At 44.3% G+C, this 270,100-nt stretch overlaps 38 protein-coding genes, 2 long non-coding RNA genes and 1 pseudogene across 59 annotated transcripts in view; 17 read left to right on the forward strand and 24 right to left on the reverse strand.

The window, feature by feature from the left end:
- The window catches only part of LOC129596850 (baculoviral IAP repeat-containing protein 8-like), a 1,743-nt gene extending 1,120 nt beyond the window's left edge, over positions 1-623 (reverse strand). The window contains exon 1 of the mRNA XM_055494229.1: positions 18-623. Within this exon, the coding sequence (XP_055350204.1) occupies positions 18-453 (436 nt within the window). The 5' untranslated portion in view covers positions 454-623. The remainder of the gene's footprint in view (positions 1-17) is intronic.
- Positions 624-1,903: 1,280 nt separating this feature from the next.
- On the forward strand, positions 1,904-3,710 carry LOC129595657 (mucin-22-like). Its single transcript, XM_055492729.1, has 4 exons — positions 1,904-2,059; positions 2,159-2,378; positions 2,446-2,504; positions 2,574-3,710. Exons 1-4 carry the CDS (start codon positions 2,006-2,008, stop codon positions 3,465-3,467), a joined length of 1,227 nt encoding a protein of 408 aa, XP_055348704.1. The 5' UTR covers positions 1,904-2,005; the 3' UTR covers positions 3,468-3,710.
- A 45,292-nt stretch (positions 3,711-49,002) lies between these two features.
- Positions 49,003-52,192, forward strand: LOC129598674 (uncharacterized). The gene is made up of 7 exons (XM_055496700.1): positions 49,003-49,474; positions 49,779-49,840; positions 49,914-50,281; positions 50,627-51,072; positions 51,246-51,281; positions 51,637-51,759; positions 51,832-52,192. The coding sequence occupies exons 1-7, from the start codon at positions 49,436-49,438 to the stop codon at positions 51,889-51,891; spliced, it is 1,134 nt and encodes a 377-aa protein (XP_055352675.1). The 5' UTR covers positions 49,003-49,435; the 3' UTR covers positions 51,892-52,192.
- A 940-nt stretch (positions 52,193-53,132) lies between these two features.
- LOC129598684 (uncharacterized) lies at positions 53,133-55,086 on the forward strand. 4 transcript variants are annotated; one of them, XM_055496727.1, is made up of 6 exons: positions 53,133-53,269; positions 53,579-53,897; positions 53,977-54,137; positions 54,336-54,365; positions 54,447-54,545; positions 54,730-55,086. In XM_055496727.1, the coding sequence occupies exons 1-6, from the start codon at positions 53,267-53,269 to the stop codon at positions 54,808-54,810; spliced, it is 693 nt and encodes a 230-aa protein (XP_055352702.1). In that variant the 5' UTR covers positions 53,133-53,266; the 3' UTR covers positions 54,811-55,086. The 4 variants fall into 4 exon arrangements, with proteins under 4 accessions (XP_055352702.1, XP_055352686.1, XP_055352693.1 ...); XM_055496711.1 differs by having other exon boundaries at positions 53,256-53,374; XM_055496718.1 differs by having other exon boundaries at positions 53,256-53,374; positions 53,980-54,137.
- A 972-nt stretch (positions 55,087-56,058) lies between these two features.
- Positions 56,059-61,310, forward strand: LOC129598655 (uncharacterized). Of its 4 annotated transcripts, XM_055496666.1 has the most exons (8): positions 56,059-56,411; positions 56,595-56,914; positions 58,669-58,730; positions 58,831-59,198; positions 59,510-59,904; positions 60,087-60,125; positions 60,594-60,716; positions 60,810-61,309. In XM_055496666.1, the coding sequence occupies exons 2-8, from the start codon at positions 56,771-56,773 to the stop codon at positions 60,834-60,836; spliced, it is 1,158 nt and encodes a 385-aa protein (XP_055352641.1). In that variant the 5' UTR covers positions 56,059-56,411; positions 56,595-56,770; the 3' UTR covers positions 60,837-61,309. The 4 variants fall into 4 exon arrangements, with proteins under 4 accessions (XP_055352641.1, XP_055352633.1, XP_055352651.1 ...); XM_055496658.1 differs by lacking the exon at positions 56,059-56,411 and having other exon boundaries at positions 56,431-56,914; XM_055496676.1 differs by lacking the exons at positions 56,059-56,411; positions 56,595-56,914 and adding an exon at positions 57,591-58,310 and having other exon boundaries at positions 60,810-61,310.
- A 1,333-nt stretch (positions 61,311-62,643) lies between these two features.
- On the reverse strand, positions 62,644-63,929 carry LOC129593441 (uncharacterized). The gene is made up of 2 exons (XM_055489761.1): positions 63,903-63,929; positions 62,644-63,474 (listed from the first exon to the last, which is right to left on the reverse strand). Exons 1-2 carry the CDS (start codon positions 63,927-63,929, stop codon positions 62,644-62,646), a joined length of 858 nt encoding a protein of 285 aa, XP_055345736.1.
- Positions 63,463-68,646, forward strand: LOC129598710 (uncharacterized). 2 transcript variants are annotated; one of them, XM_055496750.1, is made up of 7 exons: positions 63,463-63,560; positions 65,317-65,394; positions 65,567-65,870; positions 67,257-67,348; positions 67,722-67,751; positions 67,984-68,088; positions 68,223-68,646. In XM_055496750.1, the coding sequence occupies exons 2-7, from the start codon at positions 65,347-65,349 to the stop codon at positions 68,301-68,303; spliced, it is 660 nt and encodes a 219-aa protein (XP_055352725.1). In that variant the 5' UTR covers positions 63,463-63,560; positions 65,317-65,346; the 3' UTR covers positions 68,304-68,646. The 2 variants fall into 2 exon arrangements, with proteins under 2 accessions (XP_055352725.1, XP_055352717.1); XM_055496742.1 differs by lacking the exon at positions 63,463-63,560 and adding an exon at positions 65,040-65,108.
- Positions 68,647-68,654: 8 nt separating this feature from the next.
- Positions 68,655-74,225, reverse strand: LOC129598647 (pre-mRNA splicing regulator USH1G-like). Its single transcript, XM_055496647.1, has 3 exons — positions 73,778-74,225; positions 69,922-70,663; positions 68,655-69,256 (listed from the first exon to the last, which is right to left on the reverse strand). The coding sequence occupies exons 1-3, from the start codon at positions 73,957-73,959 to the stop codon at positions 68,921-68,923; spliced, it is 1,260 nt and encodes a 419-aa protein (XP_055352622.1). The 5' UTR covers positions 73,960-74,225; the 3' UTR covers positions 68,655-68,920.
- A 1,055-nt stretch (positions 74,226-75,280) lies between these two features.
- On the reverse strand, positions 75,281-80,068 carry LOC129596916 (kelch-like protein 7). Of its 2 annotated transcripts, none has more exons than XM_055494325.1 (7): positions 79,693-80,068; positions 78,805-79,000; positions 78,180-78,336; positions 77,632-77,881; positions 76,721-76,999; positions 76,175-76,368; positions 75,281-75,616 (listed from the first exon to the last, which is right to left on the reverse strand). In XM_055494325.1, the coding sequence occupies exons 1-7, from the start codon at positions 79,963-79,965 to the stop codon at positions 75,496-75,498; spliced, it is 1,470 nt and encodes a 489-aa protein (XP_055350300.1). In that variant the 5' UTR covers positions 79,966-80,068; the 3' UTR covers positions 75,281-75,495. The 2 variants fall into 2 exon arrangements, with proteins under 2 accessions (XP_055350300.1, XP_055350306.1); XM_055494331.1 differs by having other exon boundaries at positions 78,805-79,022; positions 79,693-79,830.
- A 536-nt stretch (positions 80,069-80,604) lies between these two features.
- On the reverse strand, positions 80,605-81,357 carry LOC129593448 (uncharacterized). The gene is made up of 2 exons (XM_055489773.1): positions 81,273-81,357; positions 80,605-81,070 (listed from the first exon to the last, which is right to left on the reverse strand). The coding sequence occupies exons 1-2, from the start codon at positions 81,305-81,307 to the stop codon at positions 80,605-80,607; spliced, it is 501 nt and encodes a 166-aa protein (XP_055345748.1). The 5' UTR covers positions 81,308-81,357.
- Positions 81,358-84,498: 3,141 nt separating this feature from the next.
- Positions 84,499-87,697, reverse strand: LOC129596461 (uncharacterized). Its single transcript, XM_055493744.1, has 2 exons — positions 87,243-87,697; positions 84,499-85,375 (listed from the first exon to the last, which is right to left on the reverse strand). The coding sequence occupies exons 1-2, from the start codon at positions 87,463-87,465 to the stop codon at positions 84,972-84,974; spliced, it is 627 nt and encodes a 208-aa protein (XP_055349719.1). The 5' UTR covers positions 87,466-87,697; the 3' UTR covers positions 84,499-84,971.
- Positions 87,698-88,685: 988 nt separating this feature from the next.
- On the reverse strand, positions 88,686-92,337 carry LOC129593455 (peroxidase-like). The gene is made up of 15 exons (XM_055489785.1): positions 92,216-92,337; positions 91,881-92,004; positions 91,686-91,805; positions 91,460-91,623; positions 91,213-91,392; positions 90,953-91,132; positions 90,328-90,895; positions 90,045-90,160; positions 89,831-89,989; positions 89,648-89,765; positions 89,520-89,535; positions 89,303-89,450; positions 89,095-89,197; positions 88,947-89,025; positions 88,686-88,874 (listed from the first exon to the last, which is right to left on the reverse strand). Exons 1-15 carry the CDS (start codon positions 92,274-92,276, stop codon positions 88,686-88,688), a joined length of 2,325 nt encoding a protein of 774 aa, XP_055345760.1. The 5' UTR covers positions 92,277-92,337.
- Positions 92,338-93,081: 744 nt separating this feature from the next.
- On the reverse strand, positions 93,082-93,934 carry LOC129593466 (cysteine-rich venom protein latisemin-like). Its single transcript, XM_055489796.1, has 4 exons — positions 93,838-93,934; positions 93,634-93,782; positions 93,461-93,546; positions 93,082-93,305 (listed from the first exon to the last, which is right to left on the reverse strand). The coding sequence occupies exons 1-4, from the start codon at positions 93,932-93,934 to the stop codon at positions 93,218-93,220; spliced, it is 420 nt and encodes a 139-aa protein (XP_055345771.1). The 3' UTR covers positions 93,082-93,217.
- A 747-nt stretch (positions 93,935-94,681) lies between these two features.
- On the reverse strand, positions 94,682-95,957 carry LOC129597101 (uncharacterized). The gene is made up of 3 exons (XM_055494548.1): positions 95,632-95,957; positions 95,267-95,557; positions 94,682-95,190 (listed from the first exon to the last, which is right to left on the reverse strand). The coding sequence occupies exons 1-3, from the start codon at positions 95,835-95,837 to the stop codon at positions 94,938-94,940; spliced, it is 750 nt and encodes a 249-aa protein (XP_055350523.1). The 5' UTR covers positions 95,838-95,957; the 3' UTR covers positions 94,682-94,937.
- A 3,551-nt stretch (positions 95,958-99,508) lies between these two features.
- LOC129597242 (uncharacterized) lies at positions 99,509-100,823 on the reverse strand. Its single transcript, XM_055494719.1, has 3 exons — positions 100,394-100,823; positions 100,017-100,307; positions 99,509-99,932 (listed from the first exon to the last, which is right to left on the reverse strand). The coding sequence occupies exons 1-3, from the start codon at positions 100,594-100,596 to the stop codon at positions 99,713-99,715; spliced, it is 714 nt and encodes a 237-aa protein (XP_055350694.1). The 5' UTR covers positions 100,597-100,823; the 3' UTR covers positions 99,509-99,712.
- Positions 100,824-102,110: 1,287 nt separating this feature from the next.
- On the forward strand, positions 102,111-103,112 carry LOC129596630 (uncharacterized). The gene is made up of 2 exons (XM_055493967.1): positions 102,111-102,267; positions 102,344-103,112. The coding sequence occupies exon 2, from the start codon at positions 102,349-102,351 to the stop codon at positions 102,829-102,831; it is 483 nt and encodes a 160-aa protein (XP_055349942.1). The 5' UTR covers positions 102,111-102,267; positions 102,344-102,348; the 3' UTR covers positions 102,832-103,112.
- A 437-nt stretch (positions 103,113-103,549) lies between these two features.
- On the forward strand, positions 103,550-105,743 carry LOC129594034 (uncharacterized). Of its 2 annotated transcripts, none has more exons than XM_055490589.1 (3): positions 103,550-104,156; positions 104,441-105,161; positions 105,225-105,429. In XM_055490589.1, the coding sequence occupies exons 1-3, from the start codon at positions 103,808-103,810 to the stop codon at positions 105,280-105,282; spliced, it is 1,128 nt and encodes a 375-aa protein (XP_055346564.1). In that variant the 5' UTR covers positions 103,550-103,807; the 3' UTR covers positions 105,283-105,429. The 2 variants fall into 2 exon arrangements, with proteins under 2 accessions (XP_055346564.1, XP_055346556.1); XM_055490581.1 differs by having other exon boundaries at positions 103,553-104,156; positions 104,441-105,165; positions 105,225-105,743.
- Positions 105,646-107,033, reverse strand: LOC129594050 (uncharacterized). Its single transcript, XM_055490600.1, has 3 exons — positions 106,710-107,033; positions 106,344-106,631; positions 105,646-106,198 (listed from the first exon to the last, which is right to left on the reverse strand). The coding sequence occupies exons 1-3, from the start codon at positions 106,901-106,903 to the stop codon at positions 105,943-105,945; spliced, it is 738 nt and encodes a 245-aa protein (XP_055346575.1). The 5' UTR covers positions 106,904-107,033; the 3' UTR covers positions 105,646-105,942.
- Positions 107,034-107,408: 375 nt separating this feature from the next.
- Positions 107,409-108,636, reverse strand: LOC129596944 (uncharacterized). The gene is made up of 3 exons (XM_055494353.1): positions 108,262-108,636; positions 107,925-108,200; positions 107,409-107,857 (listed from the first exon to the last, which is right to left on the reverse strand). The coding sequence occupies exons 1-3, from the start codon at positions 108,468-108,470 to the stop codon at positions 107,614-107,616; spliced, it is 729 nt and encodes a 242-aa protein (XP_055350328.1). The 5' UTR covers positions 108,471-108,636; the 3' UTR covers positions 107,409-107,613.
- A 1,241-nt stretch (positions 108,637-109,877) lies between these two features.
- LOC129595102 (uncharacterized) lies at positions 109,878-133,230 on the reverse strand. 2 transcript variants are annotated; one of them, XM_055492026.1, is made up of 4 exons: positions 132,533-133,230; positions 112,629-115,411; positions 110,296-112,540; positions 109,878-110,227 (listed from the first exon to the last, which is right to left on the reverse strand). In XM_055492026.1, exon 2 carries the CDS (start codon positions 114,247-114,249, stop codon positions 112,918-112,920), a length of 1,332 nt encoding a protein of 443 aa, XP_055348001.1. In that variant the 5' UTR covers positions 114,250-115,411; positions 132,533-133,230; the 3' UTR covers positions 109,878-110,227; positions 110,296-112,540; positions 112,629-112,917. The 2 variants fall into 2 exon arrangements, with proteins under 2 accessions (XP_055348001.1, XP_055347994.1); XM_055492019.1 differs by having other exon boundaries at positions 110,296-115,411.
- LOC129593475 (uncharacterized) lies at positions 122,673-129,908 on the reverse strand. Its single transcript, XM_055489808.1, has 4 exons — positions 129,641-129,908; positions 128,847-129,544; positions 122,841-123,240; positions 122,673-122,676 (listed from the first exon to the last, which is right to left on the reverse strand). Exons 1-4 carry the CDS (start codon positions 129,838-129,840, stop codon positions 122,673-122,675), a joined length of 1,302 nt encoding a protein of 433 aa, XP_055345783.1. The 5' UTR covers positions 129,841-129,908.
- A 1,842-nt stretch (positions 133,231-135,072) lies between the features above and the next one.
- Positions 135,073-138,921, reverse strand: LOC129597035 (rhodopsin-like). Of its 2 annotated transcripts, XM_055494458.1 has the most exons (5): positions 138,504-138,921; positions 137,821-137,975; positions 136,347-137,063; positions 135,723-136,063; positions 135,073-135,482 (listed from the first exon to the last, which is right to left on the reverse strand). In XM_055494458.1, the coding sequence occupies exons 3-5, from the start codon at positions 136,918-136,920 to the stop codon at positions 135,357-135,359; spliced, it is 1,041 nt and encodes a 346-aa protein (XP_055350433.1). In that variant the 5' UTR covers positions 136,921-137,063; positions 137,821-137,975; positions 138,504-138,921; the 3' UTR covers positions 135,073-135,356. The 2 variants fall into 2 exon arrangements, with proteins under 2 accessions (XP_055350433.1, XP_055350441.1); XM_055494466.1 differs by lacking the exon at positions 138,504-138,921 and having other exon boundaries at positions 137,821-138,014.
- A 1,691-nt stretch (positions 138,922-140,612) lies between these two features.
- LOC129598255 (uncharacterized) lies at positions 140,613-141,727 on the forward strand. Its single transcript, XR_008691677.1, has 3 exons — positions 140,613-140,651; positions 140,877-141,149; positions 141,209-141,727. It is a non-coding gene; the product is annotated as an uncharacterized LOC129598255 (long non-coding RNA).
- A 187-nt stretch (positions 141,728-141,914) lies between these two features.
- On the forward strand, positions 141,915-143,265 carry LOC129597419 (uncharacterized). The gene is made up of 3 exons (XR_008691561.1): positions 141,915-142,448; positions 142,699-142,849; positions 142,992-143,265. It is a non-coding gene; the product is annotated as an uncharacterized LOC129597419 (long non-coding RNA).
- Positions 143,266-149,256: 5,991 nt separating this feature from the next.
- On the reverse strand, positions 149,257-150,382 carry LOC129597457 (cysteine-rich venom protein latisemin-like). The gene is made up of 4 exons (XM_055495014.1): positions 150,068-150,382; positions 149,862-150,004; positions 149,696-149,796; positions 149,257-149,611 (listed from the first exon to the last, which is right to left on the reverse strand). Exons 1-4 carry the CDS (start codon positions 150,330-150,332, stop codon positions 149,554-149,556), a joined length of 567 nt encoding a protein of 188 aa, XP_055350989.1. The 5' UTR covers positions 150,333-150,382; the 3' UTR covers positions 149,257-149,553.
- Positions 150,383-152,488: 2,106 nt separating this feature from the next.
- LOC129593484 (thyrotropin-releasing hormone receptor-like) lies at positions 152,489-160,261 on the reverse strand (annotated as a pseudogene).
- A 1,438-nt stretch (positions 160,262-161,699) lies between these two features.
- LOC129595924 (uncharacterized) lies at positions 161,700-163,390 on the forward strand. Its single transcript, XM_055493060.1, has 4 exons — positions 161,700-162,428; positions 162,515-162,657; positions 162,823-162,923; positions 163,012-163,390. Exons 1-4 carry the CDS (start codon positions 161,825-161,827, stop codon positions 163,058-163,060), a joined length of 897 nt encoding a protein of 298 aa, XP_055349035.1. The 5' UTR covers positions 161,700-161,824; the 3' UTR covers positions 163,061-163,390.
- Positions 163,391-164,539: 1,149 nt separating this feature from the next.
- LOC129594349 (cysteine-rich secretory protein 3-like) lies at positions 164,540-166,062 on the reverse strand. Its single transcript, XM_055491004.1, has 4 exons — positions 165,728-166,062; positions 165,316-165,458; positions 165,105-165,205; positions 164,540-164,803 (listed from the first exon to the last, which is right to left on the reverse strand). Exons 1-4 carry the CDS (start codon positions 165,969-165,971, stop codon positions 164,746-164,748), a joined length of 546 nt encoding a protein of 181 aa, XP_055346979.1. The 5' UTR covers positions 165,972-166,062; the 3' UTR covers positions 164,540-164,745.
- On the forward strand, positions 165,371-175,847 carry LOC129594320 (alanine--tRNA ligase, cytoplasmic-like). Of its 3 annotated transcripts, XM_055490974.1 has the most exons (6): positions 165,371-166,199; positions 166,308-166,524; positions 167,320-171,452; positions 171,519-172,001; positions 172,566-173,047; positions 174,974-175,847. In XM_055490974.1, exons 4-6 carry the CDS (start codon positions 171,626-171,628, stop codon positions 175,553-175,555), a joined length of 1,440 nt encoding a protein of 479 aa, XP_055346949.1. In that variant the 5' UTR covers positions 165,371-166,199; positions 166,308-166,524; positions 167,320-171,452; positions 171,519-171,625; the 3' UTR covers positions 175,556-175,847. The 3 variants fall into 3 exon arrangements, with proteins under 3 accessions (XP_055346949.1, XP_055346940.1, XP_055346957.1); XM_055490965.1 differs by lacking the exons at positions 165,371-166,199; positions 166,308-166,524 and adding an exon at positions 166,534-166,966; XM_055490982.1 differs by lacking the exons at positions 165,371-166,199; positions 166,308-166,524 and adding an exon at positions 166,534-166,966 and having other exon boundaries at positions 171,581-172,001.
- Positions 168,324-169,739, reverse strand: LOC129594339 (cysteine-rich secretory protein 2-like). The gene is made up of 4 exons (XM_055490993.1): positions 169,215-169,739; positions 168,918-169,063; positions 168,752-168,852; positions 168,324-168,668 (listed from the first exon to the last, which is right to left on the reverse strand). Exons 1-4 carry the CDS (start codon positions 169,582-169,584, stop codon positions 168,611-168,613), a joined length of 675 nt encoding a protein of 224 aa, XP_055346968.1. The 5' UTR covers positions 169,585-169,739; the 3' UTR covers positions 168,324-168,610.
- A 1,397-nt stretch (positions 175,848-177,244) lies between the features above and the next one.
- On the reverse strand, positions 177,245-188,337 carry LOC129594847 (inactive tyrosine-protein kinase 7-like). 2 transcript variants are annotated; one of them, XM_055491708.1, is made up of 9 exons: positions 187,724-188,337; positions 185,250-185,830; positions 183,716-183,980; positions 182,959-183,240; positions 182,005-182,424; positions 180,903-181,318; positions 179,872-180,209; positions 178,854-179,269; positions 177,245-177,958 (listed from the first exon to the last, which is right to left on the reverse strand). In XM_055491708.1, exons 1-9 carry the CDS (start codon positions 187,779-187,781, stop codon positions 177,441-177,443), a joined length of 3,294 nt encoding a protein of 1,097 aa, XP_055347683.1. In that variant the 5' UTR covers positions 187,782-188,337; the 3' UTR covers positions 177,245-177,440. The 2 variants fall into 2 exon arrangements, with proteins under 2 accessions (XP_055347683.1, XP_055347676.1); XM_055491701.1 differs by lacking the exon at positions 187,724-188,337 and adding an exon at positions 186,459-186,844.
- A 1,476-nt stretch (positions 188,338-189,813) lies between these two features.
- On the forward strand, positions 189,814-202,375 carry LOC129594362 (macrophage mannose receptor 1-like). 2 transcript variants are annotated; one of them, XM_055491030.1, is made up of 26 exons: positions 189,814-190,448; positions 192,556-192,761; positions 193,205-193,329; positions 193,415-193,563; positions 193,625-193,733; positions 193,937-194,161; positions 194,231-194,385; positions 194,474-194,609; positions 194,673-194,773; positions 194,877-195,020; positions 195,088-195,192; positions 195,275-195,433; positions 195,567-195,670; positions 195,739-195,943; positions 196,367-196,564; positions 196,629-196,772; positions 196,832-197,002; positions 197,074-197,414; positions 197,681-198,334; positions 198,731-199,142; positions 199,227-199,709; positions 199,808-200,106; positions 200,173-200,272; positions 200,352-200,795; positions 201,060-201,419; positions 201,535-202,375. In XM_055491030.1, the coding sequence occupies exons 1-26, from the start codon at positions 190,364-190,366 to the stop codon at positions 202,176-202,178; spliced, it is 6,258 nt and encodes a 2,085-aa protein (XP_055347005.1). In that variant the 5' UTR covers positions 189,814-190,363; the 3' UTR covers positions 202,179-202,375. The 2 variants fall into 2 exon arrangements, with proteins under 2 accessions (XP_055347005.1, XP_055347013.1); XM_055491038.1 differs by lacking the exon at positions 189,814-190,448 and adding an exon at positions 192,175-192,440.
- Positions 202,376-209,677: 7,302 nt separating this feature from the next.
- LOC129596376 (uncharacterized) lies at positions 209,678-211,190 on the forward strand. Its single transcript, XM_055493641.1, has 3 exons — positions 209,678-209,828; positions 209,893-210,070; positions 210,382-211,190. Exons 1-3 carry the CDS (start codon positions 209,790-209,792, stop codon positions 210,957-210,959), a joined length of 795 nt encoding a protein of 264 aa, XP_055349616.1. The 5' UTR covers positions 209,678-209,789; the 3' UTR covers positions 210,960-211,190.
- Positions 211,191-219,966: 8,776 nt separating this feature from the next.
- LOC129597601 (ovalbumin-related protein X-like) lies at positions 219,967-221,642 on the forward strand. The gene is made up of 2 exons (XM_055495228.1): positions 219,967-221,075; positions 221,135-221,642. Exons 1-2 carry the CDS (start codon positions 220,073-220,075, stop codon positions 221,308-221,310), a joined length of 1,179 nt encoding a protein of 392 aa, XP_055351203.1. The 5' UTR covers positions 219,967-220,072; the 3' UTR covers positions 221,311-221,642.
- Positions 221,643-222,363: 721 nt separating this feature from the next.
- LOC129597592 (leukocyte elastase inhibitor-like) lies at positions 222,364-224,038 on the forward strand. The gene is made up of 2 exons (XM_055495216.1): positions 222,364-223,463; positions 223,698-224,038. Exons 1-2 carry the CDS (start codon positions 222,416-222,418, stop codon positions 223,880-223,882), a joined length of 1,233 nt encoding a protein of 410 aa, XP_055351191.1. The 5' UTR covers positions 222,364-222,415; the 3' UTR covers positions 223,883-224,038.
- Positions 224,039-230,536: 6,498 nt separating this feature from the next.
- On the reverse strand, positions 230,537-232,093 carry LOC129597610 (leukocyte elastase inhibitor-like). The gene is made up of 2 exons (XM_055495239.1): positions 230,991-232,093; positions 230,537-230,930 (listed from the first exon to the last, which is right to left on the reverse strand). Exons 1-2 carry the CDS (start codon positions 231,973-231,975, stop codon positions 230,758-230,760), a joined length of 1,158 nt encoding a protein of 385 aa, XP_055351214.1. The 5' UTR covers positions 231,976-232,093; the 3' UTR covers positions 230,537-230,757.
- A 2,773-nt stretch (positions 232,094-234,866) lies between these two features.
- Positions 234,867-236,517, reverse strand: LOC129597621 (heterochromatin-associated protein MENT-like). Its single transcript, XM_055495251.1, has 2 exons — positions 235,390-236,517; positions 234,867-235,302 (listed from the first exon to the last, which is right to left on the reverse strand). The coding sequence occupies exons 1-2, from the start codon at positions 236,372-236,374 to the stop codon at positions 235,130-235,132; spliced, it is 1,158 nt and encodes a 385-aa protein (XP_055351226.1). The 5' UTR covers positions 236,375-236,517; the 3' UTR covers positions 234,867-235,129.
- An 11,646-nt stretch (positions 236,518-248,163) lies between these two features.
- Positions 248,164-251,287, reverse strand: LOC129597663 (charged multivesicular body protein 5-like). The gene is made up of 6 exons (XM_055495307.1): positions 251,058-251,287; positions 250,757-250,987; positions 250,564-250,668; positions 249,812-250,024; positions 249,328-249,436; positions 248,164-248,674 (listed from the first exon to the last, which is right to left on the reverse strand). The coding sequence occupies exons 2-6, from the start codon at positions 250,823-250,825 to the stop codon at positions 248,502-248,504; spliced, it is 669 nt and encodes a 222-aa protein (XP_055351282.1). The 5' UTR covers positions 250,826-250,987; positions 251,058-251,287; the 3' UTR covers positions 248,164-248,501.
- A 1,486-nt stretch (positions 251,288-252,773) lies between these two features.
- On the forward strand, positions 252,774-254,821 carry LOC129597638 (sequestosome-1-like). The gene is made up of 3 exons (XM_055495275.1): positions 252,774-253,033; positions 253,348-253,640; positions 253,873-254,821. The coding sequence occupies exons 1-3, from the start codon at positions 252,895-252,897 to the stop codon at positions 254,539-254,541; spliced, it is 1,101 nt and encodes a 366-aa protein (XP_055351250.1). The 5' UTR covers positions 252,774-252,894; the 3' UTR covers positions 254,542-254,821.
- Positions 254,822-255,150: 329 nt separating this feature from the next.
- Positions 255,151-267,408, forward strand: LOC129597522 (intraflagellar transport protein 172 homolog). 4 transcript variants are annotated; one of them, XM_055495112.1, is made up of 25 exons: positions 255,151-255,497; positions 255,802-255,964; positions 256,022-256,165; positions 256,295-256,407; positions 256,518-256,626; positions 257,045-257,121; positions 257,211-257,634; positions 257,710-257,967; positions 258,721-259,248; positions 259,501-259,868; positions 260,219-260,697; positions 261,120-261,236; positions 262,637-262,788; positions 262,947-263,134; positions 263,703-263,838; positions 263,921-264,177; positions 264,285-264,443; positions 264,497-264,677; positions 264,938-265,136; positions 265,197-265,528; positions 265,613-265,933; positions 266,005-266,382; positions 266,486-266,627; positions 266,835-266,926; positions 266,991-267,408. In XM_055495112.1, the coding sequence occupies exons 2-25, from the start codon at positions 255,914-255,916 to the stop codon at positions 267,078-267,080; spliced, it is 5,295 nt and encodes a 1,764-aa protein (XP_055351087.1). In that variant the 5' UTR covers positions 255,151-255,497; positions 255,802-255,913; the 3' UTR covers positions 267,081-267,408. The 4 variants fall into 4 exon arrangements, with proteins under 4 accessions (XP_055351087.1, XP_055351104.1, XP_055351096.1 ...); XM_055495129.1 differs by having other exon boundaries at positions 255,805-255,964; positions 256,015-256,165; XM_055495121.1 differs by having other exon boundaries at positions 255,805-255,964.
- The window catches only part of LOC129597540 (polyamine-transporting ATPase 13A3-like), a 7,045-nt gene continuing 3,213 nt past the window's right edge, over positions 266,269-270,100 (reverse strand). Inside the window, exons 16-26 of one of the 2 annotated variants that reach the window (XM_055495156.1) lie at positions 269,891-270,044; positions 269,206-269,481; positions 268,909-269,141; positions 268,720-268,842; positions 268,520-268,663; positions 268,395-268,457; positions 267,922-268,306; positions 267,733-267,821; positions 267,580-267,663; positions 267,344-267,491; positions 266,269-266,374 (exon numbers count right to left, since the gene is read on the reverse strand). In XM_055495156.1, the coding sequence (XP_055351131.1) occupies positions 266,370-266,374; positions 267,344-267,491; positions 267,580-267,663; positions 267,733-267,821; positions 267,922-268,306; positions 268,395-268,457; positions 268,520-268,663; positions 268,720-268,842; positions 268,909-269,141; positions 269,206-269,481; positions 269,891-270,044 (1,704 nt within the window). In that variant the 3' untranslated portion in view covers positions 266,269-266,369. Of the gene's footprint in view, positions 266,375-267,185; positions 267,492-267,579; positions 267,664-267,732; positions 267,822-267,921; positions 268,307-268,394; positions 268,458-268,519; positions 268,664-268,719; positions 268,843-268,908; positions 269,142-269,205; positions 269,482-269,890; positions 270,045-270,100 lie in introns of those variants that run through there. The other variant, XM_055495150.1, reaches the window with a different exon arrangement.

The following is a 270,100-nucleotide window of genomic DNA, read 5'->3' on the forward strand; positions in this document are numbered from 1 at the left end:
TTTACTGCCAATCTAACCTTCTTTAGATGCATTTCTATATTTGTTCTGTTTCTTCTGCTGAATCGTATTTATAAAACTTTCCCCCTTCTGCTCCATCAAATACGGACACTGCGGTCTTAAGGCAGCATGAATCTCCCAAGGGTCTTCATTTTCTCTCCAGCAATCTCTTCCCATGCCACAGTAAAAACAGCGTGTCAGTATACAATAGTTTATAAAGTAAAAACCCGCTGCAGCCATTTCTTGTGGATGTTGATGTGGACTGCTTGGCCAACGAGCAAAAGTAGCGAAGCGGCTTTCATAGGATTGCATTTTTGGGCAGTAAACCTTGGTAATGATGTCCTTGCTGTACACCTCGAATCCAGCAAATTCCTCCTCACTAGCCTCTCCATCATAAACGTCTGCGTCCGCTTCGGTGTCACTACAGCTGGTAACTTCACTTTCTGATCTCGACATTTTACAATCCGGAAAATAAATTTTATGTGTTGCAACCGGTGTACCCTTTATGTTCCGTGCACTAATAGTTCCAAGACAATAACTACACGTAATTAAGTCCTCATAACCAGTACATTCAAAGCCAGCCTTAGCCAGTTCCAAAGGGGTCCAAGATGAATACCCCCATTCAAGGAACGATAATATACGATTGTACAAGTCCATCAGCTAGTAATTAACTTTCCGTCAGTTCCTATTTTGGCTATAAATACCACAGTTGCATTCAAGCTTTCATGTTCAAACACGTTTCTCTATTTAACACATATTTACCCTATTTTTACGAATTTTTCTAGGTCATTAGGAATTTTTTCAGAATTTTCTAAATTATTTTTGAAAAACGGGACGTCATCCCGGGACGCTCTTATCAGCGTCCCACATCTAAAAGCCGGTCGAGACAGGCATATTACTACTCATTTGACCTACTTGACAGTTCATTTTCATCATACTTAACAGTTCATTTCCGTTCATTTTATCAGTAGGATACATACTTAACAGTTCATTTTTCATTTTTTCAGTTCATTTCAGGCATATGTACTGTAATTAAGGTCCGCTTCGCGCTTGCAAACTGACGTTAACTACGCTAGTCTATTATTTTATGAGAGTATTGTACATCTCATGATTTCGCACTCAAGTGTCCATTACCAAAAAATTTTGCTGCGGTATTCAGGGCAGATATCACAACAAAAAGTTCTGCGCTGGAAAAATCAATCTATGCGACTCCGCAATGGCGGCCATGACTGCGTCCATTGCACACGATTTTTTTGCACTTTTTATTCTATTAATTTTCATTTTTAGCGGCCATGTTACTTTTTCTAACCGAAATGTTTACACTATAATTTTGTGCATCAATCCGGTTACGATGTCTGCGCCGATGGCGGCGACCTCGCTGCTGAAACGCTTATCATTACAATACTGTTATACACATCCAAAGATCTTCAAATCAGAGAGCGTGTATCCCGTATTGGCTAGTCCAGGTGCAGAGTGCCATAATGCGCGGCGGCGCGCACATCGGCCGTAATAGCAGGATATCGTAATAAACATGCAAACTCATCGCTTGATCACAGCGGCAGCAACTGCACAATAAAAGAAAAAAGCGTCTGGAAGGTATAACTTTCTTCATTGTTGTGCTGGTTTGAAAAGTACGTAACAAAGTTTGTTAACAAAATCTAATTATCAATCATCATTAAATTACTGCATTTTGAATAACATGCAACGAATGATTTTTTCGGTATGTTTCTTGCATGCACACGTCAAGAGTATGTCAGTCACGACAGCCATCTGCCATATAACACATGGGTTAACGAGCGATTATTGCATGTACATATGAGTATTTCCGACCTTGAGGCGGACTCAAACGATTATAAATTCACACCTGATTTTTTTTCAGTATTACAGTACTTCCGTTTGTGTCCATTCATAAAGCTGTTTGTGCACGTGTGTGCAAACTGCAACCGCAGATTTTAGTATCACTCAATTTTAATATCTGTTGACGGTGATTTTACTGCACATAAGCAGAATGATGGTCGTCGTGATACTCCTTATTTGTGTCGGCTCTTCGTTTGCTCTTCCTGTAAGAGATCACTTCTGCTAACATGATTTATATTAACCGTTATTAAGAACATTGTTCAGGTTGCCTTTCTGTTAACGTACGGAATTTGCTCTACTCTAGGTGAAACGCGCTGCAGGAGATCAAACACCGAAAATCTGGGATGCGCTTACGCAGATTCGAGGCCGAGACAGGCTTTCCGTGGATGATATAAGGCAACTATATCTCAATGCTAAAGCTGGCGAAGACTATCCAATCCTGAGTGAAATCCCACCGGGAAATTTTGATTGTGGCGCCCGCAAGCAGCCTGGATTTTATGCCGATGTCGACTCGAAATGTCAAGGTAATGTTATATTGTGCCAAGCCGACTACCGATAGAAGGTCATGTTCCAATAAAATTTATCTTGCAGTTATTCGTCGATGTGACATGAACGGAAACCAAACTGCCTACCTCTGCCCCAACATGACAGTATGTAACACGGGCACGCTGAGAAGGTCACCGTAAGAAGTTCGACAACACTTTTTTGGCTTTTTGTAGATCTTCAACCAGATCACTCTGGTTTGCGATTGGTTTTACAATGTTGACTGCAGCCAAGCAGAGAAGTGGTATGACTACAGCAATAGCCGTTTGTACCAAGGCGCCGATGTTCCGTTGCTTGATAATCAAAACGTAACCGCTGAGGATTTGGGTGCCGTCAGTAATGCTTCGCAACCAAGCAGCAAACCAGTGCCATCCAAGCCCGGCAAAGTGACTACAGCGAAACCAGGCAAAGCGTCCACAGCGAAGCCATCTATCGGCGGACGCGTATTGATTCCCAGTGAGCCGTCGACTACAGCGAAACCGGCTGCCGTTAATGCAGCATCTCAGCCAGCTGCCGGCAAAGGAGCAACCAAGGCAGCCAAAGGCACTACCACTGCACCGACAACTGCCGCTGCTGTGACTGGTGAAGAGACAACCCCGGGTGAGCCCCAAGAAACAACCTCCGGCGCGGTTGCTGAAGAGAGTACATCCGCCGCTCCAGGTGAAGGTCAAGATACCTCCACAGCACCAGCTGACGACACAACGGCCGCTGAGGTGTCCGAAGAAAGCACAGCAGCAGGTGCCACTGGTAACGACACGACTGCTGCCGTTTCCGGGGAAGAAACTACATCTGCTTCTGTTGGTGGAGAAGAAACCACCGCTGCAGCGGCTATCAATGAAACCTCCGCGGCCGCTGTTGGCGGAGAAGAAACAACTACCTCTGCCGAGGAAACTACGGCGGCTGCTAGTGAGGAAACGTCCACTGCCGCGGCTCCCGGTGAAGGAACAACCGCTTCTGACGAAGAAACTACAGCGGCTGCTGCGGGTGAACAGGAAACATCTTCGGCTGCCAAAGAAACGACAGCTGCTGCTGCTGGTAGCAGCGAAGAGACCACAACCGCTGCTGAGTAATCGATAAATGAGCCGGCCGACATGGCGTTTATAAATGCCGATATTTTGAATTTCAAGCTCATTTTTTGCGTCATGAGGCGCTTTCGATGCTCCGCACACTGATCCGTTTGGTAATTTATTCTGTGTTTAAGATTATCTTTTGTACGTTTTTTATTTTGTAGTACGTCAAAAAAAACCAGAGAAGATTCGAGCAGAATTCCAGGCTATAGGAATACTGAGCATAATTTATGGTGCGAAGATTAAAACAGATCAGTGAAACTACTAGGAAAGTGCACCGCTGTTGGCTTGCACTGAAAGACCGAAGCGAAGCCGGAAACCAAGTTTAATTAAAAAGTTTGCTGAGATTGTTTTAAACTGTTTTAAAAACATATGTTTAATATCTAAATTTTTTTTTATTTTTTATTTAATATTTTTTGGTGTGTTCTTCCTTGTTTTATTTGAGATTGTTAATGCGTGACCGACATGATCGACGTGACCGACAAAATTCCTGTTTTCTTGAACATAGAGGACCTTCGCTTCGCTTCGGTCGATTACTGGTAATTTACTGTAATTTTACATGCCTGCCCTAACGCTGACCAGTGAGTATATACTAACGATAAGTGCAAACAACGGTGGATAAAGTTGTTGTGTGCTCAGCACCCATCGTAAAATTAAGTATGTTTCTGCGACTGTAAAAACAGATGCCAGTATGATACAGTATGTACAGTCGTGCTCTTGCGATACTACTACAGTATAATCACATAATGTTATGAATGCTGTCTGTAAACGAGCATTCGCATCAGCCGGAATTGAAACAGCTTGAACCAGTGGGCTTATGTAGAACGAATGGCCAACGTCCGGATGGCGTTACGTAGCACCATGGGAAAGAGGAAGAATGCTGACGTGGGATATCACCTGCGTCTGTACGGTGGCATTATCGCATATCGTGGCAACTTCCGTGCGAGCTGGAGCAGCGGCGGCAAAGGCTGAACAGGATAAGGTAACCAAGTACCATAACGTCACCCCGGACTACCTGTTCAGCGCTTTGGGCTTTGAAACGCTTGGACCAAACGGACCGGAAGCTTCCCGTCTGCTGACGGAAGTGGGTAGAAGGGTACGGCAAGAAACTGGCGAGGCACGAGCACCGGAATACCTGCGCCAGCGTATCAGCATAGAAATCCAGCGCGGGAATGCGGCCTCCGTTCAGGGAACAGCTCCACCGGGAGCAAATTTAGATCAGTTCTTCTCTGTTTTTAAACCTCCCAAGGCTGTTTTCTGCTGATTGAGTGTACTGTGTTGTGATGTTAATTGTTTTCTATAAGCTAAATGTACAAGGATCAAAATGTTTTGCAAACGAACACAAAAGGTCGCAACTGCAAGCTGCAGTGACTTGCGGATGTTATGAAACAATGCAAAGGTGATTTCGGATGATGCAGGAACATAAACCATTAGGTTACATATTGGTTTGCCCGAGCTTTTCTGCTCGTATGATTATAACACGGCGTTCCGTCGGCTTCATTTTGGCCAGTTTGCCAAATGCAACAACATGTGTGGGGGTTGTACCACTCACAGTCTGGCAAACAAGGTTTTCCCTATGCCCAATAACACAGAATAATTTTGGCACATAGTTGTACATGTATGGGTATATCGTATTATCGCATACAATGGACTTCAAAATTTTGTTACATTCGGTCCGGGACCGAATGACCAATAAAAAGGAAACGTGCAAGACTTTACACTTACACCTTGCGCATTTCCCAACGAATGGCTCGATTTTCGAGCCATTTTTAGTTTGTCATAGACAAAGCATACGATTTCCGTGTGAAAATTGAAACCAAACCGTGGATTCAAATCCTATGCTATGTCTACGAGGAACTTTAGATTCGTCGATTTTTTCTTAGATCTCATAAAATACAACTTGTTTGGTATCAAAATTCTTGAAATTTTTTTCTCATTCGTTTGAGATATCGTTCAATGGTTTCCGTTGGGAAATGCGCAAGGTGTCAGTGTTAATGCCAGCAGGCCGATGGCCAGTCCAAAATTTAACTGCTCAAGTACAGAAAAGTGTCTGGTTGCGCGCGTTTTGTGCATGATGACATAAGTGTAAGAAAATTTTGAAGTCCGCTGTACCTATCAGTTTACTGTTTACCGCACTCCTTTGTTGTCGCGGTCGATGTTTTTCTCGTTCGTTTGTACTTCTACTTACAACAGCCGCATTCCTAATGGTGTTCCTTAAGAGTGGATGAGAACACCAAAGACATTTAAGTGGAATGAAAACTATCCAGCTGTACTTTCGGATTAGGCTGCTTCCCTTCAGAATTCCGTCGGTCTGCACACAGATGCAGACTTAACACTATGAAAAGAAGAAGACTAGTCTTCGCATAGGAACAGTGTTAACGGCTTGTTTTTGGTTTGTCTATGGAGATTCGTAACCAAAATGTTACACGTCTTTGATTCGCCCATTTTAGGGGAGAGGTTTAGTATTTTCCGGAGGGCAAAACCCTGCAGAGTGCAGAGTTATACATAGTTACATACATAAAGACACTGTATGCGTTATACATACAAAGACTGTAAGTATTGTATATACGGCTTGTTTTTGAACGGTTAATACCTTTTAAGAGGATAGTTTAGCATTTCTGGCAGTGTTACTGTGCAACCATCCACAGTTACCGGTTCCCGAGCACCAGAGAAACTTAAGGCGGCGACTATGGAGTAAAACGTACGAAATCGATTTTGCATTCTTATCACCTACTCAAATTGTCAAATTCTTATCACCTACTCAATTCTCACTTACCGGTTCCCGAGCACCAGAGAAACTTAAGGCGGCGACTATGGAGTAAAACGTACAAAATCGATTTTGCATTCTTATCACCTACTCAAATTGTCAAATTCTTATCACCTACTCAATTCTCACTTACCGGTTCCCGAGCACCAGAGAAACTTAAGGCGGCGACTATGGAGTAAAACGTACAAAATCGATTTTGCATTCTTATCACCTACTCAAATTGTCAAATTCTTATCACCTACTCAATTCTCACTTACCGGTTCCCGAGCACCAGAGAAACTTAAGGCGGCGACTATGGAGTAAAACGTACAAAATCGATTTTGCATTCTTATCACCTACTCAAAATGAACTTATAACGTTTCATAAGCATGATTTCGGTTGTATTGAAATTTCTTGACAGCGACAAAAGTTGTCACAAAACGTAGCTTGTTCTCCTAAATTTTTGAAGTTGGTTTAGTTTAAACAATAACTGATCGAGACGCAAGAGTTGAAGTTATCTTGCAAGTTCGAGGGAAACAACCAGCCGTCCGAAACTGCATTAAACCGTTGCCTGTTTGCGGTTGCATAAGTTACAGTGCACCTGTTAACGGGCTTTTCCAAAATATCAAAATTTTCAATTTTGGTTCACTCCACACCTAAGGGGCTAATTTTAGGGAGTTAATGGGTGCTAGAAAGCACATTCTCATTCCAGCAGCACGCTGCTGGAATGAAAACCTTTAAAAATTCGTAACTTTGTTATTTTCCGTGCAAAATTTTTCTGTATGCGCTTAGAAAATTTAAAATAATGCATACTATTAGGAAGAATAACTGATTTTCTGGTTTCGTTTCAAGGTTTGGCACTGAGAGCATACGTGCTTTGCATAGCCGCCTATGAGAAATCTCGAATGAGTCTTGCATAGATAGGTATGTTAACAGCGAAGGCTCACAGTGAATAACCCGAAAATTAAAACAAAGAATCAGTTGTTTTGCCTAACGTTATGCGTTATTTTGTATTTTTAAGCTTATACAAAAGAATTTAACACGGAAATTAACAAATTTACGAAGTTTTTGAAGATTTTCATTCCAGCAGCGTGCTGCATGGGCCACCGCACTCGCACTTCAGCTACGTTGCTGCTAGACAGCTGACAAACCTTTGCCAGCGGCCCAGCAGTAAGGCAAACAAAATCGATAATAAATTCAAGAAATAAGAATGGACTGCTCTGTAAATAGTATGCTCTCGTCGTACATTGTATAGTATAACCACCTCGCGAGGTGGAGTTGCTGTATCGCAACGAGATTCGCTTCGAATTCGGGACATGGCCTTAGTTGTACACCTTTAACCACCTCGCGAGGTGGAGTTGCTGTATCGCAACGAGATTCGCTTCGAATTCGGGACAAGGCCTTAGTTGTACATTGGTGCGTTCCAATCTAGCGATGTTGGTAGTTTTCGGTTATACCAACGAAGTTGTTCACATTGACAAAGTTTTCCAGAAGGTTGACATCATTTAATTTGCAGTCGGCAGACATGTGAACAGGATTAGAATCGTTTACCTGACACAGGTAGGCTAGTACCTATTTTACTTTCAAAATGAAAGTATTTCAGTTACTTCAGGCATAACGAAACTAGTTGCCACGCATAAAAAAGTGAAAGTGATGGTAAGCCAAAAAGATCAATGTCTCAGTTTTATAAAGCTAGAAATACAATTTTCGGTATATTCTGGCTTTTTCACGTAGCAGTAAGTCAGAGCTATGTACCGTACATTGTATCTCGTATCTAAAAATAAATACACCATCCAAATAAATACACCATCTAAATTAGAATCCAGGAATTAAATGTTCAAAAACAACTGAAAATCAGTGCATTAGAAGCTCTGCAGTCGCGCATAAATAATTATTGTTGCATTTATGGTTACACGGTCCGTGGGTGTGCCTCCTTGAGCGATTTCAGGTTTTGACGATCAGAACATGGTCGCAACAGCAAATTAAGATACCAATAATCCTTCTCCGCCTTCCGGTTTGCTATGCTAAGGAAGAACAGCACAGGATCTAAAACCGTTTAAAGATTATCCAAAATTCAACCGATATATAATCACGAAAACAGTCGATCAGGATGAAATAGGACTTAACAGGCACACAGCAAACGATAGTGCGGAATGAATATAAAGGCACACATGTGGCACGGTTTGTTTTGCCACGAAAATCGGTAAATTTCCAGGCCACTTAATCTATGCAATCCAAGGTAAGCCAACCCAACGGTCCCAACCCAACGCAACTGCAAGCAACCCAACGCAGCCACAAGGTCACAAGCTCCGGTGCAGTGCAGGTTCCGGATGAAAGAAATACAGCAACGCAGTCCGGCAAGTATCCCTTGGATACAACATGATCATTTTCGGCTCGCGAGAACAGATTTTGAACAGGTTAATACGTCTTCCAGTGTGAGAATTTTCAGGTTGATTAGATTGGTGAAGGTATATACATGTTTCCATTTGGCAATGGTCGTGGAAGTGATGAAATGGATTCGACGGACTTGAGGCGTCCTCGAAAAATTGGCTTTCTTAATAATTAATCCTTGACTATACCAGCCTAATTCAAAGCTCAGCAGGTTCGGCACTCGACAGCATTGCCGTTGCGTATACTATGCTGGTGACGGTAGCACTCTTGCACCACTAAGCACACACTTCAATGGTTTGACTGCGGACGGGTCCAATGACGTCGTGGTTTATATGTCCCATACATCCCATATAGAAAATCAGGAAGGGAAGGCAAATATATATGCGCACGTTGAAACTGGTATTTGTGGTTCAAGATTTGCACCGTTCGGTAAACTGCAGCTGCTAGACAGATCATATAAAGCAATACTACTATATCTGTACTATTCCCGTCTCTGTGCAAGTGCGCAGACACCTAGTTTTGTCATAAAGCCGGCACCTCAATGTCCATGGGCAACGTTAAATCAAAATATAAATCTTCAAATACAAGTCGGATGCCTTCTGGAAGCTAACTATCAAAACTTGCTCGAGGGTTTACGTTGATTAATATGCGGCGGCTTGTAGAATTTTAAATCTTAACTAATGTGATTAAATAATGCAATTTTGTAAAACATCACAACCAAATCTATCGTAATGCAAATGCATTACGTGCTTTGGTTCCCAAAGTTAGCGGTACTGCATAAGCATATGAAGACAGGAAGTCTAGATAAGCAGTTAGGTATGTGGTTTTTTTACTGCATGTTGGGGCTCTACAATATATTCCTAGCATTAAAACAACTAAACCATTCAGCTCGGAGCACAACACGCACAACAAATGCTTGGTATGGTTGGTGAATTTTAACCAGTTGCAGTCATTTTCCTATTGAAAACATACACTTTCAAATGAAACAACAGAAACCCGCCAACTGCTTTTCAGAAAACGCGGGATTAAAAAAATGCTGCTGCTCAGTTGTTTTCGATAAAGCTCCGAATCCATGTGCTTTCCGCTAATGTGTTGCAGTTGGAAGATTTCTTGATGACCCATCATCGCTTGCTCTCTTTCTTTTGAAGCATACGATCTGCAGGACCGCTTTTCGCAGGTCTGTCACGCTGATGAAAATAGCTATTGCATCTAATGCGGCTTGGATCTCCTGTAACCAGATTCCCACTTTGAAAAATCCATCAAAAAAGCTGACAGAATCCAGGTATCGATCGCGTCGATCGATTGATCGATTGATCGATTGATCGATCGCGTCAAGCACTGGGCGATATTGCGCCTAGAGTTTCTCCTGTTGATCCAGAAACTGAACGCCGAGCAAAGAATAATTTATGACATGGTCAAAACCCACTATGAGTCCTGTAACGAGAACCCGTTGCGACTGATTGTTCAGGTAAACAAGTGGCGGCAGTCACTGCAAATAAGTAGTAATGTTGATCTCCATTGATTCTTAAAATAGGGTACAGCTGGAACTGGAAAGTCGTTCCTTATAAGGACACTTATGGGACTGCTTAATTCCGCGCAGCAGAACGAAGCATCGTTACCAGCAGTTCTTCTGGCCCCCACTGGAGCAGCTGCTTTCTTGGTGGACGGTAGTACCATTCAGTCCCGTTTACGGATCCCGCCTGATACCAAATCGATGAAACCTCTTACTGGAGAAACATTGCGCAGTCTGCAGAAGAAATGGAAAAATTCTCGGTACCTGATTTTAGAAGAGCGTAGCATGATTGGCTGCCGAGTCTTCTGTGCCATCGACAAGCGACTTAGAGAAATTTTTGTTCATCGGTCGTCTGAACCATTTGGTGGGATGTCTGTCATCATGATTGGAGATCTGTTCCAGTTGCCTCCGGTAAATGATCGATCTCCTTACTGCCCATCTAACGTGTCGTCAACAAATCAGGACCACCAGACTGCTTTTATGTTGCATAGCCTGTTCAATCGAGCTGCGGTTTTGAAAATTCAACAACGTCAAAACGGTGAAGACCACACTTCGGTCGTATTCCGAGATATTTTATGGAGACTGGGCCATGGCACTTCAACGATTGCAGATTTCGAAGTTTTACAAAGCCGCCGGTTAGCAATTCTTCTGTCTGAAGAGCAACAACAGTTTTGCAATGCTGTAAGACTGTTCTCTACGCGACCGGAAGTTGAACAGTATAACTGCGAAGCTTTAGAAAAGATGGGTCAACCGGTAGCGCTCATCGAAGCCATCCATAACTGTAACTATGGGAAAAAAGCGGACGCCGACGACGCTAAAGGCCTGCCAGCTGTACTACGAGTTAGTGTGGGCTGCCGTGTCATGCTGAAGTTGAACCTGTGGGTTAGCGTTGGCTTAGTTAACGGAGCCACCGGAACAGTCGATAAAGTTGTTTATGAACTAGACAGCAGACCTCCAGCACTGCCGATTGCCATTTTTGTGCGATTTGACAAATACTATGGGCCATGCTTTCCTGAACTGGAACACTGCGTTCCGATAGAACCAGTAACGAAATCGTGGTCGAATGTTGATTGTCCGGAGTTCAAGTCAAATAAGCAGCACCGCTGCAGTCGGACCGCCATTCCGTTGGTTCAGGCCGACGCTGTGACCATTCATTCTAGCCAAGGTCGTACTTTGGAGAAGACGGTGGTTGATCTGGGCAAAAAGGAGTTCGCTCCCGGCCTTAGTTTTACCGGTTCATCACGCACTCGCAGATTATCGGATTTGGCTTACGGGAAGACGTTTGATTTTAAAAGAATTCAATTTTCTGCCTCGAGAGTAATAGCTGACCGCCTCAAGGAGGAAGCCAGACTGGAATCTTTGGCAAAATCAACATTTTCCAGTGGTACGTGATAACTTACTGTTGTTCACTTCTTATGGCAAAAAACCGCTGGTTTACTGGCTGATATACCTAGGTGAAACATTATGCAACGCCGAACAGGAGATGGAAGGAAGTTATCCGCAAGAAGGATCTGAACGTCAGGAGGAAGAAAACGAGAGAAGACTGGCAATCTGGAGCGAGTTCTTGAATAAAACGCTGGCCGAAAAAAGTTTGACACTTGCCAACGTCGCGGGCGATGGCAATTGCTTTTATCGTGCCTTGTCGTTTGCACTATATGGAACCGAAGATCGACACCTGGAAGTTCGCACAAGCATTTTTGAGTTCATGTCTCGTACTGAAAACTTCCCCTTTTTAAAGGACCGGTGTCCCGATTTAACCAGGGAAAGATTGTTATTTCTCTTAACCGAAATGCTCGAAGCAAATACGTGGGCTGGTGCCGAGCAGTTGGTATCCGCCTCTGAAGCTCTGAACTGCAGTATTACTTTTATTTTTCCGCATAATGTTTGGGATTTTGGTGAAAATCAGTCTCAGAAATCTGTGTGTTTAGTTTATGATGGAATTTCACATTATATGACAGCGGTATCTGAAAACGAATAAAAAGTTCGAATAACACATGTTCTGAAACCCAACATTGAATGTGAACATTTACCGGTGAACAGCGCTCGCGCTCGGTGCAAGAATGTGGTTAACAACCACCACTAGTAACCAGTTGCAGTCATTTTCCTATTGAAAACATACACTTTCAAATGAAACAACAGAAACCCGCCAACTGCTTTTCAGAAAACGCGGGATTAAAAAATGCTGCTGCTCAGTTGTTTTCGATAAAGCTCCGAATCCATGTGCTTTCCGCTAATGTGTTGCAGTTGGAAGATTTCTTGATGACCCATCATCGCTTGCTCTCTTTCTTTTGAAGCATACGATCTGCAGGACCGCTTTTCGCAGGTCTGTCACGCTGATGAAAATAGCTATTGCATCTAATGCGGCTTGGATCTCCTGTAACCAGATTCCCACTTTGAAAAATCCATCAAAAAAGCTGACAGAATCCAGGTAGCCTCCTTCTAAAAGCAGCAATCCCACTGTTAACGGCGTTAAGCAGAATACCACGCTGATGGTTAGCAATGTTAAAATAACAAATGCTGTCCTGTTTTCCTTGACGAACTGGAGACTAGTGTTATTATTCAGTCTGGAAACGTCCACATGAATCGTTCTTCTTGATAAAACTATTCGACTCCGTCTCCATCGAATCGTTTTCCACAACAAATACGGATACGCCACAATGATAAATATTACGGGGAAGTCCACCAGAGCAACTTCCATAACGCGAGCATAGACCACCTGCGCATCGAAATTTGGTTGACATCCGTACAAATGCGCCGGTAAGCGAAAGGATAGCGAATCAATAACCAAAAAGGGCACACATAAAGCATGTATAAGAATCCATTTCGTGATGCATATATAAACTGCTAAACGAACGGAATGATGGTGACGATAGGAATGAGGAAAGGTCACTGCCCAAACTCTGTTGATAGTGATTAAGGTTTCGGTCCAAATCATGCATGACAGTGGAATATTTATGCCGTATTTGTACATGTGACAGAGTACCTCTCCAGACCACCAGTTCGGTTTAATCCACTTGATGACTTCGTAGAAAGACGTTAGCAATAAATATAAAACGTTCGATATGAGCAGGTTGATCAAGTCGATGTTGAATGGCGTTTGCAGGTTTTTCTTTGCGAGAAACACCAACAGGAGACCAAGGCTTACAGTCACAGTTATAGCTGGTGTACATAATCTGAGATCGGCGACAAAGGTCCACTGGATATTGGTTAGGTTACCATCAAACGCGACAGGCGCTGTTTCGTTTGTATGGTTACGCTCGAAGTTGGTCATGGATACAGTGTTTTCTTTTGTATCATAATCAGTTTACGGTAACTGGCAGAATCCACTGCTGATGCGGCGTAATGCCATACGTATACAACTGTACATAACTCAAGACGCTGTAGTCCTAATGTAAAAACAAGGTTTGCTAATTTGATGATTCCAGGTTCTGGAGAATGAAAACTTCTCAAGGTTTTATTACGCGACTTTCCTTGACGGTTAATTAACGACTAAAAACACTAGGGTACTCTAAATTATAATCAATGCCCGTGAACTGAGACCAGAAGTTTGTTTTGTACCGGAGTGATACAACATGAAGGAGGATCGATGTGAGACCAGACATGGTGTCTATTATAAAACAGCCTTTGGATAGAGTAATTAATAATGACTGTCGCAAATGAATGTATAGAATTTGAGCCCGCACTTCCTGGGTCGGTCTAAAGCAGAACCGCTACATCTCTCATAGAAATTTACCGCGTTTACTGTATTGTGACAAATTCTCCCATGTCGTAGATGACTGTTGACGGTACTTATTTCCTAGTTCCTGCTGTCAGACTTCCGGAGCATACGGAATTCCTGTAATCTAAGCACGAATGTCTCTCAAGCGCAATTTTTCCGCAGGTTATTTTGTGCCGCGGCCTTCTCAAGTCGAAGCCGCATTTTCCTTAATATTCAAACTTTATTACGATAATCAACAGTCACGCTTTCCTGAGATTTGCACAGTTAGTGCAAAATAAAAATTAATGCTTGCAGCTTATATGCATGTTTGATATTGAAGTTTTACGGGTGCAACGGAGATGAACCATCTACAGAGTAAATACATCTTTCTACATAATGGGCGTATCAAAAACTGGAACATTCATTCCAATGCGAACACACTTGACCCAGAACAAATACCGGTAGTTTACAATTATCTGTGCTTCTTTAGAAATTATTATCATCTTGTCAAAGGATAATTTAAGCGTGTCGATTGATATCAGCCGAAGACAGTTTTAACGGTTTTTCTATCGTCATTTACTAAAACGTTTTAAAAATTTTGAAGCTGTGAGTCGCACTGACAAATTTTTCCCCAGGTAATTCGCCCTTGGCGTTTATTGTTGGAATCCATCATTCAATATTATCCAAATCGAAACCACCACAGTACAGTGTGCTCAGTTTACGCTCAATTATACTGCATCGCTGACTTGAACATTGGCTGGGATTTGCATTTTACGTAGGCGCTGCACGGTTGAAACGGGCAAGCCTAATATAACATATGGCAGACGTAGTCTGTCTATATATTATATTAGTATAGGATCCAGCGTGTAACTGAAAGGTCAGAACCATCTAAGTGAAAGGTCAGAATGATTCTGTCTGTTCTGAGCTTTTGCGTCTGTCTATCCTCTAACGGGGAAAAGATGGAAAGTAAAGGACACTAAAGGTTAGCCTCAATCCTGTCTGTTCAGCTGCCGATTCTCTGTCGGATTCCCATTTGAGTAGTGAAGATGCTGTACATCAGTACATGTATCGCTGTACATAGAGATGCTGTACATCAGTACATGTATCGCACTCAGTACATGTATCGCAAAGCTAGACGGTCGGTATTCCAACAACAATCATACAGGTAGGGCAGCAGGCTTGCATTCTTATTGTCCTGCGACAGTATTAGCGGATGACTCACCTCACTCTCCAGTCTATCTGCGCTCAGAAAAAAATTATTGAACTGGAACACTTAATTGCTTGTTTCCCAGGACAAGAATGCTGTGTCCAGGATGAATAATGCATGTCAAAATAACGTATTGCTATACACCAGAATAGTTCAGGCATTCCGAAATTCTACCCTAGAAAATCCACGTTGGAACTAGACAACTCATACGCAGATGAACGCATGGTTCCGATTTAACTGGCATCAGTGAAATGTGTATTTTCCTCTTCAGTATCCAGTATCCACACCGACTTTCTTTTGCACGACTGCAGTGTTTTACAAAGGAAGCCCAAATAGATCGAAAAACTACACCCATGTCACCGGTGTAGCCATAATGAAAGGGAACACTGGAAGCGATGGTCCGGTGGTATGGGTGCACTTTTTCGATCTATTTAGGATTCCTTTGTAAAATACTGCAGTCGTGCAAAAGAAATTCGGTGAGACGGTAAAATTTAGCTTTTTTTTCAAATTTTTCACTGCATATTTTTATTATGTAATAATGATATAACCACCGCCTACGTATTCAATTCCTCTACGGAGGAATTGTCACGAATGTGTTTTTAAAAGGTGACCACGCTGTTCACAACCTTTTACAACCTTTCACTCCGTTCACAGCTTTTTTTGGCATTGCCTGGAAATCTGTTTTCTGTACTTACGGGCAAGTGGGAAACTGATTATTAATACATATCATTGAATTTCCGCGACAGCCGTTAATTATAAAATTATTTTTTCTGCAAATATTTCGTTAGATAATGCTGTTGTTTCCAGTACATGTGGCACATAATGTCATTTCTTTGCTTCTGCAATCAATTCATGGACATAAAATCCAGAAATTTAGGTACTTCGTTTTGTCTCGTCTTTCGGTAACTTTAAGTACGAGTACTCGTATATGGCTCCACATTTTGGTCACCGGTCGCTTACACCACCCCACATGTGACGCGCTACATGAATAGCTGCTAATGGCACAACTTTCTTTATGATTTATTTTTCACCTGTCTGTAATCATAAAACAAAACTGAAAACAATGGAATTTAGAATTTCTTAAATTTGCAAACGTGGAAAAGCGGTTCTTTTACGCTGTACCCGGTCCTGTTCCTCTTCTTCGTTTGGTTTTTTTGAATAAATTTCTGGTATTTATGCTTCGAAATTCATGAACAAAGTTTTTACTACATAAACCATTCATCGCTGGCACTTTGTTTGCCCGTAAATATAAACACCAGGTGACCAATTATGAAAACGTATAAGTACTTAAAGTGACCGAAATATGAGACAAAAGGAAGTATGTCATAAAATCCGGTAACGGCTTCCGGTTTTATAAACAGTTGGTGTTAACTTATTAAATAACATTATAACAATATTGTAACAGACTATGGCGAGGAGATCACGAGTGTGCTTTATTGACAAATAAAGGGGGAACAATGCTGCGTATAGCAGGGAAGCAAGAACAAAGGCACGTCTGGCCAAATCTAGCGTAAGTGGTTGCTAAAAGGTTCTTGAGCGTCTTTCCAGGCGTTGAAGAAAGAACTGCTGGCGGCAGCCACGTGCTTGGTGCAGGCCAGATATCAGCTGTGTGATGCGCAGACTGGACTCGATCCAACGCGAGCGTATGAACGCTGATTGGTGCTGCGAGAGAGGGACGAGAGAGCAATCCACTCAGTGTATGCGCTGCGTATATCCGCTTCAGCGGATGAGTCAGTGCAGCAGCACACATACGTAAAAGTGAGAGAGGCGGTATACGGCATGCAAGTGGGTGCAAGTACGTCTTGTGTGGACCGTACTCACCACGCGCAGGCTGTTGCCTCTGACATGCCTCTGGGGGCGGGAATCCGAGCTCCCGCGAAGGATGCTCAGACTCGGTACCGCACCAGTACCGCACAACTATCCGGTTGGACCCATGTGGGGTCGCCGGTACGCGTCCTCTGGCAGCGGGAGTCCGGTGTCTGGTCGACCGTCCCATCTTCACTTCCGAACCCGTGAGAGGAAGCCACTCACGGCCGAGGAATCCGGAAGTCGCTCGGGCGTTTCGTTGGACCGGTGATGCATCTGTTGGCTGGCTTCTTGCTTCTGTTGGCATCGGAGAACAATGTAAAAAAGAAATGTAGTGAAAGTTTATGCAGCGCGAAGAAAGTATGAAATAAAGTTTTAATCACAATTCCAGTGAGCAAAAGAGGTTACAAAACAGATATGTCGAAGAGATCGAACTAGAAAAATACAATTCCGTTTGTTAGGAAGAATGCTAAAAAAAATGCAAAATCTGTCCTGGGGTCCTATTCCGACTAGGATGACGTCCACGGGGCGTTTAAGTCTCCACGGGGTCTCCTGTCCACCTTAATCCGGTAAGGCTGGGTCCGGGGCGCCGGTTCCCAAGTTACCCGTCATAACCGGTTACATTCACCGAGGTCGGATAAGCACAGTTAACACTTACTTCCGACTCGTATCCGTCCGTTAGGATAGAGAGGCACTGTTGCTGTTGCAAATGCCGAGGCATCCTCTCTTGAATGGGGAATAGGACCAAGGTCGGTTTGACCAAGGTCGGCCTACCGGTAAGTCGACCGGCGGCTGGGGAAGTTCGGCTATGTTCCGAATTCCTAAAGTCCAGGTCGGAAAAACTATGCTTAAGTCATGCGACCTGTGTGGTCGTCAAGCACAGCGGTTCCGTTCAAATGTGGTCGGTTAAACCATTAAATCTGCTACCACGAGCCTGGTTTGGAGTTATCCGAGTCGAACTGGCTCGAAGGTCCGGTTGGAATTCTTTGGTTTCTTCGATGGAAGTGTCCAGTCGACTTCCATCCGACGTGTTCCGTTGTTGTCCGACCTGTAGTCAAGGTCGGTTATCCTATCCCTCGATGGTCGACCAGGGTTACCCTGCAATAACATGCCCATGTGGGGCTAAAAAAGTTCCTTCAGGTCTAATTCATCCAACGCGAGATAGTTTTCCGTCTTCTTCCGTCATGTTGACTGAGTTAACCGACCCTTTGTTGGTCGGTTAACATATCCGACTTCCGACTTGTAGTCGGTTATCGTATCCGGTTTGAGGTCGGTTGCCGTATCCGACCTGAAACTGAGGTCGGACATCCATGTCGGAGTTCCAAGGTCGACTATATCCGACTTCCCGAGGTCGGATAAACTATGTTTTCATCCGTCCCAAAAGCTGAATTTTTCCGTTAGGAGGTCGGTATCCGACTCCTAAATACTTTACCGACTTGTCGCATTTTTCCGACCTCCGTTTGGTCACTTCCGACCTCCGACTTGAGGTCGGTCAGGCTTGTTCCCCGATGGTCGAACTAGACGACTTACACCGTTACGCCCATGTGGGGCTAGTCGGCACTCGTCAAGTCGACTTGATCCTGAATGGTCGATGCATCCGGCTACAGTTGACTGGGTCCTTTGTGTTCGGATATCCTTCGGTCAGTTCAGGCTGGCAGAAGGATATTCAGCAGCACGACTCCGTTTCTTCTGTGGCTGCGTTACTGACGTGAACTCTGGGTCGGATCCGAGCTTCTGTTGGCCGGTTAATCCGTTGTCCGAGTAACGTACCTCTGGGCGGCCGAGTCCTCCGAAGTTGGAGTTTCCTTGGCTTCTGTTGGCCTAGTGACTGGCTCTTCATCATGCAATTGTGCTAGCTTGCAACGATAAGGGCCTTTGTGGTCCCGGTTGATAACACAAGCTCCTTGGTTCAAAAACTTCATGCACATGCAAATCCCTGAGGTCGTCAGATCCAATTCTTCATTTCTTCGTCGCGAACCTGAGACGCCTAGCCGCTTCTGTTGGGGGTAGACAACTCACGTCCACGGGGAAATTTTCTTTGCCGCGAACGAAGGACTCGTGGCCGTTTCTGTTGCGGGCACGAGTTCTTCATCCCCGGGGGTTCATCGAAGGGGGTGCAGTCCGTGGCTAGTAGCACGGCTCTGCCTAGGATGTTCCATGGGAGACATGGGGAAGCAGGTCGGCGGCGGAGTCGTTGGTACGCCGGTAGACAGCTAAACCGTCGCTGTTCCTCTTCAGGGAAAGGCAGCACGTTCGAGACGTGCGTAGTCGTGGTCGCCGGTGAATCGGCTGGTTTACCCGATATCCTCCGGGGGAGACTTCGGTTGGACTCTGGGTACAGGTTCCTAGTTGAGTTCCTGTAGGTCTGGGTTCAAACGGAGAATCCGGTGTGACTACAGTGCAACGCTCGTGTTTCTAGTACCGCTGTGTGCGGCACACTCCGTGTGCTTCCGTCCATCTTCATAGTCGACTTCTGTTAATCGTTATGGTCAACCTGTGTGGTCGGCCATAATGTCGACTTCGCTGGTCGGCTATCATGTACCTGGTCGGCTAGGGTAGCTAGTCGTGGTTCTGCGATCTGTGTCGTTGCAGTCCAAGCTTCATTCTTTCGTACGATCCGTTCCGGATTTCCAAAACCGGCCTTTGTGGTCGGTTTGCACAACCGACCTTTGTGATCGACTTGTGCCGCCATGTTCGCAATGTCTCCAGTTTATGGGCAAAGTACTAGGTCAACCTTTGTGGTCGACTCCAGTACATGTGGTCCAATCCGAGTCTTTCTGCGCTGTTGGCAGCTCGGCCGAGGGACTCCCGCTATTTACACTGGTGAAGGCTGCTCGGCTTACCCGTTACCAAAGTGGGCCACGGGTGCTAAGCGAGCATGGTGTGAGTCGTAGCGAATCGTAGCTGTGGTTGACAGGCTCGTCTGCACCATGTAACCTCCGGTCGGCTCCATGTAACGCGGATTGGGGCTTCTGTTGGCTCCAATAGTGGCGGTCTGCTACGTTAGTAGGTGTGGTTCGCAATGTACTATCTCAGGCCGGGGCGTCTGTTGGCTTCCGGTCAGCGAGACTGTTGCTCAGTGAGGTCGGTTCTCGACCATGCCGTTTCTCGGCGTAAAGTCCCCTTAGATGTTCCGAGTGGGGGATCGAGTTCTGATGTGGGAACTCGATCTTAACCCAATGGGACTTCAACCGGGGGCTCGCCGCCGAAGTAATCTTATTCGTCTTCATCGTCCGGGTGAGGTCGGCGATGTGGCCGTAAGGTCGGTTCCTTCGGTTTACAAGTCGCCGGGCCACTTCGTTGAGACGTATCGTCTGTCTCATCCGGTTCCTGACCGGGACGTTCCGCTCTAGCCTTGTTTTCCCTGGCTGCCTGTCTCCGCAGTCGAAGCGCAAACGGGTGTGCGCCGGGTGCTATGGCGTCCGACATCCAAGTTTCGTAAGGAGTCGAGTTGAATCCGCTGGGTAAAGTCTTATTCTGCCGGTACCAGCTGATGAATCCAGTTGCGTCATCGGAGGGATCTATGTGATCCTCACGAAAGACATACTTGGTTGCATACCGTTCGTGGGTATACAACAAGTCACGCATCCAGACGGCAAGGATAACGCTGCGCATCGGTGTGCCGAGTTGGGCCACGACGGTTTCCAAAGCCGCTGGTATCAGCTCGTTTTGATAAAATCCGTACAACGTGTAATGGCAAAAGTAATTGCCGAGCCTTGCTGCGAAAACGAATCGGAGGAATGCCGTTATTCCGTCCGGGGCGAGGTCGATCTCTCCTTCTGGGAGGTGCTGGGTTAAGTCCAGGGTTGCCCGAGCCGCGGTAATAACGAAGGCCGGGTGAGCGTCCGTTATGAAGAACTGGGCAACGCTCTCCAACTCGCCATGGGGGTATTCCCGTGCTCCTAGTTGGCTCGCACGGGTTCCGTCTGGGCTGTACAGTGGTACGTTCAGCAAAACCGGGTCGGTCATCGACGGTAACGCATTCGATCTGGTGTATGGATGTTCAACATTCTGCACTGTGTGCGCATTCATGTTGAAGTCCAGTTGCCACTGATGTTGTTCCAGCAGCGTCTGATATCCCGATCGGACGAGGAATTGCCGAAGGTTTTCTGCCATCCGACATACTTGTGGGCGGTTTCGTTCCTCGTAATTCATAGTATCATAATGAAGTCCGTCCGCTCAGTCGGATGTGGCATAACGACCTCAATTCCCTGTTGTCGGGCGTGGTCGTAACGAGGATCTTCTCGGACCGGCACTTCCACTTGTGGTAGTTGTGCCATCTGGTCGGCCACATCGACTTCCATTTGCTACGGTTGAGCTGCCAGTTCGGGTTGAACTTCTGCCGCTGGTTCCGCCTGATGGGCTTCCAGCTGCTGCTCGGGTGGGACAAAATTACGTTTCGATTTATTTGTTAAGTCGACCGTAAGTCCAATTCCCGTTTCTCCAGATCCAGGTCGTTTTCCTGGTGGAGGTCTAGTCGGTTCTTTTCCGACTTCGCGGATGACGGCTCGTTGTTCTTCGATTTTGTTTCGAAGATCAACGTGACTAATCCTATGTCGGAGGCCGTGTCCCGCGAGATTCTTGGTCGGTCGGCGGTACTGCTGTTGAGTCGTCGACGAGACTGCTGGTTGAGTCCGAGTTCCGTGTTGAGGAATCTGCTGGGAAACAGTTGGACGAGCCTGTGTGACTACTGGCATAGCCCTTTGTGGGACTGCCACCAACTGTTCCTCCGTCGCCGGTGTGAGGGTAACCAACCGTTGGGTTCCGTCCGGCATATCCATCATCATTGTCATCGATGTATCCTTCAATGGTCGGTTTGGGTCTCCGACGAAAACATCACGTATATTATGGATCAGCTGTGCGGTATTCGAGCGACCCTGTGTGGCTGCCGGTAACCGAATCTTTATTTCCGGTTCGTAATCGGTCGGCGGTGGGTTGACTTTCATCGAAGCGATTCGTTCGTCGACTTCCTTACTTTCTTCTGATCCACCAATTGTCGTTTGACGTCTTGCGTTTGACGATACTCCCACAGTCTATCTGTTAAGACTGGTGGTCGAGTTCCTTCCCATCTCGGTTCGCGACTTCGTTGTCGCTGGATGACGGCTAGATTGTCCTGTTCATGTGCCTCCAACTGGTCGACAAGATATTCTCTGACAGCCAGGTACCGATATGCGCTCAAGTTACCAGCGACAACATTAATGTAAAGTGCCGCTGCCTGAGCTCGGTGTTGCGGTCCAGTGCCGTCAATCCGTTCGTTAGTGAGGGTAACGATGCATTGTGCGCAGGGCAATCTGTTGTTGTCCCGTGTCGCATTACACCTGCACTGTTGGCAGTCCACCGTATAAGCTTCTGTTCGACTCTGTTAAGATAAAAGTTAAGCGAACCGTTTGTCGGTTGCATCCTATAAGTTTACACCCTATGATTACTACGGTCGGGCCAGGTCGGTTCTCGACTGGTCCGAGACGCCTTTGTGGTCGTCTACTGAGGTAAGTCGGCTTCTGTTGGTCGATGACACCTGTGTGGTGTCAATGGAGGAAAGTCGGTTCTGCAACTCCTCCGACGCGTTCTGCGTCTCCTCATTCCCGTGCAGGTGCTTCGGTTGGTTCCGGCCGGCTAACTTGGAGCGAGTCGGTCGACTCGGCTGGTTGCTCCAAGGTCGGTCGTTCCGTCGGCAAATGTCCATGTCGGTGAGTTGATGGATTACAGGCCGTAAACCGTTGACCGCCCTGGACTCTGTCAGTGTTCGTAGCGAATGGTTGCTGGGAAAGTCCTTTCGTTAGGACAAATTCCAAGTCGTCCTCCAGGTGGTATCTCTTCCGTCGTTCGGTCGAATCCGGTTTGGCCTTATATTTGGGGTGAGTTAGCTGGAGTTCTGCCATCCTCCATTCAAACTCAAACCGTGCTACGAGTTGGTGGAGTATTTCTCCACGGGTCAGTCCTTCAGGGTGCCAAGACATTTCCATGCATGCTTCAATGGCATGCACCCATCCCTCGTATGTTGAAGGAGCCGGATCTCTCTTGGCTGGTGGAAATTTGTAGTACATCCGCTTTGTGCTGGTGTACGTACGTATAATTCTTCCTGCGTGGTATCCAAAGTCGCAGTATTCGCGTACTAGGCCTTGGCTTAGTTGCCTCCATTCTCCGCTTTCATTCACCTTCCAATGTTGGAGAAGTTTGAAGGCTATCTTCGGTGTGGCAAACTTTGGTCCACACGTCGCAAGAGCCTTCAGAGCGGCGAAGGTGTACATCCATCCTGCGTCGTATTCCGAGACGCTCGGTTTCGGTCGATGGGCTGTTTTAATGCCCGTATGTTTGACTCTTACGTTGGCCAACCGCGGAATCTCGTTCGGTAAGACTTCCATGGTGTCTTCATTCCATTCCGAAAGAAGTGGCCGGTGGTCGGAGTCGGGTGTTACCGATATCCGTTGACCGTACTAGCGAGGGACGTATACTCCGCCATCGTCTTCTTCTCCCTTAGGCTCGTCGGCTTTGTCGCCTCCGTCCTTTTCTGGAGAGTTATCGGGTATTTCCGGGTCGCCCTGCTGTTGAGGTGCCTGTGCCGATGGTGGGGGTTTATCGTTGTCGTCGTTATCGTCATCTTCCGACTCGCTTTGTGCGGTGTCGAATGTATCGCCCTCATCATCTTCTTCAGTTGACGGTTCGTCTTCCTTCTTGGTCGACTTCTTCTTTGTCTTAGTCGACTTCGACTGGCCCTTATGTTGGGTCAAATCTTCAGATCTCCATGGGCGAGGTCGGTGGAAGTGACTGTACGTCCTTCGGTATAACCCGTCGTTTCGCGCTCCGAGTCGTTTTCGCCGTGCGTGCTCGAGCTGTTGGAGCTGATGCGGTGCCGACGTACGTTGTCGGTTCGAAGGGCGCTCGAGGTCGAGGTCGGACTTGGATTCGTCTTTGTGACGACTGTCCAGCCGCTCGAGCTACATGCAGCATGTCGGCTGCTTCACCTGACGGTTGTTCGTTCGTATCACTGTACGCTTCGACGACTTCCGTGCCCGCTGGAGGTTTCTCCTTGTTAACGTAAGACATCCGCAAGTTGAATTCACGCCGTTGTTGTTCCGGTATCCTGGGACGGTGTATCGTAACGGCACGCCGCGTTCCGCGTTAGTCGTCTGAAGAGCGTTTTCTTCGACCATAGAGGCAACGGGATCGGTTATTATGTTGTTGATGATGTCATCAATATTCCCTTTTTATCCATGTACATCACGTTATATGCACGGGCAATTTGGACCAATGTCGATCCGCGGGGATTCCGAATGTATCCGATGCATCGTGCAATTCTGGTCGGAATGTCGTCGGAGTTCTTTCCGGTGCTACTTTTAAGTGCTTTTATGACATCCGGTGGGAGCAGCTCGGCCATCTGTCCCCATTGTCGGTGGACAGCGACTGCTAATCCGAAATCCAAAGTCCAGGCGACAATTTGCATCATGAGTTGATGCGTCAACCATGTTCCGGTTTGGCCTCCGGCTTGGATGTTAATCGACAAGTCTTTCACCAAGGATTGGTAAATGTCCGTGCCATTTGTCTTGGCATTGTTGATGCTTCTACACGTACATGTACTTCTACTTCTACATGTACTCGGACGGTACGAATTATTGTTTCGACCGGGTCGTCCTCCTGTTCGTCTGGGAGGCGCTGGCGTACATCGTCTTGAGCCGGCCACTGCGATTCGTCGGTGTCCGCTCCGTGCTGGAAGATTTCCTTCAAGTCGCCCTTGTATCCCTCATAAGGATCGTCTTCCCCATTATCGGAGATCGAGTAATTCGCTTCGATATCCGAAATCTGGTCGGATTCTACATCGGATTGTTGTTTCGATGTCGAGGGCTGGGGATCTTCAGTCGACGTCGGCGGCTTGGACGACTTCTGTGTTCGTCCGGCTGGAGTCTTAGTCGGCTGTGTGCCGGCTCGTTTCGTGGCTTCTTGGAATTGCCGCTCCGTCGCTTCCTTGTGGTATGGTTCTCGAATTTTTTCTTTCTGCTCGGTCCTTTGTGGGCCGGCATCTGAGATGTCAAGGTCGTCGGATGACTTGTGCCGTTTAGCTGGGTTGGGCTTCGGCGTCTGCACCGTAGAGTCCGACTTCGGTTTAGTCGACTCTTTAGTTTCCGACTTCACTTATTTCTTCCAGGTTTCCGTCTGTTGCGGTTTAGCGGGCGTTTTTGCCGCTTCCTTCTTGGCCTTCCGCTTATCCTTATGGGACTTGGTTGCGTTGGCCGAGTGGATGACTCGTGAGTCGAGATCATCGTCGATCTGGACAGAAGGTTGTGTAGTCGGAGGAGGCACTTTCATCTTGATGACGGGTTTCTGTACCGTCTTCCCAGTCGGCTTGGGCTCCGGAGCGGTGACTTTGTGTCGAGCCGCCGTAACCTCTTGTAGTGCTTTTGGTCGACTCTTCTCCGCCCGGCAGTGTTCTCCCATTCGTTTCATAACTTCAGCCATTTTCTCGGTTAGTCGGTCGTGGTCCCGACGGGCTTCGGTAGTATTTCCGACTATGCTGGCACGTTGGATTCTCAACGAGTGCCACAGTTCCATATCCTCCGGGTATGCCATGTCGATGCAGGCATCCTGTTCCGACCTCGTCAAATCCTTTACATATTGTAAGGCGGGGTCGTCATGGAATTCACGCGACGAGCCCTGAGGTGGCTTCGGCTTAGTTATACTCCGCTTGGTCGGTATGTTTACCGACTCCTTTACCGGCTCGCTTGTTCGAGTCTCGTCTATTGTTAGACGAGGACCGGAGTGTACCGAAGTCGGCTCGTCCCTTTGTGGTGACGGTTCGACCATGGTTCCGGCTCGCGCTTTCGAAGAGGAGGTTGTGTCCATCTCCTGTTGAGTTTTCTTCGGTTTGGTCGGAGTATTCCGAGGTGAAAACCTAAGTGGTTTTTCCATCATTGGTTGACTCGGCAGCTTAGTTGGCTGGGATGCTGATCGGTTCGGCAAAATTTGTTTTGCTGGCGATCTGCCGCGTTTTGGCGTGGATCCCTTCGGTGGCAATGCTGCTTCTTGTTGAATAGAGTCATCGGAGCCAAAGTCGTCTCCGTTCTCTTCATCTTCGCTACTATCCGACATTGTTATCGGAATGGAGAAGAGGTACCTCGACTTGGAGAAGAGGTAACGGAATCTTTCCGTTACCTCTTCTCCAAGTCGAGGTGGAACCTCCAGTGTATAGGCGGCTGGGTGGATGCTAGGGTTGCGGAGACGTTGGATCGTCAGTATCATGTTGGAATCCAGCGGGAGTTGTCGTAACTCCTGCTTTCCGCACCTTAAAGCCATCAACCGTCTCAAGGCTTTATCCCTATCCTGGATCGTAGCGAGAATCTTCTGGGCGAGCTTGGTCTGCTCGTCTTCGGACATGTTCCGATCTCGGATACCTCCTTGAAGTTGTTCCTCGTAGAGAACCCGTTGAAGATCCATTGTTTTGGCTTGGCTGACCAACTTCTTATGGACGCCGGGAGTGAATAAAGCTTTTGCTCCAGTCACTTTCCGTGACGGGCTCGGTTTGTCTTGTGCAGGGGTCGAAGAAGGGATCGCTTTCATCAGTTCCAAGAGTTGTTCCTTGGTTCTGACCAGTGGTGGCGACTTCGATTTCGACGGGAAGAGACGCCTGCGTGGTCTATGCTCTTCAATCTTGTCGGTCGTCTCCGACTTCCTCGAAAGCCCAGGTAAAGTCGTTGGTCGTTCCAGAGGCTTAGGTCGGGTAGCTTCTGTTGCTCCGACTTCCTCTGGCGTATCCATCGGCTCGTCTTTGTGTTCGAGCGGTGGTACTGGTAACTCGTCCATCGGCTCGTCTTGGTGACTCGCCGGTGGGGCTACCTCCATCGGTTTGACAAACTGTACCTTAGGCTTCTTGGCCGAGGGTGGCTTCTTCAGCTTACGTTGCTGTTCTGCTTCCTTCCGTTTATAGAAGTCGTCCACAAAGGACTGAATCATGGCCGTTAAGGTTTGTAGACGTTCCTGGTTCTTTGCCGACCACACTGTTGTTGGTCGTAGAATAAATCGGGCTTCCTTGGTGTTATTCTCCAAGTGTCCGAGGTTGATGTCGATCTGGCAATACTGCGGACTCTGTTGGTCGGTTGCTCTTATCATGACTCGGAGTTCGGAAATGACAGCATCCGCTCGCAGTAATTGGGTATGGACTTCTTCTATCCATTGAAGGTCTCCTGTTGGGGGAGCTGGATGTGGGAGCCGAACCGATTTGAAGGTTGGTTTTCGAGCCGACTGGACCTTTGTGATCCTAGACGCCCGACCTTCGTTCATGACTTTTGTCGCCGAATTGGTCGATTCCTTCTGGTCATCCCGCTCCTTTTCCTCCTCGTAATCGTTTACTCTCGTTTCCAGCCATGAGGTCGTTTGAATCAGGTGTTGTCGAGTCCTGGTCGTTTGTGGAGCGTCCGGATGACATAGTCGTCGTATAAACCGAGCGTTGTTTCCCCACGCCAAGATGTCTCGATCAAGGTCGTGTGCCAGTTGACTATTATCTTCACAAAAATTTCGGCGGGCTCTCTTCTCTGTGATGAGTTCCGCAACTCTAACCAATAGTCTAACTATATGTGGCGCGACCGTGCTCGGCAGCTCATCCGTGTCTGGTATGGCTTCCATGACCCGTGCCTCTGTGGTCGGAGACATGGGCCGGTCGACTACTTCCGTTAACTTCGGTTGAGTCCGACCTGCTATTGAGGTCGGCTGAGATTGAGTCGGAGCCAAAGTCGAGGTCGGGTTGCTCGAACTGATCGACTGTTGCGACCTTGATGCGCGTTGTTCCGCCGGTCTCCGACTTTCCGCAATTTCCTTTCGTCTTAGGATATCGATTTCAGCTTCCAAGTCCTGGACGTGCATCTGAGAGATCCTAAGTTGATCTTCAATTGCAGTCCGAATGTTACGGATGGTCGGATCTATTCCGTCCATGTTATCGACTTGGCGTTTCAGGTCGGCAGCAATCTGTTTTGCACGAGCCAACTTCTGATTAAGGACTCTCATTTGTTCCGCTAGTGTGGGTCTACTAAATTGTTCGACGTAGGAGGTCGGCTGCGACTGGGTGGAGGTCGGCTGAACCCTTTGTGGGTTCGCCTCCAAAATTTTCCACAAGTCTTCAACTCGCCTGGAACAGATACTGTATTGCTGGTCCAAGGCGTCACGCATTTGCTTTTCCGTGGGATTGTTGGGGTCGAATTCCCGAAGCTGCTTTCCGAACTTCTCCATGACGTCGACCGCTTCACGGTACTGATCTTCGACTTTTCCGATTTCGACTGTCCGTTGGTCGACTACGTCCTCCACGTACGGGAGTTCGACGTCAAGTCCAGGTGACGGAACTAAGGACGGCTCTGCTTGTCTTGGCGCTCCCGCTTTGTTCGGGTTAGCCAAGTACTGTTTAACATAGTCGATTACCGACTGCAGTGCCTCATTAAGTCGGTCTCGGTTCGGACCAGGTGGTGGAGTTCCCCATGAGCCTAGTACATCGGCCCAATCCAGCTCGATTCGCAGAGCTCGGTCGATTCGGGCGAGGTCGGTTGCCTCCTGGTCGGTCAGGATTCCACTAAGTCGGTGGAAGAAAATGTCGGCCAAGTCTTGTCCAGCCTGATAGATTACGTCCAAATTGCCAAGTAAATTCTCCATCGGCGTCGTACCGACCAAGGTCATCACCGCTGTCGTAGTCGGTGCTGGTCGACGAGGTGGTGACGGCGTCTTAATCCGAGTGTACTCGGGTTCCGCATTGAGGATCTCTGTGATCCGTTCAATTGCCGCCCTGAGTTGTCGTTCGGCGACATCGGTCGGTTCCTCTTTTTCGATGAGGTCGTCTGCCCTCTTCAGGTAGGCCGTCAAGTCGTTCATTTTCTGCCGTGCCACTTTAATAGTTTCAGCATCTGATAGTGTTTCGTTTACAAAGGATCGCTGAAGGTCTTCCAGTAGATCCCGTCCATCACTGATTGTGGCTGACATTCGGTGCCGACGTTCCTTTCGCATCGCCGAATGCATCTCCGCTGCGGATGAAGTCGACGGTAATGTTACCGGCGACGTCCTATTGGATTGCGGTGGGGGGAGGCTTCGGTTGAGTTCCTCCAATAGGAGAGTTCGGTGTTCTCCATTGAGTTTCGTCAGCAGTTCGACTCCAGGTCGTATTAACCGGTGATGAGCCTCCGATTTGGGCGGTCCATGTTGGATCAGACCCTCTACCAACTGCATGTGAGTTGTAAAGTCGTCTATCTTCTTTAAAGCGAAACGTACAAGGCCTTGTGCTGAGCGTTCACGTATTTTCTTCAAGATTTCCTTCGCCTCCCGTAATGCGATGTTCGCATCGGCGATTGTCTTCTCGCCTCCCACGGCTGGTGTCATTAAGGCCTGTGTGGTCTTTGCCGGTCGTGGAGACGCTGTTAACTGAATCATCTCCTTCTGGTCTGGATCGTTGTATCGAGTTCCGTGTGACGGTTGTACAATTGTTTGTACTGATCCAGCAAGGCTTGGAACTCCTGAGGATGGTCAGCTCCGCTTGTTGGGAGAGTGCGCATCCGTTCCCTGGTTGCGTTGGACTGATTGATTACTTTGTCCCGCTTCCGTTTGAGGGCTTCGAGTGTCCGGAGTCGTTCCGGGTCGAGTATCTGGGAGTTCAGTGGGTTTGCCCCAGTACCGACCTATGTGGTCGGTGGCGGTGGCGTTGATATCGGTAAAGTCCTAACGGTTCCTGGTAATAGCGTCGGCGGTTGGACGTTACCCATTTGTGAGGTGGGATCTTTCTCCGCCAGGATGGCCGTCTTCACTCGATCCATGGATGTTCAAAGTCGGTGATTGTCTACCTCTGTGGTGGGCAAACCGAACCTCGTAAGATCTTCCGCTAGCCCTATGTTGGCTATGAGATCATTAATTTTCTGAACTGGGTCCAGCTCGGTGAAATCGTCGAATCTAATGGCAAGTTTTTCGTAGATGCCTTGGAGAGTCTGTTTGCCGTCGAGGATGGTTTTCCAGACTTCTGTCGCCTGCCCATCCTGTCCGATCTGAAGTGCCATAGCATGGTATCTGGCCTGGGGAACCTGTTGTTTGGCTCCACTCGTCTGGCTCTGGATTATTTGTTGAATCCTTCGGACGTGCATGTTTAGTCGATTTGCCTCGTCGTCCGTGGCTATACCGCCGTCCTGTGTTGCTAGTCGGCGGGCCGTGCGTGTGCTCCGACCGAGGTCGTTCGCCACTTGCGCTGTGGTCGCAAGGGCTACTCGGTCCATGCCTGGCGTCATCTTCAGTCATTCGAGGACTCGTTCCCCGACTTCAATAATAGCTTGTACATCTACCAGTGTGGGTATCGGTACATTTGTTGGTGACCGTTGTTCGGCCGCGTCCAAGTTCAATGCGAGCTGGGGGTGGCGATCCACCCGGTTCCGAGCATTTCGCATCCTTGTCCGGATTACCTTTAGCAAGGTCGGATCAGTCGGCATACCGGTGTATAGGTATGACTGGAGTCCTCGTGTAAAGTCATTAATGGCTCTTCCATCACTTTCCAGGGCTTCCGACTCGGTGGTTCCCGTCGGTGTATCTTGTATGGTTGCCCTGATTCGGCCCGTGACTATGTTAGTCATCCTTAGAAGATCGCGTAGTTCCTGTAGTGTTGGGAGTGGTTCCACAGGCGATCCTTGTGGGACTTGCTGTGTCAGGTTCAGCTGTATGGCTGGAACTTGAATCAGGGGATTCGTATTAAGTGTTACTAACGGTGAGAGATGAGGCCGGGTCGGAACGACTGCGGGTTGAGTCGTAGTCGACTGTAGCGCTTGGATTTCGTTATTCCGTTCTGTTAATTTCTTGCTCCAATCCGCTATCTGGTTGGAGAGGCTCTCTACGAATACCGGATAGCTCCGATCAGTTGAGTTGAGTTCGGCCAATTGTTTCTTTAATCCGTTTATTTCGTTGAGCGCCTTGTTGCGCTTTTTCACTAAGCCGTCCAGTCGGGCAAGTCGGATTTCTTCGTCGATCACCGCCTGTGTGATCGGCGTCGACGTTTCAGGTGGACGCAAGGCTTGTTCCTGCGCTCGTATTTGTCTTTCCAGTTCGGCTGCCGAGTGGATATGGCGTCGCTCTTGTCGGCTTATCCTACCGAACTCGGCGGTGTAATTCTCTGTCGACTTCCCGAGTTGTGAGTAACTCGTTCTGAGTTTCACTGCCTGTTTTATGGCCTCTTCCTTCTGGATCCGCAGTTTTCCAATCTCCAGTGACGGTATTGGGCTAGTCGTCTGTTGGGCTGCCGAAGTCAACGAAGTTGGCTGGGACGTCGGGGTAACGACCTGTGTGGTCGGTGCCGGGAAGCCAGGATCTTCTCCCAATCTCTGAGCTATTTGCTGAACAACCGCCTGCTGGCAGATTTGGAGGCCTTCCTGTTCCCTAGCGTAAAGCAGGTTGTTAGCTTCGTTCAAGCGATTTTCATGGAAGGCAAGTTGGCCGAGCAACGTCTGTCGATATTGAGGATGGTTCGGATCCATCTGTGAGGTCGTCAGCAGTGCTTGGTTCAGCGTCTCTATGTGAGCGCGAGCCGTTGAGACCTGCTGGCGCAATTCCGCTTCGGATCTCCCGTTAGTGTTCCTTTGTGGAGCAACCGGGAGAGGTTGAGGCATCGACGTTACGACCTGTGTGGTCGTCGTCGAAACAGGCACTTGTTGCCTCTGTCCTCCGACCTGATTTCTCTGCTGGTTCAACCGGTCCATTAAATAAGTCGTCGCATTCGGATTCATCCAAAGATTCGGTTGTCCCGGGTGTCCGAAGTGAGTCGGCGAGATTGGTGGAGTGATCGGACCGGACACAAATACTGGCCTAGGTGGCGAGATTGTGTTGTTCAGGCCGATTATGCTCATCATTCCCACTGTCGTTGGGGAAGCCATTCCAGTCGTCGGTGGAATCGGTACAAAGTGAATCGGCGGTCCGTTATATACCAAACTACTCGGCGCCAATGTGGGCGTCGTGTAGATCGGACCTGCTGTGTTATCCGTCCCTGGCACCATTGTGGGTGCCGAATAAATCGCTCCAGTCATCATTGTTGATGCTGTGCTCGTCGGTCCGACTATTGTAGTCGGCACCGACCATTGGTAAGGCGACGTTTGACCATGTGGGTCTACTGCCGTTACCGGAGTCGTCTGACTCGTTCCCGTTCCGAGGTTCCACAGACAGCCTGTAGTATCGACTGCTGTGTTCGGAGTCAAAATCTGTGGCGGTATCGTTCCACGTTGGGGCCTGACCGTAAGACCTGCTAACACATTAGCTGTTACGTTAGCGTGAGGATTGTCTACCTGCAGTAATGGCGTCTGTGTGGCCGACCGCGAGTTATCCGATCGCGATGTCGAGCGATGGTGAGTCGGGTAAGGGTGCGATCGGTTCGATCCGCTACCGCTACGTCCGCTGTTCGATCCGCTGGAAGGTGGGTCGTGTCGGTGACGACCTGACATTGTCGTTTGCTGTAAAGGAGAGGAAATACGGCGCGTTAGAATTCTACCAACTCCCGTATATTCAACTGAAGATGTTCCAATGAACTGAAGAGATTCCATTTCGACATCACAGGTCCATCTATGGCTAGCTATTGTTAAGCTACCTAAAACTTATTCTAAGTTTTACGCCTATGGCCCTATGACTGAGTCTGTTCTGTCGTAACTGCTGTTTTGGGTGTCTTAGATTTTGCTGTTTTGACTGGTTTCTCCGAGTCTGCCCGTCCTTCGGAAATTCGTTCGAGGATTTCTTTATGGGCTTCGTCCTCAGCGACTTCAGTTTCCTCCAGCATCTGTTGTGCCGTCAGCTTCGGTTTCTTAGCTGTCCCATACTTCCTTTTAGGCTTAGTCGGTTCGACTGCCTGGTCGGCTCCTGCGACTTCTGTAGTCGGCGCCGACGTGTTAGGTAAGTCGACCTTCCGCTTGGTGTACTTGTGCTTTGGCTTAGTCGGTTGGACTACCGAGTCAGCTTTAACGACCTCTGTGGTCGGTACCGACGAGTTGGTTTTCTTTACCGTCTCCTTTTTCCGAGCTGGTTTAGTTACCGACTTCGGTTCCATAAATTGGTTGGCTAGCTGAACTGGCGTTTCCGGCTTGTCATCCGACTTCTTCGGTTGCTCGGTGGTCGGCTGAGCTTTGTTCTCAGCTTCCTCCGAGGTCGGTGCTGGTTCAGCAGCGATAACGTCTTGCTTCTGAAGTTCCTTCAGTCCTGGCGTTTCGAAGTCGGTCGGAGGTTTCTTCCGAGGTCGACTTCGTTTCTTCTTCACCGTCGGTTCGATTTTATCCGCATCGTTGGTCGGATCCGAAGGTTTCTCGACGGTTTCTTCCAGTTTCTTCTTCAGCTTCCGAGTAGCTTTCCCTTCTGTAGGGTCGGCTACTGGGCCAGATGACCGAGTTACCGGCCGACTTGTCTCGGCTCGGTAATGTTTTACTCGGTCGACGGCTACCGTGTCTTCACGTCCGTCCATGCATCGAAGTAGTAAGTTATTGGGGCCAACGTAGTTGATGACCGTCCACACTCCATCGTAGCGTTCCATCCGAGTTGGATCCTTAGTCGGAATTTCCACCGTTACCTTATCCCTCGGTTTGAAGGTCGGAGTCGACTTCTTCTTGTTGTAGTGCTCGGCGTTCCGTTCGAATGCCTCATCAATGTTGATGCGGGCAATTTCGTGCGAGCGCTGAAGTCGTTCCTTAATCCGTCGGATATAGTGTTCCTTATCCGTGAAGGTTTCCGGTGTGTTCGTTCCAGCCACTATGTCCTGTGGCATGGTCATTTCTCGACCATACAGCATATAGAACGGTGAGAACTTAGTCGCGGCATGGACGGCTCGGTTCATTCCGCAGACGACGTAATCCAAGGCCCTGTGCCATCGGTGTCCGTCTTTTACATCGCAGAACTTTCTTATTCCGTCCCATATTGTTTGCATTTGCCGTTCGACTTGTCCTTGTCCTTCTAGATGATGGGCAGTTCCAAGTGTGTGTTGGATGCCGAAGATCCGTGCGACCTTAGCCAATGTTTTCGCTGTGAAGTGTGTCCCTCTGTCCGAGTGGATAAAGGTCGGCATACCGTACTTCAGTAGGACGTCCTTGACGAAGAACCTTTCGAATTCCCTCGCGGTGTTCGTCTTTGTTGCCCTGGCTACGGTGAACTTCGTCAGCTGGTCTGTTACCACTGCGATGTACTGGTATCCCTTCGTCTCCGTCCGAGGAAGAGGACCTTTAAAGTCCGCGTATATGCGATACCAAGCTTCTCCGACCTCCGTCTTTTTGGAGCTTACCCGGTGGTGGGCATCGTTGCATGTTCGTCATGATGCACTGTCGGCATTTCTCGATGTAGGAAATGGCGTCGCTATTCATCCTTGTCCAGTAATAGCGTAGCTTCAGTGCTTCGATCGTCTTCTCCCTTCCGAAGTGGTTTCCGGTTTTTCCGTCGTGGAGTGATCGGATGATCTGATTGCGCATAAAGAGTGGTACGACGAAGCAACGTTCCAACTTTGTGTTGATCGTCTTCAGTCGGTACAGTACTCCTTGCGCCATCTGGAAGTGTTCCAGATGTTTCGACTTATGGTCGAGTTTCTCTGGGTTTTCCAGTTCGTCAATGATTTTGCGTAGTTGCGGGTCTCGCAACTGCGCTTTCCGAAGTTCCATATTCGGTTCGGGGGGAGGTGGGAGTGTTTCTTCAACTTCCAACTCGTCGTCTTCCGCCGTGTTGACGGTCCAAATGCTCGGTTCCGGTGTCTCCGGTGCTGGTATGTTGATGACTCGGACCTCTGTGGTACTCAAGTCGTGCCAGTCGGATATCACGTTACATCCGGGGAGAACCGGTGTAAGCGGGATTTTCGGTGGTTCCTTTATGTCCCGCTTCCTTTTCTTCGAAGCGTTCGCCTTCAGACGTCGAAGTGTCCATATTGTGCAGACCTTTACTTCGTCCTTGAAGTCCTCGAAGTTGGAGACTTGATCCAACTCTTCGTGTGGATCTTTGTCATCACTCCGTTCGAGTGGCCACCTCGACAGGGCATCCGCATTGTCGCAGAAAACTCCTGGCTTATACTCGATGGTTATGTCCCGTCCTTGTAAAGCCAGTGCCCATCTTGTTAGTCGAGGATTGATGCCGGGTCGGTTCGACTCGCATCGGAGCAGGTTCTGCAATGCTCGATGATCCGTTCGTACGGTGAATGGTCCGTGGTCGATGAAGTGCTTGAATTTTTGCACGGCCCATACCACGGCCAAGCATCCCCATTCGGTAACTCCATAGTTGAGTTCCGGTCCACGTAAGACTCTACTGGCGTAGGCGATTGGGTGGTCGTCTTGTGAGATCACCGCGCCGAGTCCGGCCCCGCTTGCGTTACATTCAATGACGGTCTTCTTAGTCGGGTCGAACTTCGCCAGTACAGGTGCTTCTGTTAGCGCCTTTTTTATGTCGTTGAACTCGGCCGTGTGGGCGTCCGTCCAATCGAGCTTAATGTTCTTATCCTTCCGTAGGAGCTCATACATTTTCGACATTTTCTGAGCGTATCCTCGGATGAACTTACGATAATAGTTGGCCAGTCCGAGGAACGACCTGAGTTGTCGTTCGGTTCTCAGGCAGCTTTGTTCTGCAATACAGGCCACCTTCTCATCGTCGGTCTGAACTCCGTCCTTACTGAGAACATGTCCAAGGAACAGCAGTCTGTCCGTTCCGACCTCGCATTTCGAGGGTTTGACCGTAAATCCAGCATCGCGGAGGCATTCGAGAGTCGCTCGGAAAGCCTCGATCCAGTAAGTCTTCGAACGTTTTGCCGAAGAAGATGATGTCGTCGATGTAGGCGAACACACCTTTCTTCCGAGCTGGTACTGTTATCTTATCCATATGCATCTGGTATGTTGCCGGTCCGTTGCAGACTCCGAATGGCATACGGTTAAATCGCCACATGCCTTCGGGTGTTACGAAGGTCGTGTAGTCTTTGGATTGTTCGTCCATTGGTATTTGCCAAAAGCCGGACTGACAGTCTACCTTGCCATAACGGCGCATCGGTCTAGTAGCTCGTGCGGGTTTGGTAGTGGATAGTTATTCTTCTTCGTGACGGCGTTCAACTTTATGTAGTTGATGCAGAAGCGTGTTCCTACCGTACCGTCTCCGTTCCGTTTCGCGGCTAAGACGACGGGGAAGCTCCATGCAGCCGATGACGGTTCGATGACTCCTTGGTCGAGCATCTCCTGTACGTGTTTTTGGATGAATTCCCGTCCTTTCCAGCTTGTCCTGGTGGGGTTCATCTTAATCGGCTGTGCACCTTGGACATCAATGGTATGTGTTACCCCTTTGACGTCTCCATAAGGTTTCTTCGAGGTCAGAAATACGGTCCGGTAATCCCATGCAACTGCCTTGAGTTTGGCTAGTTGTTCATCGGTTAAATTTTTACCGAAGTTCATGGAGCCGATGATTCTCCGTCGCTCCTCTCGGGATTCCGCGTCTTCTTCCTCTACTTCAGTCGTGTTGACTCGTGCTTCGATCGTCTTTTGATCGTCCGTCATCATACTGAACGGTTCAACTCGACCCATCGGTACACCTTTGCGTAAGGTGACCTCTCGGTGAGTGTGATTAGCCACCATGACGGTAAATCGTTTTCCGTCGTGTTTTGTGACGCCGTCCATCATTTCGACTCCGTCTCGTTTGGGGTCGGATCCACCCAGGTACATCAGTTTCTGTCCGGTGGATGCTGCTACGTCCATGACAACTTCTACCATGGTTATAGCTCGAGGTACGAATATGACCTTCCGTTGAGATCGAACTCCTGTTGCCTCAAAAATCTCAAACTTCGGCGACGGTCTCGGCTCGGGTTTGGGTGGCCACGTTTTGGCTACTCCGAGTGGGAGATCCCAGTTGACATGCTCATTGTTGATATCCGGTTCGTAGACTTCACTGTGTTGCATGTGGCCGAGTCGTACGCCTTTCTTCAGTATCTGCGGTTGGTGGGTCGTATTCTGGATGTTTATCCAAGCCGTGTCGATCTGAGGTCGGATCTCAATCTTGGCTTCGATTGGCCGAATAGGTCGGCCTTTCCGTTGTAGGGTAGAGAAGTAAATATATCTTCTTGGGTCCATTGGTTTGGCCGTCCGTACCTTGATCGAACACGTTGACCACGGTGGGAGATAGACTCGTTTGCTGTTAAAGACGACTTGTCGGTCTAGCGGCTTAGAGTCAATGGAGGGATCCAGCGCAAGGTGGTGAACTTCTGGGCATTTGTTGTCCAGGTTCAGCTCTTCAATCGTGTTGACTTTCGCGACCCGTGCCTTCCACGTGTTGAAATGCACTGACTTCTGTTGGTCGGTCAAGTTAACCGCGGTCGGTTGTTCCGTTGACAACTGCTGGACGACTATGGTCGGAGGTCGGAAATCGTCTTCTTCCGGTATACCTCCTCCAAATTCCCACAAAATCTTAAGTTGGTCGAGTTCTTCCTGTTGTTCAGGGTCGACCGGTTCTTCATTCTGGGTTTGTTCCGGTTGCTCGTCTATGAATTCTGTGTGAATTACAGACCGCAATGCTTTAGTTAGCCGAACATCGAAGGTCGGTTCTTCGTCCTCCGATGATGAATCGTCCGAGTCGTTTATGCTCGGTTTATCCGTCTTACAGTGTCGGACTGACGGGTCGAATTCTTCGTCGTCATCCTCCTCGGATTCTTCCGAAGGTCGATTATCGGAGTCCGTGTCCGCCGAGTCACTCGTACTCTGTATGTCCGAGTCGTCCGACGGGTAATCCTCGAGTTCTACGACCGATCCGTGTTCGAGGTCGACCTGTGGCATGTTACCATTTCCGACCTTTGTGGTCGGTTCAGGTTGGTCGGCCATGTCCGTCGGTTGGGTTGGTCGACTCGCTCCGTCCTGATTCTCGAGGTCGGTTGGCTGTGAGCCTATGCTGCTCAGCCATCGGATGACTGTCGGTTGAGTCTTCCGAAATCGGTCTACCTTCCGTTCTTGTTGCGGAGGCGACGGTGACGACGGTCTGTCGTCTGAACAAGTTACGTCGTGATGAGCTTTTATAGCTCGTACCACTCTGTCAATATTGTCTTGACAGATGGCACACCGGTATGGTTTATCAGTTTCCTCCAGGAGCACGTCGTCCTGGGGTTTTGGTGGGCTACTCGCAAATTGTACGTCCATCGGAGTATGCTCCATTAGTGGTGGCAACGGGTTGGGAATCCGCCGTGTTATCGCGGTATTCTCACCGTATCGTTGCCAAAATGCGGTAGTTGACGATTCTCCGTGCAACTGTAATCGCCGTATGTAGGCAAAAAGTTGAAAGCCTAGTTCGTGGCAGGGCATTTCCAAGGGAGGCGGTATGGAAAGTCCGTATTCCACGTACTGTCGGTGGATAGGGATTCGTCTATCTTCCCATTCCCATGCCTCATCATCGATGTCGTTCATCAGAGCGATTAACGGTTCACACCTTTGTTGTATGTCCCGTATCTGCTCGTACGTTACCGCTCCGTTCTGTTGCAGAGTGGTCACCATCTCCAACGTCCGTTGGTCGAGAAAGTGGCGCATTCCCGACAACCAAGTTCGGTACCTTTGTTGTACCTTTTGTAGGTTCAGAGCATCCGCGTCAGCGGATGCCTCTGGTATCGGGGTAGACTTTAGTATAGTCTTCGCCAGTCGTAGTGTGCCGGTGCTTTTCTGTCCTTCGCACGCTTCAATGGCGTTGTGCAGCTTAAGTTCCTCGAGCAGAGTCCGGTTAGTGTCCCGGCAGTCACGGCAAATGTTACGCAAAGGTTCCGTCAGCGGGCCCAGCTGATTTACCCTCACTTCACTTGGTAACTTGCCCGGTGCCTCTGGTATCGGGATAGACTGCACTACCGTCGTTCCTCCTGGTTGTTCCGGGGTTGGAATCGGTGTTAAGACGAAGGTGAATTTCGAATGCAGGTAGTCGCATCCGAGTAGCACTGGAATGTCCGCTTCAGTCGGCTGGACGTGAAATGTGTGGTGGCTCGTAAAGCCCTGCATTGTTACAGGTGCGGTACAGCAGTGAGACACCATGAAGGCGACTTGTCCGCCTACACCGAGTATTTTGGTGTAATGTCCGAGGGGTTGCATCGTTAAACCGTTCCTCTCGCAAAACCGTTGTTCGATGAGCGAAGTTTCCGTTCCAGTATCCAACAACGCCAGTGTGGGCGTGGATCCGACTTGGATTTCGTGTGTCCAAGCTCGAACTGTCTTCGGTTTCTTATGAGTTCCTTTCTCAAAAGTTACTTCCCGTACCGTCGGTTTAATGGGGATTAACGACACGGTTCCGTGGTCGGTTGGCTGTTGAGTTGAAACTTGTATAGGTTCGACTTCGACTTCTGTTCGTATCACTTCGGCTGTAACTACTTCTTGTGCTTTAGGTCGGTTAGCTACTCCGTCCTTCGGCGCGTTGGCAGTTCTAAGCCGTCGTGCTTGTTCCAGTACCCGTTCCTCCGTAGAGACGTCCGTCGGTCTCACGGTTGAAAATGCGTAATTGATGTTCTGGAACATTCGGGAGCCAGTCACTGTTCGTGGCTGCTCGTGTCGTCTTTGGAAGAGGTCTGCTTCCTCCGGCCGAGAGTAGACAGGTACCTGTGCTTCCAGTGGGACTGTTTCCCACTCCTCGAATCCTCCCGGTTCTTCGGTAAGGTCGATGGCTGCCATTGTTGCAGCGTATCTATCCGTTGCGCATCCGGATGTAACATTGGGAAAGTTTCTGTTGCCCCTGTGCGTGGATCAACGCCCCGGTCCTCCACGTCTTGGGCCTTGTCTAGGCTGCTCGGTTGAGTTTATTCTCACCGGCAATCCGGTCCAACTTCCGTGGCCGGGCCGTACTGCGTCACTTTGTGTGGCAGACGGCGCAGTCGCATTGTTTGCGCTGCGTAGGTCGGGCGGTTCTCGCATTCCGACCTCCGACGTTCCGATGCCAAGCTGATGCGCTGGGTCGGGTAAGTCGGGCATTTCTTGCGTTCCGGTCCGGATCTCGATTTCACCGTTGTTGATGAAAATGCCGAGTTTGGCTGCCATAGTTCGAGCAGCCATCGCCTCCTGTATGGGGGCCGACAGTGCCATGAGGAATTCTTCCTCCGAGCAACGGTTCCATTCTAGTCCTAATGCGTTTAGGACTGTTAAGATCCGTCTTTGTAACGGAGTAAAGTTCGGTTCGTTCCGGGGAGAAAGCGGTTGATTAGTCGGATTATCCTTGTCCGGCGGTTTGGTTGGATGTTGGAGGTCGAATGAGTCACCGGAGCTCATCGACCTTGGGCGTTTCCCGGTGAGTTATTCCGAGCTGGCCCGTTGTTGGGTGACGCCAAGCCGAAAGGCTGGTGTGGCGGTAACTGTTACCGCCGTTCCGGAGATCCCTGTTGACCTCCTCCGCTATTCCTGCGGTTTCCACCCGACCCATTTCCTGAGCCGGTCTGCCGGTTTCCGTTACCGGCGCCACCCGAGCCTCCACCTTGTTGGCGTTAGCGCGGGGGCGGCACAATTAGTGCACAGTTCGGATTGGCCGATCCCAACGGTCCACCCGTCAGGTATCGCGTATGCCAATCCTCGAACCAGCGGCGATTCGGGTTGTCTTATACCCGAGTGCCGATGAACGCACAGCGTGCTTGGTCGTGATTGCTAAACTTCCAGAAGTTGCAAGTAAAGCTATCCGCCAGCGTCCATTGGAGGAACAACTGTTCCATCCGATCCACATAGGTCGTATACTGCCGAGCACTTTGTTGTGCCTGGGGAGGTCGGTTCCCTTGTTGGTTGCCGCCTCCGCCGCGGTTGGAGAAGTTGCCGCGACCGCGATTTCCGCCGCCACGTCCTCTTCCGCGACCAAAGCCTCCGCCGCCAAATCCCTGTGTGGGAGGTGGGCCGTATGCGGAGTATCCCTTGTTGGAGTTCTGGTTATAGGCAAAACCTTTGTTGTTTTGGCTACCACCCGAGCTATAACCTGCGCCTCCGTCGTTGTTAACGGGGGCTCCTGTTCCAGGTGCCGGGGGATTCAGGTTCATCGCTACCGTTCCTGCCCAAGTCGGTTGTTGGACAGGTGCCTGTTGCATCGGTGGCGTTACTACCGGACTCGGTTGAACGTACTGTGCCGTTGGAGTTTGGTATCCCGGCATCATATGCGGCTGATACACGGTCTGTTGCGGTATCACCGGAGGTGGAGTCAGAGCAGGTGCAGGTGTTGCTGCTCGGACTCGGATGTAGTCACTGTCGCGTGACCTTCCCACCTCGTACATTGGTTTGCCGTTGACGAAGCTCCGTATGTAGTCGCGGAACTCGATTGGTGCCGTCGGCATCCTGATTTCCAGGGCCTCCCGTAGTTTGGGCTCATGGATGTTCTCCTTGAGGTGGTACAACACCATTTCGTCGGTGATTGTGTGGACTTGGGACTTATGAACATCATAGCGTCGTAGTACTGTTCCGGTGTTTCTTCGCCGAAACGGAATATGCGTTTGTTCATCCGTGCTATCGCGTTACTTCCCTGTTTTTATCCGCGAATCGTTCCTCAAACTTGGTCAGCCATAAGTTGACTGGCCATCCGCTGAGCGGTTCGTCGGCGGCTGTCTGAGTATGCCATTTTTCCGCCTGGCCCTTGACTTCGGCCACCAAGTCGGCCATGAAAGTCTGATCGGTTTCGCACCACTCTTGGGCTTGCCGATGCAGGCTTCTGATCTGTTTGAGCCATCCGTGAAGTTTGGTATGGTCTCCGTCGAACGGTGGCATAGGTTGCCTACGTCGGTGGGCCATTGCTCGTACCATGGCGACATGCGCGGCGTTCTGTTCCAGAGGAATCGGCTGTGCCGCCGGCGCAACTTGTTGTGCGGTCGGGCGGGTGGCGGGTTCACTTGTGGCATCCGACCTTGTTGGTCTTCGTACGCCGCTTGCTGATACGCCGGTTCGTATCGGCCATTATATCCGTCCTGTTGCGGATGCTGTGCCTGAGCCTGGTTTGTGTAACGAGGCTGTTCCGGCTGACCTCCAAACTGATTCGGTTGTGGAGGCGGCGCTCGATTTTGTCTCGGCGCCGGCGGATAGAATCCTCTCGGTTGTTCGTGAACTCTTCCGTTCAGGTTGGGATGTGTTTCCCGGGCCGGCATCCGACCTTGTGTAGGTCGGTGTAGAGGCATCCGACCTTGTTGGTCGGAGTTATCCTCCGGATACCGAGTCGACTGTTGCTCCCCGTTGTATCCGTCCTGCCGCTGGTCGGTCGCGCATTATATGACCGAGTCCGTGCTCGTTCAAAGTCGAACGGCGAAATCCGACGAAGTAAGGTCGGACTGGAATTCGTCCTTGGTGGGCGAATTGCATCTGTCGATTGTCTCGGTGGTTGGAAGCATGGGACTTCTGTTGTCCGATCTCCTCTCATTGGTACCGGCGCATGTATTGTGGTCTGCGTCGCGTACGAGGTGCTTGTATATGCACCGGCTGACGTTGTTGTCGCCACGTTCGACGTTTGCACATGTGGTGCCACAGTCGACGTATTGTGTTCCGGTTCCGGAGCACTCGGTATTGGGTTCGGCTGAGGGGGCATTCCGGTCATCGGGTCGGTTGTTACGACTCCAACGAAGTAGGTGTTGTTCTCCTTCTTTGCCATTTCCTGGGCCGGATTAATTTCCCACAGGATGTCGTGCATTGTTAGCGACGACTGTTGATCCTGTGCCATAGATGTTCGATACGAGGGAGGTTCAGCTCGGCTTTGTTCCAGGTGCTTCTTCTCTTCCCTCAGACACCGTGTTTCAGTGTCCATTTCATCCATCTGCCGCATCATCTCTGTGAGGTTGCGAGCAGCCTGTTTGTTCGCCGAAGTCGTATAGTTCGACTTCGCGAGCCTCCAAGTAAACGATGGGACTTCGTTGCGCCTCGTTCACTTTCTGGGCTTCAGCCAAGCTGTATTCTAGCTGGGCTCGGAGGTTCTGTTCCTCCCGAAGGACGTCGTTCAGTCCCTGGACCTGCTCGGCCAATTGGGCATTCGCCTGTTCGAGGTCGGCGTTGGCTGTCCTTTGGTTAGGAGAGCCTGCGTTGTGATAGTCGATGAACTGGCGTCCCATTCTGGCCAGGAGGATTTCCGTTTCCGACTGTAGTTGGTCGGTTAAGTGCGTTAGTCGGTCGATCTCGTTATCGGCCTTTTTGAGCTCCACTATATATCTATCGACTTCGTTTCGGTAGACTTCGGCTTCCTCGTTGGCCTGGTTCAGTTGCTGGTGGAACGCTCCAGCTGCCTTTTCCGAGGCGACCAGTGCCATTTGCACATCGGCCAAGTCCTTCTGTGCCTCTTCGAATGCTTTGTGCGACTCGTCGAGTTCCCGTTTTATTTCGAAGACGGCCGCTGTTGACCGCTCCAGTCTACCACTGAGTATGGTGACTTGGTCTATGTCGTATCGACACGGTTGGTCGGTACGCTTCAGTAAAGCGTTGAGTCGGTCGATCTCCCGTTGTTGGGTGGCGATGGCTTTATTAGCATCGACCATATCACGTTCCCACTTCCTCCGTTCGAGTTTATGGGTGTCTTCCGAGTTGATAAGCGATCCTTCCGCCGAGTTGACAATCTTGTCTGCCAAAACGATGTGTGTGATCAGCTTACGGCATCTCGCACGGAGTAGGTCGACATCTCCGATCTTTTCGGGCGGTGTAGCCGCGATCCACTTCTTTGCCGTATATGCGAGTGCACTGGCTTAGTATCCGTGACCGTCCATGTAGGACATCACCGGTGTTGTGAAGAATCCGTCCGCACTGTTAGGTCGTGACGCCTTCGTTGCGTCAAAGACTTCGTCTGTTGGTGACGGAGTGCTACCAAGTTCGCTAGGTTCGAACATAGGTGGTGACGATCTGATCTTCAGGTCGACTTAGTGTCGCCTTAGTCGACATCACCGTTTGTTGAGCTTCTGTCACTCCAGTCGACCCGCTTCCAGTTGGCGAAGGTCGGCTCAACGGTGAAATAACCCGTTCGTTGGGTACCGGAATGCTGGTTGGCGATCCAGCTGGATGAGGGCCACTTCGTGGTGGTACCTCGGAATCTTCCGTTCCAACCGTTGGTTCGGTCGGCTGGATGCCCGCATCCGACTTGTTGTCGGTTGGTTTCCGTTCCATGTTGGTCGGCTGTGAATTGCCGACTTCCTTTTGTCCGACCTCCGTGGTCGGCTTCTGTTGTCCGACCTTTGAGGTTGGTGAAATCTTTCCGACCTGTGTGGTCGGTTGGACTATGCCGACTTCTGTTGTCAGCTGTTCCTGTCCGGTCGTAGTCGGCAACTGTTATCCGACTTCCGTGGTCTGTGGTAGGTCGACCTTCTGTTGGTCGACTTCCATTACCGAGGGTTGGTCGACCATTTGTTGGTCGACTTCCCTTGCCGGTTGTTGTTGACCGATTTCCACAGAGGTCGGACGAAAATCGCCGACCTTTATGGTTGGCGACCTCCGACCGACTTCCTTGGTTGGCGTGTCTATGTGGGACGAGATCGACTTCGGCGTTCCTTCCGTCCTGTTGGGCGAATGCCCTCCGAGCTCGGTGGTTTTTGTAACCGTTACCGAGCTCTGAGCTCTGTGTGAGCTCGACTCCTGATCGGCATGGGACAATGTGGTCCCAGCCTGCAGCTGTTCCACATCCCCCCCCCCCGGTCGGGTGGGACGGGGCTGCTATGTCAGCTTGGGTATCCAGGAACGTTCTGTCCCTGGCGTCCTCGAAACTGTCATCCGAAGTTGGATTCGAGTCGGCAAGGAGGATCCGCTCGTTGCGTCTTTCCCTTGCCTCTGCCGACTTAGTCGAGTCGGTTGAGGACGGCTGACTTCGGTCTTGACCGGCGTATCTGAGTGAGTACGCAGTGGTCGATGTCGCACGCCGGGAGTAATCCTTGTTGTACTCCTTGGCGTACTCGTTCTTCTTGGAATTCGACATTGTTGTCAAATCGGGTCGGCTCTGATGGAGCCTTAAAGGTCTTATCGGTTAGAAACAGAAAGTCGAACAATCTCCTGTGTGCAGATGTTCGATATAATCGAGAACGTCTTTGGGTTCAGGAACTTCCGAGTGTCAGGTTCTTCCGACTTGTTGTTGTTGATGATGTTGTGTCTGTTGATGACTCAGTACACAGGGTTAATATACGGTACAATGGTACAGTACAGTACGTAATAGTAGTACGGTGTGGTACGTCCCATACTACTGTGCTGACCAGTGTGACGTCACAGGGTTAAGTGGTCTTGCACTTATCTGTCTACGTCACAGATAGCGAGCCGCGTGCAAAAGTTACAAAAAATGATGACAGCCTATGTTAAGCTATGGGAACTTTCCCCTGCACGCTGATTGGCTGCCCTCAAAGTACTGAAAGTCGGTCGTTCTGACGTGACAAGGAAATACGAGAATTTTGGCGCTATTTTCCACCAGAAAAACAAATTAATTTAGGTCGGCTAGAAAGTTTATCTAGTCGGATTTTTAATTTCTAAGTCGTTAGAAATTAGTTTTAGTAATTAAAGAATTTTTCTGGTGGTCGAAACACCGTTAAAAATCGAAAAGAAAGGAAATTTCCGACCTGTTGCCGGTTAGTCTTTGTCTGACTGTCTAGACAGGTTCGTTGACCTAGCAGGTCGGTTCTCGACCAAAAGCAAAATTCCGAGTCGGTTTCTCCGTCAGAAATTACTTTTTCACCGTTGAAAATTTTAGATTAACCGCTAGAAGTTGTTTTCTACGGTCAGAAAGTTAAAAGCCGACCTAGTTACGGCTAAAATCGACCTACAACCGTGACTTTACCAGTGTCGGTGTCGGTTCTGGTCGGTTTCCTCCGTCCGAGGTAGGAAATCCGTCGTTTCCGAGCTGAAATCCGCGAGTAAAGTTGCGGGTCGGTGTTCAAACCGATGGTCCCCGTATTATGGAGTAATCCTGCGCGCTGCAGACTCTCGTTCGAGTCCGTTCCGTCCGTTGGGAGAAGAAAATTCCGTGCTGTTGGGAAGTTGACCGTTCTTCCTGTGTCGAAGAAACGGTAACTGTGCTCACCAGCTGGGCAAGAATCACTTCAGTGATCCCTGTTTATCCTCAGCTGTAAGACGATGCGATCTGTGTGATCGACAGTCAAGGCAGCGACTGCTTCAGCAGTCGATCTGACAGTGACTGAAAAGGTTCCCGTCGAGTTCTCCGAAAGTGAAGCCTTCACCGTCTCCTCAAAGGTTCCGTCGAAGGAAAACCAGCAAAAATGCTGCTACCATGTAACAGACTATGGCGAGGAGATCACGAGTGTGCTTTATTGACAAATAAAGGGGGAACAATGCTGCGTATAGCAGGGAAGCAAGAACAAAGGCGCGTCTGGCCAAATCTAGCGTAAGTGGTTGCTAAAAAGTTCTTGAGCGTCTTTCCAGGCGTTGAAGAAAGAACTGCTGGCGGCAACCACGTGCTTGGTGCAGGCCAGATATCAGCTGTGTGATGCGCAGACTGGACTCGATCCAACGCGAGCGTATGAACGCTGATTGGTGCTGCGAGAGAGGGACGAGAGAGCAGTCCACTCAGTGTATGCGCTGCGTATATCCGCTTCAGCGGATGAGTCAGTGCAGCAGCACACATACGTACAAGTGAGAGAGGCGGTATACGGCATGCAAGTGGGTGCAAGTACGTCCTGTGTGGACCGTACTCACCACGCGCAGGCTGTTGCCTTTGACAATATTTAGTAATATAATATGTTCCCAAAAGTTTTTGCCAGACTTCATTGCGCTGTATGAGGAATCTAAGATCACAACGTAGTTTTCTAGAAAATCTACGGCAACTGATTCCGTACTAAACACTTACAAATTTACGTAGTAGTAACAGAGTACTGTACTATTCAATTTGGCTAAGATTATTTTGCCGCCCTTACTACGGTAATTAATAGCCAAAGGCTATTGTAACGCAGTGTGCGGCTAAATAGTGAATGGCTATTTTGCCGGCCATAGTGGGGTAAAATAGCTAAAGGCTATTTTGCCGCAAATACTGCGACAAAATAGCCACTTCGATTCAGGTTATATTCAATTTTCAGTTCGCGAAATAATTACTGTAAAATAAGTAAAATAATAAGTAAAGGAATAACGTACAAATTTACAGTTACGAGTAAAACGTTAACCGATGAGTGGCAGAGTGTGATTTTAACAGGATTTTATTATAATTATAAAGTAACAGGATTAAAGGATTTGGCCCGGTACATAGCACCAAATATCTGTACTTTAACAGCAAATAAACAGCCGTATAACATTCGTAGATGATTGTCTGTTGCTCGAAATCAATAAGTGAATGAACAGGTCTACAAAATCCCATCCTACCGGTATAGATCCTACCGGTATCATCCCATTTCGCCTACGGGACATTTCGCCTAAAAATTCGATTCGAATCATAAATAACGCCAATACCAAAACGTTTTCTTCTGGTTTCTTATTTTTACTTATTTTTCCATGCTTTCTTAGGTTGTCTCAGGTTTTTTTAGGTTTTCCTTTGTTGTCTGTTTTCTCATTTTTTCCTACGTTTTCTTCTGAAATTTTCATATGTTTTCTTAGCCGCATTTGTACACTCTCAATACGGAAATTAAATCCAGCACCGCCCGTTTACAGTGTTATTTATGAATTATGATTCAAATCAAACTGTTAGGCAAAACGTCCCGTAGGCGAAATGTCCCGTAGGCTAAATATCCCGTAGGCGAAATGGGTGGCAGCCCAAAAACCAGACTGTGAAGACTTTTGTAAGGGCGGGACGCCCCGCCCTCCTGAGTAGCTATTCGCTGTTTTTGGGGATTTCCACCCCGCACATTTCTGCGCTGTTTTGACGGATCTGCAGTACAGTTGCACTGGCTGCAGGATCCTTCCTCGTTAGTCTGGTGTTGCTGCGCCACGGTGCGCATTAGATTCGGCAATAAAGCCTCATCCGGGTTCACCGCTGTTCGCTGTCGAGGATACGCGTGGCGCCCATACGGCCCCGCGTTATATGGTAGCAGATCTGGCTATCGTTTCCAGCTGCGCGCGCTCGTCGCGCCCGCAGCACCTCTGAGTTATGAACCCCATTTAACCCCGGGGTGTGGAGCTACATTCCCACCCCACCACGCGGAACGTGATGGATCCTCTCCCAACTGACGGAGATGGACGCCTCCCCGCGACGGATGCCTCCCAAACTGGACGGAGATGCCGCGGAGCGAGAAACGCCTCCTGCGATGCCGTGGAGCGAGAATTGCCTCCTGCGATGCCGACGGCGAACGCGACCCGGACCAGCGGGAAACCAGAACGGATACACCGCCAACAGCAGCACCAACTCCGATCCCAACGGCACGGATCGACCACCAGCATCACGCCGAAGAATTCCCCCACCATAACACTGCCCGAACTTCCTGGGACGGCGACCTCCCCCGGACGGAGCAGTGGAATTCACCGCGGATTTGCGTGCTTTGTTTTTTTGCAGGGGTCACGGGCCACATAGACCCCAAACCCCTGCCCAAATTTCCCCAGAACGTGACCTTTCCCTTGCTGAAGAAACAACGGAATTTACCCGTTTCCGGGTTGGACCCTGGATCTGGCGCGACAGTGCGTTGACCCAGACGGTTGACTCGGACCGAACCGGAGACGACCTGACCCGGAACCCAACCTGAGCCGAACCGGATTTGAGCCGACCAAACTGGAACCGAGCCGACCGGATTAACCGCCCGAACCGGACCGGCGGGGGGGTGCGGATCCTCCGAATCCTGGGAGATTTCGCTCCGAGGACGTAGCGATGCCTGCAAAAGGGGTGTAAGGGCGGGACGCCCCGCCCTCCTGAGTAGCTATTCGCTGTTTTTGGGGATTTCCACCCCGCACATTTCTGCGCTGTTTTGACGGATCTGCAGTACAGTTGCACTGGCTGCAGGATCCTTCCTCGTTAGTCTGGTGTTGCTGCGCCACGGTGCGCATTAGATTCGGCAATAAAGCCTCATCCGGGTTCACCGCTGTTCGCTGTCGAGGATACGCGTGGCGCCCATACGGCCCCGCGTTATACTTTCGGTAGTGTTGGTTGATCTAATTTTATATAGTAATGCCCATCCATTTGAGTTCGTTACCACTTACAGTCAGTGGCAACAGACAGCAGGTATTTTTTGCATGTTTTTTTCTGTCCAAAGGTCACTGCCGATTCATAGCGGATGTTTCTGTTTTTTTTTTATTCGTATAAGTATCTTGTTTTTCGATAAGGTTTCGTTGATAGCAGGGCCGCTCGATGACCCAGCCACCAAATGGATGATCACACAACAATTTCATTTTTGGCTGTACATGTAATCAGCACAACGGCATCCCGTTTTGGGATAGCCACACGCAGTGTTCCGGCGCCTACCTGCTACAAACAGTGTTCTCGTCTTCCTAGAGTACAGATAGTTGTACAAAAACAGTTTAACTTTATTCGGTTAGAGCGCAATACCGTCCGCGAGTTGCTAACGAAAGCTCAAAAAAGCAGTTGGTAAAAGGAAATACATGTAGCATGTAAAATACTTTTTTATAATCTACCGGAAGTACGCTGATCACCTGTGCGACTAATTTTGTTGTGGACTAATTTTCTTCAACAACACTATTATGTACAGCCATCTATTTCTGGGTCGTGTTTAGATTTTACTATTATACTGCGAGATTATGATGGTTTGTGATGACTTTTCCTGAAGTATCATTAACAACATACTAACCGCATCACTATATGCACATAAAGCTAAAGTGCAACTGGCACGATGATCTTTGGTCTCAGTGCTTTGATATGGATCACTTCGGTAAGATTTTCTAAATTTTGTGCCAGTGACCTCCTACGCTAGACTCCGCTTGCATTTGTCAAAACTTTTATGCCAGCTCCTTTTGTAATAAACCTATGTTTTAAAACAATTTGCTATACAGCCGTGCGTTTAACTTGCTTTATTTTAAAAAAAAACTTCAGCTTGACCTGTCATACTGTGTTATCGTTTACTTAATCTTATTTCTTGGGGTAAATTGCGTGAAATTTTCGTCAGTTCCAAATTTAAAATTTTAATAAATTCGGCTTAGCGCAATATTCGAGGAGACTGTTTGTTTTTATCGCAGGTGTGGCAGGTGAACGGCCAATACCGATCCCGTTCATACAACTATAACAGTAATAACTACCGGTACGCTAATCTTCCGAAGCACACCGTCTGTTCTGCAATAATATTGCTTCGTAAAATTATTTCTGTTAACTAGAACACCTGAATACGAGGAAAGGGACACCTTCTCGCTTGATCCGCGGAGTTACCGCTATAGTAACCGTTCCAGTGGGAGTTATGGCGATCGCGACGGTCGAAGTTATTCCCCATACCGCAAATCCTCCACCTATTTAACCACCTACACCAGCAACAACTGCCCCATCAACCTGGAATGCCCGGAACTACCCTACATCCCACCCTGTCCAGAACAGCCCGCCACGCCCGCCTGCCCCGTTCCGCCGGCCTGTCCAGAGGTCACCTGCCCCAACTGTCCAGCCTGCCCCAAGTGCACCTGTCCAGCGTGCCCGGCATGTCCGAAATGCGATTGTGATGGGGATTACAAGGATGATGTCGGAGACATGTTATGTAAGCAACAGGTTTTATTATCAAGTGTTTATCGCGCTGTTGCAATGAAGGCGCCAAATTTACCATAGCGTGTACTGCTATGAAAAGTTAACTCTACGGGTAATTTTGGTGTTCACAAAGCGCCATCGTTATTAAAATAGATTATTAATTCAACTGGTAGTGCAAATAATTGTTTACTTACACTTTTATGTACACAGAGTGATGTTTTTATTGATACTGATGGTAAGTAAGTGATACTACTGTACTAACATTGTGCTACAGTAAATGTCGCGCACACGCGCGTCTGTTCGATAATAATAATTATTAGGATTTTCAGTCAAATTGGTGAGCGTACAACAATTGCAGGCGCCGTATGGAGTCCATTGATCCTGTCAAAATTTTGCTGGCATCACTGGGGAGGCGGAGGCAGTTGCGGTGGCTTTGCCACGGAGGTCGAAAGGTCGTCCTGTCTCAATGCGCTTGGTCAAACTGGACAGGTTACCTTAACCAGTCCAGCTGCAGCTGCACCTCCGCTGGCAGGATCGCAAGGCTCTTCCATTTTAGACCTATTGAACAGTTTCTTTTTGACCGGCGGGAGTGGTACTAATCCCGCTTTGCTGGATTTGGCGCAGAAAATATCTGCAGGGGGAACCGCAAGTGCAGACCTACAAAGTTTGACAAGTGCAAACTTGCAAAGTTTGCAAAGTTTACTAGGAACATCCCAGTCGGGAGCATCCCTGTTAAGCGCTCTACCAGGAAACCCTCGCTCGATTCTGCCATCAGCGCAGGGCACGACGTCTGGTCTTCTCACGGTAAGAAAGGCACAACAATACCATGTAATCATTAAATATATGAAATTAATAGGTGCGATTCATTTATTTAAAACTGGCTGTTGTTTAGGGCTTCGGTTATTTTTTATCGACGTATTCTTATACGCAGATGATTATTATGAGTCTCAAGTTCTTCGTTGTTTTGTTTATTACAGGGAGCTACAAGCCCGCGCAAGAAGTTTTTCAGACGGGTAATACAATTATAAATGTAATACAATTATAAATTTTCTAATGCAACTGGTTTAATTAAGACGTAAGCATTCGGGTTTTTAAGATACATTTATTGAATGTATTTATTGTCGACTATTTATTATCAATTTTAAGATATACTGTATTAATTTCCAGAACTTATATTAAATTTTATTTTTCTTTCAAAAACGTGAATTATAAAGCTGAAAAAAATACTAATCCACTATATCGTAATTTTTTGTAAGAGATACTTATCATGTTGAAATAAACTCGAAGCGCAAGTGGAAATTGTTCCAGCTTATTGCTTCAATATCTTTCTGGACATGTACACAATAGATTCATCGGCTAATTTTGCAGCCTAATCCTGGTCAAGTATGCCCTAAGGATATCGTGGTGCTAGGTGGTCAAACGTTCTGCCTGGGCGATACGGCGCAGGAGACTTCCGGAGCCACGGTCACCGCGCAAGCTACAAACTCCACGGTATATAAGATTACAAAATTTTCAGTCCCACGTTTCATGCATGTGGTTCATTTAAGCAATACATTTATTCAGGATTCTGGAAATCCGCCAGCAACGGGAGTCGCTTTAGTGGCCAACACCACTTCTGTTTAATTAACAGAAATATATTCTTGTGGCGACAGTAATTCTTCCTGCTCATAATACTGGAAATCTCCGCAAATCAGTATCCATACTACGGCCGGCATTCGAATGATACGCACCTAAACTCTTTTATAATGCCTGGCTCTACCATACTGCCGGTGGATTTTATTTCGAACTTTACTTTCTTGTACATATTGTGAAGAGTATTTATTTATCTTACGTGTGTTCGTTTTTATTATTACTCGTTGATATTGCCTTTTGGACGTGGCCGATCTGCCGCTACTTGTTAGTAAAGCCATAAAACCGCAACAATTTACAATCTTCGTACGGTCCGTGGTGTATTATACTAATATTCTCCAGACATATTTGAAGTTGATTTTCTAAGCATAATGATTTCCATCACGAAACATAATAATCTCCATCAAAACATAATAATCTCCATCACGATAAAGGCAAGATTTAACGTAGTAGCAGTTGTCCAGATTCAAATAAATATATGCAGTACGTAGAAAAAACCATAGATGCCAGCCGAATTCTTTTGGCACTTGCAAATTAATCATTTCCATTTGCTCAAAACCATTAATAATCATTATAATGATTATTTCTTCAAAATAATTTATTTTATTTATCTTCTACTCGGAGCGTGCATCTTGCTGCACAAGCAAATTAATATCTAGAATTAAATAAATAAATGCTTAACAGCAAAGAACAAAATCGGTATTGTGAAAATGTGGGAATGAGGGTCAGGCCCGCGCTGGGGTTTTTTGGTAGGGGGGGGCGGAATGCCGCCGGGGGGCGGCGTTTTGGCTAAAATCCGCCGGGGTGGCGGCCAGAAACTGGTGGGGGCGGAGGGGTGCGGAAGGGGGGCGCCATACTTTAAATTCGCCCCCCGGCGGTCAAAAACCGAAAAATCGCCGCCCCCACGGCGGCCAAAAATCGAGAAAGGGGGGGGCGGCCGCCCCCACCGCCCCCCCCTCCAACGCGGGCCTGATGAGGGTGAAATGTATATTCTTTTACATTGCGTATTCTGTGAACGAAAGAGTGAAGCAGCATAACTTTTTTTCCTGGTATAAGTAACTGCCATACTGCAAAATCGAAGCGCATTAGACGTATCCCCGGGATTGTTTCGCTTCCGGCACGCTAGTCCAGATATGCGCGGCCAATATGGAGCGCTCACTGTATTACTCGTATTATTGTCTGATGACACGAACGATCAAGGCTGTCAACATTGGTTTTTTTTTCTCAAAGAAACTTTCAACGTTCGATAGGGATACATTGATTGTACATTGCCGTATCTGTGAACTGCACATGTTTTTTTGTTGTGTTCGAGTTCTTCCAAACCCACGTACTGTACAGAAAGTTGTTATGGATCACTACGTCGACTTCCATGGTTGGTGCTTAGGAATGTCTACAACGTAACTGTACTTTGCACATAGAAACTGCGAAAATGAACATTAAGAAAGGAGCATATTGTGGTTTACTATTGCTGCTAACAGTAAGTGAGATCTAAATCATGACCTTTTCATTAGGTGATAGCTGAAAAGCGCCAATCATTAAGCCGGTATTTTATAAATTTACAACCATTTAAAATTATTAAGAAGACAAAATAAGTTATTCTCAACTGCCACTTTGAAACATAAAAGCAAAATTTGATTTTTTTATCATGATTATAAAAATTTCATAATTGCTTCATACACAGATCGAAGCCGTAATCGGTGGACATCCATCTGCCCCGGTTTCCCGGAATCGCTGGAAACGAAACTTGAACTACGGTGCTGCCAGGCCTTCCTCATGCAGTCCCATCAATCTGTCTTGTCCCCGTATGGCCGACGTCCCGGAATGCCCCACTCCGACCCCGCCCACCGCCTGCCTGGCTCCGCCCGCCTGTAAGGATGTCAGCTGCACAGCGTGTACACCGTGCAGAAACTGTACCTGTACGGCGTGCACGAAGTGTCCCGATTGTAAATGCGACATCGCCATCGACATTCTGGAGACCCTGCTCCTGCAGTACACGTACGGTTGGTGAAACATATAACGATCGTTTACGTGTATGGTTAGCCTCTGCCAGTGTCTTACTTTAAGCTTGGAACGTTACAGCAGAAGATTCGTGGATTTTTGAAGTTATTATTAAAATACTGCTGGGCGGGATAAAATTTCCTGGCCGGAAAAAGCGGAGCGCTGAGGATATTTTTTCAATCAGCAACTTTTCCAGCCCGATAACTCGTCACGATAGGAAACAGGCAGGAACATCACACAAAGTAATTCCTCATTGATAAACAAGTCCGTTTTAAGGTGAAATGGAGAAAAATATGAATAATTAATATTTGCGATTTGGTAATTCGAATCGTGATCGTGACTAAATGGTTGAATATCCGAGGCCTGACGATGCATATTGATTTGAGCACGAAGTTTGTTTATCGATTAAATTTGTTTAATTTCGCTCCACCGCTTTATAGGACAGAATCCAGCCATATTACATGGAGCCGGTATGAAATACTGCTTCGTCTTGAAATTGCCAGCGTTTTCAGTTTACGTATTACCGGCGCCGTTTATGCCCAATTATACAGGTCTCCAGTAGGAACTCCTGCGCTGGAGATTACTTGGTATCTGATGGAGTTACTTACTGCATTATCGCGGCTACTTCGGCTGCCGGAGCTAATACAGAGGTCAGAACCGTAATTAACATATATATAGTACTGTAATAACCGAATAACTAGTGAAAACGTAAACGCTACGTTCCGTAATCAAGCGTATACGAATACAGAATATATACATGAAATTACGGTAGAAATGGCGGGAAGTACTGATGGTATGTGAAAGAGCCAATAAATTAATACGTTTTATTTCCAGGCTGCCTTAAAAAACCCCGTTTTAATGATAAGCTCGCTTGACAAACCATTTGGACAACTAGTGTACGGACGGGCATATTGATATAAAACAGTTAACTCGCGAGGCCTTTTAAGTATTGGATAATATACAGTACTCTTACTAATTTTGTACTCGTGCGTATGCTTCATTTTTCCATGCCTTCTGGTGGCCACCATGGTGGAGTCGTGCGGCTGTTATTCATTTGCTTGGACATGAAATCAATGTCCATTGTGTAAAGCGTCTGTACCGTGCTTTATATTTATTGTTTTTCTGTTTTTATGGTCATTCAGAGCGCGGCGTTCTACGGTACATAACTGTAACAATAAATAACACCAGGCTTGTTAACAAGAATTCTATGGTCTCAAGTCTACTGAATCGCTTTCGTCACATTAACAAATGCAAATATAGTTCTAACTTCCGCCGTAGTCACAAATACAACTTTCTCATAAATCACAGTCACGCGCCATCCAGACGGGATCGAACAAGTACATGATCGAACGACGTTTTTTCTGAGTAAAATGCCGTATTGGCAAACATGTTAATGCACTGTTAATATTTAATGGTCGAATATCCAAAATTCAGCTACGTACAAGTACATGCTACGTACAAGTAAATGTATTACGTAAACCAATGCGCATCGTCTTCATTATTTGAGGCACATCAGATACACCGAAATGCAACGAACAAAAAGTGTGATATTAAGATGAACGATATGGTACGTAAGCGCCCGGGTAAACGAACTCAACAGTCTTTTGTACTATCCAGGAATGTTCACAAAATATTAGCGTACAACACTCCCACAACAAGTTGTGCAAAGCCTTTAGGGAGTGATGCGCACTGGTAGACTAATGAATAATTATATGAATACTGATTATCTGTGCCAGGACTTCGGCCCTGTCCTTTGAGGCAAAGGATCTCGGCTTCTACTTCACCAATTTTGTTGCTTTAAAGTACATCAAAACTCTCTAGGTGTAGCGGTGGATTGTTGACTTTTTGCCCAAATCATTTGTCTAGGTCCAGTGGTCAATCATAAGCTTGTTACCATGGACGCGATAAGAAATGCACACTGTTCTAACACAACTTGACCCAGAACAGTAGCAATATCTGAGCTGCTACTTAACAATAAGTACGAGTACAATACAAAGTAAAAAATTTATGTAAGTAACTTAACACGTCAGTCATCACTGCGTTAGTCATCATTGGAAGTTATGTACTGTATGTACAAGAAGGCAGTCCGTGTTTCGATTAACTTATGTAAAGTGTATCATAATATTACTAAACATACGTACGGGTTCATTAATATTATGACAGTCTGTAAGCGACTGCAAAGCAACACATCCTTAGAATTACTTATTTTTTAATAGTCATCGGCCAATATTCATCCGTGCTGGGCTTGTAATTAATACAGATTATTACGGACTTGCATAGTTTCCTTCAACTCCAGCAGCGTACGCATTTGTGGCACAACCCAAACTGTTTTGATTGCAATCACTATGGGAATACAATCGGATTACTTAATTATTATTATACTGGGCAATATCAATACTGGTATAGCAAAACTGTCTCGGAATATTCAGTTTAAACCCACACTACATGTGATCAGTTTCCTAGTAACTGAAATCCTTAAAAAAAATCGGATTTACGCTGCAATCATCACGCTATCAGTAAGTTCATGAAGGACATTGTCGTTTGATCGTATAATATTATCAGTAACAGTATTAACTGTATTATTATTACTAGTAATCTTAGTTTTCACCTTGTCCACCAGTTAAATAATCCGACAGCAAAACATCCTGTCAGATTAGTTTATTCAACCAGGCATGACCTTAAGGTTCTTTCGTACGTAGGCATCCGCATGTGCGTCTCCCTCGGTCAATTGAGTACGGCCATTCGCCAATTGCCCTCGAACCGCACGCCATGACAGCGCTTGCTCATCTTGAAATCCCGTCAATCCCTAGTGTATCCGGTTTTCCGACATCGTGGACCTGTCCTACTCCGACGCCGCTGCCGACACACCGCCGGCATGTTTTCAAAGATCTCAGCTGTTATCCGTTTACTGCACGTGTGCACCGCATGCAATAATTATACTTATACCCCGAATGCAAATGCGGCAACGCTACGGACATCTTGGAAACACGGCTCTGCTCGGCACTTTAATTTAACGCCGGTAAAAAGCAATAAATCTAATTAAGCCCGATTAGACTGTAAAGTGTAAAACTGTAAACCGCTAAACCTATAATCACCGCTTGATTCTATTTAAAACAATTATTTCAAGAAACAGCGTTTTTATGCTAGCCGTAACTTACCAAAATACTGTAAGTACGAAACTGCTTAAAACTGTTCAGAGCAAAAAAATACGCTTGCTAAGTAAGAAATACATATAATATTTACTACGTAATATTTGTTAAGGAAGATGCAGGTACTCATCAGCTGCGTGTGGAATCCCTGATATGTGGGTTGTAAAACACAAAGTAATTGCTAGCACTGATCGAATAAATTAAAAAGAACTCGTATGAAAAGGGCATACAGGGTTAAACCGATCGTTAACGAAAAAATTCAGTATTCTTTCAGTAAAGGTTGTAGCGTAGCGTAGGCGCTTTTCAGGACAGCTAATTAAGGAGAGAAAAATCCAAACTATATCATTTGAAGCTATCGTGGCGTACTTCATTTAACTTTCAGTTAGCGTGATTTAACATTTTGCAAGCGTAATTTCCTCTTTCTGTAAAGATAAGCCAAAATATGTTTATTCCATGGCTCATAAAATTATAAGCACTAGACTAACAACTTCAGAAGGTTGATTGGTTAGTGACTGCATGATTATGTGATTTTATTAGAAATGTAATTAATGCAATCAGTTATTACTGTAAAAGTTGATGAATAATAGATTCGGGCTTTTCGTCTAATCATGCTCCGTTTCAATTCGTTATTCGTTCCTTTACTCTTATTGGCAGTAGCACGCACGCCATTTTCGCCGATTTTTTCCTGTCTAAAGGTTTGTCGACCCAAAGCAAAAAGCTTTTTTTTTAAATATTGCGTTATCCGATACGCATTCCTTGATAGCCCGGCCGCTCGATGACCCATGTACAAAACTGATGATTGGCGAAATGCGAAACAGTTTTGTTTCCACTGTAATGAAAACAACGGCATCCCGCCCTTGGGTGGATGTATTCCATTTTACCGCGGTTGAACAGAATTTCCAGAACATCTAATGGCAGCAAGATATGCTTCGTAAATCGCTACCGGAAGTTCACGAAAGCAGTTGGTAAAGCCGGAATGGTGATTCATTGGTAGTGTAAAATGCTTCTTCATCATCTAAAAGTGCGCTAATTCGATGGCAACAGTGACTTTTTAACACAGTATATTCTTTAAGTCAGTGACTGTCCGGGTTCCAAGGCGTTCCTGAATTCATTACTACAGATATAATGTTCTGATAGTTTCTGTATTGGATTGATACTTTCCCCGTATTATCATCCCCCATAACCGCATACAGTATTGTATAATATAAACCAAAGGAAGGTGGTAAGATGATCTTTGGTCTCGGTGTTTTGATATGGATCACTTCGGTAAGATTTAAAACTTCGTGTTAATGACCTCTTGCACCGTGCTCGGTCTGCGTCTGTCAACGCCTGAATTTAACAACATAAAGTACGTTAGGAGGAAACATTTGAGTATACGAGCACTTGTACATATTTCTTAAAAAATGCCCACCGCATTTTCCCTTGATTAATTGATAGTTGATAGCAGTTGTAAGCTATTAAGCAAATGTTTGCCATACTGGTGCAGTCTTAATCGTATTACCAAAAACTTAAAACACAGATTTTATTCGTCCGTTTTATGTTTAGCGTTTATTGAATTCTGCATAGCTCGACTTTTAACACATTGGCGGCTATCCCGTCAGCGGGTGTTGTTATTTTATCGTAGGTGTGGCAGGTGAACTGTCAATACAGATCCCGTCAGAATAATTATAACAACAATTTATATCGGTAAGCTAATGTGGCTGTCGGTACTCGCTATGTACTCGTAGAAGCATCTCCCGGCTGCAACAATTTACTTTGTTGGATAGTGTGCAAAAATGTTGATTAGGTCACCTGAATACGATGAGCGGGACTCGTTCTCGCTTGACCCGCGGAGTTACCGCTACAGTAACCGCTCCAGTGGGGTTTATGGCGATCGCGACGGTCGAAGTTATTCGTCATACCGCAAATCATCCACCTATTTAACCACCTACACCAGCAACAACTGCCCCATCAACCTGGAATGCCCGGAACTACCCTACATCCCACCCTGTCCCGAACAGCCCGCCACGCCCGCCTGCCCCGTTCCGCCGGCCTGTCCAGAGGTCACCTGCCCCAACTGTCCAGCCTGTCCCAAGTGCATATGTCCAGCGTGCCCGGCATGTCCGAAATGCAATTGCGATGGAGATTATAAGGATGATGTTGGCGACATGTTGTGTAAGCCATACTATATTCTGTTCGTTTATTTAAAAAAATTGGTTTGTTTTATTTGTTTATGTATATATTATTTATTTATTTATTGTGGTTTACTTATTTACAAAATTACATATAATGTGTCACGCTCTTGCACAGATTAGGTCAAATTCACCATAGCGTGTCTATAGAAGCAATACTTACATATATACTGCCGTGAATTTAATGCAGTATGAGTCCATGGTCAGTTTAGTCACACAGTGCACACGTGAATTTGTCTGTAGTTAGTTGTATTCCAATTTTAAATCAAATCCGTGAGCGTAAAACAATTACAGGCGCTGTGTGGAGTCCATTGATTCTGTCAAAATTTTGCTGGCACCACTGGGGAGGCGGAGGCTGCACTATGGCCGAAGACGGCCTGACGCGTAGCTGTTCAACCACCTTTGGTAAAATCGGACAGGATACCTTGAGCAGTCAAGCTGCAGTCGCATCTCCGCTGGCAGGAGCTGCACAAGGATCCCCCATTTTAGCCTTAGCAAACAGCCTCTCTACAAACGGCGGGAGTGGTCCTAATCTATCTGGTTTACTGCAGAAATTAGGAGGAACCACAAGTGCAAACCTGCAAAGTTTGCTAGGATCATCCTCATCTGCAACATCCTTGTTAAACGCTCTGGGGGGTACTCGCTCGATTCTCCCCTCAGCGCAGGGCAGGACTGCCGGTTTTCTCACTGTAAGAAAAAAGCACAACAGCACCATACAATCACTGGGCGAAATTAACACCAGAAAACTACAATTTGTTTATGCACTACTGCTAAAATTACCCGTTTAGAATATTTATAACAAATTGACCGTCAACGTCAAAATATTCAAAACAACTGACTCTCTGTTTTCCGTTGTTTCGTTTTTTTACAGGGAGCTAAACCAAGTCCACGGAAAAAATTCTTCTGGCAGGTAATGCAATTATACAGGTAGATCTAGATCGTTACCGTAATTATTTTAATGTCTTTTGTGTGAGATGCATTAATCAGGCGGTTGACCGCAAGGTAACGTATCCTTTTGTCCTGCTACCAAGATAAATATTGTATTCATGTGCTTCCGATTTTTGCCTAAAGATTAATGGCAAGATTAACAATACTGTAGCATGTAACAGTTAGGCAGTTCTTTTTTAGCCACACCCTATTGAGTTTTGCAGATATAAATATTTTCAAGTATACTAGTGTAGCATTCTCACTTCCTACAAGAAATTAGATTTTTCTGATTTTGAAGCCTCCCTATTTGCCCTGGTAAGTCACAGAACGTGCCACTTAATACACAGTTTTTCGCAGCAAGAATGTGATAAGTAATTTAAACTGAAATGCCGAAACTTTTTACCCCTACTCGTGTACACAGCAAAACTTAACTCATCTTCTAATTTTGCAGGCCACTGCTGGTCAAGCATGCCCTAACGGGTTCGCGGTGTTTAGCGGTAAAACGTTCTGCCTGGGTGACTCCGCGCAAGAGGCTCCCGGAGCCACGTCCACCGCACAAGCTACAAATTCCACGGTAAGGTTGCGAAAAGGACAATAATGTTCCTTTGTTTTAAGGAGAGTATAGCCCTATGCACTATGTTATTCAGTAGTGCACTGTGTTATTCAGGATTCCGGCACGGGAATCGGCCAGTAACGGGAGTTGCTGGAGTGACCAATGGGGCTGCCGCAAAATGAATGTTGTCCTCTCGAGTCTCGACTACAGTAGACAATTGTTTATATTACATATTATATCGGATACCCCGCAAACTAGCTCTCATATTTTCGCTTTCGAATAATTTATGTTTACACTCTTTTATCATGTCCCTTTAGTTTCCGCCGTAATGCCGATGGGTTCTATCAAGAATCTTATTATTGTTGTACAGCATATCTGGAGTATTTATTTCTGTTGCGGGTGCCCTATTGCGCCATTAACTCAGTTATTTTGTATTTGGAAAAGTGCTGATTTGGATGCTGTTTGCTGACTGCTTAGGCAAAAACTGCGACCATTGCTCAATGCACATACTGAACTAAAGACGGTCTAAACTGTACTTTCTTTTCTGGAATTACTGATCAGTGGCTGCTGACAGACATTTAAGACTCATTTTTTCACATCATAATCAAAAAGGTCAAATCGTTCGAAATGCTTTTACATTATTGTTTGTACTCGGAAGTTGTGTGTATGTGAAAACGAATTTTGAATAAGCACTCTATGCAACTATTAACACGAAAAGAGAACGGAAATGCAGAAGCAACATAACTTTTTTTGAGTGTCTGCAAGTATACGTTATTGCCCTATTAATAGCGGTCTTTCTCCCAACATGGAGCGTGTACGTATTATTAATTGTCTGATGACACGAATGATCGAGCCCAGCCCATTCATTCTTCATGCCGCTACCGGTTTTTTCCCCGAAACCATAGGGATACTATGATAACTGCATTGCTACTACAAAGAAACCGTATCTCTGCACTGAATGCATTTTTTGTGTAGATTCAGTTTTCTCCCAGACCAACTGTACTTTGTACCAAAAGTGGAGTTACCAATGAATTTCTGTTAACATCCAAACTGACGAATGTGGGTTTTACTATGCAGAGTAGCTACTTACTTATGCCAGCGTTGTGTAACTGCTGAATGTGCTGTACTTAATTCACACATGGCAGATTAAAAATGTAATCAAGACAGGAGTTAGACTAACTCCTGTTTACGGTTTACTACTCTTTCTAACAGTACGTGAGATTCATAACATGACCTTTTTGCTAGCCGACAGGCTTAGAAACGGTGACGTCGGCATTTTTAAATTGTACACTTGTTGGGCAGAAATTCAATGATCACTTTTTATTGGCGTAAGCCTAACGCACAACAAAATAATTTTATTTTTTTATCAATGGAGCGTTAATTATTTGGGTGACACTACAGGCATCGCTTTTAACCCCGTACGCCCCCTTTTGCAACTCGCTTTATTACAGACAGACATTACAGGCTTTATTTAATTATTCAGACAGAAACCGTAATCCTTGGGCATCCTTCAGCCCTGTTTCCCTCACCCATCGGAGAGACGTCCCCCACCGAAACCATTAAGTGACTTGTACGGCGCTGCCAGACCTCAATCATGTAACCCTATTAATCTGTCCTGTCCCCGCCTGGCGGAGATCCCGAAATGCCCCTACCCGACCCCGCCCACTGCCTGCCTGGCTCCGCCCGCCTGTAAGGATGCTATCTGTCCGGCCTGCACACCATGCGGCAACTGCGTCTGCACGGCGTGTACCAAGTGTCCCGGTTGTAAATGCGGCATCGCCATCGACATTCTAGAGACCCTGCTCCTGAAATTTTCTATCGGTTTGCGAATACATGCCAATCTTGTTACATTCAAGAGCTGGTAGTCTGTAGCATGCGAACGTTTCAGCTGAAGATTCATGGCCGATTGAATTGATCCATCCGGCCAATGACCCACCACCACCACCGACTAGAGGAAGTGCACCAGTACCACCACCACCACCGACTGGAGGAGATAGTCCACCACCAGCGCCGACACCGACTGGAGGAGATAGTCCGCCACCGGCGCCGACACCGACTGGAGGAGGAGGTAGTCCACCACCGGCGCCGATACCAACAGGAGGAGATAGTCCACCACCGGCGCCGATACCAACGGGAGGAGATAGTCCACCACCGGCGCCGACACCGACTGGAGGAGGAGGTAGTCCGCCACCGGCGCCGACACCGACTGGAGGAGAAGGTACTCCGCCACCGGCGCCGATACCAACGGGAGGAGATAGTCCACCACCGGCGCCGACACCGACTGGAGGAGGAGGTAGTCCGCCACCGGCGCCGACACCGACTGGAGGAGAAGGTACTCCGCCACCGGCGCCGATACCAACGGGAGGAGATAGTCCACCACCGGCGCCGACACCGACTGGAGGAGGAGGTAGTCCGCCACCGGCGCCGACACCGACTGGAGGAGAAGGTACTCCGCCACCGGCGCCGATACCAACGGGAGGAGATAGTCCACCACCAGCGCCGACACCGACTGGAGGAGAAGGTACTCCGCCACCGGCGCCGATACCAACGGGAGGAGATAGTCCACCACCAGCGCCGACACCGACTGGAGGAGATAGTCCGCCACCGGCGCCGACACCGACTGGAGGAGAAGGTACTCCGCCACCGGCGCCGATACCAACGGGAGGAGATAGTCCACCACCGGCGCCGACACCGACAGGAGGAGATAGTCCACCACCGGCGCCGACACCGACTGAAGGAGATAGTCCGCCACCAGCACCCGGTCGGAAAAAGCGGGGTGCTGACAATATTTTGAGAACCGGAAACTTTGTCAACCCTGTAGCTGGTTACAGAAAGAAAACGAAAGGACAAAATTTGATACGCAAGGTGAGATTTACCTGACACCGTCTTTATAGAGGGAAAGCACTTTCGAAACGTTTCGGTACAGAACCCACGCGGTGACGTTCGAATTGATTAGAAAAGTAGGTAACTAGTATCTCAATTGCTGGGCGGGATTTGAGTTCAACCGGGGAGAATTCCGCGTAACTGCATTAGGTCCCAAATAATGTATAACGCCACGTGAAGATTTTGCCATCATATATAGAAGATTATTTAATAATACCATTATCGAAGAATATTACGAAAAAATATTGCTGTTCGGAAAAAATGGGCCATAAATCTACATAGGTCATAAATGGTTCGAAGACATGCAGGCGTTGAGCTTTGTACCGAGCACATAAGGCATTTCTGGCCCATTGTTCTGAATTCGTTTTTTCTTTGTTTAGGCCAAAATACGTCCATACTGTATGGAACCGGTATGAACAATGATTTTCTCGAATTATCAGCGTTTTCAGCGCTATTACAAAATACAATTATACAGGTATCCAGTAGGGACTTGTGTATCCAGTAGGGACTACATGGTAACAAATGGACTTATTTTTTGCGTTACCGTGGCAAATCCAGCTGTGGAAACTATTGCAACAAATGTCAGTAGTATACCGTAAACAGTTACGCACACTTCAACTGTCAAGGACACTGCGCAGCCAATCAACGGAAACAGGAAACGCGTTGTTCTATAATTAAGATGCAACTGTACAGAGTCTATACATGGAATGAAATTGTATGACTGTAAAGAAGTTCTGTATAATGATAGCATTTGGGTGACATTTAATGTATAACGTTTTCATGTGCAGACCGGGGTCCTGATGATAAGCTCCCTTGACGAACCACTTGGGCAATTAGTTTACGGTCTGCAGCCTTGACACAAAGCAGTGCGCTCATTTATTGGATAATGCGAATGTACTGCTATAGGCAAAATGTGGATTTTCTGCACCGAGACTGCCGGTAGCATTCAGTCTTTCTAATGGTATTCCTTCCCTTGTATGCACATGCTGACATGCGTGATACACTTACTATGAGTTTGTTTGTTTTTTAAGATTGAGGTTTTGTTTTTTATAGTCGACGACATACCAAATGTTGGTCAGCTCGAAGCAATACTTTGTTTTGTAATTAAAGCCTACGGGTAGAGACGGACGTTGACAGTACACCGTTACAGTGACGATAGCCATACACGAACTGTTTAATTACATACGTGTTGTCGAAGTCAATAATAAAAACTTAAGAAGCCATTTCCATCTGAAAATTTGTTGCAAAATTGCCAAAGACGGTCCATACTCGCCCTCTCGTACACTGTACTTATCGTTAATCAACACAATACGCGTGACCTTCGATATTAAATGTACGATACAACCGCACAACTGATATACCAAAGAGATTAAAAAAGGGGAGCGCGATAGAATTACTGATAATTGGTAAACGAACGGGGTTAACAAACTCGACAGTATGTATGTTTTTTTCTAATCTGAACAATTTGGAAATTAACATGTACCAGACGGTTCACAAGAAACTGTACAAAGCGTTAGCACGTGGAAATGGGTAACCGCTTATCAGATCTTTGAATAATTAGTATAGCAAAAATAGAATTTACAACTTTCGTGACACGACCCTAACCTTGTTGAATGCATGCTGCAGAAAGCGGAATGCGTACCTTAATTAATTCGGTTACGGATGATTTTGTCGTATGACGTATGTTACACCTATAATTATCGAATATCTAATTTAATCCCTGCTATCATTCTCTCAGGTTTTAACTGTTACCATTTCTTCTGAATAAATGGAGATACACTGGCACGGTGCGCTTGATTTATTGTTCCTGTTATCAGTAAGTTAATGAGGATTGAAAATTGTGTTGATCGTATCAGAATGCGTATTATTTGTCATTTTAATTTTATATCGTGGTTCAGTAATGCATACATATCGAATATCGCCGGCTAATTAATCAATCTGAGAAAGAAAGCAGAAATACAGGCGTGACCTTTAAGATGATTTCGTAGATAGCCGCGTGTGCGTGTGCCCGCGCAGCTGAAGAGTACGGCCGTTCGCCAACCGCCCGCTATGATAGCGCCTGTTCATCCTGCAACCCCCTCAATCTGGCCTGTCCCCGGCTATCCGACATCCCGGCCTGCCCCACTCCGACACCACCGACCGCCTGCTTGGCACCGCCGGCGTGTAAGGATCTTACCTGCAATCCGTGTACACCCTGTCTGAACTGCACATGTACCGCCTGCGTTAAATGCCCCGATTGTAAATGCGACATCGCTATGGACATACTGGAAACACTTCTCATCGGAAGTTATGGTACGTGCCAGTAGCAAACAATAAATCTAATCCCCGGTTAGAATATTGTATATACCGTATATACGTAGCTGGAATTAGCTTACATAAACAACAGTAGTACTTTTATACGTAAGTTTGTATTGTGTGATGACGGAATTAATATGAATCAAAATTTCTAGCTTTCGTTAAAATGGTGCAGGCATATATAGTAAACAGGCCATAAACCTATAATCACCGCTTCTCCAGCTTTTTCGATTAAGAACATAATGCACTAGCTGCAGCCCAAAACAAATACTGAAAATATGTAATAATTATTTACAGAAGTAATTTACAGTATGTATGTCTCGGCAAGTGGGCCGGTACATGGTACCAAATTCGTGTACATGCAAAAAAACTTTCACTTTCCCGCACTCCAAAAACATTTTGGTTTTATTTTATGACATTCTAGCCAGATGATTTGTATATACACGGGCGTGAAAACCGTTTGTGCGCGCAACATCCGGTTCGGGAGTTATGGCTGTTAGAAATTCCAAAAAGTTTAACTAAATGCATTTCGGTGTACCAAAAGTCTCATTATGCACCGATCTCCCTCAAATTTTGCACATAAATGCACACGGTCATGAAAATCGCTTCTACACCGATCCAGACTTTCATGATCTTTTTAAATTTTAAAATGAATTTTAAAAGTTTTGAAATTCATTTTGAAATTCGAAAAACATGCTAGAACAGTGGATCGGTGTTAAAACGATCTTCATGGCCAGGTGAATTTACGTGCAAAATTTGAAAGAGATCGGTCCATAATGAGACTTTTGCAACACCGGAATGCATTTAAACTTTTTGGAATTTTTTAACAGCCATAACTTCCGAACCGGCTGTTGCGCGCACAAACGGTTTTCACGCCAGTGTATACAGTACAAATCATCTGGCTACAGAATGGCATAAAACGAAACAAAAAATGTGTTTGGGAATGCGCGAAAGTGAACTTTTCGTGCATGTCCACGAATTTGGTACCATGTACCGGCCCACTTCCCTTAAATTATTAAACATACTTCGAAGTAGTCGTAACTTTCTTCAAGCATTTCAAGGTGTCTTGTACATGTGTTTGCGGTCACTGGTAACCCTTTCCTATGTAATAAAAACGTTTAAGAAATTCGTCAGCCTGAACACATCGAATACTACGTAATACACTATACACTACGTAATACATATAGTACAATAGAAACTACCAAAAGTATACTATAGTATACCGGTACATATAAAACTTTAGTAGAAACTACGTGCCAATCATATAGCTAGTAGGAACTATCAATCATACTATCAAGGTGGCTAAGGGATCCACCTTGATTTTATAAAAACGCTTGACTATCATCATCTTTCTGCTGTAAACTCTTGCCCAAAATTTTTTAGGCACATTACTTAAGCGCAAAAAACGCGACGTAGATGATGTGTCCCCGGAAATAAGCATTGCTAGTCTGAAGGATCTTCGCCGCAAAGGAAAGGTATGCAGAATTAATTTGCAAGGATACATCGTGCAAGCTTAAGGGCTGCTGTACTCCTGCACGTTAAAAGTTAATATGGGTAATTATGTAAATGTGGCCCTGTAGCTTGTTGTTACGTATTAGGCCACCGCACTGTGCACTGTTTTTCCGAAAATGTTAGGATAAAATATAGATATATTTATATACTTTGTATATAATATGTTGGACTGTATAATTATCGCCGCTAAGCATGCAGTGACCGCGACTTTGGGTTGTTGCAGGAATACGGAATTATGTTTTGCTAAACATTCATTTTGTGCTAATTTTTTATGCCCTTCTTATTCAGGATATTTTGTTTCTCAAATAAATGTAAGTGCTTTCTTAATTCTTGCAGCCTACATTCCAAAGATTCCAGACGCAACCGGTACGTACTTGCAAGTTACTTACCAAATCCCATAAATTTTATTGCTCAGTAAGCACCTTAACTGCAGCAAATTGTGCAAAATTATTACAATTGTAAAACTACCTTACTATAAAATCCGCAACAAACTAAGATAACCATAATCTGATAGTATATTAAATCTTTTTCTAACAGTTTTTCATAGTTAATTTAGATTAGTGGTTGTAATTGTCCAGCGTATTCGTCTTATTAACAGGTGAACAGTAGTGAGTTGTGCCACGGGGATTACATGATGACCGACGGTCAAGTGTACTGCGTCACCGCGGGTTCGGCTGCCAAGGTGTCCGTAAACGAAACAACGGTTCGTTATTACGCAGTATATAAATCAAGTTGATCAACATAGTGCAGAGATTCCTTCTGTTACGCAGCGGGCCAGCAGCTCCGCAACAGATTTTCACGTTTAAATTTAATTTTTCGACTGATTTATTGTTACAGGGAATGCTGACAAATGCGATGTTCTTAGTATCTTTCCAAAATGATCCAATTGGACAAATTGTATACTCCGCACCTGCGTGAGATCAAAGCCAGAAATTTCGTCATCAACGGAAATTATTTAATGCACGATTATTCTTGCACGATTTCGCTGTTAATAAACTTACTGTTAGTACTTAGTGCACAGATACACTTACAGATATATCGTGCGACGGTGCGAGTTTACTTGTATATCATATGTACGAGTATATCAATTTTACTCCTTTTGAGCCATTGTGTGCAAGCGTAGTTAATGTGTTAAAACGTAGTTTTCTATCTGTAGAAGAAAAAGCGATTTATTTTTGTGTATTGCTGGCATTTATTTATTATTTGTTTTGTTTATTGTACGCGAATCAGTGCGTCTCAAGTTCCCAATGCATTCGCAATAAAAATAGGGAATCAAATAAAAGTTTTATTTATCCATTTTATCTTCAGTTTCAGCTTTGTCAGCTTCGCCTGAAATAGCACATGTTTCATTCAATTCATCAGGCATCCCACAATAATTGCGAATAACTTAATAGAACCAAATAAAATCGGTACAGTATAATATTGCATCAAATGCGAATTCCAAAACACCGCAATGATTATGTTTTCCGTTCAGAAGCTGCATACAAATCAAAAACCCACAAGCAAAAAATTAGTCATTTGGTGTCGAACTACATTTACAACCGGGCTTCCGTGATATCTGGCGGGGCTTCCAAGTCCAGTTTGCGTTTAAGGATGGCCTGGATGAGGCGCTTACGGGGTCCCAGCGGGAAGCCGATCTTCTCCAGTTCACTCTCACTGACCATCTCTAGATTGGCCACACTGTCCACCTTCTCCTTTTGCAGGAGGGGGTAGTAGTTGTTCAGATTGTTACCGGCCAGGAACAGCTGCAGTTCATTCACTTCATCACTGTCCTCCTCGTCGTCCTCATCGCCGCTGAACTCCATCCCGCCGTCCGAATCCTGGGGTTTGTTGCGGTGGGCGAAACTTCCGGCACTGCCGACACTACCCACCTGGGTACACAATTTCGTTAGTGCGCAATTAATCGCAATATGAGCTACAGCGTGCGCTTAACCGAAAACATGCACCTGCAATACGCACGACAGAAACTTTACTATATCTATATTTTATCAACTGAAATTACGATTATGTAATATTAATTAGCAATAGGGTCGGCCGAAAGTGTCGGTCGTTTTTGCAGATAAGTGTACAAGTATCAAATGAAAATACATGTTTACTGAAAACTCCTAATAAGAAATTATGGAAGCTATATTTTAGAAATTAAGATAACTGAGCGAAACTGATACATATCTGAAATTGAGTGAAAAACATGAATCAAAAATTTTACTGATGCCGCCGATACATGCGATCAGCGTAATCCTGCGATGACTAAGACACAGAGTTATCTATAATTAAAAACGTGAGAAATTCTTTAATGTGGTGACGTTATAGTTGTTTAGCGAAAGTACGGGAAAACCGATGAAAAGCTGGAACCTTGAACCTTTTTTCAGCCCTTGCACTACTATACTGCCACTATCCAGAACAACTCTGTGAACGCACTAGTATAGTATTTTTATCCTTATTGTTAGTATATATCCATAATCAGTTAAAATTACCTTAATCAATCTGACTGTCGGTCAACCAATATGCACACAAAACACAGGCTTAAACGCCTTACCGAGACACTTCCCGGTCGTGGTCCGTCCTCCTCATCCTCCTGAATAGCCTCGGTATCGCGGCGAACGCGCGACGTCAGATTGTACAGCGACTCGGTGTTGATGGGGCGGGGCTTCTGGAAAATCGCCCGGTTCATCCCACCAAAACCGTTCAACGGGAACTGCCCGGTGGCCGGCGGGCGATCCGTCTCCCCGTAGAATCCCGAATCCTCCGTCCCCACCGTCAGCACACTGACCGTATCCCCACGTTCCACATACACCGTCTGCTGGCGGTCATTAACCAGCGCTTTCTTCCCGCTATCCGTTGTCGTCACCCGCCGATTGTTCTCTTTGGAACTGGATAGCGGGATTAAATTCTTGATGGTCTTATATAAGCCTTTATTCTTCGGAGCTGCGCTGGGTATTTCCGCCGTCTGCTGTTTCTCCATCTTCTTCTGGAGGAGACGCTGGCGTTTGTCGAATTCCTTCTTGCGTTTATCGGCCTCCAGAACGGCGTTCTCCTGCTCTTTGCGGGCGGTGTCGGGATGGGAGCGCAGCTGGCGGGCGCACGCGTCATCGAGCAGCCGGACAATGTCCAGACGGCCGTGCAGACTAGCCACGTCCATGGCCGTGTGCCGGTCGTTGTCCATGGCGAAGACGTTGCAGCCGAAATTAATTAGGAACGACACGCAGTCCAGGTGACCGCGGGCCGCGGCGGAGTGTAGCGGGGTGTTGCCAAGGTAGTCGCATTTGTTGGGTTTACCTCTGCAAGTAATATATAGCTGCGGATTCTGATCGGTGATGCGGTTGTGAGTAAGTAATAAACTGCAGACTAATCGTGAACCTGGACAGTTAACTAATTTTACGACGCAGAAGTGTAATACCGTAGATATCGGTATTATTATTAAATAGTTACACGCTCAGGAAAACAACGAATTAAAAAGTAATTTTTTTCCAAGTTTTAATAGTAGGTATGCACTATGCAACACATTTTTCACAAGCGGATTGTGTGTAGTACTTTAGCCGTTTGGGCTGTTTCGACAACACTCCATTGCACTACGCTATGCGACAATTTTTTTAAGGTGCAGATGGCAGTTGCCATCTCTCTCGTAGTACGACATACAGTTACAGTTGCTGAATTTTAAGGACCGGTAACAGCATTCCACTGGCCTATTCCCCATTTTTCGAATTCAATAAAGGGAATCAATTATAAACATTAAACCACAACGAAATAATTTCCCCGATTTAAATTTCGGCAAGGGCACCGTGGGGCTTAATTGCCGCCCACACGAGAATTCCTAGTTAGATATTTTACATACCTATGTTCGCAATATAATTTTAGTACTATCTTTTACTAATTTACTATTATAACTTTTCCAGGAAAAATCGAAGAATTGTTTTTCCTCAGCGCTGACTAATGAAGGAATATCCAAAACGTATTCTTTCTTGCATGCGACGTAATCGGTAACTATATTCGGCTTCCGCTGACGGTGCCGACAATGCAGCGCCGACTCGTTAGTTAATTTACACTTTACCACAATGCTAAATTTTACATCACAAAAAAAATTAGAAAAAAACAGCAAAATTACGGCAATTTTTAACTGTTGCGCTTCGACAGCAGACATGTGAGACTACTAGACAAGCGTCACTCTCCTTTCATTACGAGTACATCAGATAAGTTGGTAATGCAATTCTCTCCCAACCACACAATGCCCAACTGTTCCCAGCGAACGAAACATCCAGTTAGCAACATTAGTGGCAGCCGGATCGCTCTCAACGTCAACCGGGATCAACCACTTGACGCCGCACAATACAGCGTACTTGTTTGTACCGGCTGCAGTAGCCAGTATGCTTCTATATATCGCGTCGGCTCCCGCGCGCACTTGATCGGCTAAGCAGCCCGTCCAACCGGCATGTCGTTGTCCGATTTCGCACGGGCAGACAAAGACCGCACTGACAACAATTTATATCTGTACAACAGATGCCGGAAAGTCACCCGGTGTACATCGTAGGTGTCCGTGAATGGCCCAAGCCGATTAAGCTACAAACTGGGCGTTGGACACTTGTGCAACGGTGCATTCTCAATTAATTCCTTCATAGTATTACATATTTAATCGGGTAAATATTATTTCGGCTCCCTCGCGCGATTGCCGCGTCATTTTTCAACGACGGACGATTCAAGCGTATTACCGCGCACATTTGCATTTGTTTTTCGCTGGTCGATGGTATCAAGGTTGACTGCACTTGAACGAGCTGGTCCACATTATTTCGATTTAGGGAATTATTTAGGCATTTATTTTAATTTTGGTGTGTAATTGAACAATAAAGGAAACTTGATAAAAAATTGGAAACAGTGTTGACTTATGAATTAATTTTTAAAATCTTATTACTTATGTTTAATAGCATTTTTCAGTTCAATTCGTATTGCAGGTTTTACCTTGCCACGCCACTGGCCATTACACTACGCTTTCCGTTATTTTGAATTAACGGGATTCTTTTAAAGTTCGCAAGTACAACTTTTTCTTGCTAATGAAAATTTATTTGAGAAAAATGGACAAGCGATAAGCACGGCAAAAATTCTAAGAGGAATTTTCTCGAGATTTTCTCACAATCTGAACGATGCGAGTTGACTTAAAGAATCCGTGTTAACAAGCCGGTAATTTAATTTCCTCGTTAAGTGAGTAAATACAGCCAGCTTACAATGTGCTACTGCTGACTCCTCCTAATAACCAATTAACAACATGGCAAATTTACTTATCAGTACAATATGAGCAAAAGATTCGGCATGTTTCAGAAACAGTTTCCTGCTGTACGAATTATGTCAACAAAAATTGTCAAAAGGCATTCCCATGCAATGAATAAACTCCCGTCAGTAGCGCAGTTCACTGCAGGTCAAAGGAGAAATCTCCGCACAATTGGCCTAATCAAATACACATAGTGCTGCCGGTGCGCGCGTGCACCGCCGGCAAACACGGCGCTGATTGAGGGTCCACTTGAAAAGTTGACCAAGGTGAAATTCCGAGTATTGTTTCTGGCATAAAATGTAGAGCACTGTGGACATACTCACTGCCTCAAGACAAAACCTCGTTCGACCCACAACACTGAGAATTTATCAATGTAATTGTGTGCAAATTTTCTAATAAAATAGAAAGAAAACGAAAAAAAACAATACGGGCGTTTCTAAGGCAGTTCCCAATAAAAATTCTGTATTTTCAGTTCCTGTCCAGTTTCACTGGATGAATCGCAAGCGTTTCTGACTGGCTGGGGATAATTAAAATTAAATACAGTTATAAATATCACAGTTTTATGTAGCACAGCAACAGTTTTTATACTGCACAGGTACATAAGTTAAGAAAGTAAGGGATGGCTGGGATGCCGACATTATTAATGCTGCTTGTACGCCGCATAATAAGCATTAGTGAAATCTAACGGAAGCAACGAGAAACACCGTAGAACAGTGGTTTATGGTTCGTTACATTTCCGTTTAAAACTTTGCAAACTTGCGTTAAACAATGAAATTATGAGGGTGTAGAATTTTTGGACAGCAGAAAAGGTTGTTTCGAACTTTTGAAGTTTACGCTGCTGTTATTTTCATCGAAAATGATTTCGAACGGCTTCAAATTAAACATGATATGGAAGTGGTTTCTAGCTACGTGCTGGTTTCAACTGATTGCAACAGGTTTGAACTAAATACAAATCTCAAAAGATATGTATTACTGTATGTAAGTGTAACTGTGTATTAATAAAGTTAAAAATTATAACAAGCTAAGATTTAAACAAGCTCTTGTACGTTGAAGTAGGTTGCAAATTTTTATCACAATAAACTGAGGTAAAAAACAGTGTATAGTACATACTTATGTTTATATTCTTATTAATTACCCTCGTCCTGTGATGACCCTGAGCGCGGCTAAATTCCCATACAGCGCCGCATAGTTGGTCGGCGTCATGCCGTCCTCATCCTGCTGATTGAGGTCCTTATTATTGGCCGTCTGCAGGATATCCAGATTCCCGTCTTTTGCGGCATGATGGAAACGGTCCGTCCATTTCGCACTGGATCCCATCGCTGCAGTAATTATTTATGGAAAGCAACAATTAACGAAAAATTCCACAAAACTGGCAATCCATACAAAGCCAACCGGAAGCGACAATGTCAATGATTATCCAACACAGTGGAATATTAATCCACTAGGATGTCGAGGGAAATCATTATTAATCAGGTGATATGAATTCATAATTTATGATGACCGTTGTGTACAAGGTTATCGGCAAACACGTATCGATAAGGATAAGACGCGAGCTAAGTTATCAGCTTATGATGATTCCGTAGACTGTCAATTCATGTAAACGCATACCGTGCACGCCGCATTCGACTGCCGATTGAGGGACAACAGTGAAAAGCGAGCTGCATCGTCAGGGACAAGCTGATGATGCTTTGCACCGCCTATCGTCCATCGGCGAAAGGTAGCCGTAACCGCGTTATATATATCGTAAGCATCTGTAGCTACTGCGGTGTACTTTGTACGATAGATGTACCTATCTATGTATATTTAGCGGAGGAAGGAAACAAAATAATTTCACCTTAAATTACTATATTCGACAAAAAACGGAAAGAGCACCACGACCTCTTAAAAAATTCACCTGAAAAATTCTAAAAAAATTTACCTGAATTATTACGTAGAAAGTGCAATGAAAGATGGATATACGCAATTATTTTTAAGGAATGTGATCTGCAGACGGCAAACGTATATTATAGGATTTAAATTCATCCCCAATTATATCAGATATTCTGGAGGCACTTTTGACCAGAAAGAAAATTTTCTGTAACCTTAAAGATTTTACACGCAAAAGATTCCGTTCAAAATTAAAATATGTAGTTACAGTGCAAAAAACTAACAAAAGATTTTCTTTATGAACCGCTTGATAATGATTGCGGCATTTATCCAAATCAAAAACAAAAAGAATGATTTCTAATTGGTTTTAAAAAAAAGAAAAGCCATATTTTAGATGATTTCAGTCTTCAACCACAGTTAGCCTTGATGAACAACTGCTCAGACAACATATGACTCTTATTCGCTGCATTCAAAATTCGACGCATGCGTTTGTGCATGGACGGCAGAATCTAATCCGCTCAGGCATTGAACGCTGTCATATTTGTTGACTAATAAGCTTCTCCGGCTGGACATCGTCAGAAAAAAATGTTAACTGCCGTTAATCCGAACAACCACAATCGCTGCGAAATTTCTCCACTTGCACTGCTTACCCTCCACGATTATCACAGTAGTGGAGTATTATTTGAATTATTTCTCCATATACTGGCAACCGTAAAATAAAAGCGATCGGCTTTCGGCAGTGACCGAATCGGTACACTGGAATACGGTTTATTTAATGTGTTGACGTTATGCAAAACTGACCGATTCGCAATATTATTAGATTTACATAAACGTCATGCACAAGAGGTCACAAAACAATATACAACTTCAAGAAGCAAAAAAGCCGCCATTAAATCGAGTTTGAAAACTGCAAAAGCAGTATAAAATGATGAAAATAAATAAATGATATAACTAAGCATGACAAAATTGCAAAAACCCAAAAATGTTTCACAAGTTAATCTGACAGCCGAGCATTTCATAGTGTTTCTCCATTCTGACGGGGTTCATCCGCGTTTTCGGCAGTTCATAATCGGACCAATTTTGGTTTTGACTGGCATACAATCGCGCCCTGCACCACAAAATGAAAGTTAATAAATTTAATTTTCCTGGGCTAGAGTTGCCGGCTCTTGTACCATGAGCTACCATCCTGATACATGTAAATATAAATCATTATGATGTAATCAGAACAGAAAACATAACTGAAAAGAATTTTCAATATTAAAAATAGGTAAATACCATAAATTCTATAATTATCAGCGCAGCCCTATGGAGGAACATATGTGCGTTATACATTCCAATGAATATACCTGTACTTTGGCCTCAGAGCTTCTGTGTGCCATTTCACTACAGCGCTCGACATTTGTGCAGCGTTTAGCTTCTTTTCGTGCTTAGTGTTTCACCTGCATTTCGACGTTCTATATATTCGTTTATTATTTACATTTTTAATTTTTTTATTTTTATATTTACATTTTTTATATTTTAATTTTAAGTTACAAGTTTCAAGTTACAAGTTTTAAGTTACAAGTTTTAAGTTACAAGTTTAATTTGAAGTTACAAGTTTTAAGTTGCAAGTACAGTAATTAATTATGGCAAACGAGAAGGCCAAATAATGGAGTGCGACACGTACAGATTAGCGAAGCTGAGCATCTCCATGCCGATGGGCTCCTGGAAGACCAGATCGGACTTCATGCACATGACCAGCTCGTCGGTGCTCATCAGCGCGAAACGGATACAGCCCATAATCGTCTGGAAGTGCGGCAGACGAGCCAGTCGGTCGTGCTTCATCCAGTTGATGGCCGCTTCAAATACTTCATACTCGCTCTGCAAAATTAATTACACACACTGTCCGGCCCAGTTTCACCACATTAGTAATATAACGTAATTTTCATTTGCTAACGCAAAATCCAACGCTACCGCTGATTTCACTGAATGAGCTTTAAGTACTTACTGTAAGATACTGTCAGCAGTGGGCTGCAATATACGCAACGTGACAACGTCGCATCGGTGAATTTGCTCTCCTTGCTTTTATTTCATTACCGGTTAGTTTTATTAAAATCAGAAAAAACTATTACCAACAACAAAATTTCGCTCTATAGAGTATTCCTTGACAAAACTGGTAAAAGCAGAACAATGCATACGATCTCGTATGATACGAGGTCAGTTCAGCCCGTACCGTGACTTTCAGCTCGTTTTGCTTGAGGAACCACAGCAGATCCTCCGCGTCCATCTCCAGAAAATCCCTGGTCTTACTCAGCTCCACGAACATGGTGGCCAGCTTCGTCCAGGCGATATCGAAGAGGGCGCAGGCGGTGGAGCGGGTGGCGCTGACGGTGCTCCACAGGTTGTGCTCCTGCAGCAGGACATTGGCGAAGGCTTCGGCCATCTTGGCCAGGTAGTGCAAGCGCAAGGCCCGGGCCGCATCGAAAATCTCTACACAATTGCTGTAACCCACCTGGAAAATCAATTAATTATCAACCAGTTAATTATCAATGCCCGTGCGAACTTTGTAAACGTAATATTTTGCTTGCTTGCTTGACCATTCCATACCAGTATGAAACAAAATTTAAGTGCTGACATTTGCGTGAACTAAAATAAACACCAGTCCCAACTCGAAACCACATTGTTAGCGGAAACGATAATATAGAGAAAAAAGGGCATATTAGTGTGATATTATCAGACATCTCGACTGACTACGAGTAATTTCGTATCGAACTAATGTGGTTAAGAGCCAGATCTAAAGGGTGCTTTGGTGCTAACAGCACTATAGACATACAATGCGACAACAATATTGCGCAAATTCTTGAAATGAGTCAATTTTTACTCGTTTACATACACAAATCTTTAAAGTTTAAACCGGTAGTTTCTCTAAAGTAACATGTTTCAAGATATATTATTTATTACTCTGTAGAAGTATATATAATTAATAAAAGAAACAATAAACTATCGTACGTACATAGTACCGCAGTTAGATGGCCGTCGCAGGATCAGTATTTTTGGCATTAGTGTATTACTAAAAAAAATTTCCCCAAAATTTTATGAGTTACACTTAGTGAAAGCGTAACCGATAAGAGCTTACAGACTCGCCTTGATTCTACCAACGTACAAATAATTGACGACATTGCGCAGTCCCAGCAGCGTCACCGCCGAGCCGAAGTCGATGAGGATGGGACTGTGCTTGTACAGACTGCAGCCGCGCTGGTAGCAGAAATCCGTCCAGACGTCGCTGTGCGCGGATAGGAGCGGCAGATGGATGGGCACAATCCCCTCCAGACACTTCAGCTCCACGTCCAACAGGAACTTCCGGTGCCATAAACCCAGAAACAGCGACTGTATGCTGCAACAATCACACTTACAATCAGCCATTCGTAATTAGCGACAGATGAACTGTGTCCACATTAATCTCGATTTGCTCGAAAAAAAGCTCGAATATGCATTAACCGATGCCTGGCACAACCAGCTACGTGTTACTCGTAATAGGAAATTAAACGAAATTTGCTGTTGTGAATATAATCTTTTTGTTTATTTTACTATAAGTGTGTAATGCGAATTTCGAAATAAAGTTACGCACAGTTTAATAGTAAAATAAGCTACTGGAAAGTGGTGAAATTATTTTGTTACATCTAAGTACTAACATGAGGAAGTGTTTTTTGTTCTCATGGCACATTTTTCGTTGGAGTCGGAGAAATGGATCCTCGAATTCCCGGCTGATTCGCGGAACGTCTTGCTGCATCTTACAGCGAGCATGCGCCGCTTTTGCTGCTTCGATAACTTTTAACAGTCGCAAAAAACCTGAAAGTAGAAGTAATTGTATATGTAATCATTATATTTTAACGGCGCCATCTGTCTGCACATCTCGTTACTCAAGCAACTTTTTAGCACAGTGGCAACATGATCTGAAGAGTATCCTTTAAAACTTTGTTTGTTGTATCTTTGATGACGGTGATGTGATTAGAGTGCAAGTAGCTTATCCAATTTTCCAGAGAAAATTTTTTACGCACAATCAATTTAAAAAAAATCGGGTTTTGTTGAACACAGAGTGCGTTGCTTCGCGCATACGCATACCGTACTGTAAAAATGTCTATGAGGCTGATTCTGCTGCGCTATTTTATCACACGGTAAGCGAATCGCACTCAGTGTCGCATGGCAGACTAGAAAATAAAACAAAAACACCCTAAAGATGCTACAAATTTTGTAGCCTCAACGCATGGTTACACACAGTGTTAATCAAGGCTTTTCACTACTAGGTACACCACGTACGATTAGCAGCCAGTCCTTTGCGGTACTTGGTTCTCACGGCCGCTTTGGTGATGGTAGGGAATTCTTGGCCGTCCGCATCGCGATTGATCCCGACGGACGTCAGACGACGCTGGACCGCGTCCGGTGGCAGATTAATGGGCACGGGCACATCGGCTTCGGGATCGATGACGGGGCGGTCCATTTCAAAGGTCACTTCCTACAGTGTGCAATAATCCAGCCTAACCATGGGGGAACTGAATTTACCCTGCCGTATGTTCATAATTACATGCGCATGACAGATTCTGACGTGCAAAAAGCCATTATGATTTGAAATTTAACAAGACTACTCAAGCAAGTATCGCATGTTTAACAAGCAGCTAGTTCCGTACATATACACTGCTGCAAAATCAATAACAACAGCCAAAATTCATACAGATATATACTGTATACTCGAACATTGCTGCTTCTCTGCTTTCTATACTGCTAATGTTGCCACAGTTTTCACTTTACAGCGTCTTACTTTGTGCACGCATTACCAAATCATTACACACCATTCTTTTTTAAACTAATAATGCAGTACCAATACTATTGGTTAGTATATCAGGATTTGTATACAAATTTAAAACGTAATTATGCACTGAAAATTTCAGATGAATTTATGAAAATTTAAGAAAAAACGATTAAAGGATATCAAATATTGAGATAAAAGATTGACATTACGATTAAAAGAAAAACACATTTGCGCTCGAAAAAACACCAGCGTACGAAAAAAAGCTGTTATCAATTCTGACAGAAAATGTTCAGAGAATCCAATCTGTATATTAATAAATAAGAATATATTTTGCGCTCGATACTAGCCTATATTTAAATAAGTGTAATTTTCTTAAAAGTTGAACCTATCAGTTTTACCTTCATGTATTTACATGCACGTGGCAGGGCCCCGATGGGCATCACAGGTGGATTGCGCAGAGACGCCCTCAGCCTTTTAACCTCGGTCAACGTGGACTTCCGGCTCAGCTTGGGGACTGCTGCGACTTCGGGCGAGTCCGTGGCCACCACGCTGGCCGAGCGCGTGATACGCGACGGCCGAGATGGGTACAGGCGCGCGGTGGACCGCGGCAAACTGCTCCATGGCACGGATTTATCAGTAAGGGTGTCGCCATGGGTCTTCCGTAACGACATGATGATCGGATAATAAAAATTGATCTGGAATGCACAAATTCCTTCACTAATGTAATTATGCGTCTCTCGTTCTGGTTAACTCATATTTGGTACTTATTGGAACTTTAGCATATACTGGTACTGCAAGCTGGCATGTTTAAATAACTGTGCCACCTGCAATGCGCTGTGCTTTTGTTCCTAGGCGATTCTAACAGCGGAAACTTTCACTTTAGCCTTTAACCAATATCATTAACGTACTACCCAGCAAAATTTAGAGCACAATAGTAAACACCGAAATCTAAGATTTTTACTGAAGTTACCTTTACAAATAACAAACCGGTTCCGGCGATCGTCGGCGTCAGGGAGAAAAAGTTGTCTTGCTGATGATTTAAAAATCCTGGCAGTCCGATTTGTGCAACATTAATTACAACAAAAAAGGCAGTTGAGAAAAAAATGAAATTTAAATTCGAAGAATTCAAATTTAATTAAAAAACTTCCATTTAAATTCTGAAATCGTCACGACGCTAGAGTTACATAAGTAAAAAATACAGTAAGTGCAAACTGCTAAAAAATGAATTTATGTATAAACTCGAAAAAATATCAACCTTGAAAATTCTAATTAAATAAAATAAATAAATTATAAAAAGATAAAAAAGGTGGTTAATAAAACTTTTTTTCCTGCTTTCCATCCACATGCTCCATCGTACTGTGCTGCAGCCGCGACGGTGCACTAACCCGCCGGCGCGAGGCTTTCGACGAAGAAAAATTCCGGAACACCGATGAGGAAATCGATGCCACTTCGGGGCAGGCCTCCGGGCAGTCGGACGTGCAGCGGTGTGCCCCGGAAGCGCCGTTGGAGGTGGTGCTATCCGCTGAGGCGCGCCTACTTCCCGACCGGGAACTGGCGAACACCGGCAGATAATCCAGAACATGACTGGAGATACTCCAGCGCCGGTGTGACACGCCGGACTGGGAACTGGTGACTGATGCGCGCCGGAACGTGGACCGGAAGACGGAACGGATGTCGGCGCGGATACTGCGGTTCAGGCCGCCGTATACGTAGGGGTAGGCGGCGAAGCTGACGAAGTTGCAGCAATAGCCAAACGCTTTCAGCCAGGACTTTTGACTAACAACAAAAAATCAAGCACAGCATAATTACTCGTACTATTGAGCATATATAAACGAGATCAGACACAAGCGGATACTTTTATGAATACAATTTCACTTTAAAAATAAAGCGAAAATAATCCGAGGCTTATGTCATGTATTTAAGCGAGATTACGGCATCGGGTAAAGGTCGATCGATATATTCAGTTTAATAAATTTACAATAAAAAGTTTATGCAAGGTTGTAGGTTGTCCATCTTTGCGCAATCTAGCTGGCATCAACTTTCCAGTATAGAACGGATTTCGTAGTGTAAAGGCTTAGAATTAAAGCTATCTCTCCGTCATTTGCCCTGTTCGTATACATCTTTAATCTGACAGAAATACGTATAACAGATAAATAACAGATATCCACGTTTAATTTGTGGTTCTTTTTAAATTCTCCAATTTAAGTCATCATAAATAGTGTCCAATCGCGTGTTTTCGCGCTCTTAAACTACTCTAGCTGTTATCGAAAAGCAAGTATGAGTTATGGATAAATTTCGGCGAGAGTTTAAACAACAGTACCTTAACTACAGATAGCTGTTAATATCATTTCCTAAAATAATAAAATATACAACTTTGATTTGTAGTAACTCCCTCGGTTCTAAACCATTCGTCATCTAAAAGTATTTTTCTATATAAAAACCCATTTAATTTAACAGTATCATTTAAACGTCATTTCATTTCTATGCAAAGGAATTCTACTCACAATGGCGCATAAGCGTATACAGTAAACAAAAATAACCGAATTGTTAAATGATATTCACTATTCAAGATATCCTTTGAATTTTTATCATACATAGCGTAAGCAACATGGCGTCGTATCATAGCGACTTGTGACATGTAAAAATACACAACAGGTTCTATGATTTAAAACTTACAATGCGGGAACGGTCAAGCTGGATGATTCCAGTTCGGCGGCCGGCACCGTCGAAAACGATTCCATCAGCGTGACTACGACATACGCTCCCGACGTCACCAAATGAGATCCGAGAATGACCGCCGCCACACCGATGGCCTTATAACTGGTGTTATACACCACCGTCGTCGAGGACTTTCGGGGCGTACTGTGCGCCGACATATGGCTGGCGATGGAATCCCGGCTGAAACTCCACCGAAACATCCCGGTCGGCCTCCCGTTAGCCTCTTCCGCTGCCGGGGCATCCGCCGGTCTAGCCGGCACGATGGTTCCCAGTGTCACGCGCAGTGTCTTCTGCAGCGCTTTCACCGCAATATGTCCCCAACAGACGATCATGGTGATGCAGGGGAGGAAATAGGTCAGGGTGAACTCCACCGCCAGGTGGAGTGTATAGCCAGTCTGGCTGCGGGTGCAAAAGAATTTGTACGCCGGGTACTGGTCGCCGCGGAGGAACACATCGCCCATGAGGGCCACGACGAACACGCAGACGAGGGAGAGCATTATGAGGCTGCTGGCGCGGCTGCGGCGCATGTGTTTCCGGTTATCCATCGGGTGCCAGATGATGGCGATATAGCGCTCGACGGCGATCAGGGCGATTAAGATCCAGCTGAAGCGCATCGACACATCCAAGAAGAAATCGAAAGCTGTGCATTAATGCAAAAATTATTAATAACGTAGGTATGTACAGTGCGTATTACCGATTAAGTACATTGGTATTACCGATTATGTACCGATTATGTACAGTGGTATTACCGATTAAAACGACGCACAGTAATAATTAAATTAAAGGTTACATAAAGACAAGTATTAATTAAATATTAAAAACTTAAAATAATTACTGCTAACATGCAGATTTCATTAATTTTTAGAAAATCTCAGTTATACTTGAAGGGGTCATATAAGACCTCATATTTATTTATTATGCGAGGTACGCCGTACGGACTGTTCTCGTACTCGTACTGTTTATAAATTTTCCAAACTTGAAAAAAAACCTTTACATAAACCCGAGGGCGGTAGCTTTTAGGTCATACAACTGTGTGCGATAGCGATTAAAGCGAGCAAAATGTTAAAAGTGAAGGACACGGTAACTACATAATCAATGAAATCTAAACTAACTGTAACAATTAATCACTGAAACAATTATTCAGATTTCTGGTTTGTAAAGCAGAATTAGTTATTAAGACATTATTTAATTGACAGTTAAATTAATTATTGAAAGCCAAACTAAATCCTTGAAGCAATTATTTAAGTTTATTGTTTACAAAGCGGAATTAATTGCTGAAAAAGCGTTAATCAACGACAAACGTAGTTAACGAAAATTATACTAAATGCTTAAAATCAACATGCAAATTTATGGCTTTAAATTTGAAGTTTCGGAAATCATCCGCAAAGTACTGTAACAATTTCAGAAATAATATTAGTAATATTTGCTTCACTTGTATCAGTTGAATGCATAATCTCCCTGTTCAACAGGTGTTTAAAAATGCCATGAATTACCTGACTGCTACAAAAAGAATACATGCATGCATTTGTACGTTTTCCTGATTCACAATAACGACTGATATAATAAACTTTCACCTGAACATGGCCGAACCGGATGATTGGCAAACCACACACCCAAACTATGGTTCGCGATTTTATTCGCAATATGTAGTGGCTGGATGAACAGGGTTTGTAGCAGACTGGTAATCGACAGAAACAGCAGGAACTGCTCTCCGGGCTTCCCTCTGAAGCCGTGTTTTTTGATGATGGTGTAGGTCAGCACAAAGTTGCCCACCAGGGAAAACACGAAACTGATGCACAGAACGCACGTGACAACGATGTCCACTTCATCAAAGGGATCCAGCTCGAAATTGGAAGAAGGGGCCGAAGAGTTACTGGATCCATTACTAGAGTCCGTAGACCAGTTGGACTCCGGTGTTCGGTTGGACTTTAAGGCATTATGCAGGGCATTCAGGCGACGGGCCCTGTCAGAGCTGTTATATTTCGCCATTTTGAAGCTAGAATTTGTACACTACAAAAAAATGAAATTCCATTTGTTGGTAGGTTTCGCTCATCTAACTATCTTTCCCTGTTCCTTTCATCAACCACAATGATCCTCTTGCTGTTAGACAAGAAGGAATGTACAGTAGCGCCGCGAGCACGTGCAGGCATTTCTGCCTGCCCAGTGTCCAAACCTCCACGCATGACCCACTTGGCCATTTTGCTAACTTCGACGTTGGCTCCATCTGCGGGGCGTAAATATGTATAAAATTTAATGAGCCTGTGTACGTAGTTCCTGATTCGCGTCCAACTGCGCGCCTTACTTCTGATTGTGAGCAAAATGTCGACGAGCCTTTCGCATTGCTGATTACCACTGCACATATATTAATCATCGAACAAAGAGATATTTAATAAAGCATATGGAGGGAAGTTGGGAACCTATATTTTATGGAGGGAAGTTGGGAACCTATATTTTATGTATAATAAATCGCCCGAATTCGTACTGTGTTGTAGCAGTACCATAATATTTAATTCTGTATACTTCAAGTACTGTATTTCCAAAAGAATACAGTAGTTAGATGCGTTCATATAAGCACTATTTACGGGGCCATCAAATCAAATATGCATTAATTTTTAACTCGTATTATTTTACTAGTAGCGTGAAATTTACCGCATTCGCCAAAGTGGTCGAAAAAAAGGGAAGCCAGCAGCAGAGAAATGCCGATGCATTTGAAATCGGTCAGTGTACAGCGCTTTATGCATGCCGTTTTGTATAGGCAACCGGTTTAACAATTAAACGACAATACAATTTTCACAGGAGTTGCAATTTTAACATGCCGGCAACATAGCAATGAAGCAGCACATTTTATTACTGTATATAACGTATTAAAAAATTCAAACCTGTACAACACAATCCAAATCCAAAATAACATGATTATCATAATAACTACTATTAATTTCCAACATGTAGAATCGAGCAACTATTTCATAAAAACCCCGGCGGCGCCCACACACACTTCAAAGGCGGCCACGACGGTGAGGATGACGTTGGCGGCCAGGACGAACTGCGTGGAGATGTAGGTGGGCACCGGACTGAACCACACCGCACTGCTCTTGGCCAGGTAGGACCCGGCACCGAACAGGCACATGGAGGCCAGCGCCGTGGCCCCGTTGAGGACGTTGAAGAGCCACAGGCGCTCCTTGAGGACGTCAAAGGGCAGGGTGAAGATGTTCTGCGACATGTACAGGCCGTACAGGCCCAGGCAGATGTAGATGCAGCCGGCGATGATGCCGATGGAGGCTTTGGCCAGCGTCTGGGCTTGGGAGGAATTATCGTGGAATACTGGATGTTTGGGATGGTTGAGGTTTACTACAACGCCGGTCACTGCAAATACAGGGTAACACTTTAATAAAAAATTGAACTGAATAAGTCTGCACATTTAATTGCACACTTGCTGTCTATAGAATAAAAATAGCGTAGTACTGTATGTACTTGAAGCACGCATTTTGTCATCCGGTAGAGAAGTGATTCAATGCAAGATACAGTAATTTCACACTCGTATGAACACAAGTGCAGTAGGATTATATCGTAGCTGAATGGCTGCTATTTGGTTGCGAATGCACTTATGCACTGCAGCTGCAATAAATGATCCCTTTCATAATTTCATAACAAAGGTAAACTGCATATTTAGTTAATGTTGTCCATAAAATGACAAATTTTTTTCTGATTTTAAGACGGGCAAGCAAAACACTTTTATCGCTCCGCTTTGGTTGATTTCTGTTGGACTAAAGGTCATGCATTGGCGTAATGCACGTTTGATGCAAATCACATGAAGTAGAGCAAAATCTTAGGATTTAAAACTGAAGTGAAACGTGTCGATGAATTTTTCGTTTTGGCGGTTTGAATGGCGATAGTCGACTACATATACTAGTACTTCATCAGTCTTCATGCCATGGAACATCTAGCACGGCACCCGCCCGGTGTATCGGCAATCCACCCGCCCACGGCAGCGGTAGGCAGCAATAGCGATTGGCCAGAAAGTTTCATTCATGAATGAAAAGGATGGATTTCCCCTCCCTCTTCATTCACTGATTTTTTGGATGAATTCACGTGATCGTCATCCAGATTTTCGTTTCCTACATACTTTGAATTCATTCGATGCATGATGATTTCTACACATAGTTGCTGCTGAATGATAAATTTGAATGAAAAAACGTGCATTCATTCAATGCATGTGGACACCTTAAGGCAGCAGTCGCAATAGCTTGTCTGATTCTGTAGTGATGATGATCGTATTGACAATTTTTTAAACAACTGAATTATCTGAAAAACAACAGATGTGAAGAGAACACTTTTATACTTTGTATTATTTCTATAGAAGTTGCACCAGGAATAGAAGGAACTGAATGTCTGTAAAAGGGCATATAATTAGATCGGAATGCGGTGCTGACACAAAAAGAGACTGAAAATGCAACTAAATCACTGGTATTTTTGATATGTAATTGTAGAACGTCTACGGGTAATTTAGTGGGATAAAATTCTGTAATACCGTGTATGCATATACCGCTATAAATACATCTGCTAGCTAATAATGCTTTTGGACAGGTTCCAAAACCGATTTGCTAGTATGACACATGATGCTCTGTAATAAATTCTGCGTGAAAATGTTTCAAAAATATTGCACAATTTTCAAAAGATTTTTCCAATGGTTCATATCAGCACAACATGTGCAGTACTATAATAATTAGGCAATGTTGAATTAGGAAATTAATTTTTCTGATTGCTCAAATCTGCCTGTATACTCTGTGTTTGAAACAAATCCAAACACAATTTTACATATTTCTAAATACAAAAGCACCGGCGAGATCGATTCAGCTCACGAATTGCCAAGAAGAATAAAAAAAGAATAAAAAAATCAAAATAAATGCAAAAGGGTAAAATTCGAGAACAGCCTCGGTTAAACTTTTTCTAGCACAAACTGAAGCTCGGCCTGCTTTCTCGTTGTAAAATTAAGTAGGTACATTCTGCATATTATGCATGCATGCACTGCATTCATTTTGTCTTTGGTGAGGTGTTTTTTACTTGGAGATGTGTGTACACATGAACTAATTCCAAAAGTTAAGAAATTAACGAAAACGCTGTAATTACTTCCTTATCAGCTAAACAGCTGTAATTTTTTAACAGTGGTTTGATTTAATAATATGTCCTCCACGCAAAAGAATTAACCTAAAAGCAGCAACCGTGTACATACCAATAGCTTGGAAGACGATGGCCAGTATCCCCGAACAAATATGAAATACCGCCAACCGGCGGAAGGATTCGGGACTCCGGGAGATAACCGGCCGTCGGGGATGATAGCCGGCGAGCAACGAATGATCCGCTTGTGTGTCGGTAGTCCGTGTACTCCGTGTGCTTCCGGTGGATTTTGTCTTACTAACAGCGCCGCCGCCGGCATCCTGCTGTGGCCTGTTCATAATTATATTACATCAATAACAATATCATTAGCGTACGCTGCTCTGTATACAACTGCGGCACATGTGCGTTCGCCGACGGGTGATGGACGGGATTTGCTCAAGACTCCGACACATCAGTTGTGCAGAGCGTTGAAGAAATGTCTAATAAGTAGCCCTTGCGATCGTTCCGTTCCGTCAGCTCATATAAAAGTGATTATTTTTAGAATTATTTTAACCTTCGTGGCGGTGCGCTTTTTCGCACTCTCGTATCTGTTCATGTACAGTACAGATGCCGATTCACCGGACAGCGCAAGCCGTATGCCGAGAGCATTGTGTAAATAAAACACTATATAGCATTTTTTTATCGAAGGTCCATTACATTACTCATCGGAATGTATATTATTTCCCGCTAATTCACGGACACGATAGTTATTATAACGTTTCGCTGATGATGTGCAAAAGTATAACTTTTTTAAGAATAACTGTATGCGGCGCCCGGGAGGATGTTTATAAACATTGAATAACAGTCCAGCGCATCGGTGCTGCATATCGCCCCTATCGATGCTTGAGTCAACACGTTTGTTGAATTTCTCTTTTAACACATCCCCGCATCGCGAAAGATATCCGCGTCAGCCAATTTCCTCTGGTTTACTTTGATGTTTCCATAAACTGATCTTTCACCTGCTGCGATTTTAAACGGAGTCATCCACCGCTCTAAAGGATAAGAAAAACATTTCGTCGTACAGTGTCAGCGAAAATTAAAATTAGCCCGAAAAGTGCCTGTTTGATTTCCGATTGGCAGAGCGGAAAGAGATTTAATATGGGGGTGCGCTTAATGAATAATATCGCGCTTTTGGATGACACGGACAATTTAGCAAAGCGCAATCAGCGTCATAAGGGTGTATGCTGATTAATACTGCAATGATGCGTACAAGTATACGGTTTCGTGCGTAAAAGTATAATTTCGCAGCCGCAGGTACTGCAACAAACCGCTACGATCCAATCAGTGTTATATTTAAAAAGTAAACTTGGATGCGCTATACGTACGCCTTTAGGTAGAGTTCCGTAACCAAAAATATAACGAAGCCGGTTTGTCTATGCAACTGCTTATCAACAGTGAACATCGACATTGATAGCCTTCCATGCATTGCCCTTAAGTTGTAACCAAAAACTAGGACTTTTTTCATCTAAAAAGTATTATCACAGCTAAAGGAGTAAACCGATAAACCGAGCCAACGTAATCAAGGTGGTGCCTGGTATCTGTCGGGATCGTGCCGGTACATAAATGGCGGCCGGTGTGGTTCGTAATAAGCCGGATGACCCGGATGCTCCGGATGCTCCACCGGCAGAGGGGGAGGCATGTTGTACTGGTTGCTTTGATAGAATACATCCTCTTCATGATGGGGATGGTGATGCGCATGACGGTCACTCTGATCAACAAAATTATGTATGTATACTGGTTTCCACTGTAAATACTGCGACTGCACTGAAAACTGAGATACCTTTTCCACAGATTTGGCTTCTTTAAAAAATATCGCCAAATTCATCTCCGGCACTAATTTACAAGGCATCAGTGCATTCCTGTCAAAATACGTAATAAACCAATTACGTAAAAAAATCATGTATGTAAGTAATATCTGATTTCGTTACCGGTCCGATACGACAGCAAAGGCATTGGATGGGACATGTCTCAGAGCCGTTGTCTGGCAGATAATCTCCGCCATGGTAACTTGTCGTAATTGATCCAGCTGATCTACAGCCAAAACAGATCGTTGCAAGTACAATCTGCGTCCATTTAATTGCTGCGATTAGTTTCCCGTGCAACCGTGCACGGAAAAGATTCCGTGACCTTTCTTACCCGATGTAAACTGATCGGGATTTTCATGCCAGTACCGGTCACTGACCCGCCGATTGTGAAACTCCATCGTGATGATGCAGGCAAATGTCGGACCGACATCAGAATCCGGTGAGGTGGGTGTTTCCAGTACGCCACCTACCATGAGATCCTGAAACGCATATACGAGTATCTACAGCGTTGCTGGATTAGGTTAGCCGTGCCTGGATTTTGTCCTTACAATATCATCCACTGACCTAAAATCAAAAAGATGCATTGGTATAACAATTTGTTTCAAGTTTATTCTGAGCTTTGTGCGTAAGTGCGCATTAAATATAATATACTAATATTTTATCGACGTGTACTTACATGTACAGTTTATGGAGCAGAGCCACACTGGGCTCCGGTATCATATCCTCCAACTCGGCAAACTCACTGGCGCGGCCGAATCCACAGGCTTCTCGCAGATCGTTGTAGGTACCGATTCCTTGCAAATTACGAACTCGTTATTTAGTTGAAATATTTTTTGTAAGAGCATAGTCAAACAGGTACCGTGGTCGCGTCCACGTTGAATGTCAATGGCAAACAGATCCAAGCCGAACGGTAAATCGCCTCGAAATAACCGTCCGCGAATTTCCTCACTATGATGTCCGTCAAATACCATGGAACTTTCTTCCAACATGCCGCTCAAAATACTATCCGCACTGCCATCTGCAAAATCAGCATTTGTGCTACTGATTATTTTGGTTACGAAAATGTGGGCGACCTTCATAAAGCAATGTCTGATTGTTAAACTGTGAGGATAATGTCGTGGATGTTTCTTCTGGGTCGCCGGTAACGAACAGCAAACGAGGCACATTTGGTCCCAAAAGCGTGTGCAGTCTGGAAAAGACTAACGTATTAGAAATAAGGAGCGCTATGCATCAAACTGGTTTGCTACAGCCGTTTTTACAGACAGGATAGAGGCCCATAATTTAAATTTATTGCAACTACAAAATCACCTGCTAAAAATTATCTAACGAGTTAAAAAATGTAATGGTAGTGAATACCGAAAGGCTGCTGTAGTAAATTCGTTTAACACGTGCGGATCGGAAGTTTCATCGTATCCACTAAAGAATCCATCCTGAAGTAACTGCAGCGGATGCTCGCGTCCTTCGCTACTGCGTAGCTCCCCCAATATTGCCGGCAGGAACTCCTTATAAATCACCACCTGATACACCGCTACGACAAACTTCCTCGCTTCTTGATAAATCAGTTCATCCGACCACGACGGTAAATAATTCGCCAAAAAGGAGGCAATGGCATTGTGGTAACGGACAAGGATAGTGTGAATGGTCAGCAGGGGCGGCTGCTGGTTGACCCGATCGTCACCGGCAAAGAAACACGTCCGGTGTAGATCGAGCGGCCGACAGGACGAAGGCATCCCATCCGGAAGCGACGGGAGAATCTGTTTGTGAATGGCGGTGGACGGGTCATTCTCGATGCCGGTCTCCACATCGCGGAAACGAAGGAGGCCGCTTTCAAAGACACGCAGCTGGTCGCTGCGCTCTTCGTGCAGTCCGTATAAGGGAGAAAGGTCCAGCCAGTGTGACACCATGGAGAATTGTTCTCGTATGCCTAAAGATGCAGCGTATGTGGCAATCAGCAAGCAGTTAACATATAACAAAACTTTACCGGTTTTGCACCGCTTAAATTTGGATGCCAATGTCCGGGCAAACTGGTGGCATGTGATGTTAAAGCGCGAGTAAAAGGGATCGAAGTGCGGAACGGAAAATTGTAGACATTCCGGAACAGCGCATTCCGCGTTCAAAATGCAGCAGTCTGGTTGCTTGTTGTTGATTTGAAAGGTTGGGGCTGTAACAACAGACAACAGTATTGCATAATCTTTTTTCTGGGTATCACGCATCAGCATACAGAAAGGCCATGCGCCTTACTTAACGCCAGATCGTGTGCTACAAACTGTCCAAAGAACGATAAGACAGCATTGGCCGTCGGATGTTCAACCGGCGGTGTTTGGCTTAAAGCCACACTGAGCGCGCGCGGATTGGGCAGAGCAATGGGGCGACCGCCTTTTTCGTCGTGCACCAATGAGAACATTCGTGGATCGTCCGCCCCTGTTGTAAATATACGATTTTCACAAAATGTGTACAACTACCACGAAAGCTTTTAACGTTAACTGACCATCCATGTATGTTCGCGGCGACATTCTAATGTACGCCTGCGTAGCGTTTCCCCAGTGCGGTTGAGCCAGATTATTGCACAGACCGGAATGTGAACGATATGTTAGGAATGGCCGGCAATCCGGTTCCCTGTGGGCCATTCGTTCCTCCATTTCGCAATCATCCCTATAGGTAGACAGAGAACTTCTTAATAAACGATTAGTCTTGGCTAGAATTGTCGAATTTACATCTCATGTTGGTGTGGATGGTAACTCCTCGTTCGGACACTGCGCGGGTAACCGCTTCTAAGAAGAATATCAGCGGAAGGCCGGCTGTAATCCGAATACGCTGGGATAGCTGCCGAAATGCTGTAAGATTTTTATTAATCAGGTTTTAATAGAATCATTTTAAGTTTTTGTAAATTACGATTCAGAACGACATACCACACAATTCCACGGCCTGTCGGAGATGTACGTGTTTCGCGATACGACTGTCGATCCGATGGAGATGCAAAGCCCGCGCGATTCTCGTGGCCGTGCGGGAGAGTCGCTAATAAATCTGGAATTACTGCAAGAAAAATCGCACATGTTACTACTATGTATTGTACTCTGCACAGCCACATACCTAGGTAACATTTTGTATACTACTTGCATTATAATTGTTTTACGTTAATCCTTCCTACATCGATATGTATAATCACTGTAATGCTTCATCATTTTATAATATGAGGGTAGGCATAAAGAAATGTGGGTGAATGGGACTACGGTTAAGTGCTTACTGCAGTGTCGCGACGGATGTGGATGTACATCCGTGTATTCCGGTCTCCAGCTGTTGTCCATTTGACGAGGGAAGAACTGGTGTCGGACATCTTTTTCATGGGGAGCAGGCCGCCGGCTACTGTAATCCGCTCGCCGGTTTAGCTCCCCAAACTGTAGCCGGACCCGGCTGGTGAGGTTAACATGGCGGATAGGCGGCACCCAGCCCATATGCCCGGCAATTTTCACTGTACGCCGCGGACGGGAAACGACGGTAATGTTGCGGGTGGTCCCATCCAAAAACCCGTTTTTGGTAAGTTTGTCTAAGTGAACTACCGATCGGCGAACAATTTTAGCACTTCCAGGGAGAATGATGGAAAAAAATAAAGGTAAAATGACAATATTTAGTGGCTGCGGATAGGGTAACATTTTTGATTATCCTGATCGAATGTTACGAAATTGCCAAACGGACTGTTTGTGCATGATGTCACATTTATTTGCGAATTCAAAGCTACTGCTGCGCACTTTGGTTTAATTACTGGCACAGCGGATGCTAAAGAGTATATGCGCGCGTGTGTTTGATATGTGGTGGCGACCTTGTGATCGGTGTAGTGTAAGCCGGTGATATAATCCCGCTGACAATGGGCTAAGACGATTTAGGCGCTTTGATTGTCACTCATACGCGACGGGTTTGTGAGCGTCTATGTCCGGATTCCACCGGGTGATACAGTTACAAACAGGTTCACGGTGGTAGGCAACCAACCTGACGACCTGTTACAGAAACTACAGAAACTTTCTCGGAGGAAAAACGAGAGCAACAATACGTCATGTAATTTTGCGTTTTAATCAATCGTATAAACATAATAATGTAAGTATACGAGTACAGAGTTTCATAACATGCTCACTGTGAACAACATAAATCGGTAAGCTACTATAACAAAATGAAACAAACAAAATAAATTAAATTCAGCGCACTAATGCAATGCGCACTACAAGCTGCTGTGTATCTGAATACAGTGATTTAATTAATGGAGATTCTTCAAAGAACTGTTGTCCGTCAAATAGTGTCGTTTTTTCCACGGGCAGTACCTCTTCGAAGCAGGCCCACCTCTCCTGTGACGATAGATGTAATGGTATTTTTAAATATTTAAATAATTGAAAACGGATACGGCCACGAGGTAGTGCGATTGCCCCTTATGTAATTGAAAGCGGAAAAAAAATGCATCCAACAACAGCATCGAAAAGTCACTGTAATAAGACAGACTTACGAATTGCAGTAATTGCATACGCAGATCGTCCATTTTCCGCAGTTTTTAGCAGCGCATCCTATGACCGATGTATCCGCCCACATCATCTGTTACAAATGCCATTCGACATTTTAAGTGTATTTTAAAGTGCGTTTTAGCAAGGAAAAAGGCAGAGTTTGAACGTTAAAACGTACATTCATGAAGTGGCCCACTTCTTTGCCGGCCTTTGGCGGTGCACAATAGTTGAAATTTTCCACCTCGTTATACCACATCCCTATAGCTTTCGCCCAGTCCACCGATGATCCCGATGTCCAAGCCATATTTTGGCTGCATGTCGCAACTCCTGAAGATGTATGGATTGCACGATAATCCATAGTTTTCATAATTGGTAAAGGTACCGGGGATTTTTTTCGTGTTGCCGTGCCCCGACGGACATGCATCCACCCACCTCTGCGCATTTCTGGCGGCATCCGCATTCCACTGCAGAGTTTTCATATTACTAGCTTTTACAGTACCGCGCAGGCTGTTGTGCAGATTTACTATTTCACTAGAAGAAGCGTGTACATAATGACCACTGCCGACAAAAACTGCAAATAGAGCAATCAGGATTACGCAGCCTACTCGCGCCATTTTGCCCACAGTTAAAAGGTCAGTTTAAATTATCGCACAATGAAAGAGGAGCGATTACAAATTATGAAATTTTTTATTTGACTTCCTTATATACTAAAATAAACAGAATGATTACGATGGATCACCTAAGCAAGTCCGTTTATAGGTAATGAGCAATATCCTTTGTCCGGTTCTCTACGGAACTCTTCGTTATAATGGTCAGCAATACCAGTCCTGTCGATGCCGTTCCCATGGGTTGCTTTCCTTGTTCCATTTTTGTCTCGTGACCATTCTTCGTAATTGTGGAGGATTTCTAACCATATCAGTATAGAAGATCCAATCATGTTTCCGTCTGTGCTTATCGCCATCCGCCAACTCATCGAACACAAAGCACACAATGCACACGCCAAAGAAAAAGATAAGAGTATGCATAAACTAGATGGCAAATGTTGCTGTCGAGTTTATAATCATAATAATATGTATCTGCTGTGACGGTAATAGGTTATACTGTGTTGTGTAGGCGTATCTATCTGTAGGTCGATTATCCGTGCATCTCACCAGTTTTCTATTCCTGGACCTTTATGATTTATTAGCCTTTTAAGAAATAATACATCCGAAATTCTGAAAGGAACACAGTTGTTCAAACAATTTATCGAGTGGAAGGACGAGTGGTCACAGTGCAACCCGCGACAACATGCAAGGATTACAAGAGGATTACAATGCAATTCGAAATTTTGCTGTTAACAAAACAACAAAAAGCAGGACGAACATTAAAAACAAATGTGTTGCGTTTGTTCTATTTTCCTGCAAAAATAATTACGCTTTCAGACACAATGGCAAGCAGTTTTTGCACTAAAAGTGATTTAAAACTTTTTACACTAAAAGCGATTTAAAATTGAATGCCGGCACTAGCCATCAGTGCTCTCATTTCGTCAGTCGTCGTTAGCGACAACATGTTCCATTGCACATCGCGGGCATCAGGAAGCCCCGGCGACCAAGCTGGACAGTTCGCACCGCGGGGACCGTTGCACTGAAACGTCTCAAATAGTGTATCTCGGATCTTGCTGAGCTTTTGCTGGGCTTCCTGGTCGCAGTTATCCGCCACTTCATTTCCGCTGCATTCCAAGAAAGCTTTAGCATTGCTAGAATAAAAATAAGCCCGTCTGGTAGTACAGTATATCCGCGTGCAAAGAATCACCGTAACTGTAATTCGTTTACCAGCAGAAAGTTTTGATAATATCAGTATCCCCGTCGTCCCCTTTCGTCGAATTTGTCAGGAACTGATTAGTTGCTTTATGGGCACATGCTAGTGTCTTGATTCCTTCAGTCTGATTGAGTTTACTGACACAACGAAGCAGAGTGCGTAGGTTATTGCCAAAATCAGGCCTTTTGCACGTATCTTCTAACAGCGGTTGCCCTTTGACCATGGCTTCCTGAAGATCTGCCATCGATCCTTTCGTGCAGGGTCCTGATACCTCCTTGATACAGGCAACAATCTCTCGTGAAACTCTGCAAAATTGTTTATGTATTGATTCAGTTTGTACGTACACGCCGTTTACTCATTAGTCTCAAAGGAAGTTTACTGGCATAAGGAAGCGAGTGTGGCGTCCGTAACTTGGGAAATATCTGGGATGTTTGCCTGGGCCTCTGGAGAAAAGGACCAATGATTTAAAGCGATGGTGCACGATGCAACACCGTATACATTGGCAAGAGTGCAATTTTCCGCCGCCGGGACCGCATTAATACCCGTCAACAGCAGAACCGCAGCATAATTTACTAGTAAATGCATTCCTCAACGCAACAAACAATTAAAAATTATACAAAACGACTGTAAAGGGCCAAAAGGACCTAAGGTTTCGAAAATGATTGCAGCTACTACTGTTGTTCGGTTATATATCAAAAGAAGCTAAATTTTATTTCTGGACCGTAGGGATTTTCCGTTTCAAGTAGGGTGATCTGTTCTCGGAATCAAGTGTCCCGACGGTAGTTCAAGCTCAACGATTGTGAGATAACTGTTCCATTTTGTTCTACTTCATTTTTACTAGCGTTTAGTACTAGTACCAGATCATAGATACGGTACTGCTGCCGACATCAAGTTATATTCGGGACAGACTTTCCCATTACTTACTGCACGTTATGTACATGCCCACGTTTAGGAAATAAACTAAGCTAAGAAAGTAATTGTATAGGGCGTGTTAAAATGGTAATATAAAATTTATTGTGGCATTTTGTTTTTCTCTCTTCGAAAACAGGTGCTAAAAAGCTAAATCTAATGACAGGAGTTGCTGCTGTATCAAATTAACAGCATGAAGCCGGCACACCCCGTCATTGAGCTTGTAATTTTCGTCATCAATAAAGACAAATCCCGTTCCAGATTTCGGGCTGTCAGAAGCCTCGGCGGTCAAGCTGGACAATTGGATGTGGACCGTTGGATTAAAACGTCACGAAAAGCGTGTCTCGGAAGCGGTCGAACGTTTGCTCTGCTTCCAGATCGCAGTTAGCTGCCACTTTGTTTCCGCTGCGTTCCACGTACGCTTTTGCGTTACTACCTACAAGAAAAACAAAATTTTCTTTTACGTCCGTTCCGTGCGAAAACGATCGTCTTAAACTATGAGCAGCTGGCAGCTGCCTTACCAACCGAAACTTTGATCTCGTTGTTCTAATTTAAGGGAGAGTTTGTATTTTATTAGCCTTTAGTAGAACGTGATATACATTAATAATAAAGAACAACACGATTTTTGCCCGTACAGATGGATTTACTGCTGGTGTCGAGCTTCAGCTGCCTGCTAGGAGAAGTCAGCACGATCGCCAGATAAAGCATAATCTTTAATTCGATTATTAAAGGAAATTTACCAACGAAAAAGTCTAATCAAATTAACTGAAATGAGACATTCCGTAGTCAGATTGGGATTGGCCTAATCAGCTCCCGATAAATATACTCAGTCTCAAATACACTCAATTTTAATCATTATTACACTTATGCGCCGCAGACTCGCAATTGCAGCAAAATACAGAATACTACATATCTGTACTCACTGAGTACATTTTTGGTCGCCTACCGAAAGAGAGAAATCTGTACTATAGTTTATAAGGATACAGTATCTGTACGCGTAGAAAACCATACAACGCACCTTTTTACACAGATTTGGTGACAGGTAAGCTGCTAGTCAACAACCAGCCTATCCATCCTGCGGCTTCGTGCCACCAGTGAAACATGACCTCTCGCCTCTACCCGATAAATGCTTTTCTGTACACTCAAATTGTTACCGCCTAATTTAAACATTTACATCTTGTGTAGTAATCTGCGTATTGAATAGCAATCTTCTTACTGTCAAGTAGCGATTGGCGTGGAAAACCGTGCAAACGTGATGGTTAAATTGGTGAAACGCTGATCTAATAATCGAAGCCTGTAGGCATAGTGGCCAGAATGCATAAAAGGGCTTCGCTAGTCTTCAATTCGTGTTTTGTACAACGTGAAAGTTAAAGTGACCCGGTTAAGCATAATTATCTCTCCAGCACACCATCGAGCCAGGCGCTACTCAACTTTGTTTGTGATTTGTTAGCAAAAAAACCCTCACTGAGTACAAAAAAGGGGCCACGGGCAGACTGTATGTAAGCAATAAAATTGTCTGATGTTCGGACGATAGTGATTTGACGTAAACCATCTTATCGATGGAACATTCAACTCTTACACTAGAATATCCAAGGTTAACTGTATTAGCCTGGCAAGAGAGGCTTCTGCTAGTTTCTGTTGTATGGCTCGGGGTTCAGATAACAGATAAGACTGCTATCTGCATGGAATTTCGGAAAATTTTGTCACGTAAGAATAACTGCCCGAAGGATTACACTAAACCGGGAAGTGCATCCGGAAGTTGTTGTTTTCTTCTAGTACGACTGGGAAAATGATTATCGTGTTTACCAGTGCGGCCAGCAAAAATATTGCATATATAATATAAGCAAGGAATGCCGTCAAGCTTAGGCATACGACCATTCTTAACAATTTTTGCACTGCGCTCTTTATCTAGCTTCAACTTACTACAGTACACTGAGCACAGATTATTTTCTTTTCATTGTGCACACCGAATACTGTTAGCGGTATGTAAAATATGTACATTTCATTGAACTGTACCCACAACTTGTATGACCTTCGCTTTATTGTACAGAAAATATGGAGTTGTTACGCAAGGCCGTCGGAGACAAATGGCAGGTGGATAGCACGGCATCCATGAAGAACATGACCCGGCAAGTGGATACTGAAGAATGGAACAAGTTCGACGAAGACTTCTGTAACAAGATGGACGGCTTCGTTCTGGTGGAGACTCCACAGGAGACCTGGACAAAATTGAGCAGTTGCTGGGTGCCAAAGGCGTCTTCAAATCGCCGCCGGTGATTAAGACATCGCAACAACACTGCGAAAAATGCGGGCGAGAGAACAACTTTCTGGATGTCGTTGCCACCGGACTGAAAGTGCACACGGCGCAGTTTTTTGTGGATGTGTTCACCGGTAAGTATGGACACATTCTAAACACGCAGCAGAGCCAGCGTTGTTTGTGCTACAACTGCGGTCATCTGCTGCCCAAGACGGCAGCCAAGTACTCCAAACCGAAGACAGACGACGGCCACTTCTACAAATGGAGCTGGCCTTTTTAATTACTGCGTACTCAGCTGACTTCTATCCGGTTAACTTGGCGATATTATATTAGAGACCTGCGATATTACCACATCGGAGATTTAATGTCATGCAGTACGGATACAACTGACCCGATCAAGATATTAATTTGTCGTATAAGTGCGTTTCAGTGATTTAAAAAATTGTGCTTTTGCCGTGGAAATTGTCGTTGTGCCGATTTTTGCAGTGTTGTTTAAGTGGCCATGCAATTTCATTCCTTCATGAACATCTTCATTGTTACTGCTTTTCGCTTTCGATGAAATGAACAAGACACTGGTATTCCGTAATTGTGTACTGTAATCCCATCTGACCTTTTATAGCAGTTTTGGTGTCCGCTAGCTTTAATTTGCAAATTCCGTATAATCCATGCTTAGTTACGAGATCCGGTCAGTTGTACTGATTCATATCTTGCATATCTGGGATCTGGTTGTAGAAACAGCGCTATATCAGAAACTGTCCTTAACTTTCTCACCTCGTACTTCAACTATAATAACGGATTTTAATACCTTTTAGAATTTTTTTTAACCGTTTTCCTGAACATTACGGTAAAATAGAAATAGCACTACCTAAGTAGAGGATGACCGAAAGGCCACGTTTTCCTGCACAAGGCATGTACATCATTTAAACGGCGCCCCCTGCCAGTATCATGTGGACAGATACATGTAGAGTACTCGTACTGAACTTTTAAGTGGCACTACCTTGTGTGTGTCACTAGCTTGATCTTCGAGATCTTTTTACCAGGGTAATCGTTAATTTGTGCTGTGTATTTGTCGAAATGTCTGCGCGCGAAGTACCGCGCATCTAATAGCTGATACCCACAATTTTTCAGCTGAGAAATTTATGAAAGGCTTGTTAAAATTCTTACACAAAAATATAATGGGTGCAGGTTGTTTGTTTCTCTTTCCTTGGGAACAGATACGTTTACAAGTGATGACAAGAGTTTCTGCCATATACAGGTATTAATCGGAAGTCGACTGAAGCCATCATTTATCTCATCAGTTTTTGTCCTCCGTCATCAACGATGACAAATCCCACTTCAGATCCCGGGCCCTGGGAAGGCCCGGTGGCCAAGCTGGACAATTTGCACCGCGTACACCATTGCACTGAAACGTCGCAAAGAGTGTATCGCGGATGCTGATGAGCTTTTGCTGTGGTGTTTGATCACAGTATAACCCAATTTCATTTCCGCTGCATTCCATGAACGCTTTGGCGTTGCTATAATAAAAACAAATAGAACAGTAGAAGTACTAGTATAGCACATCCGTATAAAAACGATCACTGTACCCAAATGTTCCTTACCAGCAGAAACTCTTGATGATGTCATTATCGCCGTCTTCTCCCTTGGCTGGGTTCGTGAACGCTAGGTTAGTCGCTTTATAAGCACATGCCAGCGATTTCGTTCCTTCGGTTTGATTGAGTGTTTTGACACAGCCAAGCAGAGTGCGTACAGTGTTGCCAAAAGTAGACCTATTGCACGCCCTGTCCAGCAGCGGTAGGCCTTTGACCATGGCTTCGTGCAGTACCGCCATTGCTCCTTCCTTGCAGGGTCGTGATACTTCTTTAACACAAGTAACAACCTCCCGTGCGATTCTAAAATTGGACTCATTATGCACACGAGTACATATAAATTTCATTTTATGCGAGGCATCTTTACTCAGATTGCAAAGGAAACTTACTGGCATAGGCTGCTGAGTGCGGTGTCCGTAACTAGGGAAACATCTGTCAGCTCCTGGCCGTCCGACGTGAATGACCGTAGTGCCAAAGGAAAAGAGCACGCTGCGACTCCGCGTACATTGGCAAGAGTGCACTTTTCCGTCGCTCTGGCCGCACAAATGCCCGTCATCAGCAGGACAGCAGCACACTTTGCCAGTAGATACATTTTTCGGTTTAACTAACAAGTGACAAATTAAACAGACATGAACTTGGATGACGAGTGTATCCTGCAATACTATTCTTAGATATTGTAGATATATGCGAAGCCGTTGAATTTTTTTATTCACTTGTCAGGACTGTAGCGTAAAAAAATAGCAGAAAAAATTATCCTTTTCCAGGTAGCGATAATCTTATTCTTGGCATCAAAAGTGCTACGATAGCCGATCAGGTTGAACGATTGTTTTGTAAGATAATGTTTTCTCTTATACCTTCAAGCTGTTTCTAGCAACTCGTACCGTTTGTTAACACCGGATCGTAAATGCACAGTCGGTATTTGCTGCCGACAACAGGTTTTATTTCGGACATACAAGACTCATCCTAGTTCGAGAAATTCTTATGCAGTGCTAAGCAGAAAATCTAAGACACACGTATTTACTGCATATTCCGAGTGCCAAAGTTTAAGCTTTAGGAGAAAATGCGTCCACCTTTTTTGCAAATAAACCAGTGAGTCAATGACAGTTCAAGCTGCATTTGATTCAACAATCAAGTCAATCCCGAGCTAACAATAAGGCACTGCCTAAAATGGCTATACATGTACATACATTGATAACCGATGTACAGATTTACGAGACTCCTCGTATTCAGAGTGATATATAGCAATAAAATTGAACAGCGATACGAGTTGAAAAAAAAGTACAGAAATACAGTGATAGAAAACCGTACAGCAGAGCAACAACATTTGAATTATGCTTTTTTTCACAGTGATGGGCGACCGGACAGTTAGTCTATCCATCATGCGGCTTCGAGTAGCAGCTAGGGCTCAGATGCGGTTTGGCTTTGATGGTAAAATTGCTGTTCTATGCAATCAAAGGTTGGCACCAAATTTATTAACATTTGTACTTAAGTTTTTAGCATAATAATCTTTGTACTTGGGTAATAATTTTCCTTCTGTCGTGAAAATCACTCACGTCGAGCCAACTTGAAGAATATATTAATTGGCAAAGCGAAACCCCCTAATCAAAACTTGTTGACTGTAAGTAATAAATTAATTCTCCGATATTCGTATTGGCTTATGTGTGATTTGACGTAAAACCTCTTATCGATGAAACATTCAGCACAATGAAACCGGCTTACTGTGAACAACATATTGCCGGATCGTCAAATACTCGTACGTCATTCATTCCTTAAACCTCCAAACTTTACTGTATGGCAGGAGCGTTTTCTGCTGATTTCCATATAATTATAACGTATTCGAAATGCCTACATATACAAGCATCCGGGTAAATTTCTGGATCCTTTGTAATGATAATATCGTTGTATACAAGCAATAAAGAGCTACCCGAGCAATTACCGGCAAACTTATGGCTCGAAGTTCAGATAACAGATAGCTACGCGGCTATTTGAATAAAAGTTTCGGAAAATTTTGTTGCTACACAGAATAACTGTTAGATTGATTATACTAAACCGGGAACTGTATCCGGAAGTGATTATTTACATCTCGTACGGTGATAAACTTAATTACTGTGTATATCAGTGCGGCCCGCAAAAACATTGTATATAAACATCAAATGCTGACAAGCTTCGATATAGAAACTTTTCTAATACTCTCTGTACCTAACCAAAATACAGTCAATCGTAGATACTTTCTTTCCTTTTGTACGCCCACAACCATTAGAAGGTATGTAGAAATAGTTATACAAGACTAGAATATATCCCACAACTTTCATAACCTTCCTTTTTCTGTTTTCGCACAGAAAATATGGAACTGTTACGCAAGGCCGTTGGAGACAAATGGCAGATGGATAGCACGGCATCCATGAAGAACATGACCCGGCAAGTGGACACTGCAGAATGGAACAAGTTTGACGAAGACTTCTGCAACAACATGGACGGCTTCGTTCTGGTGGAGACTCCACAGGAAGACCTGGATAAAATTGAGCAGTTGCTGGGTGCCAAAGGCGTCTTCAAATCGCCGCCGATGATTAAGACATCGCAACAACACTGCGAAAAATGCGGGCGAGAGAACAACTTTCTGGATGTCGTTGCCACCGGACTGAAAGTGCACACGGCGCAGTTTTTGGTGGATGTGTTCACCGGTAAGTATGGACACATTCTAAACACGCAGCAGAGCCAGCGTTGTTTGTGCTACAACTGCGGTCATCTGCTGCCCAAGACGGCAGCCAAGTACTCCAAACCGAAGACAGACGACGGCCACTTCTACAAATGGAGCTGGCCTTTTTAATTAACTCTGCTGACCTATACTCGCTAACATTGCTTCCGTCCGCGATATTTTTCTATGATAAATTTAATGCCATGCATTACAATTCGCCCAACCAAGATATTACTTTATACAAAGTACATATAAATGCTTTTTTAGTGATTTAAATGATAATGCTTTTGCCATGTTAAACTGTCGTTGTTCAAATATGGCCGTTAATGTGATTCCAACTCGTACACTTTCATTATCGCTACTTTTCGCTGTACTTGAATAGACTGAATAAAACATCGGTAATCCATAATTCTGGGACTAAGTTCCCATTGTCTCTTTGACAGTTACACTGTTACTGTGCAAACATGGTTTTGCATTACCGAATAGAACCAGCACTACTTAAAAAATTGTCTAAACTGCGCAAGTCTCGTACTATACTTCCACAAGAGTAAAGTTGTGCCAGGTACTATTAATCATCATAATATTATACTTTGACTTTCTGACGGTGAGTTCTTTTGACCAAGATGTGAGCAGCAGCAAGTATTGTGATGGCTTGGTTAAGCTAGATTACAAAGACAAAGGCTGAAAGAAAACATCGTTATTGCCACAAAACTGATACCACTATCTCCAGTTCAGCTACCAGGAGAAAGAATAAACAATATTTTTATCAATGCAAATGTACCCGGAACGGCTGAAATTCGATAAACATTCGGTATACTCCTACATGCATCATGCATGTAGAGTCTATGTAATACTGTGTATCAATTTATGTACAACGCTCGTCGTAAGGTTGTGTTTTATTATCTCTTTATTCGGGCAATAGCCTATTAACAGAACAGCAAGCCTGCGCTGGTAGATACTAATTAAAGATTCCGAATTTACACATTGAAGAAACAACCAAAATCATTACTGTCATTGTGTTTTTTTTTGGGTTGTGTTTTTCATTAGTAGTTTTATGGCCATCTGTTTGACTGGTTACTAGTTCCTGTGGCCATACAATCGAATCAGCATGGATGAAGATACAGACCAAACCGTCCCACCGCCATATCCTGGTGGTAGTACTAGTATCCCGTTGCCATCGCTGCCGGGGATGGGTGGGCTGGTGTCGGTGGATTTCATTCCGGGCTGCATAAAAGAGGGTGGAATGTTTTCGCTGGCGGAATACGAGCCCTTTTCGGCAGTTTTACGAAGGGCCAATGAGTGGTTGGGCAGCTGCCCTACATTACAGTTGAAAAGCTGTGAAACCGTGGAGTTCTTAGCAGCCCACAGCGGAGCACTGTTCAACTATGTGGAATCCGATTATCTGACCGGATCCCACAGCCACAGTGTCCGAGCGCTGCGTTTATGGTTGCAGCCAAGTAAGTCATAATATTTTAGCGTAGTTTATTTATTGAGTTTGTGAGACAACAACCAGTCAATAAGAAAATGCATCCGTCAATATCTGTACCAAATAACCAAATAAGAAAATCAACCATCGAAAACACCCACAACCACTGTCTCTCCGCGGATTAAAAGACCAATTTCGTTTTACTCGTTATCCATCTGTAGCAGCCAAACTCATTCAGATACTACGATGGTGCAGTTTTTCTCTTAAAAATACGTGATTTATGCGAGAATGACGACCGTGATTGCTGTAATTTAGGAACAGATGGCTCTTCCGTTACCCAACAAATTGGTTACTTTAACATCATTCCCGCCGCCAACCTTTTCAACATCAACACCGGCCTCCTCGCCACCGTACGCCAAGTCACCGCCGAACGCTTAGACACCCTGATCGAGCAGACCAACACCATGCTGGTCCGGGAACCCGTCCCCGGCCGCATCGTGACCATTGAAACCGTAGTCCTCCAAGTCAAACCCGACGGGGGAATCGATTCGGATAGCACATCCTGGTTCGGAGTGGGTAACGCTCGTGACACTTTCGTCTGCATGCTGCGCGTGTACTACGAAGCCGGACCACCGCAGTACGAAACCATCGGTGTGGCGGATTTTGTACCGGCTGTCTTGATGGAAGGTGTAGGACTTCTGGGACCGCCTCTACTGGAACCGTATCCACAGGTACTGGCGAAAACCCACCATTGGCTGATGAATCAATCGGATATCCGGGTGACCAACATCCAGACCATGCTGCACAAACAGAAACTGACGGCGCATCTGGATACACTGCGCATGGCCTACACCGAAGATATGCTATCATATTACGTTCGGTATTTACGCGTGGCATTTGTCAAAGTTAATCCACATGCCGTGCCGGGAAGCGGTATTCTGCGACCGGTCAACTTGAATTCGAAATTATTCGCCCCGGCACTGCTGCAGCCACCAAAGTGCTGCGTCAATATGGTTGGAGTTTTTGAAAGCCAGCTGCAGGTTTGTTAGCCTACGTCTTTTTGTGCTAAGCAATGAAGGCTTTATAATTTCCCTTGCAGGTTCGCGAACGAATGGCATACTGGGTGCGAGCGACTGGCGCCAGGGTCATCTCGGTAGAAACCTTTCCCATGCGATTCGTCACGGGCCAGGAAAGTAGGGAAGGTTTCGACACCATGCATACTTCAAACTTGGTCATCATTCGCAATGGGATCGCCTCAAAAGCTATCGAAAGATATTTGATTCTGTACCGGGTGTATCTGGATGGAGTGTATCCTGACCCGCCCGGATACACCGAAACTGGCATCGATGTGGCTACGTACAGACAGTATCAAGCAGATGCCTGCACGATCTTGTAAACTGAGAATATTTAATTTTTTGGCTAACTGGACTGTGCCCTTAACAGATATTCGATTTTTGGGCATTATATAACACAGCATAAGCGCCTGTTGCGTTGCAGTGTTGTATTACGGCAGTCAATAATCTGCGGTCTAATGAAATATTATTCTTTAAAAAAGAGGCAAAAGACAATATTTTCTACGAGAAACATGAAGACATATTAAACTGTTTTTAAACCATGACCGCTCGCAGTTCAGTTCATATACTTTTAATAGGCTGTAATTGACTTTTGATTGGAGGATATGCGCCTGCTCTTTGGGAGCATGCATGCACGGATGCACCCGAAAAATTTTCGGATAACAGTAACAGTGACGATTATCGTTATTTTTATCTTTTAAATTTTATACTTTTAGTTAGCAGACTTTTAAGAATGGGAACTGGTTACTGTTCATCAGTAAGCACGATATTGGCAGAAACCGATTTCGTCTCCTCCCGATGCATCAGCGACATTAAATCCCACTTCAGGCCTCCGCTAGGCAGTCCCGGTGGCCAGGCCGGGCAGTCTGCACCGCGTGGGCCGTTGCATTTATAAACGTCGAAGAGCGCATCTCTGACCATACCGAACACCTGCTGTGCTTCTTGATCGCAGTGATCAGCCATCTCGCTCCCGCTGCACGCAATGTACGCTTTTGCATTACTGGAAAAATATAAAGAGCATGCAGAAATAAGTGAAATTTGTTACGGACAAAGTTCAGTAAAAATAGCAACTTCGTGAAATACAAATTTATACTACTACAGTGCAAGATCTGTAACTCCAACAAGTTTATAGCTAGTTCGCTTACCAGCAGAAACTTTTGATAATGTCATTGTCACCGTTGCTCCCTTTCGGCATGTTTGTCAAGGCCTGATTGGCAGCTTTATGAGCACATGCCAGTGCTTTGGTTTCTTCCGTCTGATTGAGCTTTCTGACACAGCGGAGCAGAGTGCGTACATTTTTCCCGAAATCAGAGGAATCGCACGCCCCCAACAACGCTTCAGCAGGGGTCATGGCTTCATGCAAAACCGCCATGGCACCTTCGGTACAGGGTCGGGACACTTCCTTCTGACACGTTACAACGTCGCGTACAACTCTGCAATAAAACCAAACTGAACATCAAATAGATTTAACTTATTGGAAACTGCAATACACGAAAATTAGATGAGTTTACTGGCAGAATGCGGTAAGCTGAGCGTCTGTGACGTCTTCGTAGTTTGCCGATGGAACGGACCACTGCAGCAAGGGAAACGCGCACGCTGCAACACCGCGCGCGTTTTTTGCTGTGCAGTTGCGATTTGCCGCGGTTACCGGAAGGGGACCTAGTACTGCAACTGCGATGGCAGTGAAAACTAATAACAAAAGCATTTTTAGGTTTAGAGAAATTAAAGTGGTTAACTGAAGACGTGCAGAACTTTCAAGACGGTTGCATGCGCAGTAGCCACTAGCCAGTGCTCTTGCTCACTATGCGTTAAATAACACTGGAACTGTTTGCTAATTCTAACTTGTATATACGTGGAACTTTTTAACTGACGATCTGATAATGCGCTCGAAGCATAAAAATTGCAGTTCAAGTTTAATGATTGGTTATGAGATAAAACGGCTGCACGTACTGGCCGCTCTGAGTGTTGCTGTTTCTGGTTAATTTTTCCGGACATTAGTAGGTCGTTGGTAGTAAATTACCTGCCAGTGCCCACAACGAGGTCAGTTCTTGGCAAACTTACGCCAGTCCGCATTAGTTAATGGGCGCAGTATCAAGTAATCTTGTACAAATCAAAAAGTATTGAAAATTTACGAGAAAAGGAGCGGTAAGGAAGTGTGCAGTACTTGCCAACAATACATGAAGCCACCGGCGATGAGTTGCGCTGCATCGATAGAAGTACTAGTGCACGTTCTTATTCAGTAAATTGACAACTCAGTTTATTCGCTGCAAAAGCGGGATCATTAACATGTAAATATTAAATTTACAGCGACCTAAGTCTACCTGCGGAAATCAGAATAGAAAAGTCAAAAGAAGTAAGCTGCATGTTGCTTGCATTAAAAACAGCCGTTTTATATGGAGGGGCGACAGTTTATCATTAGAATCCTTTCTTGGTCATCAACGCCCTAGTTTCCTCATCAATCAGAAGCGATGTCACATCCCAGTCTAGGCGTCCACTGGGTAATCCTGGCGTCCAAGCCTGACAATTCGCACCGCGGGGGCCGTTGCACTGAAAGGCCTTAAAGAGCTTGTCTCGGATGTTGCCGAATATTTCCTCTGCTTCTTGGTCACAGTTATCAGCCAATTCGCTCCCGCTGCATACCTCATATTCCTTAGCATTACTAAAATGAAAAAGAATTTCAATAATGCGCAGTCACACAACCGTTCAACTGTCAGCGAATAGCTTACCAGCAGAAACCTTTGCTGACGTCATCGTTTTCCATATTCGTCATTATCCGATTTGCGGCTTTATAGGCACACGGCAGCGTCTTGGTTCCTGCTGTCTGGTTCAGCTTTTTGACGCAGCGAAGCAGAGTGCGTACATTATTGCCGAAGTCAGGCCGAGCACATGCATTCTCCAGTAGTGGTGCGCCAGTGGTCATCGCTTCGTGCAAGCTAGCCATAGCTCCTTCCGTGCAGGGTTGTGATGTTTCCTTAACACATCTGACAACGCCCCGTGCGATTCTGCAATTGGATTGTAAAATCATGAGTAACATTGTGAGCTGCACATTCAAAGAAGAATTACTGGCACAGGGAGGCGAGCTGACTGTCCGTAATCAACGCAACATCCGCCAGTGGCTGTCCGTGATTAATGGAGAAGGACCATTGTACCAATGGAAACGTGCACTCTGCAATACCCCGCACGTGGGCTATCGTACATTCGCCGGACGCCATGGCCGCCAATGCACCGGTTACGGCGACGAAGACGACAAAAATATTTGAGGAAGGGCGCATGTTCGAATATCGATGGTTACTGCAGTAATACAGACTCTGTATTTACAGCAACTTGGCGTAGCGGCCAACGTGTGTGTAAACTGTGTAATGGAGAAAGTTGAAATCTGCTTAAGGATTGTACAACATGTTCAAAATTATAACCAGATTGGCTTTTTCGGCTTCGAGTTAATTCGCTCCAGGCATGAGGAGCGCCACGATGAAAGTCAAAGTTTAACGATGTGTTTCGAGATAAAGCGTATATATTGTACTATATACTGTATATATGCAGCTCAACATTTACTGCGATTCAGACTGGTAATACTTAGGATTGATTAGTTTTTGATACGGGTGCTAACTGTTGCTTGCTGACAGAAAGTCCAAAAATCATTCGGGCGAATGATTGCTGTAATATGTTAATTAATCTGTATATGTGCCCCAATATTATAGCCAATTAGCGTATCATTTGTGTGCACGATAAGTAATAATCTTGTAAAACGTGTCCTGTTTGGCACAAATTAGCTATAGTCTATAGAGACCAGCCAGCCTGTTAAAACTGGTCATCGGAAAAAGGAAAGCTGATTCTTTCTTTTCGAATGTTCGGATAATTTTAATAATTCCTCGGCTTACTGCGGCCGTAGCGTCGTACTCGTAGGCCTTGATACTCTGAGCCTGCTCTGTTGTCCGCATCTGTTCGTGTAAAATGTACTGTATAAATGCAAGTTTGTTACCTTTTCAGTCTTAAATAAATGCTGACTAATTTCAGTCTTACATGGTGTCGCGACTACAGTTGCAATTTTACGGCAGGTCAATGTTTTAGTACCGGTGTTTCTGGCTCGTTCTCTTGCTGAATATATCTGTACAGTACCGCACCCACCAAAACGCGGTGTAGGTGGTAAAGTAAAAGGAAGATCGCAGTTGCACGAACAGCGATGTTATGTTCTGTAATTCCGTATCTGTAGTCCCATGCATTCAAGCGTTTGGCGTAGGTCAGTGAGCAAATGGTTTATGCATTTGTTCTTCTTTAATTTGCTGCCTCGTTACCAGTTGTCGTACATTTTTTCCACATAACTGATGCCCGATAAACAGCCAAACAAATCTAATTTAAAAGCAAAGCCTTCATCAACGGGTTTCTGAATTTAAAAAATTTAACTGTTTTCTGTTTCCTAAGACTGTTTAAACGGTTAAAATAGGTTGGTTTTTCTGTACCTGACCCTGGCTGAATAAAAAGTAAGGTCTGATCACCTTTTCGGCACCCGCTACCTTACCGTGCAACCTGCAAGCACTACTTGACCTTCGTTATGGACTTACAGTACTAGCTCATACCCGCTCATACGCACAGCGCTGTCGGCTGTGGGTGCTACTGTAATAATTGCGCTATTACTGAAGTCAATTGTAATTCAGCTTCTCTGTTGCAAAAGCGGGATTTTTTTTTACTAGCCAATGAGTAAGCCAACATCAACTTCGCGACAGCAACTAGTAAGTTGATTTTTATAATACTACGTAAATTTCCATAAAATGATTATAAGCAATCAGCGGGATTGTCTCTAGACATCAGAAACAGGCATTCTCATGGTCTCATCATTAACGACGTTAGATCCCACTTGAGATGGCCGCTGGGCAATCCCGCTTGCCAAACCGGACAGTTCGCACCACGTGGGCCGTTACACTGGAAAGCCAGGAATAGTGCGCCCCAGATGTTGCCAAATATCTGCTGCGCTTCCTGGTCGCAGTTATTAGCCAATTGGTTCCGAATGCAGGTCTGGTATGCTTTAGCATTGCTAAAAATGCAAAACGCTTTTGGCTACACATTCACGAAACCGTGTTAACGCCAGGTCCAATAAATTACCAGCAAAAGCTTTTAATAAAATCCGCGTCTTTCTTTTTCGACATGATTAGGTTAGCGGCTTTAAAGGCACAAGGCAGTGTCTTGGTCCCTGTTGTCTCATTCAGCTTTTTAGCACAGGACAGCAGAGTGCGTATTTTATTGCCCAAATCAGATCAGGTCTAGCGCACGGCCTTTTTCCAAACGCGGTTCACCAATGGTCATCGCTTCGTGGAAGCTAACCATATATGATGGTGGATCTAGGAAGAATCCACGGACAGAGACAGAAACGGAATCTATCCTGCAGAGTGAGCAGTGTTGTATATATACTACGAGCTATGCGGAAACGCAAGACACCCGACAATCAACTGCACACTTTATATCCCATTCACATGACACAGCAGAATGCTGCGGGGCTAAAAGAACAGCAAGTTACTCAGACGACGATGGCTAGCAACTGAAGAATCTACCAGATCGAAGAGCTGGTAGATGGAGAAAATCACTAGCAAAAACAGCAAAACAACTTAGCACCCGCACCAGTGCGGGTGTGCGGGGAGGCCACTCCTCCTCTCACATATTTCCGTACAGGGTTGCGCTGCTTCCTTGATACATTTACAGCTTAGGACGAAATGGTCGTCTAATGCTAGATCCAGAATGGATCCAGGGACGGAGACAGAAACGGAATCTATCCCGTGGAGTGAGCAATACGATCTGGATTGCGAGCTATGCGGAAACACAAAACGTCGCACCGTAATCGCTGACTTTAATAATATTGAAAGTCTGGATAACAGAAAATCAACACTGATCGGCACAGCTCGATCGTAAAACGTGGAGCCAATTCCACACTGTGCAATACTGTGCAGCACGTGCTAAGCCGCACCCACTAGCCAATCAGAGACGAGACACAACACAGACACGTAATCCATGGCGAGTAGCGTCACGGACGTGAACGCTAGTGAACCCCCGCTCACATGCCTCTGGGGGGATGCCGAGCTCCGTTGAGGCTGGACACACTCCCGAATCCACGAAAAGACGGCGGTCGCCGGTGTCTGTGCGTGCTCAAAAACATCAAATTCTCTTATTCCTTTTTATCACATCAATTCCATAAGGCACAATTCCATTTAACAAGATGTGAATAAAGAGATCCATTTAGAAAAATACTATCATTTAACAGATCAACAGTTATAAGATCAACAGAAGTATTAATCAAAATGTAGACTAGGATCCTCCATTTCTGACTCATAAAGGTCACAGGTCCTGTCCACCGTTTCCGCACTTTGGCCCATTTCGCTCTATTGAGCAATTCCGCGCATCCATAGTGCGACTTTCATCACAATCCGCTTGAGAATCAGGTGCGTATCAAGTACGACTTAGGAATACTGCTTCTTCTTTGGAATAAGGTGCGTATCAATTGTACGACTCCAAAATGAGATCCAATAAAGGTCATGGAGGGACGTCATGTAGACAAGCGTAGTTCGCTTCCTCCCTGATTGGTCATCTTCTGTCGAGATGATCCGTTGAGATGTGCGACTCGTTTTGGGTTAGTGGTCCCAAAAAGGTCATGCGACTTGAATTCCAATGCGGTGACTCTGTTGGGCGGTAATGATCCCAAAGGTCATCCAACTTCTCTTCAAACTTCAATTAAAGGTCATGGAGGAACTCAGCCAGTTTTCTGCGGCTTCAAGCACTTCTTTGCTTGCCTCCCTGGTAAAACTTTTGGTTTGACCTTTCCGTCGCACATCCAACTTTAATATGCCTCGAGCGGCCAGAGTGCCGGCAAAGTTTACCGTAACATCTCTGATGGGGCCGGCTAACTACCGCATTAAATTTACCTCACGACGCTTCCACTTTTAATCTTTGACTTTTGTTCGCCGCTTGTGGCCCAACTTCGGTACGAGAGATCCGGCTTGGTTGCCGCTATTTCTCTCGTTGATTTTTAACACTGGGTCGCTCGGAGAGATTGCCGGCATAGTTTACCGTAGCAACTCTAATGAGGCCGGCTGACTGCCGCATCAAGTTTACCTCATTAATATTTCCACCTGTTGTCTTTCTCTTTTTCGCCGCTTGTGGCCCACTTTCGTATTCAAGAGATCCGGCTTGATTACCGTAGTTTCTCTTGCCAATTTATAACATTGAATCGCTTAAGGAGGAGAGCCGGCTAACTGCCGTAGCAACTCCCTTGGGGCCGGCTTTATAGACCGAATCAATTTCAACCCCAATCGCTGCTCCACATGATTTCTTTATCCTTTGCGGTTCTGTGCTATAAATGCTGAAAACAACAAATACACAAATACAGTTTATAGTAATATGTCATGTCGCCCTTATATACCACACCATGTTTCATTTTTGTGACGTACCGACATATGCCGTAGACGCCCTTTTAATAGTGTGATCCTAACGATCAACACTATTCCGTTTCATTTGAGTCGCCGTCGCCATCGCTTGGCGGGCGCCTCTTAGCGTTTTCCGGTTGATTACGGTCGGACGTTCGGTCAACTGGTTCCGTGGAATCAACTGCCATGACCTTTTCCGGGTCAACTTCTCGCTGACCGCGACCTTTCCCTTGGCGACTGCGTTTAACCGCCTCTACCCGATGGCGTGCGTCATTTTCTTCCAACCGCAGTCTTCGATTGTTGGGGTCATCTGCTAGTCGACGCTGTACATCGGCGAGATTCTCCGGAGCTGCTGGTTTCGTAGACCACGTCGTCCAATCTGGTTAGGAGCGCGTTCTGGGCGCCGATCACTTTTCTTCACAAGGAATTCATCAATGTACGTTTCAACTCCGTCCACTGGTTCGACGTAGTCACTTCCCATGGTGTCTTTGATCTTGTTGATCCTCTCTTCAACTTGGGAGGCATGTCGTTGTGTAAGATTGCCCTTTTCCATTCGTATTTTGCACTTTTTCAGCGCCTTTCTTGCCGTATGGGCTATCCCGACATGTTCCATGGGTTCTCCCAATTTCGCCACATGCGGTCGAAAGAGCGGTGGGATATCATCTTTCATGGTATTAGATACCAACTGATTCTGTGTCTTATAATGTGCCAATCTCGCAGCGAAAACCTTTTGCCCCATCCTTCTTGCGGCATGGTCTTTAGGATCCACTTGTAATCCGATCGATGCTCTTGCTGCGAGCAACTTGAAGGCTGGATTCACGTGTCGTAAAACAAACTGAGCCACATATTCTTGTCGTTCGGGATAGTCTCTATAATAGAATTGTGTCATCCCGACTGGGTCAGTCGTATCCAGTGGCACGTCCAACAAATTCAAATCCAGCAGACTATGTAATCCGTTTCGTCGGACAGGGAGGTAACAATCCCTTACTGAATCGCGGGGGATGTATAATCGACGGAAACTTCCTTGTTCCACTCCCTCTCTAATTTCTTTCGCGTAGCCCGAATCGAATAAGAATTGGCGAAGCTGATTCAGGATCGTGTGAATCTTATTCGCATCCGCCGAATCGTCTTCAATCCCCATGTATCGGCAAATTTCCATCTTCTGTTCATCGGTATCTCTCATATCATATTCCATATCGATTGTGTCGGGGTGTCGATTATTGAATCGTGAAGTCGTTCGCCGGTCGCGTTCCTCCGGTTCGCGCTGACCTTCTTGTTCACGTCGTCCGCTCTGCGGCGTTTCGTTACCCGTCGATGTGGACGGTTGAAGGTCACTGTCAAGGACCACGTTTCTTCGGTGTATCACGTTCTCTTGGGACGCTTCTGCGACTGAACTGGCTCCTTCCATCGGGTCATCTTCTTGAGCAGCGCTAATGATTGGATTCACCACATGGACCGTTGACTCCATTCTCTGATACTTCGGGGGTGAATCTTCCCTTTCTGCGCTCGATGACCTTTTACTTGCGCCAGATTCAAAACCCGCATAATACTTGGCTCTTTCCTGCCATCGTTTATCCTGTGGGTCTGGCGTTCTAATTCGCGTGTGTTCGCGTCTTTTATCCCATGACCTTTCAGGTGTTGACATTCTAACATTGCGGTTGCGGAATCCAACTTCCAACGGCACCTGATGACCTTTCTTGTCAGGCTCTGTACGGTACGTCTCCGCACGCCATTGCTCTTCACGTCCTCTTGTCGCGGCCAAAATCTTTGCCGTATCGATTTTCCGCTGAATACTCGTCTCGGTAATCTCGTTTCCATGGCGTACCCAGCCTCTTCCGCCACGATAATCGCGATCACGGGAACGTTCGCGTGACCTTTCGCTGCGGTAATCACGTGTCCTTTAACGGGAGTATTCACGTGACCTTTCATTTCGTCGTTCAGAAGTTCGTTCGTGTTCGCGTGAATGTCCGCGTGACCTTTCTCTATGCGGAGGCGAACGAGGTCGTGTAAACCCATCATCTCGTCTGAATCCTCTAAGCGCCTGTAGGACATTGCTCTCGTTCTGACGGGATTTGCGCAGCTCCTCCATACGTTCTTCAACTGCCTTCTTTATGTATGGTGCTGGAGCGAAACCCTTCTGCAGTCTCAACTTTTCCCGTAACAGCGCATCAAATAAGTCCTGTTGCATGGCCGCCGGATCGCTTGTCAGCGTATCGATCTGAATGATGAGCGACTGGCGTATCAGCTGTGCTTCGTCTTCGTTGAGGCTGGCTGTCGCTACAGTCGAACTCGACGGACTGGGCAGCGCCTCTCGTGCGGCCTGTTCGCTCGCCTTTTGATTCGCCGCATTGATCTTCGCCCGGAGTTCATCCTCCAGCTGTTGCCGCCGCATCTTCTCTTGATCTTCCTCGAACTTCTTCCGGTATGCGTCCGTCTGTGGGCATTTCAATGGCTCCAAAGTCTCGTCCCAACCACTTTCGTTATTCTGGATCGCTTCTCGGTAACGATCCTCGAGGAGCATTCGCTCTTCTACTGGGATGCTGCCATAATTCCTCGCGTTGATGAGGTTTCTAAAAACGTCCAAGTTCCCTCGTTTAGCTTCCATGATCCCAACGAGTGAAACAATGTGGCGGTCCCCCAAGTTGTGAACGCATGTGTAGCACGGGAACTTCTTATCAACCTTTCTGTTATTCCGTAAACAGTCCGGACACTTTGGGTTGTAGCCCGTAGATCTGTTTATCTCTGATGCGGGTCCTGAGCTTTTAGGAGTGGCTTGACCTTTCTGTGCCATCTTCTCCGTTTTAAATCTGCAATCAAAAACAATCCATCATAGTAACCTTTCCACGTTAATCTTTTCCATCTTATCCATTATCTAGGCTTCTCTAGCATTTTTACGCCTATTCCGTTACTGAGCTGAGACTTTCCTAGCTCCTGCTGCCCTTTCTATCACTGTAACGTGGTGACCTTTCTCACGTTATCAGCACTTTCTGACTACTGTGACCTTTTTTATTAGTCTTATCGCCGCTACTTCTCGAGTTGACCTTTTCGCTTTCAATTTCCCGTAAAACTTTTCTCTTTCGTTTTTAACTATTTTATGCTTTTTCTGTAATATGCAGGGTTCATTACTCGCTGCATATTACACTCGTCCCCTTCATTCAGACTCTTTCGCCGGCGGGTTATACGGTTTGAAGTCCACTCGGCCGTCCTTGTTAATATGCAGTGCATTCTCCGCGATCAGAGCTTCAACAGCGTTTTTGATCCACTCTTTATCATTTTCAATGTTCAACTCTCCCAGTTCGTAATGGACGGCCATGAAGTTCGAGAGGTCATTCCATGACGCTCCATTGGTACCGCCAATGGCGTCCAAAGCCACATCTGTGATGGCTATCTTCCAGGCCTCCAGCTCCATTTTAAGTCTGGGTGTGCGGTCCGTGCCCTGTTTCGGAAGGTAGTAAATAACTTTGTTGTCCTTGTTATATTTGCATCCCAACTTTCCGTCCTTATACGCTCGTTTCAGGACCCGCTCACTCATGCTGAGTGACGATCTTCCTTTCGAATTTTCGGCGACTTGTCTCTTCAATTCCGTCCCGAGCCTCTCGTGTTCTCTGGTGATCTGAATCGCCGCCTGGACTTCGTTCCATGTTCGGTTATTCACGTCCAACGGTGCTCCTAACGTGTAATCTGTCGCTTCCTTTATACTGGTGGTTTCTGTTTTCTGGGGGGATAATGCCGAGTCCGTTGGGTCAGTTGTCTCCTTTTCATCAATCCTCAATTTTGCCAGCGAGCCAGATGATGACTGCGCCGATTTCGGTTCATCAGCTTTCTCCTTCTGTGGTAAAGTCTCGTGACCTCCCACGTCGCCTGTCGACTTCGAGCGTTCTTTCTCAAAGACCTCCTTCAATGGTGCGAACAATGATTTCTGATACACTTGTCGCGCGGAGGCTGCTTCTGCTTCTGCCGCTGCCTTGTCCATCGGGAGCATGACCTTTTCTTTCTCCCGTTTTTCTGAAGCCCCGTGACCTTTCGGTTGAATTTCTTCCGTCGCAGTTCCAGATGTCTCTTGACCTTTAGATTGTTTATCTTGCGCTGTCGCTGGTGTCGTGGTATCATCGCCACTTTCTTCCGATTCGGAATCCATGGGTCCCTTCTTTTTCGACACTTTCGGTGCTTGTGCTTTAACCCGTACGGTTCCTTCCTCAGCTGTTAACTGCGCGATCCGATTCAATATGGGAGTTGTCGGGTCTCCACTCGATGGCACCCTTTCCATCTCCTGACTGTCGGACATGTTACAACGGTTTTGTTTTTCCGGCGGTATCAGGCCTACTCTCGTATATCGGATCGGATATCCTTGATGTGCGTTCGTTGTAGCAAGGATGTTCTGTTTTATCATCCTCGGCAACGCGCGTTCAGTGGCCGTATCGATTTCCTTTATCATCCCTTTTCCGTCATTCCAAACAGCGTTGATATATTGGCTGATCCGGTGACTCGTTGACCCTAACGGGCTTGTCATTCCCGCGATTGCCCTTTCCACTCGCATTGAGCTATCTTCATTTGGAGTCGTCAGCGACTTGTCCAAACTTGACGGTCTGAACAGTTTAGCCTTATACGCGAAATTCGGATGTTTCTGGAGAAGTTTTCCCGCGTTCCGAGCGTATTCCAGTACCACATCGAACTTCTGTTTGGTGAAGCTGCGGTGCATTTCTTTTCTCAGGTATTTCTTTAAGCCCGTTCTGAATTTTGACGTTACTGATGTGGTTCTTATTCGTGTAAAGTTCTTCTCCGCTCCATTGAACGCATCAATAATTTCGTCAATCGTGGTCATATTATCACTGTCCGGGTCTTCAAATTCTGCTTCATCTCCTGAATAATCAAGTTCACTGTCACCGTCCGGTTCGATGTAAGTGGCCATTGCCAATGCGTCGATTTTCATGGCCTCTTTTCCTTTCTTTTTCAGCTTTGCGGGTTCGCTCTTTGCTTTTTTCCCTTTTTCCAGAACCTCCGCTAGGCTTCTTGGTTCTGTAGTTCTCGATCGAGTCGTTTTCGGGTCCGTGTGTGACCTCGCGCTAACCGTCGAAGTACTTGGAAGGCTCACTTCCGATGCTTCTGATTCACGGGACGTCTCCCGTTTCGCTTTCTCCCGCATTCCTTTCTCCCTGCGTTTTTTCGTAGTGGATGCCAAGATGACGACTGGAACAATCTGTTTCACAGCTATGACCTTTCCTTTGGATGTTGACGGCTCGGGCTCGGTGACCTTTGACTTCGATGTAGCCGGTTCAATGACAAATTTCTTTGGGATTATAGGTGTCGGTGACCTTTCCCCAACTTCGGCGACTGATTCCTCCAGTATTTCGACATCGTGAGAGGGCGGTTCGTCTTTTTCCTTCCTCTCTCCTTTTTCCTCCGGGTGCTTGTGCTCTCGCTTTCATCACCGCTCTTTTTTTTCTTATCTTCATCTTCCTTTCGTTTCTTTATAAAGTCACCTTTCTTAGCCCTTTCACGGTTCATGGCTTCATCCAGTTTAGCCGTTTTCCTCGGTTTAACGACCACTTTCGGAGGCTGATTATCTTCCTCGGCCATGTCGTCGTCTTCATCGGCCTGTTCCTCTGCCGAATCATCGTTAGCTTCCTCCTCTTCTGATTCGTCCTGTTTCGATGGTCTCTGGGTACTCTCCGTTCCTGCCTCTTCGGCTACGGAGGCCTCTGCCATTTCTCCGGCTCCACTTTCTTGTGCCGGGTGTTGGGCCTGACTTTCCAAATGTGGTGTTTCTTTAGCCGGTGCCTGTGTAACGATCTCCCACAGGGGATTTTTCTTCGCGTCATAAAACACCGTTTTATACGCTCCGTTTTCCATCTTTCTTGTGAGTCGAAAATGGGCTTCGTCTATCTCCGCTCGATGTCGCATCATGCTGATCAGCGTGTTCGCTTGAATCAAAGGATCTTGACGTTCACTTACTGGTATCAGGTTCCACAGCTGTTCTAGTGCTGCCCGATTGGCGTGTTCGGCGCTCTCTTCCGACACATCCCATGGAGCGTATGGAATCGGATCCCCTGTGATCGGGTCGACGATTACTGCGGTCAAACAATCCGTTGTTCCATCGCCGAAGTGGAGTGTCAGCGTCACTTTTCTGCACGTTCCATCGGTATATTTCAGGGTCGACTCATAATCGTCTAATGTTCGCTTGCTCGGGTCTGGGTCTGCTGTTGATTTCGGCCGAATTCTCTCTTTCGTCAGCAATTTCCCGTCCACTGTGTATGTGTATGCCAGGTGGTCGTCATTTGTACCCACTTTAATGCGGATCCATGCGTTTTCTTCGACCGCAACTTTGGACACCACGTGCTTCATCATCTGAATGAGGACTCTCGGATTATGACGTTCCTCCGGAGGAATGAACTGTAGCGCCTCATTGACTTCTGTCTTTGACCTTTCCCCAATCTCGGTTTTAACTGATTTATCCGCTAAAGGGTTGTACGATTCGATCTCTTTATTCGTTGCTTTATCGACTATCCGAGCGGTGACCTTTCGTTCGTTATGATCCGTTCCAGTGTATTTAACTGTAAAAGTCCGGCACTTCGGAAATCGAACTGAAGCAGCTTCTGGGTCCAACGGCGTGGGTGGTGCACTCTTTCTACCCACTGGGATCGGTGCTTTACTCGTCGTGACCTTTTTCATCCGCTGCTCCTTCTTGTCACTTTCTTTTGGACTTGTCGTCGGTGACCTTATTTTTTTTCTGCTTTTTACGGTCCCGCTAGACGGCTCTATAACCGAACTGGTGCGTCCACGTACTGATCCTGCGGTTGAGCTTGCCCGTGATCTTTCTGCTCGTTCGGTTAATTCTGTCTCAATCTTTCTCTTTGTTTCCAGGAGAGCACTGTCCGACATCTCCTCTACTGGTGCTTCAACTAATGCCCGTGATGGCCCCGCTGTGCTGCTTGTCGAGGGTCCCCTTTCTTTAGGAATCGTCTTAAGGAATAGTTGTATCTTCTCAATCATCGGTGGCCATTTTCTGTTAGTTAAGGCCGGGTGGTACTGTTTCATCGAGGCGATTCTGATCGCCAACTCTTTACGTTTAACTTCGATGACTTTAGTTTTTTCTTTCATCGCGATATGGACTGCTTCAATAATCGCGTCCAGACTCATTAATCTTCCATAGAATGCATGTTCGTCCTCGACTCGCATGTGGATTCTATAGAGATCCCGACACATTCGGTTAAAATCCTGGATGGCCGCTGTATCAGCCGCTGTCAGTCTTTCTTCGTTGCCCACTATCATGTTCAGTCGCGCATCATCTTCTTTCATGTCTAGCGGGAGTTTCGGTGAATAATCATGTACGGTTGGTTCACCCGGGGGCGTTGCCCGTAGACCATCTGGTCCGACCTGCTCCAAATTTGGGCCCAGCGACGGCAGTACTCCTCGCGGTCGTGGTGAATCAAACCGATTTCCGCCTCGCTTCCCTCCTTTTTGTGGCGAGTTCCTGTGAAATCGTTGCGCTCCAAGTTGCTGCGGTGTTCTCATACGAGGCGTTCCGATATCTAACAATGATAGGCCTCCCGATTCTGGGAAAGGTGGAAATATCGGAGATGACCTTTGCGACTGGGTCGCTAACATTCCGCCGAATCCTCCATGGCCCATAAATCTACTCGGTGTAGTCTGTTGCGGTGGCGGCATTAACATTCTTGCCGGTCCCATAACTTGCGGTGGTCCCATCGGTGGGGTATACGATCCCGGATGCGGTTGGTAGGGGGCATTCGTTAATTGTCCCGAATACTGGGTTCCGGCGAGTGAGCCATGGTGCACCCAGCTAACCGTATCTTGATAATTCGTCGGCTGTCCCGGATCGTGATACGCATAATACTCCGGCCTGCTGTAGTAACCTCCTTGGCCTGGTTCGTTCTGTGCCGTTCCGATTGACGATGTCGACCCTTCGCCATATGAAGTATCATATCCATATTCACCTTCCATTCTCTTTGGGGTCGATATCTTTAATGGATTTCCAATACTTTCCGAATCCGAATTCTCTGAATTCTGTCGTTCCAATCTATCCATTAACTGAGCTTACCTTCTGTAACAATGAAACAATATTGATTAGCTCTCATAACGGTGATGACCTTTTTACAGCTTCCCAACTCCTATTTTTAGTGAAGTGAACCCCTTATTCATCTTTATGTGGGTTATTTGTCTTTGCTTCCTTTAGTTATCCGATCAAGGAGTTCTTTGTCGGCCGCATCTTCCACTTCACCTTTCTGGGTCAGCAATTCTGTAGGAGTTATTTTCTTTTTCTTCTGTTTGCCCTTTCGCTCATCGATTGCTTTCGCTATATCGCGGCCCAATTGTTCCGCTTTTGATTTGACCGCTTCTATCTCCTCTTTTCTCTTCCTTATGAGGTCATTCTCATTGTCGGTAGCAGTGCGTGGTTCGAAAAAAGGATCTTGGTTCGATTCAAGTTCTTTTTGCGAAGCGCGTTCGGCTACTTCATCTTCAGTTCCTGGTGACCTTTCTGCCAAATTTCCAGCTTCTGTATTCAGTTTTATTGTGACTGCTGTTTCGAAGTCCTTGTCCTCTTTCCTTTTTCTTCCTCTCTTCTGTTTCCGTTTATTCCCGCTTGTATCCGGTAGCAGGGAGCGTGGTTCGAAAAATGGTTTCTGTTGTGTCACTGAGTCATTTTTCGGACTCCGCTCTGATTCATCTTCTTTTCCGTTAGCTTTCTCCGTTTCGGGGAGCAAAGGTGGTTCGAAAAAAGATTCTGCCGAGTCTTTTTGAGTACGTTCTCGTTCTACTGTTCCTTGTTCCACTTCAGGTAGCAGAGGTGGTTGGAAAAAATGCGAGGTACGCTCTGATACTTTTTGCGAATCTTTCTTCTCAGGTAATGGCGGATGCCACAGTTTTAATCGGTCGATCGAGACCACCTTTAAGTCTGCTTCCTTCTTCGGGTTCTGCTCAATGACCTCAGCTTCGTTTGTTCGCGGGAAACTCAGAATCTTCCACACTTAATCGTATTTCGACTTAAAGCCTGATTGATTTTCTTTCTTCCCTTGTTTCGTGTCCTTTGGTAATCGGTCGCCCACTTTGAAGTTCGGCTCCGATTTCTTCTTGTTGTAAATTTCCGCATTCTTCTCGTAAGCATCTTTGATATTGCATTTTGCCACTTCTTCTGCAAAGGTCAAGTTCTTCTTCATGGTCTCTACCCATTCGTCTGGAGTCCCATAATCATCGGGTATATTCGTTTTTGTGACCACATCTTCCGGCATTGTCATTTCTCTGCCGTGTAGCATATAGTATGCTGAATATCCAGTTGTGGCGTGTACGACTCTGTTCATCGCCGAAATAACATATGGAAGGTACTTGTTAAACTTTCTTTCGTTTCCTGCTTTCAGGTACTGTGCCAAGCCGTCCGCAATCGTTTGCATCTGTCTCTCAACTTGGCCTTGACCTTCCGGATGATATGCTGTTCCAAATGTGTGTCTAATCTTAAACACATTGGTGACCTTTGCCAATACTTCAGCTGTAAAGTGCCGTCCGCGATCTGTATGCAGAATGTGCGGTGCTCCGTGTACTAGTATCACGTGCTTCACGAACACTTTTGCGAACTCTTTGGCCGTTGCCGTTTTCATCGGTACTGCTATCACGTATTTCGTCAGTTGATCGATGAACACTGCTATGTACTTATATCCGCGTTTCTTCGTTGGTAACAGCGGTCCTTTCAGGTCAGCATACACTCAAAAGAACGGATGTCCGACCTTTATCTCTTGCAATTTACCGGGTGGGCATTTCCTCGGTGTTTTACGGAACTGACATCCTTGGCAGGCAGTTATGTAATTCTTCACGTCTGTACTCATTCGATCCCAATAATATCGGAGTCGGATTGCTGTCAATGTCTTTTCAAATCCCAAATGTCTTGCCGCTTTCTCGTCGTGTAATGCGTGGATTATCGCTCTTCGCATCGACAACGGCACCACATATGACCTTTCAAGTTTGCCATTTTTATCCTTTACTCGGTATAGTATGCCGTTTTACAACTGGTAATGAACTTCAAATTTCGATCTCGTTTCAGCATCTGGTAGATGTTCCAATTCATCTATTATCATCGCCAGATGAGGATCTTTTAACTGTTTATTCCGTAGCTGCAGATTTGAGTCATCCTCTTCTTCTTCATCACCTTGCAGGTTAACGATGCGGACTGTCGCCGTACTGAGTTCATTCCAATCTTTGATGACCTTACAGCGTGGTAATGGCTTATACCTTTTTTTCATCTGTTTCGGGAATCGCAACAGCTTAATTGGGCATTCATTCAGCGCTTGAGTAACTTTGTCCGTTTCCCAAAGGTCATCTTTAATCTCCTTTGTTTCGTCAGGTCCCGTGACCTTTTCATTCTGCTTTTTAGATTCCGCATCAAGTCCAGTGACCTTTAAGTCACTAACGGTGGGCAACCAGCTTTTTACGCGGTTCACGTTTACGTTTACTTCTGGCTCAGCCGACTCATTCGCCGTAGCTGAGGTGACCTTTAACCGTTTTTCCCTCTGTTCCACCATCTGCAGGAACAACTGTCCAATTTCAATTGCTGGTTCTTTCGTGTCAAATTCCTTCTTGTAGTCCTCGAAATTTGGAATCTCATCAAATTCCTCCTCTTGGCACGTCGGACCTTCAATTGGTGCTCTTGATAACGCGTCTGCGTTGTCGCAGTATTTTCCGGGTTTATATTCAATTTTAAACTGGTGGCCTTGTAATGCCATTGCCCATCTTGTCAATCGCGGATTCATCCCAACTTTATTTGTCTCTGACCTCAGCAAGTTAGTCAGCGCCTGATGATCCGTCCTTACGGTAAATTCCGCATAATCAATATACGGCTTGAATTTCCTGACAGCGAACACTACTGCCAGACATTCCCATTCCGTTACGCCGTAATTTTTCTCGGCTCCATGCAGGACGCGGCTCGCATATGCGATTGGGTGTCCATCTTGTGACAGTACAGCTCCAATTCCCTCTTTGCTCGCGTCACATTCGATGACGGTCGGTTTTGCCGGGTCAAACTTTGCCAGTACTGGACCTTCACACAACAACTTTTTCAAGCTATTGAACTCTTCCTCGTGTACTGCTGTCCAGTCCTTTTTCACGTGTTTATCTTGTCTCAGCAACTCATACAAGTGGCAAGTCTTCTGTGCGTATCCCATTATGAACTTGCGATAATAATTTGCCAGTCCAAGGAATGACCTTAACTGCCTTTCTGTTTGAGGTCGTTTGAATTCTGAGACCGCGGTGACCTTTTCCGGATCCATGCGAATTCCGTCTTCACTGAGTATATGACCCAGGAATCCCATTTGTCTCATTCCGAATTCGCATTTGGTTGGTTTAATCGTGAATCCCGCTTCAACCAGACTCATTAAGACATTCCTCAAATTCTGCATGAAGATCGCCCAAGTCTTTCCGGCGAAAATTACGTCATCAATATATCCGAAAACACAACCCTTTCTTTTCGCTTTTGAAAGTACTTTATCCATACACAATTGAAATGTTGCCGGTCCGTTGCAGACTCCAAATGGCATTCTTTTAAATCGGTACATTCCGTCTTGCGTTACAAAGGTCGTCTTGTTGATTGACGCCGGATCCACTGGGATCTGCCAGAATCCACTTTGCAAGTCCATTTTCCCGTAATATTTGTTGCCTGCACACGCGTCGAGCAATTCATCTGGATTCGGTAGCGGGTAATTATTCTTTCTCGTCAGCTTGTTAAGCATGATGTAACTGACACAAAATCTCGTCCCCATTGTTCCGTCGCCATTTTTCTTTACTGCCAGTACGACTGGGAAACTCCACTCGGCGTCCGACGGCTCGATTACATCTTGTGCCAACATTTCTTCAATATGCTTTGTTATGAACTCGCGGCCTGTCCAACTCGTTCTGGCCGGGTTGCATTTAACTGGTTTCGCGTCTCCCGTATCGATTACATGAGTGACCCCTTTCACATCTCCATATGGTTTCTTTGATGTGGGTAAGACCTTCCAGAATTCCCAGAACGCGTTATACACGTCATTCTTTTGTTCCTCAGTTAGGTCGGGTCCTAATTTCAGGTTTCCAATTATCTTTGTCAGTTCAGCTTTCGTCGTATCGTCCACCTCTGGGTCCTCGAGCACGTTCTTTACTGTCCCAGCTGTCCCAGCGTTGACCTTTACATTTTCCATATGTTCATACGGTTCAACGTATCCGAGAAGCTGATTTTTCTTCACGACTCGGTATTTGCTACTGTGATTCGCGATGACGATTTCAAAGTATTTTCCCTGTGATCCGTCACTCCTGCCAACGGTTGCACTTCAGTTTCCACTTGTGGGACCGGTGTAAACATCAACTTGTTCTGAGCCGGTGCATATTTTCCCATCTTGACCTTTACCCGTGTGCAGTTTGACGGTTTCAATTTAATTCTTTGGTCACTGTAGACTTTTAATCACATCTTTCGACATTCTAGCCTTTTCCACTTTCAATCTTCTGACTTTAATTTCTTTTTCTTCGTCCACTTCGTCATCTTCATCCAGATCCATTAAGTCCTCTTGTTCTGAAAGGTCACTTACACCTGAATCTTCCGAAGTCGTTGAGTTATCACTTGAACTCGTCCACTCGGAGTCCGAGTTACTGCTCTCATATTCCTGTGCAGTAGCTTGACCTTTATCAGCCTTTTCGAGTGGGCGCTCATCAACTCCTTCATCTTCTGATGAAAGGTCACTTTCGTTTTCCCGCGAATCACTAAGTTTTTTCACTTTTGAATTTTTGAGCAGGGGTTTGTCCCCTTCTTTTGCCTTTCGCCCATTTCGTGCAGCGACTCTTGGGTGACTCCTTGCTACCCGGATTCTCGTTGGTGACCTTTCTGATTGATCGGAGTTTGACCTTTCTTCGTCCGATTTTGACTTTTCTATTTTCTCAAGGTTCGTTAATGGCTTTTCGGTCAACTCGACCGGCGGACATTCCTCACCGTTATCGAGTGACCTTTCCCCGTTTTTTGCCTCAGTTACTGGGTTTTGTTGTTCATTCGATATCCTTTCGACTTCCTCTTTGAACTTCTTCCACATTTCACCTCTATCTGTTAACATCCGTGCGATGTCGAAAGCCGACTTTGAACTTTCTTCCGTTTCGTTCGATCCTCCTTCAACTATCTCTTCAACTGGTTCCTCTTTGTCTGCTTCTTTTACTGTCCCCTTATCAGCTTCATCCTGTTGGACCGTCTCGTAGCCTTTAGGTCGTTTGGGACCAACGAAAACACAATTTGCCATCAGCTCTTCAGTAACCCAGTCATCACTCGGAATCGTTTCATACATGCACCACGTGTCACCACCTCGTTCTGGGTATTCCACTCCATCTGGATCTGGTGCAAAGGTCACCTTTTTCTTTTCTATCAACCCCGGTAAACTTCTTTTCCGGGTTACTTGCAACTCTCGCATTTCCTTTATGTCGAATATAGGAATCTCCGCTTCAAATTTCGTCCAATATCTAGCAAATATGTTCCAGTCGTTTTCTTTTAGTGCTTTACAGAACACCACTACTGACTCATATACCGGTGTACCGAGTCCTGTTGGGAATATAACTGTTCTCCCTTGACCTTTGTACATGTGGTTTATGCGGAAGTCCCAGAACAATTCTATTCTAGCTTCTTCCCATAGCTGTACTTCCTCGTTCATTGAGTCTATCTCTCTTTCAAGTTTCCGCTCAGTTAATACCGGGTCAAGGGGATCTTGGATTCCGTTATCCACACGTTGCTGCCAATGGTTCAGCCATTTTCCTCTCCCCGTAATGAAGTTTTTCACACATGACAACCAAGTCCGATATCTGTTCCAATGATACCGCTCGATGTGTGGCTTCCACATTTCGTTTGTCCGCATGATGCTTTTCGTTTTCTTTTGACTTGACCTTTAAGATCTGATGATGCAGCGTTACACCTCGGCCATTCTGAAGGGTCATCTTGGGAGGCGTTTTGGCAACATTCAGTGCATTCCCATTGTGGTTGCACTCTACACTGGTCCTCGTAGTAACCGTGTCCGCAACTCCCCATTCGTTCTTCTGGAGTTAATATCCTTCGGTTCGTTTGCGGGTTGGCGACCTCCTTCTCCTGTGTCGTGGCTTTCTGCTCACATTCGATTTCTGTCACACTCGCATCGTCGGAGGATATTTCAATAATCTTTGTTTCGTTGTTCAGTTGGTGACCTTTTAACCGTTCAAGCGCTTTGTCGCGGATTTCGCTCGCGAACATCTGTTCTTCTTCAGCTATGCGTTTCAATATCCGCAACCTTTCACTCTTTTTATCCTTCCCCACTTTGGCCGACTTTACCCCCAGTGCCTCTGGTACTGGGATAGGCTTTGCCCACTCCATGCCAGGCACGAGTGATTGTTTCGCTGCAGCTGTCGCTTCTTTCTGTGTGGCCACTATCTTTTCAAGTGTTGGTGACCTTTCGTCGTTGATAGCAGAGTGTGGTTCGAAAAAGGGTTCCTTCTGAGGGTCACGTTCTGTTACTTCTTCTTTGGATTTATCTGGTGACCTTTCATTTTGGGTAACAGATCGAGGTCCGAAGAAATTCGGAGTACGCTCTGGTACTTTTATCGCCGGTGACCTTTCATCTTTCTTTCCCAGTGCCTCTGGTACTGGGATAACTTTTTCAACACATTCTTTTTCTGTGGCTCCTTGCTCACAGTTATCTGCGATCATACTTCTCCCATCCGGGAGAAATATGATCGCCTCATCCGTGTCTGGCGCAAGCGGTTCCTTTTTCCTCTCGTTCACTTTTTTGACATTTCCACTTTCACTTTTCTTCTCCGGTGCCTCTGGTACCGGGATTGTCCGTTGGCTAATCTCGTGCTGCTGCACTCTCGTCATTCCCGGTGCCTCTGGTACTGGGATGACCTTTTCTCTTCCCTTTTGTTTCAGCATTATCCGGTTTAGTGTGTTTTCAATCTCCTGTTGAATCATTTGCAGCTGCTCAAATGGTGACAATTCTTTTTTCGCCCTCATTTCCTTTGCCTTTCCCGGTGCCTCTGGTACTGGGATTAGCGTTTTATTAACCGTTTGTGCATTTCCCGTCTGTTTTGCAAGTTCGGTGACCTTTCCGACTTGAACTTTGGCGATCGGTTTCGGGTCATCTTCTTTCTCTTCTTCGCCTTTATTATCCATTAGTACGAACTTCTTCTCTAAGAAGTCGAATCCCAGTAGCACCTGTACATCGTCGCACTTCGGTCGGACGTAGAATGAATGTTCGCTAGTCTTTTTCCTTAAGGTCACTGGTGCTACACAGTAATGCGTTACCAGGAATCCTGACGTTCCACTAATTCCGTTTATCTTCACCAATCTGTCTGGTGGCAATGGGAGCATGTGCAGTCCATTCTTTTCGCAAAACGGTTTGCTGATCAGCGACGTCTCAGCGCCGGTGTCCAACATTGCGTTGACCTTTATGTCTCCCACTTTCACTTCATGTGTGTACGCTTCAATTCTTTTGGGCAGTTTTCCGTTTTGAATCTTCAACGTGTGAATCTTGCATTTCACAGGAATCAACGATACTGGTCCCGGATCCATATCGGGAAGCACTTGCCCTTTAGCTGGAGTGCCATGACCTTTCAGTATCTCGCTCAACTTATCAATCCTGTGTGGAACGTCAGTTCGAACGTCGTAAAATTGTCGCGGTTTTGTCTTGTCAACTTGCTTTTCTGTAGCCGTTTTACCACTGGTGATCTTTTCAGCCTTCTGCACTTGCTCATTCGCTTTTGTGCTGTCCGCGTGACCTTTAGTCGCTTCATTTATCGTCTGATGAATCAGTTCCTCTTTACGGTTTTCATTTCGTTTGTCTCGCAACTTCTCAATGACTTCAATTGTTATTTGATCAACTCGCTTCAATTCGTCTTCTTCGCTATCTTTCGTCTCATCTGGTGACCTTTCATATGTAACCATATCATATCCCTTTTCGGTCATCCATTCAATCACCTTTGCTGACACTTCATTATTCGTTTTCGTCGGATTAGTCTGCGAAGACATTCCGTCCGTTCGGGCTGGTGATTTGTCGTTGGCATCCTTTTGTAATGCTTGCGATAAGTCCCGTGACCTTTTAGCTGCGCTACTCTGTTGCGTTTGCGCCATCTCATTTGACCGTCCTTTTTGTTCATTTTGCGCTAAGTCCTGTGACCTTTCATTGCGCTTCATGACAAATCCGCCGCCCGTCAACTTTTGTATGGGAACTTTTTCTCCATAATTCGGCGGTTTATCCTGTGGCGGAACGTTGCGTGAGTAGTTCCAGTCGGCGAATATCTTCTTATATTCCTCTGCATTGAATACTGGAACTGGGTTGGATTGCGCTGGTTTCCCGGTAACCAACTCTTCTAATCGCTTTCTTTCACATTGCGTTCGCAACTGTTGCATATCCCAGTAATCCTCTTGTGACATTCTCGCTTTCTGCTTCGCTTTTGGCGTTACGGGTACCCACATCCCGTGATTCCCATTCGGTCTGTAGGCTACTTTTTGCCATATTTCCTTCCGTTGCAGCGTTACTGCATCCACAAGTGAGTCATCGGAGTTTTGTTGTGCCAGTTCGCTATTCTTCTGCTGCGCTGTTCGCAGTGTCAAGTCTGTTTCTTGACCTTTTAGCACGGCGCTTTCACCGTGACCTTTAGCGTTCGCACTTGCTCCTTTACTTTTCACCTGGACTTTTCCTACGGAAGGTGACCTCTGGTGATTCAGTATGCCGTGTTCTTCCATATATTCTCGGAATTTCGAATGGTGCACTTCTTCATCCTCTTCTGTAGTGCTATTCTGCGGCTTCTTCTGATTCAGCATCGCTTGTTGAATCTTCGCATTGCGTAATGCACGGCGTTCAGCTAACACCTTTTCGCTGCAATACGGTAACCTTTCATTTTGCTGCGCTGTTCGCAGTGTCGCGCTACCGTCACGACGATTTCCACTCGCAGTACCATTCTGCGGTGACCTTTGGTCCCGTTGCGCGTTTCCACTCGCAGTACCATTCTGCGGTGACCTTCGGTCCCGTTGCGCGTTTCCACTCGCAGTACCATTCTGCGGTGACCTTTTATCCACTTGTACTGGTTTCCCGATAACCAGTTCGTTTTGCTGCTGTGACGGCATCCTTATAGCCGTTTCAATTTCCTTTTGCAATGTCGACATCCATTTAGCCGTTTCAATTTGCTGTGGCGGCATCCATATAGCCGTTTGCTGTGGTTGCGGCATCCATATAGCCGGTCCACTTTCTTTCTTTGTCGACGGCATCCTTATAGCCGTTGCACTCTTCACGTTCACTGCAGTACCATTCTGCAGTGACCTTTCCGTTCTCCGTTTATCCGGTGGTTTCGGGTCGGGTCGATCAGTAGGCTCACCGGTGCCTACTGATCTTGCCCGTTTCCCTGAACCGGCGCACCTCCTTGTTGAGCGCCTTGCACATTCCCTTGTTGCTGTCCAAAATTATTTGCCGGGTTCGGGTTCTGTCCGCCGCCGCCATTATTATATTGGCCACCACCCTGTTGGTAGTTTCCTTGGCCACCACCCTGTTGGTAGTTTCCTTGGCCACCTCCATTTCCGCCGTTTCGGTTGCCACCATTCCAGTTTCCACGACCGAAGCCTCTGTTTCTTCCTCTGAAGCCGCCGCGGCTGAAGCCACGATTGCCGCCGCCTTGACCACCATTTCCATTTCCATTTCCGTAATTTCCGTTTCCATTTTGATTTTGAAAGTTGGCTTTTTGCTGATACCATTGGGCGATTAGGTCGTATCCATTTGCCACCGCCTGACGCCAGCCGCCCGAATTGCGCAGCCGTTGCCACTCTCTGAAGGCAAACAAGTTCGGGTTCTGATCCGGCGGTGTGGTAGCGAACTTACATCCCTGGGTCTGGTGGTTGCCATACATACAGTATTGGCACATCTGCACACCATTTGCAACCCATCCATCAATCATTTGAAACTTGAATTCCGTCCGTGACCCTTGATTCTGCTGGAAATTATTCTGATTCCCTCTGTTTGGTTGGAAGTTACCTTGACCTTGACCTTGGTTTTGGAAGTTCCCTTGACCTCCATTCCAGTTTCCATTTCCATATCCGTTTCCACCAAAATTTCCGTTACCCATTCCTTGTTGTGGTAACCCAGTATTCAAAGGGGCCACGTTCTGTGGTACCGGTGGAGCTACATTCTGGGGTGCCGGTCTCACTTGAGCCGCTGCTTGTATTGCCGCTACCATTGCGTACGTTATCGGTTGTCCCGTCTGACCGTCGATAAAGGTCACTCTTTCGGTGACTTCTCTAACAGGGGTTTCCGCACGATATTCCATTTGCTGCTGGGCTGGTGCAGCTGCCATTCTCTGTTGCGGTACATTTTCAACCTGGCCTTGGCGGATGGTCGCGTATTCTTGATTACGTTGACCTTTTGGTGCTTTATATTTTTCTTCTCCCGCCGACCAATGCCGGAAGAAATCTTTGATCTCGGTTGGTGTTCTGCACTGTTGCGTTCGCAGTGCCTTATAGAGGTCACTGTCTATTCTGCATCCTTCAATCAGGAAACCGACTGCTTGTTTTTCAGTGATAATTCGCTTCGCTTTGTATTTCATTATCGCCTGGTAAAACTGGTGAAGTGTTTCTTTTCCCAGGTCGAATTTCCTTGCCATGGCTTCCCGTAACCCAAGAACTTCTTCGTCACGGTCACCATATTCATCCTTGAATTTGGTCATCCATTCTGTAACCGTATATTCGATCTCTTCCTGGAGTGCGATTTCTCTCTCTCCTTCGAACCAGATTTTTGCCGGTCCCTTCACCGCGCTAGCTATTTCGATTAAAATTTGATCATCAGTAAGTCGGTAGGTTCGCTGCGTATCCCTGACCAGTTGTGTCCAGCCATTAACTGTATCGCGACTTCCATCAAAGGTCACTAACGTCGTTTTCCGAGCCATCGAGTTGAGTGCTTTTGTCAATTGTGCCGCTGTCGATTCTGCTGTCAGGTCATCCTCCTCTTCGCTACTTTCATCGTCATTTTGGTTTCGTTTCGCCTTTCCGTAACGGGACTTCCGTGGGCGCTCTTGACGGCTGGAGGGTCTGTCCCGTCGGCCTTCGTCGATGTACACGTTCGTTTCGATATGCGAGGGATCGCCATGACTCGTGTGCGGATAGCCTCCTGATGGTGGCTCCTTGTCGTCTTTGACCTTTTCGCCGTCTCTTTCCGCTTTGATGCTTCCTTTACCGGTGCCAGTTCGTAGTGGCATTTCAAAGTGGAAGCTTCTACCCGTGCCCGTCTCATGTGCCTTACTGTAACTGGGCGGGGCGACTCCACCGTTGTCGTTCGAACTCCATATTGCAGGAGCTGTTCGTCTTTATGTTTGTTGGACATATTAAGCGCCTTATTTTCGCTCATTTTTCAACTTCGTTAAAAGGTCACTTTTTGGGTCAGCTTAATCGGTTCCAACTTTTTGGTAAAGGTCACCTCCAAACCCGACTCGGCTCAAAGGTCACTTTCCAGCTCAATTTCAAGTCAAAGGTCACTTTCCAACTCAATTTCAGTTAAAGGTCACTTTCCAGCTCAATTTCAATTAAAGGTCACTTTCCAGCTCAATTCAAGTCAAAGGTCACTTTTCCTTTGTCCCAACTCAAAGGGTCACTTTCCCTTTCAAATATCTCGTCTCAATTCAAATTTCCCATTACAGCTCGAGTTCAACAGAAAATCCCCATTTACGTTGTTTACTTCGTTCCTATTGGTCCGCTAACTCAATTTACTCAGTTCAAATTTTGACCAATCGCAGCTCAGATAACTGACCAATAGCATTAGTCCACTTAGATTTTATATCAGCCTGACGTCACGGTCAATGACCAGACGTGCGCACCGTGTGCAAAACTACGCCTACGTCTATGCTCAGCTCAGAACGGACCAATAGAAATTACCAATTTTACCAACTAGCCAATCCCGTAATTAATAACGGTTTTCTACCTGTTAACCGTCCGTTCCACGGGGAAGTGATCCAAATGATCCAATTTCTTCTTCCACAGTCCGCTCCCGCGTCGCCGCTGTTCCGTAGCGTGCCTCGCGCTATCAGTCTGCTACCGTGCCGGCCGTAGCAACAGTAGTAGTGCTCTACACCCAGTTTCGAGGAGTCTGATCTATCTTTTCCCGTGCGCCCCTTTCGGCGCTTCGCCTCTTGTGGCCCACGGCTTAGGCTTCGCTGAAGCCTTGCCGAGTATCAGTGACACCAGTGTAGGTCTTCGCTGAAGACTCTACACCGAGGAACACTGACGACTGAACTCTTGCACTCTTGCACAGCTAAGGAAACAGCACGGTTCTTCGCTGAAGATACCGTACCGAAAACCGAAGCTGGGAATCCGCGTCCGATGGGGGAAAATTGCACCGCTTGTGGTGTGCGCTTTGCTTTTGAACAGACCTGTGCCTTACTGGTCACAGAAAACACGTCAGATAACAGGCCAAATATGCCTGACACAAATCAAATCAAATCAAATCAATTCAGAGAACCGCTGTCGGCTCTGCTACCATCTAATGCTAGATCCAGAATGGATCCAGGGACGGAGACAGAAACGGAATCTATCCCGTGGAGTGAGCAATACGATCTGGATTGCGAGCTATGCGGAAACACAAAACGTCGCACCGTAATCGCTGACTTTAATAATATTGAAAGTCTGGATAACAGAAAATCAACACTGATCGGCACAGCTCGATCGTAAAACGTGGAGCCAATTCCACACTGTGCAATACTGTGCAGCACGTGCTAAGCCGCTCCCACTAGCCAATCAGAGACGAGACACAACACAGACACGTAATCCATGGCGAGTAGCGTCACGGACGTGAACGCTAGTGAACCCCCGCTCACAGTCGCATACCCAACATCTCCACATTCAGTACGAATGCAGCGCAGTGCACTGTACGACTGAGTTCAAAATATCCGTTTCGTACAAGTGCACTGCACCGGTTGCGTACAGAATGCTGGGTGTGGGGCTATGCGACCATTTAGTCCTACATTGTAACAACGCCCTTTGCAACCCTGCAATCAGATGAATTTTAATTGTCGTGTGCAATGTAGCATAAGCTGCGAACATCGAAGGCGAATTACTGGCATAGCGAGGTGAATTGAGCATCCGTAATCCGGGACACATCCGTCAGTTGCTGTGCACAGCAACTATCGCGCATCAGTGCTGGATCCTTGAGAAATGACCATTGTACCAAGGGAAGGGCACACTCGGTAACAGCGAATTGCTGAGGTATCGTACATGGGCCGGGCACGGTGGCCACCACTGCACCGATCATAACCACAAAAACAACGAAATTTGCCAATGGATGCATCTTAGATCCGTAATACAAAGTAGCTTCTGCAATATTATTAAGTAACCAAAACTCCGCTAGTATTTCAAGACGGCTGTAGCGGCCAACGTGTTTAGACTTTGTAACAGAGAACGTTGAAATTTGCTTGAGGATTATGCAGTACTTATACAGAGTATTATGTATAACCAGAGTTTTTCCTTTCCGACTTTGCGATAATTCGCTCCAGGCATAAGGAGCGCCACAACGAGAGCCACAGTCTAGCGATATGCTTAAAAATAAAACATCCACTTTTTACATAATGCGGTCGGACTTGATTCAGGTTGGTAACTTCATAGATTAAAGTGTCCTAATTGCTGACAGAAAGTCCAATAATTATTCAGGTAAACTAATGCAAAATGCCATAATTGTATGCACGGTATGACATACTGTAATTCTGCAGATGACTGTGCAGTTAACAGTTACTGTAAATCGAAGTACAGTAAGTACATCACAATCTTTTTAGAACCAGGTAATACAATCGCAATAATATTATACACATTGAAGAAACAAGCTTTGTCTGATTACGATATACAAAGCATTTAGAAGCTTAAAGAAGTGCTTAAAAACAGATTTAATATCGGCGTTATGCAACACAGAAACCAATGACTGAGCACCCATTCAGTTTTTAAGCACTGCATAGTGCATACTATTATGCAACACCCAATAACTGTCACATATGAATTTATCCTTGTTGTAATTATGAGATCAAGGCTGTAATAAAATAAGTGCTGCTACCACAAAATTTTGAGGACCAATTTCCGGTCTAGCTATCTGCACATGTAACTATTGTGACGCTTCCGGTGGGCCAGTGTCTGGTTTGCACAACACCGGCATCTGTTTAAGAAAATAGGTCGACGATTGTATAACGCCTTTGCAGGCAATTAAGGGAGGCTCATCAGTATAGATTACCGTTACTGGTTTTCATTTTTACAACATAACACTGAAGCGGATGACCGGAAGCGGAGGACGGAAAGAGAGAGCTAGGCGCAGCACATTCCCATTGGACTTATGACGCTAGCTATGACATAAATCGGCCATCGAGTAGCAAAGATTCGATTAAATTTATCGAGAAAGGGTAAGTTCCAATTATACAAAGGTGTACAATGATTCACTGATTAACAGACACCTGTGCATTGTGTACAAAGCTCATAATTTACGCGCAAGAGCACCACTGCTCATAACATGACTTGAAAGGACTCTGACACATGTTAAATCTTTCAAAAAAATAAAAAAATAATATGCTGCACCGACTTTTATACGTGCAGGAAAGGCGCAGGTAGGTGCACATTGTGTGCGGAGTATGGAAACAAAAGATCTTGAAATTAGAAAAAAATGGTCAGTGAAAGGTTGGCAGATTAATTTCGCAGATGTAAGTGTAACACTCAGTTAGCTTGAATAAAACCGCGGCCGGGACGGACAACATGAAGCTTTGGCTTCGGATGATCTACAGTGCCGTTATAGGTTTGTGCGAGTCAGGATCGTCTTGGTTACCTTTGCTCACCGTACCAAAACACCATAACTTCTCCATCAAACACTGCCGATAGCGTTCATTCATAATGAACAAAATCACCTGCAATAAAAACGGTTGCTGTTTTATAATTATTCGTCGAAGGCGACTAAACAGACTGGATCATTACTACAGCGAAGTATAGGTGATAATATCAAATGTCAAGCACAAGAATTGAAATTTTCTCAGTCGTATGTGAGGAATAAAAATAAATAAAAAATAATTTTCCGGGAGAAAAATATTCAATTTAAGTCAAGAGAAATTTAATTGACTGCCTGGCAAGAAGGTACAAATAATTCATACCGGATTAAAAGCGTATCCGCAGAAGAAAATGGTCCTTATCCAGAGATGCACAAGAGGGTCCCGGTAGAATATCGGTGCGTACTCGACCATGATAGGAAGCGGGACAAAGCACAAGCAGTGCCATATGGCGGAGATACACAGCATTTTAGCCGTTCGGTACCTGACCATCAGCAGGCGTTCAATCGTGGATTCCCGACGGGAGAAATTTATCACGCTGGCTTGACTGGTTCGTCTCTCAGCAACTTTTACAACCATCTTCAAATAAATAAGCCCATAGAAAATACCGATTAAAAACATCGGAACCGGTGTTCCAAATTGAACTGAAAAGTGGTATCGCCAACCTGCAAACACAAGAACTTTTCTAAAACAGCTATGACAAATACTGCGGCCGTTGTAAATACACGCGTCGTAAAAGAAAGCTGAACAATATTACTTAAGCTGATACACTCTTTTACTGGCTCCCCTTTACATATAAGTGTACGATTTATTAACTCATGGAAATTTTAAAAGAAATTTCCGAAATTAAATATGGTTTTAAAAATGTAAAGCGTTTAACTTGTTAAAAATTACAATGTTTATATATACTTTTGGTTTCTAAACTATTGTTGCCATCCGCCTACTTACCAGGAAATGGATAAACACCGCACGTCCCCAGTGGAGGTATCGCTGCTAATACTCCACCAATCCCCATAAATATCGGCACATAACACGCGAACGCAATAAACCAGCACAATCCCACCGCCCAACTCCACAGCGGACTATCCAACCACACTTTATACCACAACGGAAAAACAATGGCCACAAACCGGTTAACAGCCATCACGACCGCCACCCAGTTGCCGGCGACCACCGTGGACAGAAACAGCAGCTGACCAATAGCGCAGGCCGTATGATTAAGCCGGACACCGCTCTGTGCGACATAAGTCGTCACGGTAAAGAACGACAGATATCCCAGACTATTGATTAACTCCAAGATAACCAAATGGACCATTAGCAATCCTCCGGCACCTTTACAGCCGTTGTGTCGACGGAAGAGAATGGCCAACAAAATGAGATAGGACAGGGTGCCGAAGGTGCAGAGAGCGGTGCAAAACGCCAGCCAGACTGACAAGGACGACGGACTGATGTAGGCGACATCGGAGGGGGAGAAGGTCAGGGTCAGGTTGGTTGTTGGATCAGTGATTGTCAGGTCTTCCATTCGAATACAGTGATTTAATCCAGGGATTATGGGGGCGTTCAGGCGGGCGATAAATCCTATTATTTAGCGGTTAAAAATGGAAAACTCCTTTGCAAAACGTCCATAGATTCTGGAATTGTGCCACTCAAATTCCGATAAAATTCCTGATAAAGAGACGTTGAAATGTGACTGAATAGTAATTTAATACAGCAAGCATCACAGCATACAATTTTGTGGATGTTGATTAATTTCATAACAATAATAATGGAACCGATCTGCATCAGCAGCTTCTCATAGATACGCTCATGAAGTGCACTGTACACTTACACTTCCATATTTTTATAGACTGGAATTCTGTACTTATTACTTGTGTAATACAAATTGTGTAATATAAATAAAAAAAATTTTCCAAATTTATTTATAATAATTACAAAATATTTCGTTGGTCCGCGGTTTCGGAAAATTAAAGTTGGTTCTACTGGGTAGCTATTGCACGGGTACATATGATGCAATAATAATCTGGATGCTTGCTAACATTTGTTTACAAATTATTTACGCACGCTTGCGTGATATAACTAATTTTTGGTAATTACTCCGGTAATTTACAGGAACGGTTATAACCTACACAATTCATTTCTAGACCAATCCGCTCCTCGATTCAGCAATTAATTAACTACAGAAAACGATAGGGAATCGACTGGCACACTTCTGGACATGAAGTGCGTCAACCGGAAAACCGTCACATCAGACACAGTGACAGACAAGCCGAAATGGAAAATGTACTGTAGTCCGTATCAGACACGATCACACGATGCTACTTGATAGCAAACATTACTATTACGTATTTACGGGCAACATTTCCCACAGTGGAGATTAAATTGCAGCATATATAGGAAAGCAGAGAAACCATCTCTTACTTACCATCAACAATTGCCGATGACACAGCAGCCGAAAAAGCCGGGTGTAAGGGAGCTGGCGTGGATGTCAAGGGAAGTCAGCCGATTGAAGTGTGCACATTAGTGCCATTAAGGCGGAGGGAGAAAAGAAGGAACTGATCCCGGTGATGTGAATGGGCACTGCAGTAAATGTACGGAAGCTGGGTCATAAATAATGCATCATGATGTCTGCTGCTTTACAAAAGCAAAACAAACCATCACTACCAAGAAACGGCATATACATACTACACAAAGAGACCAAGGAAAGAACCGGCTTATATTTCTGCTTACACGGGAATCATTCAGCGTTACTTCATTATAATTACACAACAACAACAGAACCACATGCTCATATTTTATGAGTGTAAATATCTTAGAAGGTAATCAATTTACGGCTGCGAATTTAAAACCCGTTAACATGGCATTTACCGGGGAATAAACAAATGCGTTAAACAGATGACATACGAGTACATCATAAGGCAGAAGTAAGGCAAAGCGAATTAAAAATCATTCAAACTACAACAGCGATGAAAGCCGGCGTTCTATATGTATAAAGCACATTCTTGTTGCCACAATACATTCTCAGCAATCATGGCAGCACTTATACCTTGAAAAATTGTAAGTGTATAATCCGCAGTCTCTGTTCCCATTAAACCGGAAAGCACTTACCAAGAAAAAGCTCAATTCCACCTTGTCACCACCACCGCAAAAACCCATCCCCAGCTAATCCCGCATCAAGATCAAATATTGTTCCTAGCCGGTACACGGCCGTTTAATTCCAATATACCCGCTGTACTCTGACTCAGCGACTGTTTTCTCTCATCCGGAAGATAAACACTTTATCCACTGTAAATGTGGATTTAATCGCAAAAACTCACTTCCTCCGGAGTGGCCACGGGAGCACTAGGACTAATTGATACAGCAGCTGTGCCGGTTCCTGTAACTGTTCGATCCTGCTATACATAAGATGCATAAAAGTTGTGCCGGAAGATCGAGTGTAAGGACGAGAGGGCGGAGCCGCCGGCACTGCAACGGATGTAATCGGCGTAAAAACTTTCCCCTTCACTGAACCTGTTATCGCCCAATTATCCCATTGTCCCCGTTTCACGAATGTGACAGTCGTGGTTGGGTACGCTTCAGATCGTCCATTGTGACGGTAAACGGTAACAAATAGGTTTATATGACTTCATGTACTGTATTCGCTCGCACATCTTGAACCACAGAGTGTGTGTACGGGAAAAACACGCATTCAGTATACACACTCTAACCGGGCAAAATGCACGACTACGAAATATTGCTCATTTGGTTTCAAGATGAACAGTTCTTCTTGTGAATTTATCCAATAAATCAAGACTTTTCATTTAAATGGCAGTTCACTCTGGAAAAAAAGGTTCTCTAGCTGAAAGCTCGAATTGTCTGTGGTTCATCGCCATCAAGAATGTTGACGCTGAACGTACCCCTCCCCCTCCAGGGGCACCCCAAAAACCACAACAAATCAGTTTGTAACTCGTGCTTACGGCAAAGCTGTATGTGCTTTCGAGCATAAGCATGATTAAAAATTCTTAGAGCTCTAATTTTTTTTAATATTCAAGAAGTTCTCCAGAGCAGATGTTGCAAAGACATCAGAAATTTATCAAATCGCGAATCGCGCATTTGGCCCGGTTAGAGTGTGTATATTGAATGCGCGTTTTTCCCGTACACAGACTCTGTGGTTCAAGATGTGCGAGCGAATACAGTACAGGAGCGTGTCTTGTAGATCGGAGAACTTGCAGTTAGAAATGTTGATTGAATAAACAGCACCGGTCGATGTTCCTCTCCAGCGGGAGTCGGGTATATGATGACATTTGGATACGCTGTGGGACATGTGTCTCTGTGACTATAATATATGTCCCGGCCTTCAAGTGCTATACGTACAGATACAACCGAGCCCGCATATTCGCGGAATCGCGTACAAACTAGGGAATAAATAAAACTTGCAAATTAGGTTCTATTAAACAGATAGGTTGAACGCAGCACAATTAAACGGTTATCTTAATGGTGAAACATACACATATATTGTATACCCGTGCACTGCAAATATTTTCTTTATTCTGACAGTATGTTCCTGTCTTTTCAAAGTTCAGTTTACCGGATTTTAGGACTAGTTTGCTATAAACTTAATTAATTATTACTGCCCTGGAACGAAGGATTATTCCGTAAAATCTGCGTCAGGTTTTCAAGAAATCGAAATCACACTTATTAATTTAAGCTGAACGTTCTGCTGCAATCTGCTGTATCTGGACAGACAAATGCAGTATAAAGTAAACTTTACGAACATTATAAAAACGCTGAAGCTTGGACATGCACCGAAAGCCAAGGCTGTGTGCACCACTTCAAAATTGGCGACAAGTTTATTCTACAAGATATTGGTTTATACGGGTGCACCTTGCAGGAGTATATTATGATTAGTGTCCTAAATAGTTGTTATTGAAACACAATTTGTAATTTTATTGTCGGCAGAACGCAAATGCATATCTCATGTACAGCTATCGACAGGCGTTTGTCTCCAACCAGTGCCGCTCTACAGTAGTATAGGCTTCTGGCGAGAAGCCTATACTACTGTAGAGCGGCACTGGTCCAACGGAAGTGATAGTTGAATACCCTAAATTTACACAGCTCTTAAGTAGACCACCGTGCAGCCACTTGCACCTGGTAAAAAATCTGTAATAACTGTGAGCATGTGCCGGAACACTATCACTACTTTAAGTACTCGTAGCGCTTAAGCTCTTGGAGTGACATGGGGAATCCAAAGAAAAGGAAACTGGAATTACCACTGATGTAATTACAAAATTCAAAGCATATCATATGTGCAAATACCGGGGCATTTTGATTTAATACTTCAGATATTAGAATGGTTGAAACAGACTTACAGTTAACAGTACATTCAAGTAATACTAAATTTGCTTTCATCAGTCGCTTCCCCACCAATATCAACACAGAGTTGCTCGATATTTTTGAGCGCATATTTTGCACAAAACAGAGCTAATATACAGAATTTGATAGTTTTCTGCGGCCTCAAAAAAGTTAAGCGGTTGCAACTGGAATCTACGCAGCCGCTGCTTCCGGTGCAGCTTCAACAGCCGCCGCCACCGGCGCAGCGGCAGCAGCAGCACTGCCTTCCACCAATACCCAGTTGCCGTTGGGACCGGTTGCGCTGCCCTGGTTGCCTCCTTTGCCGGGGGTATCGAAGAGGACTTCGCTGGTAAACAGGCGATGGTTGCCGAAGTTTTCATCCTTGATGAAACTGTCAAACAGTGGTCCGGTCAGATCATTTTGGTAAAAAATTTTGCTTTAATACTTACGCATCACAGTCAACGTTAAACCAGTAGTTGCAGATGAGGGTGATCGGGTTGAAGAGCGTGCGGTTGACACAGATGTAGCTGGTGATGTTGCCGTTGGGGGTCGCAGCGATGGAAGGTCGCGGTATACTGCACAAATGCACAAATTGCGGTGTGTAAGCGAAATTTAGAACTGAATGGTGAATGATGTGGCACTGAACGGTAAGGTCGACATTCAAAATTAATTAAGCATTAACGTAACAAATTTAGCTTCCAGTCAGTGAAATGCTTTCCCTCGTGAAAATAAAAGTTACTAAAAACATCCAGTTACCAAAAGAAGTACTTGTAAAGTTACGCTAAACTTACAAAAAAGTTTTCATGACAGCCGATTATAACTTGGACCTTTCACATAACTTACGGAATACTTCAAGTTGGTCAAAAGTTACTTACTCGTATTACAGCACTGACGCACAGTCACGCACTGTTTGAAAATTTATTTTTTGTAATCTTAAGCATAATAAGCAGTCACCAATGGACGTAAGTTGCTACTTTATACAGCGCAACTGCACAAAAACATTTTATGCGATGTAGTTTTAAAATATTAAAATAATAAACATATGATTAATCTTTTAGTTAGTAATTGCATATGTACATATGTATACAATACATATTTCACTTCAGTTTATGTTTCTGTGGTTCATACAGATAATAAACAATGAATTAAGTAACTCGGTGGCGTCGTAAAACAAAATAACCAATGTGGCTTTTAATTACTAGCAAACTAGTAAATAAATAAGACTCCGTACTGCAATAAAATTTTATTGAAACACATTACAAAAAAATAAAGCAATCATTTTTGTGGCAGTATACGAAGCAGCTATGTGAAAGGTATGCATGTTACCCCACGAGGTGGCAGCCGCAATAAGAACGCACGGTCGAGCACGTAAACATAGCTCAGCTCGCTAATAACGCAGTCGAGCCGTTGAAATTCAACACACTTGTGACTTGTAGGAAATTATGAATCAGTTTGTTTCACTTTTTAGTTTATTTTATTACACTTTGCTTTGATGTTAAGGGTTTAACAGAAAATGATAAGGTCTGATACCAGACGTGATTTGTAGCTTTCTGTATGGAATTTTGAAACATTGAGTCAGAAAGCAGTACCAGGTGTAGACTGCTTCTTCACGGGTCTACGAGCAGAATCGCCGTTGAGAGCGTCTCTGCTGAATGACGAACCTGCAGCTGGGTTGTTGGACGAACCTGCCTTGATTCTCAGTCATTCTTTCTGTTACAACAGGTATGATGACTGGTTTTAAAACGTTATATAAACGTAGCCATATGATTTTGGAGTCGACTTCGTTCTAGTAAGCGTAGAAGAATTGAAAATTTAAATTTTTTGTCTTTGTTTTACGCTGGACGGAGTCGATTCTCTCAAATTTGCTCACATCCATATGAAGATCCCTTCACACGTTATAGTTTTAAAAATTTACGCTTCTACTTGTCAGTCTTAAAGGCAGTCAAGCTAATTTTGTTGTATTTCGTCACAGGTTCTTCGGTTATTTTTGGAGTCGACTCCATGGAACGATCTCTCTTCCCCTTCGTTAAGCATGAATTACTGGCACCTTCGCTGCGAACGCACACGAGCGTACACTGGGCCTTTGGATGGAGGTGTGAAGCACACTGCCAGTCTCAGCAAAGGTGAGCTCCACAAACTGGATTCAGACGTTAGTAATTTGAGTAAGTTGGTGTGGAGTTAATTGTTAAGTTACTTAAGTAACTGAGTTTGTGTACGTGCAGACCACAATTTTTAATTTGTGGTAAATGTTTTCCCGTTCCTTAGGAAACTAACGGATTTCATTGCCCATTTGATGGACTGGAGTCGACTCCGGAACCGACACAGACTTTTTGTGGTTTAATTTCTGGCTTTTGCATTATATTCTTCCTATTTAAATTTCTGTATTTTAAAACAGCAAGTGCAGCACTCAGACGATAGTTTGATGTTTATTTGTGGGTTTTTTTCTGTAATTTCAGTGTTATTTTTTGTGCGTTGAATAGAAGTATGTGCAAAATTACGAGTAATGTGCGGCAAAAGTTGCAATAAAGCTTCTGACAACGATAAAGCAAAAGTTCTTAATACAGTGCAATAAAACTTCTAAAAACGACTGCCAAATTAAGTTGGGAATTATAAGTTCTACACTAACTTTTACAGCACAAAAAGGTATAGCCGCTGTTCAAAGATTGTTACAAAAAAACTTATACATTTTCACGGGGGTTTAGACCTGTTTCCTCGTTAGAGCGAGGTGCCGTTAATCGCCGTAGAAACTATTCGGGCTAAGTACTACATTCTCACGCCGTTAGAGGATTAATTTTCCTTTATTGATTGTAAGCTACGTTTAACATGTTACGTACAGTAGTTTGAAATTACTGCACCTGTAACTATTTCTGGGTTCAGTCTGCAGACTCTGCACGGAAATTTATCGGTGCATTTGACAATACTAGGCGTTAAGCTGATTAAACAAACAAATACTATGTGATTGCTCTATAAAGGTACCTTTGGTTACTGCGTTTTTTTCACCAGCTCCTGCTCATTGATGAGAATTCTGATCGGCAAATTGCCAGATCCTAATGGCCAGCATGGATACTTTTGCACATTTGGTTGTATGATGCCAGTTTCTGGACAGAACGTACGAGTATCCGCCACGCGTGCGGCGTGAAACGCAGCCTGCCTATGCTAAGTTTGCTCCCTGTGATTATTATGTATACCTACATGCTTGAACTAAAAATACCAATACAGACCGTACGCTTACGGCATTGCTTTTGCCGCCTTTACTTTTCTTTTTTATACTGTATAAATTATAATTGTTCACAAAGGTGTTGAAGGATATACCACTGACTTACAGAATACATGTATAATGTATTTGCATATTATAATTAACGCGTGTCAAAGCCTCACGTGTCGGATCCGGAGAAGTACCGTGTACAAGAGTCAGCAAAGTGAACAACAAGTGCTAATAGATTGACTGGCTGCTGGCTACAAGTTGGTTTTACAGTCATGCAGTATACAAAACTGCTGTGCAATAGCTCGTCAACTCGATTCATAAAACCGTAATTGCAATACAAAAAGCCTTGCGGGGTTCAAATTGTGAAGATTTAGACACGTGCCGAAATACAAGCGGTCCGGTTGTCGCTTAATACAGACAATAAGTTGACTAATACAACGAATAAAACGGCCTCCTTTGTCTTTTCCTGTTCCGTGCACTCCTTGGCAAAGAAATGACGTGACTTGCACATCAGTGACGTGGCAAGGCTTTCAAACCAAAGGGTCCTGCCGCCGGATGGTCCGCACCTATGGCAAAAGCTTTTCGCACTCTGGTTATATAAAAATAAGAACTAGACAGTCAAACAGCCATCAGCTTCATCCACGTACTATCTCTTCTGTCGATAGTGTCAGCTGCATTTTGTTCCACGACTTTCTTGTATCGGTGCAAATTAATTCAACTGCACAATGGGATCCAGATTTAGCGTACTGTGTCTACTCTTCTTGACCACCCTGATACTCCGTGACCTCCCGGTAGTCAGCAGCGGGCTGGTGTGGAGTCGAACATATTCCTATCGGATTCCCTTCAGTATTGACCAGGGCGGCAGTCAGAACACCGATGCGGGAACTAGCAGCGATGGATCCGATTCATCTGACGACAGTTCGGACGAGAGCAGTGAAGAAACTCCTGGAGAAAACAGCAGCGATGAAAGCAGTTCAGGAACTGATAGCGAAACTGGCGATACCGGGTCACCCAGCGAGGGCTCCTCCGAACAGGGACCGTCCAGTTCTGGGAATGAGATCGCCGATATTCATAACAACTACCGCCGCACGGTGGGCGCCAGCAATATGAAGATTCTGACATGGAGTGATGATGCGGCGCGCCGGGCACAGGAATGGGCCAACACGTGCCCCAGCACGGTGAACCCACATAACGATGCTTCGGACAGAACTATTTCAGGTATGCTTTCACGGAGGTCTGCTGAAAAAGAATTTCACCAAAAACAATTAGCCGTTTTTTGTGCGTTGTAGGTTTTGATTCGTGTGGTCAAAATGTGGCCTGGCGACAAGGAAGTGCATTCTCGTGGCCGGACGCTCTTCAGCAGTGGTACGATGAGAAACAGGACTTCCGCTACTGCGAGCAACCGACCGGCACGGTTGGCCATTACACACAGGTATATACAAATACTGGCAAGCGTTTCGATTATAAAAAGTGGGAACTCGGGCGGAAATCGGTTTTAAATGCAATTCTAATATGTTGTGGGATGTGCAGTCAAAACGGATTGTGATACACTAGGCCCGAATACTGTCGTATACGTGTGCAACTACTGCAAGGCGTAAGTTGCTTCTAGCTCTACGACACTACGGCAGCATTGGTCACTTGTAATTTTTAATGAGCTAAACATCTTTTTTGTTGCAGTGGGAATATTGTTACCGACAGACCTAATTCGCAATATTGCCCGTGGTAATCAGAAGGAGAGCACATCGTGCCAAAACAATTTTACCATTTTTACACACGCATCCACAATCTTCGGTGTATTTGTAAATAGGATTGATAATGAGTAAGATTTAATTATGAGTTTTTCTTGAGAAAGATTTTGTTTCAGTTGAGTACAAATCGGTTACACTTTGCGCACAACGTACAGGGACATTTGCATCACGGAACCTTGTTGCTCTAATTTACCCATGTCTTATGTGAGAGGCTAATGACAATGCACGCACAAACCATAAATAAAAATTATTAAATGTAGAATTGTAGATGGTATTTTTTCTGGCTAACAACATGCATTGTGAAATTTGCTAATGCATTTGAAACCTTTTTCCGTTATTTGTATCTGTACGCTTGATACATACTCGTATAATATGATACTTAGCCGAACCGTTGATATCTGAAGTCAGTAATGATAGAAGTTCCAGAAAATACATATTGCTTCTCGAATCACATTCTGTAAAATGCTGCTGCTAATCCAGATGATATTATAATCACGGCAAGACGTATGAATATTATTAATATCTTTATGTACTTAAATGTACTTATGCGAATCACCGGAGCCTTAAATTAACAACGCCAAAATTGTCGTTAATTTTGCCGTTAATCGTCCGGCCGTGCAAAACGCAACCTACTTATTGTCTCCACGGGCAATACTGTGAGTTTGGCTTCCGAACATCATGATATTGCCTCTAAAAAACCAAAACCGTTAGAAAAAATAGTTTTGCCAGCTGTTCTTAAGTTCAAAAATGGATATAATTACTTACGCATTGCAATAGTTACAGACAAACACGAACGTATTTGGCCCTAGGTTGTTGCATCCCGTTTTCATGGCACACCCCACGACCGACGTATCCGCCCACATTAACTACAACATTCAGTGCGCCATAATTATAAACTAAAGCACAAACGCTAATACTGACCAAGAAATCGGCACTAACGAGAATTACCTGGGTATAATGCCCAACCACTCCTGTTGGACGCCGGCAGTATCGGAAATGCTTAACCTCATCATACCACTGCATAATCGCTTTCTTCCACGATGCGTCACCTCGACGCCAAGAAATATTTTGACCACATGATGGAAAGCCTGTAACAAGATTATCAGCGCTTTTATGTGAAGTTTTGCTTTTGTGCATATAAACCTCGCTAATTTCCCTGCATACCAGGAATTTTTCTTGCGGAGTTTGTGTCGTGTCCCGACGGGCACGTGTCCGCCCAGCGCTGCGCTACCCGGGCTGCGTCATTACTCCACTGGAGCGTCCGCATATTGCGAGCAGATACCGTTTTCCTAAGGTGGTTGTGCAGGTTCAGGATAGCGCTGACGTCGACGACGGCATTATTGCTGCTAGTTCTGGCGATATAGAAAACGGCGGCAAAGGTCAGAACACAAGCCGCTATCTGCACAAAACGAACAGGAGGGAGGATCATTGCTAACGAATGCTGCAGGTATCAATGAGCAACTACGCTACAAAGCCTACAATAAAGGTTCATGTAAAATGCCCCCTCGGCTACAACTCAACGACGCATTAACTGAGCGAGATAGAACAAACCGACGTAGACAAATTCCTAACTAATGCATAAGCTTATGGAGAAATAATAGAATTAGGGAAAGAAGAAAATTTTTCTAATTGTCGACAAGAATTATTCTGCCACTCGTTTGTGGGTATTGACGGTTTAAAGCATCAGGACAAATAACCAGAGAAATCACTGTTCAGATTACTCACTCGTCAGTTTATATACGTACATAGTTATTACCAACAAGTGATAGTCCACCGTTTCCTAAAACGTTTATGCAACTGGTCATATCTGTTTTCTGTTGTGTTAGTTTTAACACATTGACACAGTTGAGAAAGTAATGGCTGCCATAAAGCAAATTGAAGAACGGGCCGCGGAAATGGGTTTAGAATTAAACCTCAGCAAGTGCGAATTCTTTCCCATCGTGACATGTGATGCAGATGAGTCCGTGATCCGTGCAACATTATTAAGCACTTGGCCGGATATGATACAGCTCAGTCCTGAAAACTTCACTCTGTTGGGAGCACCGATGACCTTCCCAGCGTGCGCGAGATTTTTAACTGGGAAAACGGCAGAACTAAAGAATTTCGTTCAACGATTGAAGAAATTACCGACACACTACAGTTTGTTTCTCCTTAAAAATTGCCTCAGCGTTCCTAAGGTTTTGTACGGACTGCGCAGTTCGCGTGGTTTTGAACACCCAGACTTGCTGAAAGAATACGATAGCTGTCTACGGGTGGGGGTGGAGCAGTTGCTCAACGTGAAGATTTCTGAAGCGCAGTGGACTCAGATACCTCTTCCAGTACGGCGTGGTGGTTTGGGGACACGACGCATAGAGACATTAGCTGTTTGTGCCTACTTGGCATCGGTGTACTCTGTGCTCCCTATGGTTTCCAAATTCTACCAGCCTTCTGAAGAGTGCCTGACGAAAACCGCTGTGGAATCTTGGATCCAACAGACGCAGTGCGAAATTCCACCGGAATGTGTTCGGAAGTTTCAGTACGCCTGGGACACGCCAGTGATCGAACGGGACATATCCACGTTAATGTCGTCTACCGAAGGTAATGAGCGCGCCAGGGCGGTTTGCTGTCAGTTTTAAACAGAGATTCGGGAGCCTGGCTGAATGCGTTACCCGCACCTTGTTTGGGGGCATTCCTGAAGGATGAAGATGTACGTATCGGTGTTGGTTTGCGATTTGGTTTACCAGTAGTGGTGGCGCACAACTGCAACGCATGTGGCAAACAAGTCGAAAGCAACGGCCATCATGGACTATCCTGCAACAAAACGACTAAAGGACGATGGGCGAGACATAAAGAAATGAACAGCATCGCGAAAAACTGTTGTGAAAGCGCTGGTTTTTCTTGTGAGATGGAACCAAACGGCTTGTCATCAACCACCGCACAAAGACCGGATGGGATGACGCTGATACCAGTAAGACAAGGAAAACCGATCGTTTGGGATGTAGCCAGCTGGTGTACGGTTGCTGACTCTCATGTCACTGGAAGCTCCAAGAAATGTGGCAGCGTGGCCCAGCTGGCTGAAAATGCGAAGCGTGGAAAGTATTCGTTTTTGGAATACGGATACCTTTTTTACCCTCTAGTAATGGAAACCCTTTGAGTTTTTGGTCCGGCTTTAAGTGAATTTTTACATTTTATGGGTCGTAAAATTCGGGATTTGACTGGAGAAGCACGTTCTACTGCTTTTCTTAAGCAGCGATTCAGCCTTGCTGTTGTTAAGGGAAATGCTACGGCTGTTTTGAGCACGTTACCTTTTAACCCGAGGGAGGACCGGGAATTTGGTTGTTTTTTTAATGTTTAAATTTAACGATTACGTAGGGTGTCAGCGCGTGCATTTTTTATTATTTGTGCGGCTATTGCCAATAAATCGGATTTGTTTTAACTATTGACTAAAATCCGGGCTTTCTCTTTCTGTTCTCAGAACGCACTATGTTCTCTTCCGGATACGATGCTAACCTGTCGAAGTGCAGCATATTTCTCCATTAACGCAGTAGCAAAGTCTTATCAGTTATCACATCGTTTTACTGTGTTTTGTTTGCGAAAATTTCCCCCATTCAAAATCTTCAGCAGCTTATTCACGTACAGATCTGTGTAGTGTAGCTTAGCTCATTCAAGCAAAATAATACGAGTAATACGAGTATGCAAAGTATGGTACTGAACACTAATGAATTTCCCATGCAATGAAAAATTGAATTTTCACTGCTACAAATTCTGATACAGTTTGAAAGAATACTAAAATGCTGCTATGCACGATTATTGTAGTCTATGAAAATGTGGTCGCGCGTGTTTGTGAGTAGTGCGTAATATCAGTTGTACTCGTAAGTTGTAACTCCCAGCTAGCTCATTGTCTCCATGGGCAGTACTGCGAGTTTGGATTCCCCGACATCATGATATTACCTCTACACAAACCGAAATCGTCAGCGAAAATGCTTCTATTTGTAGGCTAGGATGTTGATTATTTGAATTTGGGTACAATTACTTACGCATCGCAGTAGTTGCACACAAACACGACCGTATTGGGTCCTAAGGTGTTGCATCCCGTTTTAATGGCGCATCCCACGACCGACGTATCCGCCCACATTAACTGCAACAGTTAATGTTAAGCTGGCACGCATCGAAAAAACTGGTATCCTTATTTGATGTAATTACCTGTGTATAATGCCCCACTACCCCCGTTGGACGCCGGCAGTATCGGAAATCCTTGACCTCATCATACCACTGCATAATGGCTTTCTTCCACGACGTGTCGCCTCGTGGACGCCACGAAATATTCTGACCGCATGATGAAAAACCTGATACAGAAATAATAAATAGTCGGTAAAATTTGTCGTTACTCTGTGATTTCAGGTTTTTACCGGGAATTCCCCTTGCAGAGTTTCTATCGTGCCCCGACGGACACGTGTCCGCCCAGCGTTGCGCTACCCTGGCCGCGTCGTTACTCCACCGGAGGGTCCGCATATTACGAGCGGATACAGTTTTTCTAAGATAGTTGTGCAGATTCAGAATAGCGTTGGCATCGACGCCGGCATCGTAGCTGCTGGTCCTTCTCCTGGCGCTATGGGAAGTGACTGCAAAGGTTAGAAAGCAAGCTGCTATCCACAGAAAACGAGTAGGTGTCATTGCTAGAAAATGCTACCCCGGTGTTAACTGTCCTAACCCGTTTGAAACGTAATAGCTGCTTACAGTAGTTAACTGGAAATTTACGGAGGCTTTTAAATAGGCATTTCTTTTGGCTGAGTTTTTTTAAAGAGTGCCCCCTTGGCGAAAACTGACTGACGCATCAACCAGGTGAGTTATAGCAAACCGGCGTAGAATAAATTCATAACTGACGCATAGGCTGCTACATACAATTGAATTTACCGGAAAAAAATTTTAATTGCCGACAACGATATTCTGCCATTGTCGGTACTGACGATTTTATCACACCCTAATAGCAAAACAATAAGCAGTGACATAGTCATTATCTCGGTGATTCAAACTCAATCTAAAAATTAAAGATATCAATATAGCCACCCTTTTTCACCCTCGTTTTTAATAGGCACCAGTTTTGCTGTTAATTAAATATGCGTATACACCTTGTTCATTGTTGTTCGTTTTTACACGCACCCATTTTACCGTAGTTTGTTTTAAATCTTATTTGGTAAAAACAACAGTTTATTTCATACCTTATTTAAAACAATATACAATAATTATGACATTTCACAGATGATGCCTGTTAAGCTTTTCATGTCTGCAAATTCTGAAAAGTTTTCGCCTGGTATTTTTCGAAAGCATGGCGGAAAGCAAAATTCCAAAAACATTGATACGCGAAAAAACAGCTACATACGATCTAAATTATTGTAGGCAGTACATTGGCAGAGCCAGCTGTACGCGCCCGTACAACTGATAAAACGCCCGTTATGTCGGCATTTGCATACGTATAAATAATCTCTATATGTACAGTAATGGGAATTTTAATATTTTTGATTTTTTACTTTATTTTTATGAAATCCGATTTCATAAAAATATATATGCATTGCATCATATCTGTCTTTCCTGCAGGAAAAACATTTTAATTTTTAATTTAAGCGTAAAAACGTGAGGCTAAACATATGAGTGAAGCTGGGACTGGTTACATGCGAAATTCGATAGTTATATTCCATGAAATTCGTGAAATTTGAAGCGTCGCTATTATTCGTCAGTTAATTATCGCAGATTGTTATAACGATATTGTGGCAATATAAGCGTAAACTTGTAACGGAATGCTTTTTTAAGTTTTTATTCTCGTTGCAGATGCAGAATAGTATGCACTGTATATTACCGCAGAAAAGCCGCAGCACCGGCAGCTTCAACGCAGCGCTGCCGGCTGGATTACTGCTGAAAGTGTTTCTCCTAACTGGACGCAATCGCAGTTAACCGGAAAAGGTTTTGTAAAAACCTTTGGCTGTGATCACTTGGTCGCTAAAAAGTGGGCAAAGGCCTGGTTTGAACGTTCATTTGTTCACTCAGTTTGACATTTTGAATTGCGACCTCGCGAGAGCGGAGAATTTTTCCTGCGACTTTATAATACGGTTCGACGCATCAAACTTGGTGACGCAGAACAGCGCCGAATTCAACCGCGTTCCATTCCGCATTCCAAGTAACCGCTTTCCATTGTGTCGTGTTATGGCTAAAACTAAAATTATTGGACGACGAGGATCACTGTTTTTGTCTAAAGCACCAATGCGAATCTAAATCGACTAGGCAAAACTTCTATAGGATAGTGACCTTCATGGAACATAATATCAGCTATATGCGACCGCGATAATTCGTGGCTCTAATAGGGAATAGTCTCATAACTCTCATTATTCATCGCGCTGACACTGTAAGCTTTAAAGTCGTAAGGAATTCAGCACACCTGCACTCCTAACTAACTGCTCTTGGGTTTTTGTAAGGTGTAAAATTTACCATTTCGTATCACGATGAATTGTAGAATGCCATTAACCAAGTAACGGTGCAAGCAAAAATTTTGCTTATCGGTGTGTAGGACTTTATCTACTTACCGCATATCGCAGTTTCCAAGATTTATGTAAAGCTTAATACGAAGTAGGGGCTTCGAAGAACAATTTGAAATATTTAATTACTGGAAAGAAACTTCGAAAAGCATAAATTCGTCAAGGTGGCTGGAAATCGGTGTGCGTATGAAGAGCAATAAATGCTAAATAACATTCTTCCGTATGAAGCTTTTTTGCATCATCGTCCATAGTGATAAAAATAACAGCAAAATCAGCTATTGTAAATTGCATCACACTACAGTTTCAGTAGCCACTGGAAGTTGACCGCTTCCTTCCAGGGAAAATGCATCGAAACCCACACTGGCGCAACGCTGCACGAAATCGCGGACTCAGCACATTATACAGAACCGGATTGGACGCACAGTTCAAATACACCAGTGTCGCAGCACAGTACAAGTACCAATCGTCCGCTGATGTGCCGGTATGGTAGTACGATTTGTACACTGGAATAAGCCGAAACGGCAGCCACGCCACCGCGAACCACACCGCGATGACCACCAACAACCACAACGTCTACATAGGCAGTATAACTATAAAGTACACAATATGGACCAACCAATAAAAATGGTAACGCCAACGATCCTTACCGAAGTGCGGGTTATTCTATGCCGCGGCTGCATGCAGGTAATGCGGATCTGCGAGGACATCCTTCGCACTGACGCCGATCTGACCCGTCCCGATCTGACGGGATCGTGGGACTCCATAGATGGCAACCGCGAACCGATCTGGACCCGGACACTGCAGCACGTCTGCGAGCAGGTGTTCTTGACTGCTTTGAAGATCTTCAGGTACGCCAGCACGCACACCAGGAGAGGGAGTACGTAAAACAGAAACAGGTCCACGGCGAAGAAAGCGGTATACGCGCCGGCGGGCATTACCAGATGGCACACCTGGACCGATACTCCGGTGTCACTAGAGCTGAAGACGGAGAGAAGATTGGTGGAGAGGAGCCAGCCGCCGGCGTACACCAGCACCAGGAACCATATTAGACGGATGATGTGGCGAGTACGTGAGACAGTGCAAAAGCGGTAGGCGTACAACGGCTGACAGATGGCGACGTAGCGCTCAGCGGTGAACGCCAAGATACTGTAAAAAACACGCGTGACAGATTAGAAAGTAATCTGAGCACTACGAATGCGGAACCGAATACGAACACGGATAGAAATCGTGTTCGTAAGCGCATCCGAGATCTGATTATGCATTCGGACCGAACCAGATGTCGAAACGGTTAGGTACCGATGATTTCGGCCATCTACACTTCGGTTACGCTGATTATTTCGGCAACCATTCCCATTCGACCACATTACATTTAAGTTGAGTTTTACCAATTTAATTATTAATAATTAAAAATTTGCAGACATGCAATCTAGTAAGAAGATTACATGAATGCGTCGACGCATTGTTGCCAACTTTTATCTGTTTACATAAAATCTCATCAATACTTACTTTTATTAGAAAAGAAGCCAACAAATAAAGCTAATATCTATAACCTAAGTGTATTGACGCGTTGCGTAATGACGCGGTGCGTTGCGGTGTGTCTACCTGATACTGTAACAGATCATGTATCAGTTCAGATTCAGAAAAAGTAACAAACTTTGTTGGACAGAACACAAATTACCTCACGTTCACTTGCAGCTTCAGCTCACCATCACCCTCTCATAATTCAAAAAATTAATGTAACAGAAGAAAACGTATGATCGAAGAAACCAAAGATACTTTAAAAAACCTAAAAAAACTGACAAAAACAAATGGTTTCTTTTCTTCAAAAAACTGGAAAGTCTCAGGTCAAGCTGTGCATGTATGGTCCGTATTGTTGTGGCGTCCTCGGGGACCCGGGTTTTCTTGTAAATTGTAAGTAAGCAGCTTACAATTTACAACAAACACTAAGTAACAACTTGACACAAGAAAAATAGAAGCCAGAATGTCATGTAGCCAAAATAACCGTGGCCGAAAAGAGTGCGGACCGAAGTGAGCAAAGCGAATTGTATGTTGCCGAAGTGATAACAAGTGCCCGAAACGTAGCGCGGCCGAAGTGGTCAGGTAAAAACTGCTTCAGACCGGAAGCGATCAACCGCCCAAGTCGGCGACTGCAAGCTAACTAGCTGCACTCGATCCAACTGCTTTTAAAATTTTCCGATTGGTCGGTAGAGCTCGATGCGTATGCCTGTACGACTCGTACAAGTTGCATTTTTAAACGTAATTTCAGTTGTGATACCTCATGTCAATTAAAAATTTGTTTTTAAATTGTGAAAAGAGTTTTCAAAAACTTTTTAAGCTCATAAAAAAGAGGAATGTTTTCTCTACTTAAAATCCAAAGCAAACGGAATTCCATCAAGACAGGCAGAATCGACAGCTATCCGGAGACATGCTACGATTCAAAGCTTAAATTTCGTGCTTTACGGAAGGTTTACGAAACGAATAGGGCTATGACGTAGGCAAAAGAGGCGGGGATTCGTATTCGGAACCGCATTCGTAGTCTTCAGATTGCTTTCTATTATGTAGCGAGCTGCGGTACTTGGATATTTCATGCACTTTTGGTGTGATGTTTACTAGAACTCATTGCGTACTTTCAAATTAGAAATCATTAATGATTTGTTTCGCGAAGTGGTTCTTAAAGCGCACTGAACAACAGATGAGCTTAGAAAATGCCTTAGGAACGAAAAGGTTTTGAAGTTTGTACCGAGTGGATGGTACTCAAAAATGAGCGCAAAGGGTTTTGGACGGAGTAAAAGGCAACTAAAAAATATGCGCGGAGTGCCCCCTAAAATTGAATACTATGTTTCTTTCCCTCAACTCGTATGCTGAATTCAAATACCTACTTGCGCTTTGCACACACACATCGGAACTAAAACCATACAGCCGCTATTCCAAGAGAATGAAAAATTGCAGGATGGCTGGTGCCAACGGTAACAAATATGTCTACGAAAATTGAGAGAAGTTGGAACCTTTAAGTTTGTCGTAGACAAATCATAATTAAGATGTCTGTATGTGAAACTTTGAACGGCTCAAACTCGATCTAGGTATGTACTCGTAGTTCTCGTGGACAACGACTTGTTGGGTATAAAAAACCTTGTAATTTTTTTCCGTAGCAATTTTGTAATTTTTTTTAACCAGTGCAATATTGCAGCTACTGTAGTTGTAAAGTATATATTAATGTGAATGCTTGTCCGTGTCGTAAGTTAACTATTTATTAAAGCCTTCTTAGCGATTACGATGCATATTTAGGAAACAATTAAATGGATGCTTTAACTGGTGTGAAAACAGGTCCAAGCATTGGCCGACACATCGAATATGTGAGAAACACGAGGAAACTTGCGCTCGCTGCTCCTAAACGGTCACTGCGAGTCTGCGACCAAAAACCACCCTACGGCATCCGCAAACATCTTTAATGACGTTATCATAATTGTCGATGCATTCGAGAGCCGCCGGGTATCCAAGGTGGCTGTGCTGTGTCTGTGTGTTTCGCTAATTGACGAACTAACAATAATACGAGTATACGTAATTGAGAAGCACTAGCGGAAGGGTGGCACGTTAACTCCGTGACGTTGGTGTCGCTTCCCGACCAATATGTTGACCGACATATTGCTGATTCACACTGTTCGGTGACCGACAATTTTCTGCGAAATGTTTGACCGGCGTTTTGGCAAAGCCATTCGGTTAACCGACACTGTAAGGTACCTGTTGCTCTGGTACTTTTAAGCGTTTTTTCTTTAATTACAGTATTTAGGTTTCTAAGAGTATTTGGGGAGCTGTTCTACCTGCCAACCGAATGTTGTTAGCAAATACCGTAACTGGTGTGCAGAACATACGGATACTGTAGTCGTTCAGAAACGCGTTGAGCATCGATTTGTCGTTCCAGCAAATGGTCTGGTAAACGTTTTCTCGAACAGCAAAGAGTAGTCAGTAAATTGTCGGTCAGCAAAGATCCGTGTCCAGCGGCATATCAGTAATATTACGGTAATTACTGGTAACAAAGTTTTTGATTTATAGTCTCAAGTTATTCTTCTTTCAGGGTCTATAGAACTCTGCTACGTGCCTACCAATAGCGCATCAACAAGATGTTACTAATTTTCCGGCGTCCTTCCTACCTCATACTGCCCACGTTGATGCCGAAGAAATTCAGGAACACCACCACCGCGCATCCGGCATATCCTAGCATCCAGCGCTGACCAAAACTACTGATGATGTCATGTGGAACGGCGGTGCAGAGAACTAGCAGGTCGGCAATGGCTAACGATACCTGCAATATGAACTGCATTAATTTCATCCTTGAATGAATTTCATAATTATGATTAACGCTAGTTTGCGAAGTGCCAGATGCCAAGGTCCTGCACGGATTTCATCCTTGGATGAGTTGTATAATTACGATTAACGTTAGTTGGTGAAGCGTCATTCATCCCCGAATGAGTTTTACGTATAATTAGTTGACAAATTGTCATTCATCCCTGAATGTGTTTTGTTATTATGTTTAACGTTAGTTTACGAAGTGCCAGATGCTGTATCCTGCATTAATTTCATCCTTGAATAAATTTTATAATTATGTTTAATGTTTAGTTTGCAAAGTGCCATATGCTAGATTGTGCTTTAATTTTATCGTTGAATGAATCTTGTAATTATGACTGACGCTAGTTTACGAAGGGCCAAATGCTGGCAAACAAAGGTTGTAGCGCCTAATTACTACAAATGCTACGCAATTATGTTTTTGAAATTAAGTCTCCGGCTGCCTTTTTTGCGGTTGAACCATAGCGCGCAGTACCTAAGTTCAAGAAGTTGTCATTAAATTTGCCATAATTATCGTGACCGCCACTTCCTACAGATAAATGGAATTCCAGGCTCTTCAACAGCCATTTACGTATTTGGACTGATGTACAAACTCGTACATTCAATCGGTTGAACTTACGCCGAAATTACATTCTTCAATCGAAGCAGCCTTACGATTCAGTGTTAACCATTAAGTCTTTAGGGGCTGAAATAATTTATGTTTGTATTAGCATGACTTGCATATAGAAGTACAGAAAATTCAAATATTTACACAAAACTATTTAACTATAGTAGCTGCATTTTGTAAGCTAGGTTTTGCATAAAGATTTCTTCAAACAGAAGAAATAAAAGTAAAAGTAAAGATGCGTAAATTCTGGTATTTATAGGCTTTGCATTGAGAAAATCTTATGTACGTATGTACATACGGATGATATTGTGGGACAATGAAATCTTGGACCGCCCGCGCTAGACCCAGGATTTCTCTGGCCCTTAAAATATCACCTAAAACACTAACGTTCATTTCATTTTCTTCAGATTTTTTTCGCTGTTCTTGACCAATGGCCAGAGCAAGGCCGGACATACCAGATAGCTGTACGTCGGCGTCCGCAAGCATTTGGATCGGAATGCCGCCCCCATCACCGCCACATTCCCCACGCAACCCAACAGGAATATCCCCAGATGCGAGGTGGTCACGGTGATCTTATAGCTGAGATCCGCCGGCACTACTTCAGCGGCAACCGTGTCACCCAGCAATACATCTGCCCTCCTGGGCGCCCGGAACACCAATGCGGGCCTGCAGCAGCTCACCGGCCCTGTCCAGTAGACTGTCGAAGGTCAGATTGGGCTCCACGGATACCAGTTTGTTATACAGATGGAATAGTCGGGTCAGCTGGTCCATGTGGACATGGCAGGCCACATCCGTGTCACTGCAGTTGGCATACATGATCACTGGCTGATGTGCTCCAGCAATTCGACAATCTTGTGCGCAGCAACAGGATGTGAGGCAGCTATATACACTCGTATTTGCAGCGCACCCAACGTATCACCATGGTGAACGTCTTATAATTTGTACTGGGAGACCACGGCAATTATCCATGCCTTGTCACTACAGCAGCCGGGGGATATTGCCGGTTTATACACAAAGACGGCCGTTGTGATATACGCGAAGGAAATGTGTTGCGTGGCGGTGGAAATTGCCTATCGAACTATAACAGAGCCTCTACCGCTACTAACGGTGGATCTTGTATGAGGAGGTACGTTGATGCTGACCAGCCGAATCCGCTACTGGCGGAAACCGAACCCCACTGCACCCCGGTGCACATAGTGAACGATGCAGTGTCGCTAACAGGATGGTGCAATCCTCATTGTTAGCGGAATTATTCCGACCGGCATCGATCGACCTTGCCAGTCCGGCTTACTACAGTAACTGTTTAGTGCTATCTGATTGAAGAGTCAGCGAAGAACTGATGACTTCGCTAACATGAAATTACAAATCCTGACAGACAATTGTTTGAAGGGTTTATCGTAAGCGCTTCATTGCTCCGTGCAGTTATTTAGCAGTGAAAAAAATCAATACTACTATTCTTTTGAGTTTTACTGGTCATTGCACAGGCACGTGTACAGTACGCTGGGCGTTTGTACGTGCATAGTGCGTGCGATCCGAACTGTACTTGTGCAGTCTTCTTTAATTTGCCGGAAGCATCCTTGGAGCGTCACTTCCCATCAGTCAATGGAATCCAGACTATCTGACTGACATAATACGCAGAATGTCTAACAAGTGGGCAGTAATTAATCGAATCCTCCACAATTTGGCCGGGTCAAGGTTGTTGCTAACCGCTCCAGGCATGAAAATGAAACTAGTTACATCAATACTTTGTTTTTCGCGGCAACAGGAACCGCTTACAGGGATCATTATTGTGTGCTAGCACCTCTAGCACATAACAGAGTGCAAACAATTGGCTTCTGCACTTCCCTGGTTTCAGTCATTTTTAATGTCAAATGCATCATCCATTACATCGTCTTACCACGGCTTCAGGGTGTCACATTACCTGTACTAGCCAGTTCGTACCGTTCAGCCAACTGAACTGACGTCATCCGCGTCCACTAATTAGTGTCGAAAGCTGAAAGAAATCTCATGCGGTCAAAATCTTGAAAGAAGTTCTGACAAAGCGCTGAATGAAGATTTCGGTGGTAAAACAGGAGAGAGAAATCTTTATTACCATTGACCATGTACTGTACGCTTTGTATGAAATGATCAGTTTGCCGAAGAAGAATATTTTTGAAGTATTACTGTTTCCAGTACTCGTACAGCAACGACAAAATTCGATCATGTCAAAAATGTCAAAATTTGTCAAAAGTCAGTAAGTGAAGCTCCGGCGGTAAGTTTGCCGCTTACCGCCAGAGCTTCACTTTCATCGTGCCGTGATTTTAGCAGGAACGCGACCATAATTATGATACCATACATGTCCCAACTGTGAAAATGGTGCCTTTTTATAAAGAAAACATCTTACTAGTATTTCCAAATTATTTATTTCATATTTTACCACCTTTTATTTCAGCAAACCTTCTTTCGGCTTTGGAAAACATTGCAGATGCAGCGAGATGCTACAGCCTACAGGTTACTACTAGCTACTAGTAGACATGCTTATGTTGACTGAACTCGACTGCTTTTTGCTGTCTAATTCTTTCCAGTAACGAGCTGGCTTAATTTGGCGCATTCGACGCACCGGATTTGCTGTCTCGGCTGTTGCAAAGTTACAAATGAAAGCTGTTTCCTCGAGACCGTATCATAAACGTGGCCGTTACGGGGATCTCTATCGACTCTCTCTGTCCCAGCCGACCATACCAAGTTACGAACTAACAAACATTCAACCAGTATTTCTAGAATGATATCTTCTTCACCGAATATCAGGCCCGCGATATCCTAATCAATATTTGAGCCAATTGGTGGAAGTGTTGATGCGAGAAGATAGCCCTCCCGGTTTGCGGTTTTGAAGGCTAAGGGTATCTGGCTGAAGCGCTGGGCCTCGACGCTGTTGTGGTCAAACTCACGAGCGAGCAAGGGTTTGTGATCCGATAGCGGATACCGCTATTGCGCTATATAGAGATGTTGTCCAACAGAATCGATTTCGCCGAATAGTGTTGCCGGGAGCGTGCACAGTGGGGCTTAAGTGGTCAGCATGTTCGCTATGTTCGGTCTAATCCAAGTAAGGTGATCGGACAAAAACCCATGCACTATGAAACATCTAGTGCCATAAACATTTGATTCACCCTGTGCGAGGAGAGGATCCACCCTTTTTCTATTAGAAAAACCGCATGTTTTAGGTGATTCGAAGCATTTAAGACTACCTACAACATCCCCGAGAGCCGTGTAAAAGTGTGAATACGAGGTAACAGTGTGCCGCTGTCGGACAGTTACTGCTGAGTACCCGTTGGTGGATTGCTCAAACGCGCAACAACGAGAAATCAACGGCTGAGAAAGATCGACCAGTTCTTCTTAGGTTTCGTGCGTCGTCCGTCATGTAGATCGGACGACGCATGTTAGTGATACGTCAGCTTTGTCGTCAGACTGTCAGTGCCTCAGTTGAACAAACGGATATAAACTGCATTTCGCAGTAAGAAAGGACTCTGTTTTCTTGCTATCATTATCAGGGTATCCGAGCTGCTGTAAGTAAGGTGTGAGAGCAAAAAAATTCTTCAAAATGGCTGTGCACACCGATTTTTATGGCTTAACATAAACTGACTATGCGCTTGGTCATGCGAAGTAAAGTACTTGTACATCCGCCCCTGAATTATCGGGGGCGGATGTACCGGCTATAATATATTTATCGTCCTTGAGCATCAGTTGCTGTCTACTTCTTTTATCAGCAGCCAAATGTTTGGAGACATGCTAAGTACAACAAGTTGCAAATAGTAGGCATCCGATTAAAGCATTTTTCACAATCATAATCTGTTTCAAAAAAACCCCGTATTAGCATTTTATACCGACGAGGCAATCTTTTAAACCGTTTTACTGTGCGCCGACTAGAAACATACCAAAGAAAATTAGTTCAATACTGCCGCTTGTCTTGCACAACAACTTTTGAATACGGCATTTTCGAAAGACTAACTGCGTAAGGCTTTTACAAGTACTCAACGAATTCAACATAAAACAGCACGTAAAAAGAATTTAATAACTGTGTTCTAGAAAGTTAATTGTGAAAAGACATCCTTAGGCAAAGCTGCATTGTAAGACCGGAGGTCTGATTCGACGCACCAGATACCGACATTACGCAGAACCGACCCCGCAAATGCGGCTGACGCACAGTTGTCGCGTACCGTGCCAAAACTTGCACGTGCCGACGACACTGTAACCAGTTTCACCAACTCGTCAAGCTGTCTGATTATAGTTTGCTAATTTTGTCCTTGCAGCATAGAAGCTGTATGAAATGCCTGCGGACTGTAACACTTCTCGGAATACGCATGACGAAGAACTGCAATTAAAGTATGCATACCCATTGTGCAGACAGTTGATTGATTTAAACAGCAAGAAGTACAAATTAATTCCCATTGTGCATTTGCAGTTACGAGCACTTTTGGTCAAGAAAGACATTCTAGTCACGTTGGTACGCTATTCACGACCAATCAACTTGCCGGCGGATAAGTCTCCTTCAAGGTCATGGCTGCGTCTGTACCGTCCTTATATAAACGATGACTGTACTTGTCACATGTCGCAAGTCCACAGCTGCACTCCGTAGCGGTTGCTGTGCTTTTGCCGGACGCTTCCTACATACATTACGCCAAAAGCTTAATTGAACTTAATTCAATTGCATTTAAAATATGGCGTCCGGCTTTAGCGTACTGTGTCTCTTATTTCTAACCATCTTGTCACTCCGTGACCTTCCCATGGTCAACGGTGGATTGACATGGAGCCGGACGTTCTCCTACCGCATTCCCTTCAGCATTGACGCCGGTGATACCTCGAATTCCAATTTGGGCAGTGTTTTCAGTAGTTTATTTGGAGCTCTAACATCCGATACTGCCACGACCAGTCCGGGCGGCAGCTCCGAAAACACCGACGCTGCCACGGAAGAAAGCGGCAGCAACGGCAGCTCGGATAAGAAAACCGACAGCAGCGCTTCTGATCAGAAAACTGATGACAGTACCTCCGATTCCGGCAGCGGGGACAGCAGCACGAGCAACAACCGTGGAGAAACCGGAAGCAAAAGGAACATCGCGCCGGCTCCTGCGGACAAGGATACGTCGTCCACTTCCGGCAACGAGATCGTGGATATTCATAACAAATACCGGCGTACCGCGGGCGCCGCCAATATGAAGATGCTGAAATGGAGTGAATCTGCCGCGGGCCAGGCACAGGCATGGGCAAACACCTGCCCTACGACGCTGAGTCCGCACAGTGATGAAGCGAGTCGAGTTATTCCAGGTAATCATCGATCACATTGCACCAGCCGTGCCTTCCTTGAATATTTACTTTTGCATTTACTGAATTCTGCTTTTTTTGTATCGCAGGATTTGAATCATGCGGTCAGAATGTGGCCTGGCGGCAGGGCAGCGCCTTCTCATGGCCGGACGCTCTGGAGCAGTGGTGGGCGGAAAAGGAGCATTTCCGGTATTGCAAACCACCGACCGGTCGTGTTAGACATTACACGCAGGTGAGATTCTGCAAGTGTCTTATTTAATTCGAACACAAAATTATGTAATTCTAAAAATTTTATGAAGTAAAAATTAATGGTATGTAATTGTACTCAATATGTAATGTTATTCCTGCTTTATAATACCGGTTCTGATGGGCGTATAAGAATTTTATATTTTTACAGCTAATGTGGGCAGACACAGCTGTTGTGGGATGTGCAGTCAGGACGGATTGCAATACGCTGGGACCGAATACCATCGTCTACGTGTGTAATTATTGCAATGCGTAAGTTAACAAATTTATGGAATTTCTTAGACGCTTTAAGTATATTATGCCAATTTCGGGACTAATTCTAACTTTTGTTTCTTTTTAGTGGGAATATTATAACTGATGAGCCCAATTCGCAATATTGCCCCTGGTGAACATGGTCTACGATGTAAAGTGAGAAGCGGGATTTTTCCAGTGGTAATTATGCCGATGATTGTTTTGGTATTTCCATGGATTTAATTGGACCGAAACCGCATGCAATGCAATCCAATTAGCTGTGATTAAACTTTGAACGCTGTAATTATTATAACTAAATGAATGATTAACAGCTGTTTTCTAAACTGCGCACACTGATGAATGCCGGTACGGTACATGTGACACTGGTTGTTTTGTTGCATGAAGATTTTCTGACTTTGCGGAGTATTTTGCGATAACTAACGATTCTTTTGCACAGAAATGAGCAAAAATAAAATGACCTTTTTCAACCTGAAACGCGGTTGCATGAAATCTGAAAAAATGCGTTGATTCCGTACTGTAATAATAATTTAAAATATACTGGCTTAATACCGGTGCACCAGGCATTTCAGCCAGTACATGCATATCTATTATCCCACAATTTTTGGCAGAAATACGTCACTAACACAATCACAAAAACGCTTCTTGCACAATACCAGTTATCCTTCCTTTAATTTTTTCAACATCTCCCTACGCATTTTTTACGTTCGGCTTTTGATAATAATTAAAATCATTTAACAAATGTTGGTTATTGTCCTTAATCTGCCCATATATGGCACTCAAAAGATAACTGTTATTAAACGCTAAAATTGTGGAAACGAATCAAACGATCATGTACATTGTTTTGGAATTAGGTACCTGTGAATTATGCAGTACATTACATTCATAACACTGCAGATGTCGTGCACCTAAAATTAGGATTATGCCATTACATTGGCCCAGACATACTGTATCCACGTGCGTGGCGCGGCTACTCCTTTGTTGTAACTGGCCGCAAGCACTGGCTGTAACGATTTACTACGAAAACGTTCAGATGCGCTTAGAAAGAGTCGGAACTCAGGGTTGTGGCAGTAACCGGAAATTCTTTTATCTGTTGATGGATGCTGCACCAGCTCATGTGACATACACGCTGCTCATTTTGTCATTGCATTTTTACCATGCTTCATCAATTAGTAGCTCTGGCCGATGCATGTTATATATTTGGAAAGGTCAACGATGAATAAGAAAAGTGCCGACTGCAAAATAATAGACAGTAATCCATACAATACAAAATAAATGTTTTATGCGAGAACAGCAATTTTATCGTTGTGTCTCTTGAAAGCAAGTTGAGTAGTTTGCGCTTACTAAGCCATATGGTAAAATGCTGTTAAACAACCCAGTTTTCTTATTTAAAAATTGTTGACAAGCGCTTGTTCTAATGTTTCTAAGAATGTTTTTCTTAGTAAATCCCTTTTGGAGTCCCAACAAGAGATAATTTCAGTATTATTTTTAAAATCTTAATATTATATTACGATCCTAGGCCTTTTAATTTGCGGTGAGCGCACGTGAATGAGCATATTTTTTTTAGTTTTAGCGATCGATGATGCATTTTTATCCGCTGATTTTATTCTCTGGACCGCCAGATTTTGCCACGTTTACTGCCAGCATGCCATTTATACAAACAGCAGAATCAATGAGTCTGCAGCATCACATAATTTTTGTATCACTACATGAAGTATATAAAATACAGAGTACGATGCAGGCAACAAACATTTATCGCTACATATATTGTATAGTTTTGTGCCGGATTAGAGAGACCATCACCAAAAGCTATTTGCAAGTTTTGTTAATTTTTCCATGGACAAAAAGGTGAGTCCATGTCGTCGTCCATCATGACATTGCCCCTAAAATATAACAGGAGTTAAAAAGTGTACAAAAAGCATAAGATCTACATAACACACTTTAGAATACATCTGCACCAATACTCGCAAACTGTTCCTCTTGATCCGGATATTTTATTTCTGCTGTTGTTATAATTAATGTTATACTGAGTTTTGCGTTTTTATTTCTATACTGTTCCAAAAAATATTATATATTTTACAGCTTTGGAAAACAGTTAAGTTCACACTGCAAAAATACTTTTGAAAAACGTACTAATCTAATGTTGTCAGCAGAATACTTATAGATATATTGTGCAATACTTACGCGTCACAGTAATTGCAGACATATACAATTGTGTTTCTGCCAAGTTTGTTGCAGTCGGTTCTGATGCCGCATCCCACCACCTTGGTGTCAGCCCACATCATCTGCCAAGCGGACATATATAACTTACAGTCGATATCCAACAATGTATTGTATATGTAATATTCAATGTGTTTTTAAGTAAGCCTTTTATTTATTTTATGGCATGATATACCTGCGTGAAATGTCCAACTTTTCCAGTTGGTTGCCGGCAGTACCGGAAATTCTTAACCTCTTCAAACCAGTCGTTAATGGCGTCGCTCCAGGAGAGCGCGGAGCCTTCTCGCCAAGCAATATTTTGACCGCATCCATCGAAACCTACCGTATATTAAGTATTTTTTGAGAATAGATACACTTTGATTTGGTTAGGAAATATCATAAATTAGAATCTAATATTATGATAATGCGGCCAATATGTAAAATGGGAATCTTATAATATTAATAAATTAAGGAGCGTATGCATGCAACGGTAATAATGGTTGCTCCATATATAAATTTTAGGAGCGAAGATAATTTACAATAATTTAAGTCCATGTACGTATATTTATTTTAGTTTCGTCCATATATACGTAGACATTTGTCCTTACCTGCCAGATTTCTGTCGTCATTCGAATTGTGCCCTGTGGGACAAGTATTGGCCCACTGTTGTGCCATTTGGGCGGCCTTTTCATTCCACTTGAGCATGTTCATATTCTTGGCCTTAACGATGTTCCGGTAGTGGTTGTGCAGGGTTACAATCTCTTTCTGTTGGCGCTTCGTGACGGGTGACGCACAGTTGACCACCGCTACAATGGCTGTCAGAAGGAGAGCACAAACTACCAACGAAGACATTTTTGGGTGAAGTTTTGCTACGGATTCCACAACCAGTGTATACGGTATAACTGTGTACTGTATACTAAACGCACGCCGCGATATATGAACGGAATTCCGTGCGCTTAAATACCAGATTTACCGCCAGTCGAGACAAGGGACTGTTGCGCTAAATGACCTTCACGATATTTCCGCAGGGCATCGAGTGGCAATCAATCTGCATACGGGAAAATTAGTGGGCAAATTTTTGTAAGCCGGCATTGTACTCGAGCCACCGTTTAATTCTTGCTGTCTCTGGCGTCAGTGTCATTACAACCGGTATTTAATTACGTACAAATGTAAAAAATTATTGTGTAGATGTCACATTGGCAAAAATTCATGCGAACCAAAGCCTGGGGAGGTGCATTTACGCGGTACTTTCCGGAAATAATGCCGGTGCCGGTCCGTCGCATGGGGAAGAACAATGGACAACAATCACACGCCGTTTTGAATCGTCAACAATGACTCAGTTGGTAATTTTCGGGGGAATGGCAAAACTCCAAAAGGCAGACACGCGAAGGTCAACTGCACGATTGTATGAAAATCTAAACACTGTGCATTTTACAACTAAAATTGCGTTAACGATGGAATTCCTTCCACACATTTCCATTTATGTGCCAGTATTCTACGATTAGCATTAATTACAATCATTTACTACTTGCAGTTCTAAGATATACTACGTACAGTACGTATATTGCCGGTACAGTACATGGTGACACATACTCGTACATCGACGGTGATACTCTATCCGTCTACTGCAAACCGTTTAATGGCAATATGCCGGTTTCTACGATCTGTGTATTGATTATTGAACAATTGCGTGCAGTTGTTCCGCTGGTTGTATTGCTCCATGGATTTCCTCCTGCCTCAGCTGAAGAAAACTCCCGAAATAAATGCTGCTTTTAAGCACAGTAACTTACTGTGCTTAACTTACTGTGCTAAAAAGCACAGTTTTCTACCTTCTTCCATTTTCTAGGGTAAGTGTTTGCCTTCGCAGTATTCAGTAATGTTTTACAGTCAAATAACCATTTTAATATATTATTACAGACATTGAAGGAGTTTTTTAAAAGGTCAAAAACTATGCAGATTTTCGTAAGCGAAAATTTGTATATAGATATTGTTTTTATCGTATAAGATAAGTGCAAGAAGTAAGAACGGTATAAAGATTGCTGCTGATCGTAGAATAATGGCCACTGTAGGGCAATAGTACTACTAGTGAACACTCTGTCATTCCAGTGCCATAATGGCAATAATTTGAATCTATCATGAGTTGTATGTGTTAATACCAAAATTATAATTTTTTGTTAACTTGAAATGATTATTCTTTTAGACGATGGTAGTGCGCTTGGCGATCGGCCCGGAGCGTATTTTCCATATTCACCATTAACTGATCTTTGTGAATCCCTAAGAGAAATCTTTTTGCGTGGAGTACATGTACAAGCACACGGAATCCACAAACAAAATTTGAACGCAGAAAATCTGGATGCAAGTTCGCGCAGCTGGCTATAATACAGTAAAATCCCTCTACTACATACACCCTCCGTTCTAAGCTCTCCGTATGTTGTAAAGAGGTGTATGTTACACAGGGGCACTGCCCCTGGGGGCGCTCATTAACTTACCCCCAGGGGGCTGGCCATACATTGGTCAATAGCAATTACGCACGGTGCCGCTGATGTTTCGTTTATAAAAATAAATTCATGCTATTCCTCAGAAAAGTGGCTCTGCAGCGCTTCTTTTACGAATTCCTTTTCGAAAAGCTACCGTATTACTGGCATTTTATGCTTCAGAATGAACCGGTAACCAATAATTTTCAATGCCTTTTTGCTGTTTTTACTGTCAGATCTTGTACTAATTGACAGATGTGAAACAGAAACCGGAACTTTCTTTGAAACATTTGTGCGCTTATTCGACCAGCTGTATGTAGCGCAGAGGTTGACTGTATGTTAAATACTGTTTGCGGTTCCACGAAAGGTGTATGTTATACTTATAGAGGGGTGAATGTTATATAGAGAACTGCCCCTATGTTATAATCCACCGAACAATCCGGTTCTCAGCCGCACGTATATAATAAAGGGGTGAATGTTGTATAAGGGTGTATGTAACGAGGGGTTTTACTGTAAAAGGCATTTTCGGTACAATTTTAAGCGACTTATACGCTAACACAGTCTGTGCAGCGCAACGCATCTTCCTCAATTAGATTTGTGTAATTTTAATAGTTTAAGTATTAAATTAACTGAGACTGGCTTTATAGTGTGCATTTATTTGGGTTAATCTTCTTATACGCGCGTCACACTGTATACTGTATAGTAATTTTTATTCTTCTTTCGTGGCACTGATTTCCAGTAAATAAGCACGTATACCGGGAATCTTGAACGCAGTAATTATGAAAAAAACATTAAAGCATATTTCAGATAAGTAATAATTATCGTAATTAACAATTAATTAATGTACAAAAAAAATAAAAAAAAAACATTGGATGCATGTACAGATAAAGGAAAGTAGTGCTTTAATCCACAATGCGCACAATACGCTGAACTAACATCGCATTCGATAATTTGATAAAAAAAACATTCGAAAATTTTCCATGCATATTATTATGGTCTCTGCAGCGTGTAGTATTTTCAGACTTTCCATGGGCAGTATGGTGAGTTCGGGTCGTTGTTTAACATAATATTACCCCTGAAAAAATACTGGAATTAATTTTTACAATATTAACCCTATCAGGAACGATGATGGATAAGCCGCATAAGAAATTGACGTACCCGTTACAGTAGTTGCAGACATACACAATAGTATTCGTGCCAAGATTGTTGCAACCGCTACGAACGCCGCATCCGACTACCGACGTATTGGCCCACATCAACTATACAATACAGACACCATGGTTAGAGGTCACACTTCCTAAATTTTATAAATCCACTGACGCACCTGCGTATAGTGCCCCACCGGACCCGTGGGCTGCCGACAGTACCGGAAGTACTTCACTTCGTTGTACCACTGATTAATGGCGTTGGTCCATGAAAACGCCGCTGTACCTTGTCTCCAGGCGATATTCTGGCCGCACTTACCGAAACCTGGAAGCACCACCAGTTCGCTATTAATTTTTGAAATGCCTAATATCGTTAGAATTTTACTGAGATGGCCGATCGACGAAATAAAAAAACTTTCGGGTTATTTACTTATTTAATTTACTGTTTCCCAATATTTCCCGTTAACGGTACCTACCTGGCGTTTGCCGGTCAGTGTCTTTATTATGTCCATCCGGACACGTATCGGCCCAGCGTTGTGCCGATTTGGCCGCATCAGTGTTCCATTTCAACTTCCGCATATCCCTGGATTTTACTGAACTGCGGTATTTGTTATGCAGGTTTACAATTTCCGTTATCTGGTCCTTGGATACACTATTGACTACCGCTTGTTGCTGCGATGAGGTCCTTTGGCTTTGCTGTGAATTTCTCTGCCTTTGCTGCAGTTTCCGCTGCTTTTGTTGTACATTCGCGCTGTCCGTGATCTGAGTGGCCAATACCAAAATGGCTATTAGTGCAGAAAATGTAATCCCAGCCGAAATACACCGGAGATTTAACAAGAACATCATTTTTAAAAAAAAGTCTAGATATAAATAAAAATCAAAGGGAAATTGTCTCTAAAATTTTCCAAGGGTTTGAGCAGTTCGCAATAAAAAATTCACTGAAAAATTTGCGCCAAATAAGTAAATATACACTAAGTACATATACACTAGGTGGTTGATCCATATTATATAATTATATGAATTTGATCTTGTTTTGTTGCCGGATTAATTTCTAAAGGCATTTCATGAATCAGCGATTCAGTGGTAGCAAAGTCGCTGTTATAAGCAAATATTGATTGTTATGCCGGGCTGCTCCATTGTTCCACCGTATTTTTTGTGTATTTGTTCGTCACTGTAGCAGGTACATGTTCACTAATAATTTAATTGCACGCGTGAGTTCAATTTTGTTGTTGCTGTTTTTTTTCTGAACGTACGCACGTCGATGTTTTTGTGAACGATCAGAAGGTAGCGTGAACGTATGGTCGTGAGCGATGAACTGGTAAACGCAGCCGGAAATTACAAGTACGTACTGCAGAATCTGGTCGTCGTTTACGGTAAAGAACAAAAATTAATATGAATCACACACGTTAAATTGACGTACTTAATTGACTCACGTGTCCGGCCACTTTTGATTCCTAAAAACTGCACAAAATAAAAATTATTTAAAATAATAATCAGTCTACTATCTTAATAGGGTTAACACGTGCGTGTACCTGTAGAATATCCATAATGGGATATTCGTTCTCATGTCTATGCCATTATTCTACGATTAGCATTAAGTATGAATACTTACAAAACAGTATTTTTTACAAAACTGTGTTACACTTTATTATACACACTTTACGTACACTATCAGTCATTTTAAAATCCCAATACAATACACCAATGGTTAATATACGTTTTGCTTTGTTTTTGACCCTTCACAAATTTCCAAGACACCCGTCATTCTTAAACAAATTTAATAAAATGAAGGTTAAATGGAAGATGAGTCAAATTATTGGGCCATGCTGAGCGAGCAAAGAATATAAAAGCAGGAATCTCACACAGTCGAAATTTCTTCTCATTGCTTCCGGCGAATATATCACGTCCAGACAGTACAGTAAACTGCAGTACTAGTAATTCAAGATACTTATACTCGTAATACTAATTTCTATACTATTTTATATATTATTATATTATTTATTTATACAGTATTACTCATTTCCGATCGATCGAAACATCTAACCTATGTGATAAAATTAATTAATAACCCATGGGATACAATTATCAGCAATTAGGAAGCGAACTCATAGAAGGTATTGCGAATACCTGTATTTTGTGGTAACACAAGAACATGTCACTTTGGTCTGCTTCTCCGAACTACTGTTTTTTGCCACGTACAGGTAAAAAGTGTTGTTTGCTACAATCTCAGCTTTAACGCCATAGTGTTATACTGACATGATAAGGCTAATCGGTGCGACAAATAACAAAGTCAACCCTTTCACTACACTTTTCTATTTTTGCTGGAGCGTAATGTTATACGTAATATTAGCATATAAGTATAATAATTATAGACAGAAGTTTAAGTATGTTTACGTTGTGTATACGAGTATTGTGCTTTGTGCCAAGGATACTGCTTATTAATTAAATAACACTCCTGCGTAATTGTCTCATATTTATTTTATATTATACATTACGCCACTAGCATGAAAACAAATTCCATTCATATTCTAAGAGACAACGATAATCGTAATGGAAATAACAAAAATGTTTACTGCGTGTAATGAAACGCTTCCGGTCATACAAGCCCGTGCAGCCAGTCTGCACTGTACAGATACATGTACAAGTACGCCGCGCAAAGTCGCAAACAACAGACCGACAGCAAAGTGCGCCGATAGCTTACTGCTTGGAATCAGGTCAGTCCGTACAGTCGACACTACTGTTTACGATCACTGTGTAAATTGTCATATTTTGTTTTCTAGTCGTGATTACAGTTGATTTCGCCGTCAATTTTGGATAGTTACTGGTAGTAATTTTTCCGCAGAAAATCGAATAATCACAAATACCAATCTTTTCCGTTGCCGCGAGGATGCCGCTGGCACTGCATCCCCTGCAAGCAGCGCGCCAGCCCCTGCTCCACGCAGTCCGCACCTTGTCCCCCCTGCGTCGGTATCTCCACATCGAGCCGCTCTCCAGCCATGAAATCCGCCGCCGTTTCCTGGACTACTTCGCCCAGAACAACCACACCATCATTCCCTCCAGCTCCGTCGTGCCCCACAACGACACCAGCCTGCTCTTCGTGAACGCGGGCATGAACCAGTTCAAGCATGTGCTGCTCGGCACCGAAGCACCGCGGCACCGTCGCGTCGCGAACTCCCAGAAATGCATCCGCGCTGGCGGCAAGCACAATGATCTGGATGAAGTGGGGATTGACGGGCGACACCACACGTATTTTGAGATGCTCGGTAAGCTGTCGAACAAGCAGTGCGAGCACAGCGAACCAGGGAACTTGGGTGCCTGGATTTGCCGTCGCGCAGCTTTTTCGTCGAGGCAATTTCGCCAATAAATTGAAATTAATTTCTGTATAAATTTTTGAAAATTAAAAAAGTAAACTAAATTTTCAGTGAATTTTCTAAATGAAACCAGCAAGAGAGAAGCGACCCAAGGATTTTATTTGCCTAAAATGTAAGTTTGCTCTCATCGAGCAGCTTTTTCATCGGAGCAGTTTTCTCAAAAAATCAAAATTAATTTCAGCATAATCTGTAGAAATAAATCAAAATTTTAGACGTGCAAATTTAATAAATTTGAACTAATCCTAAATAAAACAAGTGCGAATGCAGCGACCCAGAAGCATAAATAGTATGTGCCTGACTGAGTTTTGAGTTCCTGTCTGCGCAGCTTTTCATTGGAGCAGTTTTCTTAAAAATTAAAATTAATTTCCTAATAATTAGTTTAAAAAATTGTATATATTAAAATAACACTAAATTTCAGATTAATTAATTTTCAGTTGATTTTGTGAATATTTTTAGGTAACTGGTCGTTTGGCGATTATTTCCAGCAGGAAGCCTGCACTTTAGCCTACCATCTCCTCGTGGACGTCTATAAACTCCCCAAATCCCGTCTATACATGACGTACTTTGGCGGAGATCCCGAGGTGGGTTTGCAGCCGGATTTCGAGTGTCGGGAGATCTGGCGGCGGATCGGGATAGCCGAATCGCAGATAATTCCGCGGGGGATGGATGATAATTTCTGGGCGATGGGGGAGGAGGGCCCGTGTGGCCCGTGCACGGAGATCCACTATTCCATGGACGGGAGTGCGGAGAAGCTGTTGGAGGTGTGGAATCTGGTATTTATGCAGTTTAATCGCACGCGCCGTGGGATTCTCGAGCCGCTGACGGTCAAGCATGTCGACACGGGGATGGGGCTGGAGCGGTTGGTGGCAGTGCTGCAGGACCGGCAGAGTAATTACGATACGGATTTGTTTTTGCCCCTGCTGCAGAAAATCCCCGAGGTAAATCATGTCAGCAAATGCTGGAATTGTTTCCTTTTCCCCCTGTTTTTTGGCGATTTTTTTCTTTATAGAATCATCACGATGGGTTTTCTAGATCTTAATAATTTTTGAGTTTGTTAAAACGAATTTTCAAGGAATTTTTAAAAAAAATACAAATTAAAACCTAGCTTTGTAAACACAAATTTTCTGTGTTATTGGAGTTTATCGGTGTAAAAGAAATCTTTGAATGCAGCAGTATTGCTTACAAGAAACCGCTGCGGCTTCGCCTCCGCGTTTCTTGTGATCCACGGCCGCTTTGAACAAATCATTCCATTTACAGTAAATCGCTAGGAAATTCAATAACTGCCTTAGCAGTTATTGTAAAACTTCTTAGGCAAGGAGCCTAGCTCGGTCTTTCACTCATCTGGTAATTTTGTTCACTGACAGTGGTGGTACGTAGCTCGGTCACTCACTCACCTAACGATTTTGTTCACTGGACAGTGGTGGTGGCTCGGTCGACTCACTCACCTAGCCATTTTGTTTTGTTCATTGGACACTGCCCTAGCAGTTTTATTAACTAGGTTTTGTTTTCTTCGAAACCAGGGCTAATTTAACCATGGTTGGGAAATCGGATTTTTTTAGACATTTGCAGATAAAATAACTACAAATTTATTTAGCACGTACTTAAATGCTTTAATAAATGTTCTAAGCAACTCGCAATGCTATTATTCTCAAGGTCACCTTGAAACTTTACCGAAGCTAGTTTTGCCGAAACCGGCAACGGTGGGACGGGTTTAAACAGTTTTTTTAAAGAAGTAAAATGCATGTGACACAGTTTCTGAACATGCTGAATCTAATGGCGTTTACAGTTTCTTTAATTAGGTTCTGGTTTTTCCGATCTCGATGTCTCATCTTTTTTTGTAGTTATATTATAGATCTTGTTCCTTGATAAGAGTATTAATGCCTTTTTAAGTTTTATTTTAATAGATCCAAGCAACTGCAATGACTATTGTTTCAAGGTGACCTTGAAACTTGTACCGGAGCCAGCTTCACCGGTATCGGCATGAGTATTACGGCCAAAATTATTTTTTTTGAAAGATAAAAATCATGTGACACAGTTTCTAAACATGCTGAACCTGATAGCGTTTACAGTTTTTTCCGATATGCTATAGTTTTCCCGATCTCATTTCCTCAATTTTTATGTAGTTGTATTATAGATCTAGTTCCTTGATAAAAACACAACTAATTGTAGAAAAATGGCTTGTGAGCGTCCAAATATTCCTTCGAGCGAAGTCCACGCTTTGTTTGTTCAGCCTTAACTCTTAAGGAGTGATTTGGTTTTTTACTCTTGAGCAGTGAATTGGCTGTTAGTTCGAACGAATCTCTTTTTTTTACGGTTTTGTTGTTCTTCTCAGCGTTTTCACAGTAGTTGTTTTAGTTCGGAACGCGTGTTGAATGTGCTGTTTTAAGTATCGCTTGCAGATTTTAACAAATTTCTAAAAACATGCAAAATTTCGTAAACAGTTTGCATATATTTAAAAGTTTAACATTAAAACTGTTCGTATGTTAAAGGATGTTTCCTGAATATTTAAAAATTAAATTTTTGAAATTTGTTTAGTTTTGAAATTTAATTTTGAAATGTACTTTTTGGCATACACCATGTAATGTGCAGCAGTATTAGAGGAACTTTAACAATGCTGCTGAACGCTAATCGCAGAATAAGGGCCGATGTCCCGACACGACTTCCAACTCCAGTGCGAGGTCCTATAAAGTAAAGCTGGTTGTAACTGTGATATAGTTTTTAATGGAGGATGAGGTGCTCGGTGGTCGTCCGGGAATGTATTTTTTAAAATTATCATTTTTTAAATTTACCGGGATCTCGTTTTTAAATGTAAATTTGTTGTTTATTTCCTTTGTGAATTTCTATCAAGGATTTGCTTTCTACAGCTGGCGGGCACACCGCCCTACCAATCGAAATTCGGCGACGACGACCACGAGGGCCTGTTCACCGCCTACCGCATCCTGGCGGATCATGCGCGCATGTGCACGGTGGCCATCGCCGACGGGATGCTCCCGGACAAGCGCGGTGCTCCCTACGTCCTCCGTAAAGTCCTGCGGAGAGCCGCCTTGACCTGGTCCAACAAACTGCACAGCGATCCGCTTCTCTGGGCGCAACTGGTGCCCACGATCGTCCAGAGTCTGGGCCCGGCGTATCCCGAGATCGCCGAACGGGAGGCCGTCATTCAGGCCACCATTACGAAGGAGATCGAGGATTTCAAAGGCATCGTGGACAAGGGGACCAAGGCGTTCGGGAAAATCTGGCAGAAGCTGGAGAATAAGATGGTGCTTCCGGCCGACAAGATGTACGAGCTATACCGGCAGTTTGGGGTCCCGGAGGAGGTGATCTTTGGGTTGGCGCGCGGACGGAATATGGGATGTGATGCTAAAGGGTTTTATTTGCTGATGGATCAGGAACGAGTTAAATCGCGGGAGGGATTGGCCAGGAAAAAGGAGCAAGTGGCGCAGTAATTTCCTCAGCGAATATTGGTGCTCGCCGTCCATTACGCACATGTGTTGGGAATTTTTGTTGGTTTGTTGGTGGTTAAAACTGCATCTAATCTTTCACGTTTGCATGGTGTATTGCACGTATTTTCTGGCATTTTGTTTTTAAAGTGATTTTTATCTTTTAAAATGGTTGAAAAAGGGCTTTAAAAGGAATCTATGGTAGCCTACGGATGCTCATTGTAAAAAGTGTGGTTTCGGTAATTTATTTAATAAATGCGAAGAAAAGGCTGATGTACGGGTATATGTACGTATCACACCTTTTCAATGAGTGTCGAAATTTTATACTCACCATTTGTGAGCAGGAGAACATGGTGAAAAGTTAACAACTGCTTGATGCTGAATGTATTAATTTATTATAATCGACGTTTAGAATATTTGTGAAAGGTTAATGAGAACTTATCATACAAAAGTTTTTCTTTGTATAGATTTCATATTTTAAGGACTATAGTTTGCCCTTAAGTATTAATGCTGCATGGCTGCAAAAGTACTTAAGGGATTCGGCCCGGTACATACAGTGAAACTTCTCTACAACATACACCCTCCGTTCCGGGCTTTCTGAATGTTATAGCGGGGTGTATGTTAAACAGGAGCACTGCCCCCAGGGGCACTGCCTTCAGGGGCTTAGGGGCAAAGCCCCTGGGGGTGTTACTTAATAAAAAATTAACAAAATACTAGAGTGTGGACATTATTCGGTCTGAATGTTGGTTCTGCTGCCCTTTTGTAAGCTTGAAGTTGGAACATCCGGTGCTGAACAGATTTAAAATAGAAGCCGGAACTTTCTTTTAGAGACACCGAAATGGTTTTTTGTACTAGCCTAGCTAACCGTATGTTACGCAGGGGTTAAATAAGCTGGTAAAACTGTTACCGGTTCCATAAAAGGTGTATGTTATAGCTGTAAAGGGGTGAATGTTATAAAGAGAACTGCCCCTGTGTTATAGTCTACCGGACGGTTTGGTTCCCAGCCTCATGCATGTAGTAAAGGGGTGAATGTTATAGGAAGGTGAATGTTAAGAGGAGTTTCTCTGTAGTACCAAATTCGGGTACATACACGGGAACTTTCACTGTCGCGCACTCCCAAACACTTTGCAGCATCCGGTTCGGGAGTTATTAATGAAATAAAATTCCAAAAGTTTAAACGCGCGGAGGCATACCAAAATTTTTAAAAATTAATTTAAAATTTGAAAAAAATGGTAGAAAGCTGGTTCGGTACCAAAACGATCTTCATAGTAATGTGCGCTTTCGTGCAAAATTTGAAGAGTATCGGTTCATAATGAGACTTTTGGTACGCCTCCGCGCGTTTAAACTTTTGAAATTTTATTTCATTACTAACTCCCAAACCGGATGCTGCGCGCGCAAACGGATTTCACGCCTACGTAAATAAATCCTTTGGCTACAAAATATCATAAAGCTGGGAGTGCGCGACAGAGAAAGTTGCCGTGGATGTATACAAATTTGGTGCTATGTGCCGGGCCAAATCCCTTAATAGTGGCAAATGCAGGATAGCATTTTTCAATAGCTAATCGTAGAGTAATGGCAAATCCACCGATTGCATAACTCCATTGTGTTTGTTAATCGTATATGTTAAATTCATACTGGTTGTCAAATTGAAGTGTTACGTATTCTTTTTTGAGAATGACGTCGCTTATAGCGATCATTTTATATTTTGCACCTGAACATCGAACGTGAGCAAATTACGCTTTTGATTTCACAACCGGCAAGAAACACTCGACCAAGTGAGTCACTGACTGTCTAAAAAAAGCAACAACAACACACTGAGCACGAAAGTAAACCGGAACATCTTCAACAATAAAAACATAAAAAAACATTTCCACCGACAGTTCCGTCAATCTCACGCGAATCGCGGCCCAATCTCCTGATATTCACTGGAACTATCATCCGACTTGTAATAGCACGCCCACAGACTGACAATCATCCCGAAGGTCGGCCGATCCTTGGGGTTCTTCTCCAGACACTGCCGGATCAACTTCCGGCTCTGTTCCCCGCCCACCTCCTTCAAATCCAGCTCCAGCGTCCCCGTCTCCAGACACTTGGACACCTCGATGTCGGAGTATTCCGCATACGGTTGTACGCGGCACAGCGTCAGCAGCTCGAAGCAGACCACACCGAAGGACCAGACGTCGCTCTTGACGCTGAACTCATCCTCGAACACCGCCTCCGCCGGCATCCAGCGCAGCGGGATCAGCTGGTTGTGCTGCTGGACGTAGTCGCGGTCGTAGGCGCCGTCGCGCGTAATGGACATGACGCTGACCTTGATGATGGGCTGGCCGCCGGGGCTGACCTGGACGATGCAGTTGCGGGTGGCTAGGTCGCGGTGGATGTAGCGGGCTTCGGAGATGCACTGCATACCTGTAAGGAAATTCGACCATCTGACACTGTGATCTGTGAGCATTACGCAAAACTTTGTAAACACTTGTCAATTAGAACGTATACTGCAGAAGTACTTATGTTTTATGGCACATTCTCGTAGAATCATGGCACATTCTTGTTGATCTCCCATTCCATTTTGCTGAACGTTTAGCATCTTATCTCTTAACTTATCTCTGAACTGCATGATTTTCGTTTTTTGAGGATAACGTGTTGTTCAGCAATCACCTCCAACTGTATTTTTGCAATTCAATAATAAATCGCTATTTTTTATAGTACTGTAATTAATGTTTAAGTGAATTCTCCGAATTATTAGGGTCTGCTTGTTTTCGACAGCTCCAAAACACAAGTGAAATTCCGTGACGACGGTTTCGGCCTGTACAGTTTCCGCCCGTTAAAAACAAATAAACTGAAAATTTAATAATAAACTCAAATCGGCATTTCAGACTGTCAAATATAAAAAACATCGATTTTAGAAAAGCTTAAGAAGTCTACAGAATCCGCCCAGTCGTACTCGTAACAATGGCGCTAACACCATTTCACAGCACTTGCTAGCTGAAAAATTCTCAAATTTAAATAAAAATATATAAAATTACTTTCACGTATCATGATCAGCGCTTATTGCCCGAACTCCAGTTCACGTTATTTCGTTAATAAATGCCAGATCGCACAATCAAAAATTAATTCTTTAATTGTGTTTTCAAAAAATTTGGCAAAATTCCCAAAAAATGCAGGAAAATTCCCTAAAAAAAGCCGAAAACAACGGGCAAGGATAAAGGGGTAGGTGTTTATGCCCTGCAGTTTACTTATTATTTGGTTTCCGCTCTATCAAGTAGGAGCTAACAAAAAAGGCCGCTTCACGTCCATCATGTCTTACCTTGAGCAATCTGATGAGCGAAATCCAGCAGCAGCCACATGGTCAGGCGTTTATTGTGCGTCCGCACAAATCCACAGAGATCCCCGTACTCGTAGTGCTCGAAGAGTACCCAATCCGGATGACTGCTCGTCGCCCGGCACAAGCCCACGTATTTGGCCACGTTCATGTGGTCCACGCGGAACAGCATGTCCATCTCCGTGTTGAAGCGTTTGCGCAGCTCTTCATCGCGGGTCTGCACCGTCTTGACCATCACGAAGGAGTACGGGCAGTCGCGCGTCCCCGCCACCAACACTTCACCGAAATGTCCCCGTCCCAGCAGCTTTTTATTGATCAGCTGATTCCGCGAGAAATACATTCCGCTGCTGTTGCTGCTGTTCACGGCACTGGAATACGCCGAGCTGGTAATCGGTGAATACCTACAAATTTGCATAGATAAAGAAACAAATTCAGTACAAAATTTTGAAAAATGAAACAGATAAAATGCACATAGGTAAATGAAAAATAAATTATACATAACTGAAATAAAAGACAGATTTTTCCGGTTTGGTGACACATAATCTTACCGACGTAAACCATTCAACTCGCATATTTCAAATTTTCAATAATTATCAAATTACCCATAAATTCACCGTAGTTTATTATAGAAAATTCACATGCAGCAGAATGGACTAAGAAAATTTAAATTCCATAATTAATTAATTATAAACAATATACGCATATGTGTTAACTATTTGTATGTAAAAAAATTATATAGGTTTCATAAATTATTTGGCAATTTTATAAACCATTTATTGTCGCTGATAAGTAAACAAAGTCGTTGCAGCCAGTTATTAACCTCATAACTGTCTCTCCAGTAAAAAACTGTTTTGGGGATAATGCTGCGATCGACACTCATCTCTGTACCGCATGTTCGTATACTAGTACAATATTTCTGAAATCGGCCATTAACTGTTTTCTTTCTTTGTCTGAATGAATTATTTAAATTACATTTCGATTGTAAATTATCACTCAACATTACCGGCAGTCATCGCTTCCACCGGATATGATCCCCGCTTTTTCTAGCCGCCTTTGCGACGTTGCCGACTGCGGATGGGTCAACGCAAACGGATTATGGACGGATGTATTCTGCATGAGCAATGCCTGGGATTCCGGACCGGTTCCGGGATAGGAGGCGGTATGGGTGGGTGAGAAGGGGGCCATCGGCTGACTGGAGGCTTCCGCCTTGCGGGCACGTTTCCGTTTGCACACCACCACCATCACCAGGACCACTAGGACGTAGCACACCGCGCAGGCGATGGTAATACTGATGGTCTGGGTGACGGTCGACGGTGCCTCCATGTGAACCATCACGACGGTCTACAACGAATAAAACGCTTATTATTCAGGTAATTTCATTGGCAAGTATCTTTCCATTTATCATAATAATAATATCATCCCGCTTCTGATCGCTTCCCGCAACACATTCCATATCCAGCAAAACAACGAGTTGCCCAATCAGATCCATGTTACCAAATGAACAAGTAAATATGTGAATCTGAATGAATCAGGAAGCGGGATTACAATGTACAGAGTAGTTGATCGCAGAATAATGGCACATACGGAGGTACCACCTGTCCACCATGTGGCAGTTAGTGAAACTAAACAGGGGCTCGACGCAAAAGAAATTTTTTTATGATGATTCTGTGATCGACGATCAACCCGGTTTACTTCGACTTCTCTGCTTGTTGTCTGAATGAATTTCTTGCATTACCAAGGTCTGTTCGCTCGTAACAGTGCCGCTTTCCATCCATACGTAATATTCAGTATTCATGCAGTCAAGTGCTGATAACTTGCAGAATTAAACAAGAAACAGCAATTGCTACACGATCCAATCGACGCTAGCAGTTGAGCCAATAAACATATTTATCAAACTTCCAAAATAATTACGCATATGTACAATCAAATTCCCCACATATTATATTAATTATCTGCACGTCTTATTAACAGTAAATAAGAAAACAAGTACTAAACTAACAATAAATAACATTTCTGCAGCGTTCAATCACTCACCTCGGCCCGATCGAATCCGCCCTTACTCCCGATCGTACACGCATACGTCCCGGAATCGTTCATCCGTGCCGCCCCGATGAGCAAACTCCCGTTTTCCAGGACTTCCCAGCGTCCCTCGACAGTCTGATTGAACTCGTTAGTGCGGCTCCAGTGCACCACCGGCAGCGGATCCCCGGTGCCGTTGCAGTGCAGGACCAGGGTGGTGCCGCTGACGACCGCAATGCGTTCCGCAGGCTTCACGGTGAAGACGGGCCGGGTGACCACGTCGATGCGGATGGTGGCGTTGAGGGATTCTGTGCGGGTACTGGCCGAGCACCGGTACGAGCCCTGGTCGGAGTACTGGACGCCCTCGAAGGACAGGGTGCCGTTGGGCAGGGGTTTGACATGCTGCGGGAAGGGTTTACCATCGTGTAGACCTGTAAAGAGAAGAAAATAATCATTATTAATCATGCTTAAAATATTTTTGAGCTGAAAACAAGTCAATGCGCAGTTGAGTCTGAGTTTGTACCGTACGGTACAAACTACGGTACAAACTCAGTGTTCCCCGGATGTGAAATACCGTAAATACGACACGACACAACTGATTGCAGCAAGCTGAATCGCTTCTGATTAGAAAAATTACTGTCCTTTAAAAATTATAGTAAGACAATAAATTACAACGATAACTACGACGGCTTGATTTTGTTGATTATGAATATGTGGCTGTCAGATCCTCACGTCGATGAAACCTGCCACTGCACTATGAAAACAACAGCCATTACCAGAATTATCAATATTTAATTCAGTTAAATTTACCTTATTTTAGCATATTATTGAGCTTCGTTAAATAACGTTAATTCCGCCATCTAGGGTAGCGAATGCGCGGTATATGATTTCTTGACGAATTCAATCGCTTAAAACCGAAAATGCTTAATTATTTATGGCTCATGTTTAGTAACGGCATTACATCAAAAAGTACAAAACTAATGTAATTCTCAAAGTAATCCTGAATCCGATCCACAATCACTTTTTTCTCGTAAGCAGCAGTAAACCGTTTAATCAAGCAAAAATAATTACTAACGGTAATCAAGCAAGCAAAAAAAATAGCAAGAACGTAACTTACTCCACTGAATGGTAACGGGATCGCGCGACTTGACCGCGCATACCACCTTCTCGTGTTCGTTGAGAATTAAATGCTGGTTCATCGGTGTGTTGAGAAACTTGAGTCGTTCGCGCACCTTCACAACGGCTGGCTCCGACAATACCGGCTCAAACCCGTTAGTCTTCACCTGGCAACGATACTGGCCGGCGTCAATGTCGGCCACGGCGCGACTAACGGATAAAACACTGGATGTATCGCGAAACGTGACGCTCCAACGGTCTCCCATGGTGATGGGGATCGACTGGCGGGATCCGGCGGGGAAACGGTGCCAGGTGACGGCGGTCAGGGGCGGCGGGGAGCCTTTGTAGGAGCAGATTAACTGGAAGGAAGCGTCTTCATTCACCGTTACGTCGGACGGCTCCCGCGAAATAACCGGCGGCACTATAGCAATTAAAGAAAACATCCCTTGAACCACCGCAGAAAATTGTAAGCCAACTAGAAGTAATGCCAATAGTTATCACGATAATTTGTACAACATATCCATATCGCTTTATAAGAAAATATACTGGAAAACAAAACTAGAATTTTGCTGGTACCATAAGAAAAATATTTCATATCGTTAGTTCAAACTGTATTCTTTTTCGACTAGCAATTCAATTACAGTGATTTATGAAGTCAGGATACGGACGATCGCATTCGCCGAATCCATGCTGACAGTACACTACAATAACTCCAGTACCACTGCATACATTTTGCTTATCGCTACATTACGGTAGTGTCGCAAAAACAACTTACCATAAAAAAGTCACAGTAGGCCATACTACTAAAGAAATAAGTACGAAAGCAGAGAACTTGATAAACAGATCGAAAGTAACGTTAAATAAGACAGTACAAGTACAAGTAGCGCTCGTAGTAATTTTCGGTTTTTGTTGGATTACGTGATCTGTCTGCGAGTTCAATCCAGCATCTACATACCCGTAACAATAAGGAAGACGGTGTAGTTTTCCACAGCAAACGGTGTACGAGCGGAGCACGTGTAGTTGCCGGCATGACTGGTCTGCACACCTTCAATCAGCCAGAACGGCCCAGCGGCCACCTGCACGCCCTTCCCGCTGGTCCATTCGACGGTGGGACGCGGGAATGCCTCCTTCATGCTGGCATTGCAGTACACCTCCAGCGTCGATCCCGACTTGGCGATGTAGCGGTTGTTGACGGTCGGGCGGGGGAATAAATTCCCTCGCGATAACACCGGCAGATCTACAGATATCTTCACGTGAAACGAATGTAAAAACTAAAAATCAAGCGTCTTTGAATTTGATTAGCAATATACGCAGCAAATTGCAGAACATAAATTTTAACCGTAAAACAGTATAAATTTATTTCAACTGTCCATAATCCATACAATGATACGCTACAAAGAAAAATGAAGAAAATTACAGTATTAGTAAGTACAGTACTTACAAATGTTCAATGAAAAAATATCCATCAAATTTGTCTCTATCAAGAGAAATAGTCCAAAATACAGGTAATTTGATTTCAAAAATTCAACAATAACAAAATGAGTCCATCAGATTCTGTCTTCATCAGGAGCAGTAATCAAAATTAATTTTTGCTTTCAAAATTTAAAATGATTAGAGCCAAAAAATTGAAAATAAAAATTTGAAAAATAATAAAAGGCGATTAGTTAAGTATTAGTATAAAAAAAGTAAAAAATCCCAGTGCTTGGACTTACGCGCAACTTTGAGCCGCGTAGTGTACACTTGTCGCGTCCTGGTGTCCTTGTCATTCCGATATCCCGCACAGCGATAATATCCCTCATCCTCCGGCTTAACTTTGGGGAGGAAGAGCGTGCCATTGGGATAGAGAGTCCGCCGTCCCGTGGAGTTCTTCAAGACATCATCGCTGCGGTGATACCATTCCACTTTGACGGCATCCTCGAAAACGCAGTCGAACTGTGCTGGAGCACCCAGTCGGACTGTCACGTCTTTTGGCAGCACCTGAATCCAGCAACAGATACGGGATAAGACTATCATAAGAGGATGTTGATAACTTGATATACCGTGCAACGAAAGTTTCAGTCTAAGAGCAGCATACTGCCGTCATGCTAACAACGGTGCTACAGTGTGCAAACAAAGAACAATCCAAATTACCGCAATCTGGATTGCTCTTTGTTTGCAAACTGTAGCAATTTAACTGCGCACCACAAAGATTCACCTCATAACCAAAGTGAAGAACTGGTCAGCAATCAGGCACGATAACAATTTCCTTTGGCTGATATTAATACTGTGACAAGAATATCACAAGAATAATCAATAATGACATAAGATTTAAAAAATTAAAGTTTTAATCACTCAGATTTCAAAGTTTTACTTTTAAAATGGAAAAGTCAAAAGTTTTGAACTATAAAATTACAAAAAATTATAAAAAACTTCACTATTCGTGACTGTCTATTCGACATGCGTAAGTGATGCGAATGCGAAAACTCAGGGCGTGCTGCTGGCGATAAATGTTTTTGATGCTGCCGGCGGAAATTAAAAATTCATGACGTCACTGAACGATTGTGATTGGCTAGCCTTTTTCGTCCCGTTTGGAATCATGTCTTGCTCGGCAGCATGGCTCTGGCAAGCAGCTTGTGATGTTGCCAAAAACTTAAAATTTTGGCAACATCGTTTTGGGGTGTGGGGGGACGCTGGGGGTTGTTGCCGAACATGTCCGAAATTCAGATTGTGTTTGTGTCATTGCTCACCTACTACCGTCTTGCAATTACGAATATCGCCGTTTGAATTTTCAACTTTACCGTGCAGGTTCCTTTGGATTTTCTCATACGCACAGGGTTTTTTTAAGTAGAATTGCCTGCTTCTACAAAATTGAAGCTGCTTTGAAAAAGCTGGGCGTATATTGAATTAACGCTGCAACTTGAAATTTGCACTCAAACGGCAGCTTGTTTTCGCATTCCCGTCAGTACTGCGTTGCTGACTGCTGCATCATAAAATTAATATGCCAGCCGGAAGAACGACTTCCGGACCGGAACTTCCGGTAGCCGCCATCCATGCGGCTGCCATAGCGACGCAAGTTACCTCTGACCGTCGCCTACCGGCAGTGCTAATTCAATCCGGATGGATGAGTGACAGCCGAGACATATTTCGTAATCAGTTTGGCCAATTACCATGCTCCACCTCCACGAATTTTACGAAATATCACCACGATAATATAGTAAATTTTGGCTTAATTTCCTGTCAGATAACCGGTAGCCCGGCACCACTAACCTTAATATTGGCGATATCATTTCCCTTGAGCGTCACCACATAATCCTCACTACTATCCACCTCCCCGAAGCCATTCTTCACCGTGCACGAGTACACCCCGTTATCGGCCACAGATAAACTGCGTATCACGAGCCGCTCCTCCTCCATCGTCACCCGCTGCCCGTCCACGGCGATCTCCACATTATTCCGGTACCAGCGGTATCCCAGATTAATTCCCTGCGCCTGACACCGGAGATCCAATCCCCCCGCTACCCCCTCCACGGCCCGCACCGCCACACTGTAATCCAGCCATTCAATGTCCAGTTCCGCCAGTCGCGATGACCGGGAAAATCCCGAGGAGGCATTGCGTGCCGTACACTGATACTGCCCGGTATCCCGCAGCCGGTACACCGGGTCGATGATCAGCTGGGAGCCGTTCTGGTAGCGGCGTGTACTGTTCTCGATCAGGTAGTTATTGAAGGTCCAATGGAAGTCAATGTGCTCGTGCTCCGAGACATCACACGGGAGGATCAGCCGCTGACCCTCGATGACGCTGATGCGGGCTTCCGGTTCAGCTGTGAAGTAGAATGTATCCGAGGCGTCTACAGTCACAGCAGACAGGATCATGAGCGTGCATTAATTTGCCGTCAGTGTGCAGTTCGGAAGCGAACGATACATTATGGTATTGTGTGCAGGCTAATGGTGCTTGATCACGCTTCTGTTTGACTGTTTGGAAATAGTGGCAATAACCCGCTAGATGCTGTTTACACAGACTCCTGCACACAGCATGACAGATGTGTTGCAAACGACATAAATGCTCCTTCCGGTGGAACACGGGCTAAACATCGTCATTATTCTAATTACCAAATTAGTGCTCGCTCGTTATTTCTTCGACTCTGAATACCAGCATTACTTATTCCATCACGCAACCGATCTAGATGACAAATTATGAAAATATGTGGTACCAATTAATAAATTTGTTGTACACTCAGAATACCTGCAGTTATGTTCTTGTAATACGCAAAACTAGTTTAATTTTTATGTACATTACTAACATTAGCATAGCAATATTTTAGTGGAACTTACTTACTTACATATTCGACGGGCTGCCTACTCTGGCATTTTGATAATTTCATTAAGTGATTATGTAAATAAAACTCAAATAACTCGGTTCAAAATTTACTGTACGAGTGCTTTTGATTTATCAAAAAACGACGCATTACGGTTTACCATGCAGTGACCGATAATTTGATTTCCAACAGAGGCTAAACCTTTGGTCATCTCTTCTATCGACCGACGGCAGACAATATTGTCTATAAAGCATAAATAAAGAAAAAACCGTTCGCTTTTTCCAGCAGCGGCAGGTTGCATCCAAGCTCATAATTTATGGTTTTATAAGGACTTGATTGACACTCAAAACTTCATCGTTTGTGGCATCAACCCGAATAGCCAGATCGAAACGTGACTGTGACGGAAAATGGAACGGATTTTAGCACAGCGAAGCCAGTGTGACTGTCTGTGCATAAGGCTCATAAAAACATTACCTTTTATTGCTCTCGTTAAGTTTCCCCAAATATATCATGCGGTATCACAGCTGATATTTTTATAGATTCGATTATACAGCCGATCAATCAGCGAAAATCAATTTACAGGGCACTTTATGCGTATTTATGGGGAATCTTAATTCTCTTTAACGGAGATAAATGTAAGTCCATTCGAAAAATATTATAAGTAAATGATTTGAGTTAGTACATATACTACTGAGAGCAGAAACCAGTTACTATTTAGACCAGAAACAAAACTCAAAATAATTTCATTATCAGACACTTTTGCACGTTCGTAACTTGTGCTTTCGCTGATTACACAAGTTATGAATGTGCAAAGGAAAAACTACTCTGCACTTGCATAGAATTTCAATACGATAATTTAAATACAGCGATCGATAAGCATGCAAACTGTTAATTAAACTGCTGTAGATTACTGTATCTATTGTACAATAATCTACAATAATTTCTCATTAGCCCGTTTGTGTTCTTGTATCACACTGAATATTCATTTGTTACATAAAAATTTAGAACTTTCAATTCAGCGAAGCAACATAATTTTTAACCCTATTTGTATACTGAGTCGCAGTAAAAATTCAGTGTGCACTCTGCCGTACTGATGAGTCCATACCACATTATAGACAAAACAAGTTTAAATCCAACGCTTAACAGCAATAATGTGCTTTTACGGGCTCAAAATTTTTAACATAGTAATGTTTCCAGATTATCGCTGCAAAAATTAGTTTTTTCTAATATTCCACCATTCGACTGAGAGTTTTATAATTTTGTGGCCGAGGATTAAAGTGTCAACATTTGTTTGTTTAAAATAGCAGCTCCCGGCGGCGTTGATCACATTGATTTTCGTACAATCCATTGGCGTACAAAGCGCACAAGAAAATGCAAACACGGCCAAGTTGAATTGAGGGAAATAATCCAAATAAACCCACTTACCGACACATAACCGGGTAGCACTCCAAAATAAAATCAGCCAACACACTTGAGACAGCATTTTTCGCCGACTCGGCTAAGCAAACAGATTGACCTGTTAAATGCCGCGACGCAGAATCTCCACATGCCACAACAAAATTCCAATCTCCTTCGAAACTGTACGGAAAGAACGTGGATTTATTTTAGCACAATATATTCACATTCTCCATTTCATGATAATAACGCTTCCCCTAGTGTGTTCATCCGAGCAGAGCCGAGCGCATTAGGACGCAAAATCGCAATCGGCGTTGCTCAACGTGGTCAGTTTGATGGCAGTAACGCAGCGCAAACGATGCGACGGAAAAGGAGGAAAAGATATAATACGGCTGCTTTCCCCTTTCCACAGGCCACTAATGCGCATTCATTTTCACATAACCCCGACGGACATCAATCAATTTTCCTCATGACGCTGGACAGCGGGGATTTCTCCTAATCAGGCTCTTTCGTGCTTTGTTCTGGTAATCTGAGCATACATTGGCGAATTGAATATGGCCAGAGTGAAAACGACGCAGCACCAGACAGAAAGAGAGAATGGTCAGATAATACGTACAAACATGGAAACCGGACCAGAGCGTACAAAAGCAGATAGAGAGAGCGGATATCAGCGCTCTCTGTGCAAACGCACCGACGGGCTGCGCTTATCTGTCAATACGGCCATTGGTTGCGGCTGTAAATTGTTTATAACTCCCGCCAACCGGCGACGCCCATGTCTGTCCTTATCGGCAGCACAAATACGGATAAGTGAGGAGAGAAACGGTGCTGGCCGGGCTGCTGCTTTAGCCTGCTTATGAATGGAGGAATGTATGTATTCTGTTTTCAATCATTTTGCGGGTAGCTTGTTATCTCGGCATTTCCAGTTTTGGGTTCTGTTTGTCCTCAAAGCGTGTGTACACATAAATTATATTAGGTGAGCTGAGGTGAACCAAGCATATCCTCAGCTGTACGCAAGTAAAGCGCAACATGCGGATATGTACTACTGTTCACGTCAAATTAAAAATTTTACCGGTGCGAGACAGCGCTACCTACACCCGTAATTATTGGTAGTGGTATTAAAATTACATTTTATAAAATGTAGTTGTGTAATTACACAACTCCTCCGTTAATTTTCGCGTGTACAGAAAAATTATTCTCGCTAACGTTTGTCATATTAATTCTATGCTTTCAGTTTACTACTACTAGCGGTATGCCGAAGTTCGAAAACGGTGCACAAAAAATGTAATTACTTTTATTGGTGAACCAAATTTTCATTACCGATTTTCTAACTAAACAAACTAACAATAAGTTTGCCCAAGTCGATCTAAGCAGTTTAGGATCGAGGGCGGGTGATTCGGAGCGAATAAGAAAACTTCAGATGTCTTTACATGCCGCCCGGCACATGCATAAACAATCCAAAAGTTTGAATGACAGCTAGTCCCCAAAAACAATAATGTGGACTGAAACATCAGACCAAACAATGGGTGGCTCATTAGCAGTCGCATCAATCATGTTTATGGCAGGTCTGCCTGGCGTTTCGGCTCAGATTTCCCTTTTCGCGATTGAAACAACGAATCATACGCTATACTGGCACAATAGATCCAGTCAGGTGTGCTGTGTGCATATCTTTTTCGCATGCTACTTACTCTTCCGGTCTTCCCTACCCGTAATATATACGGTTGGAAATGCCCTTTGGATGTAGTCAGGGGCGTGCCGAACCCGCCGAATACAGGCCCGTTCCCCAAACTTTAATAATTTGAGTCGAATTGATTGCAGATTGACAGTCATGTTCGCCAACGTAATCGGAGCCGGGAAAGCCGAGGACGAAACGTCAGGGACTCAGGAACGGCAATTATAAAAAGCGCAACAATATCTGATAGCACCTAGCTGGATGGTCTTCCGTCCCGCTCTTTTGCCATCCAGTATATTACTGTCATGCGACTCCCGCTCACCACGCAGACGCAGTTAAGCTTCAAAGAGGCCCCAGAAAGCAAAAACTATAATTTATTTGCGCTGTGCATGCTCGGGCACATCCCAATGTACACGCTGTGTGCGCTAGCTTAGTAACCCAATCAAATAACGAATTTAATTGAAATACAGCAGCTTATAAGAACTAAGAAGAGTTTTCAGACAATATCAAGACTATTAAATAGTCTTGATATTTTCATAAATTTTTTTTTTGTCTTTTTTTTGTCTTGTCTTGATATATAAAATTAAGACCATTGTAGTCCATACAGTGTGCCATATCTTCACCTTCATATTCATTTGTATTCTTATCGTCCAAAACGCAACTAACTTTGTTTTTACGGACTTAGTCAACGCGTGGTCAGTTTTAGTCCAGCTTAGCCTTAAAAAATTTATTATTTTCCGTAGGTTCGCACCCTGATGTGTTTGAAACCGCCTGTAGTAACAAAATAATTCAGTTTGTCTAAAGTGTAGAAAAACTTAAAAATATCCGTGTGTGGTCTGTGACCGTATTATGATCGAAGTGCTGCCATGACCCGGACCATCCGGCCAAGTGTTTCGTATGTCTTCTGAAAGTTACTGGTGTTTGCCACTTAGTTCCCGTTCATTTTACTACTTAAAACCGCCGCATCAAATACTCAGCAAAAATTCCGGGCGGGGATCCCTATGGGTCGACGCATGGCCATCGCGCGGGTTCGTGTAACGACACTTGCGCTGGATCTGAATCAAAGCCCACGGGTTGAGATATACTGTAAGTACATACATGCAATAAATTATTACTCGTAAACACCCGTGCCACAGCCAACAGATACTCCTAACAAGAATTGCAGTACTATAGGTAACAAAAATTTGTAATAATCATTGCAAGTTTTCGCGCCTGTCGATTTCATGCGTATTGCAATTGTGATCCAGAAGTCGGCAGACCACCTGTCACCACCCCTTTAAATCACTAAACCCTTCGTATTTGCTTTGTAACATCACAATTTTTATTACTTATGAGGAATAGTATTATTATGACCTTAAATAAAAGTACCAACAGTACTATTTAACACAGCAACAAAGTAAGTAATAAGCGCTCCATATACTGTCCGTACTGTGCCACATAGCAACCAAAAGTTTTGGTTGAAGCGCATTGCTTGTCTTTAAGCAAAATAATCATCAATAAAATTTTACTGTACAATCTTGTGTTAGTCCGCTGCAAGTCCGATAAATTTGCTACATCATCTCCCTATTTGCCACAATCATGCAGCACTACGTCCTGGTGAGCGGCGTCTGCGCCGTGTTAGCCTTGCTGACCACGGCATCCGCCCAGATGTATGGCTGGGGCGACGATCAGGACGACGAGTGGGACAGTATATATTACGCCCAGCAGTACGCCGATGCCCCGTATGCCATGCGTCAACAATTTCTACGGCAAATGGGCGATATGTGGGACAACCTGGAACAGCAGCTAATCCCCCACCCGATGACCCTGGAGGAGAAGCTGTATAATCTGGATCTGATGCGGCAGACGGGCATGGCCACCACCGGAGTGATGAACGATAATGAATTCTTTTTCCGCCTGAAGCCTTATATTAAAACCGCGGCGACCTTGACCCCGCTCGGACCCACCGCGCCCTCCGTTACGGCTGCTCCTGGGGTGGTGCCGGGCGGCGCGGGAGGCGCTGGTGGAGCTGGAACGGGACCTGGTCTTCCCGTTTAAACTGACCATATGCTGCGATATAGAGGAAAAGCATGTAGGTCTCTATACCATGCCAAAGTTGCCGATGATTTCGTGAGGAATTGACCTTATGGTATGCATCTTAATTATAACATCGCGATTCGTTGACCTTGCTGATATATTCATAAACAGTTTGAATACTAGAACTCTTCTGTTTTAACTCAACTGCGTTTGTCATACATGTCCAGAATTTGTTCTGCAATAAAATGCAATTCAATGACCATCTGATTTGCACTACGTACAGAAATATAAGTAAATTACGCACTTGCAGAAATAATGCCATTAACAGGTAACGAATAGCAAAACAGTAGTTCATTCTACGTTAACATATACTTGCCGAGTTGCCGCTGTCAGTTGCGGTTATTACTGCGAAGTCAAATTTCGTTTTAATTAATAACTGAAAATAAATACTTAGGCTCGTGCGCACACGAACGTAGCTCATAATTTTAAAGCACACAAGACAATGGCTGTTGCAAGCTCACGGTGTATACGAAGCTGTAATACGTACCTTATCAATTAATGCCGGTAATTAAGTAATCTACTGTTGTGCAAAAATACGTCTATTATGGGCAGTCGTAAATTTTCTTTCCTACATGTTGCACCGCCTAGTACCTGTCTAGTTCCAAGCTTATCGAAATTAAGGTGACAAAAGAAAAGACATAAAATGCACATAAAAATTGATATCATGGCGTTTCGTGCCATGCGAGTGGCATGAAGGAACACAACTCTAAGCGCATTTTCAGAATTATAACTGTCCTAAGAATTTTTGCCACATATTTGTTGGAAAATTTACTCGTACATGTTGAGACTGACACTTACATCCCACAGCAGTATTTCTGCGTCTTTCATTTTAAATAACCTTTTGTCTCAGTTTTTGAAAAGTATCTACGAAAACGTCTAGCTGCCCGAGCATAATGGTTTATTCAGTGCGTTTGTAACCTTTACCGGCTGTTGAATTTTGTTATCACTTATCGCCACCGAAAATGCATCTGCTGTTTACATTCACAATTATTTTAGCCACAGGTAAGCATATTTTCATAAGCTGGCGTTTAAAAAATTTCAGCTGCAGGCTTAATATGTCGGTTTCTTGTTGGTTTTCAATAAAAATTACAATGTTGCATTGTTGCGATGAATAAAGGTACACCAGCTTCGTGGGCATATCGTTGTCCTGGAGAGGATTGGTTCTACCGGAAAGGCACCAACAAGTGTTATTTTATCTACAATAATAAGTTCAGCAGCGGCATACAGAATGGGATTAACGAGAGGAAACGATGGTTGGAGGCGGTGGAAGTGTGTAAAATCCGTGGTGGTAGCATTGTGACTCTGGACGATGCATCGGAACTGGTAAGCAATACTACTCGTATGGAATTCATTAGAAGGGCGTTGGCAATGTAGTCAGATTAAGTAATAAAATCCGCTCCATGTTAACAATGAATATTACAAACTCGATCGTACATACAAAGCTAACTAGCATTAAATTAACGCTTTTAATTTATATATGTAGTTATATTTTCAACAAGTACTTACATTAAAATAGTTGTGCAAGACTTATTCTCTTAATTACTTTATATTACCACAATCATACATCTCGATATTTACCTATTTCAAAATCGACATAATTATGAAAACGAATCAACTTGAAATATATGTAAAGGTTTGTCAATATTAATGTTATTAAACCAGTACTAATTTTTTTTTGTAATACGGTACAGTTACATAATTTCGCCATAGGGTGCGTTAATTTACCAGAAATAAAAAATTCATTCTTACTTCGCCTAAAAATTTAGGATTGGATAACAGCAAAGTTCCCGGCGGAATACAATTGGTACTGGATGGGACTAACATTTGAAAAGGGCACATGGGAGTGGTTCGATGGAGAAACGTACCGACCGTATACACCAATACTTGGGCTGTAAATGACCTCGCACTGCTGAATTTCCATGGAATTATATGCATAATTAAACCATGCCCCAAGAAAAACAAAGTTAATGTTGCAGCAACGTGGACCCACTAAATGGAACGGATGCGACAATGCGCGAAAAACGTGGCACTATCCGATATGTCTCCAACAGTACCTTCCGTGGTTTTGAGTTTAAACATGATACCGCAACTCTGACCAATGGGTACATCTGCAAAGGAGCGTGGAGTAAGGGTTAAATAAATGCAAACAATAACCTTTTTCTATATTACAGAAATTTTAATTACAGCTGGCCGGCCGTGGTGCAAAGTCGAAGAAGGGTGGGAATACCAAGATGGTCACTGCTATCAGGTATCCGAAACACCGGCGACGTTTGCGGACGCTGAAGGACAATGCATGTAGGTCGCCGTTAATCATTCAGTATTGTTTGTCCGCACCCGGACAATTGGGATATTGTCGTGTAGATATAATACAATGAATGTATTATGAATAGATATAATAAAATGTACGTTCATGAATAAAATGGTGGTATCGATATTATTGATACCAACATTTTATTTATGAATGTCATCGTCAGTTCATTCTGAATATGTTGCTATAGTGCGGATGGCGGTCACCTGGTAGTCCCGCGTACCCTAAACGTGATGAGCCATTTGCAGTATCGCTACCGCATGTTATCCGTACAAACTACGTCCTGGATCGGTGTGGATATTCCCAACAAGAACGCGTCGATCACAGTCGCCAGCGTGGCCTGGCATGATGGTACACCGCTTGAGCAGACGCAGCAGAATTTATGGATAAACACCAGTTTGGCTTCTTACTTAAAGTATGTGTGCTTCTAGTAGCTTCGGTAGTCGCCGTCTATAAGAAGGTCACACTGAATATTTTCATACAGCGATCTTCCCAATGGTCCGAGTTATTGTGGCGAATATTTCACGAGAAAGGCGCATTATGGCGGACCCAATGGGGAATGGCTGTACAATGCGGATACGTGGTCATTAGAGCCAAAATGTGACGAAATACGACCGTATGCCTGTGAGACCCTGCTCAGTGAGTTTCGCCCAGAATTCACCATCTTCGCGTAACCGGCATAATGAATGAAAGATATGGTGGTTTTAATTAAGCAATTATTTCCCAGACAAATGCCCATATGGATGGCATCAATCTGGTGATTATTGTTACCAAATCAATCTTGGAGAGGATAACCTGAAAACATGGCAGGCGGCGAATGATGACTGCAAAGCCAAACGCGGCGACCTCGTCATTATCAAAGAGTAACGTAGCGTGCTTGTCAACAGCGTATGCAGTAAGGAATACTGACACCAGTGCTTTTATAGCCCTGTGAAGCAACGCTTTATTGTGGATCTCATTTGGAAATATGGTGCCCATGACTGGGAAGAAGGAACTGGGCACGAGATGTACTGGATTGGATTAACTGGTAGACACGAATATCTCGTCGTTACTTCTACGAGTTTTAGACCAAGCCGGAAATATATAGCATACTGTCCATGAATACGGTGTGATTGGCAATGGTTTTACAGGATCCGGTTTATCGATGTCGAACTCTCAGTGGATATGGCCCGACGGATCCTTCATGGGTTCTAACGAGTTTCCCAATGAACCAGGTTTTACCATCCAAGGGACCACGCTGGGATATTGCGTTTACGTTATCTTTGACCGTTTTTGTAAGCCAGTTTTAGACTTTTATAAAACTGTTCAAAGAGCATAACAGCGTATTATAATATTAATTAGCGAATGTCACCGGTGGATGGTACATTAACTTCTGCTCCATACCGCAAGGATACATCTGCGAAGCCCACCATACTGCAGTGATTCCACCCGATGAAATTATCACGCGTATGCATTGCTATCAGAAAACACTGCTATCAGAAATCACTATCTATTTAAAAATAATTTATTTACTGTCTATATGTTGCAGCTGAGCACACGTGCGAACCACCCTTTACTAAATGGCACGAAGGCTGTTATCTGCTGGTCAGCGAACCCAAATCATACGAAGCAGCGGCCCAGGACTGCAAGAACCGCAAAGCGCTTTTAGCTCCAATTTATACTCGCGGCGAAAACGTATACCTTTCCAGTAAGAAAATTTCCCCAGACCACACGATCAGATTTCTTACGTGTCAGAAAAGCCGGAAGGATGTTTTAAGCATCGAATGTAACTTCTCCGTGTCTTATTGCTTCCCAACTATTAGCAATAATGTGTCTAACAGATCTGGTGAGAAAAGACACCTGGTTTGGGCTAAAGGTCACCAAAGTGTTGGGCAGTGGATTCTTCGTTAGCAATCTGGAGTATTCTCACAGCAATGGACAAATTGTAGGATACGGTTTTGTGCCATCTAACTTTGCAAGGACACATTTTGCTTGACTGTATGCTGAATTTAGGCTGGCAATGGATCCGTAATTTTTCATGAGTTCGCGGATTACTACTCTATAACGGTCGACTCCAATTTCAATAGATTCTGTATAGCCATGGCGGGAATAAACAGCACATACAACGTTACGGCGTACGGGTCAATCGCCGAACGCGGACGCTGGTATCATGCGCAGTGCAGTGAGCAGCGGGAATATGTTTGCTGGCATCCAGGAAGTAAGTACAGTGCAACAACCAAACAGTCGAATACTGACCATTCTTCAATAATGTACAGATAATCTACAGCGGGGCTCTTTTAGAGCATAACCATTGCCGTTGCCCTAGGAGTACGAGAGGCATAAATTCATTACTCTCGTACTCCTAAAGCATTGGCATTGGCATAAACCGCATAACCCATAAGTCAATGGGTTTGCGACAAATCCAACTTGAAATTCGCAAATCGACGCATTTTTCGTTTCAACGTTTTTTGCGGTTAACGAGTATGTGATTGTGATTGCAATAATTATGCTTATCTTTGAAATTAGCCTAAATCGCTAACCCTACTCTGTAGTGTACTGCATTTTTTTGTGAGTATAATAGAAGTACTTACCTTTACTTTATCTCTGAATTTGTACAACCCTCTTCTGTCAAAATTTTTAGCGCCCATTGAAACTCCACCCATCGATGACCCATACGACGGTGAATGTGGTGGGGGATGGTTCCGTAACGGTTCCAACTGTTACCACGTCAGCACCGAACCGGCAACATGGTCGTCCGCTAAAGCAACCTGTCAGGCAAAGAGCGATAACAGTGACCTTTTATGGATGACTAGCAGAGAAGAGGAAGCCTTTGTGCGAGGTAAATATCTTCAAATATGCGAACATTTTTATTTATGATCCATGCTGAATACTAATATTTTCAGGGAAACTGGAGACTCAGTTTTCTGGTTTGTCCCATACACTGTGGATTGGTCTGTATGCCGCAGAACCTGGTCGGTGGCATTGGCCGTACCGCGATTATCTCGACATGTGGTACCTGCCGTTTACTCTGAGCAACTGGGCGGACGGTAAACCTTTTCTATAAATCCAAGTAAATATTGCCCATGTAATTCTAATACATTAACAGGCGAGCCAACAATGAACAAAGCCAAAGGATGCGCCTACATTTCCGGGCCGGGTACACAGTACAAATGGCACACGAGTATTTGTAACCAATTCCGTGCGGCTGTTTGTAAGAAAACCATCTCGCTACCGGTGACAACAACAGAGAATACGCAAGCTCCAACATTACAACCCGGTTTGTGGAACTCATTCGCCTTGAAAAAACTGATCCGGTAGCGCAAAATATTGATGGAGTTTATTGTTTAGGACAGCAACTAGGATGCCCCGATCATTGGTACGCAATGAACGATCACTGCATCAAGATGAACATTACCGCCACCGATTGGTTCTCCGCTCGTAAGCTCTGCCAAAACGAGCAAGCGTATCTGCTGACATTCAAGGACCCGATTGACTACCAATCGTACAAACGATTTTCACTGGGTAGCTGGATTGGCCTCAACAGTATAATGAACACGGATAATCCTCGCGAGTTTACATGGGATAACGGCGAAGAGGTCACGTACCTTCCATGGGGAGTGGAGTCGCCCAATAATCATGGTGTGGGCGTTGCGGAAAACGACACGAACTGTGGCGCGATATCGGCCGATGTAAGTGATCAAAAGCTGCATTTATTACCGCAGTTTATCAGTTAGTGTCCCCTCCCGATTCAGAAGCACACAGCGAGACAAAGATCCCCTGAGGGGTCGTTTTTGCAATATTCCCATTAGTTAGAAAATTTTTCCCGGGATGAAAAATTTTCAAGCAGCAAGCTTGTTTTGCTTTGCTAACCGTTTCTTTTTCGCTTCTTTTAAATTTTATTGGAAGCAGCAATTAATATTACATGGTAGATATAAAAAGGGGTCTTGTTGTTTAGGGTGTGGCAGTGTACCCGTGCCACGAGCGCAAAAGCTTCGTCTGCAAGAAGCCACCATCGCCGGTTGGCGGATCTGTAACTGCAGTTACCATTCCCCATTCGTACGGCTGCTTACCATACGGTACGGCATTCCGCGACAAGTGTTTCTACTTCGGCAATGATCCGCAGTCGGGCGTCACCCGCTATGTGGACTTTGATACAGCCCGCGCCCACTGCACACAAAAGTTCCCCGGCGGGGATTTAGCCGTCTTCCGCAACGGTGTAGATGAGCGAGAGTTTGTTAACGCGGTCCTGGGGAGACTGGGCATGGATGTGTGGATCGGGTTAAGAGAGGATGCCGATCCGTGGAATGCGTTCAAGAAATGGGTGGATGGAACGAGCGTGACCTCCACTAACTGGGCGCATAATCAGCCGGCACTGGCCGGGGATGCGGGCTATGTGGGCTGTGTGGCCATGCATGGAACCATCGGGGAGCACGGTGCCGTGATGCCGGGAGATTGGTACGTGGCGGGCTGCACCGAACGCAAGGTGCCGTTCTGTATGGGACCGAATAGTGCGGGACCGCCCACTACGACACCGCGACCGTCCACGCCGTTTCCCAATGGATGCCCGCGGGGGTGGAGTACGGAGACCCAGCTACGAGATTGTTATAGAGTAAGTGCATGCGCAGAGTATCTGATTGACACACTTTCACCTTTGTGATATCGATGGCGGTGCCGAAAATTAGTTTACACATATACTTGTCTGCGCAATAAAAAATAGTTTACTGTATATATACATATTTTGCCCGCGAAAAATTACAAATACTTTAAAGACCCGCCTTGGGTAGTGGAGATGGCAACGGAAGCCTCCACAAATCTGCGCTAAATGGTCCGAAAGCTTTTTTCAGTTTTCACGACAACAGGTTGCATAATTAAGCATCAGACAAATTTTTTATTTTTATTACTTAATTCTTACTGCGCATTAATTACTGATATCAACAATCCGACTCAATTTTTTGGTAATACTATTTTAACAGCGTCTGCGTTTAAATCATGTTTATATCTGTAGACTTATCAAGGTTACGCACAAGGCTCCGTACGGAAGATCAGCTGGCAAGAAGCCGAGGATTTTTGTCGCCGTTTTCGAAACGGCCATCTGGCATCGATCAACAGTGGCGAAGAGCAAGCGTTGATCTATCGAATCGTTAACGGTGATCCGATGTGGATCGGGCTGCATCAAAACCCTGCAGTACAGAATCGATGGGAGTGGTCAGATGGAAAACCACTGACCGTGTCGCATTTCCACCCAACAACCGATCACAGTACTACCTACACGCCCAACTGTGCTGTTACAAATATAGCGGGAAAATGGATTCCCCAAAGCTGCCTCTTAGCCGCTGGATGGATTTGTGAAATACCGAAGGGAGCGTACTTCGATGGACAGCTTATTGAGCAGTACCCTACGGAAGTTCCGGCCAACGGTAATTAGCTGCATAATTGTTTTAGCTTCTTTTCATAGAAGTATCGTTTTTTAAAGATTTGTTTACATATTATTTTCGGGCTAGATACTTGTGGTTCATCGTCTTCCTTGGATGGCCAATGGTTCTTTTCGTCCCTGACAAACGAGTGTATTTTCATCTCCCAGAAATCAGACAGCTGGGCTAACGCGCAAGAAACCTGCGAATCCCTCAACGCTAACCTGATCACGGTGACCAGTGAAAACTATCCGTTCATTGTCCTGAAACTTTCCCAGATACAAAGTTGGAGCCAATACGAATACTGGATCGGCCTGGGCATCACCGATATCGTCAACAATGTGTATAGCTGGGTCGATGGACACGAGTCCTTCTTCCGCCCTTGGGAGGCGGGTCAGCCGACAATGGGCTCCATCAACCGTTGCGTTGTGCAAGCTAGCCTCCATGGGAAATGGATTTCGCGGCACTGTGCCTCGCAGCAAAAGTACATTTGTGCTAGGACGCAGCGAGTCCGTCCTACACGACCGCCTACTCCGGTTACCGGTAACTGCCATCCGGGATGGGTGCAGCACGGTAAACTTAATGCACTGTTTCATTTGTTTACCTACGTAATCCGCTTTACAACTATACTTTTACATTCTTATGACGAAATGTGCGGAAATTTTATAAAGGTCACTCTTGCTACTACTTTGCGGTTAATGCGAATCGCACGTGGAACGAATCGCACGAGGCCTGCATCAACATGCTGTTATCTTCGGGTGGTATACCGTCGGAGCTACTTTCCATTCACAGCTCCCTGGAAAATGACTTCCTCGTCACGGAACTGCGAAAATACCCAAACAAAGGTTTCTGGATTGGACTGCACAAAGTCGACATTGACAACTACGACAGTACCTTCGTCTGGTCAGACCACTCTCGTGTGACCTTTAATAACTGGCATTTCTCCGAACCATTAACAGAAGGAAGAGAAGTAAGTAAAAGAAAGCATTCGCATTCACTGTGCATTTGACCATATTCTAACCTGTCTTACTGTTAGCCACGTGCAGTGGAAATTCGAAGCGAGCATAACCGCGCCGGGAGATGGCAAGCCGTTCACGACACACAGACTAAAGACTACATTTGCAGAGCTGGAATAGGTAAATCACTTCACAACCTCATAACATTATCACCGACGCAAACTGCAGTTATACTGTATAAAACCTTTGCTGTTTAAAGATCCTCTTGCGCCGACTGCCTCTCCGCCAACCAGCAACTGCATCGCCGGCTACACACAGTTTTACGAAAACGGTCCATGCTTCGCGGTTATCACGCTGGATTCGGCGTCCAACACGTGGCAAGGCGCTAAAGATGCTTGCCAACGCCAGCAAGGAAGTATTACCACAATTACTGACGTCTTTGAGAATGCCTATATCCGGTTGCTCCTGCACCAACGTTCCCAAAACGATCAGGCTAATGCCAAGGCATGGATTGGGATGAAGGCCGACAAGCATACGTTTGCATGGCACAATGGGTGCCCGGTGGTGTTTTCCAATTTTCAAAGCCTAATACCGATTCCGGAGAACCAGGTGGAAGAATGCATCGTCATGGATCGACAAGGGAAGTGGGAGGAACAGGGATGCGGCGCAACGGCACCGTACGCTCTTTGTGAATGGCGCACCGGTAAGCATCCGTAATCGCAACTCGCAAGAAAATTTTACATAGAAAGCTGATTCTCAACTTACATTCAGCAATAATCTTTTGCTTGTTTATAGAAACTGAATATCTTTTACTAAGTACATAAACATTAACAATCATTACTGGAATGAGAGTCTATACGATATTGTACTAAACGTAAAAATTAATGCTACAAAAATGATTACGTGGAGTGTACAGAGTAGTCTGTGACTCTGTGGAATGCATTCGGTTAAGAACGATTTGTTGCAGAAAAATGCCATCCAACGGACAACACCACATCGGACGAAGCTTTCTGCCCGGCCGATCATCCACAGGAGTGCGATACCGTGTGCTACCGCATCCAAACGCGATCCCATCAGGCAAACCAATCGTCTCTTATAATGACGCGTTCTAACGCCGCTCGCATCTGCCGCGATTTCGGCGGCAGTCTGGCCACCATCCGTAACGAACGCGAGCAGAAATGCTTGGAGAAATATGTGCTCCATTCGGCGGACGGACTCTGGATTGGTCTGTCGGAAAACTACGTATTCGGTTCGGGTGACTACGTATGGGAATGGGATGACTCCGTTGTGGACTACGGTCCAGCGACGTACCAAAACTGGGCATCCGGTAATGACCAGTATTGGACAGAATTTATAACTTATTTATTGATCTGTTTAGTTTATAATTTATCGAAATTATTGTGTTCAAATAACTTTTTACTAATTATTCCGAAAATTTTTAGGTAAACCGGCGTTGTCACCTACCTCATTTAGTCGCGATGGATGTGTCGAGATTTTACCTAACGGCACATGGAACAACATCTACTGTTACGATGATCGCGGCTTCGTATGCGAAACAATGAAACTAGGACTGCCGACTACAGCACTTCCCACAACGACCGCAACATCCACAACAACGACAACTACTACCACTTCAACGACCACTGTCACCACGACGACTACGACAGGGGTGCCCAGTGTCGCATCAAGCGCAACTACAACGACAACAACAAAAGCCACTGCGCAACCGCCGCAGTCAACCGGCACATCAACCGGTGTTGTGACCAATGTCCCGGTTCAACAGACATCATCCTCGGTTACCGGTGCCTCCACCACAAAGGACTTTGGTGGAACGGTAGGACCGACTACCGCGGCGGATAGCGGTTTATCCGGTGGATCCATCGCCGGGATTGTCATTGGTGTTTTACTATTAGTGGGCGTGGCTGGCGCGGTGGCCTTTGTGGTGCTCACCGGACGAACTGGGACCGTGGTCGATTCAGCGAGGAATATCGGCAGACGGGCCACTTTGTGGAGACGGAGGGGAGATCAAGGCGAGAGAAAACCGGTGGTGGATATGGATTATAGTGCTGATACGTACACTTTATAAGACAGATTTTGTTGAGTGGTTTATAACATCACAAATCATTGCTTTACGTGCTTCTTCTAAAATTATACTGGAATTTATTGATTAGCCATGTATGAGTTAGCATAATTATTTGCAAAATTCCAAAAAATCACAGCATCAATATACGACAGTCGAGAGATATATGGATTTTTCAGGCTTGTAAAAACAAAACTTTCTGGTTTCGGCTGAGGACTTCAGTACATTGCATCCATTCTTACTTCATATACTGTAATACTGAACGGTTAGGCCGTTTCCACTTTAGTGAAATGTTCCAGTTTTCAGTATTTCCCTGGCTGTTAGTAAGAAATCGTAACAAAACATTAGTTTGAAGCTGGAGCTAGACTGCAGGTGCATGTACAGCAGGCTGTAGTTCCTTAATTATAGAAGTATTGTTTGTCATTTACACACTAACGTCTCACGCAGATTTTTATTGGTGTTTGTGCTATGACGTCGAACGCCTCTGCTGAAGCTGTACGTCCGTTCTACGCTCTGGCTGACTGCATAGTTTCCACGATAACCAGTTAGCAACTGCACCAGATTACGTTTGCCGAATAAGGTCCACGCTTTGGACCTCTCGGCTTCTCCGTTCAAAGTTTTGCACTTGGGCTGATGCGCTAAGAGGACTTTTTTCAGGGCTTTGTAATTAAAGAAAATGTACAGGAAATGAAATAAATGGGTTGTAATTGTAAGGCATATCGAAAGCAAGAATGAACACATACGAGTCTGTACAAGAGTACTAGCTAAAACCCAGATAGCAGATGCACACTGGATATTATCAGCCAGAACCGGCCCTGGGAGTGGCTGGGACAATAAACAGTGCCGCTGGTATCATCATGCTGATCAATCGTGAAAGCGGCGTAATTCATGCTGCAGTGATCATGATGCCATGATCGGCAATCAGAGACAGGCTGATGACATCAAACCAACTGGTTAGGGGAACTCTCGGCATGAATCATAATAGAGACAAGCACAGCGCGCGGCGCTTACGCGCCGCGCTGCAGTGCAAAGGCGGTTTTTGTCGGCTGGTCATTTTGGCTAAACGAATGGAAGTGAAACGGTTTTATATGCTGAGTAAGTCTTATTGAAAGGGGAATACAGTTACTGTATCTAGAAACGGGATAAACCGAAATTCTTCGGTTACAAAACGCTTAAAAGAGTGGACACATCATGTGTGCCCTTCGGTTACCAAAGGGTTAAAGGAGCGGGTGCCGCACGCGTAGCCTTCGGCGACCAAAGGCACAAAAAAAGCGGATAACGCGCGCGTGCCTTCGGTGATCAAGGGCTCAAAAAGGCGGGTACCGCACGCGTAGTCTTCGGTAACCAAAGGTTAAAAAAAGCGGGTACCGCAGGCGTGGCCTTCAAAGTTCAAAGGCTCAAAAACGTGGCCACCGCTCGCGTGGCCTTCGGTTTCAAAAGGCTTAAAAGAACGGGTCCAGCACGTGTGGCCTCCGGCGACCAAAGGGTTAAAAGAGCGGGTACCGCACGCGTGACCTTCGGTTAAAAAAACCCTGAAAAGGCGGGTGCCGCACGCGTAGCCTTCGGCGACCAAAGGCTCAAAAGGGCAGGTACCGCACGCGTAGCCTTCGCCGACCCAAGGCTCGAAAGGGCGGGTACCGCACGCGTGGCCTTCAAAGGCTCAAAAAGGCGGGTACCGCACGCGTGGCCTTCGGTGACCAAAGGCGCAAAAAGGCGGGTAACGTACGCGTGGCCTTCGGTGATCAAAGGCTGAAAAAGGCGGGTACCGCACGCATAGCCTTCGGTAACCAAAGGCTAAAAAAGCGAATACCGCAGGCGTGGCCTTCAATGACCAAAGGCTCAAAAGGGCGGGTACCGCACGCGTGGCCTTCAAAGATCAAAGGCTCAAAAAGGCGGGCACCGCACTCGTGGCCTTCGGTTGCAAAAGGCTTAAAAAGGCGGGTACCGCACGCGTGGCCTTCGGTTATCAAAGGCTCAAAAAGGCGGGTACCGCACGCGTGGGCTTCGGTGACCAAAGGCTCAAAAGGGCGGGTATCGCACGCGTGGCCTTCAAAAATCAAAGGCTCAAAGAGGCGGGTACCGCACGCGTAGCCTTCGGTGACCAAAGGCTCAAAAAAAGCGAATAACGCACGCGTGGCCTTCGGTGATCAAGGGCTTAAAAAAAGCGGGTATTGCACGCGTAGCCTTCGGTGATCAAAGGCTCAAAAAGGCGGGTACCGCACGCGGAGCCTTCGGTGACCAAAAGGCTCAAAAGGGTGGGTATCGCACGCGTGGCCTTCGGTGATCAAAGGCTCCAAAAGGTGGGCACCGCACGCGTGGCCTTCGGTTGCAAAAAGCTTCAAAGAACGGGTCCACCACGCGCGGCCTTCGGCGACCAAAGGCTCAAAAAAGCGGGTAACGCACGCGTGGCCTTCGGTGATCAAAGGCTCAAAAAGGCGGGTACCGCACGCGTGGCCTTCGGTGATCAAAGGCTCAAAAAGGTGGGCACCGCACGCGTGGCCTTTGGTTGCAAAAGGCTTAAAAGAACGGGTCTAGCACGTGTGGCCTCCGGCTACCCAAGGCTAAAAAAACCGAGCACGCAGGCGTGGCCTTCGGTTATCAAAGGCTCAAAAAAGCGGGTAACGCACGCGTGGCCTTCGGTGATCAAAGGCTCAAAAAGGTGGGCACCGCACGCGTGGCCTTTGGTTGCAAAAGGCTTAAAAGAACGGGTCTAGCACGTGTGGCCTCCGGCTACCCAAGGCTAAAAAAACCGAGCACGCAGGCGTGGCCTTCGGTTATCAAAGGCTCAAAAATGCGGGTACCGCAGGCGTGGCCTTCGGTCATCAAAGGCTCAAAAGGGCGGGTACCGCACGCGTGGGCTTCGGTTGCAAAAGGCGTAAAAGGACGGGTCCAGCACGCGTGGACTGCGGTGACCAAAGGCTCAAAAAGGCGGGTAACGTACGCGTGGCCTTCGGTGATCAAAGGCTCAAAAAGGCGGGTACCGCACGCATAGCCTTCGGTAACCAAAGGCTAAAAAAGCGAATACCGCAGGCGTGGCCTTCAATGACCAAAGGCTCAAAAGGGCGGGTACCGCACGCGTGGCCTTCAAAGATCAAAGGCTCAAAAAGGCGGGCACCGCACTCGTGGCCTTCGGTTGCAAAAGGCTTAAAAGAACGGATCCAGCACGCGTAGACTCCAGTGACCAAATGCTCAAAAAAAGCGGGTAACGCACGCGTGGCCTTCGGTTATCAAAGGCTCAAAAATGCGGGTACCGCAGGCGTGGCCTTCGGTTATCAAAGGCTCAAAAGGGCGGGTCCAGCACGCGTGGACTGCGGTGACCAAAGGCTTAAAAGGACGGATACCGCACGCGCGGCCTTCGGTTTCAAAAGGCTTAAGAGGACGGGTCCCGCACGCGTGGCCTCCGGTGACCAAAGGCCTAAATGGCTGGGTAGCGCATGCGTGGCCTTCGGTTGAAAAAGGCTTAAAAGGACGGGTCCAGCACGCGGGACTTTCGGTTACTAAAGGCTTAAAAGGTGGTACCTCAAGGTATTTAAAGGCTTAAAAGACGGTACCGGTAAGTTATTTAAAGTTATCAGGTTTCTTTAAGAACTAATGTTTGGAAGCTTAGTAAGGAGCAATGCTGAAGCCGGGATCCGGTTTATCAGGCAAAGGTTTTCACAGGTGAAGGTACTAAGTTTCGGAAACTTGGTAAGGACAAACGCGCAAAAGCACAGGTTTAAGGGGCTGCAAAAGCTTAAAACCCGCCAGGCGGGTTCTGGCCAATCAGAAAGGTTAGGCTGGTTCTGGCCAATCAGAGCGTTTTGGAGGCAGGAGCGTTCCGGAATAACGGTTCTGCTTTAATATATAGGATTCATTTCTGTTGGCTTACAAAAAGCCAAGTGGCAGTGAGTAACAACAAATGACGCGTAAAAAACTACCCAATAATGCGATAACATAACAACTGTCACTGCCGCGATAAGTGAATGACCGAACTTACACTAAGTCAGCCTGTTGATAAACAACCATGTACTTTATGCATCCATCTTCCCATCGCACATGCCAAAAAGGAGGGCGAAAATGTTACTGTATATCTAATTACTCGTATCTGCAATACATCGGTAAAGCTAATTACTGCCGTCTTGGATGACTACCTAGCTAGCATTAATATTGCTTAATTGATAATTATTGCGCGAAATTACCACCTAATTAGTAATGAATGCCATCTCGAAGTCATTAAATCAATGGTAGCATAGGCATCTCTCTGCGTTCGTAATTATGTTAAATCTAAATTTGTTATTACACAGCGTCGATAACAGTACCGTATAACAGCATTAACGTGCAATGCAGTGCATTTGCATTGCACTCACCATGTACGCCGTGTAACGTGTAACAAGCGCAATGCATGGATAAATCAACGATGCCCATAATTTGCGCGCAAAGCGAGAAAACATAAGCGTTCGCAAATGCCACAGATATTGTATAAATAAACCAAAAAGCTTGTTGTAGGATGCAGAGGTTGGTTAGGCATGTTCATGCATTATAAGGATTATTAAATTTTGACCATTTGGAACCTGGTTTAGCCGATTAACCTACGACCCGAGTAAGAAGTCTGCACTTTGCAACCACAACGGGCTTGAGCCCTGAGGTATGGTGATTTAGTGGATACACGTACCTGGAGTAAGTTCCTTGGAGTAACTGTTACGAGTATGATTACGATAATTTTGGATTACAGTATTAATTGTCACCGCATCTTTTCGAAGAAAATAGTTATACTGTACGGTAAAATTATATTGTTCGCGAATACCGCTTCTTAGCGACTCATAGCACATTCTTTTGTCTACGTCAAATGTTTTTAATTTCTGGTTTTTGCAGTTTTGCAGAGACCATGTCGAAGCCACACGGCCAGCAGAGCCCCAAGTTATTGCATCGTGAAGCCGGTCCTAGTGGGAAACCCGTGCTGCATTTTGTCCACTGCAACAGCCGCGGCGCCGCGAAAGAAGCAGCGGAACACGCGGGCAAGGGAAGCCCGAGCACCATACGGCTCATGAACCTGGCCAAAAGAACCATTACCATCCCACCGACAAAAATGGAGAAATCAAAAAGGATGGAACACATTACACTTACGGCTAAGAACTGAAAATATTATTTGTACATTTATGCATCCATCTTATCAAACAAGTTGTTCGGAATGTAAAAAATTCAACTAGGATATTACATAGTATGGCCGCCATTAACGATGCGCACCTTCCTACTTGCAGTGTTCGGATTGTTTACGACTTTACGTGCCATGTTGTGAGTTAGTGATAATTAGCCCTAAACAATTAATATTGTATACTTGCGCGGGAAATAATATTTCATGCAGCGCATAATACGTAGTCGATTTCAATCTGCCTTTAAATTTTTATATCTATACCCAACCTGATGTTCAACCGAGCATATTGCAATGCTTTCGTCGTCGCTTTTAGTAAAAGGTCAAATCCAGCTGTTCTCGCAGGATATACGCCCACCTTTGACGGCAAAGATACAGATAGCACACGCATATGCCGTGATTCGCGGACCAAGAGCTCAAATAGCTCGGTTATTTAAATGTCATTGCGTTGACGGAAATACAGGTTGCTGTTACCACAATTATGGAATTTTAGAAACAGATGCCGTTCTAGTGCTTTTCATGTCATGTTAACTATCTCCAGGCGGACTTACGTAACATTTCCAGATTCTTAAAATTTGTATATTAGTTACTGTATGGTATCTCCACTGGCGCAACACACCATTTCGGTACGGGGAACAATATTCTGAACTTGTTGCAGCTTTTAGCAGCAAGGTGCACAAAACTGCAAGTGATACTTATTACCATAAGACATGCTTAGTAATTTTCCTTACGATTATAGTAAGTAAATACAAAATTATGCCCAATTATACCGGTAACGCATCCTCGGAACAGCCCTATCTAATATCATCACACTGGGATGATTTGCAATCATGGACAACGAGCGTCTGCACGGCGGCACTGGTATCCAACGCATTTCTTCTTTGTGTCCTTATTGAACGCTTGCGACCCTGGACGTCGTTCACGGTGTATCTTTTCATCTTGACCATCGGCAACATTGCAAATGGTTTTCTGCAACACCCAGTTATTCTTTTGATCAAGGATCTTCTTCCTCCAACCCAGTTAGCGCCATTTTGTAACGCCTTACTGATGCTGCGTATACCGGTGGGTTGTGCGTTGCCAGCATGTCACATGCTGATCTGTGTGAATCGCATTTGCGCATTGATCATCCCGTTCCAGTACAAACGATATCATACTCAAAAGGTCGCGCGGACTGTCAACATACGTAGTAACCATCATCCTGAGCATTGTTTGCACCGTTCCCGGGGTAGTTGTTTTTGCGCTGTATTACGGAATGCCGTCAGCCAACAGCAGATGCACTCTGCAGTTTTCGTCGCCTAGTGGATGGATGTTGGTGTATGGAGTTGTGTTTTACTACATTCCGTGGAAACTTGTCGTGCTCACTTATCCGCTGTTTCTGACGTACAATATTAAATGTAATTTAATTCGGCCTTCCATAGTGAACGATGGACCAAACGAAAGATCCAAATCCAGCAACAGACCGCATCGAGGAGACCGTCAGGCACGGCGGATGGAATCGCGTTCATCAGTAGTTCTTACGCTTATGACCTTTAGTGTAATTGTATGCTGGACACCTTCCAATATCTACTATTGGACTGGATCTCAAAGTTACACTTTTTTCGTGGCCATGAATTTCATGAAATTAGCTCAGATGGCGTTCGACCCCGTTTTATTCATTATATCAATAGAAACCTTGAGAAAGGCTACTATGAATTTGATATCTGTAACTGTACCTCGGCGTCTTTGTCCCTAGTTAACGTTAACTTGCTGGTTTACGTAAAATAAACCGTTTAATAAAAAATTGTTTTATTATCTGAAGCTACCACGACGATCCTCTCTTACTTCTTTGTAATAGTAATTGTGCTTATGCAGAGTACTTCAAGTACATTGTATATAACTTGGTTGTATCGGGGCAGACTGGCAGCTGTGCAGTGTGCATATACATTGTATAATGCAAGTGCTTGTTTAAAGTAAAGCACGGTGTATTACTTATCGTGCTATGGTTTTTGCCGCGGGATTCAGGAAAATACATAATAGTAGATACAAATGTTCAATAGATAGGGAAAAATCTCGCGAAAGAATACCATGCGGAATCACAATAACGATGCCGAAATGTATATAGTGTTTACTGTTGGTGCAGCTTGCAGGGTAGCAATTTTAGCAACAAAAGCTTATCAATTTATTCCAAAGAACAATTAAATTACCATTATCCCGGTATACTTAGCGGTATCGATACCGCCATCCAGGAACCAACACGGCCTACTCCGAAAAGTTATATTTATACGACGATGACACGGTCTACTGATTACTCTATACCACTTGTTTCCATTTCCGCAACACGAGTGATTCAGTGCGGCAATTTGCTTAAACAGATAAGATATCTCTTCCTAAAGCAGGAAAACAGTAACGTTAACCATAACCATCCAGCTACTATTTAAGGTGCCCATATATTTATCATTACTTATTCACTTTGTATACTCGTACAGTCTTGCAAAGTCACTTCTGCAAAAATGTCGCACGCATTATTACTGATTTCTCTGGCAGTGCTCGTAAGTTGTGCTAATTTTTGTGATCTTAAAACAAAACAATTGTACTATTAATTTTCTGATATAGGTTACCGCTGGTCACGCCTGCCGTACACAAGGAGAAGGCTGTGCTGGACACATCCCGTGCTGTGCGGGCCTGCGATGCGCGATTGACGCTGGACAATTCTGGGGATTCTGTCAGCCGGGAAGCGGTGGTGGTGGTGGGGAACAACCGCCCACACAACCACCGCAACCGCCGAGTGGAGGTACAATACAGCTATAGTTTGTACCGGTCTGAATATTTAAAATAATGTACGACCAAATGAAGTTAAAAAGCATCGCTTTAACGAATATCGTGAACCAAGTGCTTCTATGCTGAGGTGTTCCTGTTGGTGGTACGCTGTTATTTTGATTATTACATGAAACTGTAACCGCAGGCCGACTGACCGATATCCATTTTCCCGAAATTTGTATATGATATTACAGTTACATAATACTGGGTGTATTACGTAATGCCGAGTACCGATGCATTGCCGACGGCAATTCTGGCAAGGTGTAAAAAAGGTGTTCTTTTCAGGATATTTAATCAGCCTACAGGAATTCCGCACAGCGGTGACGTCCAACGGATACCCCAGTCCATCGGAAGAGCAGTACAATAACATTAACAGCCGAGCCGCCGGCTCCGGTTCCATCACGACCAAGCGCGAACTGGCCATGTTCCTGGCCAACATTCTCCATGAATCCGATGGACTACGTGCTAAAGAAGAGTACAATCCAATTAATGCCCCGTACGCTCCGTATCCCGGCAGAAACTACCACGGACGTGGTTACATTATGCTGAGCCACTACTACAACTACCGCGACGCTTCGCAGGCGCTGTACGGTGACCTTCGCCTGCTGGAGAACCCAGACCTAGTGAAGAATGACGACCGCATCGCCTGGGATGCCGCTTTCTGGTTCTGGAAGAGCCGTGTGCACTCGCAGGCCGGCATTTATGAAGGTCACTTTGGGGTGTCGATCAAGTTTATTAACGGAGGGATCGAGTGTGTGCCCGGCGGGACCCCTCAGGCCCGACGACGCTTCGAAATGTACAAAAAGATTTTTCAAACTTTCAGCCTGCCAGGATCTCCTATTGAACGTGGCTGTTATAATTAGTGTTTTGAAATTAATTTGCCTCAATGGAAAGCATAGGCAACTGTTTATACCGATATGTACAAAAGTATTCATAAACACGCTGCGTTGAATGTAAAAGCTTGTATGACACGTAATTATGAGATTTCATGACAACTTTTTGTAATTTTTGCGAAGAAATAGGTGCAAAAATTGTGATGACAAAATAAATGAGAGTTAATTTAGCAAAGTATGAAAATAACGTGCTTGTGAGCAAATTACTGTCTTTTAAAACAGTTGACAAAAGCGTTTCGCAGATTAGCCATGGATAGCACCAATAAAACGGGATCTAGCGCAGCATGAATTAACTTTAACAATACGGTCACCGTGTAAAACGTGACATTTTGCGAGCTGATCCAGTAGAAGACATTTCCGGACGTCCAGCAAATTACGACACTGATCGTCAACAGTGTCAAAACAGCGACAGAATGGGTGCCCGTAGTTCTCCGTTGCCGGCTGGGTTTTTGTGCGGGCCGGCTGTTAGTGGATGTTTCGTCAGTGCCACCGTTTCGCGATGGGCGAACAGAACGGCCGCCTTTACATTTTCGGACTAAGAGTAGTGGGTAGGCCAGAACAATAACAACTTCCGGAATGTTAAAGAACAGTATACTGGCTGAGCGTATCCAGGATGGTGCGCCGGGAAAACCAAACTGAAATGCGCAGACTTTATCGGCAGCCGGTATCCGGTAGAGCGCCGCATCAAGGGCTATGGGCGGAGCGTAATAGATTAGACAGACAAACATAAAGGTCAAGTTGATAGCCCATGCGACTTTCTTCGTGTGGTAACGCTTATAGAAGAACGGTGCCGTTATGGCGCAGATACGGTTGAGGCAGATTAACATGTGGCAACCGGGTAAAACGGAGCTGATGGCTTGGCGGATCATTAAATGTACGGCGCAAAAAGAAGAAATAAGATTAACCGGGAGGAAATCCTTGATCAAGAGCGATACTGGGCTCTGTAAGCACGCATTGCATATGTTGCTAACGGACAGGATGAGCATGTACACGGTAAATGACGTCCATGGAGTAGTTATGCGTACAGTCAATATGTACAGGAGAAGAGCGTTCAACAGAATGACAACGGCACAGCAGACGGTTGTCCACGATTGCAACTGATTCCAGTTTGATGAAATATAGTTCATGTAATACAACGGTTCGCTGGACAAGTTCGATGAGGTCAGGTTTGCCATTCTCAAGCTTATGCACGCAATCGCCAATTATCTCATAATTCTACGCAGCTAATAACATACCTAATATTTACTCGTATATTATGGTAAATTCAAATTAATGGAAGTGGGCCGGTACATGGTACCAAATTCGGGCACATGCAGTTATGAAACAGTTATGAGTTAAGAAACAAATGTCGCCTGAATGTTTTTCCAGCTGCTTTCTGGCAAGAATTACCGGGATATTCAGATTAATACCGGCTTATGATTAAACCACATACATACGGTAAGCCGTACCTGCAGGAAGACATCCGAGCTATTTCGCTACGAGGGTTAATTTGGCAAATAACCAGTTCAGTGCTCGTCAAAGATGAGACAATATACTGTTTTTGGGTGACCGCGAAGTGCGTCACCGATTTTTCCGTGTCCTATCCATTGCAGTGGTTGCACCGTATCAGTACTACGCAGTATGCCTTATGCCTTATTAATAACTTCGATTTTTATCAGATATATGTCGCTTGCATTTTATAATGTAAAGTTACGTTATGCTTCCATAAACTCGTCACTCTCGTATCTTGATTTCCAAACAAGAAGTTTTATAAAAAAGCATAATGAAAGCAAACGTTCCATACCAGTGGCAGAAGCGTACCGGATTAGCAGCTACCCGTGCAGCGCGCTGCATGGAAAATGCCTTGTGGACCGCTCTGTAACAGCGAATTGTAGCCGTTGGGTGAAGTAGCACCACTTTCATATCCGGCCGCTGTCGCTCCTGTGCCGGGCATCGCGTACGTTAGGTAAAACATGAAACAACGAGTGCGAATTTTTCATCTACGAGTAGGGCTAGAGAAAACTCAAAGTGATCCAGCCACGAAGAAAATCAGAGGACTGGATAAGCAAAGCTTAGCTTAGAGCTTCGGACAGTTTGCTGGTACCATATTAATCGCGCTTTCAGTAATTTACTTAAATAGTTTTTGTTCGATAGTGAAGTACTTAAATATCGAACTTAACCACTTAAGCACTTAAGTACATAAGTATCCCCTAAGGGGCAACGAAAGGGCCCTCACTACAAACATATAAAAAGAAATATAAACCACGAGTAGTCAAAGCCATTGCAGTACTCTGCTGGCTTTTTTCTGTTGGTTTATGCTGTAGTGCAGAACGATTTAAGGCACATAAAGACCGCTGAAGTCCAGCGCCGAGGAGGGTAGTAGAGGTAAAGCGTACTAAGAACCTACAGTACAATGTTGAATGCAATGCTGTCGGATATACTATTACTTCCGAACGCATTTATTTTTTGTGGTTTATTATCAGCTTTCGAATGGAATCTGTCCTCTGCCATTATACATATTTATATATTATCTAATAAGATATTTGGTAAGTATCGCCAGATGCTTCTGGTTATCATGATTTATCGTATAGTACGACATACATTCGGCCATTATTAATTTGCTGAAAGTACCGCATCTTATGCTTTTGATTTCCTGAAAGGCGGAAGGTCATCCACGCACCCCTTTAACATGATCACCTAGGCATCGTCATGGGTTTCTTCGAAAAGCTCCATGCATTTCTGCGTGTATGCGTCTTTCGAACCGCTCGTGGGCGAACAAAATGCACACTAACGCAGGGACTGTTCAGGTATTATTGCTCGAATCTGTCCATACCGGTCGTAATTTACTTCTCGCAGTTTATATGCTCGCAAGAAACGCTTACCTTCTACTTTTGCGAAAACTTTTAGAATAATTTGCATGCCCATGCCAGTAGGTATAACAGGAATCGTTCATGTAGAATAATTAAAACGAGTTTTTTCCGAAGCGTTTTTGGAGTATGTCCATTTTTCCAAGTAGCCATGCAGAATAGCCATTTAAAAAAACTGTACTACAACCTTTAACGTACAAAGAATCACCAGATAAGCCGGTATTCTACGCTCAAGTACAGTAAGCTCACATTAATTTTATTAAACCTTCTGCTGGCTGCTCTCTAGTAATGAATTAACTTTCTGGCTTGCCTTTTCTTTACAATAGCAAGAATATTTTCGCAAATACAGTCGCTGCAGTGTATTAGTTTTTGAATTCATTGCACATCTATAATAATTACAAAGTAAAGCATACGATAAAATATGTATATAATAATAAAATATTTATATATTTTATATCGTATATTTGTATCATATGGTAATGGAAACAACTTAATTGCGCACCGGTTTATAAGCGGAATTTATAGTCGTGAATGTCGTTGCAGATTACCAGAATAATATTAAATCAAACTGCCGTCCTACTACAATCATTCGCATAGCTTGATTAGACCACAGAGTGGGTTTGTGGGACAAAAAGGGCGGGCAGCGTGTATACCGCACGCATGTACGATTGAAACACGTCGTGTATGCAGACGCTGAGGTCATTTCTGCCGTAAAAACACTCTGCTACAAAATTTGCGTGAGCAGCTGCAGTACATCCAGTACAACGTCAACATCTATGTGTTTCGGCAACCGATTCGCCCACGAGGGTTAAAATGACGCCAAGGAAGACCCATCGACCCTGTCGCTTTCAAAGAATCAGAAAATCCGCTGTGACAACGGTATGCGTGGGTGCCCTTCAAGTACTTACCTTCTCCCAATGCTGCTACAGAATAATCTGGTGATGGCATGCAAACATGTGATACAACCAATCTTTCTAAAAGCTCTAGATGCGACTTGCGTCTGCACACCTTCTTGGAAAGGAATGTAGATGAATTCATCACAACCTACAAAACACCCGGTCACCTACCTTTCCGTTAAATGTTTTTAAACATACTGCACTGCAAAATTGTCACTCGAATTTGGCGTCTTCTCCTCCATTACTGATTCACAAGCCATGAATTTCTCAAACGAAACAATCAACGCCACTTTTCTTGCAAATGTCAGCATGGTTGCGTCGCGTTGGGATTCATTGCAGTCATGGACGACGGTCATATGTGTCATCGCTGGTTTATTGAACTGTTGGCTCATGTACCTCTTAGCCGCTCGAGTTCGTCCATGGACATCCTTTACCGTCTACATGTTCATCTTAACTACGGTTAATGTTACCGCTTCCGGAATCCACTGGGGGGCGCTGGAGCCCCGGCTGCTGGGAGGCTGGTGCTCTCGGTGATCGGCTGCGTGCGGTGACCGTGGGTCAGCGAGAAGCCGGCCGACCGGGTCGGCGGAAGAGAGCGACCAGTGCCCTGCGCAACCGAAGGCCCCTTTATTGAGCAAGTGCGAAATAACAGCAGAAGAAAACAGCAGGGTGTGGCGGGTGGTAAAAAGAACAGATCACTCGCGCGCACACGATCGAATGAGCAAAACAGACAGCAATGAGAACTGCAGAAAGATGCAATGCGAGCGTACGAACAGTGCCAAGTGCAAACGGCATGCCCGTGCATGACGGCGGTCGCTTTGATCTAAGCGCCACGGCGACGCGCAGCGCCACCAACAGACTCACGTAACTCGCCACACACGGCGAAAGGAGAAAGAGCGGGAGCGCATGTCCTCCAGCTAACATTAACATCAATTAACTCGTTAATTGTCATTTAATGTTACCGCTTCCGGAATCCACTGGGGGCGCTGGAGCCCCGGCTGCTGGGAGGCTGGTGCTCTCGGTGATCGGCTGCGTGCGGTGACCGTGGGTCAGCGAGAAGCCGGCCGACCGGGTCGGCGGAAGAGAGCGACCAGTGCCCTGCGCAACCGAAGGCCCCAAACAAAACCCCAAACAACCCAGTATAGGGATTGATAGTATAAGGACTGATGCAGCAGTTGGAATGGTTCCACGGAGGTATTTGGTGCAGAGTCTGAATTCCATTGGGAGAGCGCGAAATTCGGCTATGTGTATCTCGCCAGGGCAGGCGTCGTTGCGTCGCCGTTGCGGAAGCAGTGTGTGCTGATCCTGTCGCGGTATGGCAGCACAATGTAGTCTTTCAATGGTGAAATTCGCTGTTATGCAGGTTAGGTATGCATCGCTAGCGCAGTGTAATCCGGTAACCGTCCCGAATTGGTTCGTCGTTGTAGTTCCCAAGAGTGGGTGAGCAAACTTCGCGTTGGCAATAACACCGTCCAGGACGGAGGTTAGCTGTAGGTGCCAGAGATCGGAACCGGTCCTGCTTGCCGGCAGACATGGTGCAGTTGTCGTTAGAGACCCGTATTTTTTGTCGGTGTGGCTATAGGTGATAACCTGCCGCCCGAGATAAGTGTGGCCGTCGCTGTTGGCTGGCCTTGCCGTTGGAAGTAGGTGCGAGCGTAGCTGGGGGAACGCCGTGTCGCGAAAGATAGGTGGTTGTCGTTGAAGGCCTACCTTACATTGGATACAAAGCGGCCGTAATGGCAGGTAGCGTCTGGCCGTCGGAGGTGGCCGTGGTTCGAGGCCTGCCTTGCCCTCTGACGTGGGCACAGCCGTAGCTAGAGGCCTCCTTTTCCTTCCGCAGTAGGTGCAGCCCCCGCTGTTGGCTTGCCTTGCAGTCGGAGGTGGTGCGGCCTTAGTTGTATCAGCCTTACAGTCCGAGCAGGGGCAGTCGTCGCAGACGGCTTGACTTTCCGTCGCAGGTGAGTGCGGCCATAGTTATACCTGCCCTGCCGTCCGAAGTGGTGCAGCCGTCAAGTTAGCTTACAAGCCATCGTTTGGGAGGGAAACCGTAGCTGGAGGCCTGCTTTACCGTCAGAACTGGGTGCAGCCGTAGCTGCTGGCTTGCTGTGTGCCAGAGTTAGATGCGGCCATAATTGGTGGCTTGCCTTTCCGTTCGAGGAAGGTACAGCCGTCGCTGGTATGCGTGTTTATCAACGGCGGAGGGTGCCGCCCTTGCTAGGAGGCCAGATTGAATTCCAAGCCTTCCTTGGTGGGCCTGCGTGCCGTCGAAGGAGGACGCCGCGTTATTAGTGGTCTGACTTCCGTCCGAGGAAGGTACGGCCGACGTTGGTGGGCCTGCTGCCGTCGGAGGAGGGCGCCGCCGTTGCAAGGGTGCCTGACTGCCGTCCTAAGGAAGCTGCCGCCTTCGTTGGTGGGCCTGCTTGCCTTCGGAGGAAGAGGCCGCCGTTGTTAGATGTCTGACTTCCGTCCGAGAAAGGTGCAGCCGTAGCTGGAGGCCTGCTTTGCCGTCAGAAGTGGGTTCAGCGGTCGCTGCTAGCTTGCTGTCTGCCAGAGTTAGGTGCGGCCATGATTGGTGGCTTGCCTTTCTGTTCGAGCAAGGCGCGGCCGTTGTTGGTGCACCTGCTTGCGGTCCAAAGACAACGTTGCGGTTGGAGGGGCCTGTCTGCTGTGCGAGGGAGGTGCAGCCGTCTTTGGTGGCCTGCTTGCCGTCGGAGGAGGGCGCCGCCGTTGGTGGGGGCCTGTCTGCCGTCCGAGGAAGGTGCGGCCATTGTTGAAAGACTACCTTGCCGTGTGAGGAAGGTGCAGCCGTCTTTGGTGGCCTGCTTGCCGTCGGAGGAGGGCGCCGCCGTTGGTGTGGGCCTGTCTGCCGTCCAAGGAAGGTGCCGCCATGGTTGAAGGCCTACCTTGCCGTGCGAGGAAGGTGCAGCCGTTTGGTGGCCTGCTTGCCGTCGAAGGAGGGCGCCGCCGTTGGTGGGGGCCTGTCTGCCGTCCGAGGAAGGTGCGGCCATGGTTGAAGGCCTACCTTGCCGTGTGAGGAAGGTGCAGCCGTCTTTGGTGGCCTGCTTGCCGTCGGAGGAGGGCGCCGCCGTTGGTGGGGGCCTGTCTGCCGTCCGAGGAAGGTACGGCCATTGTTGAAGGCCTACCTTGCCGTGCGAGGAAGGTGCAGCCGTCTTTGGTGGCCTGCTTGCCGTCGGAGGAGGGCGCCGCCGTTGGTGTGGGCCTGTCTGCCGTCCGAGGAAGGTGCGGCCATGGTTGAAGGCCTACCTTGCCGTGCGAGGAAGGTGCAGCCGTCTTTGGTGGCCTGCTTGCCGTCGGAGGAGGGCGCCGCCGTTGGTGGGGGCCTGTCTGCCGTCCGAGAAAGGTGCGGCCATGGTTGAAAGCCTACCTTGCCGTGCGAGGAAGGTGCAGCCGTCTTTGGTGGCCTGCTTGCCGTCGGAGGAGGGCGCCGCCGTTGGTGGGGGCCTGTCTGCCGTCCGAGGAAGGTGCGGCCATTGTTGAAGGCCTACCTTGCCGTGTGAGGAAGGTGCAGCCAGATCACTCGCGCGCACACGATCGAATGAGCAAAACAGACAGCAATGAGAACTGCAGAAAGATGCAATGCGAGCGTACGAACAGTGCCAAGTGCAAACGGCATGCCCGTGCATGACGGCGGTCGCTTTGATCTAAGCGCCACGGCGACGCGCAGCGCCACCAACAGACTCACGTAACTCGCCACACACGGCGAAAGGAGAAAGAGCGGGAGCGCATGTCCTCCAGCTAACATTAACATCAATTAACTCGTTAATTGTCATGTAATATCATAAATGCCTGCATCCAAAGTTCGGTATTTCTCTTGGTTAAAGATATCCTGCCAAGCCGCCTGGTATCATCATTCTGTACGGTGTTTCTGATGATCCGCATTCCCATCGGATGTGTACTGCCAGTGTGCCATATGCTGATGTGTTTAAACCGAATCTTTGCGGTAATAGCTCCATTCATCTATAAGCGCTACCATACCAATAAATTGGCATGGGGAATAAATTTGTCGATGATTGTATTCTGTCTTGCGTTTACCTTTCCGGCAGTGATTACGTACGCCATGTACTACATGAATCCTTCAGCCAATGTCCAATGCTCCATCCGATTTCCTTCACGGAATTTGCAGAATTGGGCGTTGGCTCTGGGAATCGTATCGTACAATATCCCGGAAATTGTCATTATTCTGAGCTATCCCATGTTCTTATCCTTCTACATTAAGCGCAGCTCGGTCCGTCCAAACCATGTCAGTGATGGACCAAAGGAGACCTCCAAAATTAGCCGACCACAGGGCAGCGAACGGCCATCCCGACGGCGAGAATCGCGGTCAGTGACTGTTCTTACACTCCTGACTGTAAGTGTCGTATTGTGCTGGACACCGGCTAACGTTTACTATTGGATCGGCTCACAGAATCCTACATTTTTTCTTGTTTCGACGTTACTGAAACTGATTCACTCTGCACTGGACCCGGTCTTACTTGCTGTTTCGATCGATGCCCTGAGACAGGTCGCTGTAGCCTCCTGCAAATTCTAGCGCATACACCGTTAGGAATTTATTTCGCCTTTTACGTATTTAGTACTATTTACTATTCTAGGTTGCCATTTTATGCATGCCTTGACGTCAGCCAACTAAAACGAAAAAGATAGTAGCGATGATCCAACAGTCCGTATATTATAACTTAATACTGATGGTTATGTTCCTACAGCACCTTTAATACTTACGTGGATGTTTATTTTAACTAATTTAACGGATTTCTGTTAGCGCCGACCTTCTTTTATCACGATCAGAACGGGCTATTACTGAATAAAACGTCCATCCAAGTGACGGGCTGTATTCCGTTAAAATGTTTTATAGATCTGGACTCATTTCTCATCACTGCTACGTTGGTCTTGTATTGAACGTAGTTACTGTACGTACTATAATTCGTTGTTGGGGTAGAATTGAAGTGGTCGTAATCACAGTCAGCAATTGTTTAATATGAGTAATTTGTAGAAACATACAAACTACTCGTACGTACAAAAACAGTCGCCGAATTATGCACGATGCAAAGTCAATGCGTACTTCATACGAGTGCATAACTACCCTAGAGTAGGTACTAAGCAGAGTTATCAGCACGTACACAGTAGTGCTATTAATTTAAGTCAACGAACATGCTGCAACAACAACCGGCGGCCACTTTCGATGCGGCCCACAAAAATGCTGCAACAAATACAGGCCAACTTGTAAGTAACATTTCGGAATCAGCTGCGAAGCATCTGTCGACTTGGTCACTGTTCTTTTTCACAAACGATTTTTTTTATTCCCATGCCAAAATAATCAAAAAATATGTCGGCCGTGGGCTCAGTAATCAATACGGACACGATCGATCTGTATTCCGCCGCAGCATCCGTGCATGGCGACGGAAACTTGATGATCTCACCGTTAAGCATCTTGTACTGTTCCATGCTGCTGTACCTTGGAGCGGAAACAGCCACGAAAACCAACCTGGAATCCAGTTTACATTTTAACAAGGTTTTTTACAGCGATCGTTCAGCGGCATTAAACGCATTTGTTAACGGATTACCCTACTTCGCCAATGCCTCTCTTAACAGCAACGATAATTTCCTGACAACAACCATTGTCAACGAGATCTTCGTCTCCAATCAGGCCACACTGAGAACCCAATACCAACAATCAGTCCAGGCCTTACAATCAATTGCGCAGACAAAAGACTTCAAAGGTCAGCCGGATCAATCACGGCAAGAGATTAACCAAGAAGTAGCGCGCAACACGGCTAACACTATTCAGAATCTCCTGCCACCGGGATCTATCACGGAGCAAACCGTTATTGTACTGGTTAATACGCTGTATTTTAAGGCCACCTGGAGCTCCATGTTTGAAGACTGGATGACGACCAAAGCGCCTTTCACGCAGTTGAACGGTCAGATTGCGCAGGTGGACACCATGCACCAAGTGCTGTTTTCAGCCAATTACACGGAAGACAACGATTTAGACATCCAGTTTGTGGAACTGCCGTTCTATTCGCGAAATGCATCGATGCTGATCTTGCTACCCCGGCAGACCAATGGTCTTCGCAAACTAGAAAAAGCACTGAACCAACAATATCTACAATCACTTGGTCAAAGCGCCATGGAGCGCCGAGTGGATCTATTTCTGCCAAAATTTACATTCAGCGCGAGCTTTGATTTAGTGAAAATCCTGAAAGCGCTGGGTTTCAGCAACGTTTTTAGCGCGAGCACATCAGACCTTTCGGGAATGATCAACGGGATCAGCGATGGCACCTTCCCACCGGTTTTTGTTAGCAGTGGCTTTCATCAGACGTTTATAAGTATGTTTGAAGCCGTTTACCTCATTTTGGCAAAACGAAGATATGTTTTATTTTTGCAGGTGTAGATGAAAAAGGTACAGAGGCGGCGGCAGCCAGTGCGCTCGTCGGCCTCGCGGGATCCGCCCAGAATCCGCCACCTGCTGTCGTGTTCAAAGCTGACCATCCATTTTTATTTATTATTCGCAATAATCCTTCGAAAGCGACCATGTTTATAGGAAGAGTGGAATCGTTCTAATTTTCTTGACGCCAAATTTCCCATTCCCATGTATTCATCCTCACCGTAAAACTGTTACTAGTATGATTAAATGGCCTTTCCTTCTAGGGTAGTATTTAGTTTAGTTAAAGCTTAGGAAGAACACCTGTGCAGCATCAGATTTTGATGATCCTTGTTAAAGTTACCACGAAAATCTCAGAATAGACTTCGGTGTCGATGTTAGCGACATACTTACAAGTACATGTAAGTTACATGTACTTGCCATTTGCTTATGTACTTAGTTGTACTTAGTTTATGTACATGTGTAGTTCATTTTCCATTGCTGCAAAAACGATTGATTTTAAAGCTGAATCAGTTAATGTTGTTCGATTAATCTAATACATACTTCTACACTTTTCATACTTCAAGGACTAAAAGTGGTGCGGCAACCCAGAAACTGGCTTTGCCTGACTTAGGATTTCATGTTTTAAGTTTTCAACCTGCAGGCACACGTTGTTAAACTGGTTTACGCCGTTATGATTAAGTTTAAAAAATGTAACCATTTACAAGGAGACAATGATCTTTACGATGATTTTTCTTTAGATTACTTAGTTATTTCACCGGTGTTTCTCGTTCTAACAAAACCGCAACAAACTTCATAAAAATCACAAGCCATTTTTTGTCAGCGTTAGGCTTGAATATTACTTACGCCAAAGCGAGAAAGTTGTTACAAAATATCTGAGTCAATAGTCAGTGTGCAAGTTTTTAGCTTATTCCATCATAAGGTGGTCATACATGTATTGCACATCCGGTCTAGACATAAGTAACTGCCGATGTCGGGTTCAAAAAAGTAATTTACCGCTCGATGATTACGTCGTACCAAGTGCGTTGATTGGAATAAACAACTACCTCGAGTAACTTAAGCATATCGTACACCACATACGTAAGCAGGCACAAGTGACTGCGCATCGGTCAAACGCGTCGGTCAACGCGCTGTTTTAAGGACTGTAGCCGAAGGGCAACTTGATATTTTGCGACTGCAAACGTTATAATGCTATGAACCTCATCATTCTAAAGGCTCCTGCCATTGTTTTTTTGTTTCTCCATACTGTTGTTGGTTACAAGAGAGGTACAAGAAATACCCATCATGGCGACATTAGGCTCAGTGGTCAATATGGACAGCATCGATTTGTATTCGGCCGCAGCCGCTCTCCATGGTGACGGCAGTCTCATGGTGTCACCGTTAAGCATTCTCTACTGCTCCATGCTGCTGTATCTGGGAGCCGAAGAACGGACGAAGACCAATCTGGAATCCAGCTTCCATTTTGATACAGCGTTTTACAGCGATCGATCAGCCGCATTGTCCATGTTTTCTAATGGACTGGCATTTTTCCAGAATGCCACCACAAACACTCAGGATAATTTTCTCCTCACCAGTTTAGTGAACGAGATTTTTGTGGCTGACCGAGCACTGAATGCCATGAATGTTCCTGTGCCGGTTACACTAAAATCCGAATACCAGCAATCCATCAACGCGCTACATTCCCTCGCTCAGACGAAAAACTTTCTGGACCAACCGGATCAGTCGCGGCAAGAAATTAACGCCGAGGTGGCGCGTAATACCGCCAACACAACTCAAAACTTGCTGCCAGAGAATTCTGTTACAAACATTACCGTTATTGTTTTGGTGAACACCCTGTATTTCAAAGGTTCATGGCTCAATAAGTTCAATGAACGTGCCACAAGCAAAGCGCCGTTTACACTATTAAACGGCAGTACGGTACAGGTCGACATGATGCACCAGACTACATCCTTCAATTATACCGAAGACGACCAACTGGACATACAATGCGTTGAACTGCCGTTCCATTCGTTTAATGCGTCCATGCTGATTCTTTTACCGCGACAAAGTAACGGCCTGCGCAAACTGGAGAAAGCACTGACACAACAATCTTTGCAGTCACTTGGACAAAAAGCCACAGAACGACGAGTCGATCTGTCCCTGCCCAAGTTTAAATTCACCGCGAATTATGATTTGGTTAAGATCCTACAGGCGGTTGGAGTGAGCGATGTTTTCAATAGAACGTTGGCTGATTTATCGGGAATGGTTAATGGCATCAGCATCATTAATGGCGTCAGTACTGGATCATTTCCAAGAATATATGTTTCTGCGGGTTTCCACCAGACGTTCATAAGTATAATACACCAAAGCTATGATTATGGTCTCTGTACGATTACGTACCAATTACCAATCACTACGTAGAGTTCGTACGCAGTACATACCGTATCAATGTGCATTCCTTCCGCGCAATCATTACTTAAGGATGCATATTTATTACTTACAGAATTAGCACAGTAATATGCACTTAAACGCTCATGCTCGAATTTATTCATTTCCTTTACCATTGTAATGTTTCGTTGTTATATAGGTGTAGACGAAAAGGGAACGGAAGCCTCGGCAGCTAGCGCCCTAGTGCTCACGTCTACATCCTCCGGTTTCAATGGAACCCCGCCACCACCCGTTGTTTTCAAAGCAGATCATCCATTTTTATATATAATTCGCAACAATCCATCCAAATCAGTGATGTTTATGGGAAGAGTGGAGTCATTCTAATAATAAGTAATAAAAGAAACGTATGTACAATAACCTGGAACTGTTGGAATTCGCTGTAACCAATAGCTCGGTATGCGTACTGCTGGTATGTTTAGACACCGTGACAATGACATTAGTGCCAGCTGCGTTGACCTTTAAAATTTTCTTAAATTATGAAATGGATGAAAACCTAATACAATCACCTGGTAGGGTAAAGAAATAAAGAACATTGCAGAAAGATAGGTTTATAATGAGACTTTTGGTACACCAGATAGCATTTAAACTTTTTGGAATTTTCGTACAACCAGAACTCCTAAACCGGATGTTGCGCGCAGAAACAGTTTTCTCGCCAATGCATACTGTTCATCTGGCTACAGAACGTCGTAAAACAGAGCAAAACCATGTTTGGGAGCAAAACCAAACTACCATGTACCTGGTCACTTCCCTTAAATGCGCGAGAAATGTTTGTTTTCATGATGAAACTGGAAATAAATGTAAAATGGCAAGGTGAAATCTTGTTTTTTTTATCCAACGTTCGGAAGGCTGCTAAAACGCAGTGTGGCATAAAGTCAGATAATATTTATTGTACGTTTTGTCAAAATTTGTGTAGTGGCGTTTTGCGACTACTCACAAATATATTGGGAAAACAAATATCTAACACTGCTATGGCAGCTAAAGGTGATACTTGACGATATCCACAAAATACGGGCCTTTGCACGTATTTTCAGCCAATCAGATGATCCAGAATTGTTGGTCGATAAAATTCCCAAACATCTTTGCAGCTCTTCGACTAGTCTCAAAAGTGTAATCAGTTCGATTAGCGACAATGGAGCGCCGCCTTTCTCAAAGCGTCAATCGACATAATCAACAATATTGGATCCAGAGTACAATGTACAAACTTCAACAGGATTGTCACAAAGTAAAACGTTGGATTTTGTGAGTTGATTAAGTAGTACATATTTGCCGGAGTCCAACAAATAACTACGCTTATCGTAAGAAGCGTTAAGACCACAAACGGTCGCGATGCCCGTTGAGGTGCCAGTCGCTGGTTTCCTTGCGATTTGCTGATTTTTAATATTTCGCTTCCATTGGGTGCGGTAACAGTGTTGCGTTTCAGCCGGTAGTACAAAAATATCGGATAGCTAAAAACGATGATAGCCTCTGGAGCATTGTAAAACAATGCGGACACAGTCACTGTCCAGTTCTGCAAACCCGGCGAATAAAATGGAATATCGCACTTGGTCAGCATCGAATCATCCATGTAGTAAACTAAATAGTTTATCAACGGCGGAAAGGTAAAAACGACAGAAACGGCTACTATTGCCAGGTTAATACCCCATGAAATTTTTACTGTGTGATATCGTTTGTAGAAAAATGGGGCAATAATCGCGCAGGTTCGGTTCAAGCACATCAGCAAATGACAAATTGGTAGAATGCACCCGATCGGTTGACGAATTAATATGTAAACAACGCAGAATGACGGGATTAAATACGAAGGTAGAAAATCCTTAATTAGCAAGAAAGCGGGACTAACAAAGGTCACGTAGAGAATATTGCTGCATGCTAAGACGAGAATATAAATGGTAAAAGACGTCAACGGGCGAATTTCTAGCAGAAGAACGTACAGAAGAAACGCGTTCAACAGCAAAGCAACGCCACAAATGCTTGCAATCCAGGACTGCAAATCGTCCCAATGGGAGGCGATCAAATAACGTTGTTCGGAGACATTGGTTGCCTCTGTTATGTTGGCCATTTCGTATAACTATGAAAGCTAGTTTGTACGGGTATATTAAAATGCGCATGTTAGATCCATGCCTAACTAATGCAGATTTCTCTGGTACTGTGTAACAAGAAAGACGCTACTCTTTTACTGAATGCTTATGCTCCAGAATGTCTGTAGCTTCACATTAAAAGCATCCTGATATTACCGCAATTTATATCATGGGTGCCGTAGGAAACGAAAGCATCCCGATGATAACTTAAAAATGCCAATAATTCTCGGTGAACCAGTGCCTTTTCTCCTTATTAATAGGTTGTGTTTAGAGGCTGTCGCAGCATAATCGTTGTCACGCGTGCGGGATAAGATGCTTAGATGCTACTGATAAACATTTCTCAACATTACAAGCAGACTTATGAGAAACCGCTAACGGTATCAACATAACATAAAAAGTGACAGCGGCACCTGTCAGTGGCAATTGCCATATTGGTAGATGCCACTGCTACCTTTGTTTTCTTCCTTCCCCAAATGGGCAAATCGTCGACGTCTAACGAACTAGAGACTTTTATGCATCCGTAATTTCTGTTGTATTGTATATTGCGTGAACTGGTGTTCCAAATGAGTAGATACGCGTATTTGTAGGTACGCAGATACCAATATCTACGTAGCTACGTATCTGTAGTAGAAACAAACAGTTACCAGATTCTTCAAGATGCAGAGTATCCATTTGGTGACCTTGCCAGGATCGGATAGGTTTTATGGTGCGTGTTGTTATTTCTTGTCTTTTCGGAGTTCCTGCAGTTGGATATCTTTCTAGCACGAGAGTCGATAACACCCAGCACTGCGTAACTGCATTGTAACTCCTACATCTAAAAACAAAATTTTCATGATTACCACAGGTGACCTTGCCAGAGTTGGCGATTAGTCCAGCCGACAAAATGTAGGTAAGAATATGCTACTCATTCGGATGTGAAAGCGATATGTAGGTCTACATGAAGTGGTGAACCTATCTGATCTGGTGCTGCTGAAATAAAGTCTTCAAGCTGAATATTCTGAATAATAATCCTGCTTACTAACATCCCCTCGATTAGATGGCGCAACAGGTGATATTGCCACCGCTAGCTGTTTCTATTCCGGCTACCACCACTCACAACCACACGTTTAAAGCTACAGAAATCTTCAAATTAACTGACTGAACATAGTAGTCATTCCATTTCCAGGCATAATTGTTAGGTATTATACGCAACCCTGTACTATAATTCTAACAAAATGTCTCTTACATAAAAATTAAAATTGTTTTTGTAGCCCATGTTTTATTCAGCTAACGTTCGGCAGGGCAAAGCCCGAATAACACCAATACACAAGGTTTTCATCAGATATACTGTAAGCTGCCGCTACTACTCTGTAATCTAGTACAGTAGCTGCTAGGGGTAGCCAAACCCCCTGCAAACTGGCGACCAATAACGATGTTGCATCCTCTATCAAAATTGTTTGAAAAATGTATTTGTAAAATTCTAATAACGCAAATTGGTGATCTCACGGAGAAACAGTTTGCTTATCGCGAAAGGCACTCTACTGAGCTGCTTCTAATTTTATTCTGTCAGAAATTAGCAGATGCAAAGGCTCGTGGTAAGCGTGTTCATATTGTGCTGTTGGACTGCAGCAAAGCATTTGATAAAGTTGACCACTCAATTTTGCTTGAAAAGTTATCCAGGCTGAATGTTACGTCAGATGTTGTGAATCTTTTGAGCGACTATTTGTCAAACAGGACTCAGTCGGTTGTTGTGAATAACGTTAAGTCTGTTTTCCTACCGGCCACAAGTGGGGTTCCCAAGGGTTCACGTATCGGTCCAACCGTGTTCAACTGCATGCTCAGTGATTTACCTGATGTTTGTGTCCGTGGTAGTGATATGATGATATTTGCTGATGACGTGATGGTGTGTAAGATTATTGAGTCAGATGCAGATGAGATTGCTTTTCAGAAAGATCTTGATGCTGTTACCGAATGGGCAAGTAATCATAACTTGATCTTTAATGCAACAAAGTCGGCATGTATCAAGTTCTCATCCAGGGCAAAACTACCTCAGTCCTATCAAGTTAACGGGAAGAGTGTGCCTACAGTAGATTCGGCCAAGTATCTAGGCATTCATTTAGATCGTAGTCACAAGTGGAAGTTGCAGTCCGAAAACGTGTCTGGCAGGATGTTGAAGCGGTTGAGATATCTAAATACATTGTTTCGAGCTCGTGATTTGTCGGCACGCTGTGTATTGTACACCAGTCTTGTTCTCTCTGTCTCCGATTACTGTGCATCCGTAACATTCTCTACACAGAAGGGACTAATCGATAATATTGAAAACGTTCAAAGAAGATTCATTAAGTCGTTGCATCTTAAAAGCGATAGCAACAACTATATTGGAAGATTAAAAGAACTTGAGTGGGAGCCGATCGTACTGCGAAATCTAAAGCACAGCCTTCGACTGACTTACAAGTTTGTGTATAACCTAATTCCTTATGGCAACAAATTGTTCTCTAAAGATACTGCCGTGCGTTCTGGTGTTGCAGGTGCAACACGTCTTCAGCAACGGATGGTCAAGCACCCCTGCCCGATTCTTCCCACAGGATCAAGCTTCTGCGGCCACAAACTGCCTCCATCCGACAGATCGTTTGCCTATCGGATGGCGAGAATTTGGAATGACCTGCTGATTCCAGCAGAAGCGTATCAGAGTCTTGGTAGATTTAGAGAAGCTTTAGATCGCGTTGATTGGAAAACCGTTGTGTCATTGAAAAAGTTTTACCACTCTGAGCATGTGTCCCTCTTGAAAATGTAAATACTTGTGGAATTTTAAGCCTGCTGCTGTTTTGATCTTGTTATTTTTTGTTCTGTATGACGTGTCTGCTGCCGGGGCCGGGGCCAGCTGCCCCGGATTGGGTCAAAGCCCAGATTGTGTGCGGACGTTAAACAATTAAACCTTAAACCTTAACCCAATTACTTGAAGAAACAGAAATTACTACGATTACTCGTCGATTAGCAACGAAGATGTGGAACCAATGGTTACTGGATTAGATAAAACCAAATAAGCGGAGCCAACCGGGTACGCGCGCGCGCTAGTCAAATGCAGCAGAAGCCCGGTCTCCACAGTACACGAAGAGACTGATGCTCAAAACGCCCATAAACATGACGATCAGTTCGGCTAACGACAATAAAGCGCTGCATTTCTCAAGGCATCGATCGACATAATCAGCAGAACTGGATCCAAAGCGCAGTGTATGAACTTCAACAAGATTGTTACAAAATAGAACGTTGGATTTTGTGACTTGACCAAGTAGAACATATTTGCCGGTGTCCAGCAAATAACGACACTGATCGTCAGAAGCGTTAAAACCACAAACGGTCGCGATACTCGCTGAGCTGGCAACCGATGGTTTCCTTGCGTTTTGGTGGCTTTGGAAGTTTCACTGGCACTGGATACGGTGACAGTGTTACGTTTCAAACGGAAATACAAGAAAACCGGATAACTCAACACGATGATGACTTCTGGAGCATTGTAGAATACTGCGGCCACAGCCACCGTCCAGCTCTGCAGACTCGGGGAGTAAAACGGCACGGCGCATTTATTAAGCATCGAGGCGTCCATATAGTTGACCAGGTAATTGATCAGAGCCGGAAAGGTGAAAACGATTGATACGCCAACCACAGTCAAATTAACGCCCCATGAAAATCTTCTTGTATGATACCGTTTGTAAAAGAACGGAGCAATAATTGCGCAGATTCGGTTCAAACACATTAGCATATGACAAACCGGCAGAATGCAACCGACCGGTTGACGGATTAATGCGTAGACAACGCAGAATGATAAGGTCAAATGCGGTGGAAGGAAATCCTTAATTAACAGGAAAGCTGGACTAAACGAGATAACATAGAGAACGTTGCTGCATGCCAGCACCACGATATAAACGGTGAAAGATGTCCATGGGCGAATTTTCGCTACAAGGATGTATAGAAGAAACGCATTCAACAGCAAGGCAGTGGCACAAATGCTGGTGATCCACGATTGAAGGTCATCCCAGTGCGGTGCAACCAAATAACGCTGTTGAGAGGCATTGGCTGTCTTTGTTATATTGGCCATTTTGGCAGAATTTCAAGGGAAGTTTATACTGCGGTAAAATGTGCGTCCAAACACACCACTGAAGACCTTTGAGATGCACACAAGGTATCTTTTATAGAAAATCAAAATCAGTTAGTACTAAATTCATAATGAAAAATCTTAAAATTTAGTGAAAATTATGTTTCACCATATAAGTGTTTCATTTATCAGATGTATATGCCTCACGTGGATACCTTAAAAATGCCAATAATTCTGTAAGAGCCAATTCCGCTTTTGATTTTATAAGTATTTTGGGAAGGCTGCATGATAATCCTTGTCTCGCGTGCAAGATAGGATTGTACCGGTAAAAACATTTCTCAACGCTGCCAGCAGTCTACACAGAAACTGCTAGTGGTAAATAACATAGGGTATTCTTTCTAATTCAAGTCGTTGACGTCTTACGAATAATAAGCGTCGGGACCTGCCTATTCTGCCATTTATGAGGTATTGCTTGAGATCATAAACAAAACGACACCCTTAAGAATACGATTCACTGAATTTAATGCAGTGAGGTGAGCTTCCAAAGGTCGTAGATCGTACATGCGGGCGCTCTTTCCCAAGACTTACACGTCTCTGGGGAACTTCCTACAACCTAATATCTATAGGTATCCTGGAATCACGATCGTTTACGTCACCCGGGTAGCCACATTACGGCAAGCAGCTGAGCTACAAACCTTATAATTTAGCTAAACGACTTCGACTACTAGCCATCAGTCAGCGTAGGTTTCTGTAACAGACTTACCGACTGTGAAAAAATTATGATTACCAGAATTCAAAGGGGTTAACGTTTACATCAAACCGAATCCATTATGTTTCATTATGTGCTTTGAAATGTCGGCGAATCCATCTGCTTTTCACATCGTTTTTGCGGTACACTCAGTACTGTGCGTTACTGCATGGCGTGGCACGTATTGATACAGACCCGTACAGAAAAACGCATAGTAGAACTGGTACGCTCGTACGGTAGAACTGGTACGAAATACATAACAAATTGCTGCATAATTATTTTCATGCACACACATTTTCGGTATGGTTTAAAATGACTCTACTCTTCCTATAAACATAATAGCCTTCGAGGGATTATTACGAATCAAGAACAAGAAAGGATGATCAGCTTTGAACACCACCGGTGTTCCTGCTTGAATGCTCAACGCTGTAATAACAATGGCCGTTGCCGCGGAAGCCTCGGTGCCCTTTTCGTCCACGCCTTTAAAAACACATTATTTACTTTATGTGAGCGAAATTAATCACTGTATCGAACACTTACTGATAAAGGTTTGATGAACACCATCGCTGACATATAACTGCTGATTGCCGGTGACCATAGCGGTAAAATTAGCTTTCAGTTTGTCAAGCGCATCACTGACTCCAATCTTCTGCAGCATTGGGATTAGGTTATAATTGGAGGAAAACGTGAATTTCGGCAACGACAAATCAACTCTCGTCAAACTGGCTTTTTGCGACAACGCTTGCAAGGATTGCTGCGTCAAAGCTTTCTCGAGATTGCGCAGACCGGCTGCTTTCCGCGGCAGCAGAATCAGCATGGAGGCATTTTGCGAGTAGAACGGCAGTTCCACGCACTGGATATCCAGCTGGTCGTCTTCGACATAACGCAACGATGACGTTTGGTGCATCATGTCCACCTGCACTGCATTGCCATTCAACATCGTAAACGGAGCTTTCGCGGTGCTGGACTCGGTGAACTTGTTGGTCCATGTTGATTTAAAGTAGAGCGTGTTGACTAGAACGAGCACCGTTTGTGGGGTGATCGTCCCCTGCGGGAGTAAATTCTGTATGGTGTAGGCCGTGTTCTTGGCCACGTCAGCGTTGATGTCTTGCCGCGCTTGTTCGGGATTGTTGACGAAGTCTTTTGTCTGCGCAATGGACTGCAGTTGGCTGACCGACTTCTGGTAGTCTGGTTTGAGCGACACCACGTTGGATACGAAAATCTCGTTAACTAGCGACATGATGAGAAAGTCATCGGGCGTATTCCCGGTGGCGTTCTGGAAATAGGATAGTCCGTTGGCGAAAGCCGATAAGGCAGCGGATTGGTCGCTGTAGAAAGCCGAGTCGAGATGGAAACTGGATTCCAGGTTGGTTTTGGTTGAGCCACCTGCCCCGAGATACAGTAGCATGGAGCAGTACAGGATACTCAATGGCGACACCATCAGACTGCCATCGCCATGGACGGATGCCGCTGCTGCATACAAATCAATGGTGTCCAGATTAACAACAGGGCTCAAAGCTGCCATGGTTGCTGACGATAAAATAATGCAGAAACTCTGTCTGTAGACTCTGTACAGCGAAATCACAGAGCTCGAATGCACTTGTTGCAGCAAAAATGTTGTTTAAATGAACGTAACGTCAGAAGCTTTTTATCGTGAGAGAGAAAAACTGCTGTTGCATTGGCTGTAACACGGACGCAATCAGTGGAAAAATACCCTGAAGCGAAAATATATCAGAAGGCAATGACATCTCTATCGACTGTCGTCTGGTGATCACTTACTTTTCAGAATCTTGAAGAAAGTAGCAGGCCTAACCGCCACTGGGGATCAGCGTTTTTAGTCTGTAGTGTACAGGCCCGTGGTTTGCCACTGGAGAATGACAAATTAAAATAAAGAAAAACTGTGTAAACAATCGAAAATTAGGAAGGAATGCAGGGTTGGCATAGCCGCTGGCTAATATTAACCCGTTGACGCCCCACAGTCACTCGTTGAGCCTTTCAAGGAAAGCGAAGCGGTACAGTACATGGTACATTCATTGTACATTCGTGTACATTAGTGCATGCATGAGGACGTTCGGTTTCGCGAGCCCCGAAACACTTTTTTGTATTATTTTCTGCCGTTTTGTAGCCAAACAATTTTTTTACCTTGGCGTGTAAACCGTTTGTGTACACACCATCCGGTTTGGGCTATAATGGATGAAATAAGGTCGCAAAAAGTTAACGCAGACCTTCTTCAAAGTTTGCGCATAAACGCAGATAAGATAAACCAGACGCTTCCGATTCACAGACTACCGATCCGCATTTCTTTTGCTCTTCTACGTATAATGACCGCAAGTACGGTATCTTCGCTAACTCCGCATGCGTACCCGCTTCATCGGATTGAGGCTGCCTATAGATACTTATGTAGCAGTCACTACGGATAGCTAAACCTAGTCAGGTTTGATGGAATATACATACATCAGCACCTATCTGTACCTGTCTGTAGGCGGCACATGAAAAACGGTAAAGGGCACATGCACGTGCTTCCCATCAGCTAGAGTACGAAATAAGGCTGATCACCGATTACTGTTGCCTACATGTGCGAGCTCGATTAAGGCTTTATCGACAGTAGAGCGCCGCATTCGACATGTGATTAATTTTGTTCAAGAGCACAGTGTATTGTACAGAGTACAAACGTCAACAAAAGGGACACTAAAAAGAATACGGATTTTGTGAGTTGACAGTAGGAGTCGGCGTAGGAGAAGGTATGTGCCGGCGTCGGCAAATAACGACGCTTATCGCAAGAAGCGTTAGGACCACAAACGGTTACGACGCGCGTTGACTAGGCTGCCGCTGGTTTCATTAAGATTAGTGACCTTGAAAGTTTCGCGTGCACTAGCTGCGGTGCAGTGTTACGCTCAAGTCGGAACTAGAACATTACTACGGGATACCTCAATATACGATAATAGTTTCTGAAGCATTGTAGAATGCTGCTGCCAAGACCACCGTCCAGAGCTGCAGACTCTGGGAATAATATGGAACAGCACATTTATTTAGCATCGAAACATCAATTGCAATATACAGTAGTTAACAAGTAAAACTGGTCAGAGTTGGAAAAACGAAAATGGCGGTTATCATAGCAAAATTAACAAGAAAGAAAGCTGGACTAACAAAGATCAAAGCATTCAAATAGCGTTTTTCAAAAACATTAGTTGCTTTTTTTATGGTGGACATTTCAGCAGAACGTTAACGGAAAATTCGCATTCCGGTTAAACTGCACAACAGTTATACACAACTGACTGGTGAGGAAGTCGAATTCAAGACACGCGCGGTATGCGGATGCAGTATACGGTACAGTTATTAGTACCCTAATATAGAAAAAATGTAAGTTTAGACGAAAATTGATAACTGGTTATTATTTGTTTTTGTCCAGTTCGGCTTATATTCACACGGTTAGGCTACTCGTCGGTAACGTAGTGATATTTCTCTGCGATACCGGTATTTCTCTGCGAGGCAGCAGTGGTGCTTTTGACGTTGTAAGCATTTTGAGAATGCAGCATCATACAACAGTGGACTTCAAAAAAAGTTGTTACAATCGGTTCGCGACCGGCAGTTTAATTGTCAGGACCAAATGACCCCCGCAAGACGCAACTGTAACACCTAAACGCGAAACACGCAACTGCGCACAGACTCATGCGGAACACTTGCGCCGTGCAAATTTCGGAACTGAAACCAACAACGAATGTATCAGAAAAAGGAGGAAAAATCGACGAGCTTTGGATAAGAAACATGTTATCCTTTATGAGATCTAAGACAAAATGCATCCAATTTAGATTGTCGTAGACAAAATTGTAATCCTCGGCTCGCGTGTAATATAGGACTGTAAGGGTTCCAAGGTACATTTGAAAACGTTTCAAGCAGACTATTCAAAAACTGCATAAATTATCAAAAGAGTCTGATCTTTTCCGTTGAAATCGCTGATGCCTTAGGACAAAAACCCTTGCGGTTACCCTGTCTTTTGAAGGGTACGCGTATAGTTTGGTATCGGAAGACCGCCGAAGACGGAAGTTGAGCGATATATGCCCATAAGAACATTTATTCACGGAACCCCCATTCACGGAATTCAATGCGGAGAAACAGGCTTTACGAAGGTCGTAGATCGTATGGTGGAATACCCAAAGTTTATATATCTCTTGGGAACTTGCTGCAGTCTGCCGTACATTGCAAGAATGAGCTATCGTATCACTGCGGCATTGGTGTTACGTCAAACAGTAATGATAATAATTTGAAATTAATCTGAGGTTAGGGAAAGAAATTCGATAACCAGTGGCGTCAGCTGGGTTTATTAAATCAGACTTATTAATTAATTGTGAGCACAAGCGGGAAGGCAATAACGTGTATTTCTAGGTGAAGGTCAATCGTAATCCATTTATTGTGACTTCCGTAACTGTTTACGCTGCCTGATAGCCACAGTATTACGCGGCTTGTTGATACTGTGCATAATGTAAGCTGTACGTTGAACAGAGTTTTGCAAAAAAATTTATTATTAGACCAGATTTCAAATTCCAAAATACCTCGTACATTTCCACCGGCCAGTGTTCAGAATCAACGTACGCGGTGGCATAGTAATCTAAAATTCTATATGAAGGTGGCACTCTTAATTTCGTTAGAAAAATTAATTAAATTCTTAATGCTTGTGTCGTTTAAAATGACTCCACCCTTCCTATAAACATAATGGCCTTTGAAGGATTATTTCGAATCAGGAACAGGAACGGGTGGTCCGCTTTGAACGACACCGGAGTTCCGATTTGAACACTGGTGGTTGAAACAACAATAGCCGTTGCCGCCGAAGCTTCGGTGCCCTTTTCATCCACACCTGTGAAAGGTCATTATTAATATCCTGATAGCGAAATCAATTATTGCATTATTAATCAATTATTGCTTTATGTTGCATAATGCTTACTGATGAACGTCTGATGAATACCATCGCTGACATATAACTGCTGATTGCCGGTGACCATCGCGGTAAAATTGGCTTTCAGCTTATCAAGTGCTTCACTGACGCCAATCTTCTTCAGCATCGGGATTAGGTTATAATTGGAGGTAAAGGTGAATTTCGGCAGCGACAAGTCCACTCTCGCCACACTGGCTTTTTGCGACAGTGCTTGCAAGGATTGTTGCGTCAGGGCTTTCTCGAGGTTGCGCAAACCGGCGGTCTTTCGCGGCAGCAGAATCAACATGGAGGCATTCTGCGAATAGAACGGCAATTCCACGCATTGAATATCCAGCTGGTCGTCTTCGACATAGCGCAACGACGACACTTGGTGCATCATGTCCACCTGCACTGGATTGCCGTTCAGCATGGTGAAAGCGGCTTTAGCGGTGCTGAATTCGGTGAACTTGTTGATCCACGTTGATTTAAAGTACAGGGTGTTGACCAGAACGAGCACCGTTAGTGGGGTGATTGTCCCCTGCGGGAGTAAATTCTGTATGGTGTTGGCGGTGTTCTTGGCCACGTCAGCGTTGATGTCCTGCCGCGCCTGTTCGGGATTGTTGACGAAGTCTTTGGTCTGCGCAATGGACTGCAACTGGCCGACTGATTTCTGGTAGTCTGGTTTGAGCGACACCGCATTAGATACAAAGATCTCATTGACCAGCGACATGATGAGGAAGTCATCGGCGGTATTCCCGGTGGCGTTTTGGAAGTAGGATAATCCGTCGGCGAATGCCGATAGCGCTGCTGATTGGTCGCTGTAGAAAGCCGAGTCGAGATGGAAACTGGATTCCAGATTGGTTTTGGTTGAGCCGCCCGCCCCGAGATACAGTAGCATGGAGCAGTACAAAATGCTCAGCGGTGACACCATGAGACTACCATCGCCATGGACGGATGCTGCTGCCGAATACAAATCGATAGTGTCTAAATTAACCACAGAACTTAAAGCGGCCATGTTTTTTGAAATGAATTCAGTAACTCTGTACAGCGCAATTACAAAGTGCAATACGCAAAACCTTAAATCGTTGCAGCAAAAAATTTAAGAGACTGGTTGCTGATTTGCTTTCCAATGCGACGAGCCGGCTTTTTATGTTTTAATTGAACGCTGTACTGAAAGCATTTTACACGAAGTAGACCAACTGCTGCGGCGTTGGGTGTAACGCCCAGCTAACGACGCTGCAATTCAATGAAAAATACCCCTAAGCAAAAATAATGAGAAAGCAATGACTTGTCTATTCGCAAGTACTTACTATAGTGTCAGAGTTCTACCTATAGTAAGTTCTTGCTACGCAATATACCTCGTATACTCGGCTATCGTCGGTTTATAAAGATCGTTTACTTTCAGAATATTAGAACCAATAGAACGTTTAACCGCCACTGATGATCCCAAGCGGCGATTCAGTGATAAGTTGTGGCTGATTTATTATGACTTCAAAACATTAGACGCAAATCTGCCTTCAAAAAAGTTTGCATTAAGCGCACATAAATAAGATATCTTTGTTTATTGTTAATTTACTATAAATGCAGTGGATTTTGTTCCTCTTCTTGTCATCATTCAGCAAATGACTACTACCTCCTCGTCTAACGCAAGGCAGACGAGGAGGTAGTAGTCATACAGAAGGCGAGTCATAGACTACTTGCTCGTCTGACGCAATCGGAGTACGGAATTATCGCCGTAAAATTCGCATGCACTGTGACTGCCCAGTTCTCGTGCCCTTTTTTAACGTTTTATTGGATAAATTGTATCCTGCTGACAGCTGTATAGTTATTACCGCTAAACCTACTAGTAGTGTTTCGATGGAATAATCATCAGCACTTTTATAACATTCGGTCTAGCGAAAACAGAACAGACACCGCGATAGAAAGTACATGCGCATTCCAGTTCCAACAGTTACGACAGAAGCCTGATCTGCAGAACGTTTGAGGTATAGTGATACGTTTGAGGCGGAAATATACAAATACTCGGTAACTAATGATGGTAATTTCTGACTGCAACCAAGGCCACCAACCAGCTCTGCAGACTCGGAGAATAATATGGTACAACGCGTTCATGAAGCATCGAGGCGTCCATAGTTGACCAGCAATTGATCAGAGGCAAAATACTCAAAAAAGAGAAACAACGATTGAAACGGTTATCATAACCAAATTAACGCCTCATGAGAATCTTTTTGTATGATATTGTTCATAAACAAACGAAGCAATAATCGCACAAATTCGGTTCACATGCATCACATATTATGACAAACCGGTAGAATGCAACCGACTGCAGTAGAATGCGGTTGACGATAAATACCTGCACATTAGTGTTTCGCGTACGCAACGACACTTCAGTGTTTTTATCCCGTTCGGCTTTTAATTTCTGAGCATAAAAAATACCAACACATAAAAACGGAGAACACAAAACGGCTAAACCAAAGGTGAGCCGGGAAAACCTCCTCTCCAGAATCTGGTAAGGGAGGGATGGTGGGAAGCAAAAATTTTGGTCAAAAATACTGCAACCAAAGTGTCAAAAGACCGTTTGGCTATGGCAGTTATACTAAAAGAGGAATGGAAAATTCACTCCAGCAGCGGTATTTATACGGTCTTCCCGTGGGCCGGGCATAGTGCCGATTATACACCGCTGACCAATGGCTAACACGCTGCCAATAATAGGACAAGTTACGCAGTAACTTTTGGCCAATACAGAACGGCGGGATCAGATATTTTGGAAGAAAATCCTTGATTAACACAAAAGGTGGACTAACAAAGATGACGTAGAGGATATTGCTGCCCGCTAGAACAAGAATGTAGATCGTAAAAGAAGTCAGCGCGGGCGTGTTTTCACGATAAGAATGTATAAAGAAATGCGTTAAAAAGCAAGGCAACGGCACAAACGCTGGTTATTCACCACTGAAGGTCATCCCAGTGCGAAGCAATAAAATACCGTTGTTCGGAAGAATAATCGCACAAGCAATAATCGTCGTAGCTCGTTGTCTTAGTTATGCTGCTAATGTTAACAGAAATTTACGGAAAGTCCGCATTCCGGTTAAATTGTACGAAAGTCACAACAGATGCAAACACTCGCAATATAATATACTTCTACGGGAAGTTGTTTTTCGTAGGAACTATACAAAGCAATTGTTACTTTATAGTATACTCCTAATAGCGCAGACTCGACAAAAACTTTATAATATTTATTATTTTTGCCGCATACGTGTATAACTGACTGCGTAAGCTTCTCGAATAGCTTAGTAATGCCAATAATCTCTGCGAGCCAGCAATTCTGCTTTCGATTTAAGAAACGCAGTTTCTTTCCAAGGCGACATCAAATACTTGGCTCACGTACAAATTAAGTAGGATTGTGATGGTGAAAAGATTTGGCAACGTGTATGCAGAATACTCGGAAACTACTAAAGCTATCAGAAAAGCATGGTGCTTTTAGTTACCTCATAAAATCATTGACGTCTGAGGAATAGAAACTAGAATGCATTTGCGTTGTGGTTATCTGCGGTTTAAGGGATTATTGCTTGATATCGAAAGCTGAATAACACCCTTATAAACACGATTCAGTAAATTCGGTGCGGTGAGGTGAGCTGATAAAGGTCGTAGAACGTATGGTGCTGTGACCTGTCGCTAATGGTAAGATCCAAGATTATATGCCTCTGGGGAGCTTTCAAGTCTGCCGCCCCTTGTAAGCACGAGCTGCTATATTAGCACGGAAAAAGTCTTATGCCAAACAGAGTTTATCTGAATTCTGAAATCATTTTTGGTCGTAAAAAAATTAAAAAAAGAAAGCAGAAAACGACCTAAAACCTATTATGAAACCAACACTTCCAAGTCACACACCCTTTACAGCAACAGTTTCCAAGGAAAAAATCCAACCCAACAGTTTCCAAATTCAAAATTTCCGCCTTGATTTTCAGGAACCAATGCTCGTGTCCAAGTGAACAACAGACCCGCGCGCACCATACTGTATTAACGCAGTGCCAACCCGGATGTATGGCAGTTGGAGTGCGTGATAATGGTGGAGCAATGGGCAACTTAAGACGCAAAAATGTTTTCGTGTTCGTAATGAGCCGGATCTGACCGGAACAGGCAGGCAATGAGAGGGACTTACGCCCCCGTCCCAGCAGTTCAGATGCAGTGCAGTCAGTGGCTTTACGATTGGATCGTATACATTTGATCACAGGTGTAACGATCCGTCCCTTCCGCTCTATTCCGCCGCGTCGTGTCTTTTAGGCGATTACCTGGCGATAACGTATTGCGCCGTATGGTACAGAACTGCAACGTTGGCGCAGGTGTATCGTGAGCTGTAGATTGTCAGTTGATGCCAGATTTTTGCCCAGATTTATGTTTTCGATTTTTTATGTTAAAAAGTCTCTTTATATCCTTGTCTCGCTCCCGTTTCACATCTGCAGCAGAGAGTCTCCCGCGTAGAGAAGAGCACTTTTAGAGCAGTGTAAATAGAGATTTTCGGGGAGTGCACTGCAAGTCTGCAACAAACGGGCTAATCTTATGGTTAGCCAGGGCTGTCGGGTGGTGCGGTTTATACTAACAAAAAATACATAACCCTCGAGGCAGCGCCGTAGGCGACGCCGAGCTGCTGTGCATCTGGAACGCGAGGCAGAAAGTAAAACATTGTGCGCAACAGTTCTTTATAAAAGAGCTTGAGCAGGTTTAACTGTGTTAGGACGTTTTTACAGCATCACTATCACTACTTGTGTTTTCGACCGTTACTTTGTTAAACCACAGGCCAGCTCAAATTAAAATCAGCAGATTAAAATCATTTTTAAGCAAAAAATTGGAACGACACTGGCTGCATACTGTTGTATGCAGCCAACGGAGTACCGAAATGTAGGAGTACCGAAATCTGCGTCGTAAATTTCTTACGTTGCCGGGTTCGGGTTTTGAATGTAAGGTTAATCCGCCCAGTACGTATTTATTCATAAATGATAAAGGAACTGAAGCATAGCGAGGTTTTAGCTCGGTGGAAAAATCTAAGAACTTGGGTGGCTTAAGAAGTAGATTAACTGTTACACTGTTAATTACTTCGCGAGGACATTACGTGACTAAAAAAGCGCAAATATCCTTGTATGGTCTATAGCTAATTTTTGCCGCAATTTGACCATCCGGGTGATATGCGCGCTTTGCTCCCCGAGTGCAGCTAATAGACTGCAGGGGATTCCCCAGAGCCGGGCGAATCCTGGAAAAAACGTAAGCTTACATGATCTACGACCTTTATAAGCTCACACCATCGCCCAGTAAATCGTGTTGTTACCGGGTATCGTTCTCCTTATGAATGTCATTCTGCTTATGATATCAAGCAACACCTAAAGGGCAGAATAGCCAGCACACGGCGCATATTTTTCGTAAGACGTCGGCGACTGGAAGAAAAAAGAACACCTTATGTGCTACTTACAGTTTCTCAGCAAACTGCTTGCAATGGTGCAAAATATTTTTATCGGTACAATCCCATTCAGCACGCGAGAAAAGGATTATCACGCGGCCTTCTCAACATACTTCTAAAATCAAGAGCAGAACTGGCATCCGGATAACTGTTGCCAAAGCTACCATAAGCTATCCAGGACAGGCTCATACGGTCGGTCCCACATTTACATGGTAAATCAAAATTTCTGCTAATTTTTTAAATCTTTCCAGAGTTTTCTTACAACCGAATTCCGGTTACCAAAAAAGAAATCTTGCGGGTATCACCAGGATTTACTGTACATCAGTTACAGTGGACGCACCTTTACCGCGGTGTAAACTTCCCGTTGAAATAAATCCTGCAAAGATGGTCCACATAACAAAGACACCCAACGCCACTGAACAGCGTTATTTGGTTGCCTCGCACTGGGATCACCTTCAGTCATGGATAGCCAGCATTTGTGCCATTGCTTTAGTGTTGAACGCATTCCTCTTGTATATTCTTGTCGCGAAAATTCGCCCGTGGACATCGTTTTCCATTTACATTTTGCTTCTCGCATGCAGCAACATCCTCTACGTAACCACGTTTAGTCCAGCTTTTCTGTTAGTTAAGGATCTCCTCCCACCGCATTTAATCCCGGCGTTCTGCGTTGTGTATGCATTAATTCGGCAACCGGTCGGTTGTATTCTACCGGTTTGTCATATGCTGATGTGTCTGAACCGAATTTGTGCCATTATTGCTCCATTCTTTTACAAACGATATCATACGAAAAGGTTTTCATGGGGCATTAATTTGACTGTCATAACCGTATCAGTCGTCTTCACCTTCCCGGCTTTGATCAATTACCTGGTCAACTATATGGATACTTCGATGCTCAACAAATGCTCTGTGCCGTTTTATTCTCCGAGTCTGCAGAGTTGGACAGTGGCCGTGGCGGCAGTATTCTACAATGCTCCAGAAATTATCATCGTTTTGAGTTATCCGATTTTCTTGTATTTCCGCCTGAAACATAACGCAAGGAAGACAAAATCGCAAGGAAACCACCGGCTACCAGCTCCGCGAGTATCGCGACCGTTTGTGGTTTTGACGCTTCTTACGATAAGCGTCGTTATTTGCTGGACACCGGCAAATATGTACTACTTAATTACCTCAGAAAATCCGACATTTTACTTTGTGACCATCTTGTTGAAGTTTATTCACTGCGCTTTGGATCCAATTCTCTTGATTATATCGATCGACGCTCTGAGAAGTGCAGCGCTTCACTGTCGCTAACCGCACTGGAATTAAGCGTTCTGATGTAATGTCAAGTCATAGGTTTTCGAAGTCTCTGGAGTCCCGGTTTCTGTTGCTGCACTTGATCGGAACCGCGTACTTCGATATTATTATCAGGATTTGCAGAAAGCTATTTGAATAATACATACAACAAAGATAACTATAATTATTATGATTCTGATATAGTTTGGTTGTATTATAATAGTATCTTATGATATGTACGATAACTCTAGGTATAAGAAGCGCACAAATAATGCTTATTATGCTCAAGACGATGATCGATAATGCCGAAACAAAGCTTTTCCGGTAAATATAAATATATTAAAATTTTCTAATTGGCTGTGCGCCCTTGATGCCGGGCGCATAGAATTTGGCTTTGCGCCCCGAATTTTTGATATATGAATCTGGGGCAATTTTACCTCCACGCACGACTGCTCTACATTTGTATGTATGCTTTATATTTGTTTGCATTTTATTGTTTGAAGTACAAGCGGCAGCCGACCTGGCAGACGTTGATAAAATAAAAGTAAAATTTCACGTTCAGCCTTATCAGAAATATCTGTATGTGTTCGCTTACAGAGCAAGCGGTAACTGTTAAATGGTCAGAAAAGGCACCACGGCCGCGTTTTCTTCCAGTTTTTTCTTTGATGAGACACTTAGGGAGTCACCCGCAGCTGAGTGCTCCCTGTAGCGTTAAATCGTTTGCTTCTGCGAGGGCGATGTTGTTCGTTGTTAGGCGGTCCATGTTTTCTTGGCGTTTTCGATATCTTTTCGTTCTGGATAATGTGCTGCAGCCATCCACGGAAATCTTGCTGCCTTTTATAACTGGAGTGCCCCGGGTTCATTTTCTGGACGATGTCCAGTGGTGAAGCACAGCAAGAAAACACGCAGTTGTCAGATCCGGAAGCCTGTTTTGGAACAGGCAGTGGCATAAATCTTTGTGGCCGCACAAAGTCCAGATCTGCTGCAATATCCATGGATTCGGCTTCCAGCCGAGTACATGGATATCGTAAAGTTGTATTGTCTTCGGCCTTAATGGTTACGAAATGCGGACGCACATTGTACACCGGTTTGACAATCCGATGTCGTAAATTCGTAATCACTGCGCACCTTTTGTATGACAGTGTAATTAGGCTGGCACAGCCATGAAAGGTGCAAGTATCCAGTGAGTCTCCAATTAGTGCAGAGGCTAGCGCACAAACGGCGCCAACTACTCTGACGTCAATATATTATAACCAAGTTCCAACAACGATTCGACATCGGTTCATAAACTGCGCAGCGACCGGCAGCTGTCCCGACTTATCTGTTCCTTCCACCGCGTCCTGTACGTCGGGGCGCATAGCAGTCACCTAAAATTTATGGACAAAATACGATTCTGGGAATTAAGCGCGGTGAGGTGACTCAGGTGAGCTTATGAAGGTGGTTGCAGATCGTTACATGCTGTCGGTAAAACCCAAAATCTGTATTACCCTTGGCCTTGGAAACTGTCAGCAGTGTGCAAGCATGAATTTTTCGCATCACTACGGTAGTATTCATAAATATGGTAGTGTGCCAAACAGTACTGATATTAAACTGCGAAGCGTGAGGTGTGCTGCATTTCGTCGATAGCAAATTTTTGTCTTCTGTAGACACAAACTTCACGAAACTCGCCATCCGAACTGTCGCCATCGCAGCTTGTCACCGCAATCCGAAGGCGATATCGTATAGTTATATGTTTCCAGGTGACTGGCTTTGTATTGTGCTCCATTATTTCCGAAAAATTCCGTTATTTTTTTATGTACTCGTACGGTCGTTTAAATAACCACCTGCAGTAAGTGAAAGGGGAATTGTAGTTCAAAGTGCCCATCGTGAATTACAATTCCCACGAATCGTTTTTTTCTTTATCCAATTATACATAACAGGATCTGAAATTTTAAGAATATCTTGAATCGTTTCCCTGCAACTGCGTCGCTAAAAAACACCGACGAATCAAGTAAGCTACAGATACAGGAATGCATTGTCAATGACTTAATGGTAAGTGCAGCGAAGTGGTCCTTTGTTCTTAATTCTTTAATCCGCATGCATCGAGTGACCGTCATCCATCCACAAACTACCGATCCGCATTCCCGTATAGCGTTGTACTCGTATCTTTCGCAGCAATGTTGTGCCCGCCGGCTGTTGTTAGCAAAGCGTCCGTTGACTTGCAGAATATTAATTTTGTACATGCCGATAATCCTGGTTAGTATAATTATTCCTTTGTGTCGTCCATAATTCGACGACTGTTTTTTGTAGGTTTTTTGGTAGTCTAACTTCTGTATTGCGAACACCGTTCATCGCAGCTAAGTTAACGCAATAGCTACAGCATCATAAATACAAAGGCCCACGTAGCAGAGCTCAGATTTAAAACAAAATTGATTACAACACTGCCCATCTGCTTTATTTTAAATTTTACTCGACAGTACTATAAGTCTGTAATTATTATGATATCAAGAAAGTCGGCGCTGGCAGAAATCCGTGGAAATAAATTTAAAATAAAAGTCTAAACATGAAAACAGCGTAAGCCATATAAAATTAATGCGAACTCTCAGATCATCGCCACTTTCTTCTCATTTTATTTAGTTGCCGTCAGGTCATGCATAAAAGGATCAACAGTCACACATACTTTGCACTTAGACTTGCAGGATGCTGCAGCGACCTGTCTCAAGGCATCGATCGATACCACAAGCAACACCGGGTCTCTGCTCCTCTTTCATAAATGGAATTTTCTCCTCTCACTTTAGATTCGTACCCTGTGGATTTAATCGGATACAGGCTGCCAACTAATATGGTAGCTACACGCTACAGTGGGTAGCTACGTACGCCTACCTAGTGGTTTCGAAGAATACGCATCAGCATCTTTAATGACCTTTGGACAAGCCGAAACCAAGAAAACACCGTTACAGAAAGTTCACGCCCGTGCACTCATTAGCGGGGAGAGAAGCCAGATCGATGATCGGCAGAATCCACGAAATTAGTGCAATATTACATGACATGACAATCCATTCAGAGTTTCAGACGTTAGCGACAGTGGAGCACCGCAGTCCTCAAAGCGTCAATCGACATAATCAACAAAATCGGATCAAGAGCACAGTGCACAAACTTCAACAGAAGGCTCACTAGAAAGAACGTAGGGTTCTGGGAGTTGATCGAGTAGTAGATATTTGCTGGTGTCCAGCAAATAATGACGCTTATCGTAAGAAGCGTTAAAACTACAAAAGGTCGCGATGCGCGTTGTGGAAGATGCCGCTGGTTTCTTTGTAGTATGGTGATTTTGGAAGTTTCGCTTCCATTGGAGGCGGTGACAATGTTACGTTTCAGGCGGAAATACAAGAATGCAGGATAACTCAGGACGATGATAATTTCTGGAGCGTTATAGAATACTGCTGCCCAGGCCACCGTCCATCTCCGCAGACTCGGGGAATAATACGAAACGGCGCATTTATCAAGCATCGAGGCGTCCATATAGTTGACCAGGTAATTGATCAGAGGCGGAAGAGTGAAGACGATTGAAACGGTTATCATGACCAAATTAACGCCCCAGGCAAACCTTTTTGTGTGATATCGTTTGTAAAAAAACGGAGCAATAATCGCGCAAATGCGGTTAAGACACATCAGCATATGACAAACCGGTAGAATGCAACCGACCGGTTGACGAACAAATGCTTGTATAATGCAGAACGGCGGGATCAAATATTCTGGAAGGTAATCCTTGATTAACAGGAAAGCTGGGCTAACAAAAATCACGTAAAGAATATTGTTGCACGCCAGAACAAGAATGTAGATCGTAAAAGAAGTCAACGGACGAGTTTTCACAATGAGAATGTATATAAGAAATGCGTTCAGCAGCAAGGCTACTGCACAAATACTGGTTAGCGACGATTGAAGGTCATCCCAGTGTGAAGCAATCAAATACCGTTGTTCGGAGACATTGCTTGTCTTTGATATGTTGGCCATTTTAGTTGAACTTTAATTGGTGTTCGCACTCCAGTTATAATGTACGACAATCCACAATCGATGGAGACACTCGCGATATGCCCAAGGAGTTTTAATTAAAGAAACACTGCACGGATAGCAGTTATTAGCAAAGTATACACGCACCGAAAAAACGCAGATTTGACAAAAACTAACGCATGTTTAGTTTACTGTATAAACTTCTGAGATAATGATGCCGATAATTCTCTGCAAGCCAGAAATTGTGCTTTTGATTTAAATTGTGAGTATTTTATGAGGCGGCATCAAAATTCTTTAGCTCGCGTGCAAAATAGGTTGTAATGGGGAAAACGTTTCTAAACGTTGCAAGCAGGATACCCAGAAAGTGCTCAGACATCAAAAGGGCATGGTCTTTCTAGTTGAAGTCGTTGGCGTCTTATGTTTAAAACGCATCTGCGTTGTAGTTATCATGCCATTTAAGGATATTTGATATGAGAAGCTGAACGGTACCCATAAGAATACGGTCCAATTAATTCAGCGTGGCTAGATAAGCTTACGAATCTCGTCGATCGTATGGTGATGTGGCTAAAACCCAAGATTTAAAGGTCTCTTGGGAGCCTCCAACAGTGCGCTGTATCTTGGTGGCACGAGCTTCCACATCGCCACGGGTAAAATGGTGCAGGTAGTATTTGGTCCTATACCATGCTAAACCGCGCTGATATTAATTATTTTAAGTAACGTTCGGTAACGGTACAGTATTGTGCAACCACCACCCGTCAGGCTTTTAAAATCGGATAGTATCTAATTACCATAACCACAGAACTTATTACTCACAGTCACGATTACAACAGAAACTTTTTTAAGTACAGTGACAATAAATTGCAGACTGTATATATATCAGTTAGAAGCTTACTCCGGAGTTTTTCAAAAAATTTACAAGGTTTATCGTGTACATTAAACATAATACGAATTAAGTGCTAATAACTATGCAAATCTGTATTTCACAAAACAAAACAGAAAATCTATGTGTAAAGGGCAAATACATAAATTACGTATTTCACTTATTGGGTTTTTGTGAGCTCTTTTAACACAGAATTATTCGCTGTTATTTTTAGGGCTGTAGCTGTTAATAGTCTTTAATTACCCGCAAAAAATGCGAATAGTAAGTTACACCAATCACCGAAGCCGTTCTAAAAACTACGAACACGTCCCCGTTGTCTTTCATACGTACAGTACGAGTATGGTTAATATTCGAGGATTCGAGGACAGACAGTGAGGCACTATGCACTTCCGCAGTGTGTAGTCCTGTAAAGCATTGTACATACTGTAATAATAATAATACAGCCCCCTGCTGCTACCTTTCAACCGCTATAAGCGGGATTTTAAAAAAACGTGGGCTTGAGTCATTTAACATGCTTCAACACGTCACGCCACATAAATTTGCGTATCCAACGTAAATAGTATTACACTATTACGCAACAACTCTGCACGTACTGTACAGTCATCTGTGATATGCCTTGTAATGTTATGTTTAGCATGTCTTGTTAATTATTTATTACCATCGTAATTAATATCTGTGCTTTTTTAACAGTATTGCCTTTGCTTTGCAATACATATCACGGTGGTATTCGATTAAATAGTATCGATCTCAAATTATTAACTGCAACATGCCCGGGCAAAATATTATAAATGAAAAATTAGACAAGATAAATTATAAAACATAAGATTACAAAATTAGAATATAGTATGTCTTGCATTACACTACGATGCGTGTATGCATTACTGAGCGCGATTTATCTGCATTTTCTTAAAAGGGACCAGGTACCGGGCCATTTCTCTTAAGGCGGTCGAAGGGTAGCAGGACGGGCTGCATTATAAATTAATGTTTTAAGGTGGAGCAGCTTGAGGAAGTTTGCAGACAAGGCGTTTGCTGAAGCTGTTTTCTATGTAGCAATACTCCATCCAGCCACATTCAGTGCGAAAGCATCAAATTTTGGCATTATTTTAAACAATTTTTATTATCAAATGCAAAAAACATACCGGCTGCACTGTTGCACATACAGTACTGTGCGTTCTCTGATTGTACAATACATGCCGTTAAAAGAGCACGTGAGTATACGCACGAGCGTCAGCTTTAATCGGAGAGCGGAATTGCATATCCTTCAGATGCCACTGGTATTCCCGAGACGGCGTAAATCACAAAAATAGCTCTTTCAAATCTTGGCACGAAAACACTGCGCAGAGATAAGCCAGGTAAACTCCACAGTTACCGAACTGAACAGAAAATCATCTTAAAATCGTAATGAATGATACCTATTAACCATTTTAAAATCAGAAGAATCAAAGAAGACAGCCATTTTAAAATCAGAAGACACAAAATACTATACAGTCCATTTCTCGTGTTGATGAAAGCCACGGCCTACAAGAATGATAACGGGGAAGCGATTGTTCTCATGCTTTAGCGGGTGATTTGGGGCAATCCAAACTCATCCACTTGAATGCCTTGCGGTGCACCCGGGGCGTAACTTTCCGCTCCGGGCTCCCGACTCGGCACACCCGGAGCCTTGGCGGCCTGGTCCAGGTAGCTGGTGTCCTCATCCAGCGCCAGCTCATCGCCCAACGCCGCCAACTCTGTAAAAAAAGGAGTATATCAACTGAATCCACCGACATAATTGCAGACATGAAAGCCATGTTTGACTCTGCACTATGTTGTCTATGCAACCATAAAAAGTAAAGAAAACGAAATCAACAAGCTCACTAAAATTTTCATCGTCAAAATATATTATGCAAAATTGTAATAACTAGTTATCATCTTCACCTTAAAAATCTACAAAATATTAGTTCAACATGGTAATTTAATTGCTATCGAGCACCGAAACCAAAAAGGTGAAAAAAATATAAATGCAAATTACGTGCTTTCCTCGCACAGTAGCACAATAACACTGCCAAACGTGAGTTACTGCATTATCAAAAGCATTTAATTTTGTATACTGCCACTGCTCTACAACATATCTTAGACGATGCCCTCATCACAGCCCAACTGCGTTACAATATTTTAGACAACTAGTATCACTTATCAGAGGAACGCCAAAAGTAAACTCCAGATAAAAATAATTTCAGATCGAAATCGAAATAGGTAATACATTTTATAATTAGCATGACATCAGAACTGGAAACTGCATGCTCCAAACTTCATGCTCCTTGAAAATTAAAAATAAATCCCAGAAGGGGATTTGTTCCCTTGGCGGCATTAAGTACCATAAAAAAGTGGCACAAACCGTTACCTGCTTCCAGATCATCTTCGTCAATCTCCGGCATGCCATATGACCGCGATAAAGCCTCCTGAACATCGTTGGCTTGATCCAGATAATCTGCTAACTCGTCTTGAACATCCTAAAAACGGGAAATGCTGAACAGAAACAAATTTTAACATCCGGCTTTCGAGAAATATACACAAGACTCCATCTGTGACAGGCTTAAAGTACAGTAATCACAGTAAATATACACTAAAGTATAAAAAAGCAACATAAACGCCAAAATAATACTTTACACCACACAATAAACTAAACGTTAGCCTAAATCGCTGCGTCGTGCTTTTTGAATTTTTTCAAAACCGATACAAATTAAATAAGTTTCACCCCCAACGACTGAGACACGGAAAAAAGTACCACGAACTTTTGGTAAAAATTATCTCATACGCATTCGCATCGGGAAACCAGAAAAGGCTCGATTGTTTAATTAAATTTTCCAGTGGATGCTGCATTTTACCTCGATCTGGTTAATGTCCACTTGTTTATAGGCCTTCTTCATATCCTTGACGCCCACTTTCATAGCATCCAGCGTGGACTTGGTGTCTTTCAGCGTCTGTAAGGAGAAATTGGCCTGCTCCATGTTGAAGCTTTGCTGGGAGAGGTTGTCCCGCTGTGACTCGTACATTCGCTTCTGTTTCAGCACGCGCAGAGCCTTCTGCTTGATGGCATTCTACAAAACGACAAACGCTGCACAGAACATCACCAACCATCTGTAAGATCACAACAAACCACAATAATATACCCATAATATCGTAGTCCAAAAAAACTTTGATATTAATCTACTGAAAAATGATTAAGTCATGCATGTAACGATAAAGTACGCGAGCAACAAAATCCTGTACCAGTAATTCAGCAAGTAATAATCAGCAAATAAATTGGAATTCCTGGCTGGAAAATACTTTTATTCAGTAACTACAGTACAAACGGCTTCGCCTGTTAGTAAAACAAAACTGTAACTTATAATTTTATACTCTTTATTTTACAGGCCAAAATGGAATTAATCCAGGATTCATTAAGCTTTATCATTCACTCCAGTTGATTAAGTGACATAAAAAAAGAGTCACGATAAAGTCGCAAGCCATAAAACTGACAAACTAAAAACATTCACTAATCAAGAAAATATGCGAGATTCATCAACTAACTACTCGCTGCCGTAAATAGTAAACCAGAAAAAAAAATTCAAAAACTAAACAAAACTAATCAAGCTACCTTAGCAGGCCCGTCCCGCATCTTCTTCATCTGATCTTTATATTTATTCAGTTCTTCATCCAATTTCGATATCTTTTTTTCGATGGACTCTCCGCGACTATCCACCTATTCAAGAGCATCGTGCTTTCAGTTGAAAACACAGAAACCATGATCACAAATTCGTCAGCTATAGCAGATAATAGTCCATCCTTACATTGGATATCACATCCGTCAGATTAGGCGGAGGAGCCTTTGGTTTTCCCGTTCCAAATAAACGATTCATCTTCGTTGACAATAAATACAAGAACCGCACTAAAATCACACTACCAGCAACGAGCAAATGTCGACGGGGCCTTCAAAGAATTTACTCGGTCATACGCCAAAAATCCCAATCGAAATACAACCGAGGAAATGCGAATCGACGACAAAGCCCTGAATCAGTAATCTGTAATCCACAAAACTCACAAGTCAGTCTAAAGTTAAGCCCTAAATCGTAAACCATAACCCACACTTACAGCCTATTATCCTTTAACGATCTTAGAGTTTTTTTTCGGAAATTGTGGATAAAAATCATAAAATCCTAACGAATTTTCTCCCGAATATAAAAAAAGTAAGGTGTAAACTTAAAGAGTAATAAACTAAATAAAGCCAGTAAAAGTGAAAGTAAAGTTAAACTGTAAAACTTAAAAGTTGTGAAACTTGAAAAACTTTTTGCGTGTGATCGGATCGGATCAGTTCAGCTTAATCTGGCGAGCAGGCAGAGAAACGAAGCAAGGCTGATGAATCATCCATTTATACCGATAACATACAGAATATGGCGTTTTACTTGGTTTTACGTTTAATTACAGGAAGCGCTATCAACATGATGTCATTAAGCAAATACACAAGAGCTTTAATTTTACTATCGGTGAATCGGTATACTAAATTTTCACCCTGGAAAAAAACTTGGGAAAATGTTCGTAATTGCGGTAACAATTAGCGCAACTTAAAGCTGCTAAAACGATATTAAAAATCACAAAGAGAATGTATAGTCACAACTTATCGAAAAAGTACACCGACGTCTATTTTATTTTCATTTTATTTATTTATCTAGTATTTATGTTTATTCTTATTATTCAATCAGCAGCATTATATTGATACTCATTGGTATGCAAAAAATTATAATTTTTAGAACCTGCTGACTTTAATTTGTTACTACTAACTAGTACTAAGTGCATCGTAACTCGTAAGCAAACATCGAAAAGAATAAAGAATACGAACACAATTTGTAAAAACATCAGATCCACAGCGCGTATCTGAAAATTTCTAAGGATGTCCTTAAACCGAATTAATTTTGTAAGAAGAACCGCTTTACCGCATTATTTTATTTTTAAAAGAAGAAATCAACTACTGTACTAGATGATTAATATCTATATACAGTACAATACAGCTACAATTAAATTAATCTTTTGTTGTAATGATATTCAAAATCAATTATTAGGTGCATGCAGATATAGATATGATGCAATGCAGTTATCTCAAATGCACACATTAAAATAAACTGTTCTCAACATTTTTCAGTTAACTTTAAGGATTGCTGGTATCAATGCAGTTAACGTTACCGTATCAAGGAAAAACAGTAAAGTAGCGATTTTTGACGTTAACGTTTCGACAAATTATTCTCGATATTTACCAAAAATTAAAATTTTGTTTCATATTATTACTGAACGCACTGTGTGCCTGCCCATAGACAACGATTCGAGCTTGAAAATGTTTGAAAATTTCAGTTGAAGCAATTCAGTAAAAATCTAAAATTCCATACGATATCTACAGATATTCTAAAACCGCTAACAAAAAATATTTTTGTATACTTAATAATTTAATATTGACTATCCGTCAATGCGAAATGACATGGAAAATGTAAAAACGCTACTGTCATAATTGCAGCAATTCTGGGCTATTCTCGACTGTTCGACTGTGTGGTAATAGCACGGTCCCTCTAAGTATACGGCTTGTACTTTCTGTGGTAATAGCGCTTACAGTGGGCGATCATATGGATGTACGAGATGACTCATACAGAATACTATGAAAGCTAATTTTTGATTGGCTTGCATGGCATAGCCCCCACCCGCTGTACTGTCTTTTACCAACGTTACATTGCAGAATGCCGGTTCATGCTGAATCATCCACGTCATGGTCAAATTTCGCATTTTCGTATATAAACCCAGAATGTTTTTACCAAACTCACATCACTTCTCCTCAACAATCTTTTTATTCAGTACACTTTTTGAGCCTTTGAATCCGTTTTTCCAAATTTCAGTACGAGTTGGTTTATGTTAGTGAGCTGTTTTACTTCTGCTTACGTTTTACAACATGTCTCTTCAAGTAAAACTGTACACTCCGTCGGGCGAAATCCGCCGATTCAACTTGGACGGCAACGCCACATTTTCCGCACTGCAGCAGCGTATTCGAGATTTGACCGGAAACGATAACTTGCGCCTGTTTTGGCAAGGTACGTAGCAGCCTAGCAGGTCTAAAAATTGCTCTACTACAGACATCTATCTGTACATTGTAGAGGTATTGTACAATATGCTATATATATCATGTCTGGTAAAAAAATTAACGCGGTTGTTTGGATTTTTAGATAATACAGTCATAGTACCTAGTTTACCATTTATCATAACACAAGCCTTATGTTGTACACATTTATAAATTATTTAATAGTTGGCTGAATTTTTATCAATTTTTGTTGCGCAGTTATTATACTGAATATTTCCGTCTACGTCTTTAACGATTATTATTGTTCTGAAATTTTTGTTATCGCAGATTCCGAAGGTGATTTCGTGATTTGCGGATCGGACGATGAGTTTAATGAAGCCAAATCCATGCATAAGCCGGGCAATCCCCTGCGCATTTTCGCCAAGCCAGGCCGCCCGACGGCCTCGGAAAACGTTCATCAGCGCGTGACCTGTGACGGATGTCGTGGTGCAGTGGCTGGTACGCGCTACAAATGTCTGGAATGCCCCGATTACGATTTATGTGAGAAATGTATGGGAGAGCGGCAACATGCCCAGCACGATATGCTGGCCATCCGCACACCGGGAACGCATGCATGGAAGGTAAGCCGCTTATTCAAAATAGCACCAAAAATAAATTAGACGAACGCTAATTTATTTTTTTTGGCAAACGCAGCGCAAATTTGATTTTACAAATTATCTGCATAGGTTTTTATTAGCACCTCATTCAGAGTTTTTCATTGATGGTTACAATTGTAATATGTTGCATACAATAATCAGTAATGTCCTTTACGCACTTTTTACATTACTATAATTATTTTTGTTTTTCTTCCAGAAAGCCTTTGCTCAGGGATACGGCAACCGTGCCGGTTTCCGCCCTGCCGGATGTCCTCGTTTCGCTCGTCCCGGTTGTGGACCGTGTCGCCCACCGAACTGCGGACCATTCCAACCGGGTACCATCCCGCCTTTTGTCCGTCACATGATGGAAACTTTTGGACCGGTCATCGACAAAACCGTGGAAATGGACATTGACCTTAACAAACCACTGCAAGAAGTCATCGGTGACGTGGCCAAAAACATTACGGAGGCACTGAACACGGTCAGCCAGTCGGCGGAAACTGAACGCCAACAGGAGCCAAAACAGGCGACCACCACCGAGGAGAAGAAACAGGAGCAGGAGACGGCGGACTTTGTCACCGCGATGGCCAGCGCCGTAGCTGATGCCGTCAACGTGGTGAGCGATGCGTTGAAGGAGGTCATCCCGGAGGCGGAAAACGGGTGGACCCATCTGCAGCCCGAACCGGCCGCCTCCCAGTCGCAGACAGAAGAGCCGCAGCCCAGCACCTCGAAAAGCGAAGAGAAGCCGGTGCAGTCGGAAGGCAGCATTGAAGCCGCGCTGCGTGCCATGGAGGAGATGGGATTTCCCAATGAGGGCAACTTGCTGCGCCGTTTACTGATTAACTACAAAGGAGATATTTCCCGTGTGCTGGACTCCATTAAGTAAAATACTTCTTCAATGACAATCACGATTACCTATAATTTGGTATGACTACGATATTTTTTGTGTCAGTACTTTGTATAATACAAAAAGATGTTCATTTGGCCTGTCGCTTAACAGTCATCCCACTTTTGCTGTCATGATTACGGTAGATAACTGCGTCAAATTAAAACGTCGCCGCTATCTACCGCCGCAAAATATTTCTCTGTATAAACTTATCCACTCGTGATTTGTTTACTGTAGTGCACTGGCATGTTATTAAGGACAATAAAAAATGCGAATTTGTTTTTGTTGTTCATGTGGTTTAAAAGTACGACTCTGGTACTTCCCTTTACCTGCATTAATCAATAAGAGTAAAGCACGGCAATTTTAAAATATTGTAATTAAACCCCAAAGATATGCTACAAAAAACCAACAATATTGCTTTGGCAACAGTTTCTTCATACGAAATCTATTGCATAACATTTTTTTGGTGAAAAATACAAATTAATGTTTCAGTAAACGTTGCCATAGCATTACAGGAGAACAAACGCAGTACAGTGCAGGAAGTGCATGGGAAGTGCTTTTACATAATTTACCGCGACACCGGAACCAGAGCTTCCATAACAGTTATTATCGACGCATGTAAACACCAACTGCAAGTCAATATTGTACAGCTGTATTGGCGTCCTGTATGAGGACCTCTCAATCACTTTTTCTTAATTTGAAAGACCTTGTTCTGTTACTTTTCGTGATGGTCTTGTTGGTGACAAGTTTCCGAAACTACAATAAAAACTTCTGTTGAAACATCCTAAATGCTATTGCAGCGGTTGGAGTATGCGTGTATATGGTTTGGTTGCTTATCGTATACATGTAATTATTATACCACAACGTCTTTATTTTTGTCCTTGAGGTTGTTTACGAAATGACAACTGTCTCTTGGCTCCACTTAATTTGCCGGAACCTTTTGTGAGAAACACCAGGTACTGTAGTACATACCTCTACGTACCACCTGATAAAACTGCCCAAACACATGATAATGGTCGCCGGCAAAAGATACGGTACAAGTATCGATCGGTTACCTGTTTCGTAAAGGAACATATGCAGTCCCGCTTTCTTGGTCTATCGATTGCTTACATATATACACCATTCCCTAAACCCAGGATTCAATAGTCGAAATTCCAATAACGCCCGACAATGATGCGGCGCATTAATTTTATTGATCAAAAAACGAAGCAGCGAGTCCATGATCATGGTTTACGCCGTCAAAAACTATTTCATTTTCAGCAGCGCTTTGAAGAGTTGCCACACTGAATGCCCATGAACTGCCAAAAAAATTGCGTCTGCCAAGCTTCTTATCACAGAGATGCAATAGATATTTATTACACCGTTTCCCACCATGAAGATACAATTCCAAAAAACCTTAGGAACACGCAAGATCAACAAACAGGTAAGCGCATCGAATCCATGCAGCCCTTAATTCCATCCAAAGCCGGTCAGTTTTTAGGGAGAAATTTTTCCCATCCAAGCCGTGGCATGGGCTCCTAACAACAAGCGCTTAGCATTCTGTGATGATGACCGATCTGTATGGGTATACGGTGACGATGGGGAATATCATTTTCATTTTCCCACCAAACCCGTCGAAAAAGAGGTACGATATTATTATTATACAGGAGAAAGCTGTTTCTGGTGCGCCTGAAAGTCTGGAAAACTTTGTGGTGCCTGAAAATTATCTGGAAGACTGGAAGGCCTCGAATTGCTTACTTCGTTATATTTTTAGTTTGGCAAGAACAGTTTTATCGTAACATGTATGGATTTCGCTCCCGACTCGTTGCGACTTGCTGTTGGGCAAAGCGACGAAGTGGTTTACGTTTACCGACTGCCCAAAGAACGGTAACCGTAGCTTAAACTTACATAGCTGCGTTTAACATATACATTTACATCGAGGTTACAATTTGGTATATAACTCGATATACAGAGGTTAGTAATTTGCATTATAACAGAGACAAAAGTGAGCTCGCGGTCGTCGGGAAATACGCACAATTCAGTCCGGTAACGTGCTTGCTGTGGACCAGCCGCGGAACGCTTGTGTATGGTCTTCAGGATGGAAAGGTTGGTTTTCAATAGGAACTTGACAAGCATAACGGCTTGTATGCGGGTTCATCCAATTGTTTTTATGCTGTTTGTTATCAAAATGTAGCGCATGCGTACGCTAAGTATATAATTTCAACCACAATTCCTACATACGTAACGTTTATGAAAATATTTTGTTCGTCGACATCCGTTGGCGAAGTTATATATGCACAGACTGGGATGGTCTTGTACTTTGTAGTATAGTGGCTGATCCATTTATGCGTGCGCATAGTTAATGAACACCGTTCACAGCCAGTAACTATGCTATTTGAAGATTTTTTAACGGCTCGAGTATGCAGGCTAATTTAATTTGTGGTGAAGAAATGCAAAAAATTCGTTTTTTGCGGTTTCATTTTCGTTACATCTTTTTAATTCGGTACGATTGCTGATTTTGCAGATTAGATGTGCTTCCGGGAGCAAAAACTCGGATACCTTGCACCAAACCGACGTTACTGTTGTGCAAGTGTTAGCAAAGTAAAAAGAATATCAGTAAAAAAGTTGTTGACTGTTCATTAACAAGCTGGCCGGATTTTTCGCAATTACACCGCTCCCCAATGTTTCAGCCAAGCTGGAACCGTGCTGGTCTCCGCACATAACGATGGCTCCATTTTCACGTACGTCCTCGATAACGAGACCTTTCAACACGCCAAGAAAATCCTCACATCGCCGCGACCCACTTCCTGTGTGACGTTTGCCGGGGATTCCTTGTTGATCGCCACATCCGACAGTGTGGTCACCGTGTATGATCTGACTGGCAAGAGGCTGCAGGAGATCGCGGCCCCCACTCAAGGGAGATCATGGCAGCCGATGACGGCGGCTGCCGCCCCCAACGGACAGTACGCCGTGTTTGCCGCGTTTGACCGATTGCGACTGTTCAGCTTTGTCTCGCGGAAAGGCACCTGGGTAGAAAATGATCCGGTTGTCGTGGAGAACTTGTACCTGGTGCCGGCTTTAAGCTGGAAGAAAGACGGAACGAAATTGCTAGCAGTAAGTATTTCACAAATTTCAGCTACCTTTCGGAGATCATTTAACTGAAAACGTTAGTATACCAAATATTTTTAGTCGTCCTTGTTCGGTGTTGTGGACATGTTCGATTGCGCATTACGGAAACGGTTAACTCAGGACAAATACGAAATTACACACATTGCCGGAGATCAAGTTTTGATTCGTGATATCGCGTCGGATAAACGGTTCTCTCTGCGCAGCGAATCCGGCGCGGGTATCAACAAAGTGGCGGTGCTGAAAGACTTCCCTTTGGCCGTTGCCAGTACTTCGACGCATTTGATCCTGATGAGCATGGAGGATGGTGCAACAAGCGAGGTCGGTGATTATACAATATTTCCGTATGCTTCGTTACTGTGTTTCTCAGCATTCGGTGCTACTTGTTTGCTGTTTGTCACTCAATGGTTTCTTGGACTGTGACCACACCACTTTCCCCAACCGCGTTGTGCAACATGGATGGAGAAACTTGTTGTGATCACGCGCCAAAATAACGACCGAACAGCATATTCAAAAAGTAGCGCTTGCTACTGTGGAAAAGCAGTATACTGTATGTAATCAGGAGCCGGATGTTGTACAAACGCGCGTAAAAATTCCTTCAATTCAGTACTTCCGTTCTGTTGTAATCTGCTAGCGGTATTCGTATTACAAAAGTCTGGACAAGTGCAGGCTGCCAGTGCCGTAACGAGTGCAGTTTAGCCGTAACAATAATACCACAGCATTTAAAGCCTATACTAGGGTAGTATTCAAAGCCTGTGGTAAATTGCTCAAGTGCGCACACTGCACTTTTTGAATTCTGCTGTGACGGAGATCTGTCGTGTTTTTGTTTTGATGTTTCTATGGCTATTTCTTTGTGAAGCGGTAGTCTACCGACTCTACCCTCCTTGTACAGGAGCAATCCTGATTGTTGTAAACGTTAAGAAGAATAAGCAAACAAACGAACAAACTGTGTACAGTACGAGTATACTGTACGTACAATCCTTTTAGCACTTCTGTATTGATCAGGCTTTCATACAACTGGCGCATTTGTCTCTTTATTTTTTATGTTGGATGATTATCGGAAAATGGCTGCAGGTGTCGTGGAACTGGAAATCCTCACCGGATATGAAACCCAGCTTCCATTTGGACGGTCACGGCTGTGTAGTGTATTACGACAACAAGCTGTCCGTCATCGAGCTGTGGCGCAACGAAGTCCTCGTCACCGTGGCCACTCCCAACTTCTACAGCCGCTTTTTCAGTCTGCAGATGAACAGCAATCCCAAGGTGTTCGTCTGTCTGCCCAATCGGAAAACCCTTCGTGTGACCGATCTAAACCGGCAGCAAACCGTCGCCACCATGAAGCACGATATCGACCTGGATTGGGTCACGTTGAACAATGCCGGCACAGTGGTGGTGGCCCGGGATGTGCGGTACGCGGTGATGCTGTTCTTTGTGGGGAGCAAGGACAAAATGGTGATGTGCCAGCGCTCGACATTTGTGGAACTGGTGCAGGGAACTGACACGTTGGTGGTGCAGGAAGATAAAATGATGAGAGTGTGGTCGAATATTTCCGATGGGAAAGATGGCAAAGATGCCATGGCTGAGCAAAAAAAGCCAATCGAGGTAATAACTATTCCGTTTAGAACTTTTAAAAAATTTTAAGTTTGATTTAATTAAATTTTCAAGTACGGTACTTACTTAAATTATTGTTAATTCGAATTTGTCATAAAAATTATCTATTCGGGGAAACCTGTTTTGCAATATTCGCAGTTATTAGCTAAATATTGTGTATTCACTTCGTATTTTTTACTTTGCTCATTTTTGATAGTGTCGCAAACCATTTCGATAACTTCGTGAAAGTAAAACCATTTACAGGGGAAAATCTCCGAAATTGTGCAGCGAAGCGGTCAGATTATTGTGCAAGTGCAAAACGGGGATGAGATTGTCACCCATGTCCTGGAAGACGATAGCGGTCAGTTCGACAATGCTCTCAAGAGACTGGATTTGGACCGGGCTTTCGCTTATTGGACCGCCACACCGGAATCGCCCGTGAAGGAATCCAATTTTCAAACTCTGATTATCAAGTGTCTGGATAACCGGAACTTTCAACTGGCCGAACGAGTGTTTGCCTCGCGAAAAGATCCCCGTGAGAAAGATATTAAGGATCTAGTGGCACGGACCCAAAGCCTGCAGAAGGAGCATAATCGACCGTTGGAGGAAATTTTGGGCCATTATACGGTGAAGTGCGTACTGCTGTTTCAAAACATAACACTCTTTAGTTTAACAACTTTGCGTAGAATAGTGTCACCAGTTTCCTTCCCATGGCAGTTCTTGGTCGATTTTAGTACCGCGAAGCATTTGTCATTTTGACACTGGCTGATCAAAAGTACTGCAGCCTGATTTTTGCTAATCGATTGAAACTTTAATAATAATAATAAATTGGCTTGGTCCTGTTTTTGTCCTTTTCTAAAATACTTAGATCGGAGCAAGTAACGCCTGTTTTTCGTGGTAGCAAAAACCCACACCGCACCCACAAACGAAAGTGTTCTGAAACCAAAAGCGAAGCGAATATGAGGAAATTTTTCGTTTTTAGAGCGAACATTGAGCGACTGAAAGGCGATTTTTCCGCTGCCGAGAAGATCTTACTAGCCCAGCGAGATCACAAGCGCGCCATCGTCATGCAAAGCAACGCCGAGAACTACGTGCGGGCTTTACAGGTGGCGCAGGAGTACGAACCAGCTCTCGTTCCGGACCTGGTGACAAAGTACCAATCCCAACTGACCAAGGAAAATAAGATAGGACCACTAGGACTGATCCTGGCGTACACCGGACATCTGGGCGAAGCGGCCAATTTGTATCTGGCTCCGCCTTTTAAACCGCTGGAAGCCTATCGTTTGGTGGTTGCCTATCCGGAGACTGTCAAAACTGCGGAGGGCAAGGTGCTACTGGATCAGTTAGTGCCGGTGTTGCGAAAAAGCGGTCTGTGGGAGATGGTGGGAAGGGTGTCTGAACTGCGAGGTGAAGTGGACGCAGCACTGGAGGCGTACCGTAAAGGTCACATTTATGAACATGGTGAGTGGCTGATCGTATAATACTTTAAGCCAGTCCATGTTTAGCCTTTGTTTATGCGGAAACTATGTTACTCATTTAATACTGTGTGATAGCTGACTATAATGTTGCACAAAATGGCAACGGAAATGTAAACTAAACTTTATAAGCAAATGGGTGGCCACAGTGGGTCGTGTGTTGTCTTACGGCCAAGTATGTTTCAAACTTACCCAAATTCTAAAATTATTTACTAATTTACCATGTTTTAGTCGTGGGTATTTATTTTTTAAATGGGTTAGCAACAGGAAGTGTATTTTAAGAGAAAAAAAAACATTTATCCTGCCAGTGGAAAGCAGTGCTTCAGTTTGCGTTATAATAATTCCTGTTTATGTGGTGTAGTCACTTGAAAAATAACAACGCAGCCATTATATTAATGGTATTTTCAGCCATTGAATATGCGCGACAACACCGACCGGAAGACGTAGTACCACTGGAGACCGAATGTGCGCGGTACTTGGTCGGTATTCGGAAGTGGCAGGATGCCATATCGCACTTCATTGAAGGTAGTCCATCTTGTAATGTTTTCCGTTTTTACCATAACCATCCGCCTGCGGCTGTTAGGTATTTGCGCAGCCTTTGATCGAAATATATATTTTTCTGGTAATTTACTCTACTAAACTGCAAAGTTGCAACGTTAGTTGCTGAAAATTCGTATAAGTTTAAGAATACAGTAAATGTTATATAATATGCGGCCAAAATAGTGGACAGTGGACACAGTTTAACGTATTGCAATCGCAGCGTATGGGATTTAGCCGGAGCTAACCACTCACACATCGCATCTCTTAACGGACAGTTTATGAATACAGTTATGAATAGAATTATATTTTTAAAATCCCTGTAATTTTTCTTTCCGGGATATTAAAATTTCTAAATTTGTTTTTCCGTTTATATTAATATGTTTGGTCATAAAAATATACAGAGCATGCACATGCTCATAGTATAATTATGCGCTTTCTATTATAATTATGGCAGTTTCTGTTATACGGCAGTGGCAGTAGTAAGTTCTAGAGATGGCAACGGCTTAGCCGAGGCCGGCTAAGCCGCGGCTTAGCCGGCTATTGGCCAGCCGGCTGACGGTTTTTGCGAGCCGTAGCCGACGTCAGGCCGGCTGCTTAAGCCGGCTGAGACTTCAGCCAGCCGCGGCTTAGCCGGCGGCCGACTCGGCTGAAGCGGCTTGAACGGCGGCATCGTTGTGCAATTTTTGGCGGTAATGATGGCGCCACCGAGTCACTTTGCATCACATTTTCTTCGGCTTGCTCCCAATTTCTGTCGCTTTCGCTCGTGATATTGTTAAACTCGGCCGTCATGATGCCATTTCAGTAGCAATGACGCCATTAACTGTAAAAAATCAGGGAATTTTAACTCATTCAGACTCGGAATTCCCCAATAACCGCTGTTTTTTTGCTTCAAAAGTTTTCGAAAACCGTTTTTTCACAACATAAACGGAACAACTTCTACTTTTTTGTGATTTAATTGCACTTTGCAACGTTATTTTAAAAATTTTGCGAATTTGTTTTAAAGCAAGATTATAAACGGCTTAGCCGGCCGCCAGCCGGCTAAGCCGGCTGGAAAATTTTGTCAGCCGCTCTAGCCGGCTGAGACTTCCAGCCGCGTTGAGTTAGCCGGCTAAGGGCTTTAGCCGGCCGTCGGCCGAAAGGTCAGCCGTTTAGCCGGCCGTTGCCATCTCTAGGCAGTACTATTATATGGCAGTTTCTATTATACTTTCTATTATATGGCTATTTGGTCTGTATTTATGGATTAGAAAGTTTCTTCAACACGTGAAACGCTAGCTGGTCAAAACATTTCGCTGCTACACGGTTAAGCCAGAAGATACGACGTGAAAACCAATAATTAATTTCCTCGGTTTAACTTTGATTACTAAAAACTGTTTATCCCGTTGTAGCGAACATGAATGTCGAAGCGCTGGAAGCGGCCATTCACTGCTTGGATTTTAAAAAAGCCGCGGAAATTCTGTCGGTCGTGGAGGATAATGCGATTGTTAAAGAATACGGCCAGCGGTTAGCGGTCCACTTCCAAGACAGGGATGAATTACAAGTAAAATTAGCTCTCCTGTAGAATTTTTCTCACACCCTCAGCAACTTTTTAACGCTTTAAGCAGTCAATATTTTCAACCATATATTCCAGTGATTCAGTCTGCAGCAAATTATCATAATATTATCGTACCATGGCATAGATAGTACTTCCTTTATTAGGAAGCTGTGGAGATGTACCGCAAAATCGGTAAGCCTAAGGAGGCCATTAAAATGTATTTATCTCGCGGGAAAATCGACGAAGCTTTCGCTTACGCGGAGAGATCTATGAAAACGAACGATGCACTAGAGATATTTCGCAATGAGGCCCAAACCATGGTTACTGCTAAGCGGTACTCGGAAGCCGAAAGGTAATAATACTTAATACGTATTTATGCACCGACCTTTTTTTTGTTGCAGAGCTCCATAATTAGAGACTTGTTCGGCTTATAATTTCGCCGAGCATTGTTTTGCATCTAACGGCATCTCTAAAGATGAACCGTACCAAGCTTGAATTATAGTTCTTGCATGTAATTCACATACACACATTTAAAAGGAAACATATTAATTTTCATGCAGCATGAAAGCATCATTTTCTTGCGTAAAAGCAGGCATTTAAAAGCCACCAGAATGTCCTGTTATTAAACATCAGAGGAGTCGCCGACTGTTGTAGGCCTGGCGTTCAGTTACCTCTTAAAACTAATACATGTTCGTCCATGGCGTGTTCGCGTTGCTTCGCTTTTGTAGTTAAGAGTTCGAAAAGATTTGAAATGTTCTTTTGATTAGCACAGAAGTTCTCAGCGCAAGTAAACAGAAAGTTGTACATCGTAGTACATTGGCTTTAAACCCAGGGGCCAATTGCTAATGGAAACTGCTAATCAAAAATCGAAAACTACAGTGTCACAATAACTGATTTAATTTTTTTGTGTTTTGCTTTAGATTATTTCTTCTTCTGCGTGATCCCGACGCTGCTGTGGACATGTACATGCGTGCGGAACAATTTCAGCGCGCCATCGCTTTAGTGAAAGCTCATAAACCGCACCTTCTTGATGATATCCACACACAAATCGGAGAAGTATACTAAAATTTCTTGAACCTCATTATCCTGCATAATACAGCAGTAGATTAAAGTTAACCGATGCTCGTGGTTGTGCTAGATTTGCCGAAAAAATGGCAACCTTCGCCAAGCGGAATTGTACTATTCTAAAGCTCAGCGCTACAAGGAGCTGGTACAGATGTACGTCGAAGATGAGAAATGGCCGGACGCGTTCCGCTCGGCACAGGAACATATGAAAGAAATGGCCGATGATATTCTGTATTTGTGGATCGGCCGGTTGGGTGTCCAGGATGGGATCGCGATTTTACGTAATCTGGGCGTGGCCAAAGAGTTTATCCGTATGGCGATGCGATCGGGGTAGCGAGCGATCATACAAAACTTTCTAAATTAAATGTCTTACCATCTCGTGAATTTTATATAGGCTTGCTGTGTTAACAGGGAATTCAGGCTTGCTGTGTTAACAGGGAATTCGATAATGCATCCCAAGTCGCCAACGAAATCGCTCCGGATTTACTTCCCGAAATCTCCATCCAACGAGCCAATATGTTAGCGGAAAGCGGTCAGCATGAGGAGGCGGAACGAGAATATCTGGCGGCGGATAATCCAAATCAGGCGATCCAGATGTATGAAAAATCGCTTGGGTTAAGAAACTGAGTTTCGAGGAATAATTTTGCAGGTACATCGATGCCAACAAGTGGTCGGAAGCCATCCGTTTAACGACGACGTACTTCCCGGATGAACTGCCACAGGTGCTCATGTCGCACGCGGTGCTGCTGTCCGACAGTGGGCAGTACCATGAAGCGGAGCACGAATTCCTGAATCTCAACCGACCCGATCATGTCATCAATATGTACAAAGTACTACAAATCATTCAAGAAATTTTAAAAAAATTTCTATTGAATTTTCAAAAAAGAGCAGTTAAAAGAGTTGAAATTTAAGAAAACCAAAACCTAAAAAATTCAATATTTAATTAAAAATTATATAAAATAAAAAAAATGTCATATACAGTATTTGATAAGTTAATAAACTAAATTATGTATTCAATAAAAAATAATTCAATTCAATGAAAATATTATTGAGAAAGGCACCTTGCTATAATCGTCGTTAAATATGCTAGAGTCAAAACATGTGGGAGGATGCTATTCGCGTTGCACGACAGTATCGTCCGGCGGAAGCGCAAGCTCTCGAGATGCAGTCAAATAAAGCAGCCATCACACGGCCGCGAACCGGTCGACCGGGTGACCAACTAATTCAGCAAGCACGCGGCAAGGAAGACAGTTCGGATTACACGGCTGCTGTCAAACTGTATTTGCGCTGTAAGCCTTGAAATGAATAATTTATGCCAACCTGGGCATTTGCATACGTCGCGGTTGCAGATTTACAAGAAACGCCCTCAGCCGATCCGAATCAACTTGTCCGCGTGTGCGCTCGTGTCCGCGAGCTGGCAACTTCCTTTCTGGGCGAATTGGAAGCCAGGAATGCGTTAGAAATCGTCGCCAATAAGCTGCTTTCCCTGAATCGTTCTAACATAGCTGCTGGGATATTTTCCGAGATTGGTGACACGGAGAAAGCGCTGGATGTGTATATGGAAGCCAATATATGGGAAGAAGCGCGCGCGTTAGTTCTCCGCTTACAGAATCCGCAGTTGACGAAACGCTTGGATGCGCGGTATAAAGACGCGCTGCGCACTCAAGGAAAAGTCGATCAGGTGAATTTCCCTGCGCAAAGTTCCTTTGTTTAATGAATTAAGTTAGTGCCTTCGAAAAAGGTGACCTTTTGTGACTTTTTGAAGCTAGCTTCGATGGATGCCGCATCGGCTGTGGAGATCTACGCTCGCAACGGTGAATGGGAAAAATGTTTAAAAGTTTGCATGGAAATTCGTGATCTAAAGCTTCTGGCCAAGTATCTGCAACAGTATGCTTCGGTGTTATTAAAAAACGGTGAAGACGTGAAGGCACTGGAATTGCTGACCAATTATGGTGCACCGGTTACTGATGCTGGTTTAATCGGCATTTATCGGCAACTTTTCTATACATTTCTGCCGCAGACATTTAAAGACATCGGTGAAGGCTTTAGAATTTGGTCCAGCATGCGTGACCTGATTTTTAATATGGTAAGAATGTTGTAGAATAAAATTTAATCATGTTTACGCAGCAGTTAAAAAATAACAATTTTCATTTTTAGGGCGAAAACGTGCTGCGCAGTAATACTGAAATTTCTGTCGGAGTGACAGCTGAATTTGAAAAGTACCTGCAGATCTCGCTGTATTACGCCAGCCATTATTCCATGATTTCCGAAGAAAGTACCAAAGAAATGGCGTATATGATTCTGCTGAGTCTTCTGCGCTATTCCGATGTAATTAATCCAGACAAAGCGTTCTATGATGCCGGTCGAGCAGCCAAAGAGCTGAAATTCAGCGGGACAGCGGATGTCCTGCTGAATTTTTACCTGGATTGGCGGGAGTGCATCATCCATCAGAATATCGGTTTGGTTGACTATGCACAGTTTGCCGGTTCGGATATTCCGGTGAATGTGAAAATACCCAGCGATCATTCTGTAACGGTAAGCGAATATTATGATAATACGAAATCCACTGCCAAAATTGTATATTTTGTACTCGTATCGGAATTTGCACTCACTGTGTGGAAAGACAAACGTTTTGCAGAATGAAGCTTACGAAGAGGTTAAAACGTGGATTATGAAAGCGGCTCTGGATCGTAATTTGAAGTTTGAGTTAAAGAAGGATGAACGAGGAGTTTTTGAGATTTCCTTATCCGGTGGCCGTTATCCACCATGTGTTCTGACCGGTGAGTGAAATATGCATTAAAAAAATCTTAAAAAAAAATCATACTCACAAAGTACTGAGTGCCAGGAATTCTGTTCCAGTATGGTGTTTATGGATCATGGCACTTTCGTAAGCTTAAAATTGTCCTATGTTGTGAATACTACACTACCTCTGTACCCGAATGGAACGTTTTGGTGTGTACATTTTACGGTAATTACTCATTTTGTAGGCTATCCTGTACTGAGCAATGGTGTGAAACTTGGTACCACCGGTCGATACGCACGAAAAGCGGATCTTAACCGATTTCTACAAGCTATTCGAGTAAGGTTTTTGCGTCAACAAGTTTTTGACCACCTAAATGCTCATTTCTGTGTGTTATTATTAGAGCACTCGCAGTGAGAAGCTGGAAGATCTCCGACGATTCCTGGTGAAATGGTGCGGAGCGGCGACGGAACTCAACTACGCATTCGTTTGAACGCAAGGATTGGTTTCTTCGGTTATGCGGTCGATCAGACAAAAAACTAAATGTTTTGTTATTGATATTAGCCATATTACTCGTGTTGCGTGTTCACTTGCCATCCAGATCAATGAATTTATTTATAAACTGTTAGATCCTACGGACCGCAACCATTACTATACACGTGGACACTCAAACAGCGTTCTCCGTTAACGCTGCTGTCGACGACGTGGTAGCCAGTGGAGGAGCGATAACAAAACTTCCCTGTTGTGGGAGCTGACCTAACGGTTTTCGCTCTAACTCGTGCCACCAGTCGTCCGGCATGGTGTTTAGTAGGTCGCGCGTCACATCCTGATGCGTGCGAACATTGCGCAAAAATTTGAATCGTGTCCCGAGTTTCCGAAATATCACATAATCAACCACAATTTTCTAGAGTGAAATGCGAAACCGCTTGTAGGGTAAATAATTACGGTTTAATGCTTCTGACATTATACAAGGCAACAGCAGAAATACTTACTTCAAACAGAATCGCAATAATTCCATTGCAAAATGCTAGGAAGAGGAATGTCAGCTTCCTGTTCCATAATTCCGGTACTTGCAGCTGTAAATAAATTACAGTATTAAAAATTTGAAGATTGTTTTATCGGCGGCAGTTTTGTTGACGCTGTACCTCAAGAAGCCATTTCATTGGCTCAGTCGGCCCAAGTAGCAAAAACATGTCAAACGCAACCATTCCCAATGCCGTGAGGCAAAAAATTCCTTTGAAAAAAGTTTTAGAATCTAAAGCCTTTAAAGATCACAATGATAGTGCGCCCTAAATACAGTTTCGCATAATCGAGCAAGCAGAAATGGAACGTACGATTTTTCAGAAGAATTTTCCGGTATGGCGGTCCTTTAGCGAATGCCAACGCTAACCATACATATTGGAAGGAACTAACGGCGAAAACCGCAAAGTTCTCCTTGGAGAAAAATGGCGGTGTACCACCGCCATTAGCGTACATATTTTCATAAGATGTGCTATCTTTCTCCAAATAAGCAATGAAGAATGCGGCTAACTGGAAACCGAAAACGATGATCACTTGGGAAAAGAGGGAAAACAGTGGGACGAAGGTAATTAAACTGGTTGGCGGTGGGGTGCGCGACAGATGCGGATGAGCTTTTGAGCGGCCAAATGTTGCACTCAGGATAAGAACTTGAAAAATGTCCACGTAGGTAAACTGGAGATCTGAGAAATTCGTTGCGATCTGAAAGTGCTCGCTTAAATATCTTTTCGGGTTTACGAAACCAACACTTTACCTAAAGAAATTCTATTTTTCATGCAAATTTCCTTACCGAATATAAGACGATTACGGAGAAAAACTGCGTTAAACTGTATCCTGCCATGTATTTGAAGATCTGCAAAATAAAATGAAATCCGAGAAATTGTTCGAGAGGGGTTTGGCAATAATAATTCTTACCCCAAAAGATGTTACCAAAGCAGCCCGTCCTTCCTTAATAATTTCCGGAACACAGCCAATACTCCCTGTGCAAGCCGTGAACGGTGCGGCCGCTGCAGCTTCTGACTCCGATAACGATACGCCCGCATGTGCTGCTTTCAAGGCCTAGAAACGTCCCATAAACACGCTAAGACAACGGCAGTTATGACCTTTTGACTTACACCACAGTCGTTGGCTCCATCGCCGCACATTGCAACGAAATATCCGGCCTCCTGGAAATCCTCCACCAATCGCTCCTTTTCATTTGGTGACATTCGAGCAAAAACGGTTCCATGTGCTAACATCTGCGAAAACATGTACAGTTCCAAGTTTTCGAAATCGAAGAATCAAGGTAATGAGTAACTGCAAACTTTTTTAAGAACTTGTGGATGGTCCGATCGAATTCGGCTGAATGACTCTCCGCTAACCGCTCCGTGTATCGTTGGCAAATTGATAATTTCCGTCGGTGATGAGATTTTGTCAGCGGATCCGATGGACAACGAGAAACTCTGAACTGGTCTTTCAGCTTGTGTCCAAAAGACATTCGTTTCACCGGCCGTAATAATATGCACGTCATCCCATTTGCGAATCATTCCACAATCTCCTTAAAACCAGAAATGTTTCGTTACGCAATAAAATCATTTTTTTCGTGGAAAGCTTATTCGTACGCGCAACAGAAATGGCGGTATGCATATTGTCACCCGTGACCATGACGGTGCGAATGTTGGCGTTATGAATCTGCTCCAGTACGGATTTCGTATCAGTCTTTAGGCGGTTTTCCATCACCACAAAGCCCAGGAAGATCATCTCCTTATCTAAGTCCTCACGAAGAAGTTTTTGAATCTTGACGAGCCGCATTTTGTTTAACGGTTTCCAGGCCAGTGCGAGCACGCGGTCACCGTGACGGGTGAATGATTCCAGTTGTTCAAAATAGTTGTCCGGCACTTAAAGTAGAAAACCCAATAATTTATATACAAGCTTGAATAAAAAGAGAGGTAAGAAGTGTAAGCGAAGAAACCAGTCACACTGGTTTAATGAGCACAGAATGACACGCCCGTCGTAGCAATGTGCGGCCATTGCACTACGATAACGCCTCTGGAACGCTGCACTTTATAAATGCTTGTACACCACGGAATACTAACAGTTACCTTGGTACCGATACTACTGAGTGCAATCGTAGCCATGATGAACTGTTTATGCTCTTTAACTGTACTCGTAGTTTAAATTTGCACACAATAAATGCACTGCACTTTGCATTCTATGCAATAACGCAGGAGAAGCAACGCTTCTATTTCATTTTTTCGGACACCTGATGATTTCCAGTTATCTTTTGTAAAACAAAAGTACACTGACCAGTGTCGGGTAAGCATAATGTGATGACCTTTTCCGGTGACCCTTTCATCAAGTAAGAAAATTCTTCATCCTTAACTCGCCGGATCACGGTGCTCATCCGCTGCAAACTGGATGCGAATGGAAAATCTTTGATTATCCCGATGGTGTCCGATTCCTGTCGAAAATGATGAGGTTTGCACACTGCGCATTTCTGTTTGATCACTTTTGCTT

The sequence above is a fragment of the Paramacrobiotus metropolitanus genome, unplaced genomic scaffold (genome assembly GCF_019649055.1).
Source record: "Paramacrobiotus metropolitanus isolate TYO unplaced genomic scaffold, Prichtersi_v1.0 Parri_scaffold0000003, whole genome shotgun sequence".
Lineage (NCBI taxonomy): Eukaryota > Metazoa > Tardigrada > Eutardigrada > Parachela > Macrobiotidae > Paramacrobiotus > Paramacrobiotus metropolitanus.

Excerpts from the sequence above, each read along its gene's own strand:
- LOC129595657 (XM_055492729.1), top strand. The coding sequence starts at position 2,006 with ATGATGGTCGTCGTGATACTCCTTATTTGTGTCGGCTCTTCGTTTGCT. Across the intron at positions 2,379-2,445 it reads TGTCGACTCGAAATGTCAAG|TTATTCGTCGATGTGACATG; the intron begins GTAATGTTATAT and ends TTTATCTTGCAG. Across the intron at positions 2,505-2,573 it reads ACCTCTGCCCCAACATGACA|ATCTTCAACCAGATCACTCT; the intron begins GTATGTAACACG and ends GGCTTTTTGTAG.
- LOC129598674 (XM_055496700.1), top strand. The coding sequence starts at position 49,436 with ATGATCTTTGGTCTCAGTGCTTTGATATGGATCACTTCG. Across the intron at positions 49,841-49,913 it reads TATAACAGTAATAACTACCG|AACACCTGAATACGAGGAAA; the intron begins GTACGCTAATCT and ends TCTGTTAACTAG. Across the intron at positions 51,760-51,831 it reads CGCAAGCTACAAACTCCACG|GATTCTGGAAATCCGCCAGC; the intron begins GTATATAAGATT and ends ACATTTATTCAG.
- LOC129598684 (XM_055496711.1), top strand. The coding sequence starts at position 53,327 with ATGAACATTAAGAAAGGAGCATATTGTGGTTTACTATTGCTGCTAACA. Across the intron at positions 53,898-53,976 it reads GCTCCTGCAGTACACGTACG|CAGAAGATTCGTGGATTTTT; the intron begins GTTGGTGAAACA and ends GGAACGTTACAG. Across the intron at positions 54,138-54,335 it reads AGGCAGGAACATCACACAAA|GACAGAATCCAGCCATATTA; the intron begins GTAATTCCTCAT and ends ACCGCTTTATAG.
- LOC129598655 (XM_055496666.1), top strand. The coding sequence starts at position 56,771 with ATGTTTTCAAAGATCTCAGCTGTTATCCGTTTACTGCACGTGTGCACC. Across the intron at positions 59,199-59,509 it reads TGATGTTGGCGACATGTTGT|GCGCTGTGTGGAGTCCATTG; the intron begins GTAAGCCATACT and ends AAACAATTACAG. Across the intron at positions 60,717-60,809 it reads CACAAGCTACAAATTCCACG|GATTCCGGCACGGGAATCGG; the intron begins GTAAGGTTGCGA and ends TGTGTTATTCAG.
- LOC129593441 (XM_055489761.1), bottom strand. The coding sequence starts at position 63,929 with ATGGGCCAGAAATGCCTTATGTGCTCG. Across the intron at positions 63,475-63,902 it reads AGAAATGCCTTATGTGCTCG|CACCCCGCTTTTTCCGACCG; the intron begins GTACAAAGCTCA and ends AAATATTGTCAG.
- LOC129598710 (XM_055496750.1), top strand. The coding sequence starts at position 65,347 with ATGGAGATACACTGGCACGGTGCGCTTGATTTATTGTTCCTGTTATCA. Across the intron at positions 65,395-65,566 it reads ATTTATTGTTCCTGTTATCA|ATAGCCGCGTGTGCGTGTGC; the intron begins GTAAGTTAATGA and ends ATGATTTCGTAG. Across the intron at positions 68,089-68,222 it reads TGTCCGTAAACGAAACAACG|GGAATGCTGACAAATGCGAT; the intron begins GTTCGTTATTAC and ends TTATTGTTACAG.
- LOC129598647 (XM_055496647.1), bottom strand. The coding sequence starts at position 73,959 with ATGGGATCCAGTGCGAAATGGACGGACCGTTTCCATCATGCCGCAAAA. Across the intron at positions 70,664-73,777 it reads AGGGTCATCACAGGACGAGG|AGGTAAACCCAACAAATGCG; the intron begins GTAATTAATAAG and ends TATTACTTGCAG. Across the intron at positions 69,257-69,921 it reads CACGACCGGGAAGTGTCTCG|GTGGGTAGTGTCGGCAGTGC; the intron begins GTAAGGCGTTTA and ends TTGTGTACCCAG.
- LOC129596916 (XM_055494325.1), bottom strand. The coding sequence starts at position 79,965 with ATGTCGTTACGGAAGACCCATGGCGACACCCTTACTGATAAATCCGTG. Across the intron at positions 77,000-77,631 it reads TGTACGTTGGTAGAATCAAG|GTGGGTTACAGCAATTGTGT; the intron begins GCGAGTCTGTAA and ends TTGATTTTCCAG. Across the intron at positions 76,369-76,720 it reads AAAACGAGCTGAAAGTCACG|AGCGAGTATGAAGTATTTGA; the intron begins GTACGGGCTGAA and ends TTAATTTTGCAG.
- LOC129593448 (XM_055489773.1), bottom strand. The coding sequence starts at position 81,307 with ATGGACAACCTACAACCTTGCATAAACTTTTTATT. Across the intron at positions 81,071-81,272 it reads CCTTGCATAAACTTTTTATT|TCAAAAGTCCTGGCTGAAAG; the intron begins GTAAATTTATTA and ends TTTTGTTGTTAG.
- LOC129596461 (XM_055493744.1), bottom strand. The coding sequence starts at position 87,465 with ATGAACAGGCCACAGCAGGATGCCGGCGGCGGCGCTGTTAGTAAGACA. Across the intron at positions 85,376-87,242 it reads CATCGTCTTCCAAGCTATTG|TGACCGGCGTTGTAGTAAAC; the intron begins GTATGTACACGG and ends CTGTATTTGCAG.
- LOC129593455 (XM_055489785.1), bottom strand. The coding sequence starts at position 92,276 with ATGGACAACAGCTGGAGACCGGAATACACGGATGTACATCCACATCCG. Across the intron at positions 91,624-91,685 it reads CATCCACACCAACATGAGAT|GGATGATTGCGAAATGGAGG; the intron begins GTAAATTCGACA and ends GTCTACCTATAG. Across the intron at positions 89,766-89,830 it reads TCAACGTGGACGCGACCACG|GAATCGGTACCTACAACGAT; the intron begins GTACCTGTTTGA and ends GTAATTTGCAAG.
- LOC129593466 (XM_055489796.1), bottom strand. The coding sequence starts at position 93,934 with ATGAAAACTCTGCAGTGGAATGCGGATGCCGCCAGAAATGCGCAGAGG. Across the intron at positions 93,783-93,837 it reads CAACACGAAAAAAATCCCCG|GAGTTGCGACATGCAGCCAA; the intron begins GTACCTTTACCA and ends ATACATCTTCAG. Across the intron at positions 93,306-93,460 it reads GTATGCAATTACTGCAATTC|GAGAGGTGGGCCTGCTTCGA; the intron begins GTAAGTCTGTCT and ends CTATCGTCACAG.
- LOC129597101 (XM_055494548.1), bottom strand. The coding sequence starts at position 95,837 with ATGCATTTACTAGTAAATTATGCTGCGGTTCTGCTGTTGACGGGTATT. Across the intron at positions 95,558-95,631 it reads ACACTCGCTTCCTTATGCCA|AGTTTCACGAGAGATTGTTG; the intron begins GTAAACTTCCTT and ends ACAATTTTGCAG. Across the intron at positions 95,191-95,266 it reads ATTATCAAAACTTTCTGCTG|CAATGCTAAAGCTTTCTTGG; the intron begins GTAAACGAATTA and ends TTTTTATTCTAG.
- LOC129597242 (XM_055494719.1), bottom strand. The coding sequence starts at position 100,596 with ATGTATCTACTGGCAAAGTGTGCTGCTGTCCTGCTGATGACGGGCATT. Across the intron at positions 100,308-100,393 it reads GCACTCAGCAGCCTATGCCA|AATCGCACGGGAGGTTGTTA; the intron begins GTAAGTTTCCTT and ends GTCCAATTTTAG. Across the intron at positions 99,933-100,016 it reads ATCATCAAGAGTTTCTGCTG|CAACGCCAAAGCGTTCATGG; the intron begins GTAAGGAACATT and ends TTTTTATTATAG.
- LOC129596630 (XM_055493967.1), top strand. The coding sequence starts at position 102,349 with ATGGAACTGTTACGCAAGGCCGTTGGAGACAAATGGCAGATGGATAGC.
- LOC129594034 (XM_055490581.1), top strand. The coding sequence starts at position 103,808 with ATGGATGAAGATACAGACCAAACCGTCCCACCGCCATATCCTGGTGGT. Across the intron at positions 104,157-104,440 it reads GCGTTTATGGTTGCAGCCAA|GAACAGATGGCTCTTCCGTT; the intron begins GTAAGTCATAAT and ends GCTGTAATTTAG. Across the intron at positions 105,166-105,224 it reads TTTTTGAAAGCCAGCTGCAG|GTTCGCGAACGAATGGCATA; the intron begins GTTTGTTAGCCT and ends TTTCCCTTGCAG.
- LOC129594050 (XM_055490600.1), bottom strand. The coding sequence starts at position 106,903 with ATGCTTTTGTTATTAGTTTTCACTGCCATCGCAGTTGCAGTACTAGGT. Across the intron at positions 106,632-106,709 it reads CAGCTTACCGCATTCTGCCA|AGTTGTACGCGACGTTGTAA; the intron begins GTAAACTCATCT and ends GTTTTATTGCAG. Across the intron at positions 106,199-106,343 it reads ATTATCAAAAGTTTCTGCTG|TAATGCAAAAGCGTACATTG; the intron begins GTAAGCGAACTA and ends ATATTTTTCCAG.
- LOC129596944 (XM_055494353.1), bottom strand. The coding sequence starts at position 108,470 with ATGCGCCCTTCCTCAAATATTTTTGTCGTCTTCGTCGCCGTAACCGGT. Across the intron at positions 108,201-108,261 it reads CAGCTCGCCTCCCTGTGCCA|AATCGCACGGGGCGTTGTCA; the intron begins GTAATTCTTCTT and ends ATCCAATTGCAG. Across the intron at positions 107,858-107,924 it reads GTCAGCAAAGGTTTCTGCTG|TAATGCTAAGGAATATGAGG; the intron begins GTAAGCTATTCG and ends TTTTCATTTTAG.
- LOC129595102 (XM_055492026.1), bottom strand. The coding sequence starts at position 114,249 with ATGTCAACACCTGAAAGGTCATGGGATAAAAGACGCGAACACACGCGA.
- LOC129593475 (XM_055489808.1), bottom strand. The coding sequence starts at position 129,840 with ATGCCGTCGACAAAGAAAGAAAGTGGACCGGCTATATGGATGCCGCAA. Across the intron at positions 129,545-129,640 it reads CCAGTACAAGTGGATAAAAG|GTCACCGCAGAATGGTACTG; the intron begins GTCACCGCAGAA and ends ACGGGACCAAAG. Across the intron at positions 123,241-128,846 it reads CGCCGACTGGAACTACTCAC|GTCCGACGTGCCAAGAGGAG; the intron begins GCAACGTTCCGC and ends CACCAATTGAAG.
- LOC129597035 (XM_055494458.1), bottom strand. The coding sequence starts at position 136,920 with ATGGAAGACCTGACAATCACTGATCCAACAACCAACCTGACCCTGACC. Across the intron at positions 136,064-136,346 it reads CGGTGTTTATCCATTTCCTG|GTTGGCGATACCACTTTTCA; the intron begins GTAAGTAGGCGG and ends TTGTGTTTGCAG. Across the intron at positions 135,483-135,722 it reads GCGGATACGCTTTTAATCCG|GTGATTTTGTTCATTATGAA; the intron begins GTATGAATTATT and ends TTTTTATTGCAG.
- LOC129597457 (XM_055495014.1), bottom strand. The coding sequence starts at position 150,332 with ATGACACCTACTCGTTTTCTGTGGATAGCAGCTTGCTTTCTAACCTTT. Across the intron at positions 149,797-149,861 it reads TAGTGGGGCATTATACACAG|TTAATGTGGGCGGATACGTC; the intron begins GTAATTACATCA and ends TAACTGTTGCAG. Across the intron at positions 149,612-149,695 it reads GTGTGCAACTACTGCGATGC|AGGTAATATCATGATGTCGG; the intron begins GTAAGTAATTGT and ends CGGTTTGTGTAG.
- LOC129595924 (XM_055493060.1), top strand. The coding sequence starts at position 161,825 with ATGGCGTCCGGCTTTAGCGTACTGTGTCTCTTATTTCTAACCATCTTG. Across the intron at positions 162,429-162,514 it reads AGCGAGTCGAGTTATTCCAG|GATTTGAATCATGCGGTCAG; the intron begins GTAATCATCGAT and ends TTTGTATCGCAG. Across the intron at positions 162,658-162,822 it reads GTGTTAGACATTACACGCAG|CTAATGTGGGCAGACACAGC; the intron begins GTGAGATTCTGC and ends ATATTTTTACAG.
- LOC129594349 (XM_055491004.1), bottom strand. The coding sequence starts at position 165,971 with ATGTCTTCGTTGGTAGTTTGTGCTCTCCTTCTGACAGCCATTGTAGCG. Across the intron at positions 165,459-165,727 it reads TGACGACAGAAATCTGGCAG|GTTTCGATGGATGCGGTCAA; the intron begins GTAAGGACAAAT and ends AATATACGGTAG. Across the intron at positions 165,206-165,315 it reads AAGTTGGACATTTCACGCAG|ATGATGTGGGCTGACACCAA; the intron begins GTATATCATGCC and ends TCCGCTTGGCAG.
- LOC129594339 (XM_055490993.1), bottom strand. The coding sequence starts at position 169,584 with ATGATGTTCTTGTTAAATCTCCGGTGTATTTCGGCTGGGATTACATTT. Across the intron at positions 168,853-168,917 it reads CGGTGGGGCACTATACGCAG|TTGATGTGGGCCAATACGTC; the intron begins GTGCGTCAGTGG and ends TGTATTGTATAG. Across the intron at positions 168,669-168,751 it reads GTCTGCAACTACTGTAACGG|GGGTAATATTATGTTAAACA; the intron begins GTACGTCAATTT and ends GTATTTTTTCAG.
- LOC129594320 (XM_055490974.1), top strand. The coding sequence starts at position 171,626 with ATGCCGCTGGCACTGCATCCCCTGCAAGCAGCGCGCCAGCCCCTGCTC. Across the intron at positions 172,002-172,565 it reads CACGTATTTTGAGATGCTCG|GTAACTGGTCGTTTGGCGAT; the intron begins GTAAGCTGTCGA and ends GAATATTTTTAG. Across the intron at positions 173,048-174,973 it reads TGCTGCAGAAAATCCCCGAG|CTGGCGGGCACACCGCCCTA; the intron begins GTAAATCATGTC and ends TGCTTTCTACAG.
- LOC129594847 (XM_055491701.1), bottom strand. The coding sequence starts at position 186,609 with ATGAGCTTGGATGCAACCTGCCGCTGCTGGAAAAAGCGAACGGTTTTT. Across the intron at positions 181,319-182,004 it reads TCCCGTTACCATTCAGTGGA|GTCTACACGATGGTAAACCC; the intron begins GTAAGTTACGTT and ends TTCTCTTTACAG. Across the intron at positions 180,210-180,902 it reads GCGGATTCGATCGGGCCGAG|ACCGTCGTGATGGTTCACAT; the intron begins GTGAGTGATTGA and ends TATTCGTTGTAG.
- LOC129594362 (XM_055491030.1), top strand. The coding sequence starts at position 190,364 with ATGGGTCGACGCATGGCCATCGCGCGGGTTCGTGTAACGACACTTGCG. Across the intron at positions 194,774-194,876 it reads GTACTGGATTGGATTAACTG|GATCCGGTTTATCGATGTCG; the intron begins GTAGACACGAAT and ends ATGGTTTTACAG. Across the intron at positions 200,107-200,172 it reads CATTAACAGAAGGAAGAGAA|CCACGTGCAGTGGAAATTCG; the intron begins GTAAGTAAAAGA and ends TCTTACTGTTAG.
- LOC129596376 (XM_055493641.1), top strand. The coding sequence starts at position 209,790 with ATGTCGCACGCATTATTACTGATTTCTCTGGCAGTGCTC. Across the intron at positions 209,829-209,892 it reads TGATTTCTCTGGCAGTGCTC|GTTACCGCTGGTCACGCCTG; the intron begins GTAAGTTGTGCT and ends TTTCTGATATAG. Across the intron at positions 210,071-210,381 it reads ACCGCAACCGCCGAGTGGAG|GATATTTAATCAGCCTACAG; the intron begins GTACAATACAGC and ends TGTTCTTTTCAG.
- LOC129597601 (XM_055495228.1), top strand. The coding sequence starts at position 220,073 with ATGTCGGCCGTGGGCTCAGTAATCAATACGGACACGATCGATCTGTAT. Across the intron at positions 221,076-221,134 it reads CTTTCATCAGACGTTTATAA|GTGTAGATGAAAAAGGTACA; the intron begins GTATGTTTGAAG and ends TTATTTTTGCAG.
- LOC129597592 (XM_055495216.1), top strand. The coding sequence starts at position 222,416 with ATGGCGACATTAGGCTCAGTGGTCAATATGGACAGCATCGATTTGTAT. Across the intron at positions 223,464-223,697 it reads TTTCCACCAGACGTTCATAA|GTGTAGACGAAAAGGGAACG; the intron begins GTATAATACACC and ends GTTGTTATATAG.
- LOC129597610 (XM_055495239.1), bottom strand. The coding sequence starts at position 231,975 with ATGGCAGCTTTGAGCCCTGTTGTTAATCTGGACACCATTGATTTGTAT. Across the intron at positions 230,931-230,990 it reads TGTTCATCAAACCTTTATCA|GCGTGGACGAAAAGGGCACC; the intron begins GTAAGTGTTCGA and ends GTGTTTTTAAAG.
- LOC129597621 (XM_055495251.1), bottom strand. The coding sequence starts at position 236,374 with ATGGCCGCTTTAAGTTCTGTGGTTAATTTAGACACTATCGATTTGTAT. Across the intron at positions 235,303-235,389 it reads TATTCATCAGACGTTCATCA|GTGTGGATGAAAAGGGCACC; the intron begins GTAAGCATTATG and ends GACCTTTCACAG.
- LOC129597663 (XM_055495307.1), bottom strand. The coding sequence starts at position 250,825 with ATGAATCGTTTATTTGGAACGGGAAAACCAAAGGCTCCTCCGCCTAAT. Across the intron at positions 250,025-250,563 it reads TGCGGGACGGGCCTGCTAAG|AATGCCATCAAGCAGAAGGC; the intron begins GTAGCTTGATTA and ends GTCGTTTTGTAG. Across the intron at positions 248,675-249,327 it reads CGAAGATGATCTGGAAGCAG|AGTTGGCGGCGTTGGGCGAT; the intron begins GTAACGGTTTGT and ends CTTTTTTTACAG.
- LOC129597638 (XM_055495275.1), top strand. The coding sequence starts at position 252,895 with ATGTCTCTTCAAGTAAAACTGTACACTCCGTCGGGCGAAATCCGCCGA. Across the intron at positions 253,034-253,347 it reads CTTGCGCCTGTTTTGGCAAG|ATTCCGAAGGTGATTTCGTG; the intron begins GTACGTAGCAGC and ends TTGTTATCGCAG. Across the intron at positions 253,641-253,872 it reads CGGGAACGCATGCATGGAAG|AAAGCCTTTGCTCAGGGATA; the intron begins GTAAGCCGCTTA and ends TTTTTCTTCCAG.
- LOC129597522 (XM_055495112.1), top strand. The coding sequence starts at position 255,914 with ATGAAGATACAATTCCAAAAAACCTTAGGAACACGCAAGATCAACAAA. Across the intron at positions 262,789-262,946 it reads AAGACAGGGATGAATTACAA|GAAGCTGTGGAGATGTACCG; the intron begins GTAAAATTAGCT and ends TTCCTTTATTAG. Across the intron at positions 265,934-266,004 it reads GTGACCTGATTTTTAATATG|GGCGAAAACGTGCTGCGCAG; the intron begins GTAAGAATGTTG and ends TTTCATTTTTAG.